At 37.3% G+C, this 273,487-nt stretch overlaps 5 protein-coding genes and 1 long non-coding RNA gene across 24 annotated transcripts; 3 read left to right on the top strand and 3 right to left on the bottom strand.

The window, feature by feature from the left end:
- The first annotated feature begins 306 nt into the window (after positions 1–306).
- SON (SON DNA and RNA binding protein) lies at positions 307–39,524 on the top strand. 3 transcript variants are annotated; one of them, XM_088144643.1, is made up of 12 exons: positions 309–470; positions 3,354–3,520; positions 4,613–12,049; positions 14,211–14,374; positions 15,305–15,448; positions 18,916–19,098; positions 19,986–20,096; positions 22,712–22,828; positions 30,800–30,947; positions 37,423–37,491; positions 37,739–37,854; positions 38,636–39,524. In XM_088144643.1, exons 1-12 carry the CDS (start codon positions 391–393, stop codon positions 38,792–38,794), a joined length of 8,895 nt encoding a protein of 2,964 aa, XP_088000769.1. In that variant the 5' UTR covers positions 309–390; the 3' UTR covers positions 38,795–39,524. The 3 variants fall into 3 exon arrangements, 2 of the variants coding, with proteins under 2 accessions (XP_088000770.1, XP_088000769.1); XR_015796791.1 differs by lacking the exons at positions 37,739–37,854; positions 38,636–39,524 and adding an exon at positions 30,094–30,176 and having other exon boundaries at positions 308–470; XM_088144644.1 differs by lacking the exons at positions 37,423–37,491; positions 37,739–37,854; positions 38,636–39,524 and having other exon boundaries at positions 307–470; positions 30,094–30,840.
- Positions 39,525–40,610: 1,086 nt separating this feature from the next.
- On the bottom strand, positions 40,611–61,346 carry DONSON (DNA replication fork stabilization factor DONSON). The gene is made up of 10 exons (XM_007427244.4): positions 60,553–61,346; positions 55,989–56,069; positions 54,799–55,002; positions 51,926–52,101; positions 45,315–45,493; positions 45,118–45,235; positions 44,888–45,004; positions 43,540–43,738; positions 41,341–41,553; positions 40,611–40,876 (listed from the first exon to the last, which is right to left on the bottom strand). Exons 1-10 carry the CDS (start codon positions 60,865–60,867, stop codon positions 40,739–40,741), a joined length of 1,740 nt encoding a protein of 579 aa, XP_007427306.1. The 5' UTR covers positions 60,868–61,346; the 3' UTR covers positions 40,611–40,738.
- A 442-nt stretch (positions 61,347–61,788) lies between these two features.
- Positions 61,789–89,482, bottom strand: CRYZL1 (crystallin zeta like 1). 4 transcript variants are annotated; one of them, XM_007427239.4, is made up of 13 exons: positions 89,408–89,482; positions 87,995–88,063; positions 84,620–84,697; positions 83,273–83,345; positions 81,899–81,943; positions 79,886–79,954; positions 78,451–78,584; positions 75,820–75,931; positions 71,562–71,660; positions 66,554–66,672; positions 66,130–66,235; positions 64,054–64,099; positions 61,789–63,064 (listed from the first exon to the last, which is right to left on the bottom strand). In XM_007427239.4, exons 2-13 carry the CDS (start codon positions 88,055–88,057, stop codon positions 62,965–62,967), a joined length of 1,044 nt encoding a protein of 347 aa, XP_007427301.1. In that variant the 5' UTR covers positions 88,058–88,063; positions 89,408–89,482; the 3' UTR covers positions 61,789–62,964. The 4 variants fall into 4 exon arrangements, with proteins under 4 accessions (XP_007427301.1, XP_007427302.1, XP_025021841.1 ...); XM_007427240.4 differs by lacking the exon at positions 89,408–89,482 and adding an exon at positions 89,137–89,356; XM_025166073.2 differs by lacking the exon at positions 89,408–89,482 and adding an exon at positions 87,706–87,840.
- Positions 89,483–90,029: 547 nt separating this feature from the next.
- Positions 90,030–210,820, top strand: ITSN1 (intersectin 1). 14 transcript variants are annotated; one of them, XM_088144648.1, is made up of 40 exons: positions 90,032–90,300; positions 98,324–98,452; positions 113,133–113,191; positions 113,944–114,036; positions 118,718–118,781; positions 123,021–123,181; positions 129,003–129,182; positions 130,831–130,924; positions 136,704–136,804; positions 138,817–138,880; positions 139,708–139,845; positions 144,436–144,551; positions 145,538–145,800; positions 146,819–146,968; positions 147,239–147,379; positions 148,649–148,736; positions 148,865–149,004; positions 153,220–153,341; positions 154,803–155,032; positions 156,495–156,616; positions 160,420–160,667; positions 161,334–161,493; positions 161,842–162,047; positions 162,340–162,419; positions 165,556–165,722; positions 167,612–167,657; positions 170,273–170,394; positions 170,592–170,709; positions 175,061–175,252; positions 190,082–190,203; positions 190,625–190,731; positions 192,246–192,444; positions 194,171–194,269; positions 201,106–201,273; positions 202,567–202,779; positions 206,715–206,836; positions 207,290–207,372; positions 207,456–207,539; positions 208,273–208,446; positions 208,824–210,820. In XM_088144648.1, the coding sequence occupies exons 3-40, from the start codon at positions 113,164–113,166 to the stop codon at positions 208,970–208,972; spliced, it is 5,154 nt and encodes a 1,717-aa protein (XP_088000774.1). In that variant the 5' UTR covers positions 90,032–90,300; positions 98,324–98,452; positions 113,133–113,163; the 3' UTR covers positions 208,973–210,820. The 14 variants fall into 14 exon arrangements, 12 of the variants coding, with proteins under 12 accessions (XP_088000776.1, XP_088000774.1, XP_088000775.1 ...); XM_088144649.1 differs by lacking the exon at positions 98,324–98,452 and adding an exon at positions 108,950–108,993; XM_088144650.1 differs by lacking the exon at positions 98,324–98,452 and having other exon boundaries at positions 90,030–90,300; positions 144,439–144,551.
- A 1,589-nt stretch (positions 210,821–212,409) lies between these two features.
- ATP5PO (ATP synthase peripheral stalk subunit OSCP) lies at positions 212,410–221,271 on the bottom strand. Its single transcript, XM_007420168.4, has 7 exons — positions 221,164–221,271; positions 218,772–218,822; positions 217,938–218,048; positions 216,658–216,787; positions 216,358–216,470; positions 213,739–213,825; positions 212,410–212,600 (listed from the first exon to the last, which is right to left on the bottom strand). Exons 1-7 carry the CDS (start codon positions 221,194–221,196, stop codon positions 212,487–212,489), a joined length of 639 nt encoding a protein of 212 aa, XP_007420230.1. The 5' UTR covers positions 221,197–221,271; the 3' UTR covers positions 212,410–212,486.
- A 35-nt stretch (positions 221,272–221,306) lies between these two features.
- On the top strand, positions 221,307–241,733 carry LOC148215134 (uncharacterized). Its single transcript, XR_015796794.1, has 3 exons — positions 221,307–224,738; positions 229,443–229,491; positions 240,019–241,733. It is a non-coding gene; the product is annotated as an uncharacterized LOC148215134 (long non-coding RNA).
- Positions 241,734–273,487: the final 31,754 nt, after the last annotated feature.

Here is a 273,487-nt window from a genome sequence, read left to right on the forward strand (position 1 = left end):
ACGTTTAAAGTTGGGGGAGCGCCCATGAAATGACTTCCACGATCAGAAAATAAAATTCATTTTGACCACGGAAGTAATCTTCCATGTGTCCTCCGTTCCCACTTCTCACGGGAACAATGACTAGCAGTTGCGGCAAACCGAAAGAAAGCAACAACGTCTGTGGGGACTCGGAAACCAGCCGATTCGGTACTCTATGGCTAAGATTGAGAGCAGAGCGTCCACACACAGACGGCTTCAGTCCCCACCTCCGGCCGCACGGCAAGCAATCAGAGAACGCAGAACATAAAGGAAGGGGTAGGAAGTAGCTGCATCTTCTTCCGGCGTTGCATTGTAGAGCGCAGGCGGATCTGCGTCTCGAGGAGAGAGGGGCTTGTGCCGCGCAAGGCTGTCATGGCGACTAACATCGAGCAAATTTTTCGGTCTTTCGTCGTTACCAAGTTCCGGGAGATCCAGGAGCAGCAATTCGGCAGGTAAGAAGTGGGGAGAGGAATGAGCTTCTATTGCTTGGTAGCAGGTAGATTCTGGCGGTAGTACGCGGAGTAACGGATGAAGCGGATGGAGTGGGGGAGGGGCTGTCCAAGAGACCGGAAGGGCCATTGAGGGGGACACAGCTGTACGAGAAGGGGGCCGAGGGCAAACTTGGTCGGAGTGACGAGTTGAATTAGTCACGAAAACTGTGGGAGAGAAACTGGGTTTCCAAAGACGTAAAGGGTGCGGGGGGGGGAGGGGAAGAATCAGAAAGGGGTTGGGGGAGAAGCCGATATACGCGGCCTGACAATAACTGGACGTTGGATTGGTATCGCAGAGAATGTAAATACTTCGTTATTTGAAATTTCGAAATAGGTAAGAGAGTTGGAAGTATTCAGTGGGTTTCAGAGCACGAAAACGGATTTTAAGTCCTGGAACTATCTAAAGAGGTAGTAACCCCCCCCCCTCAAAAAACAGTCTTACTGTATATCATCCAGTGTTTTAGAAAGTAGACGCGTTCAGGAAAGCTAGGTGCTTATTTAGTATCCTCTCCAGGGAATAAGAAAGACAGGAGAATTACATGGAAATAGACTGATAAATCCAGTTCACTGTGCGTGGAAAGTTATGGTAGAATCTAAGTTCTTTAAAGGATAGCTTGGTATGGTTCTGAATCAGTTTACTAAGAATGTCATTGGAAATACTGATTTTTTTTGGAAATGTGTGATTATTTTAAAGTAAAATTAAACTACATTTTAAAAAGTAGTTGTGAAACAATACCTTGTTTATGAATATTAATGAAGAATCTCTGTTCTATCCAACTAATTTTACATATTGGATTATATATAAAATTGATAATAGAAAGATAATTCTCTTTTTATTGATGAAACTATCCTTTTATTATATTACTTAGTTATATACAAGTGCCTCAGTTTCTGTTTAATTTTACTTATATTCATAATTTATTCTTATTATATATGACACCTGATGTAGACTAATTAGACAAGATGAAGAATGGGGACCTTTTTTGGCAATCTGATAATCATATAAAACACTGCATTCTGATTATAGAGGCAGTAAATGAAATACAACAAAGAGGCTGTTATTTCTGTTATGTCGGAAAACAAAAGGGTTTTGGCAAGGAGTTATGTCAATATGCTGTTTTAAAGATCTATAAATATTCTTTAAATTTTATAATTTGGTAATACATGTTGCAACAAACAAAGATGCAGATTGGAAATGCACATCTATGTAGCAATTCACAGAACTTTACATTTTAATAACTTTTATGTTCTGTAGTTCAGTGTCTTAAATTGTGTTCTGTGGAGGTCACTAGCCTGAATGTGAATGTGTTCTGTGTTTTGGAGTCAGTTTTACTAGCTAAATGAGCACCCTGTGTGTGAATGAAGAACTGGTATTGACAATTCTGCCTTCAGTGGTTGGATTAAAAATAATAAGGAAAACTTCCAAAAAATATGAGCTTTAAGGGTAAAGTCATTGAAGGTCCAACTGTACTTCCTTCAGCATATATTTGTGAAAATGGATTTTCATTATTCTAACCAGGAACAAATATTGAAATTAGTTGAATGATATGCCAACTTCTAAAACTTTCTTTAAAAAAAACCACACTGCAGGCATTGGTGAAATATACTTTCATATGCATCCCATTAAAGTTTATAACCAATGTATGTAAGGGAAAATAAATAAAATAACCAATGTATGTAAGGGAAAATAAATAAAAAATATTATAGTTCACTTGTTTCTTTATTTTTTGTTTGTTTTAATGAGGTATCCTTCATGAAGAACACTTAGTTCATCTTAGATCTTGAAAACACTGTCTGATGCTGTTTTCATTTAATGTTAGAAGATCCTATAGCTTCATATATTTCAAGGGTATCAGTGTAATATCCCAACAGTATTCAAAACCATTCCAAATATGCATTGAGATACTTGCTGGTATCATGTCATGTTTTTAATACAGAACAATGATGGTAAATATACCTTTCATTTTCACGTAATCCTAAACAAATAAATGTAATTCAAGTTTACTTTAGTTAGGGTGAAAATATCAGGTTGTATCTATACCATAAAACTGTATAGCAAAGCATGTAATGTTCTAGAAAGGAGTAATAATGATCAGCTAAATATCACTTGAAAGGGCCACCCAGCTTCTTAATAATTTTATTATGCTCTGTAATGTTGATTTGTAAAAGGCTTTTATTTACCTATATCAGCTCAGTGGATGTAATATTGCATATGGCTAAAAAAAGTATGTACATAGTTAGGCAAAAATACAGCAGTATTGTTTCAAGCAGTAACTTCAGAAGAACAAACAGCACTGAAGGTTGACAACCTGTAGTAGGAGATAGCAGTAAAAGAAGAATTCTGCATGTAAATATGCTGGTTTTATTGTTATATATGCTTAATTGCCAGTTCAATTTTAAAAAATCAGATGTAAATACCATGATCAAAATGCCTGCAAGGAAATTTATGTCCTCTCACCTGTTTTTATCTACTCTTCTAAGTAAATGTATGATACAACTCCTGGTATTCTTGTCTCATCTGTAGTTAAAAATAGGGACATTGGACATCATTATAGGTAACATTATATACTTTAAGAGACATGTAGTGTTCTGTACATTTGACTGACAAAAGAACTTACGATTTAATTGTCAGTTATTGTATTAAAATTAAAAGCTCTATGTGATTATTACCTTTTCCTTTGTTTTGAATTCGATTATGAAAATTTTTATATTTATACATTTTTTGTCTAAGACAAGTTTATGCATGAGCTGTTGAACTAACAAATACATAGGGTATGTCTCTTTGACTGTATATTCCTGAAATATGTCTGATCTTGAGATTTTTAATTTTTTTCCCCTGATTAGTGGAAAGATAGGAAATCAGCACAATGGTGAAATAAACACATCTGGACAAGTAAACTCTTCAGATGATACAGTTCAATCTATAGAAAGTCTTCAAAATGAATCACTAGTGCAGAAGATAGAACAAGTATTATCAGAAGTGTTGGGTACTGAGCCACGGTACAAATCAGGTAAATTAAACATATTTTAAGATGTATAGTTTTATTTACATCTATGTCTCTATTTTAAATGTATGTTTTGTGGAGATGAATAACACACTATTTTGCAAAATGTGTTGTTTTACAATAATGTTTTCCAAAGTGTTCTGTACCATTTGCTGTGTAAAGATGGATTAAATTGACAGAATTTGAAGAAAATTGCTGGATCAATTTTGTATATGTTTTGTACTAATTTATATAAATTAAGGTAGCATCAGTATAAATGTTTACTTAATGTGTTCTAAAACAATATTTTAAATTGTAATAGTTTTCAGTAGAAGTAATTTTCTGAATATATAGACTTCCGTGCCATAAAGAAGCTGAGGGATGATTTTGCCTTCAAACATCTTAACCCACTGTTGATATACAATCACCCTCCCCTCCCCTTTGCATGGAAAAAAATTAAGACATGCTTCTTTGGGCATAGAGAACAGGATATTTGATTTGTTTTCTCCATTAAAGTCCTCAGAAATGTAGAAACTGTTCCTGTTAATATGCCAGATGTGTACCTTTTGACTTTTTTTTTTTTTTTTTTGCGAAGTGTAGTATCTTGATTTTCTGATGGTTAATGACCAGCATTTCAGTATTACAAAAGACCAGTAGGGACTTCTGTGCTCTACTAATATCCACCTAATTGCTGCATAACCAGATATGTTATAATTGGAATCACTCTGTCTGCCAAAAAAGGAGGATGAAAATTTAGGTCAGAAAGGGACTGCATGATTTAATTATAATATGTAAATTAAAAAGAAAGGGAGCTAAAAATGGCCTGTCTTATGGTGAAGATATGCCCCCGAATAACCCTAAGGCATAAATGAATATGCTATTAGGGAATCAGTAAATATAGGACCTTATCTGAGTACTTTTAGAATTCATAGTATATATCAGTATTATTAGTATAATTGTTTGATGACTCACAAAACAATCCTGATAATAATTCCAGCAAAAATAGCAAAACAGCTTATTGGTTAGTCTTGTAAAATCTAGCCTTTGATTTTCATACAACTTTATGTCAGTTTTTGCTGTTTTATATTTTAAAATTTTATCCAAAATACCTTTTTAAAGGGGATGGAGAGGATATCGAAAGAAACAATTCCCGTTCTACTAAAAGAGGCTTATCTGAAGAAGTGCAAGATGAAATTCCAAGGAAAAAGTCTAAGAAGGACAAGAAGCACAAAGATAAAAAGAAAAAGAAAAAAAGAAAGAAGGAAAAAAAAGAGAAGAAATATAAAAAGCATGCCAAAGAAATAGATGTTCAGCAGAAAGAATGTGGAGATATGCAACTTATTTCTCATTCAAACCTAGAAAATTCAGGTTCTCTCTTAAATGCAGAAAATGATATGGATAAACAGTCTGGGTCTACCTTGAAAGAAGTTTCTACTTGGATTAATGAAAAAACTGCATATGAAAATCTAAACTCAGCTGTGTTGAATAATGTGTTTAGTTCAGATACCAGCAAACTGGATACATCTGAAGAAGATTCTACTTTGATAAATATTCAGGAGGTCATTGAAGTCAAGCTTACAAATGATAAAGAATTGGAAAATGACACTTGCCAATCTAATGTAACTGTAAATATATGCACAGAGGGTGAATTTTTAAGTGGTGCTGTTTGTACAGTTGTAGAAGGAGTGTCGGATATAAAAGAAATGGAGCAAACCAAGTTAATGTTGGAGGCAACAGATCAAGAAAGTGTTCCTGAAACCAGTCCACATTGTGTAATACGGGAGCCAGAACATTTGGAAACTAGAGTGGAGTCTGCTGCAGTGGAAGTAACAAGTATAAATTCAGTCACAGAATCTGTGACTTCAAAAAGCTTGAAACAAACAATACCAACATCCTTTGAAACAACCGGCTATAAATTAATGACCCTACCTTTGGAATCAAATGTAGAAGCTAAAGATTCAGTGACAACTTTAGGATTTTTAGCTATGGTGGTAGGAAAAGATTTTGAAGCAACTTCAGAATTTTTAAATACTGCAAAAGTGAAAGCTTCTGAAAGAAGTCCTAAGCATACCAGTAGAAAAAGTGATCCAGTGCATGATTCTGAGAAAACTCTCACAATGAAAGATTTGCACAAACCACTAACGTTTGGAACAGAACGGAAAGATTTGGAAACTGCTCCAGAAGCTGTCCATGCAATCCCTGAAAAAGATTTTGAACCAGCTGTGGTAGCTCAACTGAAACCTCAGCAAAAAGTTTCAGAATTTGATGTACAAAAATATAGTAGAGCAAGCCTCGGTACAGAGATTCTGACAGAGATGAAAGAATTTAGAGAACCTGAAGTCTCTACCCTCATGATGGAACTGAGTGAGTCAGAGAAAACTGCAAGATATCTGCCAGTCCAAAGAGATGCAAAAGATTTGAAAAGAACACCACTATTAGAAAATATGACTAGAATAGATTCAGAAGAACATCTTTCAGTTGAATTATTGGAAAGAAAGAATTTGGATGTTGCTTCTGATTTTATGGAAATTGACACAAAATGTTTAAGAGCAAAATCTGATGGTGTAACAGAATCAGAAAATTGGAATACTGTTCCAGAATCTCTTAAAGCAAAGGAGGTAAAGAATCTAGAATACCCCCAGGAATTTGAGAAGGCTGAACAGATTAATTATTTGGAAACATCATTAGAAACTGCAATAGAAAATAGAGGAAACTCTGAAATCGCTCAACGTTCTCTGGCACTGTTTAATGTGAAAGTTCCTGAAAACACTTCACAGTTAAGAGGGGTGACTGTTTCAGAAACAATTATGGAAACAGAGATTGTGAAAACACAAAACCTGGAGGGTTCAAAATATGTAGATCTAAGAAATAAAGAAAATGAGAATGTGGAGAAGTGGAAAAATATTCCAGAATCTTTAATGACAGTAAACAATTTAGAAAATACCTCTTCAGAGTTGCAGTGCATAGAAGAAATTAAAATAGTGAAGGAAACTTCACAGTCTGATACAGAGGCACAGAAAAAAGATTTCAAAAGTGGTCTTGAGCCTGAAGGGGAGAGAGAAAAGAGAGATGTGGATGCTGGTTCAGAATCTCTGCAGATGATATTTGCAAACTATTCAGAACATAGTCTAGAACTTTATACAGAAACTGAAGGTATGATGGAGTTGAAAAATTCAGAAGCAGTTCTGAAATCATTGCATAAACAAGATGCTGACAATTTTGAATCACTGTGTACTAAGGAAATGAAATATATTAAAAATACAGAATCTGAAGCAGTGACTGGAGCAAATGATTTACAAGAAAACTTAAAACCATTGCATAAACATGTAAAAAATGTGGAAACTGCATCAGAATCAATTGCATTACCAATTATGACATACATGGAAACAGTTCAAGGTATTTCCAATAGGAAAAGAAATGAAACTGAATCTCATTTTGTGCAAGAAGTAGAACAGAAGTGTTCTGATTCCACTGACTTTGTAAAGAAGAATCAAACTGGTGCAGAGACAACAGATTTGGGACTTACATCAAGATATAAGGAAGTAATTAAAACAGACTCCAGAAGAATAAGAGAAAGTGAGTTAAGCAAGAGTCAAGGTCCATTATTCATTTCAAAATCATTGCATGAAAAGGATGTAATAAGTTCAGAAAACAATCAGTCTAAAGGAATAGCAGTAGTACAAGACTTAAAAGAATTTGGAAAATCTCTTGCAGCTGCAATTGATCCTAAAGAATTTTTTAAATTGAAGAATGTAGTATCAGTTGAATCAGATTTTCCATTTGGCAGTACCGTGAAACAATTTGAATCAGTTTCAGAATCTCTTGAAGAACAAAATCTAGAACTACTGGAACACACAAAGACACAACTTAGAAAAGTGTGTTTAGATTCTGTGCCTGATTTGGAAATTAAACATGCAAGAACAAGTTCAGAGATTCTGTATTCAGATGAATTTCATATTCAGGAGGAGAAACAGAAATTGGAAGAAAAAATAGAAACAACAGGATTAATGGAAGCATCAGAACCTGTACACTTGTCGGAGAGAGATCTGATTGTTCCTACTTCTGATTCTGCAACTATAGATTCAGAATATGGTCCAGAATCTATGTACTTGGCAGAAACAAATTCAGAGAACATCCTAAAATCTTACAAAATTCAAGTGAAAGATTCAAAAACAACTTCAGAGTCTATGATCTTAAATGTAAAAGACTTGAAAATTGATTCAGAACCTTTGCTTCAAGCAGGTGTAGAAATTAGAGAATATCTTCTGGGACATAAATCAGTGCTAACATCAGATAGTGTGCAATTAACACCAGAAACTCCCAGAAAAAATGAAATGCTTCCAGAATCACAGGGTATTTCAGGGTTGCCAAAATCAGGTACAATGCTCAGAAGTGAAGGATTGACACATGCACATTTGAAAATACCTCCAGCATGTATACGTGTGATGGATACTGAAGTTGTAGAAATAACTCCTAAGTCCAAAGAATTGGAAGTAATAGAAAAACAAGAAGGTGTTCTAACATCTCTGTTTCCCTCAGTAGAGTCTACAGATGTATTGGAAGAAAGTTTTGAACGTATGTACACAACAGATGTGAACAAGGTAGAAGCAAGTCAGAAGTCAATAAATGTAGAATCTATAGGTAAAGAAAAGATGAATGATGAGCACATCCAGCCAGTTAATGAAAATGATGCAAATATTTCAGAAACATTTATGTCTTCAAAACATACTGTAAGGGCACAAATTATAGAAGATATACTATCAGCTGCCAACAAAGAAAATGTTTCTGTAATAACTCCAGAATCAAGTGGAGAATTAGTATTAAAATATTCTGAAGTTTCTGAAACTATCACAGGTCTAGAAAGAGAGAATTGTGATACAACTCTGCCTGAATTTATGGTGGATGTCCAAGATTTGGAAGAAAGCTCTAGTATTTTAGATGCAGGAGAGATGAAGAATTTAAAAGCTATTCAAATAGAAAATTATGCCAAATCTCTTCGTGCATTAGAATCTGGGGATGCAGCTGATCTTTCACAGTCTGGGTCTAAAGTTGAACCAAAAAGTTTAAGAAAAACAATGAGCTATGAAAGACTATTAGAAATAAAAGATCCAGTGGCTACTGCAGCGCAGCTAAAGACACCAGCATCGACATCTTCAGAATCAGTTTCTATATTGGAAGTAACTGACACTTCAAAAATCTCAGAACTCAAAACTTCTCAAACATATTTAGGAGTAAGTGATGTCAAATCTTCTGGTACAACTGCAGAGAAATATCTACTAGAAATCATTGACTCTGACTCACAAATGCAAGCAGAGAATATTTTAGAAGTAAAACATACTGAATCTTCTTCAGAAATTAAATATGGGCTACGAACACATCCATTCAAAACTGCTTCAGAATCTGAAAAAGTGACACAAGACAAAGCTTCAAAAACTATTTCAGACATATTATGTTCAGGCAGTGTGGAAAACCTGGAACAAATTTTGGAATCTAAACATAACCAGGAAGGAAAAGATTTAGACTCTCACCTGATGGCAAAAGATTTAAAAGGAGGTCTTACATATGAAGAAATAATAGGTATTTCAGAGACGACTACTCAATTTTCAAGTGTTGTGGAAGCAACAGATACGGGGTCAAATATATCATCTATAGTTCCAGAAACAGTTGAAAAATGTCCTGAAACATTTCTGGAAAATATAAATGTGTCAGATACACAAGGTACAAATACAAATGTAGAACTAGATAATTTACTAAAACAGAAGTCAACTGAAGTTACTACAGATGTCAAAAATTTAAAACCAAATTCAGAATCTAATAATGCTGTAGAATCTGTACACATGAAAGATCTGGAAGATTTTGAAGCAGTTCCTGTGTGCAAGTCTGTTGTTGAAATAAAAAACCTCCAAGTTGTACAAACATCAGGAGACAAAGAGCAAATGGATTTTCAAGAACTCTCAAAATCAGTGTTACCTTTAGACACTCAGGATTTGGAAAGAAACTCAAGTTTTCAGCTTTTGCCACAACAAAAGAACGTAGAATCATCCCTAGAACCTGTTAAAGATTTTGTATCAGTTTCTGAATGTTTAAGTGCAAAGGACATAGAACAACATTTAAAATGTGTATCTGTGGCTCAGGAATCAACTGTAGAACATGTGATACTAAGGCAAGATAAGAGTGCAGAAATAATTCCACAGTTTACTTTGGAAGTGAAAGATTCAGAAGCAACGTTAGAATCTTTATGTGTGGCAAAGAGAAAAGACGTGGGTGAAACTGCGCAGACTTCTTCAAAGGAGCAAGCAACTGTAAAACCTCCATGTATGACAGTAGAAGACAATGTAAATCAACTGGAAATAATTGTATTGGGAGGTTCAGAAGAAGCTGTAAAGCCTGTGCATTTGGCAGAGAATAAAGACATCAAAGTGGGAGAATACATTGAGGCAAAAGATTCAGTAACAGGTCTTGAATCTGAGGTTATAGTAAAGGATAAAGACTTGGAAGCTTCTCTTCAGGACTCTTCAAAATATCAAGATTCAGATGCTGCTCTGAATTCTTCAGACATAATTAAAGAAAGTGAGGGGAGTAATTTAAGAGACAAAAAAAGTGAAAAAATAAGTAGTAAAAGTAAAGATAAAAGTAAGAGTGGAAAAAAAGCAAAAAAAAGCAGATCAAAATCTCCTTCCAAGTCGAAGAAACGTAAAAAGAAGTCAAGATCGCGTTCTACCTCTAGACAAGTGTCATCAAGAAGAGCACGTTCTAGAAGCAAAAATGATTCCAGTTCCAAGAGAAAGCACTCTACTTCACGTCACAAATCTAGATCCAAATCTGTTGATAAAAAAGAAGAAAAAGAATCTTCATTAAGATCTAGACGAAGACGTTCACGGACCTCTGATCGTCTGAAATCTAGATCTAAATCTGCTGACAGAAGAGAAACTTCAATAAGATCAAGACGTAGACGGTCCAGATCTTCTGATCACAAGTCTAGATCCAGATCAGTTGACAAAAGAGAATCAGCTAGGAGAAGACGAAGGTTATCCAGGTCTTCTGATAATCGCAGATCTAGATCAAGATCAGTTGATAGAAGAGAGACTTTGACAAGATCAAGGAGGAGGCGATCCAGATCTTCTGATCGTCATAAATCTAGATCACGATCAGGTGACAAAAGAGAGACCTCTGTGAGAACAAGGCGAAGGCGGTCTCAGTCCTCTGATACTCGCAAATCTAGATCTAGATCTGTTGACAGAAGAGAGTCTTCAATAAGAACACGGAGAAGGCGATCTAGATCTTCTGATAATCACAAATCTAGGTCTAGATCTCCTGATGACAAGAGAGAGCCTTCAGTGAGGACAAGGCGGAGAAGATCAAGGACCCCTGATACTCGCAAATCTAGATCTAGATCTGTTGACAGAAGGGAAATTTCAGGGAGAGGAAGGCGAAGACGGTCAAGATCCTCTGATAATCATAAATCAAGATCTGTATCAGTTGACAAAAGAGAGAGTTCAGCGAGGATAAGGCGAAGGCGATCCAGATCTTCTGATAATCGCAGATCAAAGTCCAAATCTGTTGACAAAAGGGAGACTTCCGTGAGGATGAAACGAAGGCGGTCTGTGTCCTCTGATCGCAAATCTAGATCCAGATCTATTGATAAAAGAGAGACTTCAGCTAGGTCAAAAAGGAGACGTTCCAGGTCTTCTGATAATCACAAATCTAGATCCAAATCTGTTGAGAACATAGAAACTGCAACAAAGAGAAGGCGATCTAAGTCTACTGATCATAAATCCAGAACAAAATCAGTTGAAAAGGGGGAGCTGACCTCAAAGTCTAGACACAGACGATCTAAGTCATCAGATCGGCCAAGATCTAAATCAAAGTCCAGATCTAAATCTTCTGAAAGAAGAAAAGACAAAGACTCCTTGGATGGATCAAGAGGAAAACGATCTAAATACAGATCAAAGTCTAAGTCTCTTGAGAAAACAGATGGAACTGACTCTGTGGAAGCAACTTTGAATAATCGGGAAAAATCAGCTGAGCAGCACAAATCTAAATCTAGGTCTAGGTCTAAATCTATAGATAAAACAGGAGAGAGAGAACGCTTGAGAAGATCAAGAAGTAAAGGTTCCAAGTCCTCAGAATCTAGATCTCGTAGACGTAGAACAGTATCACGATCTAGAAGAAATCGTTCACGATCATTAACACGGAAGAGAACAACAAGATCTAAATCTGATCACCGATCACAGTCACGCTCTCGAACTCGTTCACGATCATGTTCAAGACGTTGGAGGAGGACTAGATCAAGATCAGTATCAAGACAGCGATCTTTGTCAAGGAAAAGGCGTAGACGATCTCGGAGAAATCGGTCAAGATCAACTGATAGGAGAAGAAGAAGATCTGATTCAAGAGACAGTTACAGAATATCTCTCAGGTTACGGTCCCGAAGTCGAACACCTGTCCGTCTAAGATGCTCTAGGTCTACAGGGAGAAGAAGAAGCACCAGTAAATCACCTGATCATCGACGATCTAGATCTTCAAGCAGATCACCGAAACGTCTAACTGACTTGGGTAAGCAATGTTACCTCTTGTGAGATAAAAGTAGCTTAATTATTCTGACATTCATTTAATTTTAGAAAACTTCATTTAAATGCTGTAAATATCAATATTTTTTTTACCTAGAATTTTTGTACATGTTGTTATATACTTTTATTGGTTAATGCAGAAGAAAGCAGAACACATTTTGATATTTTAAGACCATTTATGGAGTATCATGAACCAAAACTCAGTATTCTTAAATACAGTTTAAGAATGCGTTCCATTCCCAAGGTCTGTCCTTAAGTCAAATTTGTAGGTAAGCTGGAACAGTATTATTGTATAATACTGCATATAAGTAGTATTGTGTAATGAACTTGAACCATTGTGTATTTAACTTGAATCATTGTGTATTTAACTCAAATTTTGCTACAGTAGGCTCTATTCTTAACTATGAGATGTCCGTAAACTGGGCGTTCTTAACCAGGGGATTACCTGTATATGACAGTATGAAGGGAAATTTACAGGTGGCCCTCAACATTGGGTCTTTGTACTTATGGCCATTGCAGCATCCCTGTGGTAATGTGATTGTGATCTGGGTGCCTGGCTTGTGATTACAACATTGTAGCATCCCACAGTCACATGATTGCCATTTGTGACCTTCTTTGCTGGATTCCTACAAGCAAAGTCAGTGGGGAAGCCAGCAGAAGATTGTAAATGGCGACCACATAATATCCTTGCTTAATAACCTGCAGTGATTCACTTAATAATGGCAACCTGGAGTGTCAGAATTTCCACTGCTAAACAGCACGGTAACGGGACATTGCACTTTACAACCGCATTGCTTTGTGGTGGAAATTCCAGTCCCAATTGCCATCATTAAATGAGGACTACCTGTACTCTGCTTTGTAATTTTGAATTATCTGTGTAGTAGCCAAGTTCTGTATAGCCTCAACAAAACATCAGTGATATACAACTAAGTATTGTTCTTGACTGAGAATTGCTCTTGGCCATGTGTTTTTGTAAATTGTTAATCATTAGATTCTTCTGATGATCAGTAAAGTCTCAAAATTCTTGTAATAAAGGAATGAGATGGTAAATCTTGCTGAAAAAGGGGTGAAAGACAATAGTCAGTAACTGAACACCTAGACTTAATTGGCTTCTTGGGTGGGTGGGAACACTAGAGCAGATATTTGGAAAGAGGTACATAAATTTCCAAGTTTCAGACCAGCACTAAAAATCTGAATATACTTTTCCCCTGTAGACTTTTCATCTTTTTTAAAGTTTATTGGGGCAGGATAAGCCAAAGGATAGGGAAGTAGATATTAGCAAAAATTGTATTACCTCTTCATAAAACTATTCCATGAAAAGAGTTCCATTTCTGGGTAACTGGATCCAACTTCATATGTACCAAGATGTTCATATCTTGATTCAGCTTCAGTATATGTTGAAAAGTATGTGTTCATAATTTTGTGTCTTCTGGTGTAATTTACCTTATTTTGAGGTAAATTTTACCTTACCTTTATTTGGGCCTTTTTATTTAAAAACATTTTGTAATAAAGTTGGACACTTGCAAAATCCTGTGGAAGAACTGATTGTTACTGATTAATTAATCAAAATATACTGATTCAATTTTTATGTTAAAAGAAATGTTCAGTGTAGCTTATGGATTAATCAGCTTCTTAAAAAAGTAACAGATTACAAGGTACACAAGAAAATGAGAAGAAGGAGTAAATAACACTGGCAAGATTAAAGTTCAGAGTGCAAGGGAAAATGGGCTATCCCGGGAAGTGAGTTCCAAAGTTTAGATATGGTCCTGTTTTGCATTGCATCCATATGCAAGTCGATGCTGTTGGTATTTGGAGTAAAATATCCTAGATGACCAGAAAGGGTGGGAAGACTTACAAGACAGAAGGTAATTAATTAATTACTAATATGAATTCTATGTTCCTGATAACCACCCCCAGCCAACATCCTGCCTTCAAAATTCTTGACTTAGCTGGTGTCACATTGTCTTTTGTTCTGCTTTAACTGAACACCTAGACTTAATTGGCTTCTTGGGTGGGTGGGAACACTAGAGCAGATATTTGGAAAGAGGTACATAAATTTCCAAGTTTCAGACCAGCACTAAAAATCTAAGTATGTACCATGAGACTGACACAATATCTATAAATAAATAATTTCCTTTTCCTTGTAGATAAGGCACAATTACTTGAAATAGCCAAGGCAAATGCAGCAGCAATGTGTGCCAAGGCTGGTGTTCCACTCCCACCAAGTCTGATGCCTGTTATAACTCCAGAGAAGAAGGAAGAGAAAGTTACCCAAAAGTCAGCAAAAGAGACAATATTGGAATTGACTGAGGTAAGAGAAACAAAATGAAATATATGTATGAAAACTAGCTAGAGGTGTGCCAAAGTCTCAAATTTGAACTCTCAAATTTGAAACATCCCATTCAGAATTCGAAACACTTAATTCAAGTGCAAAACAGTTATTTTGAATATAAAATGGTGGTTTTCTCAGACAGTTCCAAAATAATTGAAACAGGGCATCATGAATTTGAAATAGTTCACATATGAAATGCTCTGCATTCTATCTTACTACTAATTTAATAAAAACAATTCATGCTACATTTACTTTTCAAGATTAAAAAATCCTGTTTGAAAAACATTACATCTAGTATAAGACACACATGTGAAACTGGAATTGAGTTTGGATTTATTACTTGATTTACATATGGATGTATGTGCCTTTGAGTCAGTGTTGACTCCTGGCGACTGCCTGGACAAGTCCCTGAAGTTTTCTTTGCAAGGTTTTTTGAAGTGGTTTGTCATTGCCTCCTTCCTAGGGCTGAGAGAGAGTGACTGGCCCAAGGGCACCAACCTGGCTTTGTGCCTAAGGCAGGACTAGAACTCAGGATCTCTCACTTTCTAGCCTGGTGCCTTAACCACTAGAACAAACTGGCTCTTTACCTGATAGGAATAATACAACTGCTTTGTTCTTTACCTGAGATGAAGTTATGCCTCCCTGAATTTTAGAAGTAAACTAGTTAGCTCTCAAACAGATTTACTAGGCTGCCATCTGGCTTCATAACTTTAAATGGCAATAAGAGTGGGTTCTGTTACATTGTTCTAGTGGATGTTTGCTCTCTGATAAAAAATGGTTGTCAGGAACTAGCCCTTTAACTGTTACCATTGTCATGTTTTAGAAAACGCCATTATGTACATTTATCTCCCCAATCCTTCAATCATTCTTATTACATTATATACTATATAATGTTGACTTTATTTTCAGAAATGCAAGAAGATTGCCCAAAGCCAGGAAGATGATGTCATTGTGAATAAGCCTCATGTTTCTGATGAAGAAGAAGAGGAACATCCTTTTATCAACCATCCCTTTAAGCTCAATGAGCCCAAACCTATTTTTTTCAACTTAACTGTAAGTATTGTAAAACCACTTGTAGATATATTTTATTTCATTTAAGTACTTTTACAAAATCTTTAACTGACAAGGGAAAAACATGAGTATAATGTTCTATCACTAATTGCAGAGAAATTCTAACAGTGTTAACAATGCTTGAAATAAGCTATAGCTAGCCATTTAGGCATACTGTGGGTTTGGAAATGTTTGTAAAAGTTTTTAATAGCAAAACATATATAAGGGGTGGAAAGGTAGAGAGTACATTCCTCCCTACAGATTACTGAGTATTTAGACAACACGCAGTAATACATTTACACTACTGAAACAGCAGTGCACATTTGATTTGTTTCATGTAATTGATGGAACAGCTTTTAGCAGAATGGGAAAGTGGAATGATTCCTAATACTCATGTGAGTCCCAGATTCCTCAAAAGTAGCTTTAGAAATTTGGGAAATCCTCTGGAATGGAAGTTAGCTGGATTAAGGAAAGTTCTGTTGTAAAAATTAAAACTCTGCTTGTATGAGATTGCATTTTACTTTATGCTGTATTACAAGGTTTACATATTGGTGAGCAGGGTAAAATAAGGAGTTTAACCAACTCAATTTAAAATATTTTGATGGAAACCTAGAGAAACTGTTTAATATCATTTCAAAGTTTTTTTAAATGCTTTTTATTAGAGATTTTAACAATAGTAAAAGGTAATAGAAATCAAAAAGGAAGAAAAGAAAAATGAAAAGTGGAGAAAGAAAAAGAAAAAAAGAAAACAAAAAAAATATTTAAAGAAGTGACTTCCAATCTTCTTTACAAGTATAAGCAAACTTAGTATTTCTCTACCTCCTTTGATATTATGTTACATAAATCAGTTCTTCCCATATCCCAACCCTTACCCATCCACAAATCCAAAAATCATTGAACATTTCTGTTCAGGATCAGCAAAAAAGTCAATAAAGGGTACCCACAACTTTATAAAAATATTCCTTATTTTAACCCTGATGAAACAGGTTATCTTTAAATTCCTTTCTTTTGCTCCATCTTTACTTCATTAAAATGCTGTCATAGGATCTGATCTCCATCCAAATTTTCTTCCTCCCATCTCTGGAGTTTCTTCATGGCTTTAACAACCCTTTTTTGTAAATCCAATAATGAGTCATTACTCAGACCATTTTTCATCTCTAGTCATTTGTATTTCCACTTTAGTTTTCATCTGTCTATTTGTCCATGACTTCTATTTTATTTTCCGATATTTCTGCATAGGTTAGGATTTGTTTTACCTCTTCATCCTGTTGGTCTGTAAATTCTTCCAAATTATTCTCCTATGCATCTTCCATTTCTTCTTTAAAATCTTTTTTGAATAATACATTCAACATAGGCAGATGTTGTTGCTGTCATAGTAGCTGTGAGCTTCTTTCCCATTTCTTCAAAAATCCTTTGAAGTGTCTCCAATGTAATATCTTTATCTGTTATTTTTACAGGTGTCACTGCTAATCATCAAATTCAAAAGTAAAAAACATGTTTTTCTTTTTCCCTCTGCCTGGGGTCTTTAGCCCCCTCTAGTGTCTCATTTCTGTATCACATTGTCTCAATTTTTTTTTTGCTGCTTTGTTTTAAAAAAACCAGCCTATTATCTCTTTCCTGAAAGACTAAACAATTTCTGTTCCCACTAACATACTGTTTTGTTTTTAATTATTTCAAAAGTCTTATAGAAAAAGTCATAATATTTCAAATATTATGTCAAATATTTCGAAGTTGTCTGGTCCCTTAGTTTGTTTCAAATTTTCTTAGATTAAATTCTTATCTAGCTTTTTGCTATTCTCTTTGTATCTTTAAATGGTTAATTAATTTTTCCCTTCTTTCTGGAATGAAGGATCACTCACCAGGTAGTTTTTCAAACTTGTTGCTTGGAAGACCTCTTTTAACTTTAAAATGGTTATATTCCTAGTGAGATGGGTGGTGACCAAATTTGAAATATAAATATAAATATAAATAAAAAATATTCCAAAAGTGTTTAGAAAGTGAGGCTTGATGAACCCAGTGTCCATATAGGCTCCGCTGCAGTTGAGAGCTTGATGGCTTCCCTTGTCTCCCAGCAGTCAGACCCACGAGTTGACCACTGTCCTGCAGTTTCCTCACGAGGAACAGCCATCTGGAGCACAAGTGGGTGATCTCTTATCCTCTCCTTATCTGGAGGGATTCTGTTGGAATGGACTTGTCATCGGTCCATCAGTCTTGGCCTCAGTGTCATCTCCGCTCCTTTGGAGATGTCTTAGCTTGCCATTCCCTCACTTGAAAGTCATTGAGTATTGTTTCAAAGTCTTCTGAATAGAAATCTTTTATATACTATGCTCTGAGATCTACGTAAGTGCTGTAAGTGGAGAAGGAAAGCTGCCAGGCAGCCAAGGAATTAAGCCAGCCAACCTCAAGAATATCATCCAAATGACCATTGCTTCATTACCCCCCAAAAATTAGTAGCATAATTAATATGCATAAACAATAGCATAATTAATATGCATTACATTATGACCTACCATGATTTTTTCAATAAACTACTGCTATAAATATTTAGAATGGATCAAGACCTGTGTGCCTTTGTCTGTAATGTCTTGTTTTCATAACATGGATGGCAAATACTTGGAGAGGACCTTATTTCCTATAGTAATAAATATATATTATATAGATTTTCCTTTTGTAGAAGTCTTCTCATGAGATAGTTTAATGGAAAAAGGGAAAGGAGGCAGTTTTTCTGTCTCCTTCCAAGGATCTGGTAGTTCTTGAAGCTGGTTTTCAGATACTGCATCTAGATATATTGAAAATAACATTGTTTCCTCCACTCAGACTTTTTTCTGAATCAGAAATTGTTCCACAAAACTGATGGGGAATGAATTCAAATATTCCCTTCAATCTCACTGCTTTTTTTTCCTGCTTTTGAAACACTTATTTAAAAATCATTTTTATTTTGCTTTGTATCATAGAGTTTGGAATGACACATGTAATGGTATATGGGAAAGACCTTAGGAGGCAGGGCATAGAGATACTGCCAAGGGAATGGTCACATAAGAAACAGCATAGCCCGCAACTGGATAATGGGCGGAGCAAGAGGCTTAGAAGAGAACGTCCCTAGTTTCTCAGGCTGTAAAGGATCTGGGGGTGGGGGATTGTACTTTCAGACTTGCAAGATTCTGTCAGTGTAGCTTTACAATAAAGTAGAATTAGCTCATCTGGTTGTGAATCCTGTGTGGTATACTCCGTGAGGCCAACAACACATTACACATATTAGTTGTGATGATAGTAAATGAGAAAAATGTGATAAAATTACCTGGATTCTAAAACTTCAACGTTGGAAACATGGTTTGTTGCTTATTCAGTTTGGCACAGATGTTTTGCTAACGCAATGCTAGGAATTCACTCATAATATATGTGTGTATGTAGTATGTGTGCTCATAATTGTAATAGTCTATTTATTTATTATTTTCTCCCCCCCGCTTAAGACTCCTACAATAAAACCAGCAGCTCCAAAAAATCAGGTAACTTTGACAAAAGAGTTCCCAGTTTCTTCAGGATCTCAGCACAGGAAAAAAGAAGCAGATAGTGCATATGGAGAATGGGTTCCAGTTGAAAAGAACAAGGATGAGAACAAAGATGATGTGTTTCCCAATCCAGCCAATCTGGAGGTAAAAAGCTGCAAGAAATCGGAGATACTGGCTTTGAGTCCTTAAATGTATAGACTTTAGACTATAATCCAATGTGCAAGCTGAACAATTCTCAATTAAGTAAATAGCTTTTTGTGCTGTTTTTAGACTGATTCCCATATTCCAGTCAGGTTGTCCTTCCTTTCCAGGGGAAGATTGGAATATAAATTCAATTTTAGAAAATGTATACATTTATAAATAAGATAAAGTAATAATCCCAATACAATAATCTGATAATTAGAATAGGTTTAGGCTACATGTTATGTTGATAATTATTTATATTACTATTATTTTATTTATATCATTTATTTATGGTATTTTCAGTATTAAATTGTTCATTTCTCAAAAACAATTTACTTCTATATTTAAATCATAACTCTAATACTAGCAAAAATGTATTCAAAAAATACAAATCCCAAGTACACATGCTTGCTTTTAAGGACCTGGAGATTTGTATTAGTTTTTCATATATAATGTGGAGTCTAAGGTACGCACCTTGTCTTTTTGTGGTCCAAATGTTGAGACATATTAAACCTGTGGAATCCCTGTTTGTGAGAAGTTTGAAACAGTCAAGGGTGAAAGATAATTTTAACTCTTAGTGCAACACTGTTTCCAAGTGTAGTATGTCAATCTTCAACTGCTTTCACCCCAGGTACAAGTGTAGCACTAATGGAATTTTTTTTATAGCAAAAGAAATTGCACTGATGGGCCCATTAGGATTATTGTGCCTTTTATTCTGTGTTTACATGTTCTGAACATGTATTAAAGATATTATATTGGCTTGTAATTAGATAAATGTTCACATTCCTCTATAGAGAATGTTTACTTATGCACATAGAGAAAAGATAATATTTTTACTATTTTTTTAGCCTGTGGACATCTCATCAGCATTGAATGAACGGACTATAGCCCAAAAGAGGCTTACAGAAAATACGTTTGATCTCGAGGCGATGTGCTTGTTAAATCGTGCACAAGAACGGGCAAGTTACATCTTCTTTCTGTCTCCCAAATTGTTCTTGAAAGTGTTATGAAAACTGAGGAAAGTAAAATCTTATTAGTTTTGCATGTTTCTGGCAGTATTAATTTTAGAATTTTAAATTTCTTTAAAGCTTTGACATTTACATGCACACATACATACATACCCATGGAGTTGTTTCCTTAGGATAAGTAATATGCAAAACACAGAGAAAACAAGAATTAATAAGCAGAATTAAAAGGAGATAAGAGGAAATCTAGTTTATACCTAGATCTTTCTATCTCTCCATGCCTTTCTATCCTTGCAAATCATCCTTTCTTTCACCATATAAATATACTGATTCATAATTGCTTTTGTTTTTAAACTTCTCACTTCTTTTTTGAGTTTTCTTAAAAAAACGTTTTCTTACTGAATCCAACCTCAATTTCCTTGATCTTCCCCTTCTTCCCAACTCAATTACTCTTGCTTCACTTGTTTGTTTTGCATTTTGGTCCTCATTCATTTTGTCAACATGACCAGAACACCTGTACTTCTTTCATACTGTTCATTCAGTTCTGTATTCAATCCATATTCATTCATGCTTCATTCATTCTTAACCCTAGCTCTTTTTTTTACCACACATACTTCTTAAGTAGCACATTCCCACTGCATTCAACTTTTTAATGTTTCTCCTGATACACCCAACTCTAATGTCCGGTTAATGAAGTGGTAAGGTACAGACTAATAATGCAGCCACTTTCACTTCATTGCATTCATTCCTTGCAGTAGGGTTAATACAATCCACTACCTTTCTACTCATGTTGGTACATTTTAAAATTTCACTATCCATTTCTCTATCTTCAGTTAACAGTCTATCAAGGTTCATTTTTTTTCTCCAATTTTCTACCAGTTATGTGTAACGTGCAGTCATTTATTTTCTCTGTGGAATACAAATACCTTGGACATTAATTCTTGGATAGGTGTTCTTAGTTGCATCATACAGTATAGCTGACATTATGTGCAAATCTTTGGATTCTCAGCAAACAAGATAGCATTATCTGCATACAAAAATACACATTCATGCCCCAAACCAGTGCACCCCTAACATCACAAGTACTTTTAATCCATTTATCCATAAATATATTAAATAACACATCCTTAACTTACTCCCTAGTCATTTTTGAACCATTTGGTAAGTATTCCATATGTTCTTGTGCATTCAGCCACCCAATTTTAACTCAGTGTTCATGCAAAGCAATTCCATAATTATCACTTTAATACAGGTAGTCCTTGGTTAATGACAGTAATTGGGACTGGAATTTTGGTCACTAAGCAACATGGTCATAAAGCTCAATATCATGTGGCCGTGCTGCTTAGTGATGGCACTTCCGCTTGCCATTGTTAAGTGATTCCCATGCGATCTTTAAGTGTGATATCACATGGTTGCCGTTTGCAACCTCCTGCTGGCTTCCCCATTGCTTGTTGGAAGCCAGCAGGGAAGATCACAAATGGCAATCACACGACCATGGGATGCTGTAGTGTAATTGCGAGCTGGTCGCCAAGCGCCCGGATTGTGATCACATGACCGCAGGAATGCTGCAACGGCCAGAACTTTGAGGACTGGTTGTAAGTACCACTTGTTCAGTGCTGTCATAACTTTGAACAGTCGCTGAACGAGTGGTTGTTAAACGAGGACCACCTGTATATATTTTCTCTGAGTCATAAAATGTGGAATAAACTTTCTTGGCCCGAATACCCTTCCTGCCTGATGTAAAGTTACAGTCACCTTGTGTCAGGTGTTGATGTTTCTTTTGGCAGTTTTAATTCCAAATTCTATTTTGTTTTAGTTCAACATTTCTCATGATATAATCTGCATATAAATTAAATCAGATGACAATATACAACTGTGGTTCTTAAACTGGGGGTAATTACTCCCAAGTGGGTAATTTGGGCATATCCTGGGGATAATGGAGCAACTTGTAATTGCTTGTTTGTGAGTTGAGGATCTATTTTAGGACTGCCACTCCCAGCACACTTGTGTAAAACAACAGCTTCTGTTTTTTCGAGTCTGAGAAAGTGGGTAATTCAGTCAAACAGAATGTAAGAATCACTGGAATACAACCTTGGCACACTCCTTTCTCAGTTTTGAACCATTTAATTGCTCCATACTCAATTCTAATTGTTGCTTCCTGGTAGCCTTACAAATTCTTCAGTAGGCAAATGAGGTGGCCTAGTGAGTCCATGTTTTTAAGGACCGTCGATAGTTTGTTGTGGCATAGGTAGTCAGAAGCCTTAGGAAATAGTAAGATAGGACCATGCTCTAAAGTACAGAGTAACACTGTTCATGTCTAAATAAAGAGCTAATTTTATGCAACCTTTGGAAAGTTCTGAGGGATTTTTTCCCTTAGAGAAGAATATAGTTCCATTGCTCTTCAGATATTAATAACCTTTAAATGCTGAAATAATGGTAACTCTTGAAGACATTTTTTCAGAAAGTATTATTTTAAATTATTTTGAAATGAAATGTATCAAGTCTTAAATTGATACAGCAGGAGGCACTAAAACAAGCAAGTTATTCTGATATATTTTTAGTGTTTGGAAATGTTTTAATTAATTAATTATGCTCCTTTGTGATTGCAGATTGATGCCTGGGCTGAGCTGAATTCTATACCAGGCCATTTTACGGGGAGTACTGGAGCACAGGTCTTGTCTTCTGAACAGTTATCCAACAGCGGTCCCCAAGCATGGGTTAAAAAGGTAGATGATATTCAGACAGATGAGTCCAAATATCACATTTTAAATTCCTTTGAAATGACTGGAAGAAGTGACACTGATGCACTTAGGACATTAATAACATCCTAAAATATATGCAGAAAAATAAACTGAAAACATTTATTTTTGTCTTCTGTCAAGATGTGTTTTGGATTCTGAATCTACTATGCCTAATAGTTCTGTGTTAATACTAGTTCGATAGGCGGACTTTAGAAACTGGGAGACTGATATGTGCTCACTTGTTTAGAAATAACTGTTTTAATTTCTCCCAAGGTTACTGTTATTTTGTGCTGAAATTGTCTTGAAATATGGTTCCAATTGAATGGGCTTTTCTATTACTTACATAGTTTAAGTTCAGTCTTGATACTGATTTCAGTAAAACTTGGATAGGAGTTCACTTAATGGTCCCTATGGCTGTAAAAATTCACTTGCTTGCTTCTGTTGTGCACGTCTTTGAAACTGGAGAATTAGAAGTTGGCCAAACTCTGGCTGGAGCTAACAGTATTCTTGGCTCTTAGGAGAGGATTCTAGGATTTCCTAGACTGCAAGGCAACATGAAAAGATTATTATTATTGTCATTATCATTATTAAATCCTAAGAAAGGAAAATAATTGTCCATACTTGATGGGAATATCAGCAGGAGCCAAGTTGTTGAGATTGGGCAGATAGGCTTTGCAAAGAGGACAGCAGGTTTTTTTTTTTGTCTGCAGAACTTCTGCGTATATTAACAGGGCAGTGGCAAAGCTGAACACACATATTTACTTGCATTTATTAGTTGGGTCAGAAATAATGCAAAGATAATAAAAATAAAGACTGCTTGGGTAGTTTTCACAATTGAGGTTTATAAGATCGATCCTGACCCGCTCATAGAATCTGTGATGTATCTGCTGTTTCTATAACTGAAAACATAAAGTAGCTTAAAGCTTGTAGGAATTATAGCTTGAGAATGTACAGTTTTGGAAGGTCCAAAAGATCCTATATAGTGAGACTGTATGCTTGGCAAGTACATTTTTACAGTCAGAATAAACAGTTTTTCATATTTCCATTATGTTCACTGATCTGTCAGAATTAATTTTATGATTTTCTAATTCTGATTGGTTTTTTTCAAAGCCCTGTTACTTGGAGCCAGCTGGTTTGAAAATATGTTGTAGTTGAATCAGCGCATCTAGATACAGTAACCAGAGTTTTATATTTGTGTTTTGTTGATAAAATGTATTATATACTTTTACACTTTTGTAATTAAAGTATATGGGAAATACTGTAAATACATTATGTGTAAATATTTCCTGGTGAAAGGGTTTTCTCTGTGAAATAAAAATGGAGAATTGTTGGTAATTATGAACTTACAGCAGCCATTTAGCAAAGATTTCACTGAAGCTTCCATTATATGCTTGGTATTCATCACCTATGTACAGTTCACAAAAAAGGCCATACTTCCTATAGTGTAATTGGCAGAGTATCTATTTGGTACATGCTAACTATTTTAATGAAATCTGACAAAAATGGAAAAATCTTGAATCATGACATCCTAAAAATTAGAAGATTTTGCAATAACTTTGTTTTCCTTGTTTTTCACTTTTCACAAGACGCCTGGGTGACACATCTAGGGGTATATCTTTTTTTAAGCAGTGAACATTTTGTAACTATTAGCTCTTCCCAACTGTTTAAAATTGCTGTTGACTGACTGAGGACTGTGCAAATAGCTATTCTTCACAGACAGTTGAAGCTTTGAAATTAATATATGTAGTGTAAGATGTAGCTGGTACTGCTTCTGTTTTTTAGGGTTCTAATATAGGAGAAATTGCCTGTTGATTTTCCTAAGACAAGCATTTTGTTCAGGTCTCTTACACCTATAATGATCATTACATTATAAGTTTTAGATTATAAAGGTCTGTCTCTTGTAAATCAGTTTGTTAGGGGAATCATAGACAATGTTGCTTTTCCCCTTCACCTCCTACAAGTCTCAGGCAATTAGTCATTACTTGATTAGAGTAGTTATTGGAGGCCTGGAACATAGAGTGGGTAGCACCCTACTGGTAATTTTTTATCAAAAGAGTTGAATGTATACATAGATGGAGATGAAGCTCTTGCAGTTCTGTTTTGTGAATTGATGTAGTTTGTATTGTGTGATTTCTATCGCCTTTGGTATGAAGAATAGTTGGGTAGAAGATTTCTCAGAGATTTGTGAGGTTAGACTGTTGAGCTTTTTGACTGTCTATGGCACTGTATGTCCACATTTTCACTCAAATTCAGAGGGCTATATACATAAGAAATTAACTCCATATTATTGGAGCTGTCTTCTTATAATGATGATGATTTTTCCAATGAATAAGCAAGCCAAAAGCACCTTGAAGCAGTAAATTTTAGGTTTTGTTGAGCTTATAATATCCCTAAACATTCTTCATGTGAGAGTTGTCAACTGTATTTCCAGGAATTGTTAGTTTCTTATTCAAAATTTGGATGTGTGAATGAAGCAAGGAAGGATATAAAGATCTATACAAAATCTTATATACAACCTGTATGCAGTATAGAATTCCTGAATGAAAAGCCTTTCTTACAACACTTCAAGTTAGTTGCCATGATACTCCTTCTTGCAAATAAGACCCTTTGAACTCAGGAGGACTTGAATGTTGTATATGATTGGGCTGTTAATTTTTTTGCAAGTGAAACCATATGAAAAGCAAATTAATTCACCATTATTAAACATAATAAATATTCATGGTTTTAAGAAAACAATAATTGGGTTATGCCAGTTGACTCTGGTGAATTAATTAAGCAATCTGGAGTAGTAATGGTGATTTGTTTGAGAAGTGAAATGTTAAGTCTGCATTGTATTAAGCTTTTTTTAACCTACATTGAAATTCAATAATCACTTAAAAATAAGAGGATATGCAGAGGGTTATGTTTGTTAATGTGTTGTATGTTGTAGAAAGCAAGCCACTTTTTAAAAACATTGGCAATTTGTGTTTGATTTTGTTTTTATTTGCTTGAGTTTGAAGCAATGTGATTTAAAATGTTTGGGCATTAGGGTTTTGATATTTTTAAAGGAAGAACAACTTTAGTCTGTTTGCATTATCATCAATGATGTAATCAGTTCACAAATACAAAAATATTAAATTCTTCACAGTACATGTGCAACACATTTATTTTTTAAGCCTTATTTATTTGCTTTTTGGTTTACATATACGGTGATTTCTTGAAGGGGATATTTGTTCAATATTAGGCCAAACTTTAAAGAACACAATACCAGTTGTCCAGTGGAGATTGGTATCTCAGATTACAGTCCATGCTGCACAGTATTTTTCAGGTTTACTTGCTAAGTAAGCATGTTTAGGATCACAGCCTTAATTTCATATTTAAACTGTATCTTGCCTGAATTTCAAATAGTGCCATTGACATACTATTATCAAAAATAGTCTTTTAGTCTATACTGGTAACCAAATGCATATTGTCAGTTATTCCCTACTCCAAAGAGAAAACTCAAGATACAGAAAGTTTATAATTACTTTTTTCCGGTATCCTTCTCACCAACCAAGAAAGATGTTAGACTGTTCTTATGAAGGAAAATGGGATAAGCATGATATATTTAGGAGGACAGATAGTGATTAGTGTTTTAAGGGATTATTACTAGGTTGAGTGCTGAAGCTGAATAAGCGAGTGTTTGGATGTTGAGTTCCTTGGATGTTCTGAATGCTGTGCTCTTCTGAAGCTTCCCCTGTCCCAGTACTCTGTCCCCCTTCAGGACCTAGATTTCATCTGGAGGGCCTGACAGCGCTGATCTTACACGATTGCTGCAATGAACAGGAAACCTGCTACCAGGAGTGCCCAGGTGAAAAATGTATAGGAGAAAGCGTAGTGCTTCATGATGGTATGCTATAATAATGATCTTCCCTTACTTCAGAAATCAGTGCCTGCCAATATTACTGTCTCCTGAGAGCAATGCAAGATCCTCCAACAAAGTAAGCATTTGTGTAATAACAAACAAGACAGTCGGGGAGGGGGCACTTCAGAGCAGGATTGGTGTATAGCTTTCTCAGTTTTGCAAAGGATGGAACCCTGCTAATTTTGGACCTTCTCAGGAGGCTTAGACCAAGTTCTGATGACACTGCTGTATTAAATCAGTATAATAATAAAAATGTTTTGGGAACAACACCTTTATTTTACCTGCAAGTTAAAAGCAGACAAGAATATAATTAGTGATTTCATCTAAGGGCTAATGTGTTCTCTCATGGAAGTAATAATCTGATTTCTGTGGATAATATCTGTAGAGCAAGGCTTCTTATCTCTACAGAAACATTTTTAGAAGCATATGATCTACCTTTTAGCATTCTGGAAGCATTTTTCAGTGGTATATTCCTGACATTGTGGACACTGTGGCTACAGAATACAGATTAGAAAAAATAGATTGTCTGCTCTGAATTCAGATACCAGAATATATTTGGATATATGGTATACTGGATATATTTCCAGTAATTGGAAAGTAGAATTTCAGTTCCATGTGCAGTTTCTTTTTCTATACTATTACGATCCTTTATCATCTTAGTAGCCTTGATATTCTAATATTAGCATTCAAATATGACAAAATACTATGCACATACATGCACAAACACACATGGCAGTTTCAGCAATGAATGAGTTTTTGCGATACCCAATGCAGTGTCCATCCACATCACTTTTTTCTCATTCCACTGTTGCTCCTTTTCTAGTGTATTGCTGTTACCCCTTAGCTATGAGTATAGGTATAAAGGCACTCTGGCAACTTTACTCTCCCCCTCCCCAAATCATATTATGTTTGTGTCCATTTAGAAGTAAATGTCATGAAGATCACAGTCTTTTACATATGGCCATAAGAAATGTTGCTTACTGTATGTGAGAAATATTGGTTTGGTACAATATTCTTTAAAAGACACTGGTTTAAGTAAAGTTTAACTTGTAAAGTAATTACAAACTTTGCAGATATAGTCAGTGGCAGACGTGGTCTGTTCACTGTAGTCCGTTCTGTGTTTTTCTTATAGGTATTCACCCTTGCACCCAGGATTGGGTCTTGGCGTTCCTATTTGTGTGGGCTTTTCTTGGCATTGAATGAATCTGGTAAATTGTAATTTCTTACCTCTTTGGTTCCTAACTATCCCTGCTCCAGTCTGAATATCATTTTTTTTTCATTACAGTGGTGTTGAATACTTCCGCTATCAGAAGTTCTTACTGCTAGATGTTCTTTATTAGATTTCATTTGCTTGTCCTGTAAACTGATTGTAGACCAGTCAGCCTTTTTCTCCAATAGGAGGAAGAAATGGCTTGCTCTAGTTAGTGACAAGAGATTTACTACTTCACTAAGTCTTGTTTAACATAGGGAGATTTAAAGAATCACAAATGAGAAGTTGCCATAGAAGCAATACAGTATCAGAACAAAACATATACAATTCAAATTTTAAAACATTTTACATGTTTTCCATGTCATTTATTGACTTTATAGTTGTCTAGTTCAGTGATAACCAATCTTGACTTACTGTACCTTTGTACTGGGCAATATAATAATAGTGTTTTTGATTTAGTTCCTCCCATGCTGTGAAATAACAGTCCAAATGTAATGTTATTTCAAGTACTTGTTCAGCTTTCAGATAGTGCTTGTTTAGCATTGCAAATAAAATATGAGTATTACATTTATATACTTAACAGCTGTTTTATTTTAGCCATATCAGTTTTTACAGGTCAAATGCTTTCCAGAGCAAGATAATATGTGCAAGCTGGAATAGATAGGTCTTGTTTAACACATCTGGAGGGTGTGAGGCAGGAAATAACTCACATAATTTTCTCATGTAGATGAATCAGAGTGCTTTGTATTTGACATGAACTACTGTTAGATGTAATTTGTTGGGTTATAAAGGCTTGCGTAGATAATCCATAACTCGTGAATTAGAATGGCTGTGGTGTGTTTGACAAGGAGTTGTAAAGTGCAATCCAAGAACAACAAAATAAATGTTGAGATTCCTTTAGAATCCATAATGCTTCAGTACATAATTAAGCATTGATTCACTGGTATTTATTTATAGATAAAATCTAGAATTTTAGGCTGAGACTGTTCTTTTTCCACTGGACTTTGGCACATGTACCTTCCTTTGGGTTCTGTCATTAAATTCTACAACTGGATAAGTGATATAATCAACTTCATGAGCAATTAGAAAATGGAATGACTTCTTTCAAAAAATGTTGTTGTACTGTACTTCAGTTTTAAAAAAATCACCAAGTTATATCTCACCTTTCTAGAAGAAAAAAAAAAGACTGCTCAGGATTGTGCTCACCTGCTTTAAAAAAAAAAGGCTTATTTTTATTTTGCCCCAAATAATTAGGAAAGTGTCTGATAAATTCTTGCAACCTCAAAGACCTTACCAAATAGTAGGTCTCTGTCATTTTTGTGAACTGGATACACATTGGTGATGAAACAGACATTGTTGATGAACATTCTATCATTGCAAAGCAGGTACAAAAGAGGAGTCGGAGCCCTGGGTGACATTGACTGGGGTTTGTATCATTCTCTGCATGGTTGCCCTTTTCTAATGAGAGGTTCGTGGAAAGGAGAGGGGAGGATGAAAATGGAAGTAAGTAAAAGCCATTCTAGAGGTGTATCAACTCGAAGCAGTTGGTAACTGGCATCAGCTAACATGTTTCTGTGTACACAAACTGCATGGCTTGCACCAGTCAAACTGTTTCTGTGAGAGGTAATGTCTGCCTCATTTAGCCTTTTCTTACGTAAGAACACCTTTTCAAAAGTAATGTTCATTTGCATGGAATACAGACATCTATTTAATTATATTATATGGACTGATTTAATACTTGAGGAACTCATGTTACATACGTTATTGGAATCACTACAGTTTGCTTTCTTAACAGGGATACAGAGATTAGTATTGCGGTGTGCGTGCGTATGTCATAATTTTCTGTGCTGAAGAACAAATCCATTTGCTGTACATTCAATTTGCTTTCAGTGCCTATTTTCAGTCACTGAAATGTAGACTGAAACCAAAGGGGTTTCTATGTATAGTTTGGTACCTTAAGATTTAAAATTTATGTGATAACATTACACACACAGACACATAAATATATGTATGTACTTATATGTTTGTGTGTGTATATACACATACATCTACACAAGCAGTTTGTTGTGTTGGGTCCTTGGGTGGGGCAGAAAGAGAGATGATAGTTCACAGAATAGCCTGTGAACTTTCACCCCTCTATATGGAAACTTGTTTCAGGGCCAAATCTGCCTTGTAGCTGCCTTCTTGCCACGGTCAATGCCAGCCCTACTATTCACAACACTGCGGCCATCGAGGCCTAGGTACGTAAACGTTTAAGGAGTTTTTAAAGTACTATAAAGCAGAAAGCATTTTAGTACAGTTGATACTCTCACTAATATTATGACTTTTATGGTTTTCAAAACATTTGTCATGTGCTACTGTTGAACTGTATGGCTTAAGTTTTTTTTCTTTTAAAGATGCTTCTATCATGCATGAGGAGTTTTGGGAGGGAATTGGTTTTCAAAGGCCCAGATTGTTTCTGAAAATGTAGTTGGTAAAGGAGTATGTTTTACTCAGTAAGTAGTATATTTATACAAATATTTCTCATTAAACATATGATATTGCCTCTTTACACAAAATGAAAAGAGACTGAATGGAGCCCCAGTAATAAAGTAAAAATTCTTTTAAACTGCAGTGTAAACAGTGAATAATATAAGCTTTTGCTTGTTTTAATTATACATTTAATTTAAAACAGTCCATTGACGTTTTTCTAGATGAATGCAAGAGGATATGCATATAATTTGAAATCTGAGTTGAATTGTAACTAAAATATAAGTTGAAATAAGTGAACTCATTGCTAAAAATATTAGAAGGGTCTCTAATTTTTCTAAAAGAGTGTTAAACAAAGGTGTTTTTTTTTCCCCTTTTTTTCCCCTTTGGGTAGGATCAGTTTCTCAGAGCTGCCCCTGTTACTGGAGGAATGGGAGCCCAACTCATGAGAAAGATGGGATGGAGAGAAGGAGAAGGCTTGGGAAAAAACAAAGAAGGAAACAAGGAGCCTATTTTAGTTGATTTTAAAACTGATCGGAAGGGTGAGTGTCCAATTCAGTAATATTAACAATCAGCTGCTCTTTGAAACAATTGTCTTGACTGCTTTTCTAAAACCCATCAGGGAGGATGCCATCCAAATTTCTAGTAATAAAGATTGGTCTGGAGAGTACACTGAGAAACATTCCTGTCCCTCCATCGCCAGATTTCTGTCCCCCATTGGGGTAGGGAAATCTCATGATCTCTGTTCAGGAAGCATGCACTGGATCGATTGGCTCTACTCAAAACAGGCAGTCCTAGAAGTATCTAGGTGAGAATCCATAAAAAGGGTATATAGGTTACAACCAGCACTCTAAATTGTATTAGGAATGTGGTGCGTACAACACCAGTGTTATATGAGACCGGGGGTTCTTATCTGCTAGAAGATAGGCTGCTGCATTCTTTGCCTGTCTTCAAAAGTAGCCCCATGTAGAATGCATTGCTGTAGTCCATCCTGGTTGTATTAAAAGCATGGGTGACCCTTGCCAGGGCCTCCTGCTCCATATAGGGTTGCAACTATGCACTAGCGAAAGCTGGGCAAAGACATTGCCCCCTCCCCACAGCCATAATATTAACTTGTCTGTTCAGCAGTAGCTATGAGTCTAGGATGATTCCCAAATCAGAAACTTGGCCCTTCAGAGGGAGTGCTACTCATTCAGAGTAATAATTGGAGGCAACTGAGAATGATGGTTTCTGGACAGATGGCATCTCCATCTTCCTGGGATTCAATTTCAGTTTGTTCTTTTCCATCAAAACTCTAGTGGTGTCTTGATAGCAGATAAAGACTTCCACAGCATCTCCAGGCTGCCTAGTTGATGTTTTTTCCTGCTGGTTTCATGTAGGTATTAAAAAGTAGAGGTGAGAACAATGAAGTCTGTGATACCCAACTTAGGAGTAATTGCCAATTCAAGTGCTACCCCGCTCAGCTGAACCTGACTACCTAGGTAGAAATGGAACCACTAATAGCTAATGCCCCCTGTACCCAACCCTTGCAGATGTTTTAGGAGGATTCCATGGTTGATGCTTACATTCCATCAAACAAAATGATCTACTGCAAATGCTTTATCAAATTATCAAATAAATCACTGTGCAGTATGTGTTCTACATGACCTGAATCTTTGCGTGTGTGCCAGTAATGTGTGTGTGCGTGCATACACAGAATAATCATTTTGAAGGGAATATAGGGATTCAGTAAGTTCTGGGATACTTTTTTTCTTCTTTTTATGGGTTTACCCAAACTTTGTTAAACATGTAGAGCACCAGTGTTTTTTTTTTCCAAACTGCTGTAATCCATTTTGTTTAGAAGATAATTTACTTTAACTGAAACAAAAGTATAAAACCAACTCAAACAATTGAGAGAATTGCAAGAAACTAAAAAGCAATTAAATCTAGTAGAAACAGAAGAATTATAAAAGAAAATAAAATTTGCTAAACAGAAAAACTTTGAATATTCAAATAAACCAGGAAAATTATTAGCCTACCAACTTAGAAAATAGAAATACAAACAAAACCAGCAATAGAGAAAGGATCCAAATTGTTACACTTAAGATTGAAAATAATAGGAGAATTAGCAGCTTTTTAAAAAGAATTATATTCCAAGACTAATATAGATGAAGTGGTTATAAATAAATATATTGAAAAGTTGGTTTTTAAATAATTTAACAATCAACATAGGCAAATACTAAGTACACCTATAATTGTTCAAGAAATGAAAAAAGCAATAAACCAAATTAGGAAAAACACCAATAGCTCAATATTATAAAGAATTTGAAGGAGAATTATCAGAACCATTGACAAATATGATGAATGAAATTAAAGAAACAAAGGCAATATCACCAATGTGGGAAGAGGCAAATATAACTTTGATTTATAAAGAAGGAAACGACGCAGAGAAACCACAGTCATATAGATAAGTGTCCTTGCTGAATGTAGATTACAAGATTTTCACAACAATATTAGCTGGCAGACTGAAGAAATGTGTTTCAGATATTATACATATCAACCAAACTGGTTTTATCAGAAATATAAAGGACAGCAGTAGGTTTATAATCCATATAATAGAACATGTAAACAAAAAAAAGGAAGAAAGCTGCACCTATCTTTTTGGACTTTGAAAAAGCCTTTGACAACCTGCAGTGGCAATTTCTGCTGGCAGTAGTGAATAAAATGAATCCTGGAGAAGAGTTTCAAGCTTGGGTTAAAATTATATATCAACAGCAAAAAACGAAGATTATGGCTAATGGAGCACTCTTTGCAGATTTCCAAATCAGTAAAGGAACAAGGCAAGGATTTCCACTAACTCCATTAGTATTCATCATTGTGTTAGAAATATTGGTAGAAAAGGTGATAAACAAATAACAAGTTTTAAAATTCATGTAGAGGGATATAAGCTTAAATGCTATGCAGATGATATAGTATTAATTCCACAAAGGGAATAATAAGCCCAACAATTTCAACTCTAGCTTCTCCTTCAAATGCTTTTCATGTCAGAGATAATTACAGCAAGAAAAATGTAATTACATATGCAGCTATGGTTCACTTAGATTCTATGAATAGATTAAAAACAGCAAGAATTACTTGGTGAAGGCTGGAATATACCATGGCTAATATATTTACAAATAATTAAACCACAACTTTTATTAATAGGTCTAATCTCAGAAAAAAACCCAGTAAACATAATAATTTAATGATATTATATGCTTACTGTAGTAAGAATAAATTTTGCTCAACACTGGAAGAAAGACACAGTTCCAACAATATCTGATTGGGAACTTAAACTTGGATAATATGCAGCAGTGGCAAAACTAACTATATTTATACATTAGAAATTTAAATTTAAGCAAGAAGGGTCCCCATATATACAACACATCACACAGCGTGGCAGAAATAATCTCTTACAGTTTAGCTTCTAAGGGGGCCTAAATGTCTACAAATATGGCAAATGAGTGATTTTTCTACCTTTTGGTATTCTTATTAAATTTGTTCCATTCATCTATTTTTTCCTTGCATTAATGTGTTATGTGTGTATATGTGTGTGTATGTGTAGATTAGATTGAATGAATGAATACAATGGAGATTTTAATATTAAGTAATTAGCTTAAGACCAAGTTTTATTATATAACAAATACTTTGATGCGAGTTGCAGTGGGTTTTCCCCCCAATGTATACTCAACTTTGAATGAAAAAGCCAAATAATTTTAATGCTTGTAATATTGATATCCTAAATTGTAATTAATATTGGTAGAATATTTTTTTCTTTTCTCTATTTTCAGTACTCTAAGTTATCTAAATAATAGAATATCAATAATCTTTAATTATATAAATATCAGTGTATGGAAATAATGCAATGTATCAAGATTTATAACAACACAATAAAAAGGAAAAGAAAAAAGAAAAACAAGAAGATAATTAACTGTGAATATATATGTACCTTCCAATGCTTAATTTTTTTCCAGAACAACTTTTTTCAAGTATTAATTTCCATTTTGGCTTTCACTGTTATGGGCAAATCTTTGATGCTTCATAAATAATGTTCTGTGTAACTTGCTTACTCCTATTAAATGTGGAATATCAGATCTGGCATAGATCTCAGATGGGATAGAATGAAAGAAAATTGCGATTAGTTGGCAAGTAAAACTAAATACTGTAGGATTCATTGTTATTTAGGTAACAAAAGAGAGAAGTTCAGTATGATGTATATCAATCAGTGATTCTTGAATTCCATTTACTGTGGACTAGTACCCTGGTTTGATACGTTGTGGGCCACTATGTTCTTGGATGTTCTATGATGCTTACTACAATAAAAATGGAATGAAAAATAGAAATGCTGCTGAACATAAATAGGCGTAACTAAGTATGTGTATTCCATGTATCTTCATGCAACTAACTGCAGTGAAATACAGAAAGGACTATGAAATGTTAGCTTTTTGAGGTCTTGGACAATTACAGCTATGCTTTCTTGGATTCAGAATTTCTTTCCAATAAACTTGATTCCCGAGCATAAGGAAGATATCTACTCTCCCTGCAATCCCTGTGCAACTTCCTATGCTGCTCAGAAAAGTTCTCAGTCCTCCAGAGCAGACTTTTTAATGGTATACAGGACTACAGGGAACAGATAACATCTAAAAGTATTTCATCTTCCTGTTAGGGAATAATTCACAAAAAGTTAAGTCTGAGCCACATAAATTAGGCTGTCTGCAGTTAGAATACAACACAGATGTGTTTAGATAGGGTTGCATTGTATCTCCCATCAATAGTTGAAGCTTAGTGCATTTATATATGGATTAATATCCATATAATTCTGTTGTCAGTCAGTTTTTTCTGCTTTTTTATTATAGTTTATTTATTTATTTATTATAGTTATTATTATTTTTATATTATGCCAGTGAATCAGTGACTGTAGGCTAAAACAACTTCAGAAAGAGGCTAAAGATGCTGTTGCAGATAAGAACTTCATCAAGTTTCCATATTTGAAGCATCGCAATTATGTTCTAGGGAATGTACTTGTTAAATAAGAATATAGTCCTCATTTGAACATTTGTATGTTGCAAATTATTTACTATTCCTGTGGTAATGTCACCTTTCCTTTTGAAAATGTATGCTAATCTGTTGAATATATTAGAATTAAGAATAGTATTGATAATGATCATTTGATGTATGTATATATATTCCATGTTTTTAGCTCTTACTATTGATAGCTGTTCCATCATTTAACACATTTGTAAATTTCAGAGCATTGAGTTCTTGAAGAAAATGTTTGAGGAAATATAATATTGTATTCTTACACATCACAAATGGGAGAATACGTATTTATATCGCTAATGTCTCACTCAGAGTTTTGTCGGGAAAAGTAGTATGGCAGTCATATTTTAAAACATACTTCAATTATTTGTTCTCTAAACTATTAACACTGCAACATATAAAAGCACAATTATTGGTGAGTTGACTTTGGTGTTAGATAATGACAATTTTTATCTTAATACATGATGTTAATTTATTTGTTCTATATTGTAAATCTCTGGCTGCAGAAAATGGGTAAGGGCCTAATGCAGTCCTGGGACCTTTGGTTACCCACTCCTATCTTTGAAAAAACCTGGAAAATTCAATTGGTGGAGAACAGTTATCCAAGTTCATGTTGGGTTGAGATGATTGGGTCATTTTATGTTAGTTCTAAATGCACTGCACTAGTTACTAGTTCATTTCATGATCCATATGAGCATGTTGGTTTTATTATTTCAAAACTTAGCTTTGACCTTAATTTTGTTTCAAGGACTACTTTTAGTACCACTAAAATAGTAGTGCTACTATTATAATCCTACCTGTCTCATCAATGTAATCCCTACTTTCTGGTTTGCCTTCAGTACATGCAAGATTAATCAGATTTAAATAAAAGTCCTGCCTCAGTAATGGAAGCTAGATTGCTTTAATGTCTTTCCCTCTGCAGTATTGGAAGGAAGGTATAATAATACCCCTTTTGCAGAGCAAACCTGCACTGTGACTGTTGTTTATTTTAATTAGATCTTGTAACACCTATGAATATTGTATAAAATGCTGGTCAGTGACTGTGATAAAGATATTGCTACTACTGGAACTTGTGCTATGGAATTTCATACTGAGAAATATATATCTAAAGTCCATTTATTGGTACTTTAACAGGTTTTAAAAAATGCATTCATTTTGTAACTGAAAATTTTTCTAACAATTATAAAAGCTGTTCTGCTGGTTATTTAAGTTTAGTTTTGGCTTGCCATATTTTAGGATTTTTAATAACCTAAGCTGCCTTTGGAATACTAAATATTCAGATAAGAAGACATCTTTTGACTATATATACATATGCACACACACACACAAACAGTATTTTCAGCATAGAGTTTTGGGAGCAGAAGATACACTAAATATACCAATAATTTGTAAATCATCATATTTTTAAGGATTCAAAGAAACAATCTTTATGACGCCCTTATCGTAAACCACTCTAGTAGTTTACATGTTCTTTATAGAAGGTAATATTTTCAAGTTGGCACCCGTTTGAATGTAATAAATGGAATCATTTTCTCCACTCTGGCATAGTGGTATGGGTGTTACAACCAGAAGAACGAGATTCCTGGAAAGGAATCTCTTGTGCTACAGGTCATGTAAGAATGTACTATGGATCATTATTAATGAATCACAAGCTTAATGGAAATTAAAATTAGTTGCATATGAAGAAAAGATGGGAAGGGGCATTGCATTATGGTGAGATGAGAAGTTGATTGGCTAAACTGGTGTGGGTGAAAATGATCTAATGAGCGTTTGGTAGTATTAAATGAAAATGATTGAAAGTGGCATTTTTCTTTTTGCAAGGGTTAGTAGTATTTGCCCGTTTATAGTTGTTGGTTTAAAAGATGTGATCCTAATATAGAAATGTTACTAAATACTTAGTGCATTAGGAAAGAAAGGAATGAACACGCAACAAATTTAATTCTGTCTTTTTTTTTCAAGGCTTAGTTGCTGTGGGAGAGAAAACACAAAAGAGACATGGACCTTTCAGTACTGTGAAAGATCTTTCAGGTGAGACTTGAAATAACAGGTATATACTTTGTGCTTAGAAGATAGAGATTTAGTTCCTGCCATATCTATTTAGAAGAATCAGTTCATGGTTAAGGAGGAAAGAAATTGGTCTAAGACTCCAGACAATTCTTCTGATTAGATTAAAATGAATACTAGTTTATATAAAAATACAGCAGTCTTCCATGTGTCTCTGTTCTAATTACAATGTACCTGGAGGATTTTTAAAAACTTGTTGCTTCTTGTTAAGGCAAACATCCAGTATCAGCTTTGCTGGAAGTCTGTAATAAAAGAAGATGGTCTCCACCTGTATTTGTACTGGTGAATGATAATCGTCCTGAATATCGCAAACATTTCCTGTTTAAGGTAAGTTGGAATTATCATAACATATATCTAAAATGCTGGCTTGGTTCCTAATTCTGTGAAAGTTAGGTGGAACATGTTTTAAAATAATAAAATTACAGCGATCCATACTTATAATATATGAAAGGCAAAATACACATTAAGGGATCCTGTGCCATGGATGTGTCTCTACTTTTGTGATTGAATTACAAAGACAGACTCCCCAGTTTGAGAGAGTATTATTTCTTTGCTTTGCCATTCACTGGGTGTAGAAAGTAAGAATGTAATCATGGTATACAGAAATTGCTCTGAAGTCATCTCAGCAGGCAAGAAATCATATTCTATCCTGGGCAGTTTATCCTCTTAATATTTCAAACTAGAATAAAATGAAAAAACTACATGTAGAAACATCAGATGGGTTGAATTATGCCATCGAAACCCAAAAGGTTTAGTCCATAGGTTCCTTCCTGATTGAAAAAAGCCTCCCATGGATGAAGGGTCCTTCTGTCAAAGAGAATTCTTGGATTTGACCCAATGAAAACATGCTTACTGTTTCAGAACCATTGTTTCCCTACTTTTTATTGACTACCCTTTAATTTTTATTTAATTTGTGTGGCAAGTCTTTGAGCCTCACTCAAAAATAAACCAGCATTCTCTTTTCTCCCAAGAAATGCCATACATTTGTAAATTACATCTGAATATTGCAAGAAATAGGGTGGCACTCCTTACTTTTTTTAAAGGGGTAGAAATGTAGAATATTCAGCTTTGAAAATATTATTTTTGTCCTTTCTTTGTCCCCTCATAGGTGATGGTCAATGGAGTTGAACATAAACCTAGCTTTGTCAGCCCTAACAAGAAGCATGCTAAAGCCACAGCAGCCACTGTGGCTCTCCAAGCATTGGGACTAGTACCAAAGGAGCTCTTGGCAAATGCCACCAGCTTCAGGAGTGCCTCACACAACTAAACTATTGTTTTTAACATTTCAAACATTTCTATTCTGTATAACAGGTATTTCCTTCCTCTGCTTTTGTAAATACATTAGCATCTCATTGTAAAAACTGTACAGACACCTTCAGGCTTTTCTTTTGTACCTGCAAATGTATTTAATTCATTTAGTTATGGTATGTATATTGTTGATTTCAGTCATGCCACCATTTCTTAAATTACTAAACATCTAATATGAGTCTGGAAGTATCTGTAATTTGTTTTAATATTTTATCTTTACCTTCAATATAAATATGAAAGTTTACTGTTTTGTAGTATGATGCAGTTCCCATAGTTTTGGTAAAGTTCAGTTATGCTTACTTAAAACTATGTAGCCTATTAAGTCTACAACTACTAGATAAGTATTGGACCCTACAATTCAATAATTTTTGAAGCAAAGCAAAATTCAATAATTTTGCTAGATGTTATCCATTATTTCTTTATCAGAATGTCATATGAACACAGTTGTCTAAGGAAAAAAATGTATACATATGCGAAGGGAACCTAAGTCAGAACTCATGAGAATTGCAACATGAAATGTCTGCATGTTTTCATAAAAGAAACATGAAGTTGTAATTTAGTTTCACACACAATGCCTGTTGATTATACACATTTGTAGTAAACAAATGTTCAGCGATAATTGGATGGGGATGTATAATGATGCTATTGTTGTTGTATTCCGCTTGGTCAAATAAAGCAGTATAACTTCATTCTTATTTACCAGCCAATTAACAGAACGATACAACGTACATTTTGATCACTGGAACAAGAGGCATTAGTAGCGACTTTTAGTTTTCTGTTATAATCTGAAATTTAAAGAATTTAGGCTTTATAATTTAATAGGATTTTTTAAACTTAAGGAATCATGTTATTGATATATGCAAATTGGAAATATTTCCAATGACAGATATGGCTGAGATCAAATTGGAACTATTTTCTAGTTGGCCTTTGATTAAAGTTTGATGTCCTCATATAGCAGAAGGTGAAATCATAATATATTTAGCATTGTATGTCTATCAGACTGGCTATATTTGAAGACTGTAGTTTTCCACTGTTTAATCTTAAGCTGAATAAAAAGACTAGTTGGATTGGTTTTAGATGCTACTTCTCCCCAAGTAATTCTGAATGCAACAGTTAGCTACTAACAGAATTATTGTGTAGCTTCCTGCTAGTCATTTGACTGAGAACCCAAGAGTTCCTCCATGGGTAGTGTCCATACACATACATAAAATAAACAGTTCAGTCTAATCTGAATTGCAGATATTAGGAATACCTTAATCTTAGTCCGTATCCAAAATGTGCCTTGCCTATTAGGCCATTCATTCTAATGTGCAGGGCAAATTCTGTTTTGTTTACAGCTGATCCCAGATACGCAAGAACACCTTAGCAGCTAAAATTAATGTTTTTTAAAAAGCCTTTCCATCCCAGAGATTTTTGGCAGTCCTGCCTAAAATATGAAATTGTTATTTTTTACTATCTTTAAAATAACTTGTGGTTACATTTCTGAAATAACTGCTGCAAGCTGTTGTGCCTTTCAAGCCCATTCCTATAGTGGCCACCTACTGAAGGGTAATCTGGTTCAAAAATACCATGAGTATAATGCAATATGGATACTTTGAAGGCCTCAGCATTTGTATTAAGAAGTGTGACATATATAATAAAGGAAAAAGCCATGGACAGTAGAAGGGAGTATTGCAACATTTTTTCCTCACCCAACCGTCTTCCTTAGATCCATAGTAATTATAAATGTCAAAACACAAAATTCTTAAAAATAAAGTTTAATTTAAAATGTGTACTTCAGGTAATACAAGTTTAACAAATAATAACAAAGCAATTATATAAAGATTACACATTCTACCAATAAGTAAAATTAATGAGCACTGAGCACAAGGAAGTGCTCCAAATAAGTCATTTTAAATTATCATTAGATTTTCCATGTGTAGAGATAGTCATTCATTTCTAGGAGCCTTATTGAAGATTTTCCCAGTGTTGAATTAAGAATAAGTTGATCTAAAGTGTTAGGATGCAATCCACAATTGCAAAGGTCTTTGATAAGAGATTCCTGTGAAAAATGGGATAAACAAAAAATAATAATTAAGACCTCTGAAAGGTCAGAGATATTACCAGAAAAGGTTATAGTACAATGAAAAATATGACAATCCCCAATCTCTGGGTTTATATTGAAAATACACAAGTCTACGGGGAAAAAAATACAAATCTTAACCATATTCTTATATAATGATGTATGAACAGGTTACATAAACCTGATTCATTCAGATGAAAGATGGTCTTTTTACTACAACCAGCCACAAGAGAAACTAATGGTCTCGTTTTAATTTCTTCCTGCTCTGTTTTTGGTGTACTGACAATATGCTGTTTGTTTCTCCACCTATAGTGAATAAATGTAACTTGTGGCTCTAACTACATGAGGGAAACTTGTTAGCACCCTATTACTAATTGTATTTATTAGCATCTCTCATTCATTAGTGTTCTTTCCTTCTGGGATGAATGCAAGTATTTGCTTACCTTCTTTATATGCTGCTTGTCACTGATGTCTGTGTTAAGCACGGCTGTTGGTTCATGTGTATAACATACAGCAGAGAAAGTTCCATTTTGAGCAGATTTGAGTAGCATGGACAAAGCATGGAGACAATGGGGCATGATAGGGCCCACAATCTCCAAACTAAATAGATCTTTATAACGTGAATGGGCTTGTGTTCTCACATTTACGCTTCGGGCCTAGGAAAAATGTCACAAGTTATGATTTTAAAAATATATAGAAACACAATTCCCCAAAGCCTTAAGTGTGGCCCTTAGAGACTTCTGAAAGTTATTACCAAATTATAACTTTGGCAATAGGAGCAACTTAAAAAAAAAACTTAATTGCAATTTACAATTGCTTCTATTGCCAAAGGAGTGTTATTTTCCATGGGCAGTGCATATTTGAGACTGGTAAAAAGATCTGTACTCAAAAGTGTGTGACTAAGCCAGACAAGGTTACTATCTATACCAGAAATAGATAGGCTACAGCTGCAAGCTATTCGGTGCTCACAGCAAGGTTATATATCTGAATGTACCAATTAGAGTTACTTAGATGAGTAACAGTAGGAAACTAAATTTGCATTTCAGTTCTGCATCTTCCAAATTGGTGCTGGAAGACACAAAGTTCCTTTTAAATTCCAAAAAACCCTTCAATTTTATAAAAAAAATGTATGTACTGGAATAAAGATAGAGATGGATAATTTCAACTAAAATTCAATTGGATTTTGCAAAACAATTAAAATGAATGATTGCTATGTGAGCAGAGGGCAAATTGCCATTTCCAAAATACAGGTAGTCCTTGCTTAATGACGGTAATTGGGACTGGCAATTCAGTTGCTAAGAGACCATGCTAACTTACAATTGCAGTTCCGCTGTCATAGTTAAGCGAGGATGTCAGCGGCTTAGCTAGCTGCCCAAGTTCCTGAGGAGAAATGCCAGGGAAGCCCAGAGGGCCTGAGGAATACCCTCAGGAATGAGAGAGAGAACCAGGGTGGCAGGCAGGTGCATTTTGGACTTTCCTCCCACTCTCCAGCCAGCTAGGCTGCAGATGGGCCACTCCCCCAAGCATCCTCTGGCCCCAGAAAGGAAGAGGCTTGGGGCATAAATCACATTCTGGCTGGGCCCAAGGGCAAGTGGGGAGGCTGCCCGCCAGTTCTCCACAAGCCAAATCATGTAGATGGCCAATGAATGCCCAGGTGGCTCTCCATGAAGTACTTTCTAGACTGGCACAAGCCCTGAAAGCCTTGCACGCCCATTGGAACCACTCCAAGGCACTTTCCCATAACAAGCTCAGTTCCAGGCAGGGCCCCAGGGACTGGCAGCACATGAGGGAGCAAGGGTGGTTGGGCAGGGCACTAGTGCTGCCCCCCCCGGGCCTGGCCTCCCTCTCCACCACCACCTCTTCTGCTGCTGCCGCTTCTTTTAGACTGCCAGCAGATTAGCGATGAAAAACAAGGACACCTGAGCAGAAATGGCCTGGACGCTTCCAGATGATTGTAACTTCCTGCCGGCTTCCTCTTGACTTTGTGACTGTAGTAGTGCTGCGACAGCCACAACTTCGAGGACTGCTCCTAAGTCCCACTTGCTCAGCACTGTAATAACTTTGAACAGTCACTGAATGAATGGTGATTAAACGAGGACTATCTGTATAAGTGAATTTCTCATCTTGAATTAAGAATTGGAGGGGAGATAGAATATAGTAAAATGCACATTATATTAGCAATCAGGAGCAATAATATTCTATTTGGATCCTGCATTTTCCTATGCTAGGTCTTTCAGAGAGGGCAGTTTGGAGAAATACAGTATTTGGCTATTCTCCCCTTCAGTCCCCTCTGTTAGTCTCCTCTGCCACCCCTCACATAATTCTGAAAGGTCTCCCAACTAATCTAAACAAATTTTCAGATAGTGAATGGGATAGCAGAGAGAGGGGTGTAAATTGGTGAGAATCACCTCATCTACCACTTACCTTTACCAGGGTAAGTGTTCACTGATTCAGAAGCTTCTGGCAAGTGATAGTGTATCTCTCTCACCCAACTCAATTATCTTTCTTCTCTGAAGGTGGACAGTGTACATTATACTATACCATAGTATTTAGTATATATTGTAATATACAACGTATAGTAATATTTATTTATTTCTCCCTGCCCATCTCCCCCCAATATTATATCTCATTACCCTTTTTACCTTGAGTGTTTGCATTGTTGCACCTCTAAAAGCAACTGGGGACAGCAATGTTGGAGGGATGCCAGCCTGAGGACCTGCAGAAGCCACCAAACTTTTACAGTTTATCAAGAAGTTCAGCAAAGTGAATGTATTTGTCCCTTTTACTAACACCAGAGATTCAGGCCTGTGATCCATTTTTATCTCATTTTTTTCTTTGTAGCTATATAAATAGTTAAGGAAGATGCATAGATACACAGTAGTTGTAGATTAGTACAAAGTTATCTACGGGGAAAGACTTGCATTGTGATAATAAGGCAAGTAATGCTCTTCGGTGGTCCTCACTTAATGACCGTTCATTTAACAATGGTTCAAAGCTGTGATGGCCTTGGAAAAAGTGCTTTACTATCTGTACTCACATTTACAACCATTGCAAACCATCACACCACCCCACACAGTCACATAATTGCAATTTGCAACCTTTTTATGATGGTCATTAAGAGAATTACTGTGGTCATTAAGCAAATTCTGGCAAAAAAATCCATTGGGGAAGCTGGATTTGCTTAACAACCACATGATTCGCTTAACCATGGTGATTCACATAACAACCATTGTAAAAATGGTCATAAAATTGGGTCCAGTCATGTGGTGAGTTGCTTAATGACCGCCTCGTTTAACAACCAATTTTCTGATCCCTATTGTCATTAAGCTGTATGTAAGCTATTGTGGTCACTACCTGTATTATCCTTGCAAGCCTCCTGTGGTGGAAGGAGGCTTGCAGGGATAATAAAACCAAAGCTTGCTATTATACAGGAGAATTCCAAAGACTCCTAAAGACTAAAAATAAATATTTCCATAGAAATAGTTACAGTCACATCACTCTGGGCACAGAGAGAACTGCTCCTGTCTGTGCTCCTGCACTCTGAAGATGCCGGTCACAGGTGCTGGCGAAACGTTAGGAAACAAAACTTCAAGAACACGGCCACACAGCCTGGAAGACCCACACTAGCCAAATAGTTATAGTATTTAAACATACTTTTTAACATATATTTATCCTTGCAAGCCTCCCTCCAATGTGCTTTCTTGCCATATTAAGTGGGAGGTCATTTCCTAAAAAAAAAAAAAAAAGACAAACTGAAGCAACCCATTTGAAGCAACTGAAAAAGCTTGAAAATGATCATTGCCATTTTGACTACCTGAGCAGCAGCCACTACAGTACTCTATATACAGATCCTAAAATCACCTGGACTGCTGTCTAAGCCTGCTCAATATTAATTTGAGTGCTGCTTTCCCCACTTTCATATAATGTAGATTTTGGGAAAAAAACTATCAGCCACTGATTAAAGGAAATGTTTTAGCTTTTAAAGGATACAGTTTGGTAGAAATTGTGTCTGGTTTTTTAATTTTGCCTTCAACTCCCATTTCCACCAGCCATAAAAACCCATCATCATCATCATCATCATCATCGCCACCACTTGTTCCCGGTTCTCTGAGTAGCAAAATATTATGATAAAAGAACTTGTAAATGACCAATTTTTGAACAAGAGCTAATACTTCTAAGAGAAATGCCCATCAAGCCATTGTAAGCAACAGATTACATACTCTTCAATTTCATTGCCTGTTATTTCAGTATCTTTTTCAAGTTCTGTTTCTAAAGAAGAAGCTGTAGCACTGATTTTCTTTTGTCTAATTTCTTGGAATGGTAAAACAAATTCAATCCCTGTGAAAGGAAAAAACAATGATTTATGTCTTGGTTATGTACAAGAGGAATTTTTACATTGTTCATTACTTTTCTTTACCTTCATTTTTCATGGCTTCCCTTAATCCTTTGGTTGTGGGAGAAATTAACGCAGTGATCGTATCGCTTCCAGCAAGTCCTGCTGCACGGAACAATACAGTGAATTGATAAGTACAAACGTAGAAATAGGGACACAGCTTGGCTCTCAACAGATTATAAAGAGAGGTAAAACTGAGAGACCTGCAAATTAAAGAAACAAATAGGGAATGATCAACTTCCCAATACAGAACCAGCAAACAGCTTAAACCAGTTGTTTAAGTTGACACATTGATGCATTCCTAAGCAATACTGCAAATCTATTATTTCAGGTGAATTCATTATTCCAGTGTAACTTACATTATTTCATTCTTATAATCAAGAGTTTGCATCTAGTTGTCATGTTATTTTGTATGTTATTCTGGGTTCTTTTCACTTATATAGAGCATTTTTAAAATACCTACATATCAGTTTTTTCTTACGTCATTCAAATAAGGTAGAAGAAAATAGGAATTGATGCACTGGCTAATTTTATCTTCTTTTGTTTCCTATACAGCCTTTTTGTTGCTTCCCTCTTCCTTGGTCTAATGTTACTGTTGTAAAAATAGGGAAGCAAAAATGAAATCCTACAGGTGATAGTCCACAGAACAGTGTAATAATTATTGGATAAATTAAAACAGTTTATTTTCATCAGGTGAAAATTAAGTAGCTGCTTCACAGGTATTTGAAAAATAAATTAACTTAAATTAATTAATCCTTTGTAACCAAGAAATGCCTAATTTAATCTAATGGCTACATATAGAGAAAGTGGTTTTATGTACTCTTTGCACATGCATCAGTGTGAAGAGATCATCAACTTTTGATTTTAATTCACCATTGTTTACCAAAGACTTCTTCAATCTGGGTGCCTTCCACATCTACAGTTTCAAGCATGGCTATTGTTAAAAAGCCTGAAAAATGAAATCCACACATCTTTGGAAAGTTTCCAAGAACACTAAGTCTACAACTGTGGTGGCTGTTACCACACAGGCAGGCATGTTAGTCTCTTAAAAACAAAAATAAAGAACATTAAGGCAATTTAAAAGCCAACCAATTTATTATTGTATGAACTTTCACAGATCAAAGTCCACTTCAAAACATACATGAGAGTATAGACCAGAGAACAAACTCTTATGTATATTTACAGCTGCTATGGGGAAGGGATAAAGGTTGAAAAAGAGGGACGAGTGATTTTTAACAAAGCAGAACTGATTATGAAACTGATATGCTGTACTTGCATTCAGCTCATGAAAGCACCATAGCCCTTCTGAGATCACTAATCTGCATGACTAGAAAAATCAAATCATGATAAAAGGTTCTGAAATGTGTTTGATTTAGGTAATTAATACAGTTTGAAGAGTATAAATTCTCTTCAAGCTATTATGTTCTTTCAAACACAATGCAGTCTCTTACATACAGCACACTCAGCCATAAATGCAAAGGAAAAAAAGTAGAATTATTGTCTGGAAGAAATTTCCTGACAGGTAATGGGAATGGATTATTAATGCAAATAAAAGTTTGACATGGACATATTCAACTGGAAAAGTAAAGAAGGAATAAAGAATATTTTATATATTAGGAAGTTCTGATAACGTTTGAGTTGCCAAGAGTTCTCAAATGAGGAACCAAAGTATGCTCCTGACTTATCCAAAAAGGCAGTTGTGTTTGCTTTCCTGTACCTTTTGTTGGTTGGTAAATAAAATGAGTTATACTATACCTCAACACAATAAGGGGAAAGCAAATAACTGGAAAACCTTTTAAAGAATGTTAAATAAAAAATGTACTTGGCTGTAATCCAGTCTTACCGCCCCAAATCCTGTTAGGCTACCTTGTGTGTGTGGTAGTGGGGTGTTCCTGGGAGGAATGAGCAAAGAATGGGAGTATTGTACACATTCCCAGCTGGGTCACCTAAGGCAAGAAAGTCATCCAAGCTGCTGAGCCAAAGCAAGCAGACGTTTATATTCGGCAGCTGCTTTACTGACAATGGCAAAGTCATGATATTTTTTAATGTACAGGAGAAGCCAATGGTAATTCACCAAGAAAACTGCATGGATAGACAAAATGAAGTGATGAATCGTATTGTGCTGGATGGCATGTAGCATGCTACTAAGAGCTAAGGATCCTTTGGAATATTAATGGTGTTTATCATAGGGATAGACTAAAGTCTTTGGGACATGAGGTTGCTAATGTTGCCATGCAGGAAAAGAAAATCTGAAGCTGCAAAGACAGAATTAAAATAGGAACATGGAACATGAGAATCAAGAACATGGGTAACCTCCACACAGTAAAAAAGGAAAAGAATCAACTGATCTCTCAGGCATCAGCAAATTGAAATGGACTGGAATTGGACTTTTTCAGCCAGAAGATTATACTATTTACCACTCAGGACATGAAAAACAAAGAAGGAATGGAATTGCTTTCATAGCCAGGAAGCGTATAGCAAAGTCAGTGTTATACACTGCAGTCAATGACCAAATAGCATCTATTAGACTTCACAGACAACCCTTTAATATGATAGCTATCCAAGTTTATGCTCCAACCACTGATGCAGAAGAAGAGGCGGCTGACAAGTTTTATGGTCAAGTTCAATCTGAAATGGACAAAACATGCAAGGAAGATGTGTTGCTTGTGGTTGGAGAGTGAAATGCCGAAGTTAGAAATAGTAAGGTAAGTGTAGTTCAGACTGCATGGCCTAGAAAACAGAAATGAAGCACAAAAGCAACTTATCAGTTTCTGCCAAGCCAATTATTTATTCATTACTAGTCCATTATTTATACTCCAAAACAATGCCTGTATACATGGATATCACCAGACGGAGGACATACATCAAATTGACTATGTATATTATTGGAGAGCCAGTTTGGTATAGTGGCTAAGGTGCTGGCCTAGAAACCAGAAGACACTGAGTTCTAGGCCCTCTTAGCTACGAAAGCTGGCTGGGTGACTTCGGGCCAGTCACTCTCTATCAGCACAACCCACCTCAGAGGGTTTTTGTTGTGGAGAAAATAGGAGGCAGGATTATTAGGTATGTTCACCGCCTTGAGAGAGAGAGAGATCAAGGTGGGATAAAAATCTAGTAGTCCTCACTTAATGACCATTCATTTGACAATGGCCATTGTAAAATGTCCCATGCCCTGCTGTGGTCATGTGGCCGCATTTCAGGCATTTGGCAACTGGCTTGCATTTATGACCAGCTGCCAAGCACCCTGCAATCATGTTATTGCCGTTTGCAATCTTCTTTGTGGGTTCCCCAGAAAGTCAGTTCCTAAAGATTTGAGCTCCATTCCTCCAGCCACAAGGATTTCCCTCTGTCCATGGAGGGCTTTGGCAGGCTTTAGGAACCCTTTGGTGAGCTTTAGGAACATTTCAGAGGGCTGCCTGCAGGGCGGATTTCAGCTCCACATGAAGCTGAAACTGTCTGGCAGGCAGCCTTTTTGCTCTCAAAGAGCTGCCTGCTGGGAGGATTTCAGCTCTGTGCGGAGCTGAAATCCTTCAGCAGACAGCTCTTTCACTCTGTCTGCTTAACAACCCAGGAGACTGCTTAACGACCGCAACCGGGAGTGCCCAGATTGTGGTCATTGAGCAATGCAGTCACATGGGTGTCTCACTTAACGACTGCTTCGCTCAACAATTGAGATTCCAGTCCCAATTGTGGTTGTTAGGCGAGGACTACCTGTAATAATAATTGGTACAAAGAAGTGGAAGAGCTCAGTTATTACAGCAAAGATGTGGCCAGGGGAACAGACCATGAATTGCTCATATGCAAGCTCCAAGTCAAACTAAAATAGAACAAAGCCAATCAGTTTCCATGATATGATCTTGAGCATATCTCTACCAATTACAAGAAGAACATCAGGAACTGCTTTGATGTCCCAAGCCTCATTGATAGTCAACCTGAGGAACTGTGGAATAAAATCAAAGATGTTCTTAAGGATGAATGTGAAAAAAGCTGCCAAGACCAAAAGATAGAATAAACTAAATTGGATGTCAGAACAGATGATGGAAATTGCCAAGTAGAGAAGAAAAGCCAAAGCCAAGAGAAAGAAAGATCTCGGGAAGGAACTTAACAAAGAATTTCAGAGAGAAGAGAAAAGTAGTAATATTACAACGATATCTGTAAAGACACTGAAGACGCTAAGAGGCACAGAACAACAAGGAAAGTTTTCCAAAAGATTTCTGAACTTAGAAGGAGATTCCAAGTTTGAATTGGTATGCTAGAGGATGCCAATGGAGAGAAAGTAATTAATTCAAAGATTAAACCAAGATAGGAAGTGTACATGAAATTCTGAACAGTAGAAAAGTCAACATCCAAGATACCTTAGAAGATATTCCCTATTTATGAGGACCTGTACTATTAGAAGATGAAATTAGAAATACACTCTGGTCATTACCAAGTGAGAAGGCTACAGGAATTGATGGAATATCTACAGAAATATGCCAAGGAAGAGAAGAAGAATCAGTAAAGGTTTTAACCTAACTATGCTAGCAAAACATACAGTGCAAAACAATACAGTGACCAACAGATTAGAAGAGGTGTACAAACTAATTTCAAAGAAAAAAGACTTAAAGAATGCAAACTATCATACAACATCCTTAATTTCATTAGTAAAAAAATACCTAGGATCACCTAGCACAGATTAGAGCCCTACATGGAAAGGGGATGCCAGATGTTCAAGTTGGCTTTAGAAAAGGCTGAGGAACAGCTTTCTATTGCTGATGCATACTGGATAATTGAGAAAGCCAAAGTCGGGGGATGTGCTTTATTGACTATAGAAAGACCTCTAACTGTGTTGACCATGTCAAGCTGTGGAATGTCCTTAGGGAAACTTAGAATATCTCACTGTCCTCATATGAAACCTATACACAGGACAGGAAACCCCAGTCTGGATGGAACATGGCAAAACAGACTGGCTCCAGATTGACAAAGGAATGAGAAAAGGCTATATAATCTCTGTTCAATTTATATGCTGAATATATATTGAGGGAGGCTTGAATGAAAAAAGATAAGCATGATTTTAAAACTGGAGGAAAAAGCAACAATAATCTGCACTATGCTGATGACACAACTCTGATGGCTGAAAATGGAAATGATCTGCAAGCTCTAGTAATCAAAGTCAAGGAGCATATGAAAAAAATAAGACAGCAATTAAATATAAAGACGATCCAATTAATGTCAAGTACAGCAACCAACCTTAGAACTGACAATGAGATACTGAAGTGTTGGATAGCTTCTGCCTTTTAGGATCAACTATTAACAGCAAAGGAGCCATAAATCAAGAAATACACCACAGTCTAGGACTTGATAAAGTAACAGTGGAAAATCAGAATCATGCAGGAAATAGTTTTTCCTTTGACACTCTATCTAAGCGAAAGTTTGATTTTGATGAAGTGTATTGTATTTTGGTGTTGGAGAAAACTCCTGAGAATACCATGGACAGCCAAGAAAACAAACGGATCTCAGAACAAATCAATCCAGAGTTATCACGTGAGGCACAAATGACCAGGCTCAAATTATTATTATATTTTGGACATATTATGTGAAGATCCAGCTCCCTTGAAAAGTCCATAATGTTGGAGAAGGTGAAAGGAAAGAAATGAAGAGAATGGTTGGCAGCAAGGTGGATGGATTGCCTTACAGGGAAAATGGATACACTGTTGGAGGACCTGAAGGGCCAGGTTGAGACAGATCATGCTGGAGACATTCTCTCTATGTAACTAAGAGTCAACAGTAAACTGATGGCACATAACCTCTTAATCAGTCAATCCAATTTTATTTATTTGGTAAATTTATTTAGCTGCCCATCTCACATACATGACTCTGAGCAGTGTACAAAGTTAAAAATGCAAAACAATTAACAAAATAATAAACAAATAAACAAATAAAAAACCAAAACATAATCTCTGGGAGAGTGCACTCAATTTTCTTAGCAACAAAGCCACTTCGTGGGCTCTATATCCATGTTACCAGATCCCCAGGGTAGATGGTAAAGCCATGTTTTCAGGCCCTTCCAGAAGGCCAGCAATCTGACCTCAGGGGGAATGAAGTTCCAAAGGGTGGATGCCACGGCAGAAAAGTCTCTCCTCCTGGGTCCTGCCAGATGCCCTTCCTGCCGGACCTGATGGAATAAGACTGGGGAGAGGCGGCCCCCTCAAACAACAACTGTCCCATGCCATGTAAGGCTTTATAGGTCATTACCAGCACTTTGAATTGAACCCAGAAGCAAACTGTGACCAATGTAGCTCACAGAGCAGAGCTTTAATGTCCACTGAATTAGGCGCCACATAACTGCCTGTGCTGCCACATTATGCACCAGACAAAGCTTCCAAATGCTCTTCAAGGGCAGCCCCGTATAGAGTGTGTTACAGTAATATATTCTACAAGTGTGCATGAGACTCAGAACTACCTTTCACAAAAAGCCATGTTAGTAATGATCTGCTTTTTAGAGGTATAGAGATATAACAATCAGGAAAATAAAATACGTCTTTCCTCCCACAGCATTTCTCTGTTTTAAGTACCTGAACACAAGCAGGTTTTGGTTAGGAAAAAGATCTCTATTGAAAATTACTCTCAGAACAATGGAATTTACTTCAACTTACCATTCACTCAGGAACATTTGCTGGAGTTCATTAGAGGCACAAGGGTGACTTTTTCCAACCATTTTTCTGTCGGCTCCAATTCGAGGAAAAAGTGGTAGCCATGGGAAGAATGGATGAAGCCAATATACAAGATTTTGCTGGAAAGCACATCGAAGTTCTGTGGAAAGTTTTGGTTCCTAAATATCAAAGTGTGGAACTTGTATTTACATTTTTAAAAGGCTATTTTAAGTCATTTAAAACCTTCATAGTCTGTGATAGGCCTACAGCCATAACAGCAGGCAATCTAGTAGAGAACATGCTAAGCAATAAATGGAGTATGTGAAATGTCTACTCAGCACTCCCTGATTTTAATACAAATTTGGATCACAACTGGAGTTAAACTGCAATTGGGTTAATGCCCAGTTATCAGAAAACTATCCAAAGGCTTTATATTTTGAACACATGTCAAGAGCAGGAGGATGAGGTTAGCTTTCCAGTCCCTGTTCATGCACCACAGCTTATTTGCAATGCTGCTTTGAGTTAAAACTAACTTGCTATAACACCAGTTTCAATTTGCATAATACACTTCCCCTGTCCATGAAGCATGCTGGATACAGAAAGCCTTTACGTACTGTCCAAGGTCACTGTGGGAACACTTACGTTCATACTATACATCTGGAAGGAAGGGTGAAGAGGAAAACTAGAAAAGGATTTTTTTTAAAAAAAGCTCATATAATAAAACATAGGGAATAATAGCATTATGATATATTTCCACTTTTTCAAGGGGTCAAGAGGAAAATTCTAGAGTTCTGTTTCAAGTCCATAAATGTTTAGTATGTATAAAACAAGGTTAAAATATTTAATATTTTTGCAACATGCTAAATCTGCAACCAATTCTATCTTGGCTTGTATTTACATATATAAAATAGGATTTTTTACATTGCTTATTTGCATTTAAGTGCTAATTATGCTGATAATGGGACACTATAAAATAATTAGGAATCTTTACAATTTTTTTGTGAAGGGGGGCAGATATTAAAAAAAAAATTCTACAACTAGTCCACTGCAAAGCAGAATAATAAACCATTTTATAAAGCTTAACCTTTATGTGGTTTTATTTATTTATTTAAGATGATTCACAGTGCTCCTTATAAGCAGATTCTATATCAAAAGCAAAATATCTTACACTGCACCAAAGCATATTGGGAGAAGGTAGCAATAGTTATTTTCTGAAAAAGAAATATAAAGGCAGCAAATTATTCAGACAGATAACTAAATGGAACTATATGTGTACTTTTTAAGGCACATGAAAATATGACATACCTCATATTAGCAAAGCTAACTTTAGATAATAATTTATTTAATATATAGGAACTTCTATTTAGTTTATTGTAACCATACAAATCGCAAATCAGGAAAAAAGGAAAGATAGCAATATAGATTTAATTAAAAGTCTAGCTGAAGAAATAGGACCTTAGCTCGTGTCAAAAAAGCTACATGTGTTGATGCCAACTATAACTGAATAAGGAGAGAATATCCCCAAATTTTTATATATTGAGCTTGTACATTAGGGAAAAAGAGCAGAGCAGGTATCGAGGATCTATGCTATTATTAGATTTTATATGCTAACAAAAGAAAGTTGAATTTCACTTGGCAGCAAACTATCACCTGGTACAGCTCCTTCCAAACACTATAACATACTCACAATAAATTGTCAGGTTGAACAATCTAGATGCAGCATTCTACATCTGCTGCATCTTTTGAGCTAACCCACATAATACATATGGTAACTGTGAAGTTAACTGTATGTCAATTACTATAAGAAAGCTATCCTGTCCAAAAACCATGCAGTGGGGAAACTCCTTGTCACAGAATCCATTTCTGACACCAATGTAAAAATGGCATCAGGAGCACCCTTATATTGTGCATTTAAGGTTTCAGAGGGTATGCAACTTCATCCAAAATAGGCAACCTCCCTAGTTCCCAGATAAACATAATCCAGTATCTCGTCAAGATTCATCCAGTGTGCTGCTATGTCCAGATACTCAAGAAACGACATTGTCTTTTATGACTCAGATGATGCAGAGAAACAGATCTGGCAATTCCCAAACTACTGATGACACCTCACATTGTCTCCTAACGAATATGTTAATAACTACATATAGTCATTACAAAGAAAGGAAGGTAGAATGGAGCCTTGAAGAACTTTATAACTTAACTGCCACAGAGCTGAGTGTTGGTCATTTTGAGCATGGCTGAGCAGGCAAGAGCAGTGTTGTCTGAACCCATAAAGCCAGTCCAGAAGGATACAATACCAAAAATATTGAGAAATCAGGAGGATCACCCCTTTCCCAATACTAAGGCTTACTCAATCCCATAGCCTAGCCCACCCATATTAAAATAGTTCTCAATCATCAGTTTTTTTCAAGAATTTATGAAGCTGTCTGCTATAAGCCTGGTTTGAATCCTTCCTAACCAGCAGTTATAAGCAACTAGCTAAGAAGAGGATATTAGTGATTCCAAGGATCTGGTAGTATTCATTGAGATGCAGGCATACTTCTGCATGGCTTAACATCCTGAATGTCACTGACAACTCTAGACCATTAAGGACTCTTAGGACATCTTCAGATTCACAGAATTAATACTGAGAAGTTTGTTGATCAATTAGACATGGTACAGTTGAGATTTTATTGTCTTGCTCACTAGAGAACTCCAAGCATTGAGAAACAAGCAGTAGAGACATATGAGGGAGATATGACTAGCCATTCAGATTTTAAAGTGTTTGAAGTGCTAAATATAGCAATTCAAAATGAGTGAACCAGTTGAAGTGTGAATTAACTCTGAGATATATCGACTGCAGTTTTCCCATTCATTCATTCAACAGCATAACCTACCTGAATATTTTGGGGTAAGTTTATGAATGCTGCTCTACAATGCTGGATATATCCTTGGGATTCTTCTTGAGCTTTTAAGTGATCTGCCCATGCAAATGATTGAGAAGAAGTGAATAGAAGACGAGTTTTAATACTCCAGTCTGCAGGAAATTCATAACTGGGTGAGGAAGGAACGTCAGTATTGGAAGTGGCCAAATAGGAGTCCTTAAAAAAAAATTGAACAAATTATAAGCAAGCAATGAGATCAATAAAATGCCATCAGTTATGTGTACAGAAGAAGCACATCCTATTTTTGCAAATATTAAACATTATAGTTTTAGTTCTGGATTTATACCAGACAAAGGTAATGTTGATCTATAAATCTAGATCTAACTGCGCAAGGAAAAACTTCTGATCTTCAAGTTTAAAAGGAAGCACACTTTAGTGCTGTGCTGGGTGTGGGGAGCGTACTCCTTTAAGGAAAAATGAACATTAAGTTATCTTTAAAAGTAAGATATAATTAAAATTACAGAGAAACAAAAAAAAAAAAAACTTGTGTCAGACTATAAGAAAACTAGTAGGAACTTGTGGTAAGTTCATCCATCCTTTGGTTATTTCCCTTTTTCCTGCTATAAACAGTCATGGGGTGGGGACAATTTATAGTGTATCTAGTAATTGTAGCACTATTATGTGCTTTTAACAAAGCAGATAGAATGAAACAATACAATGACATATTATTGTAACATATATATTTTTGCTGGCCTTACTTGCACTGCCTTCTACTCATCATCACTGACCTGTCTTTCATCCTTCTGACCCCATACTCAGTCACCCAGTCCTCTGCCACCACCAGTCATTTAGCACATCTCTTAAAGAATTCCCTGCCATATTTTATGCTAGTGATCGAAAGATCATGACATCTGCTATCCAACATAAACTATAATTATACTGCACCGGAGGTAAACTTCTGATAACTTTGCTTTAGCAGGATAATTTAATTAGCTCCATATAGAGACTGTTACTTGGTATGCAGCTATTCTGCAAGCAAAGCATTCTGGTTGCAAGAAGACTGCTTATATGAAGGGTGACTGTATATAGTTTGTATGCAGAGCAGCACATGGGGGGATATGCAAATTACAAGAGTAGGCCCTGCACTCTCAAATTTTAAGTATCTTCATATTTAGAAATTCAGAAATTGAAATTATTCTTACATTGATCAGTGTGTCTGCAGTTGCTATTTCAGAAAGCTCTTCTTTCCATATGGACCCATCTTCATGAAGACTTTTTAAAAACTACAAAAAGATATATAAAGAGGGAATATAATAATCTATTTCAGTTTGTAACCTAATACCACTGTCTGTATTAAACTTCATGTGACCAGCAAGTTTCACATTCCTGTCCTGCAGCAGCAATATAGGAAGATGCTGGAGGCAGATGATTACTTTAACGACGATGGCAAAGAATCCATTTGTACTGCACGGGAGAAGGCAATGGTAAACCACAGCTACATTTTTATCAAGAAAACCACATGGATAGAAAATATAAAATGATTGATGATGTACTGCCAGATGATGGGTCCCTCAGGTTGGATGGCACTCAACATACTACTGAGAAAGAGCTGAGGATCTTTTGGAGTACTAATGGTGTTTAAGATGTGGCTAGATTAAAGCCTTTGGGACATCTAGTTGCTGATGTTGTCATAGGGAAACAGAAAAACTGAAGATGCAAAAACAGAATTATGGTGGGAACATGAAACATAAGAAGCATGAACATGGGAAAGCTCAACAAAGTGAAAGATGAAATGAAATAATTACAAATTGATATCTTAAATATCAGCAAATTGAGATGGACTGGGATTGGATACTTTCAGTAGAAGATCACACTGTTTATTACTCAGGACATGAAAAAATAAGGAACAGTGTTACTTTTATAGTTAGGAAGGGTATAACAAGAACAGTACTTGACTACAATGCAATCAATGACTGAATATTGATTAGACTTTGTGCACAACCCTTTAATATGACAATTGTTCAAGTTTATGTTCCAACCACCGATCCAAAAGAGGAGGTAGATGAGTTTTATGATCAAGTTCAATTTGAAATCGACAGAACATGCAAGCAAGATGTGCTGCTTGTGATTGGAGACTGGAATGCCAAAGTGGGAAACACGAAAGAGGAAAATGTAGCTGTATTGGCTTAGAAAGCCAAAATGAAGCAGAAGACTGATTTATCACTTTCTGCCACTCCAGCAAATTCTTCATAGTTCACACTGTCTTCAACAACCAAAATGACCCCTCTATACATGAACATCACCAGATGGGGTATGTAGAAATCACTCTGACTATATTATTGCTAAGAGGAGGTAGAGGAACTCAATTATAAATCAGACATGGACAGGTGCTGACTGTGGAACAGATCAGAAACTGCTCATGTGCAAGTTAAACTAAATAAGAAGAAGAATGCCAGTCAGTTTCCACAATATGATCTTGAACATATACCCACCATTTTCACTGAGAACACCAGCAATTCCTTTGAAGTCCTAAACTTCATTGATAGGGAACCAGATGAACTGTGGAATGAACTTTAAAAAGTTATTAAGGATGAATGTGAAAAGAGACTGCCAAAAATGAAGAAAGAGAAGAAAACAAACTGAATGTCAGAACAAACTGTGGAAATTGCCAAGAAGACAAGACAAAGCCAAGAAAGACAAAAATTTCACAAAGGAATTTAACAAAGAATTTTGGAGAGCTGTTAGAAGAGACAAGAAGCAGTGTTACAACATCTGCAAAGACATTGAAGGGGGAAGCAGACATGGAAAAACAAGGAAAGTCTTTCAAAAGATCTCTGAACTCAGAAGGAGGTTCCAGTCTCGAACTGGTACGCTAAAGACTCCAATGGACAGATAGTAACCAATTAAAAGGAGTTCAAACTAGATGGAAGGAGTATATTGAAACACTGTCCAGTAAAGATGTCAACATCCAAATTACTTTTGAAGATATTCCCTATTTTAAGAATCTCTAGTACTAGAAGATGAAGTTAGATCAGCACTCTGCTCATTACCAAGTCGGAAGGCTATTGGATCTGATGGAATACCTACTGAAATATGGCAAGCAACAGAAGAAGAGCCGTGGAGTCCTTGGTGCTCTCTGATCTTGGTTGTTTGATTGCAGACGTTTCATTACCAGACTAGTGAGTGTGGGGTTTTCTCCCTGTTTATATACAGGAACTTGCCCTGCCAGTGTTGGTGGGGGCGTGGTTTTCTCCTTGGTAGTTCTTTGATTAGGGTGCTGTTTTCTGCTTGATTGTCTGGTATTAATCCCTGCTTATCTGGGTGTAGGATGCTGGAGAGGATGTGTGGTCTTTCTTTTCTTCTTAGCTTCCTTATTGTCTCTTTTGAATAGTGTGTAAATGTGTAATAGTGTGTAAATCTCTATGTGTCTATTGATGGCTGATGTCTCTGAGTGCCAAGCTTCCAGGATTTCCCTAGCGTTTTTTGGATTTAGCTTGGTCTAGGACGTTCAGTTTCTCAGTTGAAACTATGGTTGAGTCTGTCCATGTGTTGTGAGATTAAGGCGTTTTCATCGTGTCTTCCGATAGCTAGCTGGTGTTCATGGATGCGCTCTGCTAGTTTTCTGCCTATCTGTCCTACATAGTGACTGCTACAGTCTTTACACTGTATGTTGTAGATAACTCCTGTTTTTTCTTCTTGGGCTACTGGGTCTTTTGGTTTACTTAAGACGTTTAGGAGGGCTTTAGCTGGTATGCGTGCTGCGGTGATGCCATGTGGTTGTAATAGTCTGTTGGTTGTTTCTGAGATGTTTCTGATGTATGGCAGCATTATCCATTTCATGATTCTTTTCAGAAGAAGAATCAGTCAAGGTTCTAACCAAGCTATGCCAGCAAATCTGGAGGACAGTGGCTAACAGATTGGAAGAGGTCAATCTACATTCCAATACCAAAAAAAGGAGACTTAACAGACTGTGCAAACTATCGTACAATATCCTTAATGTCACATGCTAGCAAAATAATGCTTAAGATTATCCAGTGCAGATTAGAGCCCTATGTGGAAAAAGAGATGCCAGATGTTCAAGCTGGCTTTAGAAAAGGTCGAGGAATACAAGACATCATTGCTGGATAATTGAGAAAATCAAAGAATACCAAAAACAAGTCACTATGTGCTTCATTGATTATAGAAAGGCCTCCAACTATGTTGATCATCTCAAGCAGAGGAATGTGTTCAGAAAAACAGGAATCCCAGAACATCTCATTGTCCTTGTGAGAAGCTTATATAGAGGTCAGAAAGCCACAGTACGGACAGAACATGGTGAAACAGACCGGCTCCAGGTTGGCAAAGGAGTGTGACAAGGCTGTATAGTCTCCCATTATTTATCCAATCTATATGCTGAATATATATTAAAGGAAGCTGGATTGGAAGAAGATGAGTGTGTTTTAAAACTGGAAGAAGAAACATCAATAACCTGTGCTATGTTGTTAACGCTACAGGTATTCCTCGTTTAACGTACACTCATTCAGCAACCATTCAAAGTTACAATGGCACTGAACAAAGGGTACTCTTCATAGTTTCAGCATCTCTGCAGTCACATGATCGCAGTTCAGGCACTTGGTGACCAACTCATAATTACGACATTGCAGTGTCCCTCAGTCACGTGATCACCATTTGTGACCTTCACTGCCAGCTTCTGTCAAGCAAAGTCAATGGGGAAGCTGGAAGGAGGTTGCAAATGGCAATTACATGACTGGGGACACTGCAACCACGCAGGATTCACCTAACAATGGCAACTGTGACTGCCCACATCATAAGTTGGTGTGGTCACTTGAGTTCCTGGTCCCAATTACTGTCAGGGAGGACTCCACGTACTACGATAGCCGGAAATGCAAAGGATGTGCAAGCTCTAGTAATAAAAGTTAAGGAGCAAAGTGAAAAAAATGCTTTAAATATACATTAAAATATATATATTAAATATATTAACATTAAATAAAAAGAAGACCAAACTAATGACAACAGGTGAAACAACCAGCCTTAGAACTGACAATAAAGATATGGAAGTGGTGGATAGCTTCTGCCTTTTAGGATCAACCATCAACAGTAAAGGAACAAGCAGTCAGGAAATATGCCACAGACTAGTACTTGGTACAGCAGCCATGTGGCGCGATATGGTTCATGGGGTCACAAAGAGTCGGACGCGACTTAACAACTGAACAACAACAACAACAACACAGCAGCCATGAAGGCTCGGAAAAGAGATTCACTGGTATACAAAAGGTTTTGGCTTGATTGCAGCTATCTTTTTTCTTCCAAAGAAGAAACAGAAACTACAATAAGCAACTAACCAAAGGAAAAAACAAAACCACAATAAGTAACTAACGAGAACATCTTTATAAACAAGCTGAGCCAGTAGAAAATACCGAGAGGCACTACTGTCAGTAGTTTTCATTCTGATAAATGATTGTTTTGTTATTAACTATTTGGTAGGAATGCCTACATCTTCGTAGCATTTCCCACATGCCCACCAGGCCCAAAAGACTGAGGATTCCTGTTATAGGATCATCACCTTAAATTTAAGCATCACAATTTTTCATAAAATTTAAAACTCATTTCAGCACACAAACGCACTCTTATACACATTTAATCCCATACAATGTTCTACTGTTTTCCACTGCCTAGGTACACCAACACACTTGATTCATAGGCAATTCGGTCTAATGCACATGGAAGACATCACATCTGCAAGAGCTACGCCAGAGGCCAATTTACCTGCTTTCCGGAACTGCCGGATACGTCGTTCCTCGCCACTAACCACTCCACTCCTGCAAACTTCTGGCTTGAAGGCTGAACCAGACCGGGTGCCGGCAGAAGACGAGGCGCGTTCTCCACGTTCAGGAAGGGGTTACGCCGACGACTCCCCGGACAGAGCCGAGGGGAAGCAGGCAAGTCCTTGAGGGCTGCCGCGGACGGAAACTCTCCGGCGACCGCGACCGTTTCGCTTCTCCGAGACCTCTTCCTCTTCAAGCGCAGGGTCTCCGGCGGCTTCTTAAAGCCAGGAGAGTAATCGGGAACCACGGAACACATGCTGCTTGATCGGTGCAGGAAGCTGGGAAGCGCCTAGCCAGCCGAGGAGAATCCCGCGCCTAACGTGGAAGCCCCGCCTAGCAGCGGGGCCCGTCCCTTCTTTTGCCCGCGGAAAAGGCAACTAATCCGAACTGAGCTTTCGCCAGAATCTCCACCCCCTGCCTCACGCACGCCGCGCCCTTCCTTTCTCGCTGTCAGAGCCCAGATGGTCAACAGAGCTCCGCTCGTGACGCGCAATAGAGGGTAACTGGAGACCTACGGGTTGCTTTTTACTTTTGAAAATTTGATTTTTATCGCCAGATCCACTAATAAACGCCCGGGACAAAAGATGAAGACTTAGAATGCTGAATCTAGATTCATTTCAGCAGTCCATTTTTTGGTATTATTATTAGAACGGCGAGAACCAGATATTCCTTGTCGACCTAGTGGAAATGCAGCCTTATTACCCATGATTCCTTAGTGCGGTGTTTCTCGACCTCGGTAATTTTAAAACGAGTGGACTTCAACTCCTAGATTTCCCCTGCTAGAATTCTGGGAGTTGAAGTCCACACATCTTAAAGTTGCTGAGGTTGAGGAACACTGCCTTGGTGGTTATGGTGGGAGTTTCAAACAAGTGTGAAGAACAGAGCTGAGAGAAGGCTGTTCTGCAGTAGAGACGCCGATCTACCATCCATGCAGCCCTGTTATATACAGTAGCGGAAAGCCTAGAATGGAGTGGAAGCTGGCAGATCAAAGTTGCTTCAATCCTGTTCCAGAACAGAACATTTCTGGAGACCGATTGTAGAAGTTGACCTTAACAATAAACAGACGCAGTAACTCTCAGGCATTTCCAAAATGAAAGCCAGCCAATTAGCAAATTTCAAACAACTTAAGTACATAGGAAGAAAAATAGGGGGGAAATGGATGAAATGTCAATAAATACAATACTATAGGTTTATGACAGTCTCATTTATTTAATGGAATTTTTGACCACTGAATAAAAAAATTAATATGCATTTAACCCAAATAATAAAATTACACATAGCAAGTTCAGGTCTGTTAAAGCATATGCCCAAATAAATATATATTTATGTTACAAGATTCTTCCTTATTTGGCGCAACAGTCTGAAATTATTATCCTTTAATTATAGATTTTAAGTATGATCAGAAATCAAAAAAACATTGTAGCCTTAAACATTAGATGAAATTCTATATGCACCTTTGGGAGTAAGTGTCCTATTTCTGCATAAACAAATGCAGGTTTACACTCCCAGTTTTCTAAAGAATAGAACTGAAAAGTAGATATTTGAAAACAGGGAAGGCAAATAATGCATCTAGTTCTTAAAATCTGAGTTGGAGACAACTATCTCTTTACCATATTGTGAAATAATGATTTTCCAAGATTACAATCTTACTCAGGTTTATTTCAATATGTCTTGCTGTTTGTAAATGAAACTGCAGCTTATGTGATAATTTAATTCTAATAAGATAGAAACAAGGTGTAGTGAATTTCTTAAAAGGAAAAATGACAAAGTTACAAAGTTGCTCATGATTTCCCATTAATATACTACTAATGGAACTGAAGGAAAACACTCAGCCAGGCCGAAAATCAACAAATTTAAAGCAGATAACATAGCTAGACTGAGAAGTTTTTTGAAAAATCCTGACTGTGACTTAGATCCATAGGAAACTTGTCCTTCTGATTTCATGCTTTGCCTAAGCTTGGATCAAACATGTGGTTTTCAGTGACATCATAGACCAATAATAGGATTCCCCCTTACTCATCTGATTGAGCATGCAGGTACCCCTTCCCCTCAAAATGAAAAAAGCCAAATGAAAGTAGTACACAATAGTCAAAGGTAAGTCCTATGGTTTTTAACCACTTGAATTAGATCTAAGATTATAAGGGAATCAACCTACAGTTATTAATGTTAAGAACTGTTTCAGATATGATCGGAAAGTTAAAACTGTGACCAGAAATTTCATTTTCTCCCACAAATCTTCTACATAATTTTCAGTAGTAATTAAAATATTAGCTGAAGGTAATTGATAAATATTTAACAAATATGCGGAATACATTAAGTTCACATTTTTACACTTCAGGCTGCCTTAGAAACTTCATAGCTGGACAACTTGCTTTTTTCTTGCTTGATTCTTCTGAACTAATTCCATAGAAACTTTAGCTTCATATACTGGTACTGGTTTATCCAAATGAGGTCTAAGAATAACAATAACAAAAAAGAAAAAATGATCACAAATGTGCAGCATTTATTTATTTGCTTTACCTACTACTTCAGTCCCTAATAGTCTCTAGGCAGTTTACAGATATTAAGATTCAAAGAAGAGTGTCAATAAATAATATATTAAATTAAATTATTAAACTAATACTGGTGCCGGGAACTACACAGTTGTCTCCAAAATCCTTCCTGAAGAGTCATGTTTTTACCAGTTTCCAAAATGCCACGAGAATAGAGGCCATCCTTGCCTTGCAGGTCAGGCTGTTAAAAGGGGAGCCCCAAAGAGAACGTCTGCCACTATATACATATACACTGTACAACTATAGCCTTAAACCTGATCTTTTAGTAAAGCAAACTTTTATAGGTTATCAAAATCTATGAATATGCACATGGGCTGTAAACAAATGTAACAGCTAGAAAGGCAATTTCCCAGATAATACATCAGTAACCCATCCTAAGTGGGCTAATTTATCATATGAAGTTTGTCCTAAGGGGAAAATATACTTGGATGGTTTTTGACAATTTCCTAATTTCAGTAATTAATAAAAGAAATAAGCACAGAATAGGCCTGTACAACAGGGTGCCCATCAAGCAGCCTTTGGAACCTGCTAGTGTTTTTTAAATAGTGGTACATTTACAACCACTGCCTCCCCAAAGGACATGCTGCTGAGCATCTCCAAGCCTCATCACCAGCTCCAGCGCCTCTGCTTGGCTACCCACGGAACACCTGATCAGCACTCTAGGTATTTCTTTGCAGCCCATAAGGACTTTTAAATTATCAGTGTGGCCTTTTCCCCTGGATGAGTTTTGCAGTCCTGATCTAGAATATCTAAGATTTCAAGAGATAATTGGGGCTAAAACTTTTAAATAGTATTTTCTCATCTTTTTAAAGCAGTTAATCCATAAGGTATTAAAATGAATATCTTAAAATAAATTTACCTATAAGTTTCAAATAGCAATTTGTCCTTACCTGAAAACTCCACTTGATAGCTTCTCCATTACATCTTCTAAAATGCGTATAGAAGAGAATAGTCAAGTGAAACAGTGTATAAAATGGTACTGCTGTGCCGAGATCTGGGTTTAAAGGGAAAATGTAATTCATAATATATTTGGTCATGCAGATTGTACCTCTCAGCATCACCTTAAACCAAATACATGTCAGGGTGACTAAGGCACAAATTAACCTATCAAATAAAAATTTAGGAGGAACATTTTTTCACTGAAATACTAGCATTCAGTGAGCAAGGAGGGGGAGATGGAGTGGAGAGAGAATTCAATTATTTCATTATTTCTAAGCTGCAGTTATGTGCTTTCACTGAACATGTATTCCTAAAGAAGAGAATATATGTAGCTCAGGGTTGAACTGTGGAGTCCTTCGGGTTCTCTGAACTTGGTTGTTTTCTTGCAAACGTTTCATTACCCGGCTAGGTAACGTCTTCGCACTAGAAGCGAGTGGAGTTTGCTCTCTGATTATATACAGTAGCTTGCCCTGTCAATGTTGGTGGGGGGTGTGATTTTCTCCTTGGTAGTTGATGGTTTTTATTTACTTAGTTATACTTAGCCTATTTTAAATTGTTTATCTTTGTAAGCCACCCACGGTTGCTTTGGTAATTAAGATGGCTTATATATTAATTAAATGAAAAAAAATGCAACATTCCAATCCCTTTGCCATATTCCAGTATATTTGTAGCAGCATACCTACTTAAAGGTAAATTCAAATGAATTGTGATTTCCTGGAGTACTGTATAGTACTGTAGACCAAGAGAACAAGAATGTATGAAGAAAATTTATCATTATAACTTACATTAATGTTAGTTAAGTGATTGGCCTGCTTAAGAATGAACTGTGATTGATGTAAATAATTGAAGGATGAAGATATACATGGCAAAGGTGAATATAAGGTTCCACTCCACCCCTGATCCCTTAAAAAAATTACGTATCTTATTTCTCATCTGTTAGCCTTGATAAAAAAGCATTTTTGCAGAGAGATTGACAAAGAGAGTATAATGTTTTGGAATTAATATTTAAAATCAGTTATTGATCAGTTTACAATAGTTCACAATCATGGGCATTTTCACATTGTTACAGTTTGATGTATTTTTGCTGCTTTGAATTTACTTACTTACTTACTTACTTTATTTATTTAAAATAGCTGTCTAGCCATCCATCTTAACCCTGGGCAGCTTACAACTAATAAAAAAATATAAAACCAACAGCAATAAAATAAAAGCAGAAGAACCTAGCACCACAGACACACTTCCCTGATGCACCCAGATTCTCATCCCACTCTGGTCTCGCTCTATCCCAACACTTGGGGGAAGAGTCAGGTTTTAAGTGCTCTCTGGAAGGATAGAAGGGCAGGGGCCTGTCGGATCTCAGCAGGGAGGATGTTCTGTAGAGCTGGGGCTGCAATAGAAAAGGCATGCTTCTGAGGACCCACAAGATAGCAATGTTTAAGGGAAGGGAACTGAAGCGTGCCTACCCTATCTGCTCTGGTGGGAAAGGTAGAAGTCCTCAGGGAGAGGCGATCCTGCTGATAACCTGGCCCCATGCCATGTAGGTCTTTAAAGTTAATAACCAGCACCTTGAATTGCACCCAGAAGAAAACTGGGAGCCAGTGCAGCTTGTGCATCAGGGGTGTAATATGGGTGAACCTAGGGATACCCAACATTGTGCACGCAGCAATCTTCAAGGCAACCCCATGTAGAACACATTGCATGGGCTCTAAGATATCTAAATATCTCTTTAGAGTGGAAAAGTAGGCTTAAAAAAAAGATTAAACCAGTTTGCTGTGTGGACAATAGACATTGGAAGACTCTGGTGACCTTTCAACTAGTTTTTCTTTCCTGATGACTCCATCTCCCAACTTTTCCCTCTCCCTGAGAGGAGAAGTAGCAATAAGTACTTTTTGGAAATGTTTATTTGACTTTTCTATTTTCCTGCATAATATTTATTAGTGTCTAACTGTTCAATGTAACTACTTTAGTGACATCTTCTGAAAAGTGATATATAAATACAATAAATAATTATATCGTAGAAAGGATATATAGATATTTTCCTTGTTGCATATTTGACAAATTCCAAATTTCATCATTCAGAAAAGAAACTGAAGCACCTTTCAGGAAAAGATATCGACAATCTGGAGGATCCAACTTTAAAAAATGGAAAAATAGTTAAGCTACATTACTCAGAATAAAAATAGCATAAACAAAGAACATTAGTTGGTGGTTAGCAAAATTTCTGCTAAGAGATAATATAGTTTTCAACATCTATGTTATTTATTATTTACTATCTTCCAAAAATATGAGACTAGGATGACATATAGTGCCTTCCAGATACTATATATTAGAATTTCAAGTTCCATATTATCTGGGATTTTATGGAGATTGAAGTCCAATACAGCTGGAGAATATCAGACTGGGAAAGACTGGTCTAACTATTATATAATTGTTTCAGAAGTTTCTTCTTACCTGAAGATTTTTTTCAGTTGTAACCCAGTGGCCTCCAACACTGAGTAACATAATGATGTCATGCTTGTGTGGTAGCAATTGTTGTGAAGTTGCTTCATTGTCCTTATTATGCAATCTCACTGAAAACAAATTAAAACTTTCTAAAAATGGAAGATGAGAAAGGACTGAAAAGTTTTGCATATGAATAGACTGATTTTTTTTCAGGATACAGGTTTTCTTTGTATTACATTAACCTTGTCTTCCTTTAAGGATCACTTTCAGTTTTTTGCTCTACCAGGCTCAAATTATCCTACTTATACGAAGTATATATGACACATATACGAAGACCTAGCTCTCTGGAGAAGGCTGTAATGCTGAGAAAGAGAAAAAGAAAGAGAAAAAGAGGACAACCAGCAGCAAGGTGGACAGACTTGGTTACAGTAGCAATGAGTGCACATTTGGAAGACCTGAAGGACCAGGATAGGGACAAATTATCATGGAGAAAATCTATCTACGTGGTTGCTAAGAGTCAACAAAGATTTGATGGCATGTAATCAATTAATCAATTTTCACAAACAATTGTGCTGTAAAAATTATTCTTGTAGCTCGCTGCATTATTTATGCAGTGCAAAGTTGGGCCCAGGGACAAAAACAGTTCTTAATCAACCTTCATCACTAGTTAACTAGTGCTCAGGAGGCTGGCAGTTAAAACTGGAGAAATTAGTTCATAGGGTATGGAATGGTTACGCCTATGTTTTGACAAACAAAAGAAATCTAGTACAGTATAATCCCTAATACATTCTCCTTTTTGCTCTCCTGGGCAGAATCACATTCAGCATCAAGAGTGAATAAAGACCAGCAAAAATGAGTAAGTGGAACATTTTCAGGAAGAAAAACAAGAGTTTTGTCCAAGATTTTCTGCAGTTTCTTTCCTGGATATAGGCCGTAAAAAACTGACATGGTTAGAACTCATTTTGGCTTTTTCTCAGTCTATCAGTCACACTTGGCCCTGCTGTAATATCACCTCTATTTCAGCAATGCTACTTTCAAAATTACATAATGCAAAGAGATGTTTTCAAGTGATATTGATGTCATTTAAAATTGTAAGATAACCTTCCCCCTTTGCTTTAACAGAAGAAGTCAGACTGTAATTTCTCCTCCGATATCCCTGAAATGTGAAAGAGGTTATTCATAACCTATGAAACTCCATCTCTGAATGATCTTTCAAACCTCAATCCAGTGCTTATCCTGGATGTGGAATATTGGAAGAATACATACTTCTCCAAATCTGTTGCAAGTGTATGCGTCACTCATTTCTCATTATTTTGTCATGTATATTATCCATTTCCCATACAAAAAGTACACATGTTCCCAATGGCTTGAAAACATATAGATGAATTAGTATTCATATCTTGAAATGTATAATCGTATAAGCATTTCCATCTATGCTGTCAGTATCTATAGCACTCTTGGCTGCTCTACAGAGCAACTGGTACAAATGTACTACTGTAACTTTTTTAATACTGTTTTCTAAGAAGGATCTTGTGCTTTTACAGGGGCCTATAACAAAATATGTCCCAAATCATACCTGTGGCTAATGCAGTCTCTTTTCATGCTGCATGTATCAGCTTTTCAGTAATGGGTACACTCTGCAACTTAATGAAAGTATATTTGAAAGGCAACAGGCCACTAAGTATCCACTAACTGTGATGTTCTGTACAGACTACAGACACTACAGACATAAGAGGTGGCTTGGGGTTGAAAGATATAAATGCAAAGAACATAGGTTCTAAGCGAAAGCATTACATGAGACTGAACAACAGCTTTACTGATTAGATCAGGGATAGAGAACCTGGGACTCTTTTCAGTGTTGCCTATGCTACTGGAACCACTGGAAGTTGCAGTTAAGTAATATATAAGAGGCTGTGGGTTTCTCATTTTGATTTAGATAGCAGAGATTTTAATTTAGCAATTTACATTATAAAAACTCCTATTAAATAAAATAAAAATACTTTTGGAAACCAAAAAGATTTGCAAGGTTTAATTTTTCTCTTACATTGGTTTTTTTTTTAAATCTAGAATTTCCATTTCATTAAAAAATTAAATGTACTGAATTTCACTATCTGTGCAAACTACTTCATTATGCTGTCAACTGCATGGATGCAAACATTTAGTTACCAGGAACTGACTTAAGGAAGTCTTTATGTTTGAAGTTTAGGGTGATGGTGGTAAGATAATACAGAATTGCATTATCTATGTACTGTACAGTATTGTCTAACAAAATAGAGCAGGAATTCCAAGTTCTAGCTAACTCTCAAGGAGGAGGACCTTGCAACAATGACTCATGTCCTCATTATCTGGCCTACTGTCATGCACTTTAGATGGAGCTGCTTTAGAAGACCATCCAATTAGTTCAGTGTCACAATCCAGTTGTTGGTGGGTGTGCACCAACATGAATATGTGATACCAATGCTCTCGGCTCTGAAAAGTATTGGTTCTGATCTTTAAAGCCCTACATGGCTTGGCTTTGAAGCACCTCCAGGGCTGTCGTCTCCACCCAGTATCAACCGCCCAACACATAGGACTCATGGAAATCTGCTCACAGTTCCTTACTTTGGGGAGATAAGGGCCATGGAAGCTCGCAAGCTCTGTTTTTCCATTGCTGCAACCTGCGTTTTCTAAAACTCTTCTGCTTGATATTCAATCAGCTCCCACTTTATTAGCTTTTCAGAAATTACTGAAAAGAGAAATAATTAGGAGAGCTTTTAAACTATGAATGTTGCTATTCTAGCTATTGATTGTAATTTTTAATCTGTTTTTCCAATTTAAAAGCTATCATGTTAAACAATTAGTTTTAATTGTTATTTTAATTTGATTATTATTTTATATTGTAAACAGTTTAGTATAATTTGATGAGATTATAATTTGTTGACAGTTTTTTGATTGAGGTGGGAAGAAATCAAATAAAGTACTTCCTTATATTCCTTATATCAATATTTTCTCTTGGCAACTAGTCAAGTTTTCTTGAAGAGGATATTTCATAAATGGGGCATCACAAATCAGCAGGCCCTTTTCTTTAGCCACTTACCTACTTTCATGTGGTAGGGATCTGGAAATTTTAAATTTGTGTTTTTATTTTAGCTTTCTTTTTCCAACATAGTTGCAAAAATGGTGTTAGAACTTTGTGAATGGGGCAAAACCATGGATGACACATCTATGGTGATGCTCAGATGCAAACCAAAATTCATTTTGGCAACTCCTTCTTTTGTACATATACTCTGATTGTTAAATAGTATTTTTCATCCAATGTTTAAAAATAGGAAGTACTTTTATCTCTTACCAAGATGCTTTTTATATAAAACCTTTAAAAACAATGATTTGTTTGATCCTTGCAGAATCAACAGATCTTCCTCCTAACCTACCACCTACATATAAAACACAATTTTTTACAACTTTGCTTTCCATTTATTAAATGGCAAATTCTATTATAGTATATATAATTTTAATCTTAGAATATATATTGTACTAAAAAAAATGTGCCTTCTCTAGGTAGAATCATCCTGCCAGTGTGTTCATCCAAGCAGGGGGAGTTCTCTCTCCTCGCCATAAGAGGTGAGATCAGCAGCAGCCTGAGGGCAGTGTTTCTTACTTATGCACCTGCTTTGTGGAACAGTCTCTCCCTCAAGGCTAGACAGGCACAGACTTTATCATCATTCCACAAAGCAGTAAAAACTGACCTGTCCCATACAGCCTTAAGGCTACCTACACTGATGGTGCTCATAGTTGGTATATTTAGGCATGATACTAGTTTTTTTTTTTTTTACTGACAATGTGATTTTATGGATGATCATATTTTTATTTATTTTATTGTACATTGCTTTATTTACTATTGTACATTGCTGCCAGTTGTATGATTTGGCACTATAGGAAGCAAAGGAAGAAAGGGATACAGTGGTCATATTTACAATTATAATTATATTATTTCCCTATGCAATCTGGCCAGCACACTTTTATTCTTAAGAATAATATTTTATTATTTTAATTTGTAATTAGCACTGGAAGAAACAGAAAAACATAGAATTTATCCCCAAATTAAGCAATAATCCAAAACACTGTAGCAAGAGCACTCAAAGATTACAATGCTGTTTAAAAAGATTCAGAGAAGGGGAATATTTTCACTTGGCAACTAGTCAAGTTTTCTTGAAGCAGATACCCCATAAATGGGGCATCACAAATCAGTAGCCCCTTTTCTTTAGCCACTTACCTACTTTCATTTGATAAAGACATTCAAAGAGCCTTTAAGAATGATATTTAAAGTCCAGGATAATTATATTGGAAAGAAAACACTTCTCCAGATACTTTGGTCTCATTGGATGCTTTGGAGACAATCAACATTTTCCAAAACAAAATCAGAAACTTAGCAGATATTGTGATGGAATGGTTTGATGAAGGCCGTGCTCGGGGAGATAAGCATTTCCTTAGCCCCCAACAGGAGCGTGGGAAGGTTAAGAAGATGAGACTGGCACCACCCTAAGGAATTCATGGTGTTTTGGCTTGCTGGCTTGGGAAGTTTAGATTCAGTCTGGAGAGATTCTGTCTTTGAGGTGGAAGCTAATAAACGCAACAGAACTGTATCTGTACTGTCTCGTGGAGTTCTTTGGGCTGAACCTGACATCAATCTCTCCAGACTGAATCTAAACTTCCCAAGCCAGCAAGCCAAAATACCGTGAATTCCTTAGGATGGTGCCAGTCTCATCTTCTTAACCTTCCCACGCTCCTGTTGGGGGCTAAGGAAATGCTTATCTCCCTGAGTGCGGCCTTCATCAAACCATTCCATCACAGATATATTCTGAATTAACTGAAGCTTAATATCATTTTCAAAGAAAGACCCATGAACAAACATTGAGTAATGCAACTGCTATACAGGAGGATATAGTTTTACTCTAAAACTATAAATTGTTTACCTAAATTAACAGAACGTGTAAGTAAGTATTTTTTGAAATAGTAGAGTTCTGGAATAATTACAGACCTCCTGCATCAATGATGATATCCACTCCCAATCCACCTGTCTCCTCCAAACAACTGTCCGTCAGGTCATATTTTCCATTCGAGTCAACTATAATCCGAACTGGGGCGGGAAGATAAAACACAATAAAATTTTAGGCATATGTTATTTGTTTTAAAAATCAATCCAGATATCAATACACATAAAAGAAAAACAGTTTTCTTTAAAAAGATTTACAATTAACGTGGGTAGGACATAACCAGTTATCAAAAACTTAGGGCTGCTCCTTCCCGTCACAGTAAACTTTGGCCAACAGCCCAGACAAAAGTTGCACATTCTTGCCCTATTGTGTTCTTTGGGGTCTCCTGACCTTTTATATACCATCTGGGGAGGCCTGAGGGCTTCTTTGAGGAGAAGGCAGCAATAATGGTTATTTTTATTTTTCTTTCCTTTTGTATAGTTTATAAAAAATAGAAAGAAACAAAACCCTACAAGACCAAAACATAGCATCCTCCCCAACCAAAATATGAACAGAAAAGCAGAAAGCAAAACACAGATACATCACAAAAAGATATATTAGAAAAAGATATGTAAAAATCACTCTGCTTTTGAACCATGTATTAAAACTTGTGCACATGGAATCACATTGATCGGTCTTTCCATATTGTCAATAGAGAGCCAATTCAAAGGCTGAGTGTATACTCATAGTTAATTATTATGATTCGTAGAGGACTGAGAGGGTAACAACTGGCATATGAAAAATTTTCTGGAGACTAAGAAATATATGCATAAAGGAGTCTTAGACCGTGTTTGCATAAAATGTTAAGCCAAGTCATTTAAAGACGATTCATTAAACCTAAAACAAAATGTGGTTAAGGCAAAGCACTTTAATCACATATTGTACCAAAAGTTAATCAACTAGTTAATCACATTTATTTTCCTTATTCTGAGTGCCTTATCTTATTTGAACTCCAGTAGAAAGACAGGTGACCAGAGGAACCACAACAAGTTTTCTTTAGTATGTGCCTTTGATTTATTCTTTTTTCTATTCTTTTCAACGTGCTAGAGAAAGATGGATTCAATGTGCCAGGGGAAGATGAAATGGGAACAGAAATTGAATCTTGCCTATATTGGCTCCAATCCCAATCCGGTCACAGGAGATTTTTTATTTTTTTAAAGGACAGCTTGCAAGTACCACAAAGATAGCTGATGCATTATCAAAGATCACTGTCCTCTCAATCAGCACACCCATGAGTTTCCTGGATTGTCTGCCAGTAGATCACTGAGTACATTTGAGGGAGCTGCAGTGATGTACTAAGGTCCAGTGGGTTAAGAGTAACAATGATGCTGGCAAGGATTTGATGTGGCAAGAAGTGGAAGACATATTTGAATGGATAAAGAATACATTTTATAATATATAGTTGCCCCCTTCTCATCCCTTTGAACTGCTATGTTATAGTGAAAAAACTGAGCATCTTGTGCTGTTAGTCAGGAGTTTGATCCTTCAAAAATTTGAATCCTGAAGGCTGTGTATTCAAATATTTGCACTGGAAATAATTAAATACATTTTTGTAAAGTGAATTATAGTATCTGCCTCTACTAGAATAAGAGCTTATTCTCAAGTACCCAGAACCATTTACAGTATCTGCATATAAAAAAAAAATGCTTCCTGTTTAAACCTCCTCTGCTTACAAAGCACTAGAAGAGGTTCTCTTACTCAATTTACAAGACTTGACTGAATAATAAATATTTGATGGTATCCTGTTCCAATCTCATACTCAACAATTTTTAATTATGCCTACAAAGGTAATGTTCATATGGCCTAGAAGTGAAGCTTACTTGTTTTGGAAAGTTATATTAAGTAGTGATTAACAATCACATTTTATTGTACTGACAAAGTACATGCGGACCGTTTCTCACTTTTCACAGCATTTTAAATAGGCAAAAGGACCTATATGCAGACAACTAAATGTCACAGTTGCTACTCATTATAAAGTGGTTTGAAAAATAGAAGCTGCAAAAGGGTAAGAGGGAGAACATAAACTGCAAAACCATTTCTCAACATTAAAGAAGAAAGTAATTCCATAGAGTTGGGTTATTTTAGAAAAAGAAATGATTTGCAGCTATGTAACATTAACAACAAATCATCTCACTGCAGGATAATCTACATGTACAAAAAAATATTTTGTACAAATTATATTTGACTTTCTTCTTTGAAGTTCATTTTCAGAAGATATACAGGTTCATGGCATAACATAAAGTACAGCTTTATGTTTAGTCCTCATTTAGCTATCACAATTGGGACTGGCAACTCTGTTGCTAAACGAAGCAGTCACTATGTAGGAAATCATGTGATTGTGCTTTCCTTTTGCCCACTCCCCTGCCCTTTGGAATGCTCACCCCTGCAGCACTGGGATAGCCAGCTAGAAACTGACAAGATTAATTAGTTTCATACCTTCACTTTTGTTTGCCTCCTAACCGTCCCCCACTTTGAAACGCTCACCTCCCTGGGATAATTAACAAGAAAGGAATTAATGTTTGTATTTACATTCATTGGAGAGGAAGGAATTACAAGACAGTAAGCAGGCACACAATGGGGAATACACATCAAAAGCAATGCGCTGGCACCAGCAGCCATGAGCACCCTATGCAAACAGCCTGGTGTATTCCCCATTGTGTGCCTGCTTACTCACTTGTAATCCCTTCCTCTCCAATCTCTCTGCTTTGCGAGGGGGTAAAAAAAGAAAAGAAAAGCAACAGTTCAGGCACAGGACAATGCATACTGACTTTAATGGCAATCACATGACTGAGGAAAGCTGTGAAGGTCGTAAATGCTGGCATTGGTCGTAAGGTTATTTTTTCAGCACCGTTGTAACTTCCAAAGGTTCCAAATTCCTCATTCCAAAGGAATGAGGCAGTCAGTAAGCAAGGACTACCCATGTTGCTACATGCTTCCCAAAGCATAGGTGTCGTTCTTGTACTGCTTTTATGTGATGAGCAAGAAATTGATCCTTCCTGTCCCCAAGAATGAATTTTCTGACAAGTTTGTTCCTCTTTTAGAGAAACACATATTTTAAAATATACTATATTTTATCTTTGAGCTTGCAATATTTAAACAGACAAAAATACAGAAGGTGTTATATGCAATTATAAGAGCCATAGGTAAACTTAGATTGCCATTTAGTCTACAAGCTGCTGCCCTAAGTCTGAATAGCCAAAGTGAAAGATAAATAATATTAAAATTAAATGAAAGATAGAAGAAATGAAACCGGCATATTATGTACAGTTCTCATAAAATCCTGTGAGTTTTTACAATTCTGGTTTCCTAATGTTTTTATTAGGAATGTTGCAAATTTCCCATAGTTGAATATCAGTAATTGGAAACCACTCCTTATATAGCAGGAATTTACACAAAGTTATAATTCAAGTCTACACAATGTGGCCTCTCAAGTTTTGACATCCTTCCAACCACTCTATTCCTTGTCAGTTCCAGGCAGAGACCAGACCAGAATTCTTCCAAAATTATTGGCAATATATAGCTTAACCTTAACCTTAACCATGTATGTCTGAGTAAGACACGTTGGATCAGTTCACATGACACATTAGGCAATAAATCTGGCTTCCTGGTGAATGGGTGAGGCCAATAATGACCCCATGCCTTGGTTGGCCAAGTTCACCATAATACGTTGCAAACTGTCTGCCCAGAAGAAGCCAGAGGACAAATCCCTTAACAAAAACAAACCTTGGTTTTGTTCTCGCTTCTTCAAAATGGAATAACTCACTGCTGCATTCACACATTATACTGAGCTAATCTTCCTTTTGTCTTAATACTATAGCTATATAAAGACATTGAACAGAACTGCTACATTCCAATTCCTTTTTTTTGTTAGAACAGATATGAAAATTCATTGTTAGCTGGTTTAAATTTTACTTAAAGTTTGAATTCCAGGTATTAGTATTAATATTTCTTGTTTGATAATTCAAACACTTTTATGCTGCTCATCATCAAAATTTATCCCAGAAAAGTTAACTTGTATAGAGTTTACATTATGGGTGAATATAAACATTCTTGCCTAATGCTAAAATGTTGACGTTGTGGGGGGGCAAGTGCGGGATGGAGCTGGAAAATGCAGTTTGGATAGATGATGTAGGCTAATACTGTATTTCAGTTTCCTAGATGCCAACCCTATAGAGCTTATGACAAAGACATGAACATTTACAAATAAAAAGTGGTCTGAATTAGTTTTTTTCATGCAGTTTTATATAAAACAATTTAACTTACCTACAGAAGGTACAAGCCTCTGTAGATACTGCTTGTCTTCCAGATTATACACAGTAGAAATGACTTTGGCTCCTCTGTGTTGTGCTAACTGAATAGCTATTGTACCAAATGGCTGCAGAGAAATAAAAAGGTTATGTATATGCATTTATACATATATAACTAGCTGCATTATAGCCTATTGAAAAAATAGTCTTCCAAATCCTACATTCACAGAATAAAAGAGATCCTAGATTCATGTGTTTACTCACTACTTTTCTGCTCTATCCTGAACATTTGTACTTTTGTTCATTTTTTAAAAATGGGAGCATAAAAGATGCCTTGAGAAAGATTAACCTGAGTTTCTGTATGATACAGTAAATCCAAAGGTACAACATCCCAGAGAATTAAGTAGTCTCTGCTTGAGCATGCTAGCAAAGCAAAACCCACATACTATCCAGAACCTAGTTCCAAAAATTCACTTAAAAATCTTTTTTCTATTATCACTCATTAGTTTTAGTCCTGCATTCTGGGACAGCAGAGAACAAATCTTTTCCCTCTTTTTAATATGTCAGCTCTTCAATATTTAAGAAAGCACTAGAATGGCTTCTTTTCAGTTTTGTCTTCTCCAAGGTAAATATACCCTGTTCCTTCAACTTTTCTCCACTGGACTCATTTTTCCTAGCCCTGAACATTTTCATTACTTTCCATTGCATCCATTTCAATTTACCTACATTCTTCTTAAGGTATGAGGTCCAGACTTTCGAGATTTTTAAAATTTTATTTTATTTAAAGAACTTATATAGCCACTTATCTCACACAGTGATCTTAGTCAACTCACACCTATCTCACACAATTATCTTAGGTGACTCACAACAACTAATATAAAAACAGATCATGCCCTTCCCACCAGGTGCCAAACATACTGTGGACTCACATATATCTCAATCAGATTGGAACAATGCAAATAAAGTAGAATTATTACTTCCCCGTGCTTCTGAAAGTTATGTAAATTAATGTAGCCACAAAATAGATAGGTAATCCTTGACTTACAATGGCAATGGACCAGAATTTCCATCGCTAAGTGATGTGGTCATAAATCCCTGCACTCCTGGTTGCCATTGTTAACTGAATCCCATGGTCATTAGGCAAGGCAATTTCCTGCCAGTTTCCCACAACCAAAGTCAGTGGGAAAGCAGACAAAAAATTGCAAGTCCCAGGCCTGCAGGCAGGTAAGTGGCTGCTGCCTGGTGAGGGAGGGAGCGAGGGAGTGGGCAGTGGTGTGGGGGAGTATCAGGGAGGGTGTGTGAGAGATGCGAGGAGGGTGTGCGAGGTGCTACCTGGGTCGGGGAAGGTGTGCGAGAGGTGCTGCGTGAGTCAGGGAGTGTGTGCGGGGGTGCAGGAGAGGTGCCTGCCGTGTGAGTTGGGGAGAGTGTATGGGGGTGCACGGAGGCACTGCATGGGTCAGGGAGGGTGCACGAGGCACCACTCAGGTTGGGGAGGGTGCAAGGGGGTGCACAGAGTGCCGCATGGGCTAGGGAGGTGCAGTGGGAGGGTGCTGCACAGGTTGGGCAGGGGATACAGCATGGGTCAGGTGCACGAGAGGCACTGTGTGGGTCAGGGAGGGTGTGTGGGGGTGTGGTGCCAGTCGGGGAGGGTATGTGAGGATGCACAAGAGGCACCATGTGGGTTGGGGAGGGTGTGCAGGGTTGCAGTGTGGGTTGGGTGCATGGGATTGCAGTGTGGGTCAGGAAGGGTGCGTGGGGATGCATGAGTGGTCATTGTGGCATGAGCGCAGAGGGGCTGGGGAAGGGTGTGTGGGTGGGGAGACTTACCTCAACGACTTGCAATCTTCCCTGCCAGCTTCCCATTTGACTTTCTGGGGAAGCTAGCATGGAAGTTTGCAAATGGTGATCATGTGATTGCAGGGCACTTGTCAACCAGTCATAAGTACGAACGAGTTGCCAGGCATCCAGATCACAATCACTTGACTGTGGGGGTGCTGGGATGGCTGCAACTTTGAAGACTGGTCATAAGTCTCCTTTTTCAGCACTGTTGTAATTTCAAACAGTTGCTGAACAAATGGTTGTAAGTCGAGGACTGCCTGTACTTTTTTAAAAGCAATATCAGGTGACACTTGTGATTGACTATAATTCAAAAATCCTATTGGTAAGCTGAATTCCTGCATCGGATTCCAATGTTATACCCGAGCATTTGATTTTCTTGCATTGATCTCTATTTTATTTTATTTCAACCACGTTTCCTATTTTATTAAGATAATTTGAATTTTTTGATATTTTGCTCGGCTGAGGTGCAAGTGTAAGAAATACAACATTGTAGGAATTAGTGGAATTTAGTTTCCTGTGAAAGAAAAGCATATCGTATTTCATTGGAATTTACAGGATTGCTACAACACTGTCCTCCTCATAGCAAAACAGATATTAGTGGAGTATTTCTTTCCCTTTGCAGTCCCCACATCCATTATTGTTCATTTAGATAGCACAGACTGAGGTAATGATTTGGAAGAAAGAACAAGTAACTCCACTTGTGCGAACAGAAGTTTGCTTCCACAACATTGGGTTTAACCCACTAAATGTTTGGCTCTAGTAAATAGTTATCAAAGTATTTAAATCTAATGGCATTTTTTATACATACGCTTGCACCATCCATTACCAACACACTTTTTCCGGCAGAAACATAGGACAAATAATGTAGAGCTGTATATGCACGAACACCATCACGAATGGTCCCAGCTGATTCAAACCAGGAGATTTTTTCAGGTTTATGAACTATTTCACACAGAAGAAAGTTTGGTGATATACTTTATAGCAGTGCTGAAGCATACATTAATCTAAACAAAAAAACTGAAATGGGACATTCAATTTGCTATTTCTATGAAATCAGTATCACACAAAAAAATGTTCAACATCCTCCCTTTTCCATTTGTTTCTCCATTCACTAATATGATATACTGATCTTTAGCTGATCAAACATCAGTGATTTTGTAGAATAATGTTGATTTGACAATGGTAAATGTCAGGACATAAACATTTGAAAAAAATCAAAAGAAGTTGAATAAATTGCTTTATAAAATATATATTTGTATTATTTTTGATTAAATTGTTTTAAGTGCTAGGCCAGGGTTCAACACATGTATGTTGAGAAACACTACAGTTCAAAACTGAGAATCTAGAGGTTACATTCAGAATTTAATATGACTGAAGATGTTCCAAACCAGTTTCAAAATTATAGAAATACTGTATAAAAGGGCAAACTGAAATCCAGATGTTGTACAAACTTATGCGTGCCAACTGACTATACAAGATTTCATTATTTTCTTCTGAATTCTATATATTTATATAATTTAAAGTATATATATCCTTTACAAGTCTCCAAAGCAAAGCTCCAAATTGAAGTGCAAACACTTCTCTATTACAAAGCAAACCCTTGTAATGGGGCACACTTTCCAACTGCAGAACAAATTTTGCAATATTGGAACTTTATGTGTTTAGTCTTTACAGTGTGGAACATTTCCAAAATAATATGCTTCCCCACAATATTCTAAAGTCACCATGGCTGAGCATATACACTGGCTGATATCATGACAACCTCCAGATACTCTGTTGGTATTAATTCCAGACCCATGTTCTGTTTTCTACCCGTTGCGATTTTTTTGAGAGCAGGGGGGAGACTTGACTATTTTCCTTCTATTAGTTAGTAAATGTCCCCAAAAGAAAACCTTAGAATAACAGATGAAAAAAAAATGTAGACTTCAAACCAAGGATGAATGCTGCTTTTAGAAGTGCTTGCTTTTACACTTTCAGGGTTAGTCAGCAGGAAGAGTGAATGAAGCAATAAGACAAATTTACAAGAAACAGATGAATCAGCTTTTGTAGTTTCTGTTCAAAGAGAATAATTACTGATGCCATTATTTAGAGAAAGTCAAATGATAAAAGCTTCAATCTAAAATAGTAAACTTTTAATAATAGTTAAGCAGGTTTCATTATTTACAAACTGAACATGTTTTGGTTACTTTAGGCAGTTGCATTTCAAAAATATTAATTTATTACTATCCTTTCTATCTACATACCTAAATAATGCTCATGAACTAGAATCTCTTCACATAACCCAGATTCTTCTGAGTCCAATGGCAAAATTCCTATGAAAACAGGATACATTCCCTCCAGCTCAAGACAAGAGTACAATCAGTTGAACAACATCCAAGCATAATCATTGATTTGCACACATCTTTGAATTCTATATAATGCACCTGAAAGTAATATAGCTGGGAACATTAGTGTGATTTGTCTAACTGTCCCTGATATAGTCATAAAGAATGTATTCAAAATAATAATCTCTGAATCAAAAATTCCCCCTTCCTTTGCTCTTTCTTGAATAATCATGTTCTGTAAAATAGCACATAAAAATAAAACATGAAGGATCTAATCAAAACATAAAATGGTTGTTATGGGAGGGAGGTGCTTCTGTGATCATAAAATAGCTGCTACAGGGATGTGAGCAAATCATAATCCCAAATTCAAGAAGGCAAACTGGTGAGATGGTTCTCTCCATTCCTTCTGTCTCTCCAGGGTTTCCTCTATCACTCCTTTACCTTTACTTTTTATTAGGGGCAGGTGGGCCCACTTCCAAACAAATCATCAGACTGCAGTCACCAATTATTTTTAAGAATGCCTATATGGATCCAATAGGGATTTGCAGTGTGCCAGCTTTCATTTAATTTTTAACTGAAATAATCTAAAGCAGATGCCATACAGCATCCCAAGAACATTAGCAGCCATGGGCACCAAGTTGCTCATCTCTGGTTTAAGATAAGTTGAGACTACCAGTCTGGAGTGATCACTTAATGATATTTGAGTAAGGAAGTAAGAAAGATCGAGATCAGATATTATGCTGCTTCTTTCCAAGTTTCTCCCTTTCTCCCTAAACACTGACTTTAAAACTTTGAGGTTTTGCAAGACAAGTTTAGGGCCTTTTTCTAGACTTGTCTTGCTTCTCCATCACTAAAGACTGCTATCTTTTAAAAAAGTATTTTTATGCCATTTATTAACTTTTTTTCTAATCTCTCAAGGGTTGAATTCTCAATGAAAACAGATTGCCAATACAGTTAGACTGAAATGACAAGTTATAATAAAGTGATAGTGACAATTTCTTTCTTTCCCTATAAACAAGGGATTCAATTTTTGAGATTTCTTCCAGTGTTCAGGATTATCATAAAAATTAAACAACACAAGTAGAAAAAAACATAATGAGTATTTGCTATTAGGACTGAATATGCTGGTTAAAGCATTGAGGAACTATGTCTTCTTGATGGCTTGGCACAGTTGCTTCAGGGACCTCCTTATGTGATCTCAGCAGGCATGTGTATGCTTAGAAAATGCATGTGTTGGAGTTGTTGTCAGCAAAGTGTTTTCTGTGCACACCCATGTATGAAGAAATTATATCCAAAGGTGCTCAAAGTGGCCATGCTAAACTTTAGAACTAATGCAACAGCTTGATGCTAGAAGCAGTAGGTTCAGAGGAGTGTCTTACAAAGTGTGCCTCCAAATGGTTCACACAGCCCTATTAGCTATAATTTTTAGTGTGTGTCCCAACTCCCATGCTGAAAAAAACATTCTATGACAAGCCAATTTATATCCAACAGAAGTGACCATTCTGAATTAAATCTTCATAACTATCATGGGAGAAAAAACCATAGTTTTCCAGAAACAAGAGTTTGGCAGAACTTCTGGGATGTGACGGTTTGTTCTGGGTCCAAAATAAAACAATAGTTTTGTTTCATGCACAGTCCTACTCAGATATAATGGTCTTTGGCCTTGGAAAGATCACCAATATACAGCCTCTCCTACCCACAGTGTTACTGAGAAACTAAAAATGGTTCCTTTGAGGAAGGTTAGAAAAAATTCTGTCAATATGCTCATTAAATATTAATCATCCAAAAGGATTAAAGTTTTCCTAAAAGAGATTATATTTTTCAATCTCAACAATGTTGATGGGCTATCTGAAAGTAAATAAGAGGGTTCAAAATAACAGATTTTTATAAAATTGTTAGGTTTTTCAATTTTAGTTGATTAGATAAACTTACCCACTACCTCATCTTGAGGCTTAAAGGAAGATACTTTATTTCCAACTGGAAGAAAGGAAATAAAGGAACACTAAAACAAACAAAAGAACTATGGCACTTAAAATAATGTAACTGTTAATAATAATTTATAATAGTCTTCTAATATAATTCCTGATCCACAATGTGATAGTCAGTTTTAAAATTACTGAGAAGAAAGGACAAGAAAGAAAAATATTATCTCTGAAATGGAATTTAATAATTGACTTTCCCAGAAGACCAAAAAGGGAAACAATATTACATTCCCAAGAATAAAAACAGAAATGTATGAAGAAAAAAAGACTATTAAATTTACTGTCCAATAAACATACGGCTTCAAAACAATCAGACCCACAGATCAATTAACAATTTGCAAACAATAAACAAAATAAATTCACAATTAAATAAGGATAATGTATCTTGGTTTATGTTGGAGGTATCTGCATCCAACTTCATTTTCTATCTGCATCCAACTTTATTTTCTAGATGCACATGTGAAACAAGAAAACCTACTATAAGAACAGTGATTTATTACAGTTTTATATTGTTTGTCTGGGACTGCAAAAACTACCAGAATGCAGTTCATGATCTGACTTGTTAGTCAATAGTCTGGCAGTCTTGTCCTAAGGAGTTAAGGAAAAGGAATATTCACATTAAAAAATAAATATCTTCTGAACCAACCATTAGTCTCAACTAGTTTGTAAATATAAAAAGTAGAATTGGATGTTTGGGAAGGAATTTAGTGGAAAATATTCCAGGAATTATTGGCCTGAACTTTAAGTAGTAATTGGCACAAATATTTTAAATAAAATTTCCAATAAACTCCTAACTCAACCTCATATATAGGCTAGGTTCACCTATCACATGGCTTCTTTGGTTTTGGCCTAATATGTTGTATAAACCCTGTTACTGTCATTTATAAACCATAGTTTATGTTTGTATGATTGTGGTAAATATTGTTTCCATTGCAGTGCTGATGCAAATTTTAATATGTGACAAATTTTTAAAAAAAAAGCATTTTAGGATGCTCCCAAGTAAAATTGATCCTGCACTTTAATCCTGATAAACCAGTCATTAAGGATCAAGAATCTGCTAAAAACAAAATACCCCTCAGCTGGCTTCTATTTCTTTTTATATTAGAACTGTGGTGGGGAATCTGTGGTCCTTTACATATTGCAAAATTACAACTTCTAGTAGCCTGGGAGTTGTAGTTCAACAACATCTGGAGTGTTACAGGTTCTCTGTCCAGTTACTAGAGTGTAATGGAATCTAGAAGAGGGCCACTAAAAGTAGGAACTGGTAGTTTTTACATGATGAACATTTCAATATTTTACAGATTATGCAAATTAGTATACTTACTTTCCAACACAACACCAGCAATTTCCCTTCCAACAGGTAGAACTTTCTTCTCTTTTTTTATTTCTGACAAAAGCTAATTACATTAACAGTTAGAATGTCTATTATCAAGATTAATACATCTGCAGAGAGAACAGTAAAATGCTCATATGGACTCCTGCTTCTAATAGCAATGGGTCCCTGATTATTTGGAAAAAGAATAACGGAGGCTAAGGCTGCAACAGAATGCATTTTTTTCCTGAAAGTAAATGTTGAGCATGAAGAAGTACTTCTAAATTATGCACTGAACTGTAAGTCTAGCATTCTTGAAACTATAAACTTGATGTGGAAGTTTAGTTTTCATAATGATTACATTCAAAAAACAATCTGTAAACACTTGAAAATTTGACTAGAAGTATGTAATACATACACATTTTTAATTTTTTTGTGCTTAAAAAGAAGCTAGATAAGCTTAGGACCAAGTAATTCATTTTTAATTATTTATAAAATGTCTATCTTATATTTTATTAAAATCAATCTCAAAACATAAAATGTAATATATGGCCTTTTATGCTAAACGCATACTTTTGAATGCATAATCTTATAAATTGTAGCTCTGCTTCTAGGTACATATTGCCAATTGACTTAACAGGGCAAGACAATGCACCCAAAAGAGTGCTTAATTTAAGCGGAGTCAGGCAGCATTCACTTATTCCTCTATTAGTGCCAATGTATGTGTAATGGTCATCATGTGAAAGTCATCTGAAACAACATATATGTGGTAAGTGAATCAGTTATCATTTATACAATAGACCATTGCAAAGATCTTGCCTATTTTGTAGAGGTTCTTCACATCAACGGTAAACCTTCTTGGGAGTCAAATGAAAGCTCTGCAGACGATGCAGACAATTCCCTTGGTAAGCTGTGCTATCCATTAAGATAATTATGTGGAAAAGACTTATGGGAAACATTATTCCACGCAGCATGCAATTGACTAGTATGACACAGAAGCTAATCATTTGGGCCTTAGGATATTATTTTTCTACATTAATGTTACCATTTTATATATTTCAGAAAGAAAAAAAAGGAACTCAGACCAATTTATCTAGGAGGGAAAAAAGTGAAGGATAAAAATAATTACATGCAAACAAGTAATCTTATGCTGCAGGCTATACGGCAAGCTTTCTGAACAAAGCAAGACTTCCTGAGAAACATGTCTAGAATTGTGCTGTGATTCACATATGAATCTATTATACAGATAAGATGGTCTAGATATTAAACTTTTTTGCATGAATTTGAATTTACTGAGAGTATATTCACAGAAAAATAAATTCATAATCATTTGACAAACATATAAAAATATATAAATACCTTTTGATCAATCCAGCTAAGAGCACAGGCTTTGACTTGCACTTTCACATAGTTGTCATTCACAACAGGAAAGCTATCCTAAGGTGAATTGAAAGTGTAGGCACAATTTCTAATATATTTTTAGAAAGCAAATCCAACTGTTTGACTAAGAAATAAATAACAGTCAGGAACATATTTCAAACAAGCTGTATTGGCACATCAGGACAATCAAAATACCAGTTGAAACTTTCTTTCAGATTTTGATCCTGTGCAACTGAAAGCTTATACTGCTGAAGAAATATTATGTTTAAAACACAGCTTGTATTTCAAGCAATATTAGTAGCTGCGGTGAAAACAGAAATGCAGAATTACATTATATGCAAATGCGTAACAAATTCTAGCAGAATATTGCGTTTAAAAAGGCAAATTTGGCGGGGGGGGGGAATCCTAATGGAGTAGAGAGGCAGTGGCAGGCAGGGATACTTAACCTGTCCCAATCTGCCACTTCTTTATTTACTTTACAACCTGTAAACCACTTTTCTCCATGTGGAGAAAACACAACAGTGAGAGTAAATATAATTTTGGAACAGTGAAACAGAGAATTGAATGACAGTGTTGTTATAAATACAAAGGGAAATAGAAAAATGAAACACCTTTCACTTTTATCCCTTCCATCTGCTTTTCCACAAATAGTCAAACTATTTTGGCATATATTTCCCAGAAACATTTAGTCCTGCCCTAAAAATAAAAAAAGTTGGCAATCTGCAAATCTCCTAGTGATATACATATATTCTATTAAATTGTAACTATAAAATGTTACAAGCAGAGCAAATCTAAAAGAAATAATTCAATGTATTTAAAATCTCTTTCATCAATTATTGCCAACAATAATTACTGTTGAACTCTCTTTGGACACCATTTATGAAGGTGCTATTTTCATAAATCTGGTTGAACTGTAGTAGGTTCGGCATAGTTACATGTCATTTATATCTAATATGAAGAGGGGTTAGATCAGTTTATGTTGAAATATTTTAGTTTAACGAACATTGGAAATCACTCTGCTCCTTTTCTTTATAGTACTGTGGTTGTATTCTGCAAAGATTTAAAATTATGCCAAAGATAATGTATTGTGATTTTAATATTACTAAGCAGTTCCTGCAAAAATGCAATGTTGACTTCCTTGAATTCACATGGTTACACTGTTTCCTCACTATTTTAGATCATTTGTTTTTTCAGAATGGAAAGTGACAAGTTTTGCTAACAGATACACTTCTTTTTCTGTGCTGTGAAGAAAATAATTGCTGGATTTAGATGTTTCTACTTTAAAATACAAATTATTACATAACTTGCATTAAGTCTAGGCTTGGCTCTTAATTAATGTCTAAACCATGGTTTGACTGCTCAGACTGTGTTTTATGCTTTCATGCTTCTTCCTACCATAATATAGTTCTATTCCAACAGAAGAGAATATACGTAGCTCAGGGTTGAACTGTGGAGTCCTTGGTGCTCTCTGAGCTTGCTTGTTTGATTGCAGACATTTCATTACCTGACTAGGTAACTTCATCAGCACTTACAAGTGTGGGGTTTGCTCCCTGTTTATATACAGCAGCTTGCCCTGCCAGTGTTGGTTGCGCTCTCACTGTGTACTGTGAGTGTAGGGAGCAAACCCCACACTTGCAAGCACTGATGTTACCTAGTTGGGTAATGAAATGTCTGCAAACAACCAACCTCAGAGAGCACCAAGGACTCCAAATTATAGTCCACCAGAAGATTTGGAAATCTGTTCCAAATTAATTTTGATTCTGCTTGTTTGCTTCCTTTTAGGAAATAAGGACCTCTTGACTGGAATTAAGTTTCTTAAAATAAATGGGACTTAAATACATCTCACAGATCACAAACCCAGGTAACAATAACACAATATAACACACATAATAAAAAATCCTGTGATCATGCTTAATCAACTTTGCTATTAACAAAGCACAAATTCTATAGCCTACAATTACACACTTATGGCAGGAGTAATTCTAGGATCCTCATCCACCAAAAAAAGCTGAATGTACAATTCTGTGTGTCCAGGAATGAGCCTAAAAAGAGGTATTAGTAGCCCATTTCTAATAACTCAAAATTACAATAAAGTAAAACATGAGTCTGTGATTCGATACTCCATAAGGGCAAAATGTTTCTGCATAGAGGATTTTTTGAAATTTATGCTCTAGTACAGCTGATGGCAAGATATCACAATGCAGTAGTATGAAAGCCTTATTAAACTGATTATTTGTAGGTTGGTCAAAGTGTATGTTGTCATAAACAATAAAATTTATTATAACCCAGTTGTATTCTGTGTCAGGGCTTACTGTATTAAGTTTGTAATTCTGCACTGAGACTTCTTTGAGAACTATGTAACCTGTTCTTGTCCCAAATTCATCAGCAGCTCAGGAAAAAATCCTGTTTTTTGTAATTTGTCATCTATTTGCTGTTTCCAGGAAGAATATTTGTCTGTCAGAATAAGATGCATTAGATCTTAAGCCTGAAAATTAACGTTTAGCTGATATTTAAGCACAGTATTTCTAGGGCAATACTGGAAATATGTTTCACTTATCTTAGAAAGTTGGTTTGTAGTCTGTCTAGTTTATAATAGTTGATGCCTGGGTTTAGCTGGGCTCTGTATGGGACCTGTGCCAAAGTCTTGGGTTCAAAAAGCTTCAATGCAAATGGTACAATTGCTGCTGAACTCCTCTGAGCATTCAAAGCAACCTAGGCAGTGTGAACATGTCACTTCCCCAAATATTGCAGCACAAAGCCCAGATACTTAAAACATGGAACATGCTGTATTTTATGCTCCTCGAGGCTCAAAGTCAATTTTTAAAGCAAAATGAATGACCTTTATTTTCTCATAGTTAATTTGTAATGAGTGTTCCTCACAGAAATGGGTCAGTGTTCCCCTATGGCCTACAGGTGTTTGCAATAATAGTACAGCATCATATATATAAAGCAGTACTGTATAGATACATGTCTGTATCCCAATTTTGAGGAAATAACCCACCATTGCACTGCTGTAAAACTTGAATAATAATGGGTCCAAAATACACCTTTATTTAACTCCTTACTGGTTGGTGCTGCATTGGAGAGATGGCTGCTACTTATATCTCACTCTTAGGCTGGTATTCTTGGGAAGTGCTTATGACAGAGTGAGTAACTGTCTATTGACTGGAAATGCCTTCAGCTTGTGCCAAAGAATTTCCCTAGAAATAGAATGAAAGGCCTGCTTAAGATCAAACAAAGCAAAAAAGATTTGATTTAGGTGGCTAGATATACTGTTCAATTAGGTGAGAAAGTATCAGTCCCTGATCAAATACAGAACTCTGAACAAATATGTAAGATAGCAATGTAGCTCACCTTTTCCAGGAAGATGAAATCTCTTTCTTCTTCAGAATTCTGCTGCCAATATAAGCCCTTCATAATGATCTTTAAAATTCAGAGAAGAAAATAAAATACCTATTGTTATAAAACTCAGATGCTAGAAGATTCTGTCTCTTTTCTGGCATTTAGTGCTTGCCTGGATTTTTCCAGGCCAGATATAGTAGCCCTAAACATACCTAAACAGAACTTCTAAAGTTTTAACAAAAAATATTTTAGATGTTAATCTACACATTACATATGAAGGTAAAAGAGAATATGGTATTTCTATTATTTCCCATTCAAAAACGAATGCCATATTGTTATGTGACATAGATTGGGTTGCATAACATGCTGGGCTAAAATATGGTTAGGCTGTTTATTTGTTCATCACAACAATCTGTCACCTATTCATTGGTCTCTAGTTTGTGATGCCGTTACAAAAATCCAGCTAATGTGATTAGCTTATGATTCAATGCGCTGCCCAACACACCCACCACGGTCAGTTTATGGTTCACTGGTGTGCAAATCCAAACTATTTTGGTTCAGTCAGTAAACTATTGATCAGTTAACTCTGCATCAATATTATTGCTTTCAAAATGGCAATGATAAGCAACATAACAGACCTACAGTGCATCTTCTTCACCATAGGAAGAAAATTAATATTTTTTCTTTAGTAAAAAAAGTTGGGTTTTTTTGCTTTGGAAATCTGTAAAATCTGCTCAGCACTTTAAAAAAAACTGTGGGTTCAGGACATCCCACAACTGAAAATTGGCTTGTAACTTGTAATTGGCTTGTAATAATGTAACTCAAGTTACATTATTCCCAGATTAACATGTGTGAATGCAGCCTTTGCTTACTTCATTGGGGCCAATGAGGATTGTGAAGTATTTTTGATTTATGTATTTAGATCTGGGGTTACTGTACAAAACCACCATTCAGCATCTGAATGTATACATCACTTTTTGCTTTAACCCTGAATCAAATAGGTCGCACTGAATCATGGCTTACAAACCATAAAACTTGCATTCACACATTATAGCAAACCTAAACAATCACATCATATTGTACGCTAAAGGTAAACCATCTATGTCCCAGCTTAGCGTGGTATGTGAATCCAGCTACCGAAAATTATTTTTCACCTAATTTTTGAGACGGGACCAACGTGTAACAGATTTTGGCTTATCTGTTATTACGAGGTGGTTACGGGTTCAGTTTCAAGAGTCTGAAACTCTTCCAAGCACAGCTGAAACGAAGCGTGTAGGGTTACTGCGCGGCTAGGGAACATCAAGGAGGCGACGGATGATAGACACTAGAGCTGCACCGCTACACTCTCTGCCTGCCTTTCACACGTCTATCACCCCTCACCCACGCGAGAAAAAGAGTCCGCGGCTACCTCTCCAAGCCCATTACCTCTTTGAGGCCCCTCTCTTATTCTCGCGGGAGCGTAAACGTCAATTACTAAATCCTACAATAAGGGTTCCCTGAAAGGCAACTGTTAATTGGCCAACTCAGCCGTCACTCGAAGTAGAGGCGGGACGATACGGCAAGAATCCTCCATTCAGACATATCCTGAGCATTTCGCGACTTTGAGTTTCTGGATTAAAATGACTACATTTCCCGGTACTCTGTGCAACGCGAATCATCTGGTTCCATCCCGCAACGCTTCTCCAATTACTGAAGGGTGGAAAAGTCGGAGTAGACACGTGAAAATTAGAGAGCTTTGGTTTGAATAGTATTCAAGATTATTTGTGCTTTTTCTAAGGGAAAAATGAGACGTTCTAATGACCTTCTTGTGGCTGGAATCTCAGCCCTATAACTTTTCCTTGTATCGTTTCCACACTAACTACTGCTAATTTTCGTCCGTTTTGTAATCGTGACGAAACGTGCAAACTCAAGCCCCTCAGGCATCGTATAAATCAGCGCTTACAGCGATCAATTGAGTGACATTTCCGCCTTTCCTACTGGTGGAAGGGCGCGTCCGTCATAGGGAGAGGGGTGGGATCGCTGCGTGAACGAAGGCTCGGTTGGCTGCGTCGGGATTGGTCTCTCTCCGCGTTGCGCAGTAATATAGCGGGTGTGTGAGAAGAAGCCGGGAAGGCAGGTCTCTCCCCTCCCCCTCCCCTCTCCCCGAGACGGCGGCGACTCTAAAGAGGCGGCGGTGGTGGCGGTTAAAGCAGCAGGAACGGCAGTGGGCGCGGAGGGAATGGTGTGTTTCGCGGAGGCAATGGCCTTTGCTGCCTGGCCGTCTCCCCTCCGTCCTGTCCGAGGGTGCGAAGAGGACACCCGAGACCGATAGATATGAGGTAACTGTAGGGAGCGGAGGGGATTGGGCTATGGGAAGGGGCTTAATTGGCGGGGAGAGCGCAGGGGTCAGGCGGGGGAGGTGAGCGCAGGCGCTTTGAGGAGGACCCCCAACCCCTTCCCCAGCGCACCCGCGGCCAGCTTTTCTAGCGCTCTTTCCCACGGCTGCGTGGTTGCGGCCGCAGACGTTTTCATCTTCTGCCGCCAGCCCTATTATATTTCCCCGGGGCTGCCTCTGCCCGGCCGTATTGTTTCCCCTCTGATTGTTTCCAGACTCGCCCCCTGTCTTGTCCTCTTTCCTCTCCCGCTGCCCCAGCCTACATCACATCAGCCTCTTGGCTTACGGGATCCTGATCCATGGACAGTGACCCCTATCGCGCATTGGGAGTTTTTTTGCTGGTGGCCGTGATTGCTTTTTTTATAGCTAGGGACGAGGGAGGGTATGGGTCTTCTTTGAATCCTTTTGACTCATTAGTGCGGAGGGGGCGGAATAGAAGCAAGGAGCGGAGCGAAGGGTGTGCTGTAAAGACGGGCCCTGCTCTCTGTGTATGGCTTGTGGCCAGTTCGGACAAGAGAGTGCCCTGCCTTGTCGAAGAAACGGTGTCAACGCCTCTCTTGCGTGGCTTTCTGAATCAGCTTGTTTATATCACTTTTGATAAACTCTTAGGAAGATTATATAGCAACAGTCTGATGTAAAACACAGACAAATAACTGGATAAGTCTCCCGGACTAAATTCTGGATAATCCAGGAAATGCTGTCCCTGTCAGCCATGGCTCATTGAGAGAAATCTCATTACATTAGGCTCTGTGACATTTTCTGGCAAAACAAATAACAGTAAAAAGTCTAAATTTTTGTATCTGCCTGGCCTTGCACTGTCTGGTACTATCCCTTTGCCCCCAACCTGTGTTCAAGAAAGTTACATTTTTTTCTTCTCTAGTGAAAGTGCTCCTAGACATTTTCTGGCCAGATTTGATTTAGATGGCAGTGTGCTAAAGATGAGGAATCCCAAACAGATAACTAGTTGAATAGTAATATCTAATGAATAAAAGGTACTGTAGCGTAGGATTTATGATGGGGTAAATAACCATGATATGATTTAGTACAGGGATGCAGAATATCTTGTTGCCTCTAATTTAAGAATTATCAGTTATTCGTTGAAGAATATTATCTGATTTTCCTATTTTCTTTGTACAGACAGAAACATGGCATGTATAGCATCAGAAATTGTCAGTTTCCTTTATGTGATAAGTTACTATTTCTCATTTTTCAAAATGGTCCTCCAGGAACTATTTTCTATTTTGACTTTTATAAGGATCTTGTCACTTATACTGTTAACTGAGTAGAGCTAGATAATATATAGACATTAGATTGTAATGATAAGGCAAACATGAAGGCATGGCTTTGTTTCAAAAATGAAGCTTGAGATGCAGGATTTGGCAACTTTCAGTGATGTAAAAAGTTACAAACAGTAAGGCAATATGGAAAACCCATTAAATTGCATATAAAGTAACAATGTATTAAAGTTAAGCATTAGGAAAGACTTTTTTAGAGAAGTTAAGTTAAGCATTAGGAAATACTTTTTTAGAGAAAAAAGGAAAATAATATCTGAACTTTAAATGTATTTCAGCTAAAGTTTTGATCAACTTGCCAGAAGGTGAAAACAAATAATTAACATTAAATACTGTATATTATATTAAGATAATAAAACTGAACAATGTTAAATTTCAGCATAAATTATAAAAAATTAAAACTTAGAGCAAATACAAAGATTTGCTCTTGGCATTAAAAAGAAGGTGGAAACAGTTCTTGGGGAGGGAGTTCTAGATGATGGACTTGATGGCTAAAAAGCTGTTACATCTAGCACTGTTTGCCTTGTAATTGCTAAGAGCTTTTTTAAAAGTTATATTAGGGTAAGGTTTATAAAGATTTGTTGCAGAAGAGGCTATCCTTTCTCAGTCTGAAGCCCAGAGTATGTGTTGAACAAACTCTGGCCAGCTGAGTCAGCATTTTTATCCTTGTTGGCTGAAATCTCGTGCTTATAGTCTGAAATATCTACAGTGTCCCAAATTAGGGCAGGCTGATTTTTTTCCCCTTCTGTAGTATTCTGTCTAGGATTTTAAACATTATACCATGCATTTTAAATAGGCATTAAAATTGGATCCATACCGTCTAGCTGGTAAAATTAGCAAAATCTGCTTCATGCACTGAGTTTCAGCTATTTATTTTATTGAATTTATATCTTGCCTTTCCAACCACAGCTACTTTTCATAGTTATTAATAGAGTATGAATACAAAATCCAGTAAGTTAAAAAGAAGCCAATAAGATAAGCTTAAAACAACCTCAAATGAAAAGGAGGCTTTTTATAAGGCAAAGTCTCAAAACCCAGGCAGTATCATATTGAATTTGGTATTTCAAACAATGTGGGTTTTATATATAAAACCTTATATAACTTTCATATAGCTGGAATTTCCAGTAGTGTGGGATCAAACTATGTAAGGTTTTATGGATAATTTCCTGAATTGTGCCTGGAAATGATCTTGCAGTTGATAATGCGGTTGTGATGTATGAGTAACTTGCTAACTAAAACCAGCCCTGGTCAATAATCTAAACACCTGTCAAAAGCAGCCTTACAGTTCATGTTAAAATATGTGAGAGTTTGAATGAGCTTTTTTTTTTTTTTTTTTTAAGAAACCAATCAGACCCTGTTCACCCATGTGTTTATGGGATAACAAAAACTTTAGGACTGACTTTCTAATTGTCTTCTTTTTGCTTTTCTGCTTTATAAAAATGAACTTTATTTTGATTTCTGAATTTTTAAGGATTATTGGTGGTGTTATGATGTTTAAGATTTTTAACAACTCGTAAACACACTGGGCTTCTCTGACAGAGAGAATAGTATAGAAAATAAAAAGTCTGGACAATCATATGGTTTTTAGTTGTGTTTTTAGCATATTTATTGGACATATTGTAAGCTACCCAGAGTTTTCTTGGAGTTGAGTGGCCTTAACATATCCAATAAATAAAATGTAAATACTCTGCCAAGTCAAACTTGTGGACCCAACCATAGTTTTGTTGACAACAATATGGAAGCGGTTTTACATTTCTTTCTTTGAATATGTTTTTCAACTATCCAGTCTAGCCTTCAGCTCTCTTGGTCCCTTCCAAATACTAACCAGGCCCAACTCAGCTTAGTTTGAAAGTCCAGACATAATCAAACAGTTCTGCCAACTGAGATGTCATTATGTGCATTTTTACTTTACCTAGATCTGTCATTTCCAGGAGCGCATGGGGAAACAGGGAAGAAAAACATAAGTATGGGATATCTGTTCCTTTCCTGGTCAAATTTGGTCTTTCCTCTATTATGCTGAGCCTCCAAGATGCAAATGATGCTTCCTTTGAGTGGGCCTTGGTTTTTTGTTGCCAGCAAAAGCCAGAGTCTGTCTCCTTCCAGTTTTGCAGTCCTAGGATAACTGACAGTTGGGGCTGAGTACCATATTTATCCAAAACAAGACAAATTTCCTGCCACCCAAAGGAAAATTAGATTTAAAAATTATAAAATTAGGCAAACATTTGGTGCAATGTTCAGCTTCTTTACATTATTAACCTTGAGTTGACAATTTTAGCAGAAACTAATATGGGAGATTCCCTTTTCTCCATGGCACACATCTGTGATACATGCGTGTATACTTATTGGAAGTAATGTTCTAAAAAAGGATAAGACCAGGACAAAATCTATGAATGTATACTAATTGAATAAATAGTTATTAAATACAGTTCCCTCCAGGGAATGAATGAATTAGTTAACTAACCTCAAGGTCATGGGAGGACTTAGTATCTCCAGTGACTCTTGAATGTGATGCTGATTGGACCATGGGCTCTGGTAGGGTCATTTGCAGGAAGTGTTTAAAGGGGAAGTTAAGAGCAATCAGCAACAGGAGTGGGAGCATGAGGAAATTCAGTTCACCTAGGAGAAGGCAATCTAAATCATGCCTGGAAGAAGGTACTATAGTGACAAACCACTTGGATATTGTTGCCAAGAAAACTGTATGTGCAGGGCTGTAACATTTAGGTGAATTGGGTTCCAGATGATTAGAACCTCCAAAGTAAAAAGTGCTCCTATAGTTACTGATGTAAAGCATTTCCTGAGCCACAAGGAAATCTTGTCCCTTAGTGGTGTTAATATTGAAAAGGGCATTCCTTGCTTTATAAGACTGATGAAAGTTTATGCCTTTTAATCAAATTTCTTAGTAAGAAAACATGCTATCAGATTCCTCCTGATTTCCACTAAGGGCATGAAGTAATACAGTGGTACCTCTACTTATGAACTTAATCCGTTCCGTGACTCTGATCGTAAGTCGAGTTGGTTGCAAGTCGAAGTAAATTTTCCCATAAGGTTCAATGTAAATACCGTTAATCCGTTCTGGCGTCTGCGGACCATGCATCAGGGGCGGAAAAACAGCCGCTGACCATGCGGCAGGGTGGAAAAATGGCCGCGGACCACGTGTCAGGGGCGGAGAAATGGCCGCGGACCACGTGGAACGGGCGGAAAATGGCCGCGGACCACGTGGAACGGGTGGGAAAATGGCCGCGGACCACATGGAACGTGCGGAAAAATGGCCGCAGACCACGTGGATTGGGCGGAAAAATGGGCGCGGACCACGTGGAATGGGCAGAAAATGGCCGCGGATCTGGTTCATAAATCGAGGCGAGTTCGTAAGTAGAGGTAAATTTTTGGGGCTGGAGCTGATCGTATCTCGAAAAATTCGTAAGTAGGGGCGTTCATAAGTAGAGGTACCACTCTATAGAGTGGCAGTGATACGTAGCGATATCCTTTTCAAGTGTGTGTTCAACTGTAACATAATAAATGATAGGATAACTAAAATTTAGTATATTACTGATTACTGGATATCAGTAAACATCAATGTTAAACAAACCTTTGGTTCTATTATAGACTCAGTGGAATAAGTCATTCGGGAATTCTAAGGTAAATTGTAAGAAGTACTAGATGCAACATGAAAAAATACTGTACAGGTAGTCCTTGGGTTATGGTAGTAATTGGGACCAGAATTTCCATCGCTAAGCAATGCGATCATAAAGCATGACATCATGTGATCCCATTGCTCAGCGATGGAAATCCCAGCAGTCCCCATTGTTAACTGAATCCCACTGGTCATTAGGTGAGGACTGGCCTTGATCCATGTCATTTTTGGTTTGGTCCCTCCCAGCCCCGAGCCTCATTAAAGTAAGTGATTGCCTTCTGTTGAACTCTCCCCACCTGCCTATCTCTCCTCCCATCTGTGTCCTTTTGGCTTTCCTGCACAGTGGCACTCCTTGGTGGCAGCGGCGGCACCAGTCCTGGGGCTTAATTAGAGGCCTGGGGCCTTCAGCAGTCTCAGCCAGCTGCCCCAGGGCCTCTACTTCAGCACTGACATCACTGCCAAGGAGTGCTGCCTCGAGTCCTGCACGATGGCCAGCCACCCCAGTGCCACAATGCAAAGCCCCCACTGCCCTGTGCTCCACTGAACATACTGTGCCCAGCTGACCTTCACTGTCTTCCACTACTGACGAGGCGCGCCCAGCCTGGCCCTATGTGAGGCAGCTGCTGGCCATGCTGGGCCTTCTTCTCAAGGCTGCATGTGCTCCTCTCCAGATTGCACACTGCCTTCTCGCGATGCTTTGGAAGGCTTCTGAGGCCTTTCGAAAGCTTGTTAGAAGGCTGCGCCCACCCCTCTCCAAATTGCACACTGCCTTCTCACAATGCTGGGGGTGGTAGGGCCTGCGGGGGGCGGGGGCTTTGTGCAGTGGTGCTGGGGTGGCTGGCTGCAATGCGGGGCTTGAAGCGGCACTTGGCAGTCCGATGGCACTGGGGCTGAAGTAGAGGCCTGGGGGCAGTGGCGGCTGGCTGAGACTGCTGAAGGCCCTGGGTCTCTACTTCGGCCCCAATGCCATCAGTACTGCCACCAAGGAGTGCCACTGTGCAAGGCAGCCAAAAGGGCAGAGATGGGGGAGAGACAGGCAGGTGGGGGAGTTGAAGCACCCCTGTGATCCTAAGTGTGGGCGGGATGCCAAGCACCTGAATTTTGATCGTGACCGTGGAGGCACTGCAGTGCCCATAACTTCAGGGACTGGGCATAAGTACCATTACTTCAATGCCACTGTTACTTTGAACAGTCACTGAATGAATGGTTTTTAAGTGAGGACTACCTGTAGTACTATAAATTGATGGCTAGAGTGCAATCTGCAAATTGTGTACAGTTACAGAGAGTTAGTGTGCTGTGGGATAATTTGCTACAATTTCAGCAAAGTTTTTGACAAGGTTCTACATGACATTCTCACTGATGAGCTGTTAAAAAGCGATTTGGATATAGTAAAGTAGGTATAGGACATAGTAAGGTGGACCCCAAGTTGTATGGTTAGCCACACTTAGGGAGTCAGCATTAATGGCTCTACACTGAGTTGGAGAGCAGAAACTAGGAGATCCCATAGAGATCTGTTTGGGACTAGTATTGTTTAATATTTTTACTAATAATCTGGATGACATTATCAATTTATACGGCCACCCTCTCAATGTAAAACTCTGAACTGTTGACAACAAATCAAAACAACAAAATTTCAGTAAAAATACATCACATCTGTGGTATAAAAACACATCCCATTTCCGTATCAATAACCTCCTAAAAAGGGGTTTGCCTAGATTCCTGGTCCAGTAGTAGGAGAAATGCCAAGTTTTTAATATATTACAAAAAGCTGCCAGGATTAGGGCCATCCAAATCTTGCTGCAGTGAAAGAGAAAGCATGCTTCTGAGACCCAGAGCCTGCCCACTGTGGAGAAGTACATAGATAATGTTGAAGATGGAACGCAAGAACTATTTAGTAACCATCAACATAATCTTGGAAGGAAGAGAGGCTAAGAAAGAAACTCAAGATAGCCCTGCCTTGATTCTGTTTGGTATAAGAGGGAACAGAGGAAACTCTGACCATTTCAAAATTCTGTTGTTATAACCAGTAACAATTAAAAAAAGAGTTTCAGCAGCCTTTTCCTTGACATGGCCTACCTTGAAGGGCTGATATCAATCTTAAAAGCCTTCCTGTTCTCTAATCAGAAAGGCATTTAACCTTGCTTTAGGTTGCGGAGATGGCATCTGGTCCTTAGGGCACCCTTCTGTCTGCAAAACAACTTGCTGAAGCATTGTTATAACATCAATAGCTATATGATACAAATAAAAAACCCACACAACGTTCAGCAATTTGGACAAGGTTGGCCCCAGCCAGGAATGGCTCAACTGCCTCCAGCCCAACTTTACTTTACTCTGATGGAAGTTTGCTGGAGAAGTTTGGGGGAGCTTCAGAACAATTTCTATTTTAAACAACTCAGTGTGAATTGTTTGTGACAGGTTGGCTAAGTGAAATTTTCTGCAGATCATTCCAGGGTTGCCTTTGTTCTGAGTCTGCTGAAAGAAGGGGCAACCAAAAGAGCTGTGCTCCTCACTGAGGGAAAAAATCCATTGCTTGGATATTTACCAAAATTTCATGCAAAGATTTCTGATGATCTGGTAAGGAGAACAACAGCAAATTGGGAAATTCACAAACTAAAGCAAGGTAATTATGTGTAAATATTGGATTTCTGGATGAATGTCAGGGATGTGGGATGGAATAAACCTGCTTTGATTGACCAGTTTTGGAAGGGACTTGCTGACAAATCCAGAGATGAGTTACTGGCATACCAGAGGATTTGGAGGAACTGTTCCAGTGCTGTGCAGTGATTGATGGGCAATTAGAGGAGTTGGGACATGGAAAGAATAAAGGAAGGAGCTTTTATAGCCTCTCTGCACCCCTATTCCCCTCTCTATGGCCTCCTTGGACTCTAACACTGGAGAAACCATTCAAATAGAGACCTCTGCCCGCAGCAGAAAGAAAGAAGAGAGACCTTGGTTTGTCTTGCTACTGTGAAGCCCTGGTATACATAGCCAAGGCTAGCAGTGCTAAAGTACTAGTTGCTAAGTGCCCACCTGTGGAATTGCAGGCCATGTAACAAGCAAATGCCTGAATCGCTCCAGAACATTATCTTCAGGAATCTTGGCAGGCTTCTATCCCAAGAGCTCGGCAGGGGAGCCCTCAGACAATTAAGAAGAGCTCAGGAAACTGACAACAGGCAAGTGCATTTTATTATCCATGTTACTGTTCATATACTCTCAAGCTTAGAAATTCAGTGGTGCTTAAAAGTTTGTGAACCCTTTTGAATTTTCAATATTTCTACATAAATATGACCTAAAATGTGATCTGTTCTCCACACGTCCTAAAACTAGATAAAGAGAACCCAATGAAACAAATGAGTCAAAATCATTATACGTGTTCATTTATTCATTGAGAAAAATGTTCCAAAGCTACATATTTGTGTGTGGCAAAAATATGTGAACCTTTGCTTTCAGTAACTGGTGTACCGCCCTTGGACAGCAGTAACTGCAACTAAATGTTTCTGATAACTGTTGATCAGTCCTACACATTGGCCTGGAGGAATTTTAGCCCATTCCTCCTTATTGAATAGCCTCAACTCAGGGATGTTGGTGGCCTTCCTCACATGAATTGCTTGCTTCAGGTCTTTCTGCAACTTTTCTATAGAATTAAGGTCAGGACTTTGACTTGGTCATTCCAAAACATTAACTTTCTTCTGCTTTAACCATTCTTTGGTCGTACAACTTGTTTCATTTGGGGTCGTTGTTTTGCTACATGACCCACTTTCTCTTGAGCTTCAGTTTACAGACAGATACCCTGGCATTTTCCTGTAGACTCTGCTGATACAATTCAGTATTCATAGTTCCATCAGTGATGGCAAACCATCCTGGTCCAGAGGCAGCAAAGCAGACCCAAACCATGATAGTCACCACCCTGTTTCACAGATGGAATAAGGTTCTTATGCTGGAATGCAGTGTTTACCTTTTGCCAAACGTAACGCTTTTCATTCAAGCCAAAAAGTTCTATTTTAGTCTCATCTGTCCACAGAACATTCTTCCAATAGCCTTCTGGCTTATCCAAATGGTCTTTCGCAAACTGTAGACTGGCAGCAATGTTCTTTTGGAACAATCTGCCTGACAATGGATTGGTGGTGTCCAAACTCTTTGGAAATAGTTTTGTAACCATTTCCAGCCTGGTGAGCATCAACAGCTGTTTTTCAGAGGTCGTCAGAAATCTCCTTTGTTTGAGCCGTGACACACTTCCACATACCAGTATGGTAAAGATCAGATTTGGATCACGAACACCCAGAATTCTGTTATTTAAGGGACCTCCCCCTCTCACACCTGATTATTTATTTATTTATTCAATTTCTATAGCTGTCCATCTCAGATTTGTGACTGTGTGGCTTACAATTAAAACATAAACAATACCCCAAAACACAGAATAAAACAACCATAAAATTTAAAACAATTAAAACCATGCAACACAGTCATTGGGAGAGCACAATAAATTCACAAACAGTACAACCATTTTATGGGCTTTGCACCACTCTCCAATCCCCAGGCCAGATGGCAAAATCTACTCTTCAAGGCCATTGATTGAAACACCTGACTCTTATTTCCCCTTCAAATGAACTGATAATCTACAGGTTCACATACTTTTGCCACACATGAATATGTAGCTGTGGATCATTTTCCTCAGTAAATAAATTAACAAGTATAATGTTTTTGACTCATTTGTTTAACTGGGTTCTTTTTATCTAGTTTTAAGATTTGTGTGGAGAACAGATAATGTTTTAGGTCATATTTATACAGAAATATTGAAAATTCAAAAGGATTTATGAACTTTCAAGCACCACTGTATATTAGATTTGAGCGCAACAGTCAACTTCATAGATGAAATCACAGTGCAAAGTATAAATTGCTGACATAGTTATTTGAGAAATCTATGCTTGTGGAAATGATTGATGGGCAAGTGCTTCAAATTGGTCCTATTGTACAACACAAAATACCTTTGCAACTGACAAATAACTATACAGAATTCTTGCCACTTTGTGTCACAACTTCCTTACCCTGTGCTAGGCATTGACTGCAAATTTATGATCCAGATGTCCACTGGGAAAAAGGGACAATTACTTTTCCCTCTCAAAAGTATCAGCAGCACCATTTTCAAGGTTCCCATTCTTACCCATTTCCATCTTCAGCACAGTGCTCCAGATCCCTTTCCTTGCCAAAAATTTGGCAAATTTTGCTGATGTTTGAGGGGAACAGGAAGCAAATGCTTTGCTTCTTCACGGAGCACGTGAGTATACCATACATATGAAGCAAGGAGCTAGCTCCCAGCTAAAAGATTATCCCATGTCTACTCAAGAATTACCTACTTTGAAAGTTTCTGGATGACAACCTGAAGAAAGGATTCATTTGCCCTTCATCCAAACCTGCATCCTCACTGTTATTTATTTTTTTAAAATGAAAGATAATTCTTTGAATCTTGGTCATGATTAAAGATTTCTTAACTCGAACAGGGATCACTACCCACTGCTTCTTATTTCAGATCTGCTGGACTGCCTTCAGAAGGCACACATTTTCACAAAACTGGACTTGAGAAGCACTTACAATTTCATCAGAATAAAAGAAAGCCATGAATATTTAACTTACATTGATACCAGATATGGCACATTTGAATACACAGTAATGTCCTATAGATTGGTTAATTGTCCCAGAGTCTTCACCAGATTCATGGATGAAATCTTTTCTGATATTTTTTGAAAAAATTTTATTGGTGTACTTGGATGACATATTGATTTTTTTTTTCAGAAAGCCCATCTTTGAACGAGACTTGAGTGTCATAGAGCAATGTATAATAATAATTTATTAAACTTGTCTGCTGCCTGACTCTGAGGCCGGCTCACAACAATCAAACAGAGAAATTACAATAAATTCAATAAAACATATCAAAGATAAAAGATGGCAAGCACAATGAAGTGAGGGGTCTCACTCTCCCTTGCTGAAGACCTGGGTGAACAGCCAGGTCTTCGTGGTTCTTCTAAACAACAGCAGGGTGGGGGCCATCTGGATCTCAGAGGAAAACTCATTCCAGAGGGCAGGCACTGCTACAGAGAAGGCATGTTCATACCTGAGAGATGACATTGTCTAATCAAAGCAACTCAGAGCACGCCAACCCTGCAGGATCAAATTGGCTGGGTTAGATGTTATGGGAGACAAGTGGTCCCTCAAGTAACCAGGCTCTATGCCATGTAGTGGTTCTTAAATTGGGGATACCCCCAAGGGGGTAATTTGGGCATATCCTGGGGATAATGGAGCAATTTGTAATTGATTGATTGTGAGTTGAGGATCCAGTCTGGGATTATTTGTCCCAAATCACTGGTGTAAAGCAACAGAGTCTGGTTTTGCTTTTGTTTTTTTTGGGTAGGTAATAACATTATTAGTGATCAGGAAAAGGGGTAATTGGGTCAAACAGTTTAAGAACCACTGTTTTAGAGCAATTCCACAGGCACAAGTTCTTTGCTAAACTGGAAGAATGTGCATTTGACCCTCCTGAATTGGCTTATTTGGGTTACAGGAACTCTACAGAAGGAAAAGGAAAGTATAATCTGTACTGTCATGGCAGACACCTAGAAATGTGACAAATTCTTATACTTTCTATATAAATTTGCAAAGCCCAGGAAACACTAGACTTCCTGGGCTTTGCTTTATATAGAATGTTAATTTTTAATTTAGCAGAGTGTACAAGGCCACTTTCTCAACTTCTAAAGAAAAGATTCAAATCGTCTACTCAAGAACAAGCAACATTCCAGGACTTGAAAATCCTATTTTCTTCCCAGTCACTATTCAGACATCCTGACACCTCTTTCTTTTGCACAAACAAATATGTCATACGTAGTTTAGAGTGATTCTCCTCCAAGCTTCAGGGGGAAGGATATTTTCTGCTGCATGCTTTTTATTCCAGATTGCTTCTCCCAGTTGAAGGGAACTATGACATTTTCAGTAAAGAGTTGCTTCCAATGTTGTTGGAAACATTTTTGGAGGGAGCAATCCACCCAATGCAAGTACACGCAGACCACAAGTATTTCGAACACCAAACGAAGGCATGATCTCTTACACCTTGTCAGATCAGGTGGGCATAGTTTTCACATATATTCATATGTATTCCTGGCTCTTGCATATATTCCTGACTCACAGTACAAACTACCAGATGCACTATCATGTAAACCTGAATATAATCTGCTATGCTTATCCCTTCCTATCACAAGTCTGAAACCAAGCAACTCAGAGACTAGACTCTCCTAAAAGGTTGGGGGAAGAGAGACAGGTATTAGATCTTCTAAATTGGATTAGAATGCAACAACAGGATGCTGACTCTGTGTGGCAAGACTTGTCTGGGTGACCTTGAGGAGCTGCCAAGGGTGAGTGGAGGGGAGTGAATCTGTACTTGGTTCTCACTGTGATTTGCCAGTGTCGTCTTTGCATGTGGGAGAGGAGCCTGAGTCTAATTGGGGTGGGGGTTGATGTAGAGGAGTACAGAGATAACCTTGAAGAAAGAACGCAAGAACTGTTAAATGTCAGCTTAGCCCTGAGAAAGAAGAGTGGGCAAGAAAGAAACTCAAGATAATCCTCTCTTTGATTCTGTTTGGTATAAGAAGGTGCAAAGGGAAATTCTGACAGTTCAGTCGTAAAACATTTAGAAGACCAAGGAATGCTGATAGGCTGGGAAAAAGATACCAGGCGGCAAGCTTAGACTAGGAACGAAGGACAGTTTGATAAAACAAATCTATAACAGTAACTCCCAAGAAAGAAATTATGTGAAATATTTTCTTTGTTTTTTTCAAAACCCCATTGTCTTTGTAGTCCTACCCCATTACCACAGTTATATCCTAATTCCCTCATTGATCTCACTAGCCACATGATGTGCTAGATCCTATCAAATACTTGCTGTTTTCTATACCCAGTAAAATACCTTGCCACTATACCCCTTCCTCCCTCCCTCCCTCCATATATATATTCATATTCTAATTTGTATACATCTGTAAAGATGGACTGAAACCCTTCACATTTATGGGCTGTGTTTGCCTCTAGTGCTGTCAATAGATCAATTTGTGCTTCAGTGTAATTGTGTCCTAATCTCTCATTCAAACACACCCCTGGGAAAATTGTCTTATAACAGCTGAATATCATCCTCATAGGGATCATACCTAATCCTGTGCCATTAGATGATCTTCCCTAGTGGCTTCATGTCAGCGTTAAACAGGAGTGGGGAGAGAGTACAGCCATGTGGAGTCCTGCAAAGAAAAGCCTTAGAGCTAGATCTCTCCCTCCCACCAACACTGACTGGAACAACCATGGAAGAAGGATGAGAACTGCAACCCTTTGCCCCATACTTTTAAATCCTGGGTCCAGAAGGATACCATAATCAATGGTATCAAGTGCTGCTGAGAGAACAAGGAAGGCTAGGTGCACCACCTCCATTCTGGTCCTGCTAGAGATCATCCACAAGTGTGACCAGTGCCATCTCAGGACTATACCCAGGTCTGAAACTCAAATGTCTTTATTTGACAGTTGTTTTGAACAGTCCTCACAACAGCCCTGCAGATGTTCCTCTGTCATCGCCCCCCCTCCCAAAGATGGCAAGTAATCTTAAACAGGGCCACTATCTGGCAATCTGCAGATGCAATAACAGCAGAAAAATAACCCTGTTTTGCCACTCTTACTGCCATGAAGGAATCCTTAACAAAGGGTCTTATCAATCTTTGGTCAGATTGTCTCTTCATCCTCCTCCAGCAATGTTCTAGGTATCTCTTCTGCTGTTTCATCACCTAGAATTTCTCTGAAAATGAAGGGGGTCTCCAAGACTGACATGCAGGAGAAGCTGCACAGATGCAATTCAGTCCGAAGGCTATTCTGTTCCTCTGCAGAGAGTAAGGAAGATGAACTTGATGGAGATATGTAGGAGCTGTTGCCCAGCCAAAAGGTGCTGAAGCATTTTTAAACTCCCAAATAGCCAAATAACATTTGGGAGTAGCTCAGACAGACCCCTTCCTAATTCGCTGAACTATAAGTAGGAGGAAGAGGTACAGCACAATGAGACTTGCAAAATTCTGTTATAATAGCCAGTCTCAATAAAAATAATTTTAGCCTCCTTGTGGAGTTGATTTCCTGGTCTGATCTATCTAGTAGGGATGACTTCCTCTTATTCCAAGTGATGACTAAGGCCTCAATTGAGCTATGCATCAGAGCATCAGGGAGAACCCCAAATTTCCTCTGTAACTGTGAAGGGTCCATCAGGCACCTGGAGAGGACTGATCAAACAGATCTTGCTTCTCTGTGACAAGCAGCAGCCAAACAAAATAACAGTCCCCACCAGATCACATCACCACTGCTCTAAGACTGCCCCCTCCATTTCCATCAAACCCAGTCCACCAAAAACATTAAATGTAATACACCCAATATACAGTTTGAAAATCCTTTCCAGTCCAAATTCAAATATTTTGTGGCTGCAGATAGAAAATCCTCAGGAACATGCTGCCAGTAGCTAGTATAAATGGAAAGCTGCCGCATATGGGAAGAAAAATAGTTATTGCCCGGAGTGGCAGCTGCAGAGCTCAGGCCAAGCCCCAGCACAAACATTGGCCTAATCCCAGTCCTACTGATACTCACCCACTGTCATGTGGGTGCTCAGGCACTCTGAAACACTGAAGCTGGGAATTCTAGGAAGCTGCTGCTACCACCACCACCAAGCAAGAGAATACTGCTGCCAGGAGATTGCTCACTGCTGCCTCCAGCCCAGGATCATTATCAACTCCTCCACTGCCACAGTACCACTGATGTTTTAATAATTGGCAGCATCTACAGCTTGTCATTGAGTGCTTCCACCACTGCCAGATAACAGATTGATGATGCTGTGATGCTGAAAATGAGACAACTGCTAGAAGGGATAACCTTTCTTGGCTCCTTTGGAAGGGGCATTGTATCAAAGACACGTGAAGTCCTGATTCTGCCATGGTGAGACTACCTTTTGAGCACTCTGTATGACATGAGGCACAACTTTTCCATATGGATATTTACAAGTTAGAACATCTTTAGAGGAGAGTGAGAAAGATGATACAGGGACTAGAGGACAAGCTCTATGAAAACAGTCTAAGGGATTCCATAAGGAAAATTGCAACAGATTCCATATTTTCCATTGCAGCAGAAACTGGGACTAGGAAAAACAGGTATAAGTTGCAGCTACTTAGATTTTGTTTAAATATAAGGAAAAACTTCCTGATTGTAAGATTTGTAAAACCATAGAGGAAGCTGTCCCAGATGTTGTGGATTTTCCATCTGTGGAGGTTTTTAAGAAGCAGAATAGTTTTATTTTCCTGCACATTGTAGAGGATTAGACTAGATGATCCTCGTGGTCCCTTCCAACCATAATTTTATGATTCTGTGATAATGACCTAAAGTACATACCATCAGAATATAAGATCAGAATATAAGTTTGTGAAAGCAGCAGATTTAGTGCGTAGAACATGTCAAAGAGAACCCAAGGAATTCTGAGGAGAGATTGAAGTCATTGTAAAACCAAACTTGAAAAAAATATTTCCAAAATTTGAACGAGGAAAAGAATCCATATGGCTTCCAAAACAAGGTATTGTGATAGCTAGGGAAAGATGAAGGATGAAAGTCCTGGGCAATAAAAAGGACTTGAGCGGCAAGAAGGATGTCTGAACATAATTTCCAAAGAAACAACAAAAAAGATATTTCAATCAAGAATGTTAATTAAAGGAAAAAATAGTATCTGGCTTCATGTATGCAACAGGCCGTATGCTGGATTGGGTGGTCTGCTCATCTGGAGCTGGTGATCTGAAAGTGGAGGAGCTAGTTGTAATTTTGTTGTAATGGACAGATCACTCTAGTTATTTTTAGATTGGTGGCTATTATAAACCTCTGCAGGGGTGGAAGACTGGTTAAAATAGTCAAGCATTTAGGTACCTGATGGATCCACCTGGTTTCCTGAATGCACTCAAATTCCTTGTCTTTACTGGTGATACTGTTGAAGCTGTGGCTGATATGTGGAACAAACAGATGGCCTGAGTAATTGACATTTTCATCCTAAGCGCCCTCTTCCTTCTATCCAAGCTTAAATGGTATATTGATTCACCAGGAAGCTGAAAACAGTGAACTGGAGTGGAAAAGGACTGCAGTGCACATGGAAAGACTTTTGGTATGAATTGGTTCAAATATGGAGTAGGAACTTTTTAAGGCCTATCTGAAATCCTACTCTATGATGCTTCCTGAGCTAGTTGGAATTCATGCTTTTGTTACTTTCCCACATTAGTTAACTATTGCAGTGCACTTTATGTGAGGCTGCTCTTAAAAAGTGGCCAAAAATTGCAATTGGTGCAAAATGTAGCACCTAGACTACTAATCAGTACAAGATACAGGGGGCGTAGCTGTACTAAAAGATCTGCACTGGTTACAGGTCCCTTCTGAGCACTATTTAAGGTGCTGATGTTGACCTTCAAATTGTTTAGGCCCTGACTCTTTGAGGCCCCATTCTCTGGTTATTTTGATCAGCAGGTCCTTTTGAAGATCACCTTATTGCAAGAAGCTTAGCTCTGTAATACTGAGTAGAGGGCCTTCTCCTGTGTGGTTCCTAGCCTATGGAATGCACTCTCCAAAGAAATCCTTTCAGCATTAAGGAAAATAGTGAAAATCAATCTATTTCAACAAGCTTTGTATAGTTCAGTTGATTTAGATTTTAATGATACTGATTTTAATTTTAATTTTGATTTGATTTTAATTTTATAGTTTTTATAATGTTTTATAACTTTAATTTTCAATTGCTATGAACCACCTTGAGTGATTTATAAACAGAAAAGTGGGATATACATTTAATAAATAAATTACATCTTGAACTTCCAGCTATTCATCTTATTCAGATTGGATTTATAAGACCAAGATGTTCTGATAGGATTACATTTGTAATTATTGTATAGCTTTAATGCAAACAGATCTCTTGAAATACATTTCATTGGATGCTAAAAAAGGTTTTGATGTGGTTTCTTGGCAATTACAATTTCTAAAGTGAGTTTTGATTTACTGGAGATTTTCCTAAAATTTTATATTTTGCATGGCCATGGTTTATCCAGTCCCTCAATCACACGTGATTACTAGTGATATGTTTTCTTTTTTCCATTAACTTTGTGGTATCATTAAGGATCCCATCATTTTCCTTTCCTTTTTAGTTTGTTTTTAGAATGTCTGTCTTTGCAATTTGAAAGCCTGAAAATATTAAAGGTACTATAGTAGGAGTGTATCAGAGATTTTATATTTTATGTTCTATAAATATGCTAGAAGCTTCTTTTCATCGTCTTATTTCATTAACATGAAATTTTTGCATCCTGTCTACTTATTTTGTGAATTGGGCTATATCAGGCTTGACATTATTCTATTATTATTCTAATGTGTTGGGCATTTAGAATTGAGACTCTGCTCTGATTATTTTGTTTGTCATAACAATTTCCAGAAAGTTTTCTCAACTAGTGTTGAGAGTTTTATCTCTATACTGATCCTTATTTTAAATAGTCTTCCTGTTTTTATGCCTTAGCATTATTTAAAATGAATTTAAGTGCTACTGAATTTTCTGTGATGGAGTCATTCTCCAAGTGTCTCACTCTACAAGTTGGATTTAATTTTCTGAGCTTTCAGGCCTTTTGTTGGCATTTATTTTAGCTTTAGTTTTATTGATGGAAAATGGAGTTTCAGAATTCAAGATCTCTTTGGATTCAACAGGCAAGTTATTTCCACTGAAATCTTGATATTTGGATTATAATTAACTTGAATGCCCTGTTCTTGCAAATTAGTGGCTGATTGATTTATAAACTATGAAACCAATTCTTTTAATCTAAAATGTGATTTAATATTGAAAATATGGTTTTACATATACCAGATATTCATGATATCAGGATTGAGGCTGAGCTCTAGTTCCTTAGAGATGGTGGTTATGTAAAAACCTGACTTCAGGTATTTGTTAGAAGCTGATCGTGAACCAATAGTATTGATACAGCTGCCATAAGGACAAATGCTATTTTGTGATGTATGTAGAATCCAGATCACAGGAAGTAAGTATTCCATACTCTTCCTTTGTGAGACCTCACTTGGAATATGTGTCCAGTTCTGGGCACCACAGTCTAAAAAAGGGCATTACAAACTAGAATAAGATCATAGAGAGCTACTAAGTTGATGAGCCTGGAAGCCAAGTCTGATGAGGAATGGGTAAAGGAACTGGGTATGTTTAACTTGCATAATAGAAGGCCAAGAGTCTTCAGATATCTGTAGGGTTGTGGTATAGAGGAGGGATTGGGTTTTGTTCTCTGTTGCCTTGGAGGACAGGTCCAGATCCAGTGGGCTTGATAGTACAGGAAAGGTTCAGGTTAGATATTAGGAAGAATTTCCTGAGAATAAGACCCGTTGACCAGTGAAATAGGTGGCCTTGTGAAGTATGTTCCCCTTCATTAGAAATTGGATATTAAGAGCAATATTAAGGTCTCCACTGTATTGTTTGTTACTTATTAAAGAAAAAAAGGACAAAACAAAATAAACAACAGCAAAAAGAAAAAAGAAAAAATATATATTAAAAAGGGGGGGGGGAAGCTATTTGGTTTCTAACTTTCTCTTTTTTGTGCCTCTTCCAGTTTGCTGTGTTTATAAGCACGTAGACCCCTTTAGAAACCATACTGTAAGTGTCTATATCTGCCAGGCTGCATCATTTATTTATTTATTAATTTATTAAATTTATGTGCGAACCATCTCCCCACAGGATGACTCTGGGTGGCTCACAATAAAATCCAAAACAGTAAAAACAATAAAAATATACATATACATATTAAAATTAACTAATAACAATTCTATATAAAAAGCCTATGTACAATTCAAGATGATGGGGGGACCAGTATTGATCATCCCACCAGCAAATTCCAACAGTGCGAACCCCCATCAGGCCCCCAGACCATCTGGCATAGCATGTTTTCACACTTTTTTGGAAGGCTAGAAGAATGGAGGTGGCCCACACCTCCGGTGGTAAGCTGTTCCACAGGGTGGGGGCTACAGCGGAAAAAGGTCCTCTTCCTAGACCCCGCCAGCTGAAATTTCTTGACTGGTGGGGTCTGCAACATGCCCCTTCTTTCAGACTGAATGGGGTGGGCGGATATAATGGGGGCGAGACAGCTCCTCAGGTAACCTGGTCCTGTGCCATAAAGGGCTTTAAAGGTAATAACCAATGCCTTGAATTGGACCCAGAAGCAAGCCGGCAACCAATGAAACTCATGTAACCATTGAATATAATATATTGTATATATGGGAACCATGTTTGCTTGAATTTAGTTAAACTTCTGTTATGAAAATATGCTGTTAATTTTGCCATTGCTGCAAGATGAAAAGGTTCTTAACAAGGTTTGAAATTTCCAAGTTTACATAACAAGCAGCAAAAGTCGGCTGGATGTTTTTGTTTTTGTTTTTGTTTTTGTTTTTGTTTTGGTTCTGTTCTGTTCTGTTCTATTCTATTCTATTCTGTTCTGTTCTGTTCTGTTCTATTGGAAACATGAAATTGACTATATTTTAAATCTGATTTAGACTGGACTGAAATCAAATTTGCTGAAAAGATTGCTCATTCATACATACATACATACATACATACATACATACATACATACATAGCAGCAAATAGCTTTATAAGTTCAAGTGGAGGAAGTACCATGGCAAGACAAGCTGCTGCATGGGATGTACCATTGACAGATAGCTGAGATGGCTGACATTGGGAAATCCTATAAGTGGCTGGAAAGGGCTGGACTAAAAGACAGCAGTGAGGCACTGATCATAGCAGCACAAGAACAGGCACTAAACACCAGATCCAGAGAAGCAGGGGTCTACCACACTAGACAGGACCCAAGGTGCAGATTGTGCAAAGAGGCCTCGGAGACAGTCCAACACATAGTGGGAGGGTGTAAGATGCAGGCAGGAACAGCATACATTGAACGGCACAACCAAGTAGCTGGCATTGTGTACAGAAACATCTGCACAGTGTATGGGCTAGACCCTCCCAAGTCCAGATGGGAGATTCCACAGAAGGTCATGGAGAATAACAGGGCTAAGATCTTGTGGGACTTCCAGATCCAGATGGACAGGCAGGTACTGGCCAATCAACCAGACATCGTGGTAATAGATAAGGACCAGAAGACAGCAGTGGTGATACATGTAGCGGTGCCAAGTGACAGCAACATCAGGAAGGAGGAGTATGAGAAGCTGGGGAAGTACCAGGGCCTGAAGGAAGAATTAGAGAGGATGTGGAAAGTAAAGGCCAAAGTGGCCCCAGTGGTGGTATGAGCACTTGGGGCTATGATTCCTAAGCTGGGAGAGTGGCTCTAACAGATCCCAGGAACAACATCAGAGCTCTCTGTGCAGAAGAGTGCAGTGCTAGGAACAGCTAAGATACTGCGCAGAACCCTCAAGCTCCCAGGCCTCTGGTAGAGGACCTGAGATTGAGGAAGACACATACCATCCATAGAGGTGAGAGGGGGATTTTTTTTGGGGGGGGGCAGCAAATAGCTTTATAAGTTGTAGTGGATGCAGCAAGGGCTTCCTTTGTGGTACTGCCAAAAAAAAGCCAGTTTCACTTTAATTTCAGATACTGTAAATCAGTATGGAGTCAGAAAAGTGCCAGTTTATTTCCTGACATGAGCCAATTTATGAGGATGGGCAGGTCTGGGATCAACCTGTAAACATTGCAGAGTCCAGGTAGACATTCAAAATCAGTCACTTGATTATGGTCTCAGACCAATATCAATGATTCATTACATGTTTTAAATTGTAATAAAATAAGAAATGAAATATACAAATTACATAGAATTACATTACATCAATATAAATGCACTCATAAAAGGGAAAAAAACACTGATTTATATCTTCCTACACTTTCTGCCACTTTATGTAAGATTGCTGTCCTGGCAGGTTGCAAAACAAAATTTTCTACTTGCTATGTGATTTTGAAGTCTTCATTTAACAATTAAATAGCTTACATAAAAATCATTTGAAGGAGTGGTAAAGTGGCACCAATTGTGTGGTCCACCTAAGATATCAGTTTCTGGCAGCTAGTCCAGGTATTCTTGCCTGGAAATTTTTGAAATAAGCCTATATAAGAGATAGTACATAAAAAAGTGGGCTAATGTTTCTAACACTGAACAGAGAGTGCTGATATGTCTGCCCTTGAGAACTGTTGAGAGGAGGATGCTAAAATGCCCAGGAGGGAACACTCTTCGATAGTTTGTCAGAATAAGCTGTTTGAGGTATACTGTTGCCGGGGGTTTATGTATCCAAATCCCAGCCACTGCACTTATAAAAATTGTACATTGATTTTCCATTTTTAGTCTACAACTATACTGAAGATAGGCAGACAGAGAGACAGACAGATGGAGTTTTTGGGCATCTGTATCTGTAAACCTCAGTTTCAGTGTCTTTATTACTTGATCATAACCCAGTCTCATTAGCATCTGGGGAGAAAGTTTAGTACTGTATATAGTTTGTTATAATGTTTTACTTATTCTCCTAATATTTATTCATGCTAAACTTTGCATGGTGCAACAATTTCTTTTTGCTCCACAAATGTATTTAGAACTCCAAATATATTGTTTTTAGTTTGAATTTTGATATTCATCTTAAGGCTCTACCTTTATATAGTGCATATTCAGACAGAATAAAAGAGTAAGAATTATTCTGAAGGTACAGATTTCATAGGCCTACTTTATGATATAAAGCCTTTTGTACAAAATATATATGTACGTGATTTAAGATAAAATTTCATAGAGTGAAATTCTTATTCTCTTCAATTCAACTCAATTAGAAGTTCACAAATAATATGGAAAAGTTTGTGGCTGGATGTTTTATCAAATGCATTTGTAAGAATCAAACTAAGTTCATTTGTCTTTTGTTCCATGTCAGTTACCTATTTTGTGCTCAGTATCTTCATCTCATCTCATTTTCCCTTTTATGTCTAAGTCCTCAAATTAGTGAGCATTATAATTGCTAGATACTGTTGCCCTAGAACTAGTATCATTTGGATTTAGAAATTTCTTTGTGGCCCTGATGAGGAACCAGCCTTTCAGTTGACTGGATAACCTGAAGAAACATCCTGATTTAAGGCAGTCCAGATCTGGACATTTTACAAGTGCCGACTTCCTCTAGAACTGGTTCATTTATTTGACCTACATTGTATGGACTTTATTTGATATCAGTTCACTCACCTTATGTAAATGAAAGCTGTTGATTTATTTGGTGGGTAGGAGTTGATGAGAATTCATGATTCTTAGCACAAAATTACAAGAGATTCTAATGTACTCCTCAGAGTGAGAACTAGTTTGCTTAAGCACTGTAGAATTCCATGCATGCTGCTGTGCAATTAAACAAAATTAAATATTATCAACTTTCTAATTAAGCAAGCCTTTTTTTTTTTTAAGTTTATAGCATTTGTTTCTCTATCACAGTATTTTTGGTTATTGCAATCTTAGAGTGCCAAGATAACTTTTGTTAAAATAATTTACTCTGTAAATTCTATAGAATAAAGTTGTTGTTATAACAATATTGATGACAAACTTAATGCTGTTAAGAAAAAGATAGTTCAGAAGGACTGCCTATTTGGCAACACTTATTAAGCTTCCTTCCTTCCTTCCTTCCTTCCTTCCTTCCTTCCTTCCTTCCTTCCTTCCTTCCTTCCTTCCTTCCTTCCTTCCTTCCTTCCTTCCTTCCTTCCTTCCTTCCTATATTTATATCTCAAATTTTCATATTTTTAATAATTCCAAATTCTTGTTATGCATGCATTTATTTCAGGCATCTACTAGCAACTTAAAGTAACTGAATCATGGCTCAGTTTCCAACACCCTTTGGAGGTAAGCATTAAAATATTTTTGTGACATTTCTTTTTAAGGGAAAAAACACTATTTCATCTGTGTTAGAAAAAGTCCTCGGATTTGTAGAGCTAAAAATCTTGTATTTCATCCTGCAGTGTAGTTACAGAAGTTAACAAAACAGCTTAGGGTAGGGAAATCAGGATGGCTGGAGATAAAAGCAGCAAGAGCTAGGGAAATAATTTTGCAGTCCAAATATTTAACATAATTGGATGGCAATGGTGGTGGGGGCTATGTCAGAAGTCAATAGGAGTACTTCCATCTTAACCTTCTCATCCATAGTAATGATAGAATATTTTCTCTATTGTCTCTGATTTTAAAAATGTCAGTGGTAAAATATACTAGAGGCATTTTGTCATCAGAAATATATTCATGTATGGTTTCTACTGGCCACCTGCCAACTGCATTTGTGGTGGACTCCAGTTCTTCAGCAGCAACCTATATTTTTGTTGCCCGTCAACTTACTATCGTGAATACTTTCTTTTTGCTTTATTAAAGAGCTTCCCTTTCTTCAACATGAGGCTCAAGGCATTGCTTAAACCTCTTTCTGTTTGTGGAGTTTTAAAAAGTATGGCAGGGTTTAAATTCTACATCGCTCCTTAAGAAAGTACACTATTATTATATTACTATACTATTGCTGAGATGGGCGGCTTGTTATCAAATCAAATCAAATAAATAAATATTATTTATAACACCTGTTTTTTACCTATTTCAATGTCTTTGTTATGAATTAGGCAGCCTGGACATCTGGGCCATAACTGTGGAGGAGAGAGCAAAGCATGATCAGCAATTCCACAGTTTGAAACCAATATCTGGATTTATCACTGGTAATGCCACAGTCATTCTGCATGATTAAATTAAATTAAGATCATCCATACTACCATATAACATGTTGTTTTCCTATAGTCCGCATCCAGCAGCCAATCTCGTAGCGCTGCAAGTCCACTGTTGTGGTAAGGTGGAGAAGTCAATATATGCATACCTCCAAGATAATTAATATTCTGTTCAAAATGTGATTGCAGAGGTGTTAAAAGAATCACTAAAATGTTAAGAAATTACCTTAGAATTCTGAATGTATTGCTACTTTATGGTGTCTTGCCTACCCTCCTCCCAACAACCCACATCATTGGGTTCAGCAAGGAAATAATAGCAATAAATTCACTTCAGTACTGTAAGTGAACTGCATTAGAACAGCAAAAATACTTTTCTCTATTATTGTCTTGAGGATTCTTTCAGATCTTGTTTTCACAGTGCATACAATGCAGCTTGAAAGCTCAACAGCATAACAACCCTATTTATACAGCATGTGTATAATCCATAATTTTCCACTTGATAACCTATCTAAAACAGAATGCAAAACATAGGCAACCACTCTCCAAAATACAGAATGAGGCAGTATATTATACCAGAGAATTTAAAAATAGCAGTCAGCTTGCTTATCAGCAAACAACAGTATATTCTTAATCAGCTACCCCTTCTTCCTCTTGACATGTAGCCAGTAGTAGCAGGGATGGAACCTCTGTATATTGTTTTATTAATTATTGCACTCTACAAGTCTGTTAAAATGCCCAGCTGCCTCTCACTGTCCTCTTTTGAAGAACAACAGTATCTGTGCAATTCTAAATTGCTGGAAGCAGGAAAGAGCAATCTCTCTAAAAACTCATTTGTATATTTTTAGCCTCTATATACTAGCATCAACCAAAGCCATTCAGTTAAGAGTTTTGATTGCCATATTAAAGAACCTACATGTTTTGTGCATTTAAGGTGGCAATGCATTGTTATTTGTGTAAAGAATGACCATTTTTGTATATTTATAATGCCTATAAAGGTGGATTTTTCTCTTACTAATATATCCCAAATAAGCAATGAAGATTGCACTATGGAACAGAAAATTAATGAGGAAACTCTATTTATCTTATAATATTTACCCCTTGCCTTTGAACTGTGGTGCTGGAGAAGACTCTTAAGAGTCCCCTGGACTGCTAGGAGGTCAAACCAGTCAATCTTAAAGGAAATCAACCCTGATTGCTCATTGGAAGGATTGATAATTAAGCTCAAGCTCAGATACTTTGGTCACCTAATGTGAAGAGAGGACTCTTTGGAAAAGATCCTGATGCTGGGAAAGATTGAAGGCAAAAGGAGAAGAGGACGGCAGAGAATGAGATGGTTAGATAGCATCACTGAAGCAATGAGCATGAACCTGAGCAAACTCAGGGAGGCAGTGAAGGACAGGAAGGCCTGGCGCAATATGGTTCATGGGGTCACGAAGAGTTGGACACGACTTAACGACTGAACAACAACAACTATTTACCTCTTGGGTGAATGGATAAATAGATGGATAGATATACCCTTACACACCGATAAGGTTGTACATTTATCTTTAAAATAATGAAATATTAAATATTCTCTGAGCTCATTCATTTATTATTTTCTGGGGAGAATGTGTCTTACATTCATGCACATCCCTTCTTTATGGATTAAAAATTTATGAATAGATGTTTCTTATATTTATTTGAAGGTAGCTTATGAATACTTAACCTGTTCCTTAAAAAATGTGAGTTGATTAGGGAATTCATAAAGAGAGAAATGTATACTACTGTCACTAGTTTTAGATTTAACATTTCTCCCCACAATATAACAAATGAACAGGCCTCAAATGGTTATATAGTTCTGAAATAATATAGTGGGATATCTGCATTATGCTTCTCCTTTAAAAGAGTAAAGGCTAAAATCATTGGTTTAGTAAGAATACTTCCTGTATAGAAAATGTTTGCTTATTTACCTAAAGCCCATAATTTCAGTAAAAGAACAGTTATTTAAATAGAGTAGATAGCAGGAACCTTATGCTTCCTGTTTTTGTGTCTAAAGTGATATTAAATACAGTGTGTATTCTCTATTGACTAATATGCAGATTTTTAAAATCATATGCTAGATATGCAAACAATTTTTTTGATTTTGATTCTTTTGTTACTATAACCTCATATGACACATTGAGGGAAGGAGGGAGGGAGGGAAGGAAGAAGGAAGGACGGACGGACGGACGGACTAGATAGATGCCAGTATCTTGATTATAGATCTTATATGTATCTAGTAGAATAACAAGTTATTACTTTTTATTTAATGAAGTATAATGACTAGGACCACAGTAGGTGAACTCTTGTGTGTGTGTGTGCTTCATTTATTTAATAAAACAGAACAAAGAGAAAAAAGTAAGAAAAAGAAAAAAGAGAAAAATACTTTGGTTTCTTGTGAGATCATATAAGTCTCTCATCTTTTACCAACAGGTGAACCCTGGTTTGGGAGCCTGAGAGTAGGGCCTGATCTTAATTTTATCTCATCTACAGGTGAAACTCGAAAAATTAGAATATTGTGCAAATGTTCATTTATGTCAGTACGGCAACTCAAAAGGTAAAACCAATATATGAGATAGACGCATTACATGCAAAGCGAGATATGTCAAGCCTTACTTTGGTATAATTGTGATGATTATGGCGTACAGCTTATGAAAACCCCAAATTCACAATCTCAGAAAATTAGAATAGTGTGAAAAGGTTCAATATTCTAGGCTCAAAGTGTCCCACTCTAATCAGCTAATGAATCCATAATACCTGCAAAGGGTTCCTGAGCCTTTAAATGGTCTCTCAGGCTGGTTCAGTAGGAATCACAAGCATGGGAAAGACTGCTGACCTGACAGTTGTGCAGAAAACCATCATTGACATCCTCTACAAGGAGGGAAAGCCCCAAAGGTAATTGCAAAAGAAGTTGGATGTTCCCAAAGTGCTGTATCAAAGCACATCAATAGAAGGTTATGTGGAAGGGAAAAGTGTGGTAGAAAAAGGTGCACAAGCAGCAGGGATGACCGCAGCCTGGAGAGGATTGTCAGGAAAAGGCCATTCAAAAGTGTTGGGGACTTGTACAAGGAGTGGACTGAGGCTGGAGTTAGTGCATCAAGAGCCACCACACACACACAGATCCTGGACATGGGCTTCCAGTGTTGTATTCCTCTTGTCAAGCCGCTCCTGAACAAACGTCAGAAGCGTCTTACCTGGGCTACCTCTGTTGCCCAGTGGTCCAAAGTCCTCTTTTCTGATGAGAGCAATTATGAGTACGCCATAATCATCACAATTATACCAAAGTAAGGCTTGACATATCTCGCTTTGCATGTAATGCGTCTATCTCATATATTGGTTTCACCTTTTGAGTTGCCGTACTGACATAAATGAACATTTGCACAATACAGTATTCTAATTTTTCGAGTTTCACCTGTATTTGAATCTCATTTTTCTCATTTATATCTTCCAAAGCAGCTCACGTCCATAAAATTGAGATATAAAACCTGCTCTCAGGATCCCAAATCAGAAAGACAAAATAACTAAAAATTAAAAATAAGGAGAAGGGGAAAGAAAATGTACAAGAGGAAAATCAGTTTGACTATGCCAAAATAAATTGGGTATACATTTATATCTAAGTGGGTGTAAGTTGATCTCTGAGTTGCTGATGGCTTCATTTGATAGATATGTTTCAAATGTTTCAGCAATCCTTGATAGCAAAGACTAGAGTGAAATGATCCCTGGTTTAGCAATCCCAGGGCAACTCATAGTAGAAATAGAGTACTTTTTCAGGATCAGGAATAGGAGAGATGTAAGCCACTTGCTTTTGCTTGTCCAATTACATACAGATTATGGCCTGGATGGGTATGATGTATTTCTAGGGTGGGGATGGGGAGGGAGATATTATAATCTGTTCATGGTTCTGACCGTTATTTTTATCCTGCCCCCGGCACCTTTTTATTTTGAGAGGAAGGTATGATAAATTCATTTCTACTAATTTTCTCCCTTGAAACTGAGGATTTCTACAGTTGATATCTCCAAGAAGTTCCCACTTCTGTTGGGGGAAATAAAATCCAGCATATTTGCCCAGATAACATTATGGTTTTACATATTCTTTTCCATTTCCATGTGCGTCATTTCCTTCTGCTTTCTATTCTGTTTTCCCCAACATTTTTCTCTTCTTTTTTCTGACCGCTACGTTTCTTGATCTGTTCCACTCAATTGTTGCTTCTTCTGTCCTTCAACATTCCATGCAATTGCATCCTCCTTCCCCCCATAATTCCTTTTATAAAGTTTTTTTAAAGTCTTGCAAACTGCTAACATTAAGTTTTATGGCATGTTCAATTTCTGCAGTGGGTAAAGCTGTTCCAGAATGAATGTGGAAAAATTTATTTAATGTTAGAAGGAATAGTCCTGACCTATCACAATAGCTTTTGTAAGAATTACTGATATCTCTTTGTATGCAATAAAAGAACAACATTATTTTCTCTGAGGAGGGGAACTTTTGGTCCCCCAGGTGTTAAAATATAATTCTAGATGCTCTAACTAGCGGGGCAGATGATAAAGGGTTTGTGAATTGTAGTTCAATAGCATTAGACAGACACAGGTTCCTTACCACTGCTTTTTTATTGCTATTTGTACAAGATTACATTTGAAATAATATCTTTCTTCTTGGCAGGTGATCAAGCCAGGAATTTTTTTTTTCAGTCTGGTTTACCTCAGCCAATTTTAGCACAGATATGGTAAGTTTGATATTTTAGCAGTTCTTTGCGGGTAATATTTAAATGATACAGCGACATTCTGTTTTAAAATTTCACCTATTTTACCTGTGATATACTATGAAATGCAGAGGCTGTATGCTTAAATGGGAAGTAAAAAATATATCCTGGAAGATGTGTCAGTGAAGTTGCCTTGGTTTGAAAGAGACTTTTTCTTTATACTATGAGTCGTTAGAACAGTATTTTTGATAAAATGAATATAATGTTTTCTGTGAAAGATTTTTTTCAGCTATAAAGAACCAGGGGAAATATAAAAAATGTCAGTCCAGCACATCAGCAACTTGATCTTTCTGTAGCTAGCCTCTTTGGTTAGGCATCTGAATTATTTGTAGAATAACATACATATAATGTTTGATTCTAAGATTGGAAGCAAAATGAATTTAGTAGATAGAATGGATTTTTTCATCGTCTAGAGAGAATAATTAGATACTGAAATAATGGGATTTTACTTTAGACAATGAATGTTAGAATTTTTATGTGATTATATAAGAATAGATATTCTAATTTCTTAAAAAGAAAAAACTGTTTGCTAAGAATATTTAAGAATCCTTTGTTATATCACAAGGATTTGTTTTCAGCATCTGTATTTTAGTATAATTTTGATGTAAAGAATGGTAATAAATGAAGATAAAAATAAAGTATTTTAATAGTTATTTTTATTTGCATTTTACAATCTTTTAGAATACGTAACTGGATGTTTAAATTTTCTTGAAATTTGAAAAACTGTTAGTGAAACTGCATAATTATTATGCTAGTCTTTTAAATATAATTTCTAGTAGCCAAGGCAGTTTATAATAAAGGTTAATGTTTATAATGAACTGAAACTCAGGCGGTTTTGGAAACCGTAATTAAATTTAAGCAGACATGCTGTTCCAACATACTTTCTGAAAATTATGTTCTTCAGGATTTTTTTCAGTTTTGATTAAATCCCTCTTGATTTCTATAGAATTAGTAGAGATGAAATAGAGAATTAGTAGAGATTAAAATACTATGTAATATTTTCCATATAGATACTGTAACTTCAATTTTAATCCATTGTTATGAAATACAATATAATACTATGCAATATTATGCATTTTCAGTGTAGAATTAGGCATCTACTTTTACGCTGTAGCTAAGTATTTCTTCTATTATGTATTATTGTATTCAATTGTTATTGGAATGGCTGTGGCTCTTGCTTTTGTACACAGCTTACAGTCAACTTACAAATTCATACATACATAAATAGAGAAGGAAAGGGAAAAATGTTTGTAGGCAGTATTATATTGTTTCTTTTGTAAACACAACCTTAACATTTCTGTGAAATTGATAACATTTTCCTATGTGAAAGAGAGAAATATTTAAGCACTATCAGAGTAATTTCCATATTTCCTGTCACAGCCACAGTCCAGTTCAGCTTTGAGAATGTTTTGAGCATAGAAGGTGATAAAACAGGCTTCCTTTAAGGTTGCTTATTGTGCATTGTTTAATAATATATGTGTGCTCTTAAAAAAAAATATGCAACACAGTTTTGTCTATTTTTATTCCCGCTTACTTTGAGTTTAGCATTTAACAGTTTTGCAATGAAATTTGAAGTCTGATAACCCTGCCTTGTGGCTCTGATTTAGTTCTTGTTAGTTTCAAATAGAAACAGAAACAACATTAACATTTAAAATAATTTCATTCTGTATCATTAATATGCAAAGTGATATTAATTTTAGTGTTACCAACAGTTCTAAAACACTACTTAATTAATTCTACATTAATTAATTGATTAACTTTAGATTTAATTTTGGTTCACTTCCTGGTAAAGGAATTTGGAGTATGTAAGATCTAAAATTAATTACAATGGCTATATGTATCTGATGAATCCTAATAAGAACAAAACCAGTCAGACACTGCCTTCTATTGGTCAACAAGTAGCAAAAAGACTAATGACAGGGGTATGAAAATAATGCAAGAAAATAATTGGCTCTGTCCTGTATCATATTAGCATAGTTTAAATAATAGTGTATTATAATTTATTTGAAGCCATTCCATTTCCTTTAGGATGTCTGTTAACCTTGAAAAATCAGTAGTTCTTACATTTTTTAACATTCAAAGCTCATAGTAATATTAAGACCTAAATAGCTACAGACATATTACATCATATTGGTCCCTAAGAGTTGGTTCTAGACTCTGCTTTCCAGAAAGAAAGGAGAGGGATCTACTAATAAATGACTAATCATGTATGCAGATATTTTCAACAAAATAAACATATATCATATTTCTGACCCATTTGCTCCAACCTGTGGCAGTTAAGTATATAAGTCCATAAAATCATAACATTCCTAAATAAAAATACTACCCAGACAATGCAATAAATTTAAATATATCAGAGTGACATTTTTGAAAGCAAAAACCTCAGTGAGAAAAGCTAGCGTATAAAAGTAAGTTTTTAGATCTTAATACAAAGCAAGAAGGGAGTGGTCTGAATTTTGAGGGGAAGGTTGTGCCACAGAACTGGTGGTAGTATTAGATTCCAGCTGGGCCTCCTGCTGTATTTGCAGAAAATGATCAGAGCTCCCAGTTCACAGCATATGGGAGAAGCTGCTCCTTCCAATAGACACGTCCCAAGTCATTTAGGGATTTGTTTCAAAATGTGCACCTTAAATTAAATCTGGAAATTTATAGGTTACAAATTCATTTTTGTCAGAACAGGTATTGCTTGTGCTGGGGAGCACCCAACAGAAGCCTGGCTGCTGCATTCTGGTCCTGCTGCAGTTTCTGAGCTTCCTTCAAGAGTATCCCTCATAGAATGCATTATAGTAATCTAATCAGGAGGTAATTGGTGCATGAGTAGCGGCCAGATCAGACTTTCAGGAAAGGATATTGATGGTACATTATTTGCAGCTGGAAGTGAGTGCTGCTTATCACTGTACCGACTTGAACACTCAAGGACAGCACACGATCCCCCAAAATACACACACAGCTCTCTAAAAGAAAGACACCCACCTGATACAGCTGAAGTCCATTCATATACAGTAGATAAAGTCTCCCCAATCATAAAACCTTCTTGTGTTCTCCAGATTTAGTTTTAGCCTGTTACACCTCATCTAGTTTTCAGCCCAACCTTAGCAGGCACCCAAGCCACCAAAGACCCCGACACATCTGATGAAGATGGAAAGGAGAAGTAGACCTGAGTGTCATCCAAATATAGACAACACCCAATTTGACAGTCCTTTGATCATTCCAGTGTGTGTGCGCGCATGCATGCATCTTAAAATATTAAAAAGTAAGTGCATAGAGCAGAACATGATACAGTAATACTGCTTTTGATGGGAGACCCAAGTCACTCATAATGCATAATTTTACTTTCAGCCTCTGTATGGCAATTTGCTCTTTATATGTTTAATAGAGCTTACCAAAATGAAACATTTTCTCCAATTAATCATGATATAATTTGAGGATAACATGCAATAACCTGCAGAGTTATTTATTTTAATAACAATCTGTCTTGCTCAGTGGCCTGATTTCTACAAAATTTTCAGGATGTATCTGTTTAGAATAAATATTAGGAGCATAGACATAGCTCAGACAATGTGGTTTTAGATCAACTTTTTGAACCTGGGGCCTTCTAGATCTGTTAGACTGCAGTGCTGCCAACCAGAATGGCTGGTGCATGAATGAAGTTGAAATCCAATACATCTGAAGGTCATGTTAAAGAAAAGCTAGTTTAAAGAATCTTGGGTAGAGGAAGAATATTCTAGAGCAGGTCTGCACAACTCATAGAAGGGAAAGAGTCAGCTTAATACCTTAAAGATAATCACAGGCCACAATGGAATAGCTGTCATGCCAATCAACTGCTAGGCATCCAGCAGTGTGGCAGCAGTGATGGAGCTGGCAGTGTCGTAAATCCTGGAGGTGTTGGAGATGCTTAGCAATGTGTCTTTCATGGTGGCAGTGGTGATGTTTAGTGGTAGCAGACTTGAGATTTTAAAAAATGCCGGTGGGTCACGCAAGGCTGCTTGGAGGGCTGCATGTTGTACAGGCCTGGTCTAGAGCTTTAAAAATAACTTTTCGAAACCTAGGTTATCAGAATATATATTATTGGGCTACATGGACCAATGTCTACCTTAGGATAAAAGCATCACATGTTTTGATAAAATGTTGGAACTGAAATACCATTTTTGTTTACTTTTGGAGGAATTTGCAAGATTTTTTTTTAAATGCTGATTATCATAGGGCTCTGGCAGATATGAACAATGATGGGAGAATGGACCAACTGGAATTTTCTATAGCTATGAAACTTATCAAACTAAAGCTACAAGGTTATCAGCTCCCTTCTGCATTACCTCCTATTATGAAGCAGCCTCCCATTGCTATTTCTACCACACCAGGATTTGGTAAGAATAAATTGCATGCATATTGTGTGTTACTTCATCTTTCTGAACTGCTTTGTAGATTTCATGTTGTGTACATATTTCATTCTATTTAGAGACCACTTTAATACAATTGTAATAAACATTATGGTATAGCTTTTAACTTCTGCTATAAATGTCTGTTGTTTGGCATTTTTAACATAATTTTTGTTAAGAGTTTTTATTTGAATAAAAGACAACTACAGAAATATAGAAAGAAAAGAAAGAAAAAAAAGTGCAGAAAGTAATATAGTAAAAGAAAAGAAAAAGATGATTAAAGAAGCGACTTCCACCCTTCTTTTCAGCAGTTACAAACTCATTATCCTTCCTCCCTCCTTAACATTACAGTAATCTCTTCAGCCCCTTATTCAATCCTTTTTCAGTCCTCAAATCCAGAATCCCATTTCACTTTTTCCCATTTTCAGCAAAAAGCCCATTAAAGGTTTCCAGTCTTTTACAGAAGTACATATTACTGTATTTTATCCCTGACAGACAGATCAGTTTTGGCATCTCTGCTAATTCTGCCATCTTCACAATCCAGTCCTCCATTGTGGGGATTTCAATATTTCTCCATCTTTGTGTGCATAATAATCTTGCTGCAGTTATCGTATATAAAATCAATCTTCCATAAGTCTTTTCTAATTGACTATCCATAAGTCCCAATAAGAAAAGTTCTGGTTTCATCTCAGTATTAGTCTTCAAAATTCTTTGTATCGTCATATGTATTTGTTTCCCTTTTTTAATTTTTTTTTTTTTTGGTTTTTTACAAGTCCACTGTGCATGGTAAAATGTCCCTTTATGTTTTTCACACTTCCAACATTGACTAGAAATAAGTTTATACATATACCAACGGTACATCATTTTGTAAAAGTTCTTGCTTAAATTATAACACAATGTGAATTTCAGTCCCCTTATCCACACTCTCTCCCATGGTTCCATCTGTATATTGTAACCAAAATTCTTAACCCATTTTATCATGCAGTCTTTAACTTGTTCCTCTTCTGTTTCAAATCTCAACAAAAGTTTGTACATGTTTGCAATCATATGATCATCATTAGTACACAATTCATTTTCAAATTCCATATTATGTTGTTCAGTCCCCATTACCATTTTATCTATATTAAAGCATTCTCTTAATTGTACATATGAGAACCATTGAAAACTAAATCCCTCTGCAGTTTGTTATTTAGCGTTTTATATTTTTTGTTGTTCTATTAACTGTATTTTCTTGATATGGAAGGGGATAAGATTTAATGATTGAATACTAGCTCTCAAAAATTATAGTAACTGAGCTAGCATTGCAGCAAGAATAATTGAAATATAAACTTAATGGGCTACAGGGAAAGGATCTCTGCCAGGGCTTACTGTCATTCTTGCCATACAAGATTGTGTATCTGGGGGTGGGAGTGAGAGGGTTCTGCTTTCCTCTGGCAGATAGTTATTAGCAGTGACAAAGAAAATGAGGTATCATGGCTCACGTGGACCTCTTTGGGTAAAGACATAGGCTAGGCTTCCCAGTTCCTCTCCAGGACTCTAGCTTCAAGTGTATCTCACTGGAGAGATGGAAGCAGGGGCAGGGGTTTGGTTCAGATTGCTTGTGTGCATGCATGGGAAAATTTGAATGAGTTTGAATCAGAAAGTTGTATGAAACACATTTAACAGATATCTGTCCATTTTATAATTAATGTTCATACAGAGCAGGAGTCAGCAGCCTTTTCAGGCAGCAGACATCATCATGAAATCTTGTGGATGCATAAAATAATTTTAAAAGGAAAGAAAGAAAAATGTAAAAAATGTATGGCTGAAATCTTGTATGATCTTATGTTAGAATATTATGATTTCACATGATCGAGGACATTATTTTTTTAAATTTAATTCTATTATATAATACACAAACTATTATGTAACTTGGCACCTCTTGTGCTGCTGTGGGCATCATGCCAATTCATGGGCACTGAATTGCTAACTCATATTCTTAATTATGAGATCATATATTTTATTTGAAGTATATTTATTTAAAAGGTTGAGGGAGGGAAAAACTAATATTTAATGTTCATTAATATCAAACAAAATGTTTACATTTAATTAGAATTATTTTTTTCCTTGGTCTTACCAGGGTTTAGGAATACAACCTTTGGCATTCCAGTCAAAGCCAGTGTGTTTCTTGGCCTACAAAAGGTAGCTCATCCATGCTGTAAGGACTAAATTTCACAAGAAAATGGGCCAGCTATGACAAATGAACTATTCTAATCCTTGTCCTCTACCACCAAGGCATCCCTCTGAATTAGAGGGGAAAAAAAATTAAATGTGTCTTGTCCTAGCATGTAGTTCATAAATCATTAGGACAGCCCTTGATTGTCACAGGCTATGACCGCCCCCTCCCCCAAACTGGCCAGTTCACACCAGTCTTTGTATGGATGCTGTAGTCCCACAGGACAGTTTTCTTTGTCATCTTCATACCCAAGTCCAACTAAACCATAGTTAAACAAGAAATCAGTTGTGCATCAGAGAAGAGAGTACATGAACAGCATTTCCCATCTATTTCCCTGATTTAACAACAGGTGCACGCTCTGAAAGCCCATCCAATGATGAAGAAGTTTCCTAGTAAGAAAAAAGGGAATGGATCATATTTACCCCCTGCTCCCCCCCTCCTTTTGCTCCAATCCTCCAGGGTGAATTGGTGCTGTCTATCAGCCAAAACCATGTTAGATCAAAATTGTTGTAATAATCTCTAATCAAGTCATGGACAAATTCAGTTTTACATTAACTGCTCTGGCATTAAATAAAAGCACCATCACATCAGAGGGCTTGAACAATGCAAGCATTTGGGAAATGAAGACAAAATCAGAGGAATGACTCATAAATATCCATAATGCTGTTTTTGATTGCCTATTCTTCATACCACCAGGTTACATCATATCACTTTCTGTCAGTGACCAAAGTAATAGGTGTGCCATTATCATTCTCCCTATTTTGCTTTGTGACCAGACATCATGTTCTGAGTCAGCTTTCCATATAGTACCTAATCTACTAAATTTCTGTGTACTTCCTAATACCTAGACTCCACCTAATCAGTAGCGCAATATCCATGTCTAAATTGTGACATTCTGCACTATATTTATTATATGATTGTTTGCCCCAGTGATTTAAATAAATAAAAATGAATATATTCAACAAAGTAAATGATATTCACAGAATTCCAAAAACCTCAAATATAATTGCAAAGATTTAGCTGGCACTTATATAATATGGAGCCCAGTTTAGGTTCCATTTTATACAAACTTCATCACAAGGTTGCTAGTCATGGCTATTGCCAGGTTTTCTCCCAGTTTCATCCCCCATTGTTTAGCTCTCACATGGAGGATGACTAGCAGTTGTACTAGCTTTCTCATGTTGTTCCTCTGGTGTTACTCAGGTACACTTCTATTTGCATAGGTAGTTTTTGGCTGCCAAATGGACATTTATCAGGGTATTGGAAGATAGTTCCAGTATCAGCATCCACATTCAGTGATAATTAGCAACTCCATTATTACATTGCTTAGTTTTCCATTTTGTCCTGTGTTCTGGTATTAAATATATTGCTCTGGTTTGGATATAATCTGCAAATGTTAACTAATATTAGCTATACCAGCCTTGAGCTGGTGTGCTTCCCTGTTTCCTTACCATCAGAAGGTACTGTTGAGTAATTTATCATTATATCTGATTCCAGTACAAACTGCACTTAGATTTAACTAAAGGTATATACCACTATCATCAGAATAACCATGTAATTTATCTGTCCCTGGGTGTGATTATAATAAGGTACAGGTAGTCCTTGACTTACAACCATTTGTTCAGTGACTGTTCGTTACAACGGCATTGAACAAAGGGACTTATGACCTATGCCCAAAGTTACAGGTATTGCAGCCCCCCCACTGTCACGCGATCAAAATTCAGGTGATTGGCAGCCTGTCCACACTTATAACCACAGGGGCACTTCAACTCACTCACCTGTCCCCCCCCCCATCTATGCCCTTTTGGCTTCTTGCTGCCCTGCATTCCACCACCCCAACTGACCTTCACTGTCTTCTTACTCTCACTGCTGATGAGACGTGCGTGGCTAGGTTGCTGGACTAGGCTGGGGCTGGGCTTTGCACTGCAGGAAAAAACAAAAAGCAGCCCCTGAAGCCCCTTTGCAAAAAGCTGTTGGGATTTGCATTCCAAAAAACAAAAAAGCCAAAAGCAGCCCCTGAAGCCCTTTTACTGAAAGCTGGGCCTGGGCTTTGTGTTTCTTTTTTCATTCACAGTGTAAAGCCCAGCCCTGCCCAGGAGCGTTTTGCAAAGGGCCTTTTTGGCGTGCTATGGCTCAGGCTGCTTTTTTTTGGGGGGGGGGCAGCACAAAGCCCAGCCCCAGTCTGGCCCAGCAGCCAGGCCTGGCACATCTCATCAGCAGGAGCAAGAAGTTGGTGAAGGTCAGCTGGGGTAGCGAGGCGCAGGGTGGCAGGGGTCTTGGAGTGCAGGGTAGTGAGGGTAACTGGGCTGGGGCAGCTACGGCTTCCTGGCACATGGCAAGGAGCCCCAGAGCCCAGAACTGCGTGGCTCTGGGGCTGCTTGCCACCCCGCAAGACAGGGTGCAGGACAGCCAAAATGGCAGAGATGTGGAAGAGGCGGGTGGGAGGAGTTGGCGGCAGTCCCTTACCTTACTGAAGCTTGGGGCTGGGAGGGACCAAGCCCGGAATGGCTTGGATTGGGGTGGATACTTGCTTAACAACCCACAATTCTCAGCTAATGATGGCAGTGGGGACTGCAGGGATTGCGGTCGCTAAGTGATGTAGTCATGTGACATCTCGCTTTACAACTGCATCATTTAGTGATGGAAATTCCAAGCCCAGTTGTGGTTGTAAGTCGAGGACTACCTGTATGGTTAGTTAAAAACAAATCTGTTCAGTCTGCTTTTCATGACTAAATTGAAAGGGAAAGGGGAACTGATGAGCTAAGGAATACTCTGAATTTATTACTGTAATTTCAAGTGTTCTGAGTTCAATAGGTTTTATCCTAAACTTAGAACCAAATTCAACAGTTTGCATTGTGCTCTTTCAAGTTTTCTGATGTCCTATAGTTTCCAAGACATGGAGATGTGGAAAATAAAATTAAATAGCAAACACAGATTTTGTGTATCTGTCATTAGTGGATCATGTTGAGGAGAGCTGGGGGGAGGAAGAACCATAAGCCAGAAAGTAGATTTACTGCTATTTTTAACTTCTTTGTAATAGGTAAGATAGAGTTCGTAGCCTATAGTGTAACGTTGTTGTCTAGGTTTCTTTCTGTGTTGTGCGTTCTTTTTTAGACAGATTGCAAAAACTGTGGATGACTGTATTAGAAAAAGAAGTGTATTTTCAGTGTTATTTTGTTGTTCAAAGAATTGAAAGGAATCCATTATTCATTCTTCTTTGCTACCTTCAGTTCTGTGAAGATTGAAAAATGTATTTGATTGCAGCTTCCATTGTTTGTTAAGGAAAATTTTAAAATATTTTAAACATTTTTTTTAAAAATCATTCCCCTTGGTCTACCACTTGATCTACTCTTATGACCCCAGCTTGAAAAAGGAGCCAAGAGCTCATTTCACATTCTTATTCCTTATGGAGAAACTTTCAAATTGTTTCAAGTTTTGTTCAATTGGAAAATGTTCCTTAGACTGTTTTGTTCAAGTCAGAACATTTTTTTTTCCATTTTGGTCCCACCCTTATTCAAAGATCATTCATGTAGACCATTGTAATAAAAGTCTATAGCTTGCCAATGATGATAATTATGAAAACCTCTCTTACAGGAATAAGCGGTCTCTCCAGTATACCACCTCTTACAGCTGTTGCTCCAGGGCCAATGACATCCATACCAGTTGTGGGAATGTCTCCACCTTTAGTATCTTCTGTTCCTACAGCAGCTGTGCCTCCTGTTGCTAATGGAGCACCAGCTGTTATCCAACCTCTACCTGCTTATGGTCATCCCGGTATGCTGAATTATCAGCATTTAGGTTTCCAGAGCTTATACATACTCTATTTTATATTTAAAAAAAAAACTAATTTGTGTTTTTAAAATGAAATCATATATGTATGTACAAAATCAGTGAAATTCTAGCCTGAATGTTAAGTTATCTCTTAAACTTATAATATATTGCTTCTTTATTGAATAGTATATACTAGAGCTGTGTGCGGTGTTTCAGATTCAATCTCCAAAAAAATGCTTTGGAGAGTGTGAGAGTATGAACATCTGTCTGCAACACTAAAACAAACCCACCTTTTCTCAGGATCAGACTGCTCCTGTGTGATTTAATCCAAGGTGCTGCGGAGTCCTAGTACCTGCAGTATACTTATCTGAATCTTTATCAATTTTTATGTAGAACAGCATAGAAAAATATTACAGTATCTTAGACCAAACATTTATGAGTTTCAATAGTATTCAAAATTACAAAGTTGTATTCCTGATTGAGTCAGACTTGTAATAACTTTTTCTAGTAATCCCTAATTCTTTGATAATTTGATTAATTTTAATAAGCTAATCATTTTCCAAAGTGTTCTGGTCATTAAAAAAAATTGCACTAGTTGGCTTTTCCAGGTCTTTTAAAATACTGATTAAGCCACTGTTAAAAATCATATATAAGCAAGTTTATATAAGCAAGACTTTTTACATATTTAAGCAAACTTAGTATGAGATACGAGATTAATTTCTATCTGAAGTATTGCTTGGACTAAGTGGTCTTCCACTTTTATAAATAATTTCTACTTAGTGGTTGGGTTCCCACATTGCACTAAGCCAAAATGTGGTTTGTTTGTTTTCAGCTTACTATGTTGTAAAATACTATGTTGTGAAATAGTAAGCTTAAATAGTTGGATTTCATTCTACAAACTGGTTAAATGAATTGTAGCTTAGTACAGTGTGGGAACTCATTTGGTTTCTCCTCCTTTTACTCTAATGTGCTGCTACACATTCCAGCCTTTCCTGAGTCTCAGCAGCATGCTATTCAAGGAATATAAGTAATTACATGGAAAGGAAGCTGTAGGGAATTGTGTATAAACAATTTTACTGTACTGTACACAGCCCACAGAAAATAAAATACCTTCATTAAATAGATACATCAGTACCCTGGACTACTGCAGGGAAGTATGGATAGCAAATGATGAAATGTTCATTATGAAATCATGCAAATGCAACAACTTATGTAATTGTATCAGATATCAGGATTGCAAGTACATAATGGCATTTGTGTGATGACATCGCAGTGCGTATGTCATCATTTTAGCATTGTGGTTTGCTGTGGATGCCATAATCAATATATTATACAACCCTAACCCTTGCTTAATATACTTGTAATCAGATTTTTTAATTAACTAAAATAATATCTGTTATTACCAACTTATATTTTGTTTAATTGGCTATTATGTATTTTAATATTAATTTTTCTGATCATTCACCTCTATACTTTTTAAAAATTGCTTAAGCAGTGTTGCACTCTGTTTATGTCAAAAAGTAGGATATTAACTTGAAGTATTATTCTGGAAGTAACAAGTTATGTTTTGGTAATTGCAATTTAAGATAAAATAATTCATGTTTTTATAATTTAACTTCATTGAGTTTAAAACATAATCATTATGTTTCAGCAACATTGCCAAAGAGTTCTTCCTTCAGTAGATCTGGTGGAGGATCCCAACTGAATGCAAAACTGCAAAAGGCACAATCATTTGATGTGGCTGGGTAAGCATGACCATTCTTAAGTACTTTGGCAGTTTTGTCAAAAATGTCAGTCCTGCAGATACTCAAATACAAATGTTATCACTAAATTTAAGAAGACTGCTTGTGAATAAGTGGTTTCAGGGATGGAATCTTATAAATACCTAACAGGGCATTTCAAAAATCTGAAGTTAAAGCATTCATTCTGTTGAAAAGCTTGTTTGTGTAGAATAGAATAGAATTTTTATTACAGTCACTGACCAGAATTGCGTAGAAGAATAATTATGTATTATCTTTAATATTGTTCATATTATGTATCTGTTTTGCTGTGAAAAGATGTCCATAAAATAAAGTTCTGTATAAGTAATAAGATCTGGACTTATCTGGAAAAGTAATTAGCTAGATATGATTTATACAGCTAACTGTTCTTGTTACCATGTTCTCCATTTATTTTGACTATGCCTATGTTACAATACAACTCTCTCCTTCCCGGACATCTGTCCTTTAGACTGAAATCTCATGTATAATATTTCACAAATATTCATTAATATATTTTAGCTGTGTTATTACTTGCCATGTTTTATCTTAAAGTAAAATATACTGTGATTAAAAAAAAATCATTGTTACTTAGAAGATAAAGTAACAATGCAGGTTTTCTTAGTTATTGCAATTGAAATCTACTGGCCAGAATTTACTGCATAAAATTGAATAAAGCTGGTATATTCATAAATGGTAATAAATCTGAATTCTGGAGAATATTTATGACGCCTAAAGATTCACTGTGGACTTTTTATAGGCCAGCTTTTTCTGAACTGACTCCTTCAGATGTGATGCCATGTTGGATGAGAAGGCTTTGAATTGCAGTCCAAGAACTTCTGGGGACACTGAGTTGGGGGTGGCTGGCATAGGACAAAACAAACTCCTTTTTGCCAAACTTCAGTATAAAGAAATTTTTAAAAAGATAAGAATAGGGATTTGTGTTGAGAATGGTTATATGTACATATTTTGTTAAATTCAGGTAATTTAAATTCTGAGATACAGTGATGGGGCACATGCATTCAGATATATTTTGAATGGTGTTAGTAATTCTTGTTCATATATAGTCTTATTCTGGAGATTGACATGGGCATCTATTTAATAGAACTTCTTAGTAGCATTGCTAGTATTCATAGAGTATTTTCGGAGGACTCTCTATAGAATATAGCAGTTAATCTGCTGTCAAGAATCTAAAGTTGTCTAAGATTAATGGACTGGCTCTGTTTTAGCTATCTCTCAGTATCTTTACCTGCATAAGAAGCAAGTGAACAGAGAAAACTAGTGGGAAAGAAAGGAGAGTGACCGGAGACGCTGTGTGCCCTGAGAGATTGCATGTTTGGCTGTGGGATGTGAAAATTTTATCTCCTGAATAGCTGTTAATTGCAAAGGGTATTTCCTGTGAGTTGCTGTTTGCCTAGTGTGGGAATTACTGTTCCCTGCTGAGAAGGTAGAGACTGTAAGAGGAATAAAAGGCAGCCAGGTTCCAGGGAGCAAGCTCACTAAGCAAGAAAACAGGGAGTGCTAACAAGGGTTTTTAGGTCCTTGCCAATTAAATTGGCTCTGAGTGCCAAAGGGAATAAAAAGCTACCCTATAGAATGGAAGATAAGACACTGATAAATTTGTAAGTAGTAAAAAAAGATGCAATTGTGCTTTATAAGAAGACAAAGAAAAAAAGTCATGGTAGTTGGTAACTCACTACTGCAAAAAATGCAATAGGAGCAGGTTGCATCAGCATGCATAGAAAGAGATAAAGTCAAGAATATATGGGTGCTGAATGAATAGGGAGCGAATTAAAAACTGAGTGATCAATATGGAAGTAGCGTGTTTAGATTGTTTGGTCTTATTTGGTTCAAACTTCAGCAAATAGAATGTGTTCCAGCTGGAGATTAATAGTAACATGGTCACAGAATAAACCCTTAGGTTCAGATGAATTGCGTCTTAGATAATGAAGAAATTAGCTGGTATAGCTGTTGTGTTATGAAGTGCCAGAGGACTGGAAAAGGGCAATTACTGTCCCTGTCTTCAACAGGAGAAAAATGAATATCCAAGGAGCTACAGATCATCGGTCCTTGGGATCATAAAGGGATTGATCTGTAAGCACTTTAAAATAGTTACCAAAAGTCAACATGGATTCGTTGGAATCAGTTTGGCAAGATTTGTTTTTAATCTTATTTTTTGAACTATAACTTCCTTTATAGATTGTGGGAATGCTATATCTTAATTTTAGCAAAATATTCCACCATATACTGATTAGATGCAGGCTGGATGGCATTGCAAGTAAGTACAAAGCTGACTCGAAAATTAAACTCAAAAGAGCTCATCAGTGGTTCCTTATCTGATTGAAGAGGAACCCATTGTCCTAAGTTCTCTATTCTTCAATATTTTAATTAATTACCTGGATGAAGAGTTGAAGGGAATGCTTATAACATTTTCAGATGATGAGGTAATTGGTTTGGGAACTGCCAAGATGGACATGCTAAGTAAAGTGCTAAACTCCTGGAACTCACCTAGTTAAATAACAATTCATTAAGATAACAATAAAATATGGATCTAAGTGAAAGATTTTGGAAAATCAATTATTAATAACCCAATAAAAAGAGAAATTTCTCATACTTAAAATGATCAGCAAAAGGAGCCTTAGTACATTGCTACAAGATCAGGAAATTAAAAAGGTCCCAGAGGAACCAGAATTCTAGATGTAAACAAGGAGACTTGTATGATGAACTTAATGATCTACATTTCAAACCCTGTTATTGAAGAAATGAGATCAATCTATTAAACAGAAGAAAACAGTTTTTAATCAATGAAACATTATAGGAAACTGCTGAAATAAACACTTAGGCATTAGCTATAATACAAACATTAGAAGTTAAAGTTATGGACACTGACAGGAAACAGAGAAATTAGACAAAATGACACAGTTTAACAACAGTTTGAAATGTTTGAATTTAAGAGGAAGAGGTTTTGTGGAATACAATAAAAATCTTACACGAAATGTCTCCACACATTGTACTTAAAAAAAAAACAAACCAAAAAAATAGAGACCTGACTGGACATACTGGCATTTTTTCCCTTCCATAGGACATTATCTTAGCATTTACAAGATTTATTCTAAGGAGGACAATGGTGGTGCTGTGAAGACAATCAGATTTCATTTATAAAAATGATAATATACTAATTCTACAAAACATGGCTCCAGATACTTTAAGAAGAAGAAAGGAAATCAAGGAAAACATGACAATTCTGCATCATGCTTGTAGCAGCCACAAATGGAATTTCCCAGTGAAATTCATTATCTTGAACAATTAAGCTGTGTGTAAGCTTCTACCAGATGAAATGAAGCAACAGTGTTCTTAAAATGGAATATAGGATTGCTACAGTGAGTGGACCTACAAAATACAGAAGTACAGACCCAGGATAAAGATTAGTTGGCAACAACATAATGAGCTCAAATTACAGCTAGCTTCTCTTTTCTTTGAATATAGTAGGGAAGGAAAAAATTATGTAAAATAGATAATTTTATAAGCAGAAACATAAGTTTAGCTTCACCGGAGAACATTTCATTATTTATATTAAAAATGGATTGTGTTCTTGGTGGGGAGGAAGGCTTGCTCTTCCCTGGTATTACCATTCTTGACATTCCACCATGAATAACAACTTGTAGAAAAATCTAGGAACATTTTCCATTTCTACAACTCTTGGCAGGTTCAGAGTAGTGCCTATGATTTAACAGTCTCACTTTGCAATTCTTCTGAAGAAGATAAAGGAGAGGGTAAAGAAATCACAGTTTCAATATCTAAAATTTAATAAAAGTTTAAAAATGCAGGCAAACAATATGGGAAATAGTGATGATGTACATTATTTTACAAATAGCTGACTTGAAAATAGTATCTCTTAATATAAGAGGTTTGGGGGACAAAAGTCATATGATATATGATAGTATCTTCCTGCAAGAAATACATAAAATGGTTCCCAATTTTTAAACATAGCTAGCTTGGAAGACAGGTTACAGCACCTGGATCTTCATTTACCAAAGGAATGGCTATAGTCTTGAAAAAAATCCTTTTATATTTCAGAACATTTTAAAAAGATAAGGGAAATACATTTTTATAGAAAGCTTAATAGAAGACAGGAACCACACACAGCTTAAGTCACTTCAACTAATATTGATACAAACAAAATGTCCTGTCTATGAAAATAATTCGTAGATGAGACAATATTCCAAGAAATTTATTTCAGATATCAAAATATTGGATGCCCTGGGGTTAGAGAGGATGTGAAGAAAAGGACATATGTGGTAGAGATACACAAGGGTGACATCTTTTGGGGATGAGATATTTGAGGAACTGTTATTTATAAATGTATAAATGTCTTATAAAAATCTATAAATATGAAAACATTTTAGTCAAAAGAAATACAAAGGACTTAAGAAACAAAAATTCAGATGCACAGATATTGGAGCTATATGGCTTGATAATGCGTATGAAAAAATAGGTTGGAATGCTGGTTTACTACAATCCGATAATGAGGTACCAGTGTGATGGCTGTAGAAAAAAAAGCAAAGGCTACTTTGGGTTGCACCAACAGGAGTGTAATTTTCAAATGACAGGAAGTAACTCTTCATCTGTATTTTGCTTTCGTAAGACTTTACCTTGATATCCAGCTATGGGCACCATATTTTAGAATAGATTCAGAATAAACTGAAACAAATTTTGAAAACTGTCATAAAGATAATCAAGGGATTAGAAACTAAATCCTATCAAAAGAAATTAAAGGAGATGATTATATTATGCTTGAGAAAACTAATGAGAAACATGTTGACCCTCTTCAGTTGTGTGAGGAGTCACTAGAATTTTAAAACAGATTCTCTCTCCTTCCAGGGTGCAGGATATAGAATAATGGATTTAAATTACAGGACGGAAGATTCCAATTGAATATGAGAAAAAAATGAGCAGTAAAAACAGGTTTATAGTAGAATCAGTTATCATTGTATGTGTTCACATGAAGGCTAGATAGCCAGCTGTCTGGGAGGTTTTAATCTGGATTCCTGCACTGAGTGGGGGAGGGGTTAATTTGATGGCCTAAATGGCCACTTTCAAATCTATTATTCTATTTGAAAAATTAAAAGTAGAACAGACTGGAAAAGGATAATGCCAAAAAGGAATATGTAAGGAAGAATGTTTAAAGCATTAGTTTTATACACATTTGGAAGCACAAGTCATAGTTTGATGGGCTCTCTGAACTGAGCCTTGAGGTCTCATGGTTGAAGGTGTGACCTACTTTTTGATATTGTCATGCTAAGCTTTTAATCTGTGCTTCATATCATGTAGTTTTTTAACTGCTAGTACAATGGTTTAGTGACAAGTGTGTTTATTAATGTGATCTTACTACATGCTATTCACATACTGGTAATATTGGAAAGGCATGGAACATTTTAAAAATAATCAGGAGAAAATAATTATAAAGAAGAAAAAGCGGAGAAGTTAAAAGGAGAAAAGTATGAATATATATTAAGGGAATATTTCATGGTTATGGAAAGATTCATTACAACAAACATTTCTGGCATGATGCTAAAAGGAACGTGAATGAAAATGTATGCAGAAGTAAATTCTATTGAGATCCAAGGTAGATGTAAAATGGTAACCTAGGTGACACTTCAGTGGTATTAAAATCTTAAAGAACAAAGAGAAAGTTACTTTAAAAAATCTAATCTAGAATTTAGTATGCTTGGAGCTGTGGTTTATTGTCTCTGTTCTATCATTCCAGTGCATCTCCGGCGGTAGAGTGGGCTGTTCCACAGTCATCAAGACTAAAATACAGGCAGCTATTCAATAGTCATGATAAAACAATGAGTGGACATTTAACAGGTATTAGAGCATGCGTGTGTTTTAGTGAACATTTTTTAAAATATATTTATAGTTTGATTAATTCTGCTAAGTACTTTGGAACTTGTGTAATGCAGTGGTTAAAAAGTTATGTCCATCAATAGGATATTAGTTATAGTAGTTATACTGGTGAATGGGAACTGCTGGGTTTAGAAGCAGTATGTCTCTGCATGCTAGCTATTAGGGAAATAAAAGTGAGCCAACATCTTGTTTGCCTCTTTTGGGAATCATATGAGTACAATATTGGATTTTGGTTTGATTCAGCTTCTATTTTATTTATTTATTTAACTTTAATCTCCCATCTTTCAGATCAGAATTCTCTTAGAGGTGCTTGCAATCAATATAAATAGTTGAAATTAAGAACCCAGTCAATATTATTAGATAAACTTTAAAGATTTTTTTTCCAAAGAGCGGTTGGTGGTAATGGCCTTGTAATCAAATTCATGCATAACTCATTTTAAAATACCTCCGCTTTTTAAAATAATACAGTTTTAAAAACAGGGCTATTTATTTATTATAGTACTCGCAACCCCATGGTAATCCTAAAGGATTCTCAGCAGTATACAGCATTAGCAAAAAGAAATCCAAAAGCATAAATAATAAGTACATAAAAACAAAGTCAAAACCAAAAAATAATCACAAGAAGCAAAAATAATCCCCAAATAAAACTAAGATAAGTCTGCAGAGAATGTCAGCTGGGATCAAAAGTGCATTTAAATAGGTTTTAACCTGTTTCTAGAATTGTTGCAAGGTGGATGCTGCACCTACTTCTAGGGGGGAAAGTATTCCATGAGGTGGGGGCTGATACAGAGAAGGCCTGTTGTCACATCCAAGCCTTGCAGGCAACACAAGGGAAGGGAACTCTTGGCAGGCTTTCTCTTGATGACCAACCTGGGTTCTAACAAGATGTAACTTGATTAGGGCTCTTTAACCATTACAACTGCTTTGGCAAGTGCACATGTATTTCCCTGCTTCTATTCCCTCATTGTGATTGTTAGATGAAAGATGTTTAAGGCCAACACCATATCAACATTACAATATACAATTTAGCTAGGTAAAATAAAATGCAGTATTTTGCATTACCGTAGGGTACTGAGGCACATTATTTGTTCAAAGGCAAATCATAACAGTAGACTCTGAATCTTTCTGCTGTGCTTATGAAAGCAGTATGATAGATTTCCCTTTTCATTCCTTTTTGTTGTTATAAATATTGAGCTTATTAGTAAAAATTGAGCTATAAACAGTTTCTCCTTCCTCCTTAGCTTTCATCGGTATTCTTAAAAAGAAATAAGGTATACGTGAAGTGCATAATTCTTAACACATGAAAGATTGCCTTTTGCAGGCAGTTTGGAAATTTCAGCTAGTCCAGAATGTGATGCTCAGGTATGGAGCAGTATTTATAGATAATCTGTTTCCAGATATCTACAGCAGTTGTCACTTCACTTTTGAGCCACATTTAGAAGTGTTGGGTTATACTTTTTTAAAGTTCTAAAATGGTTTAAGTCTTGATATGTGAGCCACCTCCATTCTATGAACACTTTGTACTTTCTGTTGGGGCCCTGTGCAAAAGATCACAACATGGAAATATTGTGTAAGAGCCCTGTTAGTATATAGTGGCAAAAAAATCAGACAGTACCACTTTTTTCAACTAACAGATTTTATTAATGGAAATATCTATATGTATACACACACAAAATGTAGCATACAAAGCTGTAGAAATAATTTTTTCATTGATCAGGAACATTTCCCCTTGCCATGAAAATATGTTGATAATCTTCAAAAAGTAGGTATTGAGAGTTGTTTTTACATTTCTTTGGAATTGAAAAGATTTTTCTAAAGAGCTGAATTGTTTAAGAATAGGTTCTATAAATATTTCATCAGAGTCCACTGGAGTTGGGCAGCTAATAAATTTGAATAAATAAATAAAATCTAGGCAACCATTTTGAAAATCATATATTATAATGTATCATTGTTGCATGTTTCCAATTTATTAGGTCCACAAGCAAGAACTATCCTTATGCAGTCAAGTTTACCACAGGCTCAGTTGGCTACAATATGGTAAATATTTTTCATAAAATTGTTGTTTACCATCAGGATGTTTTTCAGATCTCTCTAGTTTGCTTTATTTCAGAGCTAAATTATCAGTAAGCTTCAGGTAAGACTTTCGAACAGAAAGGAGAAAAAAGTGCTTATTTCAAGAAACTAATTTAGGGTGTATTCCAAATAGACTCCTTCATCTTCTCTTGCCTATACAGCACACTTATAAATTGCCACCATGTTCCCATTTTAAAAGAGCTCACAATACAAATACAAAGGGGGTACTTTACGTAAATCTGAAACTGAAAAAGAGGCAACAAAAGTAAGAGAGGTGCTTTGGCGTAGGTGTGGGCACATTGTTAGCACCTCCATAATTCAAATGTATATTTACCTAGGAAAAGATACAGCCCAGGAAAAGATATATCCAAGAAGTGTGCTGTGCATACCCTCCCCCTCCCAAATCACCTTTTTGGCTTTGGATCCAAAGTGTAGTACATCTCTAATAATAGCTATATGATGCCAAGAAGAAAATAAAATAAGAGATGGGGGGATTAAATGCAAAAATAGAGATGGGAAAAGCTATATACATAGACATTATGCAACATGGACAGTGATTGAATTCCTTAAATTTTGTGGTTCATAGGGGCAAATCCTTAGGAATATTGCAATCTCAATCACTTTTCTTCCTGTCTAAGCTGCTATGCTCTCACTTTTAGATTAGTTAATGAGTAATCATTGAGTAAGGTAACTGGAAGCACTGAGAACATAGTCTCTTCCTCCTTCCCAGTTTAGCACTCATAGAAAAAAGAAATAACAAAAATGTACTTAACTCTTTTTCTCCCCAATAGGAATCTTTCAGATATTGATCAAGATGGAAAACTGACAGCAGAAGAGTTTATTTTAGCTATGCATTTAATTGATATGGCTATGTCAGGACAGCCATTGCCACCCGTGTTATCCCCAGAATATATTCCTCCTTCATTTAGGTAAAATTTATAGCTTTTTATTTGATGCTGAATTTTATGGTTGGATAGATGGAAAATTCTGTTCATGGTTTTACTGTATTCTAGATAGTTTATTATGTAAGGAATATAAAGTTCAAACCTGTCATTTCTTCTAATTTAGAGAGTGTTTTTTTCATTTTTGTTTAAATTGCCAAATTTATTAATCAAATTTATATTACACTGCAATCATAAACCGACTCTCGCTATATAAAATGCAACAATATAATACCTGGTGTCACTCTGCAAAGCCCCTAGAGAAAAACTCTGTTTTCTACTTTTTTCCAGAAGGCAGATAATGCTGGGATCAAACTAACCTCCAACGGGAGGCTATTCCAGAGGGCTGGCCCCATCACAGAAAAACAATGGCTCTGAGTTTTGGCCCCTTGACCTCCATACATCCAGCACAGTCAGGCTGACTCTAATGGGGAGATGTGGTCCTGCTGATTACCTGGCATGAAGCTACCCAGAGTTATGTTTTACAAGATGGGCAGCCATATAAATCTTTTGAATAAACAAACAAGCAAGCAAACAAGCCAACAAGCCATAAATCCTTTAGGTCGACTTGGGGAGCTGGGAGTGGGTGGCACAGATTTGTGCTGGTTTACCTCCTTCCTCTGAGGTCAGGTCCCAATTGGTATTGATTGAGAGCAAGAGGTTCAGCCCTCGGCTCGTCCGTTGTGGGTGTCACAGGGTTCAGTACTCTCTCCGCTCCTTTTTAACACCTACATGAAACTGCTGGGTGAGATCATCCGTCACCATGGGATGAGGTATCATCAATATGCAGATGATACCCAATTACACATCTCCATCCCAGGTGACTTGAGTGATGCTGTGACGACCTTTTCACCGTGCCTGGAGGCTGTGGGGGTCTGGATGGGGTGCAACAGGCTTCAGCTGAACCCTGGTAAGATGGAGTGGCTGTGGATTGGAGGTCCCTCTATATCCAGGGGTGTACCGACTTTGGTTCTGGAAGGGGTTGCACTACCCCAGACAGACCCAGTGCATAATCTGGGGGTCCTTCTGGACTCACGACTTCTGCTTGAAGAGCAGGTGGTAGTCGTAGCCAGGAGGGCCTTTGCTCAACTTTGTGTTGTGTGCCAATTATGCCCCTTCCTGGATCAGGAGGCCCTCTGGTCAGTCACTCATGCCCTGGTCATCTCTCATTTAGACTATTGCAATGCACTCCACGTGTGGCTACCCTTGAAGAGTATCCAGAAGCTACAGCTAGTTCAGAATGCAGCCATGCGGGCAATTTGGGTGTCCAATGATGGCACAAGTAACACCTTTGCTGTGGGAGCTGCAACTGAGTGCCAGTTTGCTTCTGGGTCCAATTCAAGGTGTTGGTTATCACCTTTAAAGCCCTACATGGCATGGCACAGGTTACCTGAGGGACTGTCTCACCCTGTTACATTGATCCGTCCCAACTGGTCAGGCAGAGAGGGTAAGTTGCAGACGCAGTTGGCAAAAGAATGTCTATTGGTGGGGCCGGGGAGAGCCTTCTCTGCTGTAGCCACCGACCTATGGAATATTCTCCCCACAGAGGTGAGGCAGGCCCCCACCCTCCCGGCTTTCTGGAAAGAACTGAAGACCTGGCTTTGCCGTCTCACGTGGGGCGAGAAGAGCCATAACCAACCCTGGGGGTGGCTGGCGCTGTGAGAATGCTCCCCAATCCTAATAATTTTACCATCAATCTTGGAAGATTTTTATTATTTATTATTTGTAGGTCTATTGTTTTATTGTATTTTAATTTTTATTCCTTTACTGTAAATCGCCCAGAATCACTTTTAGGGAGATGGGCAATGACAAATGTGAAATATAAATAAACAAATAAATAAAAATAAAGGGCTTTATAGGTTAAAAACACTTTAAATTGCACCCAGAAGTTCATAGGAAACCATTGCAGGGTTCACAAGATGTTGGAAAGCATTTATTAGAACCCAGCCACTGAATTTTATACCAACTGAAGCTTCTGGCTGGTCTTTAAAGGAAGCCCTATGTAGAACTTGTTATAGTAGTCAAATCAGCCAGTGATGAGGTCATGAGCCACTACAATCAGGTCCTCATGACCCAAGTAAAGTTGCAACTGGCACACAAGCTGAAGCTGGACAAAGCTCCCCCTGGCTACAGCCTCCATCTGCTGATCTAGCAAAAGCTGGGAATCCAAAAAGACCCTCAAATTGCGGACTTTCTCCTTCAAGAGCAGTGGAATCCCATATAGAGGCAAAACAGCCATAGAGGAACCTCAGTGTACAAACAGTAGCTCTATCTTACTAAGGTTAAGTTTAAGCCTGTTTAAGGCTTGATGTAGTTGTCAAATAAATTACCCTTGAGGCATTCAACGTAGGAGCGAGCACCACAACTATCTGTCCTCCCCAGTCACTACTGACTTGAACTGGCCAGTGAGGAAGGAATAGAACCACTTTAAGTAGTGCTTGTGACCCACAATCCCTGCAGCGGTTCAGAAGTATACCATGGTAAATGGTATCGAAGACCACTGAGAGGTCCAAAATGATCAGGACAGGTGTACTACCCTCATTCAGATCCCAACAAAGTTCATTAATGAGAGTGACCAATGCTATCTCTGTCCTATACCCGAGTTTGAACCCTGACTGATAAGAGTCTGAATAATTCACTTTTTCTAGGGGCCCTGTAGTTGGTTCTGAACCAGCACCTCAACAACCTTTGCCAAAACATAAAGATTAGAGACTGGGCAGTAGTTGTCTATTATGTCTAGATCCAGGAAGGACCTCTTAAGGAAGGGATGAACCAATGTCTTTTTAAAGGTTGCCAGCATTGACCTCTCCCACAATGAGACAGCCTCCCAAATCCTGGGAACTACCCCTCCCAGCTGTCCAAAGAATCCAGGAGGAGCAAGAATCCAGACCGCAGGTAGTCAAGGGCACTCTAGAGAGCACCCTGTCCATTTCCTCAGAAGATAGATAACCTAGCAAGATGGTGCTGCAGTCATCACACTAGACCCCAACCAAGTGGAGTTTAGACTAGAACAAATTTGAGTGACTTTATTGGCAAACTGTCAGAGCAGCCAAATGGTAAATCACCAGGGCAGCTCTTACAAAAAAGGGAGTTGACCACCAAAACAGGACCTCTAGATGGCAGCCTGAAACATAATACAGTAAGAGAGGAAGAGTCAGAATGCTTTGCCCCCCTTATCACCACAGAGTAGGCCCAAACATAAGCACATATCTGTGCTTGGTCAAATTCAGTCTTAGTTGTTTTTCTACATCTCAGGCATTGTTTCTGGTGTTTCCTCTCCCAAAGGTCCTTGAAAAACCAAGGGCCAGCTGGGATCTTCCAGCAGTGAGAGGCCACTTGAGACAATTTTGTCAAGGGCCTGAGATACCACTCCACACCAGTCACAAACTAGGCCGTCAACCAGTTTGCCTGCCATATCACCGGGGAAATCCCCAATTACTGTCAGAAACCAGATGGATCCACAAGTAGCCTGGGGTGGGCCATCCAAATGGGTCCAGCCTAGCAGAGGAAGCAGGTGGCAATGAACTGCATCTGGACCAGGAAGTGATCAGACCATGACAAAAGGCAGATGGCAATGTCCCCCACATCCAAACCACACAGCAACTATTCAGAGATGAAAAACAGGTCTAAAGTATGATCACCCATGTGTGTTGGTGCCAGGATAACCTGGGACATGGTCATAGAGGCCATGAACTCTTGAGCTCTACTAGACCCAGCCATGTTCACCTGGAGATTGAAGAACTCCAGTACCAACATAGAAGGGAGGTGTTCATCACCCATCTGGCAACCAGGTCTAGGAGTTCAGGAAGGGATCCTCAACAGCAGCAGGGCAGCCGTTTGTAGAGAAAGGAAGATAACCTTGGCAGAGATTGGCCAGATCTGTTACCAAAGTGACAAGATAAATATGGTTAAGTCCAAAACAAATAGAAAGTACATGTAAACAGACAGACATGAGTATAAGAAGGGGAGAAGGCACAGCACAAAAGTCTTAGCCTTCCTGTGGAGTTGATTCTTGGTCTGGTATACCTGGTATGGCTGACACTGGTACGCTAAGAGGATCCCTAGCTTGTCCCTAGAGCCTAACAGCCTAGAAAGGCACTCATACTTAGCCACATATGAGGTGTCCTGATAGATCAATGCCACCTTTCCTCCCTGATGTTCAAGTTGGTGCAGCATCTGCAAACAACTGGACAGATTTCATAGAGGGCAACATTGTTTCCCTGCCTCTGCCAGATCTCAGTAATGCATGGCAGATCATCCCGTTTGTCTGCCAGGTCTCAGTAATGCACGGCAGATCATCCCTCTTGTCCACCACCAAATTATGAACATACACCGTCTTGTTACAGACAAGACTTTTATATCACTATTTCAAACAAATGGGTTTGTGAGTTGAATTAAGCCATTGTATTAGTTTTCAAGGAATGCCTGCATTGCAGTTTACTTAGGCTTAATTATCTTGAATTTTAAGCTTTAAGTTAGCTATCTGGACAGTTAGATAGGAAATAAAATGGTAGCATTAGAATGAATAACAGTAGTTTTGTGTGTGCATACATTTTAATGTATTATCTTTATTAATAGAAGAGTTCGCTCTGGTAGTGGTATATCTGTCACAAGTTCAGTGTCTGTGGAGCAGCGGTTACCAGAAGAACCAGTATTAGAAGAAGAACACCAGCAACTGGAAAAGAAATTGCCTGGTGAGTGAAGTTATAAATGAGTAAAATTGGGCTGCCTTTTAGGAAGATACTAAGTACTGGAAAACCAGAGTTTATTTGAAACTAAGAAATGTGTTGTACTGTACTTTATGGAGATTGTGTGGTTGTATGATATGTAAGTTGCACTTGAACTAAGAACACTTTATTACAGTGTTTGCTGATAAGTGAGAAAACCCTAAAGAGATTATTTACAATAGAACATGAAAATTATATTTGCAGAGGTCACATTAATAATATTTTTCACTTTAGTTTTTCTATCATCATGATTGCAATACAGCTGTTTCTCAAATTATTTCAGAAATAATCATTATAGCAGCACAGTAAATTGTATTGGTGCTACTCCTGGAAATTGCCATGAAAAGGATGCCTTCAACATTATTTAGGCCTTCTGACATTATTTTTGCACTAACAGAAGAAATTGTACTGTAATAGTGTCAGCATCATGAAGATCATGTCAGGAGACTCTCTTTTGGATTTTGGGGTCCTTTCTGGTAAAGGTGTTTGTTGTATGATTCAGTGTTCAGCTTTAGTAGCCCAATTACTGCTCCATGAATCTCAACTGATAGTATTATATATTTGCTGGAAGCCAACTCCCATTTAATACCATGATTGCCATGATATGTAGAATGCATGGTAAGAAATTTTGCCCAAGGTCCATGATTTCCCACTGTGGAGATACATGGAAGACAAATGGAAAATTCCTGATCACTTATGAAGTGTCCTTAGCATTGCTTAACTGCGAAGCATTAAGGAATATTGTGTTTCTTATGTATCCATCTATAGGAATAATGAAGACCAGGTGTTTGAATAAGGTCTTACAATTTTAAAGTACATTCCAGGTAGACTACCTAACTTAATGTTTATATATTATTTTTGCACTAACAGAAGAAATTGTACTGTAATTGTGTCAGCATCATGAAGATCATGTCAGGACACATCTGAATTCTAATTGTAACATTTTTTTAAAGTTACATTTGAAGATAAAAAACGTGAGAACTTTGAACGTGGCAATCTAGAGCTTGAAAAGCGGAGACAGGCTCTTTTGGAACAACAAAGAAAAGAGCAAGAGCGCCTTGCACAGTTGGAAAGGGCGGAGCAGGAAAGGAAGGAACGTGAACGGCAGGAGCAGGAACGGAAAAGGCAACTGGAGTTAGAAAAGCAATTAGAAAAACAGAGAGAATTGGAACGCCAGAGGGAAGAGGAAAGGAGGAAAGAAATAGAAAGGCGTGAGGTAAATAAATATTTTCAGAGGAACACTTATTTGTGTAAAATTAAAGTTGAAAACATATCGGGATTTTTTTTTTCTCCCAAAATTGTGTAAATGAGATATTTAGCAAAATGGGCAGGATGGAATAATTTAATGTCTTTACTAAGTTTTGTCAGGAAAGATATATTTAAGTATTAGTTTCTTAACTTGGCTCTAAATCATGATCACGTAAGCTTTGGCTTCATGTTGCATTGAATCTAAGCTAACGATGCTGACTAATTAGCTTTTAAGCATAAATGAATGTTTTGGTACTGAAACTTTAAAATTCTTTACCATTTTGGAACTTAAGGACAGTGAATATCTAAGAAGGCATTGGTTACCTCACATGTTCACTATATTTCTTGCTACGAGGGGACAGCATTTTATTTATTTAATCAAATTTATATTTGATAAATTAGTTGCTATTTATTGAACTTTTGTAGAATGCCAGTCAATGCCTTCCAAGTAGGTTTTGTTTGATTAGCAAATTGCCTATTTTTAATTAATTAGTATAATGATTTAATTATTAGCTATCTTGAAAACTTCTATACATTTTAATAGATAAAATGCTTTTGTTCTTCATTCTTCCTCTGTTTTGTAATCCCCTTTCTACCAATCTTTCATTCTGTAGAATGATTATAACATCTTAACTAAGATATTAACATTTGGATGGGTGGGAGCTCTCTAATCTTTTTATTTCTGTTACATTCACAAGTTGTGCACTCCTGGAGAGAGTTAATTTGCATAACCACATAGCTGTCCAATTAAAATCTATTTTAATTAGGGTGAAAGTCCAAGGAAATAGTGGGTAGGAAATCCAGGACTCATTCAATATTTAGTTTCATGTTAGAAAGATGACAGGGAGACATATATCTGCACTGCTTATATGAATGTGATATTAATATAAATTATACATTATTTCATAAGTAAAGTGGGAACTTTTTATTTAATAGAAGTACAAAAGTCAACAAAATATTTTTTTCATATTTTTAAACTAATGTAGGCTGCTAAAAGAGAACTGGAAAGGCAAAGACAGCTTGAGTGGGAACGTAATCGTCGTCAAGAATTGCTGAATCAAAGAAACAAAGAGCAAGAAGATATAGTTGTTCTGAAAGCTAAGAAAAAAACTTTGGAATTTGAACTGGAAGCTCTAGTAAGTAGGAAATGTTTGCCAGATATCATGTTAAAATAAGGTATCCCCCCCTTCTCCCTATATAAGTGAGAAATGTATGCCAGATGCCATGTTAAAATAAGAGGTGTGTGTTTCCTAATGGTTTGAAATAACTACAAGAATTATTTGACAAAATTTTCCTTTTTTTACAAAAAATCTTTTTCAACTTACAGGCGTAACTAAAAGTACTTGCAACCAGTTTTGCATTCTAATGACATTTGATTAAACCAATATTTTCTTTTCCTGTTGAAGAATGATAAAAAACATCAACTGGAAGGGAAGCTTCAGGATATCAGATGCAGACTGTCTACCCAAAGGCAAGAAATTGAGAGCACAAACAAATCTAGAGAGCTGAGAATTGCAGAAATTACACATTTACAACAGCAATTACAAGTAAGTATATAGTGTTTGAAAATGTTTAAGAATTATATCTTATGTATTCTGGTATTGAAAGAATAGGACATAATTTATGAGAGTTGAATGTAGTAGTTGCTTAATTGGTATCTCTGTCAGGCAATAAAAATGTGGCAACAGTGAAAATGAGCATTATCTTAGGGAAATAAATTCTATTTTATTTGCTACATTTATGCCCCATTTTTTCTTCAGAACTCAATGTAGCATATGTGGTTTTCTTCCCACCTCCCACAAAATCTATTCTGAAACTGCAATTCAATTCAGTTCGATAGCTGCTGAGGTATGCTGCCGAGGAGCAAGTGTACCTGAAAAATTAAATATTCTCACAAGAGATTTTAGGTTGGTCCCCTGGTTTTCTGAAGCAAAAGATGTGGCACTTGGGCTTTCAGGCAACTTTTCACATTAAAATGCTGTCATTTCTTAATTTGGATGTTTTTCTATTGCTGCTGCCTGCTTTACATTGCAGGCATTTCCCTAAGGATCTTTTTTTAAAAAAAAATACATTTTGCAACTTGTGCAGATAATTGTTAGTGGTTGAAGTATCAAGAACTGAAATACTTCTAACTTATGTCATAACAGAAATTTAACTCTATTAGAATGGGCAAATTCATATAACTTTCAAGCAGCATAGTTCAGTTAGTTATATACTGGTTGAACCCTATAAAAATTAGGCTTTCATCAAAAATTGATTTGGAACTTCTATGAAATTTTCTCTTTATGAAATACCAATTGTTTCTAAAGCCATGCACTCAAATCTGGCTTACTGATAATGACAGGTGCTGTTGTCTGTTACAGTATTTTCTGCTATAAGAAATTCCAGTGAAATGGGTCTAAGGAAGACTTAGGCATGAACAGTCTTTATTTCTGAGAAAGTGGGGGCATCTTAGCAGGTTTCTTCAGGGGTGGAGAAATTACCCTAATGTTTTCTTTGATATGGGATTCTTATTAATAACACAAGTTTGTTTTCAAGATTTTGTATGGAATTTTTCTGCCACTTCAGCTTGGGCATCATCTTCTGTCCTCTTGCTTTACTCTGTTGTCTTGTGAGAAGGAAATGATAGCTATGGCACAAAATAGTGGAAATATTTGGAGAGAATTCTACACAGTGGCTTTCCTTTTTTAGCAGGCTAAGGATCAAATATCACATTTTCTCAGAAAAGGAGTTTTTGATTAATGTTGAAGCAACTACGATCTGATACTTGTGGTTGTAGCTAAACCTAATAATATTTCACATGTTATTTCTTTTAGGAATCTCAGCAAATGCTTGGAAGGTTGATTCCAGAAAAACAGTTACTCAATGATCAATTAAAGCAAGTTCAGCAGAACAGCTTGCATCGTAAGTTCATTTAAAAACAGTTCTTTGCTTACAGAATATGTGTATTGTAAGATTGTTCTATTTAAGAATCACTGAATCTGGACAGTCATTTCTTTTAATCTTCATTGTCGGTATTTTTTTTTAAATAGGAGATTCATTTCTTACTGTCAAAAGAGCTTTAGAAGCAAAGGAGTTAGCACGCCAGCAGCTTCGTGACCAGCTAGATGAAGTAGAAAAAGAAACCAGATCAAAACTTCAGGAGATAGATATTTTCAACAACCAACTAAAGGTAACCAGGTTTAAGCTATATTATAATTAAGCAAATCCTCAACTTCACCATTTGCAGAATAAATTATGAAAATGTTTGATTTGAGCTTGTATATCCAGTTTTTTATAAAAAAGACTCTATTCCCTGTTTTCAAGCTGGATATGTTTTTGGTGGTAAAATGTGCTATAATGATAGAAATTTAAGGGGAAAGAAGAAATTATGCTGATTATGCTATTGGCAAATGTTTAGCTTTTCCCAGTGCCATTGAAAATCCTTCCCATAAAAGTCTGAGAGTCCAGAAGATAATATAGCCACCCAGAGTCACCCATTGGGGGAGATGGGCGGTATACAAATTTGAAAAATAAATAAAAATAAAAATAAATAAATAAAATATATTCACCTTTTATTTGAATGCACCTTTAAGAACTAGAAATTCGTCATTCCTCTCTGTAATTCTTTTTAAAATTAAAGCTGTTCTGAAGATAGGATATGCACTAGATAAGATGCTAAAAGCATGATGACAATTATTCATCAGTATTACATTCTTGGACAATTTTGCTATGGTTGTATTAAGTACCTTAAATCCATACTTTAGAACAGCCTTTCTCAACCTTTTGACCCTGGAGGAACCCTTGCAATATTTTTCAGGCCTCGGGGAACCGCTGCACATTCAGACTCAAATATAGGCCAGAAGTTACAAATTTATTATATTTATTTCATGTGTAGGCCTGTATATGTGCATTAACGGTGTTCTTAAACTGATGAATGTGAAACCTGTGCTTGTTTTTTGCTGCACAAATACTGAATTCTGGGCCAGGCTTGAGATAAGCATACATGGATTTCATCTTCAACTGAAATAAGATGATTTCTGTCTTTTGATGCTTGTTAAATAAGAAAAAGCTTGCTTATCCATGTTAGAAGCTGAGAACTTCAGCAAAATGTTCAATGAATGGCAGGATGCTCTCTTGCATAGAAATCTAGAACTTGTCCACGGGCAGATCAGTGAACCTTATTTTGAGTGTATGATCAGACTGCAGTTCACAAAGTTCTTCTTCTTCTTCCTTCAAAGTGAAGTTCTCAGGCTGATCACAAGATGCAGAGGAAGGATCCCTCACCCAGTCATACATTTGTGTTGAAAGGGAGGGAAAGTACTGATCAATTTTGTTCTGCAGTATATTCAGGTGGTTTTTCAATTTTCAGGTGGTTTTGAGAGTTTTTGGTATCCTTCCTCACTCTCAAGCCCAAGCAGCAGTGGAAATATTTCAGTATTTCCTTTTGCAACATGATTTTTCCAAACATTCCATTTTCTTTTAAATTCAAGAATCTTGTCACTTGAAGTCAAAATATTTTCTCCAGTGCCTTGCAGAGACTTGTTCAGCTGGTTCATATGATGAAAGATGTCCGCCAAGTATGCTTGTTTCTGTAACCATTCTCCATCTTGAAAGCACTCAGCAAAATGTGGAATACTATTTTCTCGAAAATACTCTTGCAATTCTGCCTTCAGCTCAAACACCCTGTTGAGAACTCTTCCTCTGCTGAGCCATTGTATTTCTGTAACAGGAGACATATGTGCTCTTTGTCCAGTTTTCACACAGTTTTTAAAACATTCTTGAGTGAACTGGTCTTTGTTTAATAAAATTAACCATTTTTGTAGCATCATCCAGAACTTTTTTCATTTCATATCCAAAAGTTTTTGACACCCACATCTCTCTGTGAAAAAATCAGCATGTTATGACAACATCAGGATTTTCTTTTCTTACAAGAGAAATGAAACCTCTCATGGAGCCAACCATTGATGGAGCATCATCAGTACAGATGCCGACACAGTTCCTCTAAGACAGACTTTTTGTTTCAAGATATAAAGACAAAACATTAAATACATCTTGGTCTTTGCATGTTTCATGTAGTTCTTTGCAGTAGAAAAAGTCTTCTTAACAAATGTTACAAATGCCATAACAGGACATTTATTAGTGAAATCTGTTGACTCATCAACTTGGATGGAAAAGCTGCTGTTCTTCAGTTTATCACACAAAATCTCTTCAGCATCATTCGACATGTCACCAATACGCTGACTTACTGTACTGTTTGACTGTGGAACCTTTTCAATTTCTTGTACTGCATCTGGTCCTAGTATTTTTCCCACTATTATTTTACATGCTGGCATGATTACTTTCTCACCCAAAGCATGACTTTTCCTTTGCTATGTAGTAAGTTCTGTTACTAAATAACTTGCTTCTTAGGCTTTTTTACGGACTCTCATTTTATTAACAAAAGCTTTACTCTGTTCTGTAATTCCAATAGCTGTTTAAAATAATCAGAACTTTTACTTGTTATATGGCTATGATTGTAGTTAAGTGTCTTTTTAATTTTGCTGGAGCCATTGCTGCATTTGTAAGTTGTTTGCCACAGAGGTACAACGAAATAGGACAACTTGGATCACCAGTTCATGTAAAACCTATTGATAAATTGCTTTCATTTAAAGACATACTTTTTTTTGAGTTTGTTGGTGTGCCAGTGCAGGGAAATACCTGAGAAGATTTAAACTCTTCATTATCATTATCATCATTAAGCTTATCAGTATTGTCCATTCTAGAATCCTCCTCTTCTCTCTCACACCTCCCCTTCAAAAATTGGCACATTGGACCCTCAGACATAACTGAATAAATATATACAAAATGTATTTAAAATAATGGGATAAAATAACTACAGGAAAACTGCAGGGAAAAGATGCAGAAGGGAGACACTGACATCACAGACTAAGTTGGACCAGTACATTAATTTCTTGAAAATGCACTTCTCCCTCCCCTTCCTTCAATATATTCCTCCCTTCCTGCAATATATTCCTCCCCTCCTACAATATAGCATTCACCTGTTATCAACAGTCTTCCCTATCTCACGTCAAAAATTAAGAATGGATTCAACCAAATAAACAGTCCTACAGTGCACTACCAGAGAGCTCAGAAAGAGTTGTAACTAGATTTTTGTTCAGTCTCTGCTTATCACTGCGAGAGTGCATTGCCTAAATTTGAAATAATTTTTTAAAATAAATCATGATCTCCCAGGAACCCCTAGTGACCTCTCGCAGACCCCTAGGGTTCCATGGAACCCTGGTTGAGAAACCCTGTAATAATCTATAGCAGTTCACCTGTCAGCTATAAACTGTCTGCAAACTATAGCACTTCATGGAAAAATATGCTTATTGTCCTAAATAAGTCCTCCATGCTGTCTTTATCTCTTTAAAAGAAGCTTTTAATTCCGTTCCCAAGAACTGCTGTTGGGTGAAGCTGCCAGCCTCTTCCATTGATCAAAAACTACTTTTAATTTCAAAATTATATGACAGTATTTCAGTACAAGTCAGGTTGCCTCTGTGTTGCCAATTCCTGTTCCAAAAAAGAGTGAAGCAAAGTTGTCTACTTGTTACCTTCCTTTTAAATGTCTATATAAACACCATAATCCAAGCTAGAAAATACTGAATTTCATCCAGCCAAATTGCATAATAAACATATTTCATTTTTTATGTATGCAAATTATGCCATCAATCAGTATTGATCAAACCAAGGCATTGTAAGATATTGGTTTCCCTTTTTTGTTGTGAATGCTATATGCTGATGGGATTTCAATCTCAGTTGCACTTATTCTTTAAGTGTGCTTCTTAAGTTGATTCTCAGAAATGTGTTCCATGTTCCTGTCATTAATTTCTATTCCTGTCAAATATGCAGGGTTCAATGAACCATAAAACCATTCAAAAATTGAAAAAGATACTTCCTTTCTTCCCAGATTGATTTTTTCAGGAAATGTCCTAACAACCTCATATCCTGTAATGAGAAAAATTCAGTTCCTGGAAGCTAGAAATACCCTATTTTAGTAAACAGTCTGTTGTTTATAGACTAATATATAATAACAGCCAGTAGAACTTGCATTATAATTTAATATCTTATTTCCTATAAACCTTCCAAACAGGTTAAACTAGAATTTATGATGATAAATCATGTAGATGTTTCATTAACAATTCTGGTCCATTCAGGTTTTCCAATAAAAGAAGTAAACTTTTACGTTTGACAGTCAAGATCAAAATCATATTACATAATGAAGTTGAAATAACTTGTGATTATGTAAAATTTTTAAATTAGATTATTTGACTATTCTGGAAGAGCTTTTGTTCTTCATGCTGAGAAACAGGGAATTGTTTAAAATGTCCTGTGCACTATATAATAACCCACCATTCCATTATTGCAGGAGCTGAGGGAGATACATAGTAAGCAGCAGCTACAGAAGCAAAAGAATATAGAAGCTGACAGACTAAAACAGAAGGAGCAAGAGAGGAAAGCAGAACTGGAAAAACAGAAAGATAACCAGAGGTAAGCTTGATTTTGGAAACCATATTGTTTTATGAAAAGGAGCTGATCAAAATTTTGAACAATCAGTTATTTGGTACTCTGGAAGGACTAATTGTCCATATATTTGGAAGAAGCCTGGTTTTCAGCATGGATACATAATTCCCTTCTTTGGTTTCTTTCAACTAAATTGTATCATATTTTAATATTTTATAGAAAAGTATTGACGGAAACATTTGATATTTAACAAACCACCACTGCTTCCTTAATTTAAATTTGTATTTTCCTGGGAGTTCATGGCTAAACTGTGGCTTCTCTGAGGAACCACTAGATACCATATGTGCACCTATGATCAGTCCAAAGCATGTTTCCCATTTGGGGTCCAAGTACTGCACAGTTCTATTTTTATTTGTTCATATTTTCTTACTAGTGTATGTCAATCCATCTCTTCCTCTCTCGAGTGTGTGCTCTCTCTCTCTATATATATATATAATATGTGTGTGTGTATGTTTCCATCCTCTCTAATATCCTCCTTTCTCTTATGTACCAATACATTCAATTAATATGAATTTAACTACACTTGAAATAATAACAAACTTTGGATAGTTGATCATCTGTTTCCTCAGTTAGGTTTAAGCTAACAGTAACAATATATTTGTCTGTCCCCTGATATAATAAGTACCTCTTTCTTTCTTCCTACATTGCTACAAAGAATAATAATATTCACTACTTAAGGTTGATCTCACTATTCCCCAATGCTTATAAGATTTATATTAGTAAGAGAATGGTGGGATGGATTAGCATAGTTAGATCATCAAAAGATTATGTCTTTATAGTTTCTTTCACAGAAGCAAATGTAGTATGGTTCTTGTGTAAGTAGTAGGTTTCTTCATGCTGGGCTACAAAGAACTGTGATTCTTCTTATTTTTTAATACTGACCAGTCTTTTACTGCTTAAAGAATGGTACAAATTTATATTCTTATAATTTATGCTTTGATTTTTGAATTCCTGTAACAGAAATGGAATCCTTTGAATAGGATAAAAATTACATGCTAAGGGCTCCAATTTCCAAAGACATTCTTCATCTTGAATAATGTGCTGAATAGTTAAGATTCTTGTTAACAACAATATTTTAAATAATGCTTTCAATATTAATGTTTGATTTTCATCCTGCTAAGAATTGTTACAAATTTCTAAAAAGCTCAGAAAAACATCATGGAAAAAGACAGCAGCAAACCACTTCTATATTGTTACCATGAAACTGAATGTGTTAGTCCATGAAGTCATCACAAGTCAGGTTCAAGTCAAAGGATTTACTTTTATTCTATGACAATATAAAACATTTCTAATAAGCCTTGAAGATGATAAGAGTTCATATTCACAAAAACTACTTGGGAACTACCTAGAGAGCTCCAGTTTTGGATAGCTTAGAAATGTATTAAATTATATATTTCTAAATACCACTTATATATTTGCACTAATTAGAAAAACCCAAGAAAGAGAAAGACAGTGGCTTGACAGAATACAACAGGAAGAAGAACATTCACGGTCAAGAAAACATCAAGAGGAAGAAAAACAAAAATGGGAAGAATTAAGCAAAAAGAAAGAAAATGATGAGAAGAACAAACAGGAAGTACAAGAAAAAATGAATAAATTTTTTCATCACCATAAAGATTCAACAAAACCAGCTATCCAAGCTCCCTGGTCAACTGCAGGTACAAAATAATGGAATACTCAGATTAAATGCTCACAAAATCTTATGTTCTTCTCATGATCATGTAGACTAGTGTAGATTCTTGCTGACTGAAGGTTGGATAATTGTTTCTATTTTCCTTATTTTCTTCCTCCCATTTATTGAATATATTTTTATATTGTTTATTGTTTTTATGATTATATTTTATCATTTTATTGTAAATCACTTTGAGATGCATTTTGGAAGAAGTGTAGAGGCAATTAATAAATTTCTTGTTTTAAATAAATTACTACTTTGAGGGAAGCAGATTAAATAGAAGGAAACTAGAAGTTACAATGTACCTTTCGTTCTTTTCCAATGCACAGTAGAACCTCAACATTTATTTGTAAGTTCTAGACTAAAACTAGAACTATATATGAATATATTCAAATTATTATTTAATAAATATGATTTAATAATTTGATATCCTATTTTTTCCCATAATTTTAAACTATCTGTATGCCTGTCTTCCTATAAAGGAAGCTTTATAGGAAGCTCTTTTGGAGTGATGGAAAGAATTACAGTGAAAAGTAGTTACACCGAAAACAAAGATATAGTTCAGTGCTAACATTGTCTCTTAGCCAGTTTGGGTTGAGTACAGCAATGAAATAGGGACAGCTCTCTCAAAAGGAGGTACAGTCAAAATAAAAATGGAAAACTATTTTTTTTGCTTCCTGTTTTCCCTTCTCCAAACTTCTGTTTAGATGAAGTTGGTTTGATTGTTTTTAAATACACGTTTGATGACAGAATTTCATGCTTGTGCACACAATTATATACAATGAAAGTTCAACTTAACAGACCTTGATGCAAGAGACTTCACGTGTTATGGATCAGTTCTACTCTGATTTATTCATTTGTATAATAATGTAATCACCTGATATAATATGCATCACTTGAATGATGACATCATTGTGCAAATGACATAAAGGGTGCACTGTTCACTTTATCTGATATTGATTAATAGCAGACCCTCTCCTTTTAATTAGACATTTCACTGAATACTCTTCCTTGGTATAAGTACATCTTTTTTCTTGTAATAGCATCTGAAACTTCATAGCATTGCTGTGAATAGTTTTTATTCATTTAATTTTTTTTATTAAAATAATGAAATACAAACAGCGAAAACACCACCCAAAAATACAGTTAAAAAACCCTACATACATTATAGTGGTTAAATAAAGTAAAAGTAACAGAAAGAAAAAAAACACTAATTAAAAAAGTTGTAAATGAATTTTGCAGTCTGCAGTTTATCCCTCATTTCCAAGTGTCCTAAATTGTGTTTAAATGAATGCTTGAATTCTGTTTCTGCTACTGCAAAATGAAGATAACATTGATTTGGTTCATCAGATCAGTGTGAAAACAAATGTAATATATTGATGCATGCAAATTGAATTTGTCTCTTGAGATGTAAGTCAAAAACAACTTGTTTGTTTTTGTGGATCTAGAAAAGGCTCCACTAACTATTTCTGCTCAGGAAGATGTAAAAATAGTGTACTATCGAGCTCTGTATCCTTTTGAATCCCGAAGCCATGATGAAATCACTATCCAGCCAGGAGACATCATCATGGTAAGAGAAGAGTGCAGTATTACCCCAAAATCACAAATGCTTTTAATATCTTAAAGAGAGTGGACATGTTGTGAAAACAGTGGGGCTCTGCTAGTAACATCTGGGGATGTTATGGAGCCATGTGACTTAAATTTAAGAAGGCAGATAGTGAAAAGATAGTAATGAGTAAGGCTGTGCAGCATTTTGGATTTGAAGGCAAAAAAATACTTTGGAGTCATTGGGCCATGAGCGTGGCACCTGTCTGCAACTCCTGGAAAAAGACGTGTCTATTTTAAGGAATTGCAGGCAGGTACTCCTTAAACTCCTTAGTGAGAGCCAGTTTGGTGTAGTGGTTAAGGCATCAGGCTAGAAACCGGGAAACTGTGAATTCTAGTCCTACCTAGGCACAAAAGCCAGCTGGGTGACCTTGGGCCAGTCACTTTCTCTCAGCCCTAGGAAGGAGACAGTGGCAAGCCAATTCTGAAAAACCTTGTGAAGAAAACTGCAGGGACTTGTCCTGGCAGTCTCCAAGAATCGGAAACGATTGAATGGATAAAAATAAAAAATTTCTTAAACTAAGGAGTTCTAAACATCTAAAAATTTGGCTTTTCTAGATAATTTTTTTAAACTTAATATTTTAATTTTTTCTAGAAATGTAACTGTTTAACCCTTCCTGCAGCCTAGAATTTTTTTACAATTCCTTTCAACAGTATAAACATGGGATGAGGGGAGGGAAATATCCATGGAAAGTGGAATGAATGTAAGCTTTTTTCTTAGGTAGGATTTTAATTACTTGAAGTACATAGTATAAATATACTTATTTTGGATAATTTATAGTACTAGAGAAAGATTTTTTTCTCTGTCATAGAATTCAAAACATTGAATCTTATATGAACTTTAATTTGATGTCTAGGTATGCAGCTAGACCTTAATTTTGTGATTACAGGTAGTCCCCAGTTTAAGAATGAGTTCTATTCCTAAGATCTCCTTAAGTCGAATTTGTATGTAAGCCAGAACAGTATTATTGTATAATACTGTATAAGTAGTATTGTGAAATTAACTGGAACCACTGTGTATTTGACTCAAATCATTGTGTATTTAACTTGAATTTTGCTACTATAGGCTCCATTCTTAACTATGGATTGTCTGTAGCCTGGGCGTTCTTAACCCGGGGACTCCCTGTATATGAAACTTACTTGCTAAAGTTGTGTTTATAGTTTTCCAAAGTTTTCTAAAGTCAGTTTCTTACTTTTCAGATGAAAGAATAGCATGGAGTATGCTTATATGCAGTTTTCTTTCATGTTCAATTTAGTAACTTTTTTTTTCATTTTTTATTATACCTTCAAGGCTGTAAATCTGTGTGCTTATATGAGAGTAAGTACTAGTACACAGGATTTGTATCGTATTGACTGAACGTGAATAGGGTTTTATTTTAAAACTAGGGATGGCCAACTTGAAGTCTCCTTGCATTTCCCCAGCATCCTTAAGAGGTTTTTTTTTGCTAAAATTCAGTTGCAAAGTAGCTGACTTTTGGAAATGTAATTTTGGGGGATTATTTCAGTTTGGAGGTTGAGAATGGTGGCTGTTTATTTCCCAGAAGACTCCTGTTCCCATTCCTACTCTTAAACTCCCCCCTTTGTAACACTAAACACCTAACACGAGAAATACCTGGTAACATCGTTGCTCACTGCATTGTTTCCCACCATAAAGTCAGGAGTCTGAATTGAATTTTCCAAACCTTCAGAAGGTGCCTATCTCTGTTATGTGCAGCTCCCCTTTTGAAAAGCTTTTACTGTTAAACTCAGCTTAAAATATTTAAATAGAAAACAAAGAAGTATATGTTGCAATAATGAAGTTTTTTTTATCATTAAATGATAAAATCATTAAATCAGAGTTTAGAGCCCAAAATCTTAAGGTGGGTTACAGGTCTGTTTCAATATGTAAGATGTGAGATAATTTGCTTCAGTTATAGATGATCTTATAGTTTACATTTTAGGTGATTTGCCAAGAAAAACATTTTGAGAGCAGAAAAAGGCAAAAATGTCAAACTGCCAAATACCTTTTGACAGTTTTACTTTTTTAGGAGCCAAAATCTGATGGTACTACTGATGGTACTACTACAAATGGTACTACTACAATATATTTCAAAGCACTCTGCAAAATATGGTTACTGAAATTCAGTGGACATATCACTAAAGCTAATAGCTCTGATAACAGCAATAATAATTATATGCCAGTTTGAGATGCTTCTGAACAGTGCACTTCATCAAAACTATGAAATTCCAATTTCTCATAAATTGGTTCAGTTTCTTACTGTGTTCCACAAAAAGTAAATTTGTACCATATGCAAGTTATAGAAAATATATAATTCTTATATAAAATTCTTAAAATCACACCAAATAGTAAGACCTTTTTTCAGAATATTAAATACTGCATTTATATCAAATGTGTATATATCCAACATCGTTTTATAAGAAATCATTTATCTTCCTAGGAAACAAAACTGTATGGCTTATGGGTTTTGTAATATTTACTTTTCCTAAAGTACATCAAAGCAAATAAATTAAATAGCATTTATGTTGGTGACAAATACACAAAACTATATATTCAAACAGTATTGTGTAGACCTCAAACTATGAGAAGAGAGTGTTCCTAATTGAAAATGATTGCTGATTTAGTAGGTCATAGTAGGTGTTTGGTAGTAACTTATGCAGTATCTTGGATTCAGTGGTTTAATTTCTACTTTTAATAAATGTGGTACTGCATGTATTAGTAAAAAAAGCATAGGCAGCAACTGTAATATTTGGACCTACCTGTATAGAGTGGATATTTGGCATAATTGCTTCTCAGCTGTCTGTAATTTATGCCCCAGCCGCAGAAGGAAAATTATGTAGATTAGGGTTTGTAGCAGAGCTGTTCTTTTTCCACAGTCGATTGATTGATTACAAAATACAGATAAAATATTAAATATTACAAATAAATAATGTAATATTACAAAAATAATAATATATTACAAAATACAGATACAGATAGTCCTCATTTAGCAACCATAATTCGGACTGACAACTCAGTCATTAAGTGAAGCAGTCACTAAGTGAAATTGTGACTGCACTTATGATCTTACTTCAGCTTCCCTTTGCTTTACAGACCTGAGAGGGTCATAAATGCAAAGATTCATACACATACCTGTGGAATGCTTCCTTTTACACATTTTTTTAGATTTAAAATGCTGATCAAATGTTCTTTCTAACAAGGAGCCAGACACATGCAATTAAGTTATATAATTTTTGCATTTTTAACTCAGTATTATAAAAATGTTTTGTGATAATTCTTTTAATGCAGTATAGAAACCTAGTAAATAATAATGGACTTTAAACTATTGCCTTATATTGTTTACTTCGGTTCATGATAATGTATATAATCAGTAAGCACAGTTGCAGAAATAGGAAAATAATTAGGCTGCATATATTAATATAGGTTTAATATAAATTTACTTTTTAATTCTGTTATTTCCCTTCAGTCATATATGTTGTGTCTCTCATACTCAGAAAAGTATAGAAATATTTAGACTATATTGCACCCAAATGAGTATAATTGGAATTGCTCTCTGGTGGGTTTCTTGGAGGCCATCTGCTTCCACTATTAACCGTCAATAAGATTTAGTCCAAGAACTTTGTTTCAGTCACTACAAATATACTTACATTTCATTAAAATAATTATAATACTGTTGTTCTAAAATTCTTAAGTATTCTGCATTTGGTAAAAATATTCTTTGTGGAAATCATTGTAGCTTTATACTGAATTAACTTATTACATTTGAACAGGTGGATGAAAGCCAAACTGGAGAACCTGGATGGCTTGGAGGTGAACTGAAGGGAAAAACAGGATGGTTTCCTGCAAACTATGCAGAAAAAATGTCTGAAAATGAAATTCCAAGTTCTGTAAAGCAGCTAACTGACATGACATCTGTACCTAAAATTTCTTTACGTGAAACCCCTACAACACCTCTTGCACCACCTCTTCCTACAGATTCAAGTCCTACCAGCAACAACTGGGCAGATTTCAGTTCAACGTATGATTTTATTAAAATTTCAATTTTTCTCTTTTTTTGGTAATTGTAGAAGTGAGTAACCTAGATAAATTAAAATAGCTTCACAATTAACTTCACAAGAGGTTTTAAATCATATATTGAAGATTATCTACCCTTCACTTCTCTACCCTTTCATCTGTGGCTTGAAAAATTGGGTCAGCATAGTAAAATTGAGTTTAAAAGTCATTTTTCTAAACCCTTTTTACTCTTAGCTCTTAGAAGGCAGTTAAACATTTCTGTTTTTAGAGTACAAACTTTAGAAAACTTCCCAAAAAAGAAAAGTATTTGAGGCCTTTAAAAACACTCAGTAACTTTATAGCCATGTAAAGAAATTCATAGTCATAACTGACTTCAGAAATTCCAACCAGCTATCCTTTCTTCCCTTCTCTGTTCCTCTCGTACAATCCAAACTGGTATGAGGGCCTCCAGGGCCTTCAAGGCCTCATAGTGAACATCTGTCCTGAATGTTTTATGGCTTGACAAGATCATGCAGTAGCAATAATAATAACAACAACAAAAGGGATGCAGGAGTTAGTGATGATCCAGTATTATTCTGGGAAACATGCCATATCATGATTAGGGACAAGAGAAAAAAATGCTTCTTATCTATGGTAATCATTATTATATCCACCATCTTTTTTTATTCAGATGGCCAACAACTACTAGTGATAAGCAAGAAACAGATAACTGGGATGCTTGGGCAGTTCAGCCTTCCCTTACAGTTCCAAGCACAGGGCAGTTAAGGCAAAGATCTGCCTTTACTCCTGCAACTGTTACTGGATCATCTCCTTCTCCTGTTTTGGGTCAGGTGAGTTGCCATCTGTGAGCAAATTATGTACTTTCTGGGTGTAAATTTTATTGGGTACTTTGTATTGTACTTTTGCTTTTGCTATATGAAATAAGCAATTAAGGGATTAGATAAATAATAGAACTGATAGTGTTCTGATTTTATATGCATGGACAATTTAGGAATTCCTGAGTCCACAGTTAATAGACTGAAGAATGCACAGTAGTGTTGAACAGATACACTAGAAATTTCACAGCACAGTGATAAGCTCACAATAATCTCTGAATGTAGTGCCTTCTCAAGCCAATTTTGTATTTTATTGAATATCATAGTGTATATCAAGTAAATTCAACTTCATTACCTAACTAGGGTGAAAAAGTAGAAGGACTTCAAGCACAAGCACTATATCCTTGGCGAGCCAAGAAAGACAACCATTTAAATTTTAACAAGAATGATATCATCACTGTATTAGAACAACAAGATATGTGGTGGTTTGGAGAGGTTCAGGGACAAAAAGGATGGTTTCCTAAATCCTATGTGAAGCTTATATCAGGTCCTATAAGGAAATCAACAAGGTAATTATTTTATTTGCTATATATAATAATAATAGTGGAAAGATTATTTTAAACAGTTTAAGATATGTATGATTGTGTATGTATATGAGCATATCTATGTGTAGGATTGTTGTCATGTATGTATAAGTTTGTTTAAAGAGAAAAAGTAACTTTTCCATAATCTAAAAATAATACTAAGGTTTTCATACATCTTATATGTACATCATCGTGTTGTATATTCTTTTCAAATTGTCCTTTTGGATAACCTTACTGAATTAGCTGCAAAAAATCATTGATACTTCTTTCTTTTTAGCATGGATTCTGGATCTTCAGAGAGTCCTGCTAACTTAAAGAGGACATCACCAGTTTCAAAATCTGCATTTTCAGGAGAAGGTTAGACTTTAACTGGAAATACAGTGGGTCATTTACTATTAAGAAATCTCTATAATTGCAACTGAGATTATTAAATTAAAAGCAAATTATTTGAAATAAGTGTTCTCTCAACTTTTCTGTATTAAATTCTGTGCACAGTAAATGTTTTAGTAGATTACTAAATAGCCAAGCTTTACCCATGAACCCCAGGTTTTCCTGTGCCTTCCTTTCTTCTCTACAATTCGACAGATCTGTTACTTGTAGAAATACTATATTGTTTAGCAATGGTACTGTGGGTGAGAATTCTAGCACATCTGAGAGCACCCATTTGGGAAATGTTGCCTTGTCGTATGCTAATTTTTAAATTTCCTGTTGTCTAAATTCTTTCATGCTTGCCTATCCTATTAAATGTAACTTTGGGGTCAGAGGTCTTCTAGTTCAACCCCCTTCTAGATAAGGATCTGCTAATGTATTTTGGACAGATGGCTATCTAGTCTCTGTTGAAGACTTCCAGGGTAGGAGAACATACCACTTCATGACACTATCTGTTCCATTAATTAGCAGCTCTTATCATCAGGAAATATCTCCTAGTACCTACCCTGAAGCTACGTTCTGGTACTTTCAACCATTGGTTCTGATTCTGCCTTCAGCAGAAAACAAGCCCACTCTCCTTTAGAAATCTAAACATTGCAATATATATCCTCTCCTCTCCTGCAATCTAAACATATCCAGTTACCTTGTTTCCTCAGAGAATTTGTTTTTCACTTCCTTTACCATTTTGGTAGCCCTGCTTTAAACTTGCTCCAGTTCATTGATGTATTTTTTATAAGTGTGAACTTGACACAGTATCCAAGTAGGCCTGACCATGCAAAGTAAGTCCTGTTATCCAGGCTTTATGTTCCTGCTAATACATCCCAAAATAACAGTTGCCTTTTAGCAGCTTTTCATACTACTGGCGCTTGTTCAACTTGTGTTCTAGAATATCCAGATCCTTTTCACATGCATTGCTCCCAAGCCAGGCCTCCACCATCCTATACTTGTACCTTCCATTTTTTCTCCGCAATGCAGGACTTAACATTCTATTTATTAAATTTCTTTCTCTTTATTTCAACACACTATTCAAACTTGTCTAGATCGTTTTGCTCTAGGGGTTAAAGCATTTTATACCTTTTATAATCACTTCCCCAGAACTTTGAATTATTTTTTAGATTGAGAATTAAGATGTTTCAGAGATGCATCCTTACCTAAACAGAGAAACAGAATGACCAAGGGCAAAAAAGCAGTGGGAGTATGAATGACTTATGACTTGCTACCGGCTTCCCCACTGATTTTGACTTTGCTAGTGAGAAACTGACAGAAATTCCTTCCTTCCTCCCTCCCTCCCTCCCTCCATATAATATAGGCTTGCCCCATTTTCCCTCCCCTCACAACCCTCAGGACAGCCCAAGTGCCTCCTCCTCCTCCTCCCCCTCCTCCTGCTTCTCTCCCTCCTCCTCTTTGGCTGACCCACAGAACTGCCTGCCACTTTCCTGTGGGGGGATGGAACCAAGGGAGCTGCAAACTGTGAGGGAAACTGCATCCCTACTTCCCATTCTGGCCCGTCTCCAAGGTCCCCCTCCCTCAAAGGAGGAAGAAGGCTCACCCATCAGCCACTGGCACCCCCCAGCCAGCTCTACCTTGCCAGCAGGCAGCTGAGTCACTCCCTCACCACCAACTGCCATTAAGAGATTTCAAATTTCTGCCCCGTTTCAAAAGCAGCCAGTTGCCACCAGCTGATTGGGCTCAGGGGACAGAGGGAGGCGGGAAAGAGGTCAGGGATACGCCCATAACAATCATGTGACCTGGGCTGACTGCTGCAGTGCAGTGCTGAAGCAACCACAAATTTCCCAAATTTCAATCCCATGGAAGTAATGGGTCCCAGAATTTGGACACATTCTGTAAGTTAGCCCATTTGATGTACCTTGGTTCAAAAATTGTTGACCTATGACACACCATTTTGCCCAGTTGAAAGTTATAGACCCGAGAGTTTTAGTAGTGTATAGATATTCCATCATTTATTGTTATAGTGAAACACTTGCTTAGCAAATTCCTGTTTGACAATCATTGCCACTCCTTTCTTATGTACAGTTTCATGCCCCAATATCATCTGTTAAAACGGTATGGTCCACTTAAGTTCACTTATTGCTACATCTTAGTTCTCTTTGACAATTTCAAGAGTGTTTTTTTTTTTTTTTTTTGGTTCATGTCTCTTACCATTAATGTTACAATTGTATGTGCCTTTAAAATGAGAACTTTTTTATTACTTGCGTCTTCAGTGACTAGCCTTCCTTGTGGCTTTGGTCTGGCCATGCTATCACTTCCAGATCTACTTGTGAAAGTTTGGTATCCTTCCCCGGTGACTAGAAGAGTACTTTCTGATCTATATTATCTGACATCAAAATTTTTCTGTTTGTTTGATCCATGTCCATACATTTTTCTTGGTAACAATGCAGTAGTGATTTGCCATTACCATCTTCTGAGTTTGATTTCTTTTCCTGCCTGGGTTGGCTTCTCTCATTCATGTAGAGCCTCATCTGCCCTACCCTCACTGAGATTACTTTTAGTGTCATTGCTTTCATTTTGGCCTTATCAGTTAGGGTGATCTTACCAGGACCTCATAGCCTTGCTGGCATCACTCTCATGGTCATAAAAACTATTTAATCATCCCACCACAGGAAGGTGGTAATACTCTGGTGGGGAACTAATAGTTAAGGATTGCAGCAGTACGTTATATAAATAATTTGGTATGTAGTAGTTTGAAAAGAATACTATTTTAATCAAGAGTAATTGAAGGCAATATATTGCTTTCAGTAACACTTCTTTATTAAATAATACAAAATAATTGGGAGATTCAGAATTTACCTTCCTACTTCCAATAGCAGTGTTTTTTTTTATATTAACACACTAAGAGATACTGCTTTTCCAGGGGAAGTAATCCCTTTGGAACTGATTTTGTTTTCATTCTAGAACCCTCCTAAAGTAGATTTGTGAGAACTTGTGAGAAAATCCTGTTTTAGGCAAAACCTGAGACCAGAAATTATGCTGTGTTGCATGAAATTAACCTGCAAATTAATTAATGATATGTATTTTCTCACTTCCAAATCATTTTGCTTTCTAGAATATATTGCTATGTACACATATGAGAGCTCTGAACAAGGAGATTTAACATTTCAACAAGGAGATTTAATTCTTGTGACCAAGAAGGATGGTGATTGGTGGACAGGAATGCTGGGTGAAAAATCCGGAGTGTTTCCATCTAACTATGTTAGACTCAAAGACTCTGAGGTAAAATTCATACATGTGTATTTATTAAAAATAACTTTGCTACCCGACTTAATATTTTAATATGATTGATGATTACAAGTCATTGAATTAAATAATAAGGATGGAGAAAGGAAGAAGCATGAAAATGTTGAACTAAACTATATCAAAAGTAGTTTTTGATTCTCTGACAGTGCTCTTCAGCTTTTCAGATTCTGATGAGTTACTGTGTTCAAGAGTATCAACTGATTATGCTTGAAATATGCTTCACCTATATATGTGCAGCAGTCATAAACTGATTCTTAGCATAAAATGAAAATATATTTGTAAGAGTATTGAAGTCTACAACTGTGGTCAAAAATCCTTTAAATTGACCGGGCTTTATTTTTTGGTAAACATGCTTGGACAGTGTTACTTTTTCTTTCTTTGAACCAAGCAACTGAAGTTAATCTGGTCACCATTTTTTCTTAAATAACGGTGTTGGCAATTATTTATAGTAGTATTTAGATCTTGAGCATCATGCCTCAAATTTTTCTATTTTGAGAGAGAGAGAGAGATAACTTTTATTGATTGATTTGATTCTTAAATCGCTAACATTCCTGATATATATAAATCCACGACCTGGAGAAAAGGAGAATGAATGAATTTTCTCTCATTCTCCTATTCTCCAGGTCGTGGAGAGTGTGTGTGTATGTGTGTGTGTGTAAATAAATATAAATATAAATACATGATATTTTTATATATAAACACCTAAATCTAATTACATTTAAAAATATAACATATATAAAAATTGTAAATATTAAAACAGAATTAAATTATCATTTTGACAAGTAAGGTAAAGTATTTTTCAGTGAGTAATTAAACTTCGTAGGCCAATGGAAAGAGAAGTGTTTTCAAAGCTGTCTTAAAGGCCAGTTTGGATGGCAAACCCCATACTACATTAAGAAGTGAGTTCCACAAGTGCAGAGTTACCATGAACAATACAGTATTTAATTCTGAATGATAGCTAGACAGGCTGGATGCCTGATGAGATTCCTGGATGATGTTAGTGGGCATTGAGAATCTTGCAGGAGGAGGCATTCTCTCAGATGTCCTGTACCCAAGCACATTAGGGCTTTAAGAATAATAAGTAATGCTTTGGGAAAGAATTTGGCAGCCACTACCAAATTTTAAAAAAACAGTTAATATGGTCTCTGTAGGGTATTCTGGAGATCAACTTGTCTGCAGCATTTTGTCCTAGCTGAAAATTCTAAGTAATATACAAGTGCACATTATAACACTCAAGCCTAGAGAATGTTCTGGTAGCCTTACCCAAGGGAAAGGCAGCTCAACCTGTGTCCCAGCTCAAGGCAAGAGGCTGTACATGGAAGAAAAAATCCTGGCTTCTCACCAAGCTCTCTAGTCTGTTTCACTGCTTCCAGCATGGCTCTGTCTTTTGTAATGAAGTACCCACCCTTCCTCGTCTCATATGGTGGTGGAACATGGCTACAGCTTGTCAGGGCAGAGCAGAAATTGACAGAAAGGAGTGCTCAAGGACTCTCCTTACTCTCTTCAAAGCCAGAGGGAAAGCCAGGCAATTCAGCCAACCCCCAGGAGCATTTAGATGGCAGAAAAAAAAGTCCTCCTAGGAATATAAGAATAGCAGGGTATTCTTACTAATGAGGACAAGTGAATTGATGATGATTTCATCTTTTCAAAAATCTTACGATACAGATTAGTTTTATTATAGAACTGCTGCAGAATATTTTTCTATGCAAGTATAACACAGAAGACTTTTGAACTTTTTTTCTTACTAAAAGTAGTTTGCTGTGCAGATAGAAAAAACTAGGAAAATGAATTGCACAGCCCTTTTTAACCTATGTTATGTAAAAAAATTCTTCTGTGGAATTGAAAATTATGCTTATTATTTAAAGATTCCTGGAACTGCTGGAAAAACAGGAAGTTTAAGCAAGAAACCTGGTAAGTTGTACTCTAAGAAAAACAATGTAGCATTTGTAAAATATTTCTCACTCTTCCATTTTCAGATTATTGTACAAATCCAGATGTTTTAAAGGATAAAAACTGTTATTTTTATTCTGTAGTTTTTACTATTTACTAGAATCATTGTTTATATAGAAATAATTCTATATAAATAGTAAAATTTATATAATTTTAAATTATATATAAAATATATACATATATACATTTACATTTTATATGTAAAATATAAATTTTCAAATTAGGTTTAAATGGAGTATCCTTTGTCCTCTTTGGATTACATGCAGCTCCAACTGCATGTTCTATTTAGTCCTTCAAGGACCCTGGACTAAAGACTCAGTCTCTGTTTCAGCATTGAGTTCTGAGAGTTCGTGTCCCAACTGAATTTCAGGTCACCTGCTTCTAGAAAGTACACGTCTTAATAGTGTGTTTTATATATGACTTAAGAGAATAGGAAAATCAAGCACTTAGGTGAAGGTGCTGGACAATTTGGAGGAAATTGAAACATATGCAGTACTTATTTACAGTGTCTTTGCAGCTATAGAGTCACTTTGTTCATTATAAATGCATTACACGTAATAAATTCTTTAATTAAAGTATGGTTGGTATAGAAAAAGAATAATTTACTTAGACAATAATTACAAATTTAGTAATTTAAAAGTATTTAAATACTACTTTTTGCTGAAAGTGAAGCTGAAGCTACTGAACTTTAAATAATCCAGCAGCTCATCATTTTTGTTTCTTTAAGAGGTAAAAGTAGGCACAATGTTAATCTTAAAAAAAAAAAAAAAAACAGCCTGGACATTATCCTCTACTGTTTCAAGCTAACACAGAAAACACTAATTTTCAGGGGGACTGAAAAAAGTAAGAATGGAAATAAGACTCAGAATACAATTTTTTTGGCAGATGAAACATTTTATCAGTCTCATTTTCTGAATCTGAAATAGCATCTGTAAATTTTTATATCTTTTGAAGATTTTTAAATAAGATGGGGACAAGCTTTTCAGTACTTAAATTAACTTATTACTTGTTTTGGTGAATTTCCAAACATACACCAATTTATTTTGTATCTGAACTATTTCATGTATCATTTAAAAAATAAAATATTAGAAAATATGTGATAATCCATTTTTTGTATTTTAGAAAATTCAATAAAGATTAAATCAGAAAAGAAATGTTATTCTGTCTCTGTCCCTCAGTTTTTTTTATCAAATTTCTGTACCAGGAAAACAATAACTTGTTAGTATTAGCACAAATCTTACAGTCTTGCAATATTTATAATACTATCTTCTTTGGTAAAATTAGCACAACTCTTGGTGTGAGAATAACCCTGTAGGGCAGAGATGGGCAACCTTTTGTTAGCTTGAGAAGGCAAGAGCTGCTCTAAGTGGTAATGATGAAAAAGGAGTGGGACTGTATCAACCTATTTTTGCTTCCAATTTAATTTTTGGATTTGTTGCGGTATTATCTTGCCCCCAAAACTTTTAAACCTATTTTATAGTTTATACTGTTATTTCTGTGTGTGTGTTTTCCCACATAATGTTAGAAAATTGCCCTTATTTATTTCTTCATTCATTAAATTTATATGGCTGCCCATCTCATACAATTGACTCTGGGCGGCTAACAATTTAAAAAAACCAGCAAAAAACAAGAAAAAAATACAAAATAAATAGACAGTTGGGAGCCAAGATAACAAAAACAGCAACAAAACAACCATCAATATAAATACAATACAAATATTTCAATAATCTAATTCATAGGTCCAACAGATACTCTGACCCCTTAAATATTTTGGCAATTTAGTTGGGAGTGGCTTCAGGGGTCACAAAAATGAGGTTTGGGTTTACTTAATACCATAAGCCACTTGCAGACAATCCACAGGCCATGTGCAGGCTCCAGAAGGATTTAGTGCATCCACCATGACATCTACCATGTTGTACTATTGAATTTTGGTGATAGTGCAAAAACAAATAAAAGGGGTTAACATCACTGGCAATGGAAACAAATCAGTCTTTTCTCCCTTTGGAACCAGTAGGGAGCCCTGCAGCTTCCTCTTTCGTCCTAGGAAAAGGGGATCAATAACTGCCATTCTGCTAGCAACAAGCAAAAAGGCAATGGTTTGCTTTGGTTTTGGGTTTATGTAGAAGAAAGAATGTATTTATAATAAATTTGGTCCTGTATAATACATATGCATACTGTATATGCATTAACATGCTTGGATGCAGGCCATAAATGCCAGAACTAGCCCTTGGTGCAGCTCTTGAAGGATAAAAGACTGCCTCTTTCAGATGACTGGAAACCTTGTATTTTCTTATACAGTTGTTGTTCTGTTTTTCCCTGATGTTATGTTCTAAAAGGAATCTCGCTAATCATGTTAAACATTGTGTTTGCAATTATATGTATATATAATTATAATATACATATGTGTATGTAATTAATTATAATTATAATATGCAATTAATATATATTAGTGATGATAATGATGTAACATGGGCTGTCTCTTGGCATAATTGGAGGTACAATAAATATGTGGACAATTGAAGCCAAAATACTACTTTCGGATTAATGAAAATATTTTGTTTTTAATGTATGAACAGAAATAGCTCAAGTCATTGCCTCATACACAGCAACAGGCCCTGAACAGCTTACTCTTGCTCCTGGCCAGCTAATACTTATCAGGAAGAAGAATCCTGGGGGTTGGTGGGAAGGAGAACTCCAAGTAAGTTTCTGGCATTGCTTTAAAACTTTGCATGTATATAAAGAAAATGAAAACTTTATAAATTGTAGAACTAATATTTAAAATTCATTTATTCTACTGTGCCCATAAATAACCCAGACAGTGTTTACTGTTACTTAAGGTAAATACATATGTACTCCTGATTTGCTGAAAATAACTTGATATTACTTTCTCATTAGGCTCGTGGGAAAAAACGGCAAATAGGATGGTTTCCTGCTAACTATGTGAAACTCTTAAGCCCTGGTACTAGTAAAACTACACCAACTGAGCCCCCTAAATCAACAGCATTACCTTCAGGTAAGTAATACTGCTGTATCTAATTATATGCAGAATTCCCTGTATAACTGTCAGGCCTAGCCCAAGGAACTCCAAGAGACAATGCAAATTCAGTTCAGCTACGTTTATTAGCTACAACCTCTAGCAAGAATCTTCCCAGACTGAAACCCGATCTCCCAAGTCACCCAGCCACAACATTGTGAATTCCTCAGGGAGGTGCCAATCTCATCCTCTTGTATCTCCCACGCTCCTCCAGCGAGCTAAGAAAATGTTTATCTCCCTGAGCCTGGCCTTCATAATTCCATTCCATCACATCAACTTTTCAAATTATATTCAAGGGACCTTTTTGTACTTTTGACTGTTGCATTAATTTTTCTTTTAAAAAGCCAAATATATTTCAGATGCATTGTTCGAATGAGTTACTGGCTAGTCTTTTACAAACCCATTGTCTTTTTGAGTAATTGTTGCATTAAATCTAAAATAATGCACTCACTGCTCCCTTGCGGTTGTAACTTGCACATAAGTAGGAATGGCCAAGTTGTCTTCTGTATAAGCTTATCTATCATTATTGATCTTGTTATCAAATAATACTGGATAAACAAGAATCTTTGGCATTTCCTTGAACACATTTTAATTAAATCAAGTGTAGAGATTAAATTGAACAGTCGTCTCTAGATGTGTTTGAGCATTGAAACTTTAAAAGACCATCCACTGATCCATCCATTCTAGGGCTGCTATGGGGGGATAAACAGAGAATGACTGTATTAGAGCTGTAGGTACTCACAAAAATATGGAAATGTTCCCTAATTTCTTTCTTTAAGAGAAGAGAAGAAAGGGGAGACAGAACTATAGTATTTAACTTCTATGCATAAAAGGATGTCAGTCATAGCGGAGACAGGGATTCTGTGTTAGCCACACATTATCATTCCAGTTCTCCTGAAAAACTTCCTATTTATTTCACATTACATCTGATCAGTACTCAGTTTATCTCACTTCATAGGAATGTATTGATGGCTGCTGTTGCCTTCCCTCAGTGCATCTCTGCCTTTTCTCAGTTCAAGCTGTTTGAGGTAGTTACTATATGTGTCTGTATTCTGTGTTCTATGTTGTAAACAGTAATATCAGTTCATGCCCACATTTCAGAGGGAAAATCTGCTCATCTTCCAAACTTAAAACTGTATAAAAGTTCTCAGTTCAATATAGGAGGTATACAAGCCTGTTAAATATCGCCTGGCTCAGAAGACAGCAGATCAAGTGACATAACTTTGTGATTTTTTTCTTCTCATAAGGTCTTCCCCACTTCTTGCCTCCTCTCAGAGGAAATACAAAACAACAGCAACACCTTTTAGTTCTTTCTCATCTCTCCCTTTTTAAAGCATACTGCTTTTCTCTCTTTTTGTCTATACTCTCTGTTTCTCATAGTGTCAGCAAGAAGGGGAAGAATTTGCAGAGCAAACCTGTAAAGAAGAAGAATGTTTAGTAAATCAGTCTCTTGAAACAAAAGAAGTTTGAAATTATAGGCATAAGAGCCAGGAGAAGTCCTATGAACATTCACTATATTCATGCAGATACCAGAAATCAGCCAGAGCTGGCTGCTTTAATCATTTTGGTCCATACTTAATAAAGGCCTCTAACTAGGATACAGTTTCCTTCACTTCAAATGCAAGTGACCAATTTCAGGCAAAATTTTAAAAAATTAAAAACCCATGCTCAAACCTAAGCTTGCCAAAATGGAAATCAAAAGGATTCATATTATGGAATACTAAATTATATCAAGAAGCAATACAGTACTTCCAACATCTCCAATTGGCTACAGAGGGCTCGTAGACAATGCATTTTTTTCAATTCTTCGGAGTGTTCCCTTCATATAAAACCTATCCCCTAGAGTTGCAATACCTATTTTACTGCATTCTTTAATAACAATGTATATCAGACTCCTTTAAGGGAATCTGCTGCCATTGTGTAATGCCATACCATCAGGCTAGCTCTCTTTCAGCAATTTTGTATCTCTATCAGAACAACCAGCTCATTCCTGCTTTCAGTGACCAGAGGCCAACACAGCAACATTCTATCAAGGGAATTTTTCAGATAATAGCAGACTGACTAAACAGTCATCGGTCCAAGGAAGTACTCTTAGACATTCATTCGTTCATTCATTTGTTGGTTCATTCATTCAGAAACACCTTGGTTGCATTGTTTTGTTCATTTCCCTATAAAGTCAAGATTACAAGATTCTCTTACAAGTTTCAAACAGCACTCCAAGGAGAGTTATAAGATAGACAGACAGACAGACAGATGCTGTTTACCAGCCATCTATACAGAAACACACATATACACAAACACATACACATCTGGATGGAACAAATATCATTCATTAGAGCACCCAATAGTTGCCGAAAGATCAGAGGTTCCCCAGAATGATCCACTTGTTGCCTGCCAAACTATAGTTTCCCTTACACATTAAGACTTGCTGATAGGAAGATCTGTTTTCCACTTCGATCCAGCAAACCTATAATTAGCTACATGGAAACTGACAACCACTTTGGAAGTTGGGGAAAAAAATCTTGACTTCTTAGTACAGTCAGCTGTTAGCAGCTATGATGTTGCCAGGAATACTTTCAGTAGATGGAGCAAATAGGGGTGGAATAGATGTTCCTTGTGATCCCTTCCAACTGTGAGTCTATTAAAAAAAATTCAAGGAAACAGGTCTCAAAGCCTTTAGCCTCTCTGAAGTTGGACTTTAAGCTAATCTCCTTTAAAAAGAGAAGAATCCGCCTTTCCTCTGTCCTGTCTAGCTGGAATTCTATCCACTCTTCCACTCCTTAGAGATTCTTCAATGTTTTTTAACATTAGGCCTCATTAACTGAATTCTGTAAGAATAAGTTGATTTCCAAGAAGGTGGCTTAATATCAAAAGCTAAGACCCCCTGCCTTGTTGTTGTTTAGTCGTTAAGTCGTATCCGACTCTTCGTGACCCCATGAACCATATTGCGCCAGGCCTTCCTGTCCTTCACTGCCTCCCTGAGTTTGCTCAGTTTCATGCTCATTGCTTCAGTGATGCTATCTAACCATCTCATCCTCTGCCATCCTCTTCTCCTTAATGTTAATTCTTAATGTTTTTTAACATTAGGCCTCATAAACTGAATTCTGTAAGAATAAGTTGATTTCCAAGAAGGTGGCTTAATATCAAAAGCTAAGACCCCCTGCCTTAGTAGATATTAACTCACATTCTTATAATCTCCTCTGCTGCATTTTTTGTTTTCTCCAACATACCTTCGTTTTTAAAACTGCTCATCAAAAAGCTACCTCTCTATCCCCTCACAACATAGGCATAGTTGCTTTGTCTGTGTAGCTAAAAGATAGAAAGTGGTGGTAGCTAAAAGATGGAGAGTGGTGGCTACTTATACACTGAGGACCATATAGCAGTGAAGTTAGTTGGGCAGAAAGAGAAACTAATAGTTCAGCCTTATGTTTGATCCAGTGATTGGAATGGGAGTAGATATCATCCTTGAGCTACACAGGCTTTTCTCAGTTCAGCATTACTGGTGGCACAGGACCTTTGCAGGACCATATTTCTCCAATTGTTTCTTCCTTTCCAAGATCTGGCAGAGTTGAAATGTTCCAGGCCCCATCAATCAAGCAATGTCATCTCATGAGACCCATGTGGGCCTTCTGGGTTACTGTACCTGCCCTTTGGAACAGCATCCCCCACTCCCCAAGTTCCAGATGTCCTTGACCCTGATGACCTTTAGAACCTCGAAGACTTGGTTCTTCCCTTAGGAATTAGCCCAGGATGTTGTGTGAACTCATTTAATAGTGTGTATCTAAAGTTTTTGCCCCCAGCGTGATGTTTCTATTGTTGTGTTTTGCTTTTTTTTTTTATCTGTTTTTAATCCTCTTGTAAGGCACTAGAGTTGCTTGTCAAGTAAGCAGCTTTAGAAATCAAATAAATAAAGCAAGCTACTTCAGATAAAGATCCTCTTTGTGTGTGTGTGTACATACATACATACAGAAGTCCATCTGACTGTTTATTTTGTAAAAAAACAAAGTCTGTTTTGAAAATGTTGAGAAAATAAAAGGGGAAGAGTGAGGAGGTTTTGTGTCATTACAGATTCCACCCACTCAGCACTATTTATAGTTTGTCTGTGCTAAAAACATATACAACTGACTTGCCATGAGTTTGATACTAGAGCTTTGGGAAGTACAGTGAATATATTTTGAGACTGCTGTCCTGATTTGTATGCATGTATGTTATGAGGTTTAGGCTTGTGAGTGATGTAGGCATTGACATGTCTACATAGGTGTCTCTTGTAAATAATTTATTTTTTCTTTATGGAAATCTCCAGTCTTATAAGCTGTGTATTGTCTTACAGTGTGCCAAGTGATTGGTATGTATGACTACATTGCACAGAATGATGATGAGCTAGCATTCAACAAAGGCCAAATCATTAATGTCCTTAATAAAGAAGACCCTGACTGGTGGAAAGGAGAAGTGAATGGGCATGTGGGTCTCTTCCCATCCAACTATGTGAAACTGACAACTGATATGGATCCAAGCCAGCAATGTGAGTGATTTTTTTTTCTCAATAGTTGCTTAAGATAGTATTTAAAAAGAAACATGCAGCATTGCTATAACTCTACTATGTTTTGCAGAATTTGGAGCTTGGCTGTGCTATATATTTGCCTAACTCTCTTTGAAGACCTTCTATATTGCAAGCCTAAATTTGTGTTGGTTTTGAGTTCCATTTCCCTTGTAGCATGATACCTTTATCATTTTGCACCATGCTGTTTACATGCCTGGCTCATTTTCCTAGCTTGAATTTTGCTCATTGTTTTGTTTTGCTTATGTGTTGTTTTCCTCCTTTTTCTAGGAATCATATGTTGTCCATCCCCCACTCAGGCTTGAAAGTCCTCAAAGAGACCCACTATCCCATATCACTGTCCAGAGGGATGATGGGAGATGCAGCCTTGATCATGTGACTTCCAGCATGATCATCTACTGCCTTCTGAGTAGAAGAACACACTGCAGAGCAGTTTACCTCATTTTACATTAGTTGCATGTAATCGCAATGTTTTTAATTTAATATCTAAGATATAGAAGCAAAATTACAAAAAGAGTCAAAAACACAGGATAGTGGGTCCTTTTGTGGCTTTCATAGTTACCCGCCTATTTCTCACCTTGGCATAGGTGCTTTCAAGGGTATAAATATTTTTAAATGCCTATTTTAGCCTTTAAAAAAAAGCATTTTTGTCATTGCAATTTTGTTATTGCAAAAAGACCCACTATCAAGGAATGCTGCATGTATTATTAAAATTGTTCCAAATGTCCATAAATCTGAGACTTGTATTTTTTGTTTTGTTTTGTTTTGTTTTTCACTTGTTCAATGTAGTTGGTGTCTGTCTTTTTTCTTTTTATGTACTACTAAAAGAACAGGATTTAGTCTGGTTTAAAGAAAACTAAAATGTGCTCAATTAAAAGTTCAGCTTAAGGTATTTGTACCTTGTACTGTTATATGTTGGGTGTTCTTTTAGTGTCTCTGTGTGAGTGTGCGTGTATAAATACATCATGGACAAGAAGTTAATTTCCTTCCATGTGCAAGAAAGGATATAAGTGTATAATACAGTTATTCCCATTACCTTATATTTTGCACGTTTATTTGTAACTACATATAATAAGCACCTTTTTGTTCTGTGTCTCAGATTTCTTTGGGGTTTTGTTTTGTTTTTGCCTTTTTATATAAAAATAAAAAAATATAGCATTTATCTATTTCTTGAGAATTAACATGACTTTTCAAGTTAAAGTTTTATCATCACTGTAATTTTAATGACTATGGAACAGCACCCTTTAAGCAAGTATCTTATTTTGACAAAAGAATGTATAGAAATATCTTCCTGCAATTAATTTCCAATGTTTACATTTTTTTTAAACTAGACTGTGGAATTTATACAAGTAACATTAAGTGGAGCTTACAGTTAAATTTTATGTAGATGTGTTGTAGCCTAAGCTATGTTTGTCTTTTAAATATTAGTTATAAGCTTTTAATTAAATACCTGGGGCAGCCAGCACATAGGAAGAAAAGCCCTATGCCTGAAGCACAATATAGCAACTCTACTAATAACCTTAACTTTTTTGTTTGTTTATGTATTTTATCTGAATTTTCTGCTGGCAATGTTGTAATTCCTTATATCCATTCATGTGGTGCAAAGAACAAGAAAAGCTCCTTATACACTTGCACTTCAGTATTTTCATTGGTATGAATGTAAAATATATAAATATATAAAACCTGCAGCTTTAACAATTGTAATACGGTCTTTACAATTAGCTACATGTATAGATAATTAAATTCTTCCTATAAAAGCTAGACTAAATGTCTCTGTGTTCTTGTTCCTGTGTATCTACTGAATTCAATTTAGAGACACTAACCACAAAGGAATACCCCCAGCTCTCAGTTGCAGTACCAAAGGTCATCAGCAGGGGCTCTGTTTTAATTTCCAAGGACAGCTGGTTGTTTTTCAACATGTAACCAAAGTGTCAGCATTGCTGGAATGCCAAAATGGCCAATACTAACTTTCCATCTCAAGTTCCTGAACATATTCTAGTTTTTATCCAATTAAAACTTAAGACTTTTTTTTTCTTGAGATGGCATTCTCCAAGAACATGTTTCTCAAAAGCTGCTCCATACTTTAAATGAAGAGCTAACTATCTCTTCATTTCTTAGCAACCATGTAGCCAGCTTTTATATTTGTTGCAATGTAAGTTAAGCTTGTTTAATTAATCCACTTATTAGTTCCAGGATATATTAAATGAGAGAAGGTTTTTTAAAAAGCACATGATCTAACTGATAAGTAACTTTATGAGTCCATTAAAGACAAGCCCAATTACTGCTAAGATGTTTTCTTGTTAGGGAAGAAAAGCAACATGGTAACTGCCAGTGGGAAAGCAATGAAGTCTGAATTCACCTTATTTTTATTTTATTTATTTCAGTTTATTTTTGCCATCATTGCAGTTGCATCATTACTATTGCCATCATTGGGGATGCAAGAGATTGAAATAAACTTGCATTTCAATTCCAAATGAATTTTGTAGAAGTCCCCTTGATTTCAAGTCATCCATGTTACTATATTCCATGTGGACTATTAATTTCTTGAAGGACATCAACTCTATCATTGTGGATTGAAGAATCTCAATACTGAGTTAAGGCCATTTTCCAAGTACCCCCTGTATCTCTGCATTTTGTTCCATGGTGAAACATTTAGTTATTTTCAGTCAACATACTAAGATTCTTTTGTGCATTTTAGCAAGCTTTTGTCTTATGCTCTGCACTTTTATACACTCATTCTTTATATGTCATTGGGTTGTTGGCTAGTAAACTTAGTTCAGAAGCCTGCTAAACCATGAAAATACTAGGTATCCAGGCAGACTTGCGGGAGGTTGGTTGTTGAGTATTAATTACTATTAAATTATTAAATAACCTGGCAATACTCAAACTGAAGATATCTAATGTGATGATGAGCTGCGTTAGTTTGGTGGTGAATTCATCCTTCAGAGCGGGACTGTTACCCCTTTCTTAAAAAAAGGCAGTAGTATGTGCCTTCCTCAAGACACCATCGCTCAGCCCAGACATACTGGACAACTGTTGACTATCTCCAATGTCCCCTTTTGGGAGAAGGTTACAGAAAAAGTGGTTTGGTTCAAGAGGGCCTCAGAAGAAATGGATTACCTGGACTCTTGCATGGAGACAGCATTGATTGTACTTATATATGCCCTATGGTAGGAATGGTACAGTAGTACAACCCTCCCAGTCCTGCTTCCTCTCTCAAGGTTTTCAAGACCTTTGAACATATTAGCAGACCCTCCCCTTTGGAACACCCTCCCCCCTAAAATCCAGCAGCCTCCTACTCTCCTAGTTTCTAAAACGCCTTGAAGACCCGGCTTTTCCCACAAGCACTGGGGTAGTGGGAAGCTGCAGCCCAGTAAAGTTGTTTGTGGATATGTGGGGTGTGTTGATTTTGGGGGGGCGCCAAGAGTTTTTGTGCTGGTTTTCATGATTTTTACTGTTTTTATTATTGTAAGCCATCCATGGTTATGGTGCTTAAGAGAGGTGGCTATATACATCATTTAAATAAATATTATATGATCGAAGTGGGGTGTGTGTCAGAGAAATGATAATGGTATGTGGGAATGACGTTGGGAGACAGGGCAAAGAGATGCAGCCAAGGGAATGGTCAGATAAAAGGCAACTTAGCCCACAGCAGGAATGTGGGTGGAGCAAGAGGCCCTCCCTAGTTTCTTGGGGTATAAAGGGGACGGGGGGAGAAATATAACTTCAGACTTGCAAGATCAATCTCAGCCTTGTGAGGTAGACCAGATAGGAAACATAGCCAGATGAGCTAATTCTACTTTATAGTAAAGTTACATTAACAGGAACTTGCAAGTCTGAAGGTACATTAAGCCAAATGAATGTTTTCAAGACCTTATGACATTTGGGGATAGAGGCAGGATGCGTAGGAACTGGCCAGGTTGCTACTTTATAGAAAAACATTCACAAATGAAATTTCAGGCTCACAATATGAATCTAGGAAACAAAATATGATTGTTCATGCATTTTTGCACTGGAAGCCAATAAATTATACTGGGAATTACTTCTAAGTAAATTACATTATTTTATACATCCTGCATATTTTTACAACCAGGGAAAACTGAAACTTCAGTAGAAACTTTTCTAGTGTTTTCCAGAAAGAATAGTCTAGAATTTAAGGGAACAAGAAATCTTACATGGGGTGATATAACTTCTGATTTACATGGTAATAGAAAAGTACAATAAATAAATGTTAATTTTGCCAATATAATTAAGCACTAATTTAAAATATTGTTTCTAATACAGAAATAGATCTTACAGAAATAGATCCTGAGAATTTTTCTCCCATATATTTCATTTTACTTATAATCAATCCATCTGATACAATTAAGACTGAAAGAAAGAGGGTAATGTTCAGAAACCTGTAAAATAAATACATAAAAATTAAAATGAATAACAGTAACAAGACTTGAATAGATATTATGAAATATTTCTGTTTGGACTTCTATGTTACATTTTTGGAAACTAACTCAGTGAAGTAGTTAGTTATGGTAATTTCCTCGCCTTCAGTATCTTTACATTTGAATTGAAGTATTTTCAGTATGAGTTTATTAAGATGTATGGGGCCTGATAAGAATTTATTTATTCTTACCTAACATCTCTTTGTTGGATTCTTGCCCAGCAAGACAGAGGAATTAGAAAAGTTAACTAGGAGTTAACTAACTAACTGGTTAACAACCAGTTGCCTTCCAACAAAGCACAAAGTAAAGATGACATACTTGCAAATATTATTGCACTACAATTCTCATCTAATCATTGACCATATGGGCTAGGGCTATGAAATTATGTGTGTTAAGGAAATTATGAAATTATGATGTTAAGGATCATGAGTAATATTCTTTTGTATTAACAGTGAATAACTGCTTTGGACATAAATATGTGTACAAATTGAGAGGGAATGATGAGCTATTAGTCCACAAAGTCATAAATTGAAAACAATAATGGGTTTGTGACATTTCTATATAGAATTCAAAAATACCCCCTGAATTGTGCATAACTATTGTTAAGATAGCACTAAGAATAGGGAAGAGATGGTGCTAGAATGTTAGAAATGAAGGAGTGTCAAGAAATGAACATTAGAAGTCACACAGCACTATTGTGAAGCTATAATTTAAAGGAACTGAATCTGATTATCTTTAAGGAGCTATTAAAAATTACTCTTGTGAAACAATGGAAAGTACACAAAGCTTTATTGTTTCTGTAACTTAGGACCTTTTATATGGATTTCTTGTTAACCTGATAAAACATTTGAGCAATGTGTTTTTTTTAATGCAAATAAATTCTTAATTTACTGCATATAGCCTAAAATCTCAAAATATGGCCATATAGTGCAAGTGGAAATTATGTTTGATAAAGTTGTGTGAGAATCAAGGGCATCTACAAGGAAGCCAAAGAGGAGAAAGTAATTTATTAATTAGAAACATGGTTACAGTAATAACATATGGAAATGTGGGCATTGTCCTTTAGATTAATATCTGTCTTGGGGAGACCTCTTTTTCTGGTAATATTTGCAACCTGAAGGAGGCCAGAAGAGGATGTTGTTTGTGCTAGAAATTCTCCAAAGACTTTTAGAATATGCAACTTATTATGCTTTATCCTCCAGCATTAACATTTTATTTTTTTCAGTTTCTTTTTCCATGGTTCCTGTTTAAAACCTAACATTGGTGTCCTAACAATATTAGCTTTAGATTGTATCTAAATATGATAGAGGAAACAGAAAAAACAGCCAGCAAGAAACTGTATCGTATTTTCATTTTAATGTAGAGGTGAATGTTCCTTTAGAAGCCATTTTGTAGGATTACCATCCCACTAACAAATAAAATTATGGTACTTTAAAAAGTAGATTTGATACCTAATTTTCTACTTGTTTATAGGCAACCAAAAGTAAATTATTATATACATAACATCTGTGTCCTGGTTAAGTTGATCTTTTAGACAAATGCACTCTCCCACACAGTAAAAAATGCATCTATATACCAGAAGCCAGGTACAAAAGCTAACCAGGATTCTTCTGGGAAGCAGCAAAACAGTCTTAGTCATGGACTAATTAATCCAGTCTGTCATCTTTATCTGGATAACTTTCTTTGCTGCTAATTGTCATAATTCTCATTCCTAAAGGAATATTTTTTTAATCCTACTGTATGTACTACTTTTAACTGTATGCTCTACTTTTTCCTATTCTTTGACTATAAGCTGCTTGAGAGTAATAAACTACATTATGTTCATTATGTAGTTTTATAAGTGCACAATAAGTACAACTTCTCTAAGCAACAAAAACCAAGAAGATCAGAATGTTATGGCGGAGCACCAGATGGCTAGGATTGTGGAAATCTCAAGTTACAATCTGAAATTTAATTTGTCCCATAGTGAGAAGCAACTGATGCTGTGTGTGACAAAGGGAACAGAAAAGGTGATTATCATTAGACTGGTAGTGCCAAAAAATCAGTGGGCCTGAGGCATGCAGACCTCCTCCTTCATTACACTGTAGCTATATTCACTAGGTCTCAGTAATGGCAAGTTGGTAGTAAAGTATGCCAGCTGGACTTAAAAAGTACAGCCTGGGTAGTTTGTTAGTTGTTTGTATACCAAACATCAGCTTTCTAAGGTCTACAGCAAAAAGGAACTTTGTCTGGAGGAAGATTTCTAGACACTCTTAATTTGCTAGAGTCTCAGTGCTAAGGAATGAATAGTAGTCAACATTTACATGTTGCCTCTTCTTCTTTTAATGTCCAAGACCAGCCACTGTTAAGCTAAATAATCGGATTCATAACATGCTAAAGATGTATTGGTTTATTGCCTAATGTGATGTCTCTTCATTTTTAATTTTATTTATTAGCAGTGCTCCTCAGCATTGTAATTTCAAGGAAGCCAGTGTTACTTCTTTATCATTGGTTTAAAAAAAAAAGAAGAACAAGAAGCAATACCAGAAATTGGAAGCTATATAAAAGGATAGCACATTTTTTCAGCCATGGTATAAGTATATTATGAAACATGGAATAGGTTTATTATTAAATAACAACAGAAATGTCATGTTTTTCAACACAAATCTTCCTCCAGGACAATGGGATCTGATAATGTACTATTTGGTGGGTTTTTCTGCAAGAATTTCTTTTCTAAATAGGTATGTGCTAGGTGACAACTTCCATTATCTTGAGTCAGCATGGTCTGCTAGAGATGATAACAATTGTTGTTCACCACAAATGGAGAGTACTAGTTTAAGAAAGGCTGTCTTACCTGAGTTCTCTAACAGTGACAACCAACTTTAGTATCCCTCAAACATATCAAACTTAACTAAAATGATATAGGACACATTAGAGCTCCGAATGGAAGTGAGATGTCTATGTTCTCTGAAAAGCAGAATTACAAAATGCATGAGTTGTTAATAATTGCTACTGTTCAACTCAGTCACGTATCATTAAGGAATCCAGCAATCTGACAAAGGCTACTTTTAAAAATGTAATGAACAGAAAAACATTGGATTCTAATATCTCTGAGTAACAGTCTTAATTTAAATAATACAGGATGCTAATTCCCTCTTCAGCAATCAATATAAGTTTGTATCCTGCCTCTGTTCAGGTGGTGATTGTCTAATTCCCATTAGTATATTATTTTAATAATAAATAATGTTGCTTATACTCTTACACAAGTTACCCATTTTTCCAGTTTTAGGCATCTCTCCCCAAAGTTCTGTGGTTATCTTTGTCATCCTTCACATTCGATCTTCAGAAACTACCTTATACTAAGTCAGACTGTTGGTCTGTTTAACCAGTAGTAAAACATTTCCAGGGATTCAGAAAGAAATACCTGGAGCTGTAGGCATTGGGCCTAGGAAGCTTTTACTGTGTGCCCCAGCCAGCTATTGAAATTTCCTTGGTTTTTATGCCAGGGTTTTTTTTAAGTTTTTTATTTTTTTACAGCAAACACAAACATACATAAACAAACAAGAACATAAAAAACAAAAACCATCTTCCATCTTAAACTGTGTGTCAGCCAGTTACCAATCATTTGTGCCATCCTTTCATAGTCTTCACTCACCATTTATATAGATTCTCATGTTATCTATCCAACGTATATTTATATATTTATCAGTTATCAATTATTAATCATTTGTAACTAGTCTATCTATAACACCATTTATTACGAGAAATTATAGCTTTCATTATAAGATTTGTATCATTTTTGTCCATTGATTATATATATATATAGTAATTTATATCAGTTTATCGAGTTTCTATTATATAATTTCCTAATCTATTACATTACTGTATCTTTTCATCCAACCATTGATAAAACAAATCCCATATCATATAAAATTGTTTGTCTTCTTGCTCTCTAATTTCAAATGTCAATTTACTCATCTCAGCACATTCCATAATTTTCTTAATAACTTCCTCCTGCATAGGTACTTTTTCATTCTTCCAATTCTTAGCAAATACAATTCTAGCTGCTGTCAAAACATTTACAATCAGGTATTTCAATTCTTTACTGTATGTTTCCGGCATAATTCCCAGTAAAAATGTCTCTGGTTTAAAGTCTATGTGTTGTTTTGTCATTTTTTCCAACCATGTGTGGATTTTAATCCAATATCTTTTGGCTTCTGAGCATGTCCACCACATATGGTAATATGAGCTAGGTATCTGATGACACTTCCAACATTTATCAGACTTGTTCTTACACATTCTCGTGATCCTCGCTGGGGGTAAATGCCACCTGTAAAACATCTTATACAAGTTTTCTTTATATGCAGTTGACATTGTCATTTTATAGTTTTGAGACCATAGTTTTTGCCACTTCTCTAAATCAATTCCATATCCAAAATTTTCCCCCCATGCAATCATTGTTTCTTTGACCTGTTCTTCCTCCATTTTAAATTCTAGTAAATGTCCATAAAGTTTTTTAATCACCTTTTCATCAGTACCCATCAAAATTTTATCTAGAACAGTCAACTTATCATAAATACCTTCTGCTTTAAAATCTTTATCAAATCTAGATTGTATTTGCAAATATGAAAACCAATTCATTTTTATACCTTGTTCTTCCAACGCTTGCATAGTTTTAAGTTCACCCTTTTCATTCAATATCTCAGTATATCTAACTGTTTGTTCCTTTTTATATGTTATTGGATAAGAGAAGGCTTCAATAGTGGATATCCATTGTGGAACTTTTAAATAGTATTGTCTTCTTGTCTTCTCCCAGTTTAAAAACAATGCCTCTCGAATATAATGCCTTCTAAAATAGCCCTGTGTTTTCGTTCCCTTATACCATAGGAAAGCATACCAGCCCAACAAGAAGTCATGTCCCTCTAACGTCAATAATCTATTATTTCTTAAAGTTATCCAATCCTTTACCCACATCAAATTTGTCGCCTGGTAATATAATTCCCAGTTAGGCAAGGCAAACCCACCTCTTACTCTTGCGTCTTGTAGTAGTTTAAGCTTTATTCTTGCTTTTTTACCCTGCCAAATGTATTTCAATACAATTTTATTTAAGTCATCAAAGAACTCTTTCCCTAGACGAATAGGAATTGTCTGGAATAAATATAATATCCTAGGCAATATATTCATCTTAATGGTGGATATTCTCCCAATCATTGATAATTGTAGGTTCTCCCATTTTGTCAAATCTGTTGCGATCTGTCGTTTGAGTTTAACATAATTATCCTCCTCCAATGTACTACATCTTGGTGTAATATATATCCCTAGGTATTTAACCCTGTTTGTGACCTGTATTTCTAGGACTTCTTCCAGTTCTTTCTTTCGCCTTGCTAACATATTCTTTGTTAATATCTTTGTTTTATCTTTATTTATTTTTAAACCTGCTACTTTTCCATATTCTTCTATCTTTTCAATTAATTTGGATGCTGTTTCCAATGGATCCTCTAGTATAAATACTAGGTCATCCGCAAAAGCTTGCAATTTGTATTCTTCCTTTTTGATTTTCATTCCTTTTATTTCTTTCTCTTCTCTTATATTCCTATTCAACACTTCTAATGTTAAAACAAACAACAGGGGTGATAGTGGACAGCCTTGTCTCGTCCCTTTTGTTATGTCTATCTGTTCTGTTAAATCTCCGTTTATCATGACCTTTGCAGTCTGCTTATGGTATATTGTTTCAATGGCTTGAGTGAAATTTTTGCCAAAGCCCATTTGTGCCAATTGCAATAACATAAATTGCCAACTCACATTGTCAAAGGCTTTTTGTGCGTCTAAAAATATCAAGGCCATTTGCTTTTCAGGATGTGCCTCATAATACTCCAAAGTGTCCAGAATTACTCTCATATTGTCTTTGATTTGTCTCTTTGGCAGAAATCCGTTTTGATCGGCATGAATAAAATTATTTAGGTATCTTTTCAGTCTCTCTGCCAAAATTGAAGCAGGATCAGTGTCCTCCTTCGGTATAAGTGTAATGTATACTTCAGTCCATGTTTTAGGTATCCTCTTCTTTGTCATAACTTCATTCATAACTTCCAATAGTTGGAGGCTCAATATTTCCTGGAAGGTTTTGTAGAATTCCACTGGCAGCCCATCTGGACCTGGAGCTATCCCAACATTCTGCTTTTTTAAAGCTTCTGTTAGTTCCGTCATAGTTATATTCCCCTCTAACATTTTTTCAATATCTTTAGGTATCTGGGGTAATTTCGCTTTCTGTAAATATTGTCTTACTTCTTCTTCTTGAACATTCTCTTGGTAGTACAATTTTCCATAGTAATCTTGTATAATTTTTTTCTTGTCCTCATTACCAAAGCAGATCTGTCCTTCTTCATTTATCAATTGATTAATCCTTTTTGATTCTCTCTCCTTTCTCAGTTTGTAAGCTAGCCATCTGCCTGGTTTATTTGCATCTTCAAAGTAGTTCTGTTTAGCGCTTCTGATTTTTTGTGCTAGTTCCTCCTTTTCCATTAGTCTCATTTTATGTTTGATTAAATCCATTTTAGCTTTAATGTCTTTTTTTTTGCAGGGATTTCTGTAACTCTTCTTCCAGTTTTTTAATGGTCATCCTCCAATAATTTAAAGGTCTTTTTCTGCATTATGTTTCTTTTCCTTGTATAATCTATTATTAAACCTCTTGTATAGGCCTTCATTGTGTCCCAAAGATTCTGTAATGATGTATCCTCTTTTTTATTTTCATTAAAAAAGAAGTCAAGTTCTTTCTCTATTTTCTGTTTAAAATCTTTTTCTTTTAGTATCCTATTATTTAAAGTCCATCTAGATCTCTTCCGTTGTCCTTTCCAGATAACTACCATTGGGTTGTGGTCGGCCCAAGTACTTGTTTGTATTTCAATTTCTTGAATGTTGGCAAATAAGTCCGCTGACATCCATACTATATCAATTCTAGACCAAGATGCATGTCTGTTTGAATAAAAAGTGTATTGCTTATTTGCCGAATTTCTTTCTCTCCATGCATCTTTCAAATTTATTTCTTCTATCATTCGAAGGAAGGATTTTGGCAGTGTCTTCCTAGTTCTCTTTGTCAATTTCTGTGTTTTGTAATCCAATTGATCATTAATTATTCCATTGAAATCTCCCATCATACAAATATTAGCATAGTCCAATTCAACTATTTTCATATGTAATTTCCTATAAAATTCTTCTTGGTTGTCATTGGGAGCATAAATTGCAATTAAAAGAGTTTTAACATTATTATCTATTATTTCAACCACCAGAATCCTTCCATCATCATCTGCATAAATTTGTTCTCCCAGCATTGTATCTCTAATATATAAGACCACACCTCTTTTTTTACATTGTGTCAAAAAAGTGAATAATTTACCTAATTTTTTTTGCTGCAGCAAATATTCATGTTGTTTTTTGATATGTACTTCTTGCAGACAAATTATATCAAACTTTAACTTCTCTAATTTATGGAATACTTTCCTTCTTTTAGTAGCTAAATTGAGTCCATTTATATTGATCGTAATCAATTTTCTTTCCTCCATGTTAGGCTTTGTACGAGGGTTTAATTGCTCTAGTAGATCTTACTTCTCGTTGCTCTCTGGGAACACCATCTACCACACTTTCTTCTTTTTCTTTTTCAATTACTGCCACACATTCTTCTTGAAACTCAATTAACGATTCTTCCTTTTGTGTCTTCTTCTTTTCCTCTGAAAAATTCTGAATAAAATAGCTCTGCTTTTTGGACTGTATCAACTCTTTGTCTTTGTTCCTGCCAGGTAAACAGGAGACCTTCTGGAATCAGCCATCTGTAGTTTACTCCTCTTTTGAGTAGCTCTTTAGTCAAGAATGAGTATTGCCTTCTTATGTCTCTTACTCTTCTTGGCACCTGCTTCAGGACTACAATTTCTTTGTACTTTAGTGTTTTCTCTCTTGCCACCTGAAGTATCTGTGCCTTAATAGTTTTTTTAGTAAATCTTATATGTACTTCTCTTGGTAGTTTATTTCTCATTGCATATCTTGTGTAAACACGAAAAATTTCATCCATCCCGTCCATCATCTTCTCTTTAGTTATCTCCAATGCTTCTGCCAATATTTCTGTCATTGTTTCCGGAAGATTTTCACCTTTTTCTTCCTCTATATTTTGAAATCTCAAATAGTATTCTGATTTATCAATTTCCCATCCTAGTAGTTCACTCCTGCCTTTTTCGACTTCACTCAATCGGGTATCGATATCTCCAATTTTCTTATCTCTTTGTCTTCATCTTTGATTTTCTTGAATCTCTCCTCATATTTTATCATCATCTGTTGTATACTTTCATCTGTCTTTTCAATTCTATGCTCAATATTCTCCGTCCTCTTTCCAATCTTCTGGATTTCTTGCATAATTGCCTGCAATGTCACTTCCTTCTCTTTTTCATATTATATCATTGTCTGGATTGAGCGTTGTCTCCCAGGTGGTGAGGAGGAAACTACTGATGTTGATGAAGTTGGGGCTATTATTTTCCTGCTCATCTTGGTGCTTGAAACCGGTTGACACACTTTGTCTTTCTTCTTCCGTTTTGGAGCTGTCCCGGCTTTTGCAGTCTTGATGGCTGCCACTCCGTCGCTGGTTTAGGGACTTCTCCTGGATCAACCAGGGACTTTGCGGTGTCCCTGGGATCTACAGGACGTGCCCTATATAATCGCCATCTCTACGGGATGGCTTGGGTCCTTCGGGACCATCCAGCACCGGAGATATCGGCTGCGATCTTGGGAGCTCAAGATCGCACACCGTAACGCCGCAACGCCAACTCCGCCTCTCGGTTTTTATGCCAGGTTTTAATGCAGGGTTCACTGATATTTACATTTTGAAAGCACTTAGGTATCCTTTTCTTAGGGTACACTCCCCCCCCCCCCGGGCTGAGGTTTTGAGTGGCATATTGGGATAGACTCCAGAAGAATGGGTGGGGTCAGGACAAAATTACATTTGTTTCATTTCCTTTATATTTAAGGGTAATTCAAATTAAACACAATTAATGCGATTTCTATCCAGTCATTAAAGATTACTGTTTGTAATTACTTTTGGAGTTCTCTGCAAGCTGCACCCGAGGTTTTTGGGAACCACATGGGGCTCTGAGTTCAAATATTAGAGTATCAAAAATACAGAAAATGGAATACCAATTTGAGAAAATAAAATAAGCTATAGATGGGCAAAGCAGGGCATCAGTGTGACGCTAAACTATAACTAAAACAACGGATGTTAGCAGTAAAAAGATGCTTTCCAAAAGGAAAAGTGAACTTCACAGTATCTCTTTGCTTTAGAGCAGTGTTTCTCAACCTTGGCCAGCTGAAGATGTGTGGACTTGAGCTCCCAGAATTCCCCAGCCAGCTGGCTGGGGAATTCTGGGAGCTGAAGTCCACACATCTTCAACTGGCTAAGGCTGAGAAACACTGCTTTAGAGTATATTTCTTCCTGTGCGTACTGTATACGTATACGTGAATGACTCTAGGCCACTCACTCTCAGCCCAACCTACTTCACAAAGGAGTTGTGGGTAAAAATGGAGGTGAAAATATGACACCTTGAGCTCCTGAAAGAAATGTGGGATATAAATCAATTAAATAAAGATACGATTCAGTACTGCTATGCAATGGTGATGGGTTAAACAATGCTTTAGCTGGTCATCTACTAAACTAGATTTCATTCTGGCTAACTTGGTAAGCTGCCTTACTTATGCACAATCCAGTGTTCCTCTGTTAATCCCAATTCTGTCCTATTAAAAAAAACTCTACAAAACTCTATATAAAAGCTTGGTTTTCCTGTAAATAGATCAATATTTTAATTGAAGAAAATATAAATACATATTTACACATACATACAATACAAATTGGAATTCAATGTTCTTAACTACTGCACGCAGACATGTTGTAACTATGGAATACTAACCCTTTAAGCAAAATGTTTCCATTTTCTCCTTCTTTGGCTACTCCAGTGTGAATGGAGCACATCCTTCAATTCAAAAGTGTGGAAGCATATTTTTTCAAAATGTTAGTATTTGCAGTTTGTTAGTATGATAAGGTAGTATAGAAAAAAAATTACTGTAGTGCTGTTTAATGCTTTAAAAAGCATTTATATTTTTACATATGAATTGTTCAAAAATGTTAAATCTTCTCTTGTAATCTGAAATTGTTCAGCTTGGATACGATTTTCAAGTTTAGTAACTCTGTAACATTAAAATGGAGTATATCCAAAAGAGAATGAGGTTTGAATTATTTGCAACTCAGATAACACAAAATCAATCACTAAACACCATCATGGGGATTTTATGCAGAATTTTGTTAATTATCAAGAGTAAATAGTGCCACTTTCCTTGTGTTTTTCAGGGTGTGCCGATTTGCATCTTCTAGACATGCTGACACCCACAGAAAGGAAACGGCAAGGGTACATTCATGAACTCATAGTAACAGAGGAGAACTATGTGAATGACTTACAGTTAGTAACAGAGGTGAGCGTAATTGTTCATACTTTTAAAATACCTTCCCCAGATTCATTTTTTTCTTGCTAGATTCTGCATAGTTAAGGTATGCCTGCTGAACATAGACAAACTTTTCAAATACAATGATCTTGAACTGCCTTTTGTCCTGGATCAGAACTTGAGCCCGTTGGTGCCAATATAACAGTAAATTTTCCTGATGCTTGCAAGCCTCCTTGTCCATGGAATTGTATTTTGGCTGCTCTGAGTTAAGCAGTTGCTTAATCTCTCCTGTTGGAACCACTGAGATTTTAAAGCGCTGATCTTCGATAATATTACATCCTATGAAATCATCAAAATAATGCAGGAAGAATTTTTTGGATCTTTGATCTTAAGCTGAGAGCACAAATGAAGTACAGAGTAAGTTCTCTAAACTGTTTATTTAAATCTTCAGATCTTCCAGAAGCCACTGATGGACTCTGAACTGTTGACCGAAAAAGAAGTTGCTATGATTTTTGTAAACTGGAAGGAACTCATTATGTGCAATATTAAACTACTGAAGTAAGTTGCTTTTGTAAACATATTTTTGCCAATAACAGATTGGGGAATCTTTCCATTTCCTTGGGAAGGAAAAATATGGAAATTAAAATGATGTTTTGTTTGTCGTGAAAACTGAACATGATGTATGAGTAGATGAAGTATATGGAAAAAGTATTACACAAAAAAGTACAGCTTGTTGAAAAATATTATGCCATAAGATGATGTGTACTTTATACTACATTTTTCATCAAGTTTAAATTAGTCAAACAAGCTTTTCTAATTCCATTAAATACAGGGAAACACAACTGTTATGATCCCTTTTTTGCAGTTTATTATTACTATTTCTTTTCATTTGATTCCTTTCTTGTACTAATCAGGATGCTGAAATGGTAATGGGCTTCTGATGAGCCATTTCAATACAGGTTACGGAAGATCTACCCCCCTTCATTATGCACCCTTGACAGCTTCATATAATTATAAAAAATCCATTACTGCAGAATAATTATTTAGATTGTATTCCATTTTAAATAAATGTAAATATAAATGAAATCAGATTTCGTTTCTCTCCTTCTCCCATGTGCTGGATTTTGAAACAGGGTGTGTGGTACAACACTCAAAATCTATGCAACAATTCTCTAGCCACAGATTTTATAATTTTCTCTTTCTGTCACATTAAAAAATAATATTTGGCAATAAATTTAGGATGTTTCTAGGAACTAAACCCAAGATTTTCACTAGTCCTGTGTGGCCTTGCTATCTCAGATTGAGCAATATATTAATGTAGATTTTTTTTAAAAAAGCTGTTTTCTCCATCCATAAGCTTAAATGCACAGTTGAGGGTTTTAGCCAGTCAGTATTTTAATCCAATATATATCTCTGTTCTGATGGTTAGTTCTTTGACCCAGTTGAAGCTTCCATCACTAATTGAGCAGGGTGATTATTTGGGGGATTCCTACTTCTTCTTACAGCCCTTTGGCCACTTTGCTCCAAATCTGTTCCAGCTAATTTGGGGGATTGTTCAAAACAATGTAGAAGATGCCATGAGGGAGCTGCAGGGAAAGGCCAGTTGCCTCCCTCCAGTTCCACTGATATAGAGGCGGGCTGCCTTTTGCTAGCCATGGACCACAGTTGATATTTTTTAGAGGATTGAAAGGTACAGATAGGGTGGGGCCACATCATAGGTGGGCAGGGCTCTGTTTGGGGTGAAGTTTTCCAGGTTCTTTGTTTTCTGTCAGATACATTTATTTTACTGTATACCTTATGCTACAGTTTTCAAGTGTTTCTTCCCTCAAAATGGAAGGAAACCGCTGTAATGATCAGAGGAAACTCCCAGGGCAGCAGAAATAGGACTTGGTAGCCACAGGTTGTTAACCCCTACATTAACAGAAAGTACTGCTGGTTGAAAAAAATTTTTCATAGTGGATGGCCTCCAATTGGCTACATTCCAAAGTTCAAATGCTTTGATTTGTGCAGTATGAATAAAGGGATTAAACCAAACACCTAACAGAATATCTCTGTCACTTTTTGCTATTTAGAGCACTGCGAGTTCGTAAAAAGATGTCAGGTGAAAGAATGCCAGTTAAAATGATAGGTGATATCCTGACTGCACAGCTTCCTCACATGCAGCCCTACATTCGGTTCTGCAGCTGCCAGCTTAATGGGGCAGCGCTCATCCAACAGAAAACAGATGAAGTGCCTGACTTCAAGGAATTTGTTAAAGTAAGAGAATGTCAGGTTTGCTAATCTTTTTCTTTACAAAAGCATCTGCATTTAAAATGTGCCAAGCAGAAACACAGCTTTATAACTGAATGGTTTTCTCTCTAATGACATTTATCTTCTAATGGCAATAACTTGATCAAAGAGGAATCAGAAGTAACAATTGCACAGTTCATGAATTTGTAATGCTCCTATATAAGCACATCACGGTTTAGAGGTCCATCTATTCAATTCCTGCATGCAACGGAGCCTTTTGACTTTGTTCCAAATAACTGACTTTTTATGCAGTATGGCAAGATTCTTTTTAGAATTAGGAAGTTTGAAAAACAAATTGTGATTCTGCACAACAGCAGCCATGAGTTTGTCGAAGAGTGAAAGAAGCAGCCTTCATGTTCAGGTTAATGATCTGTTGCATTCAGCATCCAGTTTCTAGCAGCAGCCAGATACATACTTCTCCGCAACTAAGGAGGGGCCTGAACAGCTGTCTGGAATATAGATAATTTGAAATTCTGCGTCCGTTCTATAAGTAAATGGTGAAGCCAGGAAAAACTATCTGGGGAACAGAAGAATAAATATTAGGTGTATGATACTTTTCCATGTACAAAGATATGTCCAACGGGATAACTGTCTTTCCTCTTAGTCATATGCACATACTTCACCGTTAGCAGAACTGGGGAAATCTATGTTAAGTAACTCTTCTGCATTCTCTGTAGCATTTCCTTCAGCACTTAGTCAAGGAATGCTAGCTTTCAATCCCCCAGAATAGATTGGTGAAGTACTTGCAAGTATATCTCTTGTGAACTACTGCTCTGTATCTTTTAATGTAACTTTGGGTATAAAAGCTTATCAATTTGGGACACTGAGAATTTTGAAGACTTCTCAGTGTGTCCCAGATTGAGATTCCTGGGGATTTAGATCCACAGAAATGTATCTTTACATCATTATCTAAAGCAAAGCTCTTTCTCTGTTTTGACTAAAACATACATATGTTGCAAAATCAAGTACATAATATCAGAATCAGTTTCAAAAGATTGGATCAGGAGGTCATTTTAACATTAGCATTCACATAATCATAGCCACAATACATTTTTAAACCAATATACTGATATGTCAAGGCTTCTCTGATAAAATAGCTACCTACCTGAGACAATCTATCTCTAGTCTATCTGAGAGAAAAACATCTTAACTAGAGAGCTTCATGCCTCTTTGAACTTGGGGTATTTATAGTTTTTTCAAATGTACGGTTCACCTGTTAATTCTTATTACGTGCTTGGACTGATCAGGGGCAGAGAACATAAAATAAGACTGTCTTATTTCCCAAGTCAGAAAGTGCATGCTCCTGGGGTAAGAGAAGGCACTGATATGCCCTGTAACAATTCTTTGGGATTTAGTCACTGTGCCCATGCAAGAAAGACTAGTACCCCAGGACTAGAAATTCTGATAATGTTGCATGAGCAAATGCCTACTCCTTTTCTTTCTCCTTTTTCCCCTTACAACCTCCCATTCAGTTTCCCTAATAGAGACTGTTTCTGTTTCTGTGACCAAAAAATAGCATTTGTATGTCAAATTAGCAACTTAGGCCTACTGTACATATTTTAATACTATAGAGGTGCAGATAGATAGATAGATAAAGATTTGATATTTACGTAAATGTAAACAATAAAGGAAGTCCCTGTTTGCTTTTGACATTTTAAAAATACCTTTCATAAAGCAGCTGACATTTCTTGCTTTCTCAATATTTCAGAAATTAGCAATGGATCCTCGCTGTAAAGGGATGCCATTGTCAAGCTTTTTGCTAAAGCCTATGCAACGAGTTACACGATATCCTCTGATAATCAAAAATGTAAGTCCTTTTGCTATCAGATTAAAATATTGAGATCCATATTTCTTTGCTTTGTTAATTTATCTGGTATGTGTGAGATTTGCCCCGTTCGACAGAGAAACTCTCGTGACACGTGTGGTTCACAAAGAAGGTTTACTCATGCGTAACGTAGTAGTCACAAGCAAAGCCAGGACTGGCTTGGTACAATTGCATCACTTGTTATATTCCCCCCTTCCCGCGCTTTTTCCCGCCTCGTGATCGCGTTGCGGCTGTGGGCTATTAGGCCCCCCAATGTCCCCCCTGATCGTTCATGATGGCAGGGTCGGTCAGAGTCCATTGTCCTTGATTGCCAGTCCCCCTCCGGCTGGGTTGGCCCCTCCCTGCTACGTGCAGACCCGCGGGTTCTGTGCTGCGTTGCGATCTTGTTTCGCTGCCCTGCGGCCCCGTTCCTTGCTTGCTCGCGCCGTTATCAGTTCATAATTAAAAGCTTCCGCTGCGGTTTTCCTGTTTAGCTGGCCGCAGGTGGCTCGTTAATTAGCGGCGCTTTCGGTTCCTCTTTTCCCCGCTAGCTACCGCCGGTGGATTCCGCGTGGTCTGGTTGCGAGCTTCCCTGCAGCCCCGTGCTTCCCTGAAACCTCGTGCTGACCGAACCTGACATGCCGCCCCCCTGACGACAACTCCCCCCCTCGGTCCTATTTCGGCTTCCCGGGGTATTTACTGTAAAAGTCCCGCACTAGGTCCGGCGCCCTTATGTGGGTTTTACTCACCCATTCGCTGTGGGACTTGGGGAAATGTTTCCATTGCACTAGGAGCTGGGTCTGCCCCTTGTGCCTCCGGGCGTCCAGTATCCGGTTGATTTCGAAATGCTGCTCCCCCCCGACCATGATGGGTGGTGGTACTCCCTCCGCCTTGTGCCAGGCGTTCCCCGGCTGGTGCAACTTTAGCAGGCTGCAATGGAACACCGGGTGGATCTTCCCGAGGCTTTTCGGGAGCGTCAGCCTGACGGTCACCGGATTGATGACCTCCGAAATGGGGAACAGCCCCACAAACCTCGGGCTGAGTTTTTTCGATGCCTGGTGCGTCTTTAGGTTTATGGTTGACAGATACACCTGGTCCCCCACTTTCCACTTTTCCTCGGGGAGCCTCTTGCGGTCCGCGTGCTTCTTGTAGTCGGCTTTGGCTCTTTGCAATGCCGCGTGCGCCGCTCGCCGGGTCTCGTCGATTTGGGCGAACCAGGCGTCCAGGGAGTTGATCTGGGATTCCGGCTGAGGCAGCTCCGGCATGGGGACGAAATCTCTCCCGGTGGCTACTTTGAACGGAGAGAACCCGGTGCTCTTGTGGACGGCGTTGTTGTATGCCACCTCCGCGAATGGTAGTAGCTCCGCCCAATCGTCCTGTTGGTGCCCCACGTAGCAGCGCAGGTACTGTTCGAGCCCCCCGTTCAGGCGTTCCGTGGCTCCGTCCGTCTGCGGGTGCGCCGCGGAGGATAGGGCTTGTTTCGTCCCCACCCGCTTCAGGAACTCCCGCCAGAACCGCGCGATGAAGTTGCCGCCCCGATCGCTGACGATACGTCGAGGTGCGCCGTGGAGTCGGTAGACATGTTGCACGAACAGTTTCGCCAGCCCCTCGGCCGTGGGGACTCGCCGGCACGCTACAAAGTGCGCTTGTTTAGAGAATAAGTCCGTGACCACCCAAATGGCGGTCTTCCCCTTACTCTCCGGGAGCTCCACTATGAAGTCCATGGCGACCTCTTGCCAAGGGCCGTCGGGTTCCGCTACCGGCTGGAGTAGGCCTCTAGGTTTGCCTTTGGCTCCTTTCGCTGTTGCGCACACCGGGCAACCCCCCGAGTACGCCTCCACGTCCTTCCGGAGCGTGGGCCACCAAAACTGCCGCCGGATTAAGTGGAGTGTCTTTACGAAGCCGTAATGCCCCGCGCTCCGGCTGTCGTGGGCTCTCTCCATGACCTCCCGTCGGCAACCCTCGGGCACGTACAGCTTTCCTTCGTGCCACCACAACCCCTCTTGGCCGGTTAGCACCTCTCGGTTCTGCTTGAGCCAAACGTCCCGCTCCGCTGCCTCCGCGAACCCTTGCCTTACTTCAGACGTCGCGTCCTGTCGCTCCCACTTGGTCTGGCTTCGGGTCACCGCCTTTGCAGCCAGCCTGCTGGCGGGGATGACGGAGTCCACGATCTCCTCCCGTAGGCTGGCGTGTTGGGGCATGCGAGACAGTCCATCCGCTAAGAAGTTGCGCTTCCCGGGGATGTGTTTCAGTGTGAACCTGAACCTCCCGAAGTATTGGGACCACCGTGCCTGTTTGGGGGATAGCTTACGCGGGGTCTTCAGGGCCTCGAGGTTCTTATGGTCCGTCCACACCTCGAACGGTTCGGTTGCCCCCTCCAGTAGATGCCTCCACGTGGCCAGCGCCCACTTGACCGCGTACGCCTCTTTCTCCCACACCATCCACCTCCTCTCCGTCTCGGTGAATTTGCGGGAGGCGTAGGCGCACGGGTGGATGGCCCCCTCTGGGCTGGGTTGGAGCAGGACTGCTCCCGTTGCCACGTCTGATGCATCCACTTGGATTATAAACCGCCGGTCTGGGTCGGGATGGCGCAGGATCGGCTCCGCGGTGAACCGCTGTTTTAGTTCCTCAAACGCCCCCTGGCATTCTGCAGTCCACGCGAGTGCCATGCTGGGCTTGGGGGTTTCCCAGTGCCCTTGGTTTTTAGCAGGTCGGTTAGGGGAAGGGCGATTTGGGCGAAGTTCGGGATGAACTGACGATAGAAGTTCGCAAACCCTAGGAAGCTTTGGAGTTGCCTCCGGGTTCGCGGCGCTTCCCAGCCCAGGACATCCCTTACTTTCGCCGGGTCCATCTCAATTCCCCGGCTGGATATTCGGTAGCCGAGGTAGTCTAGTTGCTCTCGATGGAACTCGCATTTCGAGAGCTTTGCGTACAGCTGTGCCTTCAGCAGTCTCTGGAGCACCGTGCGCACCAGGCTCACGTGCTCCGCCAGGGTCTCGGTGTAGATGAGGATGTCGTCCAGGTAGACCAGGACACCCCGGTAGAGTAGGTCGTGCAGCACCTCATTAATTAGCTGCATAAATACCCCGGGGCCCCTTTTAATCCGAACGGCATCACGGAAAACTGGTAGCTTCCGAGCGGGGTGTTGAACGCCGTCTTCCACTCATCTTTTGCGCGAATCCTAACTCTGAAGTAGGCTTCGCGCAAGTCCAGTTTTGTGAACACCCTCCCCTTCGACAGATGCGACATCAAGTCCTTCATCAGGGGAGGGGGTATTTGTACTCCGTGCTGATTGCGTTCAGCCCCCGGTAGTCTACGCACATACGGAGCGAGCCGTCCTTCTTCTCCCGGAATAACACCGGGGCCGCTAATGGTGACTTCGCGGGTTGGATGAATCCCCGTGCTAGGTTCTTGTCTATGAACTCGCGCAGGGCTCCCATCTCCCTCCTCGACAGGGAGTACATTTTTGGCTTAGGCAGGGTCGCTCCTGGCTCTAGCTCGATGGCGCAATCACTGGGCCGGTGTGGTGGGAGCTGGTCAGACTCCTTCTCCCCGAACGCTGCCGCCAGGTCTCGGTACTGCCTCGGGATTCCGCCGCCCGTCGGGGTTCCCCGGGTCCGGCCCCTCGCTTTGCGGTCGCCTCGCCAGTCGCCGCTGCCTCCGCTCGCCTCGGGATCGTGGCGGGTCTCCGGGGTCCCGGCGCTGCTGCTGCTGCTGTTGCTGTTGCCGCCCGGGTCTCGGGCCCCATCTGCTCTCGCCCCGTCTCCCGGTGTCCCGGACCCTCCGCTTGTCCGCCGGTGGTTGCGGCTGCCTCCGTCTCCACGGCTCGGTCCCCTCTGCTCTCGCCCCTCGCCGGTCTGTCGACCCCGAACCGCACTGCCTCCGCCGTCCAGTCGACTCGTGGGTTCCGCCGCCGCAGCCACGCCAAGCCGAGTACCACCGCGTAGTCGGCCACCGGGACCACCACGAACCTCAGTTCTTCCCGGTGACTCCCGATCGTCATCTGGACCGGCTCGGTGTAATACTGAGCTGGTCCCCCCCCTGCCAGCGTGCCATCTAACTGGCTGAATGAAATGGGCTCCCGGAGGCGCCTCAGCTGTAGCCCGAGCCCCGAGACCACCGCTGGGTGCATCAAGCAGTGGGTGCAGCCCGAGTCCAGTAGCGCCCGTAGCTGCGCCTCCCCTCCGGATCTCACCCCCTGGACGTGTATCCTCACCCGGAACGGTGGGCAGTCCTCGTCTCCTATTGGGTCCGCGCGCCTCAACTCCCCTGCTCGCACTGGGACGCCGTTCAGTGCGAGCGCGCCTCGTTTCCCGCCGGCTCCGAGTCCTCTCCGGAGGATGCTGTCTCCGGGGTCGACCACCCCACGCGTCCTTTCTCGGTCACCGCCGCCACTGCCCCCTTCCGCGGTCGGTCACCGGTCCTTTTCCCGTTCGCACGCGGGGGTTTGACTTCGGGCCGTGGTGGGGCGCCTTCCCGCTCCGTCGGGCACTGCGCCGCTCGGTGGCCTCTGCCTCCGCATCGGAAGCACAGATTCGGGGCTCTGGTCGCCTCTCGCCTCCCGGTGGACTGCCGTCGACCGCTCCGTCTCTCCTCGGGGGTCCTCTCCCTCGGCCGGTCCCTCGTCTGGTCCCGTCGTCTTGTGCTCTGTTGGATCTGCCGCCACGCCGATTCCGCCGTTCCGGCCAGCCAGATCCAATCCTTCACTGTGGACGGGTCGTCCCGCCCCAGTGCCCGTTCCAGGATCTCTGGGTTGAGTCCCCTCTTAAAATACTTCACCTTCAGGGACTCCGGCCAGTCCGCGAGCTTCTCGGCCAACCTCCGGAACTCCAGGGCATATTCCGATACCGATTTGCCCCGCTGTCTGAATTGTAGGATGTCGTCCTCCGCCCGCTTGGCGCTCAATGTGTCCTCGAATCTGTCCCGGAGCGCCTGCATGAAGTCCGGGAAACTCCGTAGTTCCGCCGCGTTGGCATCGTACAGCCCGATCACCCAGCTGGCGGCTTGGCCATCTAGCAGCTCGGCCACGTAGGATACCCTGTCCTCGTCTCTAGCGAATAGGTGACCACCCCTCTGCATGAACCCCCTGACGTGCGTCAGAAAGTGCGGCAGCTGCTCGGGGTCCCCTGAGAACTTCCCAGTGATACCTCGAAGTCTCAGGGCATCTGCCGCCCGTTGGTCCTCCGACCGGGGCGCCGTGGGTGGTGCCGGCGGGGGTGTCGGACCGCCCCCCCTGTCGCTCGCCTCCTCGTTCACCGCCGGTGGCCCCACTCTCTGTAGTAGGGTCTGGAGCATCGCCTCCACGGCGTCTAGGCGTCGCTCGACTCTCTCCTCTAGTCGGGCGAATTTCTCGCTCCACTCACGGTTCCGGAACCCCGAACCCCGGGTCATCGTAACGCCCGAATCGTCTGGTCCTTGGTTCACGCCCATCGACCACCGCTCGGATGGAGTGCGCCCGGCCCTGGCCGCTGCCCCGTCGCTCCCGGGCGGCTCCGACCGCCCTTCCGCGAGCCTGGATCCCTCGCGCTCCAGCTGACCCACGGATTCCTCGTCGCTGGTCATGCCTGTATTGAGAAAGAAAACGCTCCTCGGTGGTACCGGGTAGCGCTGACGGTGAGTCCTGGCTTTATGTGAGATTTGCCCCGTTCGACAGAGAAACTCTCGTGACACGTGTGGTTCACAAAGAAGGTTTACTCATGCGTAACGTAGTAGTCACAAGCAAAGCCAGGACTGGCTTGGTACAATTGCATCACTTGTTATATTCCCACCTTCCCGCGCTTTTTCCCGCCTCGTGATCGCGTTGCGGCTGTGGGCTATTAGGCCCCCCAATGTCCCCCTGATCGTTCATGATGGCAGGGTCGGTCAGAGTCCATTGTCCTTGATTGCCAGTCCCCCTCCGGCTGGGTTGGCCCCTCCCTGCTACGTGCAGACCCGCGGGTTCTGTGCTGCGTTGCGATCTTGTTTCGCTGCCCTGCGGCCCCGTTCCTTGCTTGCTCGCGCCGTTATCAGTTCATAATTAAAAGCTTCCGCTGCGGTTTTCCTGTTTAGCTGGCCGCAGGTGGCTCGTTAATTAGCGGCGCTTTCGGTTCCTCTTTTCCCCGCTAGCTACCGCCGGTGGATTCCGCGTGGTCTGGTTGCGAGCTTCCCTGCAGCCCCGTGCTTCCCTGAAACCTCGTGCTGACCGAACCTGACAGTATGCACTGGAACAGCCAACTCTAGCCTGATGGTCACCAGATATATTGGACTGCAACTCTGCCCATCCCTATGTCTGTAACCATGATAGCTTTGAACACTAGACCTTCACAAGCATATAGTCTACCTATATCTGATCTAAATTATATACACTTGATATAAGATAGTCTTTCTCTTTCCCCTCTCCTTTATTAGTTTTATTTGGAGGCTAGACCCCTACCCTGCACAGATGAAACTAACGTTTGAATTGATCTGGTCTTTAGTTCTTTAAGAGTATGATTAGATTGTTAGCAAAATTTGAGAGTTCCTGACTCTCCCCAATTAGGATTCAAGATAAGTTTCAAGATAGGTTTCAGGATGGGTTTCAAGATAAGTCTGAGGAGTGAACAGATAATGAAAGGTTCAAGTTATATTAGAGTAATATAGGAAAGATTAAAATGAGATTGGTTTGAAAATGAGTCAGCCTTAATCTGTTTTAGCAATCAAGAAATAAGATGTTTTGTCTTTACTGATTTGGACAGGATTTATTTAAACTATGTTATTTCTTGGATTTTATTTTTATGTATTTTTATAATTGCTAAAAATACTCTAAAAAGATAATAGTTTTGCAGGTTTCTAAAGAACTAAATTGGCTTATTTTTATGTAGATATTAGAAAATACTCCTGAAAATCACCCTGATCATAGCCACCTGAAACATGCTTTAGAGAAAGCAGAAGAATTATGTTCGCAAGTGAATGAAGGTGTACGTGAGAAAGAAAATTCAGACAGATTAGAATGGATACAGGCTCATGTTCAATGTGAAGGATTATCAGAGGTAAAGCTTAAATATATACAATCAAATTGTATTTTACTGTTTTTTTAAAGATAGCTAATGAAATAATGCTGATAACTGTATTTAGTTAGAAAGATACTAGTAAGTTTTTTTTTCAAATTTTATCCTGCTCTTCATTGGACATAACTTCTGCCAGCGTCAATTTTCTGTGTTTCCTTTCTCTTTGACCTCCTTTATTAAGTCACAATATGTTGTTGACTCTTCTTGTGACAAAATGAAGTCTGTAGTTTTTATTGAGTCAGCTAAGTTTCTTTCATACCAGCAAACATTCCACTAGAAAAATCAACTGTTTTCTATATCAATAATGCTGAAAAAGGCCATGTTTCTTCAAATCAAAGGTATAGGTTAAGATTGTTGTTATTAATTACTGGGTTTATACATCACAGTAAGCCATAATATTCTTTGGTTTTAGCTTAGTGTGTAGTGCAAACCCAGCCATTCTGCTTTATAAACTGTGATTTATGCTTAGAACAATGCATAAGTTCTGCCACTGTAGGTTAGCACGATGTGAATCTAGACATTCTGTGTTCACATGTCACCTAACCATGGTTTAGCATAAATGAAGAAGCAGTGTGCCTCAGGCTATGTATTCCCATTCCTCCTCCCAACTCATATGGTCAGATAGAAACATTCAGATTTTTCTGTCCCTTTCCCTTGTTTGGTTGTCATCTTGAGCCACAAACTATGATTAATTTTAACTGTGGATAGTTTAAAACAAGTCATCTTCAAATGCTAGTTTCTGAAGCTGTCTTCTTTAGATTAAGCACAGTTAATATTAACTACAGGTCCAGTTTGAGAAGCAAAGCTGTACTAAAAAACAAGTGGAAGGAACAACTTGCCAATTTCAATTCTTGGCTGCTGGCACTTACTGGCATTTATTATACTAATCCATATCTTAATGTGATGGTAAATGTGGCCAGTGTTGTCAACAGACAGAAAGTATTCAAGTGGTAGCAAAACTAATTCAGTGTATTATAAACCCATTCTGGCAATCTACTGCCACCAGTTTATTTTTACACATCCTTCAGTTCTTTAAACTTCCCTTCTTTCAAATCTGATTGAAGGGCACAAACCTAAAGGAGTAATTCCAGCAATAGCCCTTATTTTCCAGCCACACCACCAAGTGATGACATTACGCTGTTGGGTTAAGGCATTTACCCTGAACAGAAGCTGATATCATAAGTTCAGTTACACACAACAATGTCACGACTGGTATATTTTTATACATCTCACTGCTGCTGGGTTTGTGTGTGTGTATGTTTTGTTCCCCCTCAGCAACTTGTTTTTAATTCTGTTACAAACTGCTTGGGGCCACGCAAATTTCTGCACAGTGGGAAACTCTACAAGGCCAAGAGCAACAAGGAATTGTATGGTTTTCTGTTCAACGACTTCCTCCTGCTGACACAGATCATAAAACCTCTTGGTTCATCTGGCACAGACAAGGTTTTCAGCCCCAAGTCTAATCTGCAGTATAAAATGTACAAAACCGTAAGTATCACTTTTAAAGTGGAAATACTGATTTTTAATTAAAATATCCTTTTTTCATATAAAAGCATGAAGGCCCCCAACCTCTTGAGACCAGTAGGCATCTTTGGAATTTTGAGAACATATTTTGGATGTTTTCATAAAATGCTTCCATGCCCATTCCAAAATGGTTGCTATGGTTGCCTAAAAGCAAATCAGTGAGGAGGTTTTCATCAGGGAACTAGGGAGCCAGCAAGGTGGCTTCCTGTGTGTAGAATGCTGGTCCATTCTCCCACGGTCCTATTTATATCTGTGTTTAAACTGTTTTTAAATTATTTTAAATTTTTAATTGTTGAATTGTTGTATTATACTGTTGTTTTATAATTGTTTTACCTGATTTTTTTATTGCATGCCACCTAGAGTCACATCTGTGAGATAGCCAGCTATATAAATTAAATAAATAAATAAATCTCCTCTAGTGTTCATCCCATCCCCAGATGCCCCATGCCATCTCCTAGTTGATCTTGGACTTTGCTTCAAAATAAAGCACTGGGTGTCAGGCTCTCGAGGTCAAACTCAACAGAAGTTAGCCAAACACTGGATGCAACATGGTTAGATAAGATCTTTGATGCATACTTGAAAGACTCCACTTTGAGCAGTTGAATGCCCTCTATCAATACGACTGTGTAGCTGTCTCTTATACCCTCGGCAGTTTAAATCCAGCCCTTCTTGTTCCTGCTTTGCCCATGGTATAATAACATCTTGTACTGTGTTTCTCAGGCCTGGTGCTAGACAGCAGTTGACTGCTGACATAATGAGTATTCCTTGTTTGGAAAACTAGTCCTTAACTTAATTCCCACAGTGGGCTGAAGTTATCCGCTGTTCTTATTTTTTAATAAAGCATAGGGGACAGTGTCAAAATCAGAGGGATTCCTGGGAAGAAAGAGGATGTTAACAATACATAGGCATTTTTCTTTGGAGTGTGTAAGCTTATTTTAAATAAGTGATGATGTCAGGTGGACATGATCAACAAAAGAAATGTTTTCATCACATCATTGTCCTTGGACACTTTTAAGAACCTTCATGTAGTCCATCAGATAGTTCTAATTGGGCTGCTTCACATTCAAAAAATCTTGCATGGATGACTCTAATATAGTAAAATAACTATCTATTAAACTGTAATAAAACTAAACATATTTGTTTTGCTGAGTGCACACACAGCAGATCTTTCCAATCACCATAATTCTTTCTTATATCAGTTCAGGTTTTCCTGTGCTTATGAAAACACAGCCATAATTATACCTTTCACATACAAGAGAAAGGCAACAACTTGACATAGAAATTAAACTGCATCAGTAGAAAATAGTGGGCAGCAAGTAGAACTTTCAATAAATTAATGCAGTATGGAATATTGTAGCTAGCCAATTATAATCCTTTGTTTTCTGTCTCTCCCTTCTGCTCACCCTTCTCCCCCAAAATTACATATTTTATAGTCACTGAGCATTCTTAGTCCTTGTTAGCCTAATGTTGGCAGTTTGGGGGTTAATTGCAACCCTTAATGTTCCCAAAGCACCCTGATTGTTCTTATCTGTTTCTTGGGACCAAGCTAGATGTGTTTCTAAACACATAATTAAAAATGTATCAGATATTTTTACAAAACTAATTAGAGATGCAGGGAAGCAAATTCTATTATGGCCTGAAGGGATGCTTAATGCTTGCTTTCTCTTCTGTGATATTAGCAAAAATCTTCCTCTCTTCCTTGTCCCAGAACTGATTGAGCCTTGGGGGGGAAAATCAATGTATGAAATGGTTCTGGTTAAAAATGGTGTAGCTTAGCTGGCTTTAAATATTATTATATTTTAAAATGGACATGGTTTGGGATTATGTATTCAGCTTAGTCCTCATGGCTACAAACACGTCAGCATTCACCAGCTGTTCGGAGGAATGATGGAAATATGCTTGTGCTCAATTTCTGATTCCTCAAAAACACATCTCTAATGTCTTAGTGATTGTCTATAAATGTACTTTTTAGGCTTGAGTAGTTACACAAAAAGTAATGTCTTCATCCTTCCTTTTTGGTCTAGTTTGTGTTTGTATGTATGTGTGCGTGCGCGCACGTTGTTTACCCCAGAAGCAGAGATGGAACAAAAACATACAGTATCCTCAATAGTTCTCATGTAGTCTAACTCTGGCAATTCTTTATGTTTTCCCACAAGCTGTGGATTTTTGATATTAGTGAATTAATTGAAGCAATTAAGTCAAGCTTTGGACAAATTATTCACTATAGTTTAAAAGCATCACAATTACTATTAACATGCAATAAAAATGGCAAAACATTTTCTGCTATAGATCTGCCTTGATATCTCTTCCTGTTTTCAGATAAATCAGCTAAACCAAATCAGTATTTTCCACTTATACATTTAGTATAGTGATCATTCCTGGTGGTGACTGTAAACTCCCAATAGAATTAAATAGCTATTTATAAATTGAAGATACGGAGGGCACACAAAACAAAGAATGTATATTTGTGATATACCATATTTTTCCATGAATAAGACGCCCCCATGTATAAGACGACCTCCACTTTTCCAACCCAAAATTAAGAAATCAATATTTTAAAGATAAAGCAGAACACATTTTTATTTAGTAATTAGGTAACATTTACATGATACACTCAGTGGGAGGAGGTCCAAACTGTCTCTCTGCAGCTCTATTTCCATGCTCTTTTGCATAACTGATTACATTCAGTTTGAATTTTGCAGAGTAAGACATTCGCTTATTTATTTTTTTATTTTCCGACATCTTTATGGGCTCAGAATGCTCTGACATTACCGGTCCCTGTCGCATCTGCGCACTGCCTACACGCTCCCAATGAGATGTGTTCCAATTGGTTTGTTCAGCATCAGCTGACGTCAGTTACATAAGGCTCGTGATTGGAGGAAGCCTGTTTGCAGAGACAAAGTATGGGCAGTTTCGTAACCGCGCGGCTTACTTCCTTGCATAAGACGACCTTCAATTTTTAGTGTAACAATTTTAGAAAAATGTATCATCTTATACATGGAAAAATACAGTATTATAAACATCTAAAGTTGTTTCCCACAAAATATATGGCATGGTCTCTGGAAAACAATTTCATGGCCATCACTGACCTAATGCTAAATCTGAAAAAATGAACATGTTGGTTAAGCATACAGATTTAAACTTTGTAGATATAAATTGTTTTATGGGACATATCATCTGTGAGTATCACAGAGTCATACAATGAGAAGGGGCCATTTAAACTACTGAGGCCAAATCTCTGCTCAGTGCATGAGGATAGTGACACTGATGAATGTGTATGGTTGCTGAGGTTCTATGCCTGGCAGCGTCTCACACTACCAACAAAGCGTTTTGGATGTTTCTGAGGCTGTTGCTGGTCGTAGAGGCCTTTTTTCCTGTGTTCTGGGCATACTGTTTATGCTGATCCCAAGCTTGGCATGGGAAAAGCACCCCAGTTCTTATACAAAATTTGGGTATTCTTTGGTTTAATGCCCATGTTCTTGACAATATTTGTAGCATTGGACTAGAAGTGATACTATAATAACTATATTTCAGATATAAGTGATAATATTCCAGGTATTGTATTGCCCATGTTGCTACTGTCTTGAGCAGATCAGTACACAGCCTTTATGGAAAGAAGGACCAAATGCATCTTTGCAAATATGCTGAATTCTTTTCCCAGTGGATGGCGGACTTCTTTAAAAAAAAAAACTCTGAATATGTTTGCAAATAATGTAGTTACGGCCTGTGGATACACAATAAATCTAGATTGGAGTGGATACATGGCAAATATTTTGTATGAAAAGAAAAAGTAATATCTACTCAGCAGCATACCAGTCAGTTGTATGCTAAGCTTAACATCTGTTGTAAGGCTTTCATTCCAAATTGGTTAAACTGAATGTTGCCTAATATTTCTGCAGCCTATATTTCTAAATGAGGTTTTGGTAAAACTGCCTACGGATCCTTCTGGGGATGAGCCCATCTTCCATATCTCACATATTGATCGAGTCTACACACTTCGTGCAGAAAGTATAAATGAAAGGTAAAACGCCATTGTATTAGCACTGAACATTACTGGACTTTGAATGTTCTCTTTTTTGTTCTATCACACAAACATGCAACAGATACTTTGTTTCATTGTCTTCTAGCATCCAGTGTTATTAACACTTAACTTTCCATTTTCCCATTTTTGATTTCACAGCAACTATGTTTTTATGCTTATATGCTCAGTAACAACTTTGGTCAGAAAGTAGTTTTAATTGAGAAAAGAAGCACAAAAAGATGGAAAAGACCCTCATCTCCCTGCATTGTCAACCCACTCTATTGTCATTTATTTTTCATGGAGAAGACCTTGTGCACAGATCCTTCATATCTCACCCAGTTTGGCCTTAAGAATTAGAGCTAAAATAGGTTCATGCTTCCATGCAATCAGATTTGCTTACCTGATGCCCTTTATAACAATGGGTAACTTTGTTTCCACCTTCTCTTTCTGAAGGACAGCTTGGGTTCAGAAAATCAAAGCTGCTTCTGAACTTTACATAGAAACAGAGAAGAAGAAGAGGGAAAAAGCATACTTAGGTACTGCACTGGGGGTACAGTTTTAAGTTTTCCCCAAAATAACAGAAGAATATTATAATGAATCTTGCCTGTTCTTGCCACAGTCCGATCCCAAAGGGCAACAGGTATTGGAAGGTTAATGGTGAACATTGTTGAAGGTATTGAACTGAAGCCCTGCAGATCTCATGGTAAGAACATTATTTGTTCTTTTTTTTTTTTCACAGTGTGACAGAAGGCACCACTTAGGGTTATTTAATCTGCTTAATGTAAAACCATTTGTCAGAAAAAATACAATGTTTTAACAGTGTCATTTGAATCAGTGTCTTGACCACAAGGGAACACTAGACTGGAAGTTAAAACAAAAAAATCTAGAAGGCAGCAGTGGGAAACCACTTCCATGCTGTTGCCTGATTCTGATTCTGCATGTGTCCATGTACTTACCAGGAGCTGAGCTTGAGTGAGAGCATCTTTACCTTTATCTTTACCTACCTAGACTAGCACAGCCTGTATAGTTTTAAATAATGTTAGTAGCTTTCATATGTTTCACAGGTCAGCCCATCTATTTTTGGCAATTTCAGGCAGACAGATAAGGTGAAGTTTTATTGATTCCTGCTTCCTCCCATCTCCAGGGAAAGGAATGAATTCACTGCCTGGGCCATTTGGGTTTAATACTAGTGGTTAGTTAATATGTGGCTTGCAAGTGGCGAGTTGCACATAACATGATTAACTTTGAATGATGCCAGATTCATTTTACAGCATTCATACACTCAAACAGCCAGATAAATTGTTCTTGTTTAAACACAAATGATGATGTATGACAGACTCTTCTGAGTCTTGTGAAAAGAATAGAACTAAATTAATAAATTAATGGATGCAAATATGTAATCAGTGCTATGCCATCTATCTGAATTCTCTTATTAGGAAAGAGTAACCCATATTGTGAAGTGACGATGGGCTCACAGTGTCATATCACCAAGACCATACAGGACACTCTCAATCCAAAGTGGAATTCTAACTGTCAGTTTTTTATCAAAGATTTGGAACAGGACGTGCTGTGCATAACAGTGTTTGAGAGAGATCAATTCTCTCCTGATGGTAAGTGGCACCTCTAATTTTTCAGCTTAGTTTTGTGTTCAGAGCAGCTCTTCTAAGCCTATATAGTCAGTGGGGCTGTGTTCATATGACAGTGTGCATGGATGGGTGGTTTTCAAATGTCTCATTCTTACAGCACTCCTTGACAATAATTGAAAATACACTCTTGAATAGCAAGGATCTTCCAATGCAGCAAATAAGACAATTCCAATAGTTGCATCTGAAAGGGAAATTACCTGGTCTACGTTCATGCACAGAGTTCCTTGTTTTGTGGCATTTTCCTAGAAATAAAATATATACTATACACAAGGTATGCTTCTGTTTTTCAGCTTGATCCCAATATTCACATTCGTTATAATCATGTACGTTTCCTATTTCAGATTTCTTAGGTCGAACAGAAATCCGTGTGGCTGATATTAAGAAAGACCAGGGCTCAAAGGGACCAGTTACAAAGTGTCTTCTCCTGCATGAAGTCCCAACAGGAGAAATAGTTGTCCGACTTGATCTGCAGCTGTTTGATGAGCCTTAAAAAGAACATGAGAGGTTTCTACAAAATAGCTCAGTTCTTTTATAAGTGATAAATAATTTGCCCTGCAGATATTATGACACAACTCTTAATAGTCAGATTAATTTCTGAGAATACTGAATTCCAAATTGTGAGAAAAATATTTTCATTTTATTTTTGTTCTGTTTTCTGTGGAACTTCTGCTGCAGTATTCAGAATTTCTAGAATAACAGAGCTTAGTCTGTGCTCTGACAAGGTAGAGAAAACATTGCACTTTTTCTGGTTCCTGCAGCATGCTGTGTCGAGAGGGTGTCCTAATATGACTTTTTGGACTTTCTCATGATTTCCCCTAGACGTGTTGTGCCTATTGCCCCTCAGAGTAGTATATAAACAAATTGTGAATATATTTATATAAAAAATATCTATAACATGAATGCATTCTTGCCATGTAAGATATTTGGATTTCTTTTAGGAAGTTCATGATATTTGAATGTTTTCAAAAACCAAGAGGAAAGAAAGAAATGTTGAAGTGACAGGTACCTGTAGCCTTGAATGTTTTCAAGAGCTGAGCTGAAGGCTGCTTTTTCATAGTATTTGTTAAGCAGATATTTTGTAGATTTAACAACTAAAACTGCTGGCCCAGATGCAGTAATTTAAAATGGGGATTAACCTAATGACAAGGAAAAGTTGCTCTAGTCCACAAAAGCTGTTACTCTCCATGAAGACAAGGCCAAAATATTAGGAGAGTTTATTACACTGCATTGTGCCTCAGTCAAATGAATTGATACAATCATTTTGAAATTACATAGGCAATATATTATAGCTCATCAAGAATATTAGTTGCAGATTTACCCCTTTCAAACATTGGATGTGCTAAGACTGCAAAGCGAGTGATCTCAATCAAAGGAACCTGTTGCTATCCTGCAAATGTAAAGATTCACTGATGTACTGCAATTCAAATAGGAAAGCCTTGATTCAGCAGGGTGCTTGGAAATCATTTGAACAAAAGACTATGACTTAAGAACTTGGATGAACTTGACACATTGACAGAATTTGGAAAGTATTTTATTTCAGTACAAGTGCATTCTCTCTCTGTTTTAAGTTATTCCGTTTGATACCCAAGGATCATGCTTAAATGGGGATTTTTGTAGATTTTCAGAATGGGAGGTGTTGATGGTTTTGTTAGCACGTCAATGTTCTCGTGAGTTGTGTTGGCTTTGCTGTTCTTTGCATGTTGTTTTGGTACTAGTTTCCATGTTTTCTGTGGAGATGAGTGTTCTTTAGCACAGCAAACCTTTATTATTTCCATTAGGAAATTAGGATAGCTTTATACTTGATAGGTATATAAGGTCTGGTGATAAATGTAAATTGTGCTTGAAACTGTTTGTGTATTATTTCCAAGGAGGCCACTGTATTATTTTCAGCAGTCATTTTTTTAAAAATCCTGTATGTTGGAGAAACAACAAAGTTTACATTTCATACTTTTAAGAATTGGTTTACTATTTATTTATTGAAGATAGTGTAGAATTTTGTATCAGAAATGACATACTTATGTATTTTTTTGACCAGAGAAACACACTTTAGTTAGAAACTTTAAACTGACCAAGTTTTAGAGTAAGTTTAACTTAACAGGCATGCAGTTATTTAGCACTGACTGGTTGAAAACACAATAAAAAATCATTTAAGTTTTTATTTTTCAATGTTGTTGGAAATGTCTGAATTAAAATATGTAAATAGTACTAAGCTCACACTTTCCTTTTTTCTGTATCAGTACATTTTATTAAATATAATGTATATGAAAATAATACATTATGTAGAGGAAAAAAAGAAAATCCTTTCGTGCTGGAAAAATATTAAATGTCATTGTTCTAACTTTCTTTGGCCATGCTTGAACTCAAAAAGTCTTAACAAAGCTGGTTGTTGCTTTCTTTTCATAGATTTAAAAAATGTTTAGAGAAATCTTATTGGACAAAAAAAAATAGCAGGTGCATCAGCTCCACTGCCAAAACAAATTAGCTGCATATTCTTAGAAGAGGACAGGAAGCCAACACTTTGATGAAAAAGCAACTCACAGGATCTCACTTAATAAATAGACCTGACAATAAAACTTTGCCAAGTTTGGATAAATCATTTATTTATCCATGTTAAAAGATCACAGACATCAAGGGAAAATTCAAATCTAAAGGATTTAATACATATATATTATGCATGAATGCAAAATTTGAGCTATGAAGCAAAACTCATATTTCAGCATATAAATCATTCTAGTTACTCAGTTAGTACTAATGGTCCTATAAATAGATACTCCTCCTCTAGATTTGTCATTTGCATTCAACTTCTTTCACAAACACACACAGTACCTTCTTCAGAATGACTAAAGAGAGCTGTCTCCCATCTTTCCTGGCCAATGCCCACCTATCTTTTGCATTACTGAAGTCTTTTGTTATGGCTGAATGTGCTACTGTAGCTATGAATCTGGTGTCTTTGACCAATTAATTGCTTTCAGCACCTTGCTAACACTAGCTGATCTCAAAAGCAATACTTTCAGCATGTGTTTAAAAGTCTCAATAGAAAAACTACCCCCTCCAAAACCCCCTGAGGGGTGCCTGTCTGATGTCCTCTTCTTGGGCAGAAGAATACGAGATTGATTCCTCTTGATTCTGTCCTTAAATCTATTATAATGTAATCCTGATAGATCCTCTTCTTGGGCCATTTAATACGAGATTGATTCCTCTTGATTCTGTCCTTAAATCTATTATAATGTAATCCTGATAGATCACTTAATATCAAATGCAATCCTGAATCCCCAAAGAGTTCCTCCTCCTTGCTCTACAGCTGGACTTTTAGTTATCCCTCTGACAGATATAGTACTGCATGTATCATACGGCCACAGAGGAATTCACAAAGAGCCAACTGGAACTTAATCTTAATATCTGCTTGAAATTAAATCCAGTGGATTTAATTTAATATCTGCTTGAATTTAAATCCAGTGGAATTATTCTTAATATCTGCTTGAATTTAAATCCAGTGGAATTATTCTTGCAGAAGACCATGGCCTTCAATACAAGATAAATGGAACAATCCCTGCCATTAGTAGCTAGCAACTAGTCCATGTTTTGTAATAATAGGAAACAGCAAAAACCAAAGAGAGATTACCACTAGCCATTAATCTGTTAGGGTTCCACTCTATAAGGTTTATAAACATGAACCAAACGTGTAGGCAATATGCTTTGGGAGGGCAGGCTCTTCATCATCAGATGACAGAATAAGATTGCAACACCAGTAACACATTTTCAATTTTGCAACTGGTAGTTTCCAGAAGCATGCTTTTGAAAAAAGAATTATTTTTTAAAACAGCAGCTACACTAGGGTGTATCTTAAACAAGACAAAGACACATATATTCATCAATGCTGAAGAACTATCAAATCTAATATTAAAGTATTATAAATACGACCAACTATTTTAAGGATAAACATTTTTATTGTTTTCATTATAGACCTTACTAGTTTTTAATGAAAATTCATGATTGGATGGACATTAAACAACTTCTCTCATGATCCTGCTCAGTTTTTGAATTTTGGTCTTCGTAGACATGTCAATGTACTTATCTCCAATGCTGATAATCATTCCACCCATGATTGATGGATCAGACTAGGAAAAAAATGGCAAGATTCTTAATTAGATAAGACATTACTAGAATGTGCTGTGCTTGCAGTTGCATTTGAGAAATCAGTACTATCAAATTTATGACAGAATAGTCAAATGATCTTGACAATTCTTCTGAAATCTTTAAGAACATTTACGATTGAATGCTGGTAGTTTTTATCAAAAAGGGAGTATATAAATCTATCTATCTATCTATCTATCTATCTATCTATCTATCTATCTATCTATCTATCTATCTATCTATCTATCTATCTATCTTCAGGACTTCCAAAGATATGTCTTTGGGACTGCTTTCTTCCCATTATCAGTACTTGATCAATAAGATCAAGTAGAAGTTCCTTTGTGTCCCTTCAGGTGAGGAATGTCACTTCAGGGACCTTGAATATGGGCCTTTTCAACTGTTGGTGATTCTTCAGAATAACATTGTCCCAGAAATCCAATATGGCGCCAACCTTATTGCACTTTCAAAGTACCATTAAGACCAGCTTTTCCAGCAGCCTGGCTGTATAATTATTAACTTTATTTTACAGAATAGGGTATGTAAGCTGTTCAGAGTCGGTGATGACTGGAATGGCATATAACCTTTGTAAATAAGTAAATAATAAAAATAATAAAAATAACTTGACTATGCAAGGGAGCAGGATTAGACAGTTAGTATATGTATCTGATAGTGAATACACATTAATTTTATTTCTAATTATTGTTCTGTGAACAAGGTCTTAAGCAACTTTCCCCAAGTTGGGGAATTCTGGGAGCTGAACTCCACACATCTGGAAGACACTTAAGTTGGAAAGATTAAGAAGTCCAACATCTAAAGAAATGTTAAAATTAGTGGGCCAAGGAATTAGTAATAAATTCTGCTTGTTAATTTAAGGCTGGCTACAAATACGATTCTTTTGCCACTTGTAAAAGTGGTTTGTTCCTATGGCCTAGGATAAGACTTTATCATTTATTACTCAATTTGCATAGTTACATTTGGAAAAGCAAAACATGGAAAAGGTTGCAAGGACAGATAAAAGAATACTAATGAGGATAACAGAGTCAGCCCATCTTCCCACCTTACTTCTAGATTGCTAGAAAAGGCTTTTGCTTTAGAGAATATTTATATAACTTGCATCAATACCTTAACTTCCAGTTTTAGAATTTCTCCCTTGGCTAGAAAACCATTCAAAGTTGTTTTCAATTCAGTAAGACTGGCCTCATCCAAGGACTAAAATATCAGGCAAATAGAGAGAACTTTAAGAATTGACAGATAGCATTCAATTCTAAGCATATTAGTAAGATGAATGTGTGGCATCTCTTTACTTAAAAAAAGAATTGCGTAGCTTGCTATGCATAGAATCCTGACTTGATTAGTTAAAAATATTTTATTGTTTTGACTATTAACTGAAATTCTCCATTCAATAAATAAAATGTGCAAATTACATTTTAATAATTTTTTTAAGAGTGAAAAGTATTTTAAGATACGTAAGACATTAGCAAACATAATACATGTACCTCTTACTATACTACACTAAACTATACTATAACTTAAAGTATCTTTTGGGAATTCCAATGCTACAAGTAACAGGGAAGAAGAGGAAACTCTCTGTCTCCTTTTCTTTCTAATTCTTCTTTTCTCCTTTCTTTCTATCAAAAACAAGAAAAGGAAATATAGCATGACCGAATTTATTAGGAAATGCAGATTGCTAACAGTAATGTAAAACTGTGAAAAACGCTACAAAAAGGAATAGCAAAGGTAAAACAGTATTCATTTCTACCCAATGATCAGAGGGAGTTTGGTAGCACCTTTTCAGATTAAAAATTTTATTAAAGGGCATAAGCTTTTGTGAACCAAGCTAATTGAGCAATGAAGTGATTAAATTGATGTAGGATTTAAAACTGGATGTGGAGGGGGAGAGGGGAAGACAGGTTGGATAAGTGGATGCAGGCTACATGTGGAACAGATCACAACTACATTATCAATTAACAATTATAATGTGTTAAAACCCATTGTGTTTGTTGAGATCTTTTGAGATAGCCAGAAATATTTTGATGCATGTGAGTTCAGCAGTTCCTCATTTAACTGGGGTGGTAAAGTTTCTTTGTTCCAAAATAGCTACTTTGACATCTGTCATAGAGTGTCCTGGGAGATTACAAATGTTACATTAGTTTGTCTTTCATTTGAGCTCTAATGTCAAACTTGTGTTCATTAATGCTTTTGTGCAAAGTCTGGCCTGTTTGTCCTAGGTAGAACCTAGAGGGGCATTGCTGGTAGATGATGGCATATACCACATTACAGGAAGATGTGAAGGTGCCTCTATGCTTATGTGTGAAGTTGTTGTTGTGATAGTGTAGTTGGTGTAAAAGTGGAGGCAAAGTGGACATCTGCCTTTGTGTTTCTTGTTGCATGTGAGAATCTGCTTCAGGTTGGGTAGTTGTCTGTATGGAAGTATGGGCCTGCCACTTAATGCCTGAGAAAGTGTCACTGTCCAATATGGATGGTGACTTATTAATAATGAATGTGAGTGGCTTGAGGTGTGAGTTATAGGTGACAATCAGTGGTGTTCTATTTGCAGTCTGTCTTCTAATGGACCCTCTCTAGGAATCCACTTGTCTATTGATCTTATTAGGTGCTTAGTTCAATCTCCTGAATGTCTGGTTTAATTCCATTAGTTGAGCATCTCTGTCAAGTGGGTTTGAACAAATGCAGAGTCTGGCTACAGACAATAGATTCGGTACTGTGTTCTGGGTGGAAACTGGAAGCATGTAAGTATGCATAGTTAAATGTAGGCTTCCTGTATAACATGGTGTTTATGTGTCCATTGTCTAGTTTTACCATGACATCAAAGAAGTGGCCTTGTTCTGTAGATTGAGTAAGGCTGATGTTGATGGTGGGGTGGAAGTTGTTGAGGTCTTGATGAAATTTGATGAGATGTTATCTGCATAACCACCCTGTCTTCCCCTCCCTTCCCATCACACATAAGATTAGCCACTTCATGCATGCAGTGAAGTAAGCTGTAGTTCACAAAAGCTGATGCCTTTTAATAAAATGTATTAGTTTCCAGACTCCTTCTAAGATTGTTTAACATGGCTCTCCTCTTACAATATCCAAAGGGTACTTATTTTATTCAAAATATGAATATTGTCTAAAATAAGGGAGCAAGCCAATTAAATAAAAAGGAATGTGCTTATAGACCATTTTACTGATGTATTTAGCAGTGCTTGACAGAATAAATTATTTAACTACTATAAACCTAATAATCCACGTTATTTATTTTATTTTATTTTATTCAATTTATATGGCTGCCCATCTCACTTACATGACTCTGGGTGGCTCACAAGTTAAAACAGCAAAAAACAAACATCCATACATAACATTTAAAACAATAGACTAAAATCATAAAAGCATGGGAGAGTGCCAACCACAGCTCACAGACAATACAGCCATCTTGCAGGCTTGCAATATCCATGGGATCCCTAGGCCTGATGGCACAACCTTGTCTTCAGAGACTTTCTAAAAGCCAACAAGATTGGGGCCAATCTAACCAAGGGGACTGATATTCCAGAGGGCAGCTGCTACAGCAGAAAAGGATCTCCTCCTGGATCCTGTCAGATGGAGCTCCTTCATAGGAGTTATATTCATTTTCAGTGTGTGTAACCATGTTATTTCTTCCATCCCGAATCCCTAATTCTCAGTGACCCATCTATAACTATTAAAATAGTTAATAGAAGTATAATAGCCTGTATGTCATTTGTTTACCTGAGCAGTAGTTACAGAACACAATATCTCTCCACGGTATGCACTCATAATCTTACCAAATGCAGAAATTACACCCGAAGTGTAAGGCAACCGACTATTTTCAGCAAGTGTTTCTTGAAAAACAAAAATAAAAGGAATTACTAGAAGTACTTAAGGACATTCAAGCTATATTAGAAGTACAAACACATTGACAAATTACAAAGGAAAGCTTTTTCATTCTGAAGTATTTTACAGATTATTATTCAAACCTCATTTGTAGAGTTCAGTCCAATTTACTATTGACACCACACATGTACTTACTGACAAAATTGATAGTGATAGGAGACAATTTCTCTTTAAGTAAAGCATCATTCACAACCTGTTGTTTTACTTTGGCCTTTACATAAGGATTCATGACAATGCCAGACAATTTAGGCTCCTTCATTACTGCCTAGAATTGTAACAAAAAGAAAGTAGATGTTGGTCAAAATAATTTTTACTTGTAGTCAGTTAATTCACTGTGACATAATTAGTTCTGTTTATCAAAATATGCTCAGTGGCATAATATTGTTTAATGATATTACCATTCACAATACTACTGACAATATAATATTCATCTCCTGATTAATCCTATACGTAGTTAGTCAAAAGCAGTTCCCAGTAGCTTCCCATCTTAGAAAATGTATTTTGGACTATAACTTAAATCAGTAGAATTTATAAATGCTGCATGTTATTTGGAATGGAAATTTCATTCCAAAAGTTATTGAACACATTTTAAATCCATAATATATTGCCTTTTTAAAATAAGTGAATAGAATACATTGCTTTAATATTTTTATAACTTGTATGAAAATTAAAGAATGGAGGACTTTAGTTTATTAAAGACAAAAATACTTTTTACATCTATTTCAACATCCTTTGGTTCTGCTATCCTTTATTGCACAAAGAGATGACAAGGTTACAATAACTTAAAAACTTTTTCTGCCTTCAGCGTGGAAGAAACCTCTAGGCTATTGCGTGTGGCTACAAAGATCATTTCATTTTAACAACAATATCTGAACATAAAATGCTGCCTTTGTCAAATACCTACCAGGAAAACAGAAAGGTAGTCCTATACAGTGTCAGTAATCCCAGGCAAAAAAAAAATATTTCATGAGAACTTGTTTTTCCATTTGTGTTGTAAGAAATCCCTACCACCAATCTAGTTTAAATGCTGAATATCCATCCATCCATCCATCTTAGACACCATGTGACTCCCATTAACTCTGGGTGGCTCCCAGAATAATAATAATAAAAAAAAAAAAATCTGTTGTTGTACGTCAAGTACTCTTCTATTTATCTTTAGTTAGCTCTGATTTTCTCTATCATAATTAGGGGGTTTCTACTTGAACTAGAAGAATTAAGTGCATATTCTTAGTATTTCCTACATAAAATACTTAAAAACTAACTATTCTGGTTCTATGTTAAACTGGGGGGGGGGGATTATTTTTTTGCCTAACAAGAAAATTAAAAAAGATATTCCTCAAATACCCATGAACACCAACATCTTTAGCAGATATACGTATCATGAGATTTACAACAGAGCTGCAAAATGTTATTACCAACACCCGAGTCAGTTCTTTTTCTACTTGATCCAACTTCTTCTGCTTAGAAGCAGCAGAGTAGAGTGCAGTGGCATATCGGCCTTCTAACCCATATATTTGAACTGGGGGCTGCAGGGGAAAAAGCAACACATTAAACCATATTAGTAATGTTACTATACAAGGTAAGTGATCCTGGGCAATTTACAACAGTTGCATGAACACACTTCAACTAATTCTACTGAAATTGATGGGATGTAAAGATTTTAATCTTGCTATAAAAAATTCCACATGTATCTCTGATGTGTGGATATGTTACCCTACCTTATGGTGGAAGCAGCTGTTATCAGACTGAAGAAAGAACACCCACTGCAAAGTTTGATAGTCAGATTCCCCATGATCAAAGCAGAGGTATGACTTCTCAGTGGGCTTTGGTTCTTGCTTTTTCAGGACAGCCACACATTCCCTTGCTGTCCACTTATCTAGTTCTTTCCCCATCTCTTTAACAGATATCTATCTTTCCTCTCCTACCAGCTTTAGTCTTGGTTCTCATTTTTTTCCTCTCATTTTATGAAAACATTCTGCTTTTTCTCTCTCTTGAATTTCACACAAACTGTAACCTTCATTCGGAATAAAATAAGTCTGAATCCAGCAGGACTTATATCTGAGAAAATCTGTTTACAATTCATTGAATATTACCAAAATATTTAATTAAAGTGCTCTTCATAAGCTAAATGCTATCTTCTCACTTCTTAAATTACAACATACTCTTCAATAATCAAGGTGGTTATTCCCTTTGAGTAAAAAACTTCACTAAGGTCCAATTTAGCAATATTTTGTGTTAAACAAATTTACCTGTACTAGCTTGGATGCTGGCCTAACCAGAGAGGTACTGAAGTGCCGCACCTACAAGAAGAAAATTACTATTTAATTTTTTAAAAAAAAGAAAAGAAAAAGAAAAAAAAGAAAGGTATTAAATAAACTGTTTAAAAAATCATATTAATAAAAAAATTGAATTTATTTCTAAACCAATTGTATTATATATAAGAGATACGTCACCGTGTAATACTTATTCTGTAGATTTTAACCTAGCGCAGCTTCCAGAAATACACAAATGTAGCTTTTTTTTTTACTGTCCACAGCAGTTATTTCAGCAATTCTCAGTTGAACAAGGCATGCATTCAACACTACAGCAATATCATATTAATTCAGCAAATACAGAAATATATTAATTCTTAATTAATATGATCAATTAATTAATATTAATTCTCAATGTCATTCAGTATTGTATTTTCTTGTAGAATGCTACTTCTAGAGCTACGCACAATTCGATGATGATTTGGAAGATGTGCCCAAGACCTTGCATCTCTGTTATTCATTAAAGCAGCTCCTCTTTTTTTTTTTTGTTCAGTCGTTAAGTCGTGTCCGACTCTTCGTGACCCCATGAACCATATTGCGCTAGGCCTTCCTGTCCTTTCCTCTTTTTTAGGTTTCCACATTAATCCACAAAAAAAAAAAACAAAAAAAACCCCAACCTGGTACACTGAGGCTCTTAACACTTTTTTCAGGTCACACAGAATGTCTCCCATGGACAATTATAAATTATGGGTTTGAATTTAAAATAGGTGAGAGCTGACATAGAAAAGAGCACACGTCTGCACTTACCTGTAGAGGAGTATATGTCACTAAGTTCAAATGGATTTACTCCCAGGTAGAGAGTTGGCAATTTAAGACTCTTTGGGCCAAATTATACTCTATATTGATGGAGAATACCAAAGTTTTAATGACAGAAGTTATTGGTGGCTACCTTATCATTCTGATATTCTCTGGAAATACAAAGTCTGGCTGAGTATTTTTTTCTAACACTAAATAGGCTGCTTCTAGATAATCTGAATGATGTATGTTTGGATGCATACTGCTATTTATACATGTCTTAAGTTAGTATTAATCACTAAATGCTAAAGGCATGCTAAAACTAAAAGAATTAAGTTTCACATTACTTATATGGTGAAACTCAACACTCCGTGCTATGGTAAATACAGCATCATAAACGAAAAAGAGGGAAAAAAGATCACATCAAGGATGACATTGAAAGCAAGGCCTTTAAAAGATTTCCAGCAGTCCTGCTGGAAAATGAGCAAATGTAGAGGCAATGGAGATAGTTCTCTCTGCTGATGGCACAGACACCATAGCACACATTAGAGCTAATTATTTTTACATTAAACATTTTGTCTGAATTTTTCTTACTGGCCAGTAGAGTATATTTATATTTAAAAACATTCTTTTTCACCAGAAACAGGCATTCCCGAAATAGATACAACCTGCAGGTGTAGTTATGAACTTACTTCTGTACAAGCTTTTCTCTCACTTATATTACTGTCTCTCCAATGAAAGTTTTTTTTAAGTATCAGTAAGAGCAGTTCATCTATGATGTGGTTGCTAGACAATGACTTGATGGCACATAATCACCAATCAAGAGCAGTTCAACAGTGGAACCACATTGTGAGTTTCCTTTCATTGATATGTTTTCACAGAAGCTGGATAGCCATCTTGGATTCCTGCACTCTGTGTGTGTGTGTACTCAAAAGCCAGAACGGCCCCCACTCTGTGATTCTATGTGTCTCCCACATGCATATTTAACTAGTTTTTCTATTCTATTTCGGGAATTTCTTTCAACCCAAGCATTTCCCACGCTGTCTTTCCCTTTTGGAAGAAAAAAAGCGTTATGAATCGCGTTCCTGACATTTATTTATTTAGCAAATTTATATAGCCGCTCATCTCACAAAACGTGACATGATACCAACATTGCCAGACAGGGCTACAAAGCACTCTCGCCGAGCGCCTCGGGGAGACTGTGGGTTCACAAGACATACTGGACCACGAGCAAAGCAGGGGCTGAGTTCGCACAATGCGGTAGGCAAAAATGCGGCTGGCTGTTTGGGCTTCATTCAGAAATTGTTCTGGCATGCGGCGGCTCTCAAGTTCCAAAAGGAGGATTTTGCAACAAATCCGGCAGTGAAAATGGAAGATTGCTTGCTCAGAGCATCTCTTTTACACCTTCATATCAATCAGAGCCCTAATTTTAAGCCAGCTCCACACAGTCTCCATATCTTCGGGATCCCACTTGATCCTGAAATCTGACTCTTCCTTCCCCGAACCCTCACAGGAACGGCGGAGATGTTCCCGGAATGAGGAGACCACAAATAAAGGACCACCCTCTTTTTCTTCGCGAAATATTACCACTCACCTTCAGACCCAACCCTGCCGCCGCCGCCGCCATCTTCTTCTCTAGGTCAAACCGGCCTTCCTGGCCTGGCAACAGGAAGCGCGCGCAAAGACTGACGCACAAGTGCGGCTTTCTGGGAGTCGTAGTTTCTGTGGAGTGGCTCATTTCTCAGATGACAGAGAGGCGAATTACGTACTGAGGAAGGAGAGACCTTGCGTAGTTCCAGGGGACAAAGAAAGTCTTAACGAGGGATCAGAGCGGGGAAGGAAAGTCTTTGTTCTGCGTTGCTTTGAAAATGTAGAAGATCCATGGGTTAGGCTTATGCTGACCGATCGCATTATGTACAGAACTTATTACCTATTGTGCAGAAAGATGGCTATTATATAAAACTAGTATTCTTATTTCTCCTATTTTCTGTATTTATATCTTTCCTGTTTTAGATAATTATCAGCATTAGATGTGTTCATACGATATACTTATGTAAGGCTAATTGAACGGTGATTTATTCAAATGTTCTAGATTCGCAGCACTTCTGAACCATTTTATACTTGATTTAGGATAGAGGGCTAGTCGAAAAATATGTTCCCACACCATTACTGATGCTTCATTGAACAATACCCTGACCCATAATTAACTTAACCATGGTTTACTGAAGTGGTCCAATATGCTGAATGAATCATATAATCACACTGGCTGAATTTGCATAACACATTAAACCCCAAATTTAACAACCATATTTTAGCCTTGTGTGTTGTGTGAACCCAACTCAAGGCAAATACACTGATGGAATATTCCACCCTCCAAAATACAACAGAGAGCAGAAATGTTAGAACTAAAAAAGGGAGAAATCCATTTCTCCCTTACCTAAATGTTAGTGTTCCCTAGCCACCAGATAATGTTTGTATGGCAATTCTTGGCAATCTTGGCCTGTTGGCCATGCTGGCCAGGAATGCTGGGAATGCCATTCCAAGACATCTATAGGGGTCCAGATTAAGAAAGGCTGCTTTATCTTTTCAATAGCCTGCCCCTATTAACAGCTCAGCTTTGTATCAACCTACTCAAGCTCATAATTGCTTTGTTTGGGTCACTGGGGAGTGGACAGCAAGCTTGTTGTTTAGTCGTTAAGTCGTGTCCGACTCTTCGTGACCCCATGAACCATATTGCGCCAGGCCTTCCTGTCCTTCACTGCCTCCCTGAGTTTGCTCAGTTTCATGCTCATTGCTTCAGTGATGCTATCTAACCATCTCATCCTCTGCCGTCCTCTTCTCCTTTTGCCTTCAATCTTTCCCAGCATCAGGGTCTTCTCCAAAGAGATCTCTCTTCGCATTAGGTGGCCAAAATATCTGAGCTTGAGCTTCATTATCGATCCTTCCAATGAGCAATCAGGGTTGATTTCCTTTAAGATTGACTGGTTTGACCTCCTAGCAGTCCAGGGGACTCTCAAGAGTCTTCTCCAGCACCACAGTTCAAAGGCATCAATTCTTCGGCGCTCAGCCTTTTTTATGGTCCAGCTCTCACAGCCATACATTACTACTGGAAAAACCATAGGAGCCTTCTAAAACACACCATCTGGATTATGTTAGAAAAGGTTTAATTTTTTATTTTTGAATGCTAATTACTTCTGTATGTTTTTATTATTGGGTGTTTCTCCGCTTTACTTTAGCTTGCACAGTTTTGCAGGATCTATTTTGAACACCAGATGTCACCATTGCAAAAAGATTAGGCATCTTAATAAATTACTGTCGGTATAAAATACTATTTAAGCCTGAATTCAAATTCCAGAATCAACAGTGAGCATGGCCACGGCTAGGGTTGTCTGCAGGGTATGGTAAAAACAGCCAGGATGGCAGCCATGACAGTGCAATCAAAGCTCTGCCTGTCACACATAAAACACACCCTGGCCATGGTCAAGCTTGGAAAAACTATTCTGGATATTGGTTTGGATGAGAAGATGGGGATCCCATCATGCCAGTGGGAAGACTTTTGTTCATGTATTTTGTGGCTCTACTTTTCCCCACCCAGTTCATACACCGAGCTCAAACTTTCTTGGAAACTCTGTGTGATGTCAGAGTCTTTCCTCAGTGAACAGCTGCATGGGCATTATCACCTTTTGCACTGATGCTGCTACTATATATCTTCTGAAATTAAGCACTGAAGCAGGCTCTTGGTTAAATTTTGGCAAGCCAAGTCTTCCACAAAACTCTACTGTTTAAATAAGGATGGAGGAAATGAAGAGGTATGGGAAAGACTATGGTGAGAAGAAATATTGCTGGAATAAAAGAGATCAGAAAGTCAAGAATGATTAAGTACAGTAGGTGAAAAGATGGAAAAGAAGATCATGATTTCAGAACAATAAAACTGCTCAGAGAAATGAATGGGGGAAAATGGTAGGATGAACAAGGAGAAAGATCTTTTTTCATTGAAGGAACAACTTTTTTCTTGCCTTTGATTCTTTGAACAAAAAAAAAAAAGTTTTTAAATTAGGTTGCATAGCTCTACATCAGCAATTATGCCAAATAACTATTGCAGAGCCAGGAATGCTGCTGCAATCCTCTGCCTTCCTTCCTGCTGGCAAGTCTGTAATTATCCTAAGTTTTTAAACTATTTTATTGGTTTACTACAACTGCAGAAAAGAAAAAAAACACTGTATATGAATGGTAATAAAACAAAGACGGGAAAAAGCCCAAACAGAATAAACAAAATGAACAAAGAAAGAAGTTAAGTAAATACAATAATAGTAAATCAAGCTACTAAAGCTTGATTTTTAAACAATGAATTAAACCTTGACCACACAGAATGCAGTCTTTCTTTTTCACCAGTCAAGAGCCAATTCAAGGGCTAAGAGTTGACACATTTCATGAAGTGAAACTTTTGCATCTAGTACACAAGTTTTTTTCCAAAAGCATATGATAATCTTTTTAGCAACAATCTAAGCAAGGTAAATCCAAAGTTCTTCGTAAGGTGATTAAGTTCAAAGTTTTTGGACTACAGTTTACAACACGTTAAATCCTATCTTTTTTCCAAAAATTTTGTTCATCATAGTAAGAATATCCAGCCACTGCAGACAACCAAAGGACACAACTAAAGTGTATGTACAAATATACCTTCAAAATTATTACATCTTCAGCATAAGAAGTAATTTAGTTTAACAGATATATAATACACAACTAAAGCCTATAGATATCAATAAAAAGTAAGTATAAAACACAATAACATAACAATAATGTAATAGTGGTGATCATCAGGATTAATACTATTCAATATTACATTCTATTCACAGGTGGATAGAACAAATAGAAGCACAAAATTGAGCAACCTGGAAGGATACATCAGAGGGAATCAGACAGTATCAAGCAGAAGAAGTGATAAACAAGATTTGTATTCTCTGCCAGGAGATTTCTTCAGAATGGGATGGATGAACATCATCCAAGATTCTCTGTAAAGAGAGCAACAGAGGAGCATGTGGCCCTGATATCCACATGGATATAGTAATACGCTGATGTAGAGGGATATTTTTATATTGCCCCCTCAAGACTGTGGAGGGTAATGTGTCCAACCGGGCCAAGGTGAAGGCCCAGTGAAATTATGGAGGAAAGGTAAGACGATAGGACATGCCCACAGACTTTGGAATTGGATACTAGGCTTAGACTGGTTTGGAAATGAATTGGTCTCATACACTGCTTAGATGACTCTTGGCATTTTCAAATCCTAATGAGCAGAGAGAGACATAACGATTGGAGTTTGCTATTATCTCTTTTTGGCCAAGTTGATGAGTTAACTTGATGAGTTAAAATGGGCTCTGAGAACCAGTGGGGTCATACCCACAAGGAAAAATTAATTTTACCAGAAACTAATGAGTTAGTACCAAGCTCTGGCACCAACGGACCAGAAACAAACAAACTTGTTTCTAATCTTAAGGCAGCATTCTTAATGCATCTCAGAATTGCTTGTATAAACTTGGACTGGATAGCATCCAGGGTATTAAACTTAAACAGGGATTATTCTGAAAAGTCTATTTCACATGAGAACAAAAAACAGTGTTATTGAAATATGTCTGACAATGGAGTTCCTGCTGTGCTTGGAGCCAACAAATGCACACATTTGTAATTGCCATAGCAATTACATAACAATGCTCCACATGGCTCCCTTTTTACCACAGGAAGACCTGTGGCTCCTCAAAACTTGTTGAACTGGGCAATATAGCCACTTTCACTAATGGTGAAGGATCTTGAGAATTATAATTCAGCAACATCTGTAGAGATAGAGGTTCCCCACCCTTGTCCTGTCTCACTTTTGTAGAATAGGAAATTCTTGCCATTTGGCGTTTGCCTAGAAATGGTTTTCCAGATTCTCTTCATGATTTCACATTGCCTGGAAAGCAGTAAAATGTATATTACTAGTTTCCCTTATCAATGAGTAGAAGGAGAAAAAGAAACATGTCACTTTGCAAAAGGGAAGAAAGAATGAAGAATTTAGGGAAGGTGTATAGTACAGCAGAAAAGGAAGATGCAGATCAAGGGGGGGGGGGGACTTCTACCTTCTCCTGTGTCTTCCAAACTGCTATGAAATTTAAGGAGTTGGCCATCATAACTTCCATTATTTTTAGTGAGTTAGAAATGGGGATCCCTATGGAAAATGCATTTTTGGGAATGGGGCAGAGGCTAGTGTTACCAGTTTTGTCCTAATATTGTCTAATCATGTGAATGGCCCATTATCCAGAGTAATCATTTCCCACCAACCTCTGCTCAACTTTAAGTCTGTATGCTGATAAGAATAATTGCTCAGTAGAAAAATGACAATTTGTGGGGGAAGAAGTTGTATTAGATGGTGCTTTAGTTCAATGCTAGTGGAGGGAAAATATCAGAATATTTCCATTTCAGCCTGCATTGTCCATATGAGCAAAAGTGATAGAAACAGTATGCCATCTATTATTGTCATGTCAGATCTAACTCTATTTCCATGATGCTCTTTTTAGCACAAAATCCAGGCAAACCAGCAGAATCTCATGGTATTTTGTAATTGTTGGAGCAAATGCAATGTAATTTCTGTCACTGTTGCCAAATTCTGTACAACCATTATGTCAGTACACCAATTAAAGAATGTGAGTTGTACTATCATATGATTAGTTCAAGTTTTGTTTTAGGCTCAAATTTTAGCTGTTAGAATCTTTTACTTTGGTGATTGCAGACCATACTAACACATACCTATATACATACATTTATTAAGCATTTAACACTGCTGATTTATATATTGCTAATATGCTGACAGCAAGTCTTGTTAATAGTTCTCACAGAAAAAATGCTTGCCAAAATAAGGCACTTCAGGGACAAATATCCCCTTGGTGAAGCAGATGTTCCTTTTAGGCACATATATAGTATAGCTATATTGTTTAAGATTGAATATAATATAGCTGTTTCATATTCCATTGTTAAATGATGGGTGTCCTGGTTTCATCTGTCAAATGTAAAGCTTAAGCTTGGGATAGCAAGGGTATCATGATTTTTTTGTAGTGGCTGAGCAACTTACACACAGGCAGAAGGAAGCTTGGCTTGTGATAAATACAGTGAAACTAAAAATTCTGTTCCATCTCTTTTTTGTCCTTTGTGCCCCACAACTTGTCAGGGGTAAATATTTTTTAACATTTCCCATGGTCATTTTCCTTTGCAAATAAAGTCTTTTTGTTTGAGGTGGCCTTTAACAGTGCAGATATGGCAAGGGATTCTGACTTATTTAGTAACATTTAGTCCCCAAGAAGGTCTGCATGCTTGATTCTCCTGGGAAGAAAACTTTCCTTCTTGTGGGAATCAAGTGAGAGGTGATGTAGCTGGTAGGCATTTTAATTTCTGTTTCTTTTGGCCTCAAGTATATAAAGCCCTCACACAGCCTTTTCTAAGATGGCATGAAGTGGGAAAATATCAGGCTTCTTCATCCAGGACAGGATAAGCGTTGGGAGCAACAATCAATAGTCTTTGCTCAGTTGTTTTGGCTGAGAACATGTGTTTTTGAGAATAAATGATTCCCCAAGACTCTGCTTATCACATACACACAGAAAATTGCTGGTTTCTGAAAAGACATTTCATAACTCTGACAATACAGAGAAGCCTTTAAAATGTGACCTAATAAAGTGAGAATGCCAAAACTATGGAATTTCCATCACAATTATTAGAAAAAGCAGAAAGGAAAAAAAAGAGAAAAAATGAAGCAAAAGTAGTCATATTCATACATTTTTTTAATCCTCCAAAAGCCATAGTTTACTGATCAAAATGGCACAAAATAGTAAACAAGATTTTACCTGAAGGGTACCAGGGAAAACATGAGAAAGAGACAGGGATGGTGTAATCTGAAAACAACATGCTAATCCATGATTTACTTAATCATGGTTTACTAAACTATTCCAATTGCCTGAGTTTGTGCAACATGCTGATTGCATAACACAAACTAGCCAAATCTACTCAATTAAAAGTAGCAAGTTCCTTGGTCTCTTGTGATCACTGAAGTGTGATTGGTGTGTCTACTTTGGCTGACAGAGCATCTGAAGATGGGCAAACAACTATGACTTTGTGGAAATAATTTTAAAAATGTACATGCCACCCAATAATAAAAGTCTTGCAGCAGTCTTGAATGATATTTTATTTCTGGCATTCTACCAGAAGAGCCTTAGGATAAAAGTTTAGGATTTGTTTTCAGGGTTTGCCTGCCCTTTCATTCAAATAATGATTCAGGCCATCTTTTTGCTCACCATTCAGAGTCGTTTTCTTTAGCAGTTGGTTGTGGTCACAAGACTGACAGGCTATTCCTCTGTGGGTAATCTCTTTTTGCACATCCCTGTCCTTCAAGCACTTTATATGTTCTCGATGGCCTCCACCCTCTCACTTAGCCTTTCAATAATATTTACAATACCTACTTATTTATCTTCTCTCTTGCCTGGAAGAAAAACCTTTAAGTGTCATAACAAACTTTGAGAAAAGAAGAAAAATAACTATACTTTGCATGCTGAGTGAAGATGGCTTTAGCCTGTATGTATCTATCTTTAGCTGCAGCAGTGAGTCACTTCATTGTGATCTGACTGTACGGCTAAGCTGAGGTAATGTACAGGCCATGGAGACAAAGCACGAGGGGATTAAGCTGTAAAATTCCACTGCTCTCCAAATCAGGTTGATAGAGATTTAAGTGACCATGAGCGTTTTTTTTCAGTCAAAGGATAATTACAGAATGTGGTATAACATGATTCAGTGCCACGCTTCAAAGAATAAGAAAAACAACAGGAGGATATTCAAAATCCATCAAAATTTCCTTGAGCAAAGCATTAATTTTTTGATGCAGCTTTGTGTGCAAAATGTCATATCTCACCAGCCCCACCAGCCACTCCAAGTTAATGCTGGATTTTGCTTGGATGATGCCAGGTTGCTAAGCAACATTGCTAGGCAGCAGGCTATACATGATGCATAGAACTAGCTCTTGTGTTGTATGGTGCTGATTACAATGATTGTTTCTCAAGCTGTAAAATATTAATTTGCTGTGTGCAAATAGAACCAGCATTAAGTGATTCTGAGCCAACTTCTTCTACCACCTACCCCACCCCCACTGGTGGCTCACCTATCTTACTGATTTGCCAAGTGGAAATTTAGCCCGAGATGTGTAAAACATGGTTGGAATTCATGAGATACAAACACCTCTCATGCCTGGGGTAAAAGAGACTGGCATGTGCAATCATTTCTCAAGGTGACATCATGTAAATTAAGTGGTATTTATGTGCAGGCAGGCACTCCAATAGGTATGGGAAAGTAACCCGATTTTTCCTAGCTCTGTAAATGTACGGTAATCTGGATAGGATGGAGAGAAGGATTAAGAGAGGTAGCTCTTTTGTTACATTGAAGTGTTCTTCATAAATCTACTATCAGAGAGCTATTGAGATGAGTTCAGATATAGGTTACTTGTATCAGTTCTATTATGCAACATACATGATCTAGTTTAAAAAATCTAATTAAAAGGCTTCCTAGCAGATAGTGGAAGAGGGCATCTAAAGACACACAGATTTATTCATCTGTTTGAAGACTTGCCCAATTTAAAAGGAAAGAATGGGAAGTATGGGCATTGAAATTGCTCATTGATCAACAAATACAGTATCTGGACAATGGAGTGACCAGGCACACAGGTTACATGGTAGCAGTCTTTCTCGTTCTAGTTCAATTTATTAAATGTTGACATGATTTTTATAACTTTGCATCTATCATAAATTAGCTTATGACTATTTTATACAGCAGGATGATCTCTCTTGTCTCTCCTTTTTTTAAAAGTAGATTTCCACAGTTTTGATGATACGTAAGTGCTACTCTACTGAATGTTGAGGTTAGTACTGAGCTGTAATTTGTTTAGATTAATAACCAATTATTTAACCAATCCAAGCTACAGATGAAACAAAGGCTGTATATGCTATTTTTCTATCATGAAGGATTATAATGCTATTATAAAGTTTACTTAATTCTATTATGTAGTTTTCCCTTTGAACAAGTGGATTTAATTTTCTTTGGAGGAGAAAATACTGGGCACCGAAAGTATATTTGAAATATTTGCTTCATTTCAATTTGTTTGCTTTTTATTTATGCCTGCAAGTGGAGGCTAATAAATTTACATAAGCAAATGGTATAAAATAAAGGTAATGTCTCTCTTGAGTCAAACTAGACTTCTGGGGGTAACATGGACACATTTGTGTCATGTTCTTGGCAATAGTATAATATTGGCTTTCCACTACTTCCTTCCAGAATATTTTTTTCAACTTCCCAAATCTGGGAATCCCTGGTGGGGTTTTCATCCAAATACTAACCTGACTTAATCTTGCTTAGTTTTTCAAGATCAGAAAAGGACGACTAGATGCTACCATCTGTTGTAACAAGCAAATAGCATAGCTTACACCACATTTTCTGACAGCAACTTGCACTGTGCTATCCCTCAAACATTTCCTCCTATGTGAGCTACCTTTGGCTAGAAAACTTTCTGTAGAATCTCACTCTCTGTAGCATTAAGCCATAATTAGTTGAATATGTCAAAATGTTTGGATTTACACAGTGTTCTAATCTATCAGTAATGGTTTACAAACCATAATGGCTGAATTCTCAAAGCATGCTAAACCAAATCCAAACAAACAACATGATGGCTTACCACAATATGTGAACCAAACATGCACCTCCCACTCCACACACACACACACACACACACACACACTACATTATATCTGCAGGAAGATTGCCAATTCTAGCAACATCCACAATCATGAAAACAGTCACTTGATAAATCTCCAGTTCACATTAGCTTTCACCCTAGGCAAAACCATAATGAAAGAGTCGATCATAGCACAAGAAAAAATTCATTACATCTTGGTTACTCCTTGGTTGGAAGACAACCTCAAAAAGACAAATGTACTTATTCATGTTAGAAGGAAGTTCCATTAGACAGACTCACACGTGCAAATTAATTATATTGACTATAGAAACAGTGATTTTCATATGTGCAAGATATTACAGATGAAACACGTGTCCTCCTATTTGTTACCATAAGCCTCCTTCATCTGATTAATGAACAGAATGGGACCCTAGTTCTGATCCCATCTTTGAGGTTACATGTTGTTACTTGCTCCCACCTGGAGTGTGCCTATACACTAGGCTTTCCATCATAAATTTCTATTGGTCCCCATGTTCTAGAAACCTAATCATACCAAGTTCCAGAATGCAGAGAAGGTCTAAGCTTTCCCCTAAACTGGGTATCCTCTTCTATGTATGATGAGTAGGATGGATTCTACATTATCTTTACAATTTATAGAAAATTAAGATAATGAAAAAGCAACTAGTAGTAATACAGGATACAAAAGTAGCTTTCTCATATACTGTCTCATGTTTTCAACTACAGTTCTGCATCAGTCTGATGAAAATGTAATGGCAACATCTGTGATCTTTCCATGCTTCTCCATAATTTATTAATTATAACAGTAGGAGATGCAGAATGTTTTGCATTGTAGAAACAGGAAAAGGTAATTTGATCAATTTAACAACATATATAGAGACAACCTTTACAACCATTCATTTAAGAGTGATCAAGTAAATTTTGTGTGAACTTCTGCATGAATTGTTTGAAAATGTAAATATACATAAAATTGTAGTCCTCTAAGTATTCTGTGGCAACTGTGTCTTTAAATCTAGGATCAAAACACAACATTTAAGTTTAAGATGATCTGGGAATATTTATTTAACAAATCTGAAATTTTTGCTTTGGATATGCCACATCAGAAGGGTTTATTTTTTTTGCTTCATACTGTAGATGCCAGATGAAATTGAGGCCCTGTGCTCACAGAAAGCTTTACTTTCTACCTATTTTCTGAACAGTTCAAAGGAAGGGCATGGTCACAGGGAGGGAGATTGCCTTACCATGAGATCAGTGGTTTAGGTTTTTTTTCCCCACTTTAAATACATAGATTACTCCACAGGATTTGTGCAAGAAAGTTTTAAAAGCAGTAGCTCCAATGTTTTCGTCTACTGTAGAGCTCTTTGACAGTACTTGCAAATAGCGAACAACCACTTTAGCAATACTTTTTTAGTGTTCATAAAAAGATTTGTAGACTTAAACATACTCTACTACTGATTCCAAACATACTCTACTACTGATAATTCGGGAGGTGTAGATGCATGTACCCTATTGTGAAATCAAGAGATATTTTAACTGAACATCCTGCCATTTCGCAATTGCAATTTTAGGCAATCTAATTTTTTTTTGCAATAACTTAAGTGGCTTAAATAGTTGATTAGAAAGAAGCCGATATTAATACCCTATTTGCCTATGACTTCCAAAATGAACAAAAAGAGTTTTATCTGTACTTTATCCCAAAATAAAAATCCCAAAATATGTGAATAAGGGTCAAAACAACAATTTAGCCCCAACAATATCTAAACATGTTTTGCAGATTTTAATCCAGGGAATGCATTAAAATTAATTAAATTTAAAATTAAAATTAATGCATTAAAACTAACTTTTGCTAACTGCCATGGTATCAGAGGAGTCACAATAACTTTCTAATTGTGTCCATAGTGCTTTTGTTAAAAAAACAAATTTAAAAATCACTGGTCCCTTATATTCCAGAGAGAAACTGAGATCAAAATACATGTTCAGTGCTAAAACTGAAACCAGGAAAATTGAAATCCCCCTTACGTCCCTTCATGAGCTGCTTAATTTCAACTCGGGGCTGACAGTGCAGTTTCTGAGATTTACTGTCTTGGTTTGCATCAACCTTTGTGTAAGAAAAGTTTAGGTTGGCTTGTTGAGTCATGGGCTTCATGGTAACCACGGGCTTGTCACAAATGCACGTGTAGGCAGGCACTCACTCAATCTGATTTTTATTTTGGAAGATATATGACCCAGGAAACTACAGACCATCAATATGTGGAAAAATCCTAGAAAAGATAATTAAGCAATGGGTGGGCAAGCACTTGGAAACATATGTATACACGCACCTCATGCCCTCTTTTCACCCTGTGATCGCACACATGTATGCACACACCCTGTGCCCTCTTTCCACGGCCTCCCTGCGATTGCACACACACATGCACCCCTCGCCCTCTTTCCACAGCTTCTCTGTGATTGCTTGCACCCCATGCCCTCATTCCCCAGCCTTCCTGAGCTTATGCTGCACCAAGCACCTCCTCCCCTGACTTGCACGTGGCCTGCACCAGGCCTCCCAGTGCCTCCCCCACCCCCCTGCAGCACCTCTGTGCTACTTACCTGGGACTCTGTTTCCTGCTTAACAACCTGTGCAACTTGGGTTATGACAACCAAGACTACCTGGATGCTAACTGACGTGGTCATGTGACATTGTGCTTTATGACCCCATCACTTAGTGATGGCAATTCCAGTCCCAATTGCAGCCATAACTTGAGGACTACCTGTAGTGTATTTAGACTGCAGAAAGGCATTTGATAAAGAAAACCATAGCTTCCTTCTTGATAAACTGGAACAATGTGGGATTGATGGTTCTACTACCAGATGGATTTGCAGTTGACTGAACAACAATAACCAATGTATGATCCTTCCTTCTATGTCCACATGGAAGGAAATATGCAGTGGGCTACTTTGGGGTTCTGTCCTGGGTCCAGTACTCTTCAACATTTCATAAATGACTTAGATGAGGGAGTAGACAGGATGCTTATAACATCTGTGGATCACACAAAGTGGGGAAAATTGCTAACATCCCAGAAGACAGGTTCAAATTTCAGAAGGATCTTGATGGGCTTGAACATTGGATTCTATCCAACAAAATGTTGCTCAGTGGTGAAAAATGTAAGGTTCTGCACTTAGGCAGGAAAAAACAGATACAGAGGTACAAATGGTGGTACTTTGCTTAGCAGTGATACTTACAAGAAGAATCTGAGTGTCTTAATAGACCACAGATTAAGTATTTTGGGCATCCAGACAGATTGTGTGAAGCTGGATTTGAAAGTAGATGAATGCTTCTTTGAGGGGGGATGTTACCCCACCAGTTTTGGAATAAGCAGTGGAGGCTCAGTTACAGAGGATCCTGCAAGAAATGTATTATTTGAATTCCTTCACTCTAGTAGATAATTGTTTTGTTTTTCCAAGTCAGTATATAAACTTTATTATAATTCATGAGAGACTGTTTAACTCACTTAAAAGAAGAAAAGGGTAAAGAGGGAAAAATGGGAGGAGTGAGTGTACCCCCTGAACAAATCCTGCCATTTCTGAAGGTCAAACTTTATAGGCTTTATAACAATAAATCAAATATTGACCTGATCTATCGAGGAAATACACTGTATTCCATTCCCCTTTTCACAACATTGTAGCAAATAAATTCATAGAAGAATCAGAAATATGACAGAAAGAAATTTGCCAAAATCCAGAGGTACAAGAAAAAGTAATTGGATGTGGGAATGTAAAAGCTTCTAAAAATCCTCTCACCGTCTCTGTCCTCTGAGGCAGTAAGACAATCAAGGTGATCTAAGGGCCAGGTAGCCCACAATTCATTGAATGACCAAGGGGTTCTGTCACTTAAGGAGAGAAATTTCCTTGTATAATCTAGCATAGCTGTAAACTTTGCATATTATTTATTTATTTATCATTGGGCATGCTTTGAGTTCTGGCGGCTAAGAAATGGTGGCTGGCAGGTCTAGAAGGCGAGCTTTTTGTGCTATAGCACCCGCCCTCTTGTGAAGCTGGAGCAAAACAAAAATGGCATAACAGGTTGAGGGCCCATATTTGAAAACAAATATTCATAACAATAATATCTGATCATGTACAAAGTGCTCTTGAAAAACACATTTTGTTCTCATGAGTTTCTAATGTTCCAAAATAAAGATTCATAATTGACAATTGCACAAAAATGCAATGTCATTTTGTAAATCTCAATCCTAATCAAAACCAAAGGTAGGGTTTTTTTTTTCTTTTTGCCTGAAATCTTTAGTCCCTGTAGTGTCCAATTTAAATCATAAGGTCTCTAATCTCTATTATGACTTTCAGTAGACAAAATAATTCTGGTTCCCTAGAAAAACTTTTATATAGTTAGTTCCAAAATCTTATAATAAAAGTTTCAGTATTCCAAATTTGTCTGGACCCTTAATTTGTTTATAACTTTCTTGGTTTAAAATCTTATTTAGCTTTTTGCCATTTATTTTAAATTCTTTAAGTCCTTAAACTAATAGTTAATTTTTATTTTGTTCAGAAATGAAGGTAGACTCACCAGATGGCTTTTCAAACTTATTGTTCCAAAGATCTCTAATAGCCTTAAGATAGTTAAATAGGCAATTTCCGAAAGTGATCAGAAGCAAGGTTAACAATTTTAGTGTCCTTTAAAAAGCTCCACCACAGTTGTGAGCTTAACAATTGATCCTTTGTCTCCTGGCAGTCAAACCTACATTGGGGCCATTGTCCTGTAGTCCCTTCATGAAGAGCAGCTGTCTGGAGAACATGTAAGTGATCTCCTATCCTCTCCATGTCTGGAGAGGTTTCAAAGACCTACTTACCAGTTCTGCAGTCTTTGCTGAAGTCATTGTTTCCACTCTCCACAGAGACGTGTTTAGTTCGCCATACCTCCACCAGAAGTCCCCCATTACTGTACTAAATTTGTAGGCAGGAAACATCATTATAAATTTCAATTGCAAAATAGCTCTTCATTCCCAATATTCTCCAAAATTAGTACTATATGTTAATAGAATTTACTCAACAAGCTGACTGCTTTCAGAGACAAAAATTATAAGTTCAAAATTTTTTTTGGATGAACCATACCTGTTCATGGAGGCTCTATTAAATATTTCCCAAAGTACTGTCTCCCTTTCACTTATTATACACCATGTTATGGGACAAATAAGAAAACCAGCAGATTCTCCTCATATCCCGTTAAGGTCCAGGCAGCCATCAGCCAAGTCAGGTAGCTGTCAGAAAAAAATGTGCAATGAACACTTGAAATTCAGCTATTATACTTCTAAACAACAGAGAACTTACAGAACATCATGTACATTTGGAAAGAGAGGAAAACAGATAACAGCCCCGTTTATTCCAATTATCTTTTACTCTGGAGAGGAAGCATGTTGAATTTTATTTTAATTAACCTGCTTGGATTCCCAGGGGTAAACAGCTTTCTATCAGAACTCTGGAAAGTATTGCCATGTGTGATCAATAACATGCCCAACTCTCTTAACTGAATCATGGCTTCCTTTCACTGTTTTCCAGGGCCTCCCCTGTTTGGGCACATCCATGAGGTCTGACTAGTACAACCCAGTCTATAATTAAGGAAACCACCCCTTACATTTGCCTCTCCTTTCCTCTCCATTTGGAGGAGTGGTGGGCATCTGGTTTCCCTTCCATGATGTGTTTTCATAAAGAAACCTTCCAATGCCTAAACAACACCTCCCTATTCCCCCCTTTTTGCCCACTTTTTTTTTTTTTTGCTCTGGTTGGTGCCTTCCAGTCAGTTTTTGACTCCTGGCAACTGTCTGGACAGGTCCCTGCAGTTTTCTTTGCAAGACTTTCAGAAGTGGTTTGCCCTTGCCTCTTTCCTAGGGCTAGGAGAGAGTGACTGGCCCAAAGTCACCCAGCGGGCTTTGTGCCTAAGGCGGGACTAGAACTCATGGTCTCCCGGTTATCTAAATCATCCTGCCTTGCTGTCTTTTGGCCACTTCTTCCAGCCTGATCCTTTCTCTTCCCCATCTTCTATATCCTCTTTCCACCTGTTTCTGCAGACTTACATACTTTGCCTTTCCATTTTTCCTGGATCCCAGCCAATGTGCTATGCTCACTTTTAACTTAATTACCAGCTTTTCTTTTCCTAACATTGGCTATCCTTATTGCCAAGGCATTAAAATGTACTTCCTTTTTAACAGAGATTGCCCCCAAAGCCTTGCTCGCCTACTCATGAGTAACCTCTCTCCCCAAAGAAAAACACGTTGCAGGGCTTAGAATCCTGCTTACAGAATCAAGTATATTATGCCTCCTAATTGACTTGAATTGATGGTGTTCATTGTCTTGAATCAAATAAAGGAAACGCTGCTAAGAAAGCTATTTGATATTTTCCCTTACCACCCCAAATTTTATGATAGTCCGTAAAAGTTAATTTAACATCTGCAACAATACTGTGTTACAATCTTAAAAAAGGAATTGAATAGAATCTTCATCTAAATTCTGTTTACTCAAAAGATCTCTTATGATATTTGTTTTATGATTTTTCACCACACTTCCCATATTTGGGGATGCTGGTGGAGGCAGTTTAAGTTCCCCCAAAGGTCATACTTTGTCTCTCACACCAAGATTAGGCAATGCCCTGCCATTCAAACCAAGATTCCTCTAACAATCTTCCACCAGCCCACTAGGTTCCTGAAGGCAACATTTCATCTCTTGAATCAAAGTTTGAATGCACTGATCCAGTTCCAACTGTTTGGCCTGTGGTTCCCAATTGATAGTCCTATGGCTTCTGAAGCTATTGGCCTTGTGGCCCCTGAAGCTATTGGCCCTGGGGCCCCTAAAACTGATAGCCCTATGACTTCTCTCTGGCCACCCCAGAACTCTATACCACACTGTGGCTTCCTCAAAACAATTTCCCAATCCTGCTAGAAATCAGAATACTCTTTAAATGTTGCCCACATTCTCTACCAATAAATGTCATAACATTTCCAAAATCTAAGTGGTCCTATGTTTTATAAAACCCACTTATTTGCACACACTCTCCTTTCTCTCTCCTTTTTGAGTACATGCTGCAGTTTCTCGCAATTGCTTTGATGAACAGCTCAGTGGCTGCGACTGGGTGTCTTGAAGCAAGCTGTCATGCATAGCTGTGGTAAAAGGAGGGATTTATTTTGCAAAATCACACATATGACATTCAGTGGGACTGCTTTTCCTAATTTTTCCTTTTTCCCCCCAATAATTTTATTAAACATAAAATAGAACAGACAAAACTAATACTAATAAAACGAATACAAAATTACATTAAAAATATAAGAAAGTGTGGAGAAAAGAAAAAATATCCCCCAAATAAAAATAAAAAGAAGAAACTTCCCCCTTCATCCCTAGCAAGTATAAACATTAGCAACTTCTCACTGTCTCTTACAATATTACCAAATATATCTTCATTCCATGCTTCACTCCATTTTCTATAGGTCCATCTCTAAATCCTCAGCTCTCCTTATAATCAATAAAAGGTATAAAGATTAATGGACATAACTAACAAGCATTTATTTCCCCTTTCCATTTAAACATAATCCCCCTAATCCCTCTCTTAATAATCAAAATCTAATCCCAATTAACAATTAAACATTACAAAAAGATAAAAAAATTAATCATTAATTATCACCAGAGATAACAACCCATTATTAATCCCAATTAACAATTAAACATTACAGAAAAATAAAAACTATTAAACATTACCAAAAATACTAATCCCTTATTTGTATACCAAAAATAGTGACATAGATACTACAAACTAATCTATTACACTGAATTGGATGTTTCCAAAAAAGAGTTATCCAGTCAAAGTAACCATTAAACATCACCAAAAATAACAAGCCACTACTTAAACATAATCAAATAAATCAGTTTTGTATTTTTTCTTCTTCCTCCCATCAATCTGTGAATCCCATAGATAAAATTCTAACACCTACTTTCTTCTATTATCATGTCTCTTTTCTCAAAACCCTTATCATCTTTATTAAAGTCCATATGTAATTTCAATATAGCCACTCCTGTAAGTCTCTTATATTTCAATTTAAATGGGTAATCTACATCCCTCTTTTGATACATTATTTGTATACCGTTTTAATTTTCAAATAATCGACTAATTCCATTTGTAAATCCAATACTATCTCTTTCTTATAGGTTATAATTTTTAAGTCCACCTTAAAATCCATTTCAGTTATCTTCCAAGGAACTTGGTTCTCTTCAATAGCAACTTTTGGTTCCAATATGGGGTTAAATAGTCCAAGCATTTCTTGAGCCACCTTATAAAACTTTTCCTTATCTGGCTAGGTAACATCTTCAGTGCTGAAATGGGATGGGGTTTGCTCTCTATTTATGTGCTGTGGCCTGCCTTGCCAGTGCTGGTAAGGGTGGGGGTTTTGTTTTCCTCCTCTGGTAGTTCTTTGATTAGCAGAGTACCAGAGGAGCAAACAAAACCCCCACTCATACCAGCACTGGCAAGGCAGGCCACAGCACATAAATAGAGAGCAAACCCCATCCCATTCTAGCCCTGAAGATGTTACCTAGCCGGGTAATGAAATGTTTGCAAGAAAAGAACCAAGCTCAGAGAACCCCAAGGACTCCACAATTAGTAATGCTATTGGGGCATGAGCATCTATAGCAATTGCAGCTATACTATATTTATTAATCCATTAATTTAAAGTTTAAGATACCAGAATATCATTTAATCAAGAAAAGCTCTGATGAGGAGGTGAAAAAAATCTTATTGCAAAAGATTTGGAGGTTGCTGAATATCTATCAAATTAAACTCCAACATATGAATTTGTAGTAGTTTCCATATATGAGAATTAGACTTAGATGGAGTTAGAACTGCAATCTAATAAATGAATTAAACTTAATTAAGCATTCTACACAGCCATAATTATCCGATCAACAGCCAAAGTAAAAAGTTACTCAAAACATCTATGTAATATACCTAGGAAACCTATTGTAGAACCATAATAATACATGCAATGTGTTCATAATATTCAGTCACCAATATTAGAAAATACCCTTCTGGATCACTTATCACAAATTGTAAACACTTGTTAATTAATTTTATTATACCTCTTACAGATTATGAAGTTTAATTAATATATACTTACCAACTCATCCTCTGAATAAAACAAGGGATTATTAAATGAAAATCTCCTCTTTTCAAACTGAAATTTAGACATTTTAAATTAAAACATCTCTTGATTTCATATTTTGGTCCAAGTGCATTGGCAGTATCTAAGCCTGCTGAATCATTAGCAGTGCTGGACTGCATTTTGGATTATTATAAATCTACATTCTCTGTAAAAAAAAACTCCAGCCTTGTAGACAATCTTATAAATAAAAAGCACTAAATAAGCAGTTGGAATAAAATATATTAACAAATCAATGTCCAAGTGTTTCAAGCATAATTTAATATGTTTCTTATGATGTTTAAATGAAATGAATGGAACTTTTTTTTTTGTTTCTGTTCAGAGACAGTTTTAAAAGGATTGGCTGACAGCCTCACTGTGTAATATAAAATGGAGGAGAGGACACTTACTTATATTATATTGATCTGTTCCACTCCTGTCTTGTATTAGTAGTTTAATACTCATTAGATTGTTAATGCGGTATTTCACAAATTCATAGTTTAAATATGTGAATATTTATTTATTTAATTAGGTACATCTAGAGGCCAGCTGGCTCCAAAAGACTTCTGGATGGCTTACATTTAAAAATAAGAAAGAACCATAAAACCAAAATAACAACAAAAACCTCACCTGTATAAGGAAGAACCATAAAATCAAATAAAAAGACAGCCATGCACACCCAGAAGACAGAGTAACCAACAGGGCTCAATACTCACCCTAGCCCCAGGCTGAAGAGAACAGTGAGCTCTTCAAGCACTTTTGGGACATCATCAGGGTGAAGCCATACCGATCTCTTGGGGGGATGGTATTTCAGAGGGCAGCTGTCACAACAGAAAACATACTTTTGAATTACCTACCAAACATGTAAGAATTTATTACTTTATGAAGCATTATGGATTTTCTGAGTTAAGGGGACTCATCAAGACTGGAAAAAGACTGGATGTGTAGTTGTGGATCAATGACATGTACTTGTTTTCTGTTTATAAACTGGCCCTCTACTGACCTAATGGAAAGAAGAATCAGTACTACTCCATGTGGATTAAACCTACAAAAGATTTAAAGATGTGTTTAAAAACTGGGCTAAATGATTTTCTCTATATGTAATATAATATGTTTCTGTTGTGTTCCTTTTTTTCTGGTTTTCTATTTGTCTTTGTACTTTTTATCTTGTTTAAAATTCTTCCCCTCCTTCTTCCCATATGAAAGCATTTTTTTTAAAATAAAAAGGAGTAGCTGTTATGGCCACTGTCAAGGTTAGGCAATTTGATGCCCTCCAGATATTTTAGATCAACTTCCATCAGAGCCAGCAAGCATAGCAAATAGCAGTGGACTACCTGATTGAGCTGCAATTTTAAATACATAATTAAACCTTTATCATCTGCAATCTGTGGCATTCCCACATTATAGTCTTCTTGAAACTAGCACATACATAGTGTTTCCATCAACACAGATGTCTATGACTTCTAGCAGGATGGTAATGTATTAAGATGCAGTTTGTCCTCTCTCCCCCATCAGCTGCAAAAATAAAGTTTGTGGACTGTATTTGAAGAAAGCTGGTAAGCTGAAAATCTAATTAAACTACTTCTGCCACTATTGATAATTTCGGAAGACAAAAATGCTTCATAAATTTAAGGAACAGCCTCCTTCCTTCTCCTTCTTCTCCCCTCCACCCTCCCTATAGAGAGTAAGGAAGATGACCTTGATGGATATGCACTCTGTTGCCAAACCAACGAGAGTGCATTCAAACACCTTTTAAGTCCAGGACATCCAGATAATGTTCAGAAGTGGCTGAGGCAGACACCTCCCTAATTCACTGAAGTATAAGGAGGAGGAGGAGGAATTACAAAGCCAGACTTTCAAGATTCTGTTTAGTATAGCCAATCTCAATAAAAGTAGTTGTAAGACAACCTGTGGAGTTAATTTCATGGTCTGATCTATCTAGTGGGGCTGACACCTCTCTCCAGTCTTGGCTTCTGAAGAGGCTGTAGTAAAAGTTGAATTTTGTGAATTTATGGGTATTTGTAATTTAGACTTGGGATCCAGTCTGGTTGCCCCTCCAATCCACAAAATATACATGATATTTTTTAAATGACAATTTTGTGTCATGGAATGTTAAAGGTCTGAGAAGGACAATTAAAGAAAGCAAATTAATTTAAATTGAAGTCAGTGAAATCCAATATATTTTTTTGAAAAAACAGTACTTCTGAATGGAAAAAAATGGTTTTGGTAAGAAAATGGATTGCAGAGATTTACATAAGTGGAAATCCAAAAAAACTGCCAGAGGACTGGCAATTTTAGTAGACAGCATCTTCTAATTTTATAGTTGAACAAGAGATTTTAGAAGCTGAGGGTTAGGATCTATGATCCTAATAATAGTATTTGATTTGATTTGAAGCTGAAGGCCACCATATAACTTTGGTAGTTAAATACGGAAATCTTTGGACGGCATGGGTAAATTTTTGGGCTTCAACTAAAGATAAACCACAAATTTTACATGTAGAGCAATACGCTGTACGTGGGGCTGCCCTTGAAGACCATCCTGAAACTTCAGTTGGTCCAGAATGCAGTGGCATGGTTAATTATGGGTACATGCCCATGTAACACCACTAGTCCATGAGCTACACTGTTTTGTTTTCTTCTTTTAAATGAATAAAGAGATTGCAGAATGCCAAGTGATTCACTCAGGGTTGTAGATGATCTGTTGTAAATTTTCTCAACCAAGTATATCCTTATGAACAGCAATTTCCATAATTCTGAGCTAGCATGGCTAATAGCCACACTAGCTGGGAATTTTGGGATTGTAGTCCAACACAGTGGGCGGGAAGGGGGTGGGTAAGGCTGGTATGTAAGAAAATAATTTTTTTTCCCTATCAAGTGAGGTTATATATCACTTTCTTCTTGCTATTGTTTCAGGAGCCCCTCTCTCATCTTGTAAATGATGGCTTTGGAGCTCAAAGTTTATTGCTATAGCAGCAGGTGAAACATGTTTTTAGGTTGGCTTATCAAGAGACCTTTGACTTTTAGAATGACCTAACACAGATTCTTGTTGTTCAGAACTTGTTTTTTTTTCTTTTTCCAAATAATTTTATTAAGAATTACAAATAGAAAGAATAAAAACTAATACAGACTACAAAAAATATAAGGATACAAAAAGAAAAATACAGAAAAAGAAAAAAAATGCAAAAAAGAAAAAAAGACAGGAAGTAACTTCCCCCTTCATCTCAGCAAGTAAAAACAGTTTCAGTAGCTCAGCACCATCTCTTAATACTACATATACTCTCTTCACCCCATAACTCATCTCTTAACTAAAAAACATAATCCAAAAGCCTCATCACTCTTTCTTCATCAGCAAAAGTCCAGTAAGGGAAACCAGATGTAACTGATTTTCTATTTTAACCTTGACTGAATAAACCAACCCTCTATTCTTTTCCTGTACTTTTAACAATCTTAATTTTTAATACCTTCTGATATAGTCCCACAGCTTGATTTCTGTTCCCCTTTTTTTGTCCCAAGAATCTTTCAAAACTTTAACAGACCTCTTTTGTACATCCAGTAAGAGAAAGTTATCCAAATCAGTTTTCTGGTTTAGTAATTGTTCATCTCCTTTAAGCAATGACACATCCACCAGTTTCGTTTGTATGTCCAGTACATCTTTCTCCATATCCTTCTCGTTGCTTGACACATTTAAATCCACATTCAAATTAATTTCAAACTTATCCAGTGTAGCTTGCTGTTCTTCTGTAACTTCACTGACACACTATCATATCAAATAGTTTTGAAGACCAATATTCAGACATATCCATCAAAGTTTTTTGCTCCATTCTCCCTTAATGAAACATCACATCTTCAAGGTCCCATTATATTTGCTTTTAAATGAACCCAAACAATCACCATTTCCCATGGGAAGAATTTTTCTAATTAATTCCAAACTATAATTACAAATCCATCTGGACCCTTAATCCATTGTTAACTTTCCAAAATCCATACTCTAAGCACCCTTTTGCTGTTTAATCCAAAAAATAACATTTTCCCAAAACTTTTAAAATTCTATTTAAAAATTCTTTCTCCAAGGAGAAGACAACTCACCCAGTGAATACAGTAAAAACTTGCCTTCCAAAGGGTCTTAATCTTTCCAGAACAATAATATTAAAAAAAAAATCCAAAAAGTGATTAAGAAATGAGGCTTGGTCCTTTAAATGAGCTTTTTATCCTTTAAAGGCTACTTTATGAGTATGAGCTTAGATGGTATCTCTCTACTCCCAGCCACTCAACTCATAAGCTGACTGCAAAACATTGATTCCTGTGGGCTACTCACAAGGAGCAGCTGTCCAGAGTGCATATGGGTAATCTCAACTATCTCTCCTTCCTCCAGAGAGATTTTGCGGGTCCAGATCCAACATCCAGCCACAATTTTCCTCATAAATGCTGTCCTGCTATCTGCAGGATGTCAGCTCACTATGGTGTTCACCAGAATATTTTAGTTGTTCAGAACTTTGATAATGTTATTTCATTATATACTTAACTCCTCTTCCCCAACATGGGCTTGAACTTCCAAAATCCTCATGGACAGGCTGGTGAGGGAATTCTGGGAATTTAATCCAAACACCTGCAGAATGTCCAGGTTGGGGAAAACTAAATTAAAATGTCTGTCAGAAAGTATATGGAGATAATTCAGGGTTGCTTTGCTTTATAGAATAGGCCTCCCATTTTTTTTTCCCAGCAGATATGGTAATAGAAGGTTAATGTCAGGATAATACAAGCTGCCTTTAGGCATTACCTTTGTATGTTCAATCCAATATGAGAAGGCTGGCAGGCAGCCCCTCATCCTGTTTTTCAGTAGAAGTAGTTGCACCATGATGTGGAAGAGAGGGAGAGCTGCTCAGGCAATCCCACCCCCCATCCCCATGTCTGTCAGCAGTTCTTCTCAAGCCTGAAAAAAAGGATGGCAGTTTGCAAACTATTGTAAGTTCAGAAAATCTGCACATTCCTCTTATATCAGGAAAACATGTAACCACCTTACCACTGCATCAACAGATAACAAGAGGATCACAGAATCTCCACCTAACAAACATAGAAATAAATGGGGTGCTAAAATAAATGTATCTAATTGCCAAGATTTCTGTAACCTAATCCTCCCTTTTCCCTTTAAATATTCTGGTTAATAATTTTCTATGAGCAGCTGCTAGGGGCTTGACAAGGGAAATAAAGAGCTATCTATTCCTCTTGACCTGCCACTTCTCCCAGTCTGTGAGCTGGTCCCGAGGCCACAAGATGTAACTGGTAGAGGGGAGGATGAATACAGATAGATGGCTAAATGTAAAGATTGCCACTATGATTGGTGGATGGTTTGCCCACTGACTAGTGACTTTCAGAAGGTGGAGAGTGAGTACCTTTTCCTGTATGGAAAATGGGACACTAACCTCCAGCTGCAAGTCAGAACAGAGCCAGTCGAGACTGGCAGGAGTGTGGACAGCAAAATCAATATCGGTTTAGTTTTTTGTTGGCTCATAGAGAAGCAGAGAGCATGTTCACTGAATCATGGAAAAAAGCCCCATAGATCGACTGCATATTCTCCTTTCTGCCACTCTGTTACTTTCCTGCTCTTTGGGTTCTTAAGAGACTCTCTCTGCCTGTATGTATATATCCTATAAATGGGATTAACAAACATGAACAAGAATATGATAACAATACCTCAGTCCTCGGTATAATGAAAAAGGTCTGTCTGTCTGTCTGTCTGTCTGTCTATCATTAAACTTGTATGCCGCCCATCTCCCCCAAAGGGTGACTCTGGGCAGCTCACAATAACAAAAAAGGAAAAAACACCAATCCCTCCAACAATGGCTAAAATCCATAAATAACTAAAAATAGAAACATGCATTAAAAATGTCCTAACCCCCCCCTATAAATTTTAGCCCTAAAACCTTCAAGATGCTGGTGGGGGGGTCAACCCATCACCCCACCAGCCATCTCCACAGATGCGAGCCTCCATCCGGACCCCAGGCCTTCTGGCAGAGCCAGGATTTAACCCCTTTTCTGAAGGCCATGAGGGAGGGGGCACACCGGACCTCGGGAGGCAAGATGTTCCATAGGTGTTCAATAGATGTTCCAATTACATTAAAAGCCTCAGCTGGAAGTATTTTAGATCCTGCTGCCATTCATTTAATGACTGGAGAGATACCAGAAGTGGGTTGAAAGGCCAAGAAGGCAGGATACCCATCTTTTTCTTAAAGCTTCCTTTAGCTTCTTGTTGCGTGAGCCCAAGCAGTGGCCCGTGGTGCTGTCGGCTATGCAGGCCACAGCCAACTGGCATGTATTATTTGTGCAAGAGTGATGTGCTGGAAAATCACTGGAGGCAAGTATGAATGCTGACCAATAAATACACAGAATTTTGCTAAATACATCTGGCTCTTATTCATTCTTTAATAAAAGATCTTCATCCTCCACACTTCAGGTCACGTTTGACATTTTTGTCGCAGTTCTAATAAAAAGCAGATTTCCATTTAAAAGCAGCCTGATTAAACAAAAACAACAGAAAGGGCACAAGGGACAAGTTTTTATAGACATATGTCACAGGCTAATTTGATTTTATCTTCTCTTAGGTAACAAAGTACAACTCTTTTAACATAGATTATGGGGAAAACACTGAAGCTGATAATGGCTAATTTGCTGGTTCTCTGATTCTGCCTTTAAGACATTAATGAACTAGTAGTCCTTTTAGTGCATTTCCAACAATTAATATCTCACTAGATTATGGTAGAAAATTTAACTTGGTTCAGATGATAATTTATTGTGCTTTAAAAGCAGGAAAATAATTTTGATCTAGACAATATATAATGATCAATGTAGAAGAAAGAAAGAAAAGAAGAAAAGAAAAAAGAAAAAAGCTCTTTTCCCTTACTGATTTCAGACTTTGAAGAGTATTTCAACATAGCCTCTTCATAGCAATATCTTTAATACAGTTTTTCATTTGGATAGAAATGGTTCATTGTTGACAGAAAAAGCAGGTACAGAATTTGAAGATATCCCTTGATGCAATATCGTCACTAAAGGCTAAAGTGTCCTCAGTGGTCCAGAGGACCTTTTACCTGCTTTAGATATTTTGTTGTAGACTTTCCTGAGTAGGGATAGCTGTCCAACACAATCCATGCTCTGATGACCTCCAGGATGGATTACTGTAATATCATTTGTGCTCCCCTCACAAATACCCAGACACTTCAACTGGTACAGAATTTTGATGTTGTAAAATTGATTGGTAATGCGACTTCTGAAGGAGCTACATTAGCTATTTATTTCAGGGTATGGAGAGTTGGTAATTTTACACAGATAAAATAAATTTCAAATCACATTCTTACTTATATAAATGTAATATAAATGTCCTTTTGAGTATCTGTCATGTAGCATCTTTAATGAGTCAGTTTGTGTCTGTAGTGACTAGTCCAGTGTTTCTCAGCCTTGGCAACTTTAAGACATGTGGACTCCAGCTCTCAGGATTCTCCAGCCAGCACTGGACTAGTTGATTATGGAGGTCATGCCTTGGAGGAGGCAGTAGATTATTTATTGATCAAATGTCTAGCCTGCCCAACTCCAAATGACTCTGGGAGGCTTAACACATACAAAAACAATAAAATCAACAATAACATCCAATAAATAGCATCATCTAGAAGGAGCAACAACCAAACTCTCCTACCCACCAGTAGAAACAAAAACAAACAAGGATTCAAGGATGTATACTGCTGCACTTCCTTATCTCAAAAGAAGTGAAGTAGAGACACATCTGGTTAAAATAACAGTTAGAGCCTTGGCACAATTTGTGTATCAAAGCTTCTGTGTTGCCTTTCAAGGAATGTGTATGTAATGTTTTCATACCATGAAGAATGTGGTTATCTTGTCGTCTTATCAGCTCTCTATTGGGATGTCCTTTTAATGCATATGTATACTCAGAGTGTTATTAATATTTTATATAAAATCTATGTAATCTTGTGGCTCTTACTCCTGGCTTGTCTAGCTGCAAGAGACCAGTGACTCATTATAACCTGCTAGCTTTGGAAAATAAAGCAATACTTGAATAATCTCCATTTGTTGGTGTTTCTTAGGTGAATTTTCTACCACAAAGGGTTTGGACACAGATATCTGAATGACCATCTTCTTAGACATCAATAGTTGATACATTAAGACTGTTGATGAGGTGTTTCAGATACAGGAGGAGCTCATTATGGATATACACAAGGAAACTTTATTTCCCTGTGGTGACATTTTAACTTTGGAGAACTTTCCTAGGGGAGCTATGCTGGCCCTGACATTGCCATCCTTTCAGTTTCCCACCCCCTACCTGTCCAGCATTTTAAAGTATGTTTCTTTCTTGTATTTTCAATCATTCAGTCATTATCAACTGTTTATGACCTGATGGAGATTTCACCAGGGCTATCGCTAAACGCTTCTTTGACTTCTTGAAAGCTCTCACTTGTGTCATCAGTAATATAAGACAAAATGATTAGATAATATTGCCCTCTTTCTATTGCTTTTGATTTGCCTTCATGTTATATATCTAAGATAATTGAGCTTTAGCTTCTTAATGCTTATAGTGAACAATGTGGTTTTACTTCATCTAGTACTGAATTACATTTATATCTCTTGCTGTCTATGATATTCTCCAGTAGCTCATTGGATACTTTCTGACCTGCTGATATATCCTGGTTGCAAATGCCATTGGTTTTCTTAGCAGAATACCTAGGTGGACTGCTATTTCCTTCTCGAGTTACATGTCTTACAAATAGCTGAATAATTATTTCAGTTTATTACACAATTGTTTTAATGTCTTTTTCCCCCCTTTTCCTTTTGGTATACACTACCCTGGTATCATAAAACAGACAAGCCAATAAATAATGACAATCTGTTTTCCTTAAATTAAGAATGAAATATTAGTGCTTGTAGAAATACTTTAGAGTCATGGTAGAACTACATGGAGGTAATATGCCTGCTTCTTCTAGGCCAAAGCAGCTGCAAAAGAGACAAGTTGCACTATAGAAGCATGCGGGGGAAGAATATGCTTAGCATCTCCTACATATTTGGGGTGTAGAGAATTCTAAAGAAGCAATTGCTTGTATGCATTTGTCTTATATATGTCTTATATAACCACAAGTGGTGAATGATGGAATTTCTTTGGGCAAGAAGCTCAGCATTCTGTTCCTGTTCTCTAGTACAAACTGCTCTGCCTAGAATAGTGAAGAACAACTTCCATGTGACCAACCACTGTACCTCTTTTAGTCTTTTTTTTTTTTTTTAAGACTGGGGGAAGGATATTATAGAGATGGTAAAATCAAGGAAGAGGGGCACATTTGGGAGGGGAAGTAGATTTTCACAGCTTTAATGGGGAAGGATTGCTCATTTAGCTGTGCTAAACCTTCCAACAGCAGGGTATAGCTTTTCAGCTTTGTTTGATACCAGAAAATGGGGACAATATGCTACTAAAATTTGGTGGGCTGATGCAGGGGGCTGTGTGGGGTGGGGCACCATGTGCAAACTATGCACGATGGGTTAATGAATACTGGTCTTGAAAAGGCAGCAATAATTGTGCCCTATGTGGGACAGCAAGATACCCAGTGACATGAAAGGCCTTGGAGACAATTAAACTGTAATGAGGAAAATATAAAGATTAGAAAGGGTCACCTTATGTTCAAATACAGATGGAGAAAAATGATGGACAGAATTACTTTGTAGAATATGAGAAGTTCAAAAAATAAGAAGTACATTACCCTGTGGAAATGCTGGTGAAACTTCAGATATCAAAGGTCCATATTCAACAGATTAAAACCAAAGGAGTCTATGTATATAGAATAAAGGGTGAGGGAAACTCTTCCGAGAAGCACTTTTAAAACAGAAGAAAAGAAGAGAAATTGGCTTATATACAAAATTATTTCCCCACTATTGCTTCCACATGCACTTTGCCAGTATCTGGCAGACCCAAACTGAAGACGTAAACTTCAGCCTAGACTTCAACCAGAAAACAATATCACTAGTTATTCTTAGATAGCATAGTTATCTCTGAAGTTCTGTTACCAAAACCAGCAGAATTTAAATCAGGTTGAGAGTGGAACATAAGTGACAAACTAAAGTAAAAGAAATGAAATAGCTCCAGCATTTTTTGTTTTATACTATACTTACATTTTGTCTGATCCTAGACAATGGAGACTCTTACCAATAGAAATTTCATTAAAAAATCAATTTATGGTATTTCAATATTATTTGGCAAAGTGCTACAAAGAATACTATTGCTGTGCAGTGCTTTGGAGTCAAAAGCAAAATTGTGCTTTGAAAGTGTGTGGGGGCACTCAATGTTAGCACCTGCCTGCACTTTCTTAAAGGAAACATATTGTTTCCCCAGGATTTCACTGCAGCTGTGGAGGGCAGCTGCATGATCCCAGGAAAAGACAGGTGTTTTAAGAAGCTGCACACAGGTGCTTTGTAAGCACCCTATTTTGCCTTTCCTCATAGTCTTAGAAAATGTTTTATTTTACAAAGAAATAGGAAGGCATTAGTGCTGCTAAATGAATGTTGAAAATCTGAAAAATCTATCATTCTCTGTTTCTATGAAGAAGACAAGTCTGTGACAATAAGAAAAGTCTGAAACAACAATGCATACTGATTGAGGGATTATCTATACAGTCCTCGTACGTATCTGTGCCATGAACCAGCATTTCCTCGGTATGAGCTGCTCGGATGATTTCATGAATAAAGCATTACGTGCAGTTAGGCAAGATATAGAGAAGTTTTCAGATCCGCATTCCAGCAGTTCCCCAAGATTTTACTTGCAGTTTCTTCTTTTTTGGTTCTATGCTGACGTTCATGGCAGTGCTGTTGTGGGCATGTCTTTATTTTTGCATTTCTCCACTCTCCTGATATTCATAGCTTGCTGAGCACACCAAACCATCTTTGTTGGTCTTTTGTATCTCCAAGCAGGTCAATAGTTCAATTTCTTTTCTGCTCACCTGTGGCTCCTCCCACTAGTACATTTGAGCCTAAATGAGTCATGACTGAAAAATAAAAATGGCTTTATCTCCTTCCACGAAGGGGAATGAACTTGCTAGACTTTAACCCCTCCCTGCAATCCATATATTTATCATGATTGATGGTGATGAGGGAAGACTTTTTAAAAAGTAAGGAAAATTCCCTGAACACAGCAGGTGCTTTAGCAGTAAACATGCATAGAGAAGCTATGGGTATTTGCAAGCATGAAGGAAGGTCCTGTTTGCCTGTGGAAGCTCTTCTGATGAATTCCTAGAAGTTAAAATGATAGTGGTACCCGGAGAATTTTTCATGAAAAAAATAGATCTTCAGTAGGGAAAGTGATAAAAGACACAAATATTTAATAACCTCTATGATGGTTTTGGCATCATGAAAATGGCCAATAAATGGGGCTTTCTGGTGGTGGGGAGCTCAGGACAAAAGAGGCATTATAAAAGGCAGATTTTCTTTTACAGGTCTGAGATGCCATTTTACTTCCTACCTAATTTGATTTCTACTTCATCAGCATATATTCTCTGATGGATAGATCAAAGAATCCTTCTACTATGTGAAAGAGAGAGTTTATCCCTAACTCACATTTTTTCTAGAAGATGGAGAGACTACCCAGAAGAGTAGGGAACAGTGTCACTAAGAGATTAAAGACTGAAAGGGAATTGTAGTATCTGTTGCCAGATTCTGGAGCTGTAACTTATCACCTATGACTTTTCCTCTCTACTTTTTAGCTACTCTTATTCTATCAGCAGCAGGAAATACCAGACTAATTTCTTTGTGCAGAATTTTCTCTGAGGAGAGGGGTGGTGGTGGTCTGTGACAACACAAAACAATACCAGGTAATTGTCCCAGAAAAGGACTTACAGAATAACATCACACAGATTTTCCGATCCTGTGTCTTATTCCAAACACCAATCACCATGGTCAATATCAACACTAGCTACACAGTATCTGGAGGTTGAGTCATGGCAACTGGACTTCTTTTCTTTTGGTTTGATGTGTTTCACTACTTGTCCAAGCAGCTTCTTCAGTCTTCTAGGAATTGCTAGACTGAAGAAGCTGCTTGGACAAGCAGCAAAACGTATCAAATCAAAAGAAAAGAAATCCAGTTGCCATGACTCAACCTCCAGATAATTCCACCTGGATGACTGAGAATCTTCATCAACATATAGCTACAGATTATGAGCGATATAGATTCATACATCTGGATGGCACCATGTTTTGGAAGATTGTCTTAACATACGAGCTAAACTGCATACCATATATGAATTGGGTTTTTCTTTCCTTGTATTTCTTCCAGCATATAAGAGAAAGAGCTTTATTAATATGATTAATTTAATCAGTATCACACCCCACAAATGTTTCAGCTTGAAAGATTTTTAATTGCTGTTTGTTCCACAAAATATCATACTTGGCATTTGATGTAATAGACCGTACGTCCATCTCACAAACAGGACTGCCTGTAAGCCTCAGCAGTAGGAGTAGGCAACCTGGGGGCTCCACAATCGGAAATCACACTGCCAAAATTTGGCAGCAAAATGGCTGAATTGACTGCATGATTTCAGTTCATTTTTTTCAGTTTTGTTGTTGGTTATAAGAGTAAAATTAGAGCACTTTGGTTCAGTGAAAGCATCATAAAGGCCAAAAGCTTGAAACTTTTTAGTTGCCAGCCCTTCATGATGGGCCAGGTCAGGAAAGACATTCTACAAGTTTGGCTGGAATTCTATTTTATTGATATAGGTTATTGTAAGAAAATCTTGAAAGTCTGACTGCATTATCCCTTCATCCCTCCCTCTTATACTCAAGAGAGTTAAGGTGGAGCCAGTTGAAGTTTCTTTCTAATGTTTTCTTTCTGCCCTGGATTTAAATCATGTTTTTCTAATTGCCATTGAATAATTTCTCGAGGGTCATCTCTGTAGTTCTCTCTACCAGCCACACTCATTCTGATGATGACACAGTACCATCTGCAGATGTTCAAAAAATTGGGAGACTGAGTTACATCTCCAACCTCACAAATTCTGCCCTAACCCTTACTTAGGAGGAACTTACAGATCTATAACCCTACCTTTCATGTAATGCATTTGTTGATTATAAACATTTTCAAATATAATTCATAATCTTAGCACCTTATTCATGCTGTTCAATTTTATAGCAAAGCTTCATAGTTAAAATATCTGCTCACCTTGAAATCTTGGTTTCTGAAATGGGTTTATCTCTTCAGATAGTGTCTCCTCCTCCCTCATTTTCTCTGTTTGCATTTAGCTTTTATTCTTCACTTCTGGCAAAGAGTCCAACTCAAATCAAGGCAAATGGGCTTCCAGATAAAGATGCAGATCTGATAAGATATTTTGATGGCACACCTTTTCCCTGACAATCAGATGATGGCATAGTTAGTGGCTCATGACAATGATCTTTTCCCATATTTTCTGTCATGTAGGGAACAAATATAATGTAGTGAAAATCATTGCTCAGATAGGTTTTTCTATCTTGAGCTGGGAAGGACATTGTGCTTTCATTGGAAGAGAGTGCTATTAAGCTCCAGGTTTAGCACTGTAATGGCCCTTGGGCATAACTGGGCAAAAGAACCCACATGCATTGATCTTGGCATGCCAACATCAGTAGCCCTAAAGGGGACAGGTGCAAATGCAGGGTAGCAGCACTAATTTATTTGTTTTCCTGTTGCTATTTGAAGAAAAGGAAGGGTGTTAGGAGAAGGAAATAGAAAAAGTAGCTGCCAGTAGGCAAGTAGTCACAGGTTGACAATTTTTTGTACCTGGCTATTGGGCAAAAGTGCTAGCACTGATAGCTGGTGGTATCCTGCCTGTAAACATGAACCATCCTTTTGACATGCCAATTTCACTTCAGATCTCTGAAAAGACATGAAATGTCAGAACAGCCCAGAAAAATATCAAGTGGGCTTTGAATAAGAGTTGGGGATGAGAAAGCCAGTAATCTGGAATCCTCAGAGTCTAAAGAGATCATTGAGTGTGTCAGAATGGAATCATGGAACTTGAAGGGGCCATTTAGATTAGTGAGCCCAACCTCTTGCTCCATGCAGGACTCCACATTAAAGTATTCCTGACGAATGTTTATCCAGCTTCAACTTCTCCAGTGATGGAGAGAAGCAGTCGCCTCTCTAGAGAATATTCCCATGTTACTGCCATTATGACACTAATAAAAGTCTATGCAGGTACGTCTTCCTTTTTCTATATGCTGTCATACCAGAGAGTTTTTTGTGACTATTTTTGATCTGGGCCTCATGCTTAGAGGCCTCAAATCTGCCTCCCCTTAAGTGGGAAGGGCCTGTTGTTATATAGCTTTAGATGTTATATTAGCAACTGAGCAGTAGGAGGTACTACACAGCAGGTTTCATCTTACTGGGGCTCTTCAGGTGTAAGTATTCTCCACCTGATAAGATATCTCAATAGGTAAGGACAAAACTGGTTGTGTAGTGCCTCCTACGGATCAGTAGCTAATATAACAACTAATCAAGAGTTTTACTGGGTGTTGCATGGAGCCCTTAGCTGCAAACATTCTGCAGAAATTGAAAAACCAACAGAGGAAGAGTCTTATCAATTTACAATTTCATAGTTGTAGGACTGGCTTAATGTGCAGAAAAGAGAGAACAGCAAAGCTGGAGGACTGAACTCTCTGACAAAGTCCACAGATATAGCCTCCAATCAGTTATAATGCCATATTCTGTGGAAGATACTTGACTGAGTTTTAAAGCACAAAACTTACACAAACCATAGGCCACAATTGGATTTCTCACTATTATTGTTTTTCTTACTTGCCCTGTGCAACAGGTACGTACGATAATGCCCTTTTCAGGATCACTTCTTGCTGCTAGATCTGAATTTGATTTGATTGTGAGAGTAATCTCTAAATCATTCTGAGAGATGTTATAAAGGTTAGGGTATAAGTATAACAAATGCATACATAGATAAATAAAATATTGCACAATTAAAGAGTGTGCTTTTAATACTGGGAAAATAATATTTCTACTTTATTTAAAGAAAACTATAATGATGTCTCATCCTTCATGTTAAATATTTTAAGCTGTACAGTTTATTGTGAAAAAATGCTGGGTTCAAGTGCTACTTTTTTTTTTTTTTTTTTGAGCTGGCAGAAATCTATATGAACAGGACATTTGCTGATCCCTTCCCTGACACTAGTGCCTTTTTTCTGACTCACTGCCAAATTTGGATTCACAAATTTGGTTTACGTCATGTTATTTGATTTTTGGTTCAGCACGCTCTGTGAACACAGCCATTTTGGTCTGTAAACCATGATAAGTGCATTTCAAAAACCCACTTGTGATTTATTAATAGGAAAAGGTGCATGGTAAGTTTGTTTTGTCAGGATACAAAAAACCCCCCATAGCCTGGGTTCCCACCACACATTATACTCAAATCAAACAAACTATATTGTAGTGTAATTCAATGGATGAACTGGTATTCATGTACACATGTGTAAAAAAGAGAGCATATGAAAAAGAGGCTGGAGAAATATAATTGTCATTTATGCAAAGATTGGTTCTGTCTATTTAAGAACTTTACTCTGAAATGCAGAAGTTATATTTTTACTGACGTAAAGCCTTGTGTAACACTCAATATATATTTATTTCTAATCCTGCAGAAAAATAAAAAAAATATGTGAATTATGCTTCATAAGGCTCCAAAGATAAGCCCTATATATAACAAGTAGTATTGCTAGTTATGACCCCAAAACTTTGATATACAATGAAGCTTTCTTTTCTTTTAGAAAATATTTTCACTGCAGTTGGCAATATGATCCCTAAAAGGATATAAATTGGTTCTTTTATTTAGAATAAAAATAAAATATCCACCCACTTGGAGCATTTATAGTTCTGGGCAGATATTCCAGGAAAAGAGGTACAAATAAGAGAAGGAGATCAGTGTGAAAAAGCTATATAAATGAAGAAACATATGAAAGAAGAAATTAAGTATTTACTTCATAAGCATTGCTGAAAAGGGGATGCAGAAGGCCTGCGTATACCAAGAAGTTTGATTCTGTGAATTCTATGAGATCTATTTTTTGTATTGCTGTTATTTGCATGGGAAAATAACTGGGCAACCACATCATCTGTAAAATCTAAATGCTCTAGTTGGAATTTGAATAAATCAGTACTGAAATTGGCACAGATGCATTATAAACTCTGGGGCATTCACTTGACTGGCCTTTGGAACCCTGTGGCATTTTAAATTAGAACTGTTGACAAAGAACCCAAGGATTTATATTCCTCCTAATAAGAATAAGTAACATATTATTTAATGTGGGTATGTGAGAGAGTCAGACAGACAGAGGCAGAACAGAAAACTAATATTTTCATAGTTCTATATTCCCATCACTCTCCACCATGAACACTGGCATAGGAAACAGAAAATCTGGCAAATTGATGTCATTTTTTCTTTCTAAAATATATGATGGGAAATCTATATCAATATTATTTGTCATAGATTATCCTTTGCAAAGCTTTTAGCTAATGGCCAGGAATGATTGGCTGATGTGTTGTTATTTTCTTCAGAAGGAAAGGAAAGGAAAGGAAAGGAAAGGAAAAAACTCTGATCAGTCCAGGAAAGAAAACAGAATGGATTTCTGACTATTTTGAATTTGAAGGTGAGAACTGGCTGAAAACGATGCACCTTAGTTTGAATGAGGAATTATTCCTAGAGAACTGAGATAGGATTAGTGGCAGTAATTTGCCTCAACTATGTTCTATTTTTAGACTGCAAAAGGTAGTATTAAGAACCCACCTTCCATCTTTTGTATTTCCTCATTTACAGGAAGGTAAAACCTGTAATGGTGTCCCTGAAATTTCTCACGTTGAGAAATAGGGGATGCATAGTAATATTATCTAAATTGGAATATTAAATGAATGTATGGGACAAAGAATAAAATGTATGGTTGCATCTCTAGAATCTAGATTAGCATCTATAGCATCTCTCTAGATTCTACAGATGATTACTAATAGAAACTGAATATTATTACTGATGAATAATGCTGGTAATTATTCTTTACCTTGACTCTCCCCTGAATACTGTCAAATACCTAGCTCTGTATAGTCATCTTTTAAATAGTTTCCATAGAAAACTTTGCTTGAATTTGGTAGATCTTATGTTTTGTCTGACAGACGAAAAAAAAAAACACCTTAAGTTTTACATGCCATCATAAACCCACTAAATATTGTACAGAATAAATCAGATGTTTCATTTGTCATAAGCAGAAAGGAGTAAAGGACAGGAGGATGTTTTCCAAATAGTCAGTCTTCCCATCACCCACCTTTCTGAATTCACTTTAAAATGCATCTGAGATTGATCTGGGCTATTTTCAGATCTCTTTGGACATCAGGATGCCTATGACCATGGAGTCTAGAGCTTGCCAAGAACAATCAGCCAATAGGTGCTTACCTTTTCTGTCTAGTAGCCAAGCACAGAGAATTGTCAACCAATCAATGCTTGCCTGCATAGGTGAGTGCCTCTTCCCGTCAACTCAGGTCGATGCCTGAACATATATCTCTTCCCTCTCTTTACAAAAACAAAATAGAATAAATTGCTCCCGTCTGTGTTTTTGTGCTTGCTTTAATAGTGATGCTAAGGTCTTCTAAATGTCTAATCCTGGTATATGCATATTTCTGCATTTGGACACTTTTATCTAATCCTGGAAATGTTCCAGGAGCCAGGAGATGGATCAAACCAAAAATCTCTCCCCTAATTGAGAACAGAGACCACCCATTCAAGTACAAGATGGTGATACCATAATATCTCTGCTGTGGCGTGTGCTGCTTTGAAATAGCATTTCCTCATCCACAGATACAGTGCCACTGATGCAGGGATACTGTATATCAGAATTGCTGAAGTTCCCTCTTAAGATGGCATGCAAACAAGGGATTACTGTACTCATCTCTTTTCACTATCAGAACTGCGTCTTTGTCTGGAAAAACTCACAGAGAGGTCAGCTAATATAGTCAATATAGCTTTATCCAGTTCTCAGATGTCTGTATCAATGTGCCTGGTGGCCTTGACAGTGTTACCTATTTAAGAAAGTTGTGTACGCCTTATACTTGGCATCTTTTCATTTCTTCAGGAATAAGTGAAACCAACACTGAAATTGTGCATATAATAAAACCTGTTCCAGTTTCTTGAGCATTTTACATAGACAAGTTGATTTGTTCTCCTTTGAATCCCTTCATGTCAAAAGTTGGCATTATCCTTTATGCATGACGCAGAAAACAGGCAGGACTTACCATAAATCCTTTTAACTTTGATTTGAAATCTCCCTGAACTTTCAAGTATCACCCCCAAGTTACTTCAATTAAACATTGTAACACAATTTTATCAGCCACCAGAAAGAAAGTACAGTTTTCTTTGGGTCCTATATTAGCGAAAGTTCAAATTAAAACAGAACCCTCTATTGAACATAGGATGTTTCGGATTTGCTGAACCATGTTTATTTAAAGTCTCAGTAAGAGGGGGAAAGGCAAGGGGCAGTAGCACAAGGTTATCCTGTAAACTCCAATTAACTGAAAGCATTCTAAGTGAAATGTCCATTCATAGGAGGCAAGGATTTGTTTAGTTCTGAATTTGTTTTTTTTTAAAAAAAAGAGTGTCACTGTTATTAAGATTACCTGTTTCAAATTCCATCAAGATATTGATTTCATGCCATAACACTCTCTATAGAAGCTTCATTCAGGGAAACTCAGTGGGCTGGAAGAGATAAGCAGCTTTCCTTTGGGGAGGTTTCTTAAACTGTTTTGGAGCTTAAGCACGTTTTTCTAATATACTGCAATTTCATTTTATATGTGTGCAAAGGATGGAACTGCTGTTCCTGTAGTGACTGAGTGTAAATGATATTACTCTCAAATCAACCACACCTGATTTAAATGATTCTTAACATGTTTGTGTAGGATAAGCACAACAATCTTGATAAAATGGTTGGAATTTACCCTTCCTTGGAAGTGGAGTTTCTTAGTAGAATGGAGCTTAGGCTATGAAAAATAGGAGCATCCACGTAATGAGTTAGAAAATCGGTCCATCTAGCACAGCACTGTTGAGACTGACTGGAAACGGCTCTCTCATCTCTGCTAAGACCTTTTACAGTCCTACCAGAAAATGCCATGGTTGAAACTGGGATGTAAACACAAAGCATGAGCTGTACTACTGACTTATGTCCCCCATCTTGTTGGCAACAAGCAAGAGAGAGAGTATGCTAATGCTAAAAGCGTTGACATGAATTAGAGTTCATTCAGCAGCTGATAAATCTTTACCTACTTTTTTTTGTTTGGCCAGCTTAGCTGAATAACTATCAATGAGAACTAATGTTCAGGTATGAATCATCACATGGTGGTAGATGCTGGCATCTCACCTCACCCCTAATGAAGATGCAAAATTGTTTCATGTGTACAAAGTCATAATATACAGTCATCTATACTGTGTATAATAGTACACTAGAAATTATACTTCCTTAGATCAGTGGCTTCAGAAGTTTGTGTGTGTGATTTGCTGCAGGTTTTTTTCATTGAAATGCCCAGTGAATGTGAGGCTCCTAATGTGGGAGTCAGAGATCATATATCTAAGTAATTAATTCCATAGTCAAAATAAACCCTTGACTGAGAGTAGTTTAGGCAAAAGAAGAATATTTTTCAGATTACGCATTTATCCAGTCACCTGCGAGGCTTAGAGTCTTTTATTTCAGACTTTCTGCACAAACAAGTACTGTGAATATCACTTTTAAATAACTGCAGCATGTTTCTGAATATACGGTAGAAGAAATCATAGAAAGAAATAAAAAGCATCTTCTGGTCTCAACATAACAAGCAATACAACATATTTTTACAGAGGGGGACCAGTATTTTTAAAAAGAATGCTATTTCAAAATACTTGTATAACTCTATACTCCCTCTAGCCTTGACCTTTGTATACTACCTGGTTAGCCGGTGGTATTAACACAAATCTGCTATTTAATATGGATGTTAGAACAGTAGATAACAGGCCAGTGGCTAACAATCAATTATTGCTGTACTTATACTTCACATATAAAAAGGATAATATAGCTATTTCATAGAACTACAGGATCTCCTCCATCCTTCCCCAGCTCTTCGCCCCCCATGCGTTATTTTGCACCCCATCATAACCAGCCAGGAAGGCAACAGGTGAACAAGGCACCCTTGTTTCTTTTATTTATTCTCTATTTTCTTTCTCCAGCTACCTAGCTTGTCACCAGTCACTGATTATTATGATGAATGTGTATCTGGAGGTTGGTTTTTTTTGTTTTTTTTCTCATGCCCACTTTGAATACTTGTTTTGGCTGTCCACATCTGTCTTTTCAAATCCCAGGAGATGCACCATGGAATAGAACAGCAATTCAATATTTTTTATTTTCCTTAATTCCTCATACTTTACTGTACAACTTACTTACAACCCAAAATGATGTCAATTATTTTGGGCTGGGATGAAAAGTAACTCTTGGCTGCTTTTTTTTCTTGAGTCTTAAGAAACATTGTGTGAGGCAGAATTGATTGCAGAAAGTTTCTAAAGTGAGTATCTTTAATTGACTTCTACACGGATTTATCTCATGTCATCACTGATGTGCATTGTATTAGGATATTAGAAGAATTTTGAGAAAAGTTGCAATCACTCCTATATTGAGGAGTTTTCTTTCTTTTGGTATTTTGCGTACTATAAGGGTAAGTTTCTCAGTGTGGGAATAGAAAATACACAAACAAGAAGAGGATGGGGATTACAAAAAAGAAAAGAAAAAGAGAAAAAAAAATCCAAGTATTGCGGTTAGAATGTAGTAGCCTGAAGCCACAACGTATCATGGAAAGGCGTATCACCAAATACACACACACAAAGTACCGGGGGGTGGGGGAACGAAGGGGGGAAATTATGGTTTCACTATAGATACTAATTGATTGTTTCCAGTTCCCAGGAGGAATAGTCCAGTCTATCCTGGAAAAGTGATGGATTAGCTCAGCCCACCTTGAAATTAACCTCTGACAAAGCACATAGCTTTGCAAGGTTAAAAATACAGTAGAAACACACGGCCGTAACACTGTTTTCTTCTGATAGAGCTCACAGCTTTATTTGTGGTACAGGTCTAGATCATGAACTTGCATAGAATGGAAGGATCAAATATGCCTCTCTGAACCATTTCTCCAAACAAGCAGCCAATGCTGACTTATGTATGCTTTGAATAAAAAGAAAATAAATGTAGCCTCCCATTTGCAATGGATTCTAACCCAGATTTTCTCAGTCATGTCTTGCTTTTATTTAATATTAAGTTTTGTTTTTTTTCTCATGCCCACTTTGAATACTTGTTTTGGCTGTCCACATCTGTCTTTTCAAATCCTAAATTAAGTAAGTCCTGGCTTTGTTTCAAATGCTTTAACTCTGAAAGTAATCTGTTCACAGGCTCAAACTTCTCTGCTGTACTGCAGACTATGGACGGATGTCAGTGGTGAGAACAATACATTTATATTCCCATACAGTACATAGGCAAATACATGAAATGAAACATACAGAAGTAAGCTGAAAGCTTTCACTTTTTAAACTGGATACAGTACAGGTATATTATTTTGCATCCTAATTTTACATTGGTAAAGTTCTAACATTTTCTGTCCCTGTTTCAGGTCACTTTTATTAACTGAGATGAGAACTGGTGCTTCAAATAAACCATGCATATGTAGGAAAATTCCACTGACCATTTGAACTTTATGCTTTCCTGTTTTGAGCACCATTGTCAAAAAACTCAGTCACATTTTTCCATATAGAGTACTGGTATTTTAACATTCTTTCTTGCCTTTATTGATTTAATACATACACCCCCCCCCAAAAAAAAAGCATAGAAAAAGCCAAAGAGAAAGAAAATAATACACAAAATTATAAAGAAAGAGTAAACTAAACTAAACTAAACTAAAAACTAAAACTAAAATATACAGGGGATATATTTAGGATGCATATACATATACAAAGTTCTACATATCCATTTCAACAAATGGTACCGTATTTTATTATAATAATCCAGAACTAGGCTATACTGATAAGTAATTCATTCGTAAGTTGTTAATAACTGAGGAAACCACTGAGTAGCTGGGACCATATATTTATCTTTCCAGTGCTGAAAAATAAGCCATTTAGCTAAAAGTGGGGCATGGAAAATCCACTTTCTTTGTCCGTGTCTCAACATCTATGTGATAGGAATATATTAAAATATTTTGAAAATATTAAGTCTTGTCTTAAAGTTGAGTTAATACATGTAATTCATTCTTGTCAAAAACTGCAGAAACATACTCAAATATAGACTATTTTTTCTTCTTTCATTCTGAAAAAAAAGTAATGAAATTAAATTTTCTGCACATGGTAACTGCTTGTGTGTCTTCTGGAAAGCTTAATATGTATATAAATATGGTAATAAAGCATTAGTAACTTTGCACATAACGAAGAGTGGAATACCATCTACTACTTTAGAAAAACATCTGCTTTACTTACAGTTAAAAATCATATGCTAGATAAAATGGAATAGGGCAGTGTTTCTCAACCCCAGCAACTTTAAAATGTGTGAACTTCAACTCTCAGAATTCCCTAGCCAGCTGGCTGGGGAATTCTGGGAGTTGAAGACCACACATCTTAGTTGCTGAGGTTGAGAAAACTGGAGTAGGGGGTTGATGACTTTTGCAAAGGAGGTCCCAGGAAATGAAACTGAAAATCCCCAGGCACAAGGCAGGGATACGCAGACTTCTGGGAGGGGCATATTTGGAATACTTAGAACATGCTACAAGTTCTCTCACAAAATGACTGCCATGTTGGCATGGCCAGTCACAAAACAGTCAACCTGATGAGGATGCTGTCATCTGAGCTTCCATTTGTCTTTTTCTGGGCAAATGAGCCCATGTCCAAACAAGGTAGGAGACAGCAGCCATCTACCACATTTAATTTTTTAAACAACGTTTGTGAGGCTTTAATGGGACCCAGAGGCATCCATGTGAATAAAAAGAATTCTAGAGACGAGTGCTCTGCATCGCAGCATGCAGCTTCCTATTTCATATTTTTTCAAATTAAAGACTATACAGTAAATAAAAATAAAGAGATGGGACACAGAGCCTAGCAAGTGCCAAAGGAGAGGCTCGTGGGCATATGGGCATTTATGGGCATGTTTGTGTATGCGCTTTTGAGTCCGCATTGATTCACATCAGCCCTTAAGATATGTTTGGACTCAAATTGCTGCAAAATCCCATAATTCCAAACCAAGTACAGTAAATCTGGACCTAGTTTGGTATTGTTTGAGTTTGTTTTTTACAGTATATTTATTCTGCTTTTGAGTTATGCATTGATCATAACTGGGGTTGGGGGAGAGTGAAGCTGATTATTTTAGAAACTCATTCTAAGCCTGGTTTGCTCCTAGCTGCCAGACCAGTACCTGGGGCAGGGGGTGAAGAAAAGAGAAAGAACAACAGCACCCATTTTTCCTAGGACTTTCAGCCCAATCTATCTTTTTATTATAGATTCCTAACAAACAGAAGCCAGTGTGGATGTGTTAGTGGAATGGAGCAGTTTTAGATTCAGCCAACCCTTGTTTTGTCTAATATTCCCCCACTACATTAATGGTAATTGTTCACACCGAGGTCTTCTGTGTGAAAAAAGACCCTTCTACACCATCCCATTTCTTGCCTAGCTGGTCAGTCTGGGCATTAGAATTCCTTTGAACTGTTGCATTTAAAGCATCTTTATATTTCCTATAGAACATCAGAGATGTTATTATGTACCATGCAAATTTCATTAATAAATGGAGTAAAATAAAATTAGCTCCTTGGATGGGAGACCACCTTCTGCTTTTATCCTAATTGTACATATGTTAAATAATCTATGACCAACTTTTGGTTTGGCAAAAAAAAAAAAAAAAGGGAATAAATAAGTATGATGCACATATAATTGCAAGATAAGAAAGCTTTTTTTTTTTAATGTAATTGCAGAATTAACCATAGACTTATGGATCTGAAGAAAAGTGATGAATTTCTTACTGACTTTTAAAAATATATATTCTTAGACTGGGAATACTAAAATATCCCAGAAGGTAATGGCAAAGTACTTTTGTGATACTGCCAAGAAATTGCAGGGATGTGGTTGTTTGGAATCAAGCTCAACTTGAGACCATTTCTTTAGATATTCCTAGATGCTTATAAATATCATTTAAAATACAGCAGCAATCTCTCAAAATGACCATAGAATACCTGCTGTTACATAATTTTAACTTTGTTTAGATAACAGCTTTAAAATGAAACAAGGCTAGGTGACTGATCAGAGTGGCACTTGGGGGCATCATTAAGAGCAGAAACAGAATGGACTTACGGACATTATACAATATTTCAGGAAGCTCTATAATCCACTTAAATGAATTGGAAATGCACAACATCTGAATAGGGGCTGTTAACTGTATCCAATGGAATGCTATGTGTATATGCCACAGCCACCAAAATGTCTTGGGATGGGCTTGTAAATACTTTTCATCATTCACAGTTTTTCCCAAAGGATCCCCAGTCATGGTTTTTATTTTATTTTTATTTTATATAGCCCTATTATCTGCTTCCTTCATTGCCTGACCCCAAAAGTCACATTCTATATTTTATATTCTATAAAAAAATTGAGCAACTTTTAGGCAAAATAAATAATTACGCCCCACTTTCTTTCTCACATAGAAGTAATTTCAAAAAGTCTATTTGCAAAATAGTTTGATGATCAAACTATGGAGTTAACTTGGGATTTTGGAGACATGTTTGCTTGGTGTTCTGTTTCCAAGGAGGCATAACTTGACCTATGCCAACACAAAATAGTGTTATTTTGGGGACAATTCCAGAGATAAATCCCAAAAGAGACATTACTTTACAAATTGAAAATGGGAACCATAGTACCCATTTCACAATGTTAAATAAACATTTTCAGATCACAAAATCAGTTGTTTATGTTGAAATATGGAATTGCTGTGGAGGCAATTTGGGTAAAAGACACAGTAAATGATTATAAACCTTAGTTGAGGATACTTTAGTAATTGGAAACTACAGGATATGATGCAGCTACTTGCCAATTAATGTAACATAATTATTCAACAAATATGTATAGTAGGTTACACAATGTGTACTCTACATGGACACAGATACTGTCTTGAGGTCTTCCATATGCAGTAGATCTACAAAGTACAGTATATTATGAAACCAGGGTTGTGTTAAATAAGTTGTATTGTGCCAGGAAAGGAAACCTTTCAGGCAACATAGTGCTCAATGGGTAGAAGAGGTTAATTGCAAAAAATGAGCCCTAATTGGCTTTCTTGCTCTCTGCCATATGCTTCAGAGAGAGAAAATAGATAAAAATGCTCCATGCTGCCCAGGAAGATCCCCTTCACCCCAATTCAAAAGATTTCAGGACATCGTTATGAGGAGAAAAGGTTTAATTAACCACCGGTGCAAGGGAGAATCCAAACATATTACACTACAATGAAATATAGGAGCAAAGCACATCCGTCTGGAACCCTTGGGTGAGTCCCAAAGTCCCAAATATTGGACTAGGTACTTTATAAGCAATCATACAAAGTGAATATGACTCCAAACCTTGTTTCATGCTTAGACTTAGTATTGGCAGGACAAAATAACCTAACACATGCAGATTTTGTGATGGCTAATCATTTGTTTGTGGTAGAGATGTAAATAATTTGCTTCCGGTTATCCTGGAATCACCCATTTCTCCCTCTCAGTGATGGGATTTAAGCTGACTTTTAGGTGAACTTTTATTCCTAAATGATACATACACAATCACTAACTAGTACAATGTCTTCTGAACAATGCCGTCACACTGCATTTCATCCCTTGTGTGGGGGTCATTTAGGTTTACATGGCATACACAGGTGACACAGCTTTACAAAAATACTTACCAATGAAGAAGATACAAAATAATAATACATTGTTCAAATCAATAGGAGAGTGGCTCGGAGTCCAGAGCTCATTAAATTCAATGGAAGATAAAAGCATGGATTTCAGAGAATGATAAAGAAATGAGGGCAATTTACAGTAAGCCAATAGGAAAAGGTATAAAGAGAGACCTAGAAACCCTTGCTGTAATAAAGCCAGAATTATCGAAGTTTCCTGCCATAACAAGGATAAATAGACAGCTAAATAGACAGACACATACAAACAAAAGATAATAGCATTCACACACACATACACTGAGGAACACCTTTTGTTCAAGCACCACTTCACTGGAGCTGGAGAAGTAAATAATCATTTCTCTGTACCTGATGCACAGAAAACTGGGGGACAGATAAAAAAGTCCAGATTCCCAGTGTTTGCCAAAGAAATTTCAAGGAAGACTCAGTCATTGACAAGACTTTTGCTCTGACAAGAGGAATTGCCCAGGATGAGTTCATAGACGTTCCCTTAGGGAAATATCCTTTCTCTACATATGCGCCATTAATTTACCAAGACTCAGCAATCATCAGCACAGATGGTAAGAGTTAAAAGGAGAGTGTGTGTGTGTGTGTGTGTGTGTTTGTGTCAACTTAGTTTGAAATAGTCAGCCCTGAGTCCTTTTTAATATAATTTTTATTCTACTCTACATGGGGCATCACTGACAAAATAATTATAGGCACTCTGCTTTCATGCAAACTGGGGTCTTCTTCCCCAACTAGACAAGCCTGCTAGATTCCTTCTAGTGCATAAGCCCATCAAGTTTTATTGCAGAAAGAAACTGCTCTCTACAATCCACATTTTTTACCTCCTGGCATGACCATAGTCTTATGTTTGCCCAAACCTTGAGCCAAACATACCCCTTGAGAGGGTACAATTTAGAGGGTAGGGGAGCAAATCATATAACATTCCCCTCTATTGAACCAGAAGTAATCTGGTATCTTTCTGGATCAAAACATTAAATCACAAACAGGCATGCTTTATAGCACACTTCAACTTAATTAGTTGTCTTGTGGACTCTTGAGAAAAACAGTGAGATACAAGGCAAAATAATCTCTGAAAGCAAACATGGCTGTAATAAGATGCAACATGAGTGAGAAAACATCACTAGCCCTATTGCTCCCATCTAGCTAACTACTCCCAGCATGCAACATGATGGCCAATTACTTTAATTTCAATTACTATTTACCTGCTCTTTAACCTCTAAGGTAACAGACTAAAGTTTTTATAAGTCTAAAGTCTGAAGAGCCATAAGCTTCTCCTGTAAATGTGGGTACAAAACATACTCTGTAAAAAGTCTAACTCTGGTATAAAAGAAGTAAAAAAAGAATATTTAAAAAAGGGAGGAATAAAGTCATTTATTCCAAGACACAGAAAGGAAAATCACAAGCACATATAAGCAACAATTCTTAAAATACAATGCCACAAATGTATAAGTTTCTGTCCCAAGAACACAATGGAAAATATTACTAACACTAACATTGGATATTACAATAATTTGCAGTTTAACAACAACAACAAAAATATTTAGGAACCAGACTAAGTGTCCATCAATTTTCATCAATTCTGCAACCAAGGTCAGTGTGGGAGACTTGGGGAACTAAGAAGCAAGAGTTTTAATTGCTAGATGAATCTATCTAGTATCTAAAGATTTCTGGCTTCCACATTAGTGAGCATGCCTCTCTTCTGGAGATGAATATGCAGTATTGGTCAAGGAACAATTCCCCAGGACTCTCCATGAATGGGGTATTTGGGGAAGTAGATGTTGGGGAAACAGGAACCCTTGAGTATGACTACTCTGGAGGACCCATTCTCCAGTTTGCCAGTAGCAATTCTCTGTAACAGGGACACATTTTTCTAGAAGCCACAATAATCTATAGTAGAGGATTCACAAAGCATCCTGCACATTGGGGAAGTGGGAGATAAAGGTAGGGGGCAACAGATTAAACACCCTGGACATACATCCTGATAAGGTACCTAAAGTTCAGCCCAGTTTATTTCAAACCTTTTTTACTCTGGATCAGGAAGTAACACTTTCTCCTTCCTTAATTTTGACTCAAGGAACATTTCTTCACCGTTCTTGTCACTTCTTGCAGATCAAGTTTCTAAAAGCCATGAGTAGGTTGGGAAAATTTTCCATCCCAGTTTTTGCCACTGGTCTTGAATTCCTGAAAAACATGAAATTGGAGCTTCTTCCCCTAATGTTATACTAAAAAAAGGAAAAGGGAAATAAGTTGTTATTCTTTCTTATGTTTTCTTTGTTGCTGTTCTGACAGAAAGATATTTTTTAAAAAATACTACACACACACCTGACCAAAAACTTGCTGCCTTTTCTGCAGTAGCTGAGAGTTCCAAATGTCTATGTTCCAGACAAGTCTCTTGCTTACTTTTAATGGGCCTGTTTCAGAAGGCAAAAGCATATTGGATTTTACTAATTTTGCTGTTGTCTGAAATACTCTTGGGTGTAGGACCTTGTTTCCTTGTATACCATTCTTTAAAATAAAAAGACAAAGAGTTACCAACATTAACGTTTATAAATGTAGTTTTGTGCCCAAAGATCCTTTTCATAAGCAAAACATCTGTAGATACACTATAGCAGTTTTCCTTGTCCTCTTGTTTCCACCACCCTGGCTAAGTCACTTCTCTCAGTTGCTTTGATTGTATTAATAATATACCACATCCCAAACTGTCTGATTATTTATGCCCCCAGTAATGCAAGCAAAGAACTTTTCAAGGAATTTGAAGCACTTTTCATTAACTTTGCTCTGATTTCCAGTTCGCTATCAGGTCCCTGGAAATTGTTGCAATAGCTACAGTTACCATACCCAACTGAACCATGGCTTTACTTACTATTTTCCAGGGCCTCCCCTTTTGGGGAACAAATCCATGCAACCTGGCTGTGCTTGCCTCACTGCCAGCACAATCCAGTCCATAATCAGGTCCACCCACTGTATTTGCCCTGCTTCCCACAGCATTTGCCAAATCACTGAGTTAGAGAACAGTATCCTCAATCTTAAAACCTCTTGGGCAGTGAGCTGTCCCTGCAGCCCTCAATCTTCCCAGCTTGGTCAACAAAGCCTCCCCCACATGATGCCTCTGTTGTCGCATTAAATCCACAAGTGAAGTCTCTTGCTGTCCATGTCTGCTAAGGTGCTTGTCTATTTGGGCATTTTGTCTTCATCTGGATCACCGGCCTTGCTCTCAACTTTGTTCCTTCCTCTTCTCCTTTGTCAGCATCCTATTTCTCTTTCTACCAGTCTTTATCTGAAGACTCACTGTTTACCTTCCCATTTTTCTGGACTGCAGCCAACACCGTTACCCCACCTACTTTTAACTTAGTTACTAGCTTCTTTTATTTTCTCTGTCTTATGTTTGCTATTTTGCTATCCTTACAGTCAAAGCATTCCAATTTTCTTTTCATTCCTCCATTCTTCTAACAGAGGTTTCAACTACCTTTCCAGCCATGGCATGCACAATAAATGTTGCTTGCAGCTCACCCTTTACCTGCTACAGCTCAAAGTTGCCATTGATGACTTGGTCACATAGAGCATAGAGCACAGTAAAAAAAAAAAAAATCTCCCCCTCTGCTTTCTGCCCCTTGAACCCTCTTTTTTCCATCTGAACTAGAGGTTGAAGCACCTGCCAGCTGGGCAGCCAGCTGACAGGCCTGCTCAGCTGCAGGTGATTATATTCCAGATTCTGGCCACCTGAGAATACCACTGAGCTCCCCGTGCTCCCTTCTTTTCCCCACCCCCCAATAAAAGTATTACAGAAGGGAAGGGAAGAAGGAAACTCTTCAGGCAGCATAGCACTCAATGAGCAAAAGATATTTGTATAAAATGAGCCCTAAAGACTCTCTTCCTCTCTGCTGCATACTTGGCAGAGAGTAAAAAACATAAAATGCTCTGTGCTGCATATAAAATCCTCTCCCCACCACCCCTCAGAAGATTCCAAAATATAGTCACACAGTTATGAGAAGAAAAGAAGATTTAATTATCTACCAATGCAGAGGAAGTAATGAACGTATTACACTGTGATGGAAGCTGCTTCTGGGCCAAAAGTGAGTCCCAAAGTTCCAAACATTGGGCTAGGATTTTATAGATGATCATACAAGGTGCCTTATGACCCCAAGATGTATGTGACCCCAAACCATGTTTGTTGCTTAGAATCACTGTTTATAGGACATAATCACCCATCTAATACATGCACTCTCTATGATGGCTGATCACTGTTTGTGCTAGAGATATAAATAGTTTTCAATTGTCCTGGAATCAGCTAATTCCCTCTCTCAATGATGGGATTTAGATGGACTTTTAGGTGAATTTTTAATTATAAATGATATATGCAATCACTAACTAATATAGTATCTTCTGGACAATTCCCTCACACTAATATATTAATTAGAGAATTAAGAGAATTAACAAAATGCATCCATAAAGATTCAGAACTCTTAAAATACATGATGGGCCTAGCAATCCTATAATTATGCCAGGCATGAGATACACTACCATTACATTGCAGCACAGCCAAGGAATTTCCTTGGCCAGAGAGGGGATAGGAAAAACACATAAGGAAAAAATAAAAGAACAGCAAAAAAATGATAGAAGGCTCACCCACATGCTAATTAGATGACACTAACATGCTGATCAGTTAAAGGGAGCCAATGACTTCACAATGTTGGGGACATGCCTCCAGCACATACTTCTGCATTACCACACATACATCAAACAAAATACTGTACAGTGGTACCTCGTGTTACGAACTTAATCCTTCCGTGACTCTGATCGCATCTCGAATTGGTCGCAACCCGGGGCAAATTTCCCCATAAGGTTCAATGTAAATACAGTTAATCCGTTCCGCCCTCCGAATTTGGTCGCACCCCGAGGCAAATTTCCCCATAAGGTTCAATGTAAATACGGTTAATCCGCCCTCCGAATTTGGTCACAACCCGAGGCAAATTTCCCCCATAAGGTTCAGTGTAAATACAGTTAAACAGTTCTGAAACATATGCATTTTATTTTTAAACCACAAAAACATGAAAAAAAGTACAGTACAGCACAGTATGAAGAGGGAGAATGGGGTGGGGAGGCAGTTATTGTTTGGAGGGAGAGTCCCCCTCCAAAAGGACATTGGGGAGATCTCCTTCAGGGGTTTCCTCTCTTCTTTGCCTCTCAGCTGCAGGCTCAGTTCTGGGGAAAAACCTGTCTAAAGTCAGTTGTTTTTTCCTGCGCTGCATAACCCTCCGGAAATGAAATTGCCATGCTGACAAGCACACCAAAAACCTTCCAAAACACCACAAAACACACCACAAACCTCACCGAATGTCTCCTTGCTACCGTGATCTCGCCCACAGGAAGCCGTGACTGCGTGGCAGCAGGGAAAATGGCCGCGGATCCGGTTCGCAACCTGAGGTAAAATTTTGGGGCCAGAGCTGGTCGTAACCCGAAAAATTCGTTAACAGAGGCGTTCATAACCCGAGGTACCACTGTAATACTATAGCACCTGCCACTCCAACAGTCCCAGTGATGAATACAGACACCATTGTGCTATCACCATTGTGCTATCTCTTTGATGGGAAGGAGTCAAAATCCTATTATGCTCCTCACAAGTACTCTTTCAGGAGAACACCACACAAATATGAGGATACACAGGCCATCAACACAGTATCCACATTTTTTTTTTTTTTTGGGTGCCTTCAAGTCAGTGTTGACTCCTGGCAACTGCCTGGACTAGTCCCTGCAGCTTTCTTGGCTAGATTTTGCCCTTGCCTTCTTCCTAGGGCTGAGAGAGAGTGACTGGCCCAAGGTCACACAACTGGCTTCGTGCCTAAGGCGGAACTAGAACTCAGAGTCTCCTGGTTTCTAGTTTGGTGCCAACTACTACACCAAACTGGCTCACATAGCAATCAACATAGTATCCACATAGGTCTCTGGAAAAGTGGCATGGAGAATGTACCCACAATGCTCAAAATATCCTCTATGAGGAAACAACTATTTTTCATAAGACATTAAATGTAGCCAGAATCTGCAAGAAGAGCAGCCAAATACAGACTATGCTGAGACATAATATAATTTCTTTGGTTTTGACTTAATATCTCAGCCAGTTGTGGGTTATTAAATAAATCATGCTTAAACAAACCATGGCCCAGTCAGAGGAAAATGTGGAGCCAGTCATATTTTGTATTCCTGGCCCAAAGTGAGAGTCAAGAGGAACCTAAGGACTTCAAATCCATGCTCCACAATTCACAAACAGGTATATTATAAGCCATTCTTCCACACCAGTCTTAATCCTAGTCACTGATGCCAGGAACCCTGGAATTTGCAGCTTGTTTTTTTATATGCTGGAGGCTTTGTTGAAATCCAGGATACATTCTCATTCTAGAAAGGCTGGGAGAGAGAGATCTCTGACTTCTGCCAACAAAGAGCTTACCTGAATGTGTGGATGTGTAGAAGCTCTGCATATGGAGGACACTGCTTTCCATTGGATTAAGATTATTAAAGAAATACAGTTCAGTCAAATGAGTACTCATTTATTGCAAAGGGGCAGGGAAGGCTGAAAAAGAATGATAGCAATTATACAATACAGAAGAGTTTCCTTTTCTCTTGGCCTTTTTGGTTCCACCTGCCCTCCAATCAAATCTGGTGGTGGTAGTTGAATCTGCATAGGGCTTTAAGGAGGAACATGTTAATTCAACCTATTCAAATTCACATAGGAACTGTGTTATTTAGGGAAACTAGTTCTTTGGGGTCAAAGTGTCCTCTTCCATCATCAGAGTTCTCTCTTGTGAAGTTTTACAGAATAGGACCAGAGCAATCTAGATCTTTGCCCTGGGTTCTGTAATTTCTAGCGTCTCTGTATGCTTGAGGTGAGTGGCAACTGGGGGCTGATTTACACCATATCCACTGCTGGGTTGTGATGTTGACATAAGGGCCAGGCTTGGCTTTTTGTTTTCCCTTTTTCCTTTCCCCTCTCATTTAGTGTGGGAGGCAAAGTATTCTTGCAGTTTCCTGCCTCTTTCCTTTTTTGGCCATGCCAATGGATGTGGAATAGTCCTACCAGCAGAATGCTCTTCTCAGTACAGCGGGGCTGAGAATTCTGCCCTTGGGTTAGTATTCTTACCTGTCCATGGCTTAGAAAGTCCTCTGCTTTTCTTTCAGCAGGTGAAATAATTTGCTTGTGTATGTATTCATTTGCCTGGAACAATATGGGCATCTCTGGGGATATACAAATACAGTTAGTAAGGATGTTTCTGAACACCGGCGTTAGAAGGAAATTCATTAATTGTAGGGTATGGATGTAGAAGGGATGAGAACATAGGACACCGAATTGTAGGTGTATAATACAAAATGTATGTTTTTAGAAAGGCTAAAATGATATAATGGAAACAAAGCTAGAGTGACCAGAACTAGATGCAGGGCAGTGAAATGGCAAAGGATTCCCACCCCCATCGTAGACATACCAACAAATTATTTTGGGGAAGAGGCTTGGGGTTTGTTTTTGCTTGTGTATGTGTTTGGTAAATTTATGTTTCTGAGAAATTTATTTGTGAAATATGTCAAACCGTCCTATATGGAGCCAGATTTACTAACCGCGCCGCAGCCGAAAAGGTATTCGGGACTGGTGCATCTGTAGGGGAAAGACGCTATCTGCTGCACCCCGGAGTTGTTTGCGATATAGGAGTCTTATTGTCGATCGTGGGAATGTCCCAAACGTCTCTGCTGTTGTGCGCACATAGGCACATTTTTTTTCCTTTTCCGGAAAAACGGAGCTTAAGCTTTGCAAACCCACAGGTGTTTCTGGAAGCTTCTGGAAGGTGCTGGAAAGTGAGGCACGGATGAGCCTGGCATTGCACAGCCCCCGTCTATTTCATGTCTGTCGGGGAAAGACTGGCTTGGAGACTTCCAGGTGGGGGGCCGGGTCCTGCGATTAAAAGGCGGCTTTCGCTGGCAGGGGTCTCGCAGGGCCAGCGAGTTCCCATGTGCGGGCTCAAGGGGAGGAGAAGGGGGGCGGGATTCAG

This window comes from Python bivittatus, unplaced genomic scaffold (genome assembly GCF_059951505.1).
Source record: "Python bivittatus isolate LINGU-HERP-01145 unplaced genomic scaffold, Pbiv_v1 ctg000350_np1212, whole genome shotgun sequence".
In the NCBI taxonomy this organism is placed as follows: Eukaryota; Metazoa; Chordata; class Lepidosauria; order Squamata; family Pythonidae; genus Python; species Python bivittatus.

What these genes read in the sequence shown, in the direction of transcription:
- SON (XM_088144643.1), top strand. Translation starts at nt 391, where the DNA reads ATGGCGACTAACATCGAGCAAATTTTTCGGTCTTTCGTCGTTACCAAG. An exon ending in CAGGAGCAGCAATTCGGCAG is followed by an intron (nt 471 to 3,353) that starts GTAAGAAGTGGG and finishes TCCCCTGATTAG; the next exon opens with TGGAAAGATAGGAAATCAGC. An exon ending in CCAATCCAGCCAATCTGGAG is followed by an intron (nt 19,099 to 19,985) that starts GTAAAAAGCTGC and finishes CTATTTTTTTAG; the next exon opens with CCTGTGGACATCTCATCAGC.
- ATP5PO (XM_007420168.4), bottom strand. Translation starts at nt 221,196, where the DNA reads ATGGCGGCGGCGGCGGCAGGGTTGGGTCTGAAG. An exon ending in AAGAACTGACTCGGGTGTTG is followed by an intron (nt 216,788 to 217,937) that starts GTAATAACATTT and finishes TTACAATTCTAG; the next exon opens with GCAGTAATGAAGGAGCCTAA. An exon ending in GTTCTGTAACTACTGCTCAG is followed by an intron (nt 213,826 to 216,357) that starts GTAAACAAATGA and finishes CTGATATTTTAG; the next exon opens with TCCTTGGATGAGGCCAGTCT.
- DONSON (XM_007427244.4), bottom strand. Translation starts at nt 60,867, where the DNA reads ATGTGTTCCGTGGTTCCCGATTACTCTCCTGGCTTTAAGAAGCCGCCG. An exon ending in CAAATGTTCCTGAGTGAATG is followed by an intron (nt 45,494 to 51,925) that starts GTAAGTTGAAGT and finishes TTTAATTTGCAG; the next exon opens with GTCTCTCAGTTTTACCTCTC. An exon ending in CAACAATGCAAACACTCAAG is followed by an intron (nt 41,554 to 43,539) that starts GTAAAAAGGGTA and finishes CATTTTTCCTAG; the next exon opens with GCCCGAAGCGTAAATGTGAG.
- ITSN1 (XM_088144648.1), top strand. Translation starts at nt 113,164, where the DNA reads ATGGCTCAGTTTCCAACACCCTTTGGAG. An exon ending in TGGGCAGATTTCAGTTCAAC is followed by an intron (nt 160,668 to 161,333) that starts GTATGATTTTAT and finishes TTTTTTATTCAG; the next exon opens with ATGGCCAACAACTACTAGTG. An exon ending in TATGGATCCAAGCCAGCAAT is followed by an intron (nt 175,253 to 190,081) that starts GTGAGTGATTTT and finishes TGTGTTTTTCAG; the next exon opens with GGTGTGCCGATTTGCATCTT.
- CRYZL1 (XM_007427239.4), bottom strand. Translation starts at nt 88,057, where the DNA reads ATGAAGGGCTTATATTGGCAGCAGAATTCTGAAGAAGAAAGAGATTTC. An exon ending in GCCTCAAGATGAGGTAGTGG is followed by an intron (nt 79,955 to 81,898) that starts GTAAGTTTATCT and finishes CTGTTTTCATAG; the next exon opens with GAATTTTGCCATTGGACTCA. An exon ending in AGTTCATGAGCATTATTTAG is followed by an intron (nt 78,585 to 79,885) that starts GTATGTAGATAG and finishes TGTGTGAAATAG; the next exon opens with TTCATAAACCTGAAAAAATC.